We start from the raw sequence: 288,358 nt of genomic DNA on the forward strand, positions 1-288,358 counted from the left end.
ATATTTACACTGAGTTTGAGTTCTTTTCTAAAAAATCCAGCTGCAGTTTTATCTGGATTGTATTAAAATTAAATGTTAAGAACTGTCACTTATTATATTGTCCTATTCATCAACATAGTAAACCTTTTCACTCATTCTAATCTACTTTGGTGGTGGTGGTGGTTTAGTTGCTAAGTCATGTCCAACTCTTGTAACTCCATCGACTGTAGCCCCCCCACCAGGCTCCTCTGTCCATGGGATTTCCCAGGCAAGAATTTCAGTTCAGTTCAGTTCAGTTCAGTCGCTCAGTTGTGTCCTCCTCTTTGCGACCCCATGAATCTCAGCACGCCAGGCCTCCCTGTCCATCACCAGCTCCCGGAGTTCACTCAAACTCACATCCATCGAGTCAGTGATGCCATCCAGCCATCTCATCCTCTGTCGTCCCCTTTTCCTCCTGCCCCCAATCCCTCCCAGCATCAGAGTCTTTTCCAATGAGTCAACTCTTCACATGAGGTGGCCAAAGTACTGGAGTTTCAGCTTTAGCATCATTCCTTCCAAAGAACACCCAGGGCTGATCTCCTTTAGAATGGACTGGTTGGATCTCCTTGCAGTCCAAGGGACTCTCAAGAGTCTTCTCCAACACCACAGTTCAAAAGCATCAATTCTTCGGCGCTCAGCTTTCTTCACAGTCCAACTCTCGCATCCATACATGACCACTGGAAAAACCATAGGCTTGACTAGACAGACCTTTGTTGACGAAGTAATGTCTTTGCTTTTGAATATGCTATCTAGGTTGGTCATAACTTTCCTTCCAAGGAGTAAGCATCTACACCACAGTTCAAAAGCATCAGTTCTTCAGTGCTCAGCTTTCTTCACAGTCCAACTCTCGCATCAACACATGATCACTGGAAAAACCATAGCCTTGACTAGATGGACCTTTGTTGGCAAAGCAATGTCTCTGCTTTTCAATATGCTATCTAGGTTGGTTATAACTTTCCTTCCAAGGAGTAAGCGTCTTAATTTCATGGCTGCAATCACCATCTGCAGTGATTTTGGAACCCAAAAAAATAAAGTCTGATACTGTTTCCACTGTTTTCCTATTTGCCATGAAGTGATGGGACCAGATGCCCATGTCTTCGTTTTCTGAATGTTGAGCTTTAAGCCAACTCTTTCACTCTCCTCTTTCACTTTCATCAAGAGGCTTTTTAGTTCCTCTTCACTTTCTGCCATAAGGATTTAATGCCTTCTAAATAGAGTTTAAACATTTTTTTGTAGAAAAATCTTATGAATCCTTTGTTAATTGCTAAATTCTAAATGGTTAATGTGAAAGGTATCTAAATGTTTATTATATTTTCTAACTGGTTAATTTTGGTATAGAGAAGCATTGTTCATTTTTTAAATTTTATTACCAAGAAACTTGCTGAACTGTCTTATTAATTCTAATATTTTATTTACATTTGCTATTCTATGTAGATGATCACATAATCTGAAAAAATGACATTTTCTCTCTTTTCTCCCTGTGATTACACCTCTTTTTATTTTTTTTAATAGTATTATCTAGTAGTTCAATACCATGTTAATGAATGAATGTGCTTCCTTATTATATTCTGGACCTTAATAGGAGTATACATATAATTTCTCAACAAGACGATGGCCTTTAAATATTGATGACATTCCCTTATGTAACTAGTTTTCTAAGGGTTCTTTTGAAATTATAAAAGAACCTTATAAAATGCTGTTTCTCAAAAAATATGTAACTTTTCACCTTTAGTTCATTAATGTAATAAATTAAATATTTTTGCATGCCTGGAATAAAATCTACTTTATATTGATGTGTTTTTACTTTTTAAAATAGTAAAGTTTATTGTACATACAAAATTTATTGTGCATATATATATAGATTTTTAAGGAAAAAAACATTTACTCACTATTTAGATTGTGAAAGAGAATATTGTTACTACCTCAGAAATTCCTTGTAAGCCCTTCCTTGATCACATTCCCTTCATCCTCACTTTATCATTATTCCTTTGCTCTTCTTTATAGAAAACCAATATCCTTTGATTAGATTGGATGGTTTAATAAATATTTTTCATATTTATGCTCTGCATAGTAAAGGTTCTATTTTTCTAGCCTGTAGTGTCTATTTTCTCACTATCCATTATGGCTAAGCCCTTGCTCCATATTGTTAGGTTTTTACCAGTCACCTTTTTATCAATTTAAAGGTACTCATCTCTGAATTGGTTAGAGTGAGCAAATTGCTCTAATCGATCCCAAATATACACCCACCTAAATTAAATAGAATTTTCTTATTCACATAATATTACTGGAATGTTATATATATATGGAATGTTATAGGCAGGTGAACAATTCAATAGGATAGCCAGGAACTCAACTTCTACCATGGTAGCCCTAATGGTCACCTATCCAGATAAGTAGAAGTGAAAAAGGAATGCCATGTGGGAAGTTTTTACTGGTCAAGCCTGGGAAGGTGACATCATCTCTTCATATTTCACTGATTATAATATAGTCATGGAACCATACCTAATATTGTAAAGAAGGGTGGGACAGCTGGAAAATTAAGTCTCTGACTGGGTAGATGCTTCCAGTAACAACTCTTTTGGAGAAGGCAATGGCACCCCACTCCAGTACTCTTGCCTGTAAAGTCCCATGGATGGAGGAGCCTGGTAGGCTGCAGTCCATGGGGTCGCTAGGACTCGGGCACGACTGAGTGACTTCAGTTTCACTTTCACTTTCATGCATTGGAGAAAGAAATGGCAACCCACTGCAGTGTTCTTGCCTGGAGAATCCCAGGGACGGGAGAGCCTGGTGGGCTGCCATCTATGGGGTCACACAGAGTCGGACCCAACTGAAGCGACTTAGCAGCAGCAGCAACCACTCTTTATTTTCTGTATAGTATGGTAAGTCTATATTTAACTTAAAAATCTACCGAAATTTTTGCAAAGTGGCTGTAATATAATTATGTTCATGCCAGCACTGTATAAGGACTCTTCTCCCTATTTTCATCTACACTTGTGTCCGATATGTTATTATATGCATTTCAGTGTGGATGTAGTATATTTCATTGTGGTTTTGACTTACATTTACTTAATGACTAATGACATTTAGCCCCCTTTCCTGTGCTAATTAGCTATTTGTATGTCTGCATATAAATGTCTCTGCAAGTCTTTGCCATTTTTAAATTGGGTTGTCTTATTTATTAGTGAGTTGTAAGAGTTCTTTATATGAGTGCACATCCTTTGTATGATTTGCAAACATTTTCTCTCAGTCTATGGTTTGTCTTTTCATCCTCTTAATACTATCTTTTGAAGCATAAACTAAAACAAATTCTATTTTTGTAAAGCCCAATTTCAACTTTTTGTTTTATACTTTGTGATTTTGGTATCATATCTAGGAATTCTTTGCCTAAACCCAAATTGATCAAGATTTTCCCTCTAATTTCTTTTAACAAATTTATAGTTTTAGTTTTTATATTTAGGTCTGTGTTCCATTTAAAGTTAATTTCTTTTTGAATTAAGGATCTAAGTTTTTGTTTGTTTTAGCTTTTTTTTATACAGATATCTAACTGTCCTGGCATCAGACACCATGATTTTAAAAAGGCTATCTTTTCCTCATTGAAGTGAATGGTCTTGGTGCATTTGCTGAAAATCAATCAACCATAAATGTTAGGGTTCATTTCTGGACCCTCAGTTCTATTCCACTGATGTATTTGGTTAGCTCATTGCCAATACCACATCTTAAAAAAATTTTTTTTATTGTAGTACAGTTGATTTACAATGTTGAATATCATACTATCTTGATTCCTATAGCATTGTAGTAAGTTTTGAAATCTTGAAGTGTTAAGTTCTTCAGCTTTGTACTTTTTCACAACTCTTTTGGCTATTCTAGAACTTTTACATTTATACATAAATTTTTGGATCAGCTAGTCAATTTCCACAAAGAAAGCCTGAAAGCATTTGTCAAAAACTGTGAAAGATCTGAGATTTCACTCTATCACCAGCTAATAAGTTACAGAAAAAGTTAACAAACTCTTATTTTTAATCTAACATTCCAAGGTCTTTTTGTCCCAATTTCAATCTTCTTATTCTTTTTAATTGCTACTGTTCTCCCTACATAAGGGCTTCCCCGATGGCTCGATTGCTTGGCAGTAAAGAATCTGCCTGCAATGCAGGAGATGAGGGTTCGATTCCCAAGTGGAGAAGATCCCCTGGAGGAGGGCGTGGCAATCCACTTCAGTATTCTTGCCTGGGAAATCCCATGGACAGAAGAGCCTGGTGGACTGTGATCCATGGATCACAAAGAGTTGGACATGGCTAAAGCATGCGTGCGACTGAGCACCCTACATAATATTGAGTTTAGCTATTTATATGCCTTTGTTGATCTTTCCATAGGAATGCCCTTTCCTACCATAGCTTCAAGCCAGACTCCTATCTATTCTTTAAACCTCTAAGACAAACATTCTTCTTTTCCTCCCCTTTTCTGCACCTTCTTCATATTTTCAGTTGGAAGTCATCTTTCCTATTTCTGACCTCCCATAGTGCAATTTCTCTATCTCTGTATGACCCAACTTGTTTTCCTTTTGTTATTTTATTACACATCTTTTTTTTTTTAGTAGAACCTGTATATTGATAATGTCTGTTATCTCCCCTTACATTCTTATACACGGTCTTGATCAATAAATATATTTGCTGAATAGAGATACAGATTTTTTGTGTGTATGATTTTCTTGTTCCTGATGTTAGTGCTTAAATAGTACAAAGAAATCTGAGGCTTTAAAGTTAAATAGGATTCTGGGTATGTGGCTTATCATTCATTCTCTGAACAAATATTCAACCAGAGGTCTACCTTATCTGCCTTGGAAACAACCTTGTGTTAGCGTGCTATGAGGTACGATAATATAGACAACTGAAAAAACTTGTCTGTTCATTGTTTGTCTATGAAACTTCTCTATTTCTGTTTTGACCTCTTTGATATATAGATTGATATTGAGGAAAGAAGACTTGTATTAAGGGTCTGAAACTTAGCTCATTCAGTCAGCTAGCATTTATAAATTATTGTACAAAAGTTTTTGATCAATAGCATTATCTACTAGGTGCAAAGCTGCTACTATGCCCCAAAATAATATATGAAAAGTTGCTTTTTAAAAAAAAATGACAATGATAGCTTTATTAGATTTTCTTTTCTTTTAAAAAATAACAGAATAAAATGAACTGTAGGTCCTTCAAAGCAAGGCAAAATGACTTGACCTGATTCTAAAATGGAATAAAAGTTCCATGCTGCTGCTGCTGCTAAGTCACCTCAGTCATGTCTGACTCTGTGCGACCCCATAGACGGCAGCCCACTAGGCTCCCCCATCCCTGGGATTCTCTAGGCAAGAACACTGGAGTGGGTTGCCATTTCCTTCTCCAACGCATGAAAGTGAAAAGTCAAAGTGAAGTCGCTCAGTCGTGTCTGACTCTTAGCGACCCCATGGACTGAAGCCCACCAGGCTCCTCCGTCCATGGGATTTTCCAGGCAAGAGTACTGGAGTGGGGTGCCATTGCCTTCTCTGAAAGTTCCATACTTCATCTGAAATCTTTCACTAATTCTTCCAATGTTCCCTGGAAAATTCCTAGAACTTGGAATTGTTACTGTTTGAGTCATCAAGTCATGTCTGACTCTTTGTGACCCCTTGGAAGCCAGGCCTCCCAGTCCCTCATCATCTCCTGGAGTTTGCCCAAGTTCATGTTCACTGAAGTGGTGATGCCATCCAACCATCTCATCCTCTGTCACCCTCTTTTCCTTCTGCTTTCAATCTTTCCTAGCATCAGGGTCTTTTCCAATGAGTTGGCTCTTTGCATCAGGTGGCCAAAGTACTGGAGCTTCAGCTTCAGCTTCAGCATCATTCCTTCCCACAAGTATTCAGAGTTGATATCCTTTAGGATTGACTGGTTTGATCTCCTTACTATCAAAGGGACTCTCAACAACTGTGTGAATTATGCTAAGCAGAGCACCTGACTGGCACACACAAGAGTTTGAAGGACTTTTTCTAAAATTTTTAATTAAAAAAAATTGAGGTATAATTTATATTATTTTCAGGTGTATAACAATAATTCAGCATTTATGACTTTTTATTTTCCTATTGTTAGGCTTATTTGTACAGAGCATAGGGTGAGCCAAATGTATGTATAGTATACATATACATGTGTGTGTGCTCAGTCGCTCAGTTGTGTCCGACTCTTTGTGACTCCACGGACTGTAGCCCACCAGGCCCCTCTGTCCATAGAATTTTCCAGGCAAGAATACTGGAGTGGGTTGCCATTTCCTTCTCCAGGGTATCTTCCCCACCCAAGGATCCAACTCGTGTCTCCTGCATTGCAGGCAAATTCTTTAACCTGCTGCACCACCTGGGAAGATAGGATAGTATGAAAATAATGTCTAAAGGGAGATTGGCAGAAATACTACAGTAGAATATCAGGGTCTCTCTTTAGGAAATAAAAAGTGAAAACTGTTCAGTCATGTCTGACTCTTTGTGACCCCATGAACTGTAAGCCTGTCGGGCTCCTCTGTCCATGAAATTCTCCAGGTAAGAATACTGGAGTGGGCAGCCGTTTTGTTCTTCAGGGTATCTTCCTGACCCAGGGATCAGACCCAAAGATCTAATGCAGGTCTCCTGCATTGCAGGCAGATTGATTATCATCTGAGCCACCAAAGAAGCCCCTCTTCAGGCAATGATAGCTGTTATTTTGATACAGGGATGACAGATCTCACGAACCTTAACTTGGACTTAGACTTTCTTCTCTTGATTTTGTCTTTCAAAAGAAAGCCATAGTAATACATAAAGGTCAATGGGGTGTTTGTTGTTGTTTTGTTGCCTGAGGGTTTTCTTGAAGTTTCTCCATGAGATATTCCCGTATTACAAAACTATCAGATTTTCTTTCTTAGAAATCTTTGAAGATTTCCACATTAGCAGAATGTGGCAATGATAATTTGGTGTACTATGACAATAACCTGTTTCCCTGGTGGCTCAGATGGTAAAGAATCTGCCTGCAATGCAGGAGACCAGGGTTCCATCCCTGGGCTGGGAAGATCCCTTGGAGTAGGGAATGGCTACCCACTCCAGTTTTCTTTCCTGGAGAATTCCATGGACAGAGGAGCTTGGAGGGCTATACAGTTCATGGGGTCCAAAGAGTGGGACACGACTGGGAGCCTAAGACAACTATGACAATAACCTGTTTCCCTTAGGTCTCTCATATGTAGGTGGCCAGAGATGTGGACAAGGATGTGCACTATCCTCTACTGTACAGGTCAACTGCTCATCTCCATGAACACTCGTTTGAAAAAACATTTTTGTTATCACATGTAGGAGTCACGGAGTTTTCTCTTCCCAACTAAACAGTGATTAACAGGTTTTCAACAAAGTTCTTTCCGCAAAATCTGTTTTCATAGCAAATTACTCAAACCCGGTCCTCTCCCTCTTCGCTTCCTCTGGGGAACGAATGCTCCTCCCACTCTTCTCAGAACTGGGGAACTCTTACCCATCCTTCAAGATTCCGCTCAAATGTCATTCCCTGGTGGAGATTTCCTCAACATGGCAGGCCAAGTCGGTTCCTTCCTCTCACAGCTTATAACTTGGCCTTTACCACAGTTTAACAGGATTATCTGTTTCAGGGTGGGTCTCGCTCCCAGGGCGTGAGCTTTGAGATCGGAGACCTTTCATTTTTTCCATTTGTGTAGTCCAGCATGTGACAGACAGTAAAGATGAGTGACAGAAACCCTATGACTGGCAACCTTCTGCCGCAAGGAGCAATATCCCATCCACGTTGCTATCGATGTTCCACAGAGGCCCAGCTGCACAAGTTCCAACTGGTACACGGATTCCCGCTTACCCAGTGTTTAAAAACAAACAGCTGCGGACGGTAGGAATAGAGAATGGCTCTGACGAAAACCCCTTTTCCTGAACTCAGACCGGTTAATAACCGCCAGCTGAGCCGGCAAAGGCGTTCGGAGTTCACCCCGTTGAGGAAAACGCTTTCCTTGAGTAAACTCAGAGTCCTTAGGTATTTCTCCAACTCTGGGATGTCCGCTTTTTTCTAACGGTAACAAGAAATCAAGGGAAAATGTGGTATTAAAAGATTTGGAGGTGACAGCTCGCAGCCACTCAGGCTCGAGGATCGCAGTAGATTCTGAGCTGACGTCTGTGGACACAAGCGCTTCCCATTTTGTTGCACCAGCCCCCAGGCTGAGCGCCCACCCACCCCAGGCTGCCACTCCCTCAACCGCGGGCACCCTCTGCGCCCCGCCCAACTACTGGGCGGTGAGGCTCCATTCTCGCGACGACTCAGCTAATCTCGCCTATTCGATCTGAGGGATCTCGCGAGAAGCAGCCTGGAGCCGGCCTGTAACCTGCTGGGGCGGCTTTAGTAGCCGCAGCCGCTCGAGCGGCCGCAGCCACAGACACCTCTCTGGAGGGATCTGGTTGGGGAGGAAGCGGAGGTGTCGCTGGCCCTGGCCTGTGCCTGGACACTTAAAGGGGACTACAGGTTCGAGGGTGACTGGACTCAGTTGGGGAACTCAGTAGGGGCGGCGCCGGAGCCTGGGCTTGGTGGGGGCGAAGGAGGAAGGGGGCGGAGGACGAATCTGGGCTTGAGAGCTCAACTGCTGTGGCGGTGGTCTGGGCGTCCCAGATCCTGCTGGGGGACCGTGGGTGGGGTTCTGGGCTCCGGCCGCTGGCTCCCAGTTCGGAGAGGCAGCGAAGGGACTTGGGTTTCAGGGGTGCTGTTTTTGGGTTGGAAGTTCTGAGGCCTTTCCCCAGAGATGAAGGCGATACCCTCAACCCTCTTTCCCAGGGCAGGGGAACCCTGTGCCCCGCCCCTTTTCTGTCATTCTGGGTTAACGCCGCGACATCCTGAGGAGGGCGCATCACAATAGGGGCTAAGTTGGCCCCAGTCTCGCTTTGGGTGAAGAGGAATGAGACCCCAATAAGGTGTTGCGTGGTTTTATGCTGTAACGATATGACGTGCGGTAAAGCTTTGTTTTCCCAAAATTCTCACAGAAAAGCTGCTTATTTTTTTCTTCTTCAGATACAAGTCCTTTATCCTCTTGAATGGTGTGCAGGAAGGTAGACATCATGTAGTAACTTGTTAGTGTGGGGACAGTGTGACCATCATTGGGCCGCACAGATTTCCTGCTAATTTTTCTCGTTAGTACTTTGTGCCCGTGATGAGAAGTCACTAGTCCAGACATGCTAGAACATCAGTCTCTTGTCACATTATGCATTTAACATATACAGTTTATTTAAACTTTTTTTTTACTCTTTAAGAATCTTCATGCTTTTTATTTAAATTAATATCAGAGAAAACTAACAGTATATTGATTTTCTTTGTACAACTGGTATCCCCACCCCCCTTACACAAATTTGATCAAGACTTTTTAGAGAGGGGGTTATAGATAAATTTTGAATGAAGTAGATGTAGAAATTAGAATAAGAGATGTAATAAGGAGTGCAACTGTAAGGGCCAAAAAAGTTTCTATACTGGAAAACCCATCTAGGACTGAAGCCCAGGCTTTGAAAGTGAGGACTATAGTCATTAGAATACGAAGCAGAAAGCCTTAGAAATAACTCGGGAGAGTATTTGATGGTGGATAAAGACTATTAAAAAGTGTGTGAGGAGAATTGTTTTTGAAGATGTATATGTGTTTTCATAAATTTCTCTGACATTTCTCAGAGTTTATGGGCTAACTGCTATTGTTATACATAAAGAGAAAGTGGGAAGGGAGGTTCTGAAGCTTGGAGTGTGACAAGGAACTGGAGTAACATAGGTTCAATTAGGAAAGCTTTCAGTTTTTTTTGAATTTTTTGGAATGTTTTTGAATTTTTACCTTTTTTTTTTTTTCCTCCTAGAAAATGTTTTTGAATTTTTACCTTTTTTTTTTTCTCCTAGAAAAACTTTCAGGTGGGCTTTTTACATTCTGTATGTTACCATTCCACCAGTCTGAATTTTTTTCTTCCTCAACCTTTCTTCTAAGTCTTGTAAAAAGTTATTTTATTATTAACTATGAAGTTGCAAACCAATATGTCCTGCTTTGTGGCTTTATACATTAGATGATTTGTTGAAGTGATCTGGAAAATATGCACCTTTCAGCAAACTTACATGCTTCAGATACTAGAAAATAAAAATGAGTGAAATACACTAGAGAGTTTATGCCTCATGTAAAGAGGAATATCCAGTTCTCAGGTTCACTTGATTAGTGCAGTAATTTGGCCCCAGTCTTCAACCTTCTCAAGAGAACACAGGAAATCTAGACTTTTGCTTGCCATTCTCCTGACTTTTAAAAATATTGACAACTACTTGAAACAGTTAAAAATAACTTCATGTGGCTCAACCAAACCAAACCTGTCAGTTATTGTATCCTCCTCTGTAGGTTTGGAGCTCTAAGTAAAAATTAATAATTGTACAACTAAAAAAGATTTTAAAGCAAGTATGCCAATTAGTTTGCAGCTTCAAAACTAGGAGTACTTGGGAAAATACCAGTTCTAACTGAAAGCAGTTAAGTTTAATAGCCTTTAAATGTGGTTGGGCAAATTGAACTGATGCTTAGTAATATTTTAAATAATTTAAATTTTTAAATATTTAAAAAGATATTTCCTTGTATGGAAATAAGACAAGGGAAAAACTCTCCCTATATATGGTTTAATAACTCAGAGTTCTGAGCAAAGCTGATTTGTAGGTTTCTTGAATTGATACATTGAGAAGCTTTTTATTGTACTTGTGATTAATACATAAAATCTAGGAGACCCTCTACTCATCTGTAGTTTTGAATGTTTATTGTTTCTACCATCACTTGTCTTCCCAGTCACTGACTTTTATTGGAAGCAATATTGATTCCTGGAGGATGGGGTAGGGAGAAGGGGCATTAAGATGTGAAGAAATGGGAAGAGAAGAGTGTGAGGTGAAGCAGGCACTCACGTGCTTTTCTTTTACACTGTCCATTACAGGATTGATTTAACTAGTTTTCTTGTCAGAAGAATAGGTACTTTGATTAAACACGTGGTGCCTTGTATGTAGTAGAGCTTAATGATATTTGTGGAATTGAACCCTGTGGATTAAACCACATTTACCCACTAGAGGGAAATACTTTAATCACATAATCTGATTCATACTTAGTTGGACTGTGGGGAATGGGAGTTTAGAGGTCAGTTCTAAGAAAGAAGTGAGCCTTAGAAATATAGAGGGCAAGGTGAAGGTCTTCCGAGGGAGTAAGGTTGAGAAAGGCTAGGTGAGGGAAAGAGTTTTTAAAAGGAAGATGAAATGGTTAAGTACTACTTTATCTTCTGTGCAGCTTTACAAAGAGCTCTGCCTTTTACAAGACAGAGTTATTTATCATAACTTATGCAAAGACTGCATAGAATATTGGTTTTCAATCAGGTCTACTTTGGGAATTGGCAGACTTAGTTTTCTTTCTTTAGCCCAGTCTTTTTAGGTCAAGTTAGTCTAATACCTCTTCACCCAATCCCTGCCTCTCTCTGGTGTGGGAAGTGAAACAGGAGAAGATGGTATGTTTTCTATGAGGTCTTCCTCTTTGAGAGTTTAAAAAACATCCTGAAGAACCTGTTACGTATTTTTGGAGATTATGTTTGTTGAAGGAGGAACCATCATTTTCGTCTCCCCGTGTATCTACATGACTTGTAAAGTAAGGAAGTTCTCTCTTGGAAGTATTTTTCTCCTGTCTTTCAATTCCTTGAGTGAGATGCCTTCCCAAGGGAAGATTAGATGAGGCCTGTGAAGCAACTGAATATGCTTTTGCTCAGTGCCTTCTGGTTCTATTTTTAGAGCCTTCAATTCTTAGGACATAACATTCTCTACTCCTCTGTATGGTAGATGCATCTGAGCAGGCTGGACCCTATGAGGGAGAAGGAAACAAAACATCTACAGTTCTAAGTTTAATTTACAATGAAGTAATAGGACGCTTTTTTAGCCACTCATTTCAGCTGTATTTTTATCTTTGACTCTCTTTTTTGTTTGTTTTTTGTTGGTTATGAACCTACAATAAGGGAGAAAGATGCTCATTAATGGAGGAAGAACTACTTTGAAATGTTTTCTCCTCTTGGATAGAATGTTTATTAGGGCTTAAGCTAATGTTGTGTTTCCCTACTATGGCTTGCTCTTGTTTACTTTGTCATAAACTGAGTCTTGGCTTGTTAAGGAAGCAGAAATCTAGAGCTCAGCTATGGAAGGTAAGCAATCAGAATTCAAAGAGATGCTCTTTGGGAGAGGATTAAGAAGTTAGTAAATGTTCCATGTAGAAATAATAGAAACTTGACATTAAAGGGGAAAGATTTTATGTGGAATATGTGACCTTATGTCACAGATTTTTGAAGATTTGTAAAATGCTAAAAGTATGCCAATAAAAGAAAGCATCTTTATTTATCCTAATAGTTTAATTATATATTTCTGTTTAAAAAATGTAAGATATCTGATTACATGGTACTTGTTTTTATTTTTTTGTAGTTGAAATGAATGACCTATTAGTACTTTTGGTCATGAACTGAAATTAACATTTTTGATACTTGGTTGAGGGTGATAGTCTGTCATAGTGAAATCACTAACTGAAATACTTGATTAGAAACTATTAATAACACTTTTCTAAGCTCATTTAACATTGTAATCATACTTTTCTACTTGGAATACCTTATTTGGGATCATTTAGATCTGTGTTTAAAGCTAACTGTTAGGTCTATGACATAAAAGTTACTTAATTACTCTGAGACTTTGTTGGCTCACATGAAAAATGGAGGTTGAACATAATTGTCAGGAGTTTAATAATGAAATAAATTATGTAAAAGTGCTGTGTAAATAGTAAAGGGAATATAACTTGTTAACACTTTATACTGTGTTTATGCTCAGAAAATAACATACCTTCTGGTAATCTTAAGACATCAGGGAAATTTACATATACATCTAGCTGTCTCATTTGTAGGGATAATATGGCAGTTCTGTTTTTAATTTTTTGAGAAGCTTCTATACTGTTGTCCATAGTGGTTGCACCAGTTTACATTCCTACCAACAATGTAACTTTACTGAGATTATTTGTTTAGTGGGTTTTAGTAGTGTGTTTAGGATTTTCTGTACTTAGTATCATATCATCTGTAAACTGGGACAGTTTTACTTCTTCCTTTCTAATTTGGATTTCTTTTATTTCTTTTTTTTGTCTGGTTAGTAGGGCTAGGACTGCCCAACACTATGTTGAATAAAAGTGCAAGAGTGGGCATCCTTGTCTTATTTCTGATTTTAGAGGAAATGCTTTCAGATTTTCACTGTTGAGTATGGTGTTGGTTGTGGTTTTGTAATATGTGGCCTTATTTATTCTTCAGCTTGCCAATGTGGTATATCACTTTGATTTGCAGATTCTGAAAAATCCTTGCATACCTGGGATAAATCCCTCTTGATAACAGTGTGTGATCCTTTTTATGTATTGTTGAATTTGGTTTGCTCATGTTTTGTTGAAGATTTTGAATCTGTGTTCATCAGTGATATTGGCCTGTAATTTTCTCTTTTTGTGGTATCTGTCTGGTTTTGGTATCAAGGTAATGGCAGGCCTTGTAGAATGAGTTGAGGCATTCCTGTCTCTTCAATATTTTGTAGTAGTTTAAGAAGGATGAGTGTTAGCTCTTCTTTAAATGTTTTGAAGAATCTATCTGTAAATTCTGTAAAGTCTAAAATCTACCTGTAAAATCTGGTCCTGGACTTTAGTTTGTTGGGAATTTTTTTTTTAATTGATTCAATTTTATTATTGGTAATTGGTCTACTCAGATTTTTTTACTTCTTCCTGATTCAGTTTTTGAAGATTGCATGTTTCTAGGAATTTATCCATTTCTTCTAGGTTGTCCATTTTATTGGAATATATTTGTTATTAGTAATAGGATCCTTTGTGTTTCTGTGGTGTCGTTTCTATTTTATTTCCTTTCATTTCTGATTTTATTTATTTGGGCTCTCATTTTTTCTTGATGAGTCTGATTAAAGGTTTATTAATTTTGTTTATCTTTTCAAAGAATTACTAATTTTATTGGTCTTTATTATTTTTTTTAAGTCTTTTTCATTTACTTCTGCTCTAATCTTTATTATTTCTTTCCTTCTACTAATTTTGGGTTTGTTTTTTCTTTTTCTAGTTCCTTTCAGTACAAGGTTAGGTTGTTTTAGATTTTCCTTGTTTCCTGAGGTAGGCCTGTATCACTGTAAACTTCCCTCATAGGGAGAGAACTGCTTTTGATGTGCCCCATTAGATTTGGATTGTTGTATTTCCATTTTCATTTGTTTTCAGGTATTTTTTTATTTCATCTCTGATTTCTCCAATAAACCATTGATTGTTTAGTAGCATTTTTTTAATCCTTCACATTTTTGTCTTTTATAGCTTTTTTCCTTGTAGTTCATTTCTAGTCTCATGCTATTTTCAGAAAAGATATATATATATACTTTTACTAAGAAAAGATACTTGTAATTTCAGTATTCTTAAATTTATTGAGAATTGTTCTGTGGCTGAAGGGCTTCACTGGTAGCTCAGACGGCAAAGCGTCTGCCTGCAATGCAGGAGACCTGGGTTCAATCCCTGGGTTGGGAAGATCCCCTGGAGAAGGAAATGGCAACCCACTCCAGTATTCTTGCCTGGAGAATTCCATGGACAGAGGAGCCTGGTAGGCTACAGTCCATGGGATTGCAAAGAGTCGGACATGACTGAGTCACTTCACTTCACTTCACTTCACTTCACTTCACTTCTGTGGCTGAACTTTTGATCTACTGATTTGCACTGAAAAGGATGTGTATATTCTGCTGGTTTTGGGTGAAGTGTTCTGTATATATCTATTAAATCATCTGCTCTAATGTATTATATAAGGCCAGTGTTTCGTTATTGATTTTCCATCTGGATGATCTGTCCATTGACATAAGTTGGGTTTTAAAGTTTGCTGCGGTTACTGTATTACTATCAGTTTCTCCCTTTATGATTGTTAATATGTCTTATATATTTAGGTGCTCCTACGTTGAATGCATGTATATTTATAATTGTTTATATCTTCTTATTGGATTGATTCCTTTATCATTATGTAATGGCCTTCTTTTGTCACAGTCTTTGTTCTAAAGTCTGTTTTGTCTGATATAAGTATTGGTATACCAGCTTTCTTTTCATTTCCACTTACATGGAATACCTTTTCCTACCCCCTCATTTCATTTTGTGTATATCTTTAAATCTGAAGTGACTTTCTTATGTGAGCTTATAAAGTGAAAGTGTTAGTCTCTCAGTTGTGTCTGAATCTTTGCGACCCCATGGACTGTAGCCTGCCAGGCTCCTCCATCCATGGGGATTCTCCAGGTAAGAGTACTGGAATGGGTTGCTATTTCCTTCTTCATGGGATCTTTCTGATTCAGGGATCTAACCCAGGTCTCCCGCATTGCAGGCAGACTCTTTACAGTCTGAGCCACCAGGAAAGAGCATAGGAGCATATATATGGGTCTTTTTTTTTTTTTAATCTATTCAGCCACTCTCCTTTCATTGGAGCATTTAGTCCATTTACGTTAATTATTGATAGGTTTATACTTTGCCATTTAAATTATTTGCTGATTGCTTTTGTAGTTATTTGTAGTTCTTTTGTTATCTTCCCTTGTGATATGATGACTGTCTTTAGTGTTATACTTGAATTTCTTTCTCTTTTTTTGTGTATGTATCTATTACAGAGTTTTGATTTGTGGTTATGATGAGGTTAATAAATATATGTATACACACATATATGGTTGTTTTAAATTGATAGATCTCTTAATTTTGAACAAATTCTAACCACTCTACATTTTTATCCATACATATTTATTATTTTTGACATCATATTTAAAATCTCTTTGTATTTATTGTGGCCACGCATTATTTTATTGCCTTTGTCTTTAGCCTTCCTGCTACTTTATAATGGTTGCTGCTGCTAAGTCACTTCAGTTGTGTCTGACTCTGTGCGACCCCAGAGACGGCAGCCTACCAGGCTCCTCTGTCCCTGGGATTCTCCAGGCAGGAACACCAGAGTGGGTTGCCATTTCCTTCTCCAGTGCATGAAAGTGAAAAGTGAAAGTGAAGTCACTCAGTCATGTCTGACTCTTAGTGACTCCATGGACTGCAGCCTACCAGGCTCCTCCGTCCATGGGATTTTCCAGGCAAGAGTACTGGAGTGGGTTATAATGGTTGATCTATTACCTTTACTGTATGTTTACCTTTACAAATTGTTTTTTTCTTTCATAATTTTCATATTTCTAGCAGTGGACCTTTCTTTTCTACTTATAGAAGTTCTTTCAACATTCTTGTAAAGCTGATTTAGTGAGTGATGCTGACCTCTTTTAGGTTTTGCTGAAAGTCTGTTTCCCCTTCAAATCTGAACAATAACCTTGTTGGGTAGAGTATTCTTGGTTGTAGGTTTTTTTCTTTCTTCACTTTGAATATGTCATGCCACTCCCCTCTGGTCTGCAGCTTCTTCAGAAAAGTCAGCTGATGGTCTTTCGGGAGTTCCTTGTGTGTGACTAGTTAGCTTTTCTTTCACTGCTTTTAAAATTCTCTTATCTTTAACTTTTGCCATTTTAATTATAATTTGTTTTGGTGTGATTAAAAAAAAAAAAAGACCCATATATATGCTCCTGTGCTCTTCCTGGTGGTTCAGACCATAAAAACTCTGCCTGCAATGTGGGAGACCTGCGTTTGATCTTTGGGTTAGGAAGATCCCATGGAGAAGGAAATGGCAACCCACTCCAGTGTTCTTACCTGGAGTGGACGTTCCATGCTTCCTGAACCTGAATGTTTTTTCTTTTCCTGGGTTAGGGAAGTTTTCAGCTATGATGTCTTCAAGTAAGTTCTCTGCCCGCTTTCTCACTCTGTCTTCTCCTTCTGGGACCCCTATAATGTTAGTATGCTTGATGTTGTCCCAGAGGTTTCTTAAACTATATCCTCATTTGAAAATTTTCCATTCTTTTTTCTGTTCAGCTCAGGTGATTTACAGTACTCTGTCTTCCAGATTGCTGATTGGTTTCACTGTATTTTTTATTTCACTTATTCCATATCCTTTGTTGTTCTTTGTATTTCTAGCTGTTAAACTTCTCACCGTGTTTATTCATTCTTCTGAGTTTGTTGAGTATCTTTATGATCACTACCTCGAACTTTTTTTGCAGGTAGATTACGTTTCTTCATTTAGTTATTTTTCTCAGATTATGTCTCATTCATTCATTTGGAATATGGTCCTCTATCTCCTTATTTGGCCAAATCTTTGTATTTCTTTCAATATCTTAGGTGGGTTATTTATGTTTCCTTATCTTGAAGTGGCCTCATGTAGGAGATGTCCTTTGGGGTCCAGCAGCACACTCCACTCTGGTTACCAGAGCTGTGTGCTCTAAAGGTGCCTTTTATGTGAGTTGCGTGAACCGTTATACTGTTCTGGGGCTGAGTACTGTGAGTGTGCTCCTAGGCAGTACTGTCCTCTGTCCAGTTAGCTGTGCCTTATGTGGTGACTGCAAGCTTCCTGGAGGGCAGAATAGGCTTCTTGTATGGCTCTTTGCAGGGCCTAGTGGGCACAGGGCTGCTGCTGGCTCATTGGAGGGTTGTATTGGGTCCCTGGCACTAATAGACTAGAGGGAACATTCCAGAATGGAGATTGCCCATACTAGCATTAGCATGGTAGGACAAGCTCCCCCAAATGGCTGTTGCCATCATTTTCTCCCCCAAGGAGTGTCCCATTTGCCTCCTGTCTCTCTGGGAGGCTCACTAAGATCAGCAAATGGGTCTTGTCCAAGTTCCTTTCACACTGTTGCCTCTGCTTGGGACTTGGAGCATGTTGAGATTTTGTGTGCTCCCTTGAAGAGCAGAATCTCAGTTTCCTAACGCCCCCTCCCCGCCTCTCAGGCTCCCAAACATAAGCTTTCCTGTTTTCAAAGCTAGACATTCTGGGGACTTGTTTCCTGGTGCACGACCCCATGGACTGGGAAGCCTGATGTGGGGCTTGAACCCTTTTCCTTGGGGATGACCAGTTGTGATATTTTTCCTATTTGTGGGTTGCTAAGCAAGTGATGAGGGTCCTGACAATACAGTGTTTCCACCCTTCCTACCTTTCTCATGTGGTTCCTTTATGTCTTTAGCTGAGGAAAATCTTTTCTGCAGCAAGTTTCCTGCAGCAATCTAATCTTCAAGTTGTTCCTTTAGATCGTTCTCTGTAAATAGTAGTTTTGATGTGTCTGTGGATGGAGATGAGTTCAAGGTCTTCTTACTCCATCATCTTGGCCATCTCCTCTATTTTCTGTAATGTGAATGCCAGATGGAAGAGTAGAGAAAAGGGTAAAGAGAATATACTATAGAGAAAAATGGCATGACATTTTAAAAATCATCTCTGTTGACTACATTAAAAGTAAATTTTAAAGCTCAGATACCTAAGGAAGTATTTCAGGTGCATAACTGATCATATTATTCAGGAACCCATTCTGGTACTTACTGGTCATTGCTTATTATTCTAGCATAGATGGTAGTTACAGCCACATTAGTTTAGTTCAGTTGCTCATTCGTGTCCAACTGTTTGTGACCCCATGGACTGCAGCACGCCAGGCTTCCCTGTCCATCACCAACTCCTGGAGCTTATTCAAACTCATGTCCATTGAGTCGGTGATGCCATCCAACCATCTCATCCTCTGTCTTCCCCTTCTCCTCCTGCCTTCAGTCTTTCCCAGCATCAGTCTTCCAGTGAGTCAGTTCTTTGCACCAGGTGGCCAAGGTATTGGAGTTTCAGCTTCAGCATCAGTCCTTCCAATGAATATTCAGGACTGATTTCCTTTAGGATTGACTGGTTGGATCTCCTTGCAGTCCAAGGGACTCTCAAGAGTCTTCTCCAACACCACAGTTCAAAAGCATCAATTCTTTGGTTCTTAGCTCAGCCACATATTGCTATTCAAATTTAAATGAATTAAAATGAAAATTAAAAGTTAATTTCATTGGTTGTACATTTCAAGTGTTTTATAGCCACATGTGGCTAGTGGCTACTTTTTGGACAGTGCAGACAGAACATTTTCATTATCACACAAAGTTCTGTTGGGCAACACTGCAGTCGAGAGCTTGAATCATGCTTAAGGCCTTTTCTGTCTTGTTCAATTGAGGGCAGTTAAATAAGCAAACATCTGAAAGGAATGGAAGGTAATGGGATAATGAATGGGTCAAAATGCAACAGCATAGTAAAAGTTATATGAAAAATATCATGTAACTTATTTTTAAAACTTCTCAGAGGGGAAAAAGAAGACCTTGTTTGAAAGTTTGACTTTGTTTAAAGGATCATGGAGGAAAAAATAGAACATTGCTGGAGTCTGCCTTTGTTTAAAGGGTTCTTAAGGAGTTGAATATAATCTCTTTTGATTTAGGCACTTCATCAGCTTATTGGAGATTTGCCTATATTAAATTTTATGTCAAGGTGATTTGCTTCAACTGAGATGTTTCTGGTTTTGAAGGCAATGCTATTTAGTCATAGAAGAAAAGGAAAAATAGGGACATACACATAGAAAATAAAACATTGATACTTTTTTTAGAAAATTTAAAAAAATCATATATGCCTTTCAGTGAGTTTTAAGAATTTAGCACTGTAAACAGCATCTAGTTCATTATAATGTTAATAAGAGAAAGATTTTTCAACCATTGATTGAGCTGTTAAAGATGGGATAATAAATGGTTCTTGAAGTGTTAATGTCTTAAACAAGAAATTAGCAAAATTTCAATAGAAATTCTATAAAAGTGATAAAATCAATTAACTCAGAGATTTTAATCTGCAGGTCCCCTCTGGAAGTTCAAGGAGTGAATATGAGCTGACTTTGGAAGTCTTACATTTTGGTGGATTTGATAAAGAAGTCTTTCAAATAGACAAAGTACCCTACTTTTAATGGAAAATTCATGCAATTTTATTAAATCTGTTTGTTAGGGTATCCCTAGCGGTTAGCAAATGCCAGGAAAGATACTGAGTACTCAATGAATAGATTTTGAATGAAAACATAAGTCAATTGAATTTGATGTTCTGAAACTATTTACATAAAATTCAGTCAGATATAATCTAGTGTAAAAGTACCCAAATAAAATTCTCAGTTTTATTTACTTGCTTTATTTTAATTGTATCAAATTAAAAAAGAATGCAAGTCTTGACAATTGAAAGTGCTTCTGTAAGATTTAGACAGGCAGCTTTGAGGAATCATTTGGGGAATATTAGGGGTCATTTAATAATATCTTTAAAAATGTTTACAGGAATGTTTGTTGTGTTCCGTCCTCTAACACCACTTTCTTAGTGTATAGTTCCTAAAAGTGAGTATTGGCATCAGGTAGTTTTTGCTCATTTGAGGGTAAAATTGGCAAGAGTGGTGGGTATGATTTGCATGATTGGTGGGTATGATTGTACAATACAATTCTTTTCAAAGATAAGCAACTAAGTTAAACTAAGTTAAAGTGAAAGTCACTCAGTCATGTCTGACTCTTTGCGACCCCATGGAATTCCATACAGTCCATGGAATTCTCCAGGCCAGAATACTGGAGTGGGTAGCCTTCCCCTTCTCCAGGGGATCTTCCCAACCCAGGGATTGAACCCAGGTCTCCCGCATTGCAGGCGGATTCTTTACCAGCTGAGCCACAAGGGAAGCCCAAGAATAAGTAAGTAAGTGTTAGTCACTCAGTTGTGCCCGACTCTTTGTGACCCAATGGACTGCAGCCCACCAGGCTCCTCCGTCCTCAGTCCATGAGATTTTCCAGGCAAGGATACTAGAGTGGGTTGTCATTTCCTTCTCCAGAGCCCAAGAATATTGTAGCCTATTGCTTCCCCAGCAGATCTTCCCGACCCAGGAATCAGACCGGGGTCTCCTGCATTGCAGGCGGATTATTTACCAACTGAGCTCTCAGGGAAGCCCAAACTAAGTTAAAGACTCCCTGTAAATCTTCATAGTAGTGGATTGTGTTAAATGAAAAGCCCTTTAGTTTCCTTTTATCTCAATTTTATTCATTAAAATATTTTGTAAAAGCTTACATACAACATGTACTAAGCTGTGGGAACACAAATATGAGTCATACTTTGTTCTTGCCTTCAAGGAGTCTTACAGTTTAAGGGAAGACATGGCAGAAATATATTCTACCAATGCATAATGATGGGGTTTAGAACATACTACCCCAAAGTATGGAACCTTTATATGTGGAATATTTTAAGCAGAAGGAATTAGAACAACAGCATATGCTGGAGGAGCTTTCCGACCTGCCTCTAAAGCAGGTTATAAAGTCCTTATGAGAAGTTTCTTGCCTATGCCCAGAGGAAAGGAGCATCTTTAGCTCCAAAGGTGAAGGAACATAGAAATCTGAACAACAGCTAATACTCGTAAGTTCACTGTACTCAGCTCATCCTCTTTGTCCTGTTGTATCTTTCCACGATTTTCTGCTTTTCATTAAACTTGACATGAGAACACTCAGGTTTAATTGTTTCTCCAGGTGTTCATTTCCTTATGAAGGCTTCAGTGTCAAGTATTGGGTTGGCCAAAAAGTTTGTTTGGGTTTTTTGTAAGATCGTACAGAAAAAAAACAGATGAACCTTCTGGCCAACCCAGTAAAACTTATATTAAATAAATTTGTATGCTTTTCTCTTGTTAATTTGTCTTGTTACAGGGCTCCCAGAAAACTTAGGAAGGGTAGGGGAAAAAGATTTTTCCTCCCCTGCAATATGTATCAACCATTTTTAAGCAGTCAGAAACAAAAACAGAATTATAAGGAAACAGTAAAATTAAACAAGAAAATTTCTGTAACAAAGCCATCTCCAAATACTTAATCCCCCCTTCCCCAGTTTTGAAAACAATGTGTGGTATTGTCAAATAGTGTTAAGAAGTACAATGAAAAGCAAAGTGTTAGTTGCTCAGTCGTGTCTGACTCTTTGTGACCCCATGAAGCGTAGCCTATCAGGCCCCTCTGTCCATGGAATTCTCCAGGAATACTGGAATGGGTAGCCATTTCCTTTTCCAGGGAACATCCCGACCCAGGGATTAAACCTGGGTCTCCTGCATTGCAGACAGATCTCTACCATGCGAGTCACTAAGTCTCACTTCTCCTTTCCTCAGAGGCAACTGATCATAAGTTTTATGTGATACTGCTAGACATTTAAAAAATATAAAAACATGAGTGAGTGTTTGTATACATATTTTAAGGCTGTATTGGAGTACACAATATGTAGCTGTACCATGCTTTTTATTTTATTTATTTTTAAAAGGACTTTTTTAAAGATTTATTTTATTTATGACTACGTTGGGTCTTCATTGTTGCACGTGGGCTTTCTCTAGTTGTGCTGCATGGACTTCTTATTCCAGTGGTTTCTCTTGTTGCAGAACATGGGCTCTAGGACACTTGAGCTCAGTAATTATGGCTCATGGACTCTATAGAGTACAGGCTCAATAGTCGTGGTGCACTGGCTTAGTTGTCCCGTGGCATGTGGAATCTTCCTGGACCATGGGGTCCACGGATTGAACCCGTGTCCTTTATAACTGCAGATGGATTCTTTACCACTGAGCCACCAGGGAAGCACTGTTCTGTGCCTTTTAGTATACCATTATATCTTGGAGTATTTTTCTTATCAGTACCTATCTCATTTTTACTGGCTTCATGATATTGTGCAGATTTTTAACTAGTTCATTTCTGATGGACATTTAGATCAATTCTAGGTTTTTGTTATGATAAATAATGCTGTGAAGTCAAGGAGATAAAAAAATGTGTTTTGTGTTAGTATAGTGATATTATAGTTCAGTCAGTTCAGTTGCTCAGTTGTGTCCAACTCTTTGTGACCCCATGGACTGCAGCACACCAGGCCTCCCTGTCCATCACCCACTCCTGGAGCTTGCTCAAACTCATGTCCATCACATTGGTGATGCCATCCAACCATCTCATCCTCTGTTGTCACCTTCTCCTCCTGCCTTCAATCAGTCCCAGCATCATGGTCTTTTCCAGTGAGTCAGTTCTTTGCATCAGGTAGCCAGAGTATTGGAGCTTCAGCTTCAGCATTAGTCCTTCCAATGAATATTCAGGACTGAAAAGTATTATAGTTAGCACTATACTAACACACGTACAGACAAAGCACATACATTTCTTTTATCTCCTTGACCTCACAGCACTATTTGTCACAGCCAAAAGTGGTAGGTATGTATAATTAGAGGGCTTCCCAGGTGGCTCAGTGGTAAAGAATCTGCTTGCCAATGCAGGAGGCTCCAGAGACATGGGTTCAATCCCTGGGTTTGGAACATCCCTTGGCATGGGCATTGGCAAGCCACTCCAGTATTCTTGCCTGGAAAATTCCCTGGAGGTCACGAAGAGTTGGACACAACTTTGCACACACACATGTGTAATTAGAACAAGGGCTGAGCACACTTTTAGTGTTATATTAAGGTAGAATGTGTTGGACAATATGGTGACAGACCCTAAGGTAGTTCCATGAGCCCTGTCTCCTGGTGTTTGTGCCTTTGTATAATCCCCTTCCCTAAAGAGAGAGCAGAATAGATGGGGAAACAGTGGAAACAGTGTCAGACTTTATTTTTGGGGGCTCCAAAATCACTGCAGATGGTGATTGCAGCCATGAAATTAAAAGATGCTTACTCCTTGGAAGGAAAGTTATGACCAACCTAGACAACATATTAAAAACCAGAGACATTACTTTGCCAACAAAGGTCCGTCTAGTCAAGGCTATGGTTTTTCCTGTGGTCATGTATGGATGTGAGAGTTGGACTGTGAAGAAAGCTGAGCGCCGAAGAATTGATGAATTTGAACTGTGGTGTTGGAGAAGACTCTTGAGAGTCCCTTGGACTGCAAGGAGACCCAACCAGTCCATTCATTCTAAAGGAGATCAGTCCTGGGTGTTCTCTGGAAGGAATGATGCTAAAGCTGAAACTCCAGTACTTTGGCCACCTCATGCGAAGAGTTTGACTCATTGGAAAAGAGTCTGATGCTGGGAGGGATTGGGGGCAGGAGGAGAAGGGGATGACAGAGGATGAGATGGCTGGATGGCATCACCGACTCAATGGACGTGAGTTTGGGTGAACTCTGGGAGTTGGTCATAGACAGGGAGGCCTGGTGTGCTGCGGCTCATGGGGTCGCAGAGAGTCATACATGACTGAGTGGCTGAACTGAACTGAACTGAACCAAAAGAATATGCTAAAGGTAATCTAATCACTGACTCAATGGACATGAGTTTGAGTAAGCTCTGGGAGTTGGTGATGGACAGGGAAGCCTGGTGTGCTGCAGTCCCTGGGTTTGCAAAGAGTTGGACGTGACTGAGAGACTGAACTGAATGTAAAGTTACTTCCCTAATTGTTACATAAGACTCCTTTTTACTAGCAGACTTCCTATCTCTGCATCACTGGCTTTGAATCTTCATGCCGTAAGGAAATCAATTTGTTACAATCTCAGTAACCTTGGAAGTGGATCATTCCCCCGTTGAACCTCCTAATGAAAATTTAGTTATAGTTGACACCTTGGGTTGTAGCCTTGTAAGAGACCCCGCTAAACTATACTGGATTCCTAATCCACAGAAGCTAAGATGGTGTTGTAAGCCACTGGATTTGTGATAATTTGTTATGTAGCAAGGAGGCTGTTACATCTCATTGAGAGAAAAAATTAAAAAATTTTAAGCTTCTTGGATACAGCAAGAATATTCTGATTAAAAATAACTGAAGGAGTTTTCACAGAGGTTAGAAACTAGGGTAATTGGTCTATTCTTCCAGAGATTGCAATGTGCTTTTTTAAGCTAAGAGTGAAATATTTGTTTTACATCATAGTTACTATAGGAACAATGTAAGGTTTTGATTTAGCTCCTAAACTGTTACCAACTATGATATCATATTCCTCTTTTTATTCCAACCATCTAGCACATTACAGATGCTCAATAAATGCTTAGCAGCTGTCTGGGAATTCTCGTTTCCAGTGATCTCAAAAGGCAAATAGAAAGTCATGAATGAACTAATGAAATATTATGCAAAATTTGTAATAGGTAGTCTACAAGAGAAATTCAGCAAGGTACCCAGGACTGTGTTACTATATAAGGTGTCCTGTCTCATTTATTCTTTATAATAATTTGATTGGCAGTTACGTTAGTAATAGATAAAATGATGGTAATGAGAATTGTATTTTCATCATTTCACATTTAAAGAAGTTGAGGTCTTAGAGGTTAAGAAGCTGGTACCAAGTCATATAACTTAGTTTTATCTGATTCTAAAACCTTTTCTGTAAGTCATTTATTATTGTGGCACAAGTAGAAAAATTCTCACCAGTGTTTATGATCGAAAATTTGTATGTGTCTTCCATGGCAGTGGGAGGATGGTAAGAGAGGCAGTATGATGTGGGGGTTTTGATCAGAAAGCAGCTTAATTATGTCATGCTAATATATTTGATACTTGCATTAGTTAAACATCTCTCCAGCTTTTTTTTTCTTTTTAAATTTACATACAATAAAATTCTGGTGTGCAGTTCTTAGGAGTTTTGACAAAGGCATACAATTGTGTAACTGCCACCACCACAATTCAGATACAGAATAGTTCCATCACCCCCAGAATTACTTTGTGCTATCCCTGTGTAGTTCCCTCAACTCTAACCTCGGGCTGTTTTATCTGTAATCCCTACAGTTTTGTCTTTCTGTGTTATATAAATGAAATCATATGGTATAGAAGCTGTAAGTCTTGCTTTTTTCACTTACCATAGTGCTTTTGAGATTCCATTTTGTTGAGTATCTTAGTAGAGACTCCAGTTACTTCTGTGCTATATCATTAGATGCTGTCTCATCTGTGTTTGCAGAGCTGTTTTTCTTTAATCTTTCTATTCTGTGGGTGGAGTGACTTCTGATGCTCTGTTTTCAGGTTACCTGAATTTTTTGTAGTTCCATCTGCTGTTGTGTCCATCTATTAGATTTTTTCATTTTAGTTCTTTTCAGCTAGAGCTGAATTTTTTTTTTTCTTTTTTGTTTTCACTTCTCTATTAAGCTTACCTTTCTGCCACTCAAGGCCATTTTCTTATTCTGTACTTTGAATATACTTTCCTTAAATTGTTTAAATTTATTTATAATATATGCTTTGAAAACTCTTTATTTGCTAAATCCTACATCTAGACCTGATCTTGGAGAGGCAGCAGTGAGCAGTGGCATGAAGTAAGATCTTAATTTCCTGGCCAGAAATTGAACCTGGGTAGCCTGGATAAAAACCAGGAGTCCTAGCCACCACACCCGCAAGGGCTAGAGGCTAGAAACTATTTTTCCCTGGCTCTTGCTCCCAGTGAAAAATACATTTCTCACAGAGGCCAAAACCATAATTGCAGGTACAAAGTTTATTATTAGAAACACAGCATAACAACAAATGGCAGAGCACACAGAAACTGTTAAGATAGAAACAAGGCAGAGAGACACATCCGGAAAGAAAAAGTGTGCACGGCTTTCCTAATGAGTGCAGTACAGAGGAGGTTACATCATTTATATAGGGCAATTCTTCTGGGTCTTTGCCTTTGGCCAATTATCTGGTTTCTTTTTTCACACCTGCCTTTGCCCTAGGACCCTCCCCAATGCGCGCGTGCAACTTTTTTCCAAATGAATTCTAGCCCAAAGGCTTATGGGACAGTCTTAGCATCACATATTATGGATTTTATGGGGTGGTGCCCCCTCCCCGCTTTTTGACCCCCAAGGAGCCTTTCTGCATGTGCAGTGTCTCCCTTACCCAAGAGTGTTCCAGAAGTATATGGCATTTTGATCCTTTACTCAAACAAGGTTTAGGCCCTCTGTATTCCTGCCATGACTGTTATCTTGCGTCATCCACAGGAGACAAAGCCTGGCTATTTACCCTGTTGCTGTTGTTGCTTTCATTTCAGAGGGCAAACAGGAGGCTGATTATAAATGCCTAACTTGGAGCCCACCTGTCTCCTGTCTCAGAAAATGTAAACAGGAGGCTAGTTGTATGTGTCCAGCCTGAAGCCCTTCTTTCTCTTGCCCTTAGAAATGTAAACAAGAGGTCAGTTGTAAATGCCTACTCTGGGGCCCAACTATCTCCTGCCTCAGACACACTTGGAGTCAGTTTCTATTGACTGCCTTTTTACTGTCTTGTTTCTTTGAATCTCATAATTTTGGGTTGAAATTTTTGGTGTTTTGTGAAAATTGTTGGGTTTTTTGGTTCTAGCGGACCATTAACTTGCCTGGACTCAATCTGCAAACTTAGTTTCCTACGCAGTGTGAAAGGGAAAGTGTTAGTGGCTCAGTCGTGTCCCGACTGTTTGTGACCCCATGGACTGTAGCCCACCAGGCTCCTCTGTCCATTGGATTCTCCAGGCAAGAATACTGGAGTGTGGGTTTCCATTTCCTTCTCCAGGGGATCTTCCTAACCCAGGGACTGAACCCATGTCTCCTGCACTGCAGGCAGACTCTTTACGGATGAACCGTTGGGGAAGCTCACATTGTGTGAGGCAGCTGATACCTGTGCTCAGTTCTTTTCTTTCAACTACTTGTTTTTTCAGTTTGGTCTCCTGGGGAGTAGGGTAAGGTAGGGTTCTCTGTACCTGTGTAATTTGGTGGTCAGCCAAAAATTTGGGCAGAGTTTATAGTCAAATTTTGGAGCTCACCTGCCCTGTGGTTCCCTACTTCTGGGAATTTCCTCCTAATACCTATTTTGTCTGCCAGTAGTAATCTCTGTCCTCTGACACCTCCAAGCCAGTAAGGGCTTCAGCTTTCCTGCTGCTTGGGCTGTGTATGGTTGGGGAATGCATTTGGTTAAAAAGCATCAAACTTATATAGATCTTAAGCCATGCAGCTTTCAATTCTTCTATGGTCTACCGTAGAGACTACCTGGGGTCTCCTCCCCACCCTCCCATTCATGTGTAATTTAACTGAGCAGAGTTTATGCTCAGATTTTTATGCTCTTGTGGTTCTTCCATTCCTGGTAAGTCTACCTTAAATTTCTAGCTGCACTTCGAGCCCTGAACTATTTTGTCTACCACTTTGAGCTTTGTGACTGCCTTCACCTTATTGGAGAAGGCGATGGCACCCCACTCCAGTACTCTTGCCTGGAAAATCCCATGGACGGAGGAGCCTGGTAGGCTGCAGTCACGAAGAGTTGGACACGACTGAGCGACTTCCCTTTCCCTTTCACCTTATCTGTTGGCAAATAGGAAGGGCCCTCAATAGAAAAACTAAAAGTTGATCTCATGATTCTGTTCCCTTCTAGTTGGAGTTTTTCAAGAGTAAACTCTTCTTTTTCTACTGTGTATTTTGGGACACTTTCCAAAAAATGCTTTAAAACAATTAAAATTTTATCCAGGTTTAAATAATTATTTGCAGGAGACTTACATGATCATTTCTCTCAGCTGTGTTTGCAGGAAGTTCCTTTTCATCCCTCTGTTTCCTTTTCTTTTAAAAGTTTTTCCACCTGTTCTTGTTCTTTCACAGTTACATCTATATTATGTATTTTGTGCCTTTAAGATGGTACAGTCTCTCTTTTATGCCTATAAGAGGGAATCTCATCAAATGATCCCTCAAGTTTCTGGCCCTTCCGAAATTGTTCCTACTTCTAGACCCCTCTGAATATGTCAGTGTTTAGGTGTTTGCTCTTTCAGTCTGCCAATCTCAAATGACTCATTTGCCCTGTGGGGCTATCACTCCTTTTGATCTTTTCCACCATAGGAAAGGTTACCTTAGGACATTGTACTAGCTCAGGTGCCTTCTTGACTGCCTTTTGGTCAGTCTTTCCCACTATACCTCTGGATATTTGGCTTTCTGTGCAGCTGAAGACAGTCCTTGGTAACTGCCCCTGGTATCACTGTGTGATTTGTTCTCTTCACTGGTTTCTTTCTCTATAAGGTCTTCCTCTCCAATAAACACCTCACTTGAATTACTTTGCAAAATTTGAGAGATAAAAACAATTTCACTTAACAGAAAAGCTCTTGTGTAGTGCCCTATTTAGAGTGAGATCTCAGTAGTTTGGAAAAAGCCACAAGATGGCTGCCGTTAAAAAGCTACATCTGTTAGCAATAAGGAGCAAATATACGAACTTCTGTGTACTTTGCTTATTATGTTGGAAAGAACATGGGCTTTCAGTTAGGCTGGGATTCACATCTTAGCCCTAACGTTTCCTCACCTATGAAACAGGGTAGTAATATTGGGTTGTTTTGAGCTTTAAATAGGAAAAAGTATATAAACTTCCTAGCACATTGATAGTAGTAAGGACAGAATAAATTGTATCCATATACTATCATGATTTTTTTTTAAAAAACTCTTCTCTGGGTCATTGCCATCAAGTAATGCCTGGAAGTGGTGTCCAGGGAGTACTTATGATACTGTAGTTGTAAAGATTCTGGTTCCCTCCACAACCTTTTTTTTTAAAGATAGTAATATCCAAGAGGAGAAGCAATTGAATCACTTTTTTCCACAATTGACTTTTGGCAGTGTCCTGAATGCATGTCTTCACCAATAGGCCCAGTTGATCCATCCTCTGTACAGTTTATTTCTAGATTATTTAGAGTTTACATTATTTCTGTCATACCTAAAAATAGTAACGAATTGTTACATTTTGTCTATTTGTTTTGTCTATTTGTTTCCAATAACCTAGTAATTATTTTTTGATGATTACAAGATCCCAACAAGATCTTTATTTTGCCTAATATGAAGTAGACATTGGGGATGCAAATGTCAGATTTTAAAGAACTTTTTATGGTAAAGAATTTAGATCAGGAAATAAAGAGCCATTTAAAGTTTTTAGAAAGATAATTGTGATTACAGCAGAGCAAATGTGGAATTGAATGAGATAAAGAAGTCAACTAAGAGGTTTATTGATAGATGTTAAAGATTTAAATGAAGGCAACAGCCTTATGATTCATAAGAGAAAGAAGGAGTCAAAAGAAGAATTTAAAGTTAGATTTGATGGTAGGAAAGGAGAGGTCAAGGATGACTTCCGGATTTTTGATTCAGTATATGTTGTGTGTAAAACATGGTGTTTTCAAGGGTTTGATTCTTATTTCTTTGTCTGCTGTCTTCCTGGACCTAGCAGATGAAGATGGAATCCCAAAGAACATCCAAGATTTAATGAGGTTGAAGAATTGGGGTGATGGCACAAGACTACTCAGGTAGGAGAGATACAGGAGTAAGTGGTACAGAGCTGTTAGTGGAGTATTTTTTTCCCATACTACAGTGAACTTTTTGAGCACAAGAACAACGTCCAAAGGACTTCCCTGGTGGTCCAGTGGTTGGGAGTGTTTCTGCCAATGCAGGGACCTTGGGTTCAGTCCCTAGTCTGGGAAGATCCCATATGTGGCGAAGCAGATGGGCCTGTGCACCACAACTACTGAGCCAAAAGTAAATAAAATTTAAAAAAGAAAACAACAACAACAATATCCAACTTGCTTTAGCATCTGTAAATTTCTTAGCATATTAGGTGTTCAGTAAGTGCATGAATGAATAAATGAAATAAGATAAATATAACTTCACTGAGTATGGCACAGAGATTGGTTAAAATATAAAAGATTAGCATTTGAAAATATTAATATGTCATTTGCTTTTTTATCTATTTCTAGTTAAATCTGTAGTATTTAAAAATATGCTAACGTGTGTAGGCAAACACAGGTATATTTTTTTCCATCTTCATTTATATGTTTGTACCCTTACTATTGGGAATGAGAAGTGGGGGTGAAATCCTTCACATGCTAATACTCAAGTTTTATTAACAAATGAAATGTAAATATGATTTTTCAATTGACTTTTTCAGTAGTCTTCATCTGAACATTCTTTACTTTCTTGTGGCTGGCTGCAATATACATGTTGTTAATTTCAGTAGGCTTGATTAGGAATACATACTGATATTTTCTTGCTACTAGATACGTGCTACCCACTATAAAATAGTGGAAAATATGAGTCAAAATTTACCTTATTCATTCCTTGGGGTTGTATTTTTTAATCAGTGTCTCCCATGGCTTCAGTTCAGTCGCTCAGTCGTGTCATCCTCTTTGCGACCCCATGATTCACAGCACACCAGGCCTCCTTGTCCATCACCAACTCCCGGAGTTCACTCAGACTCACGTCCATCGAGTCGGTGATGCCATCCAGCCATCTCATCCTCTGTCGTCCCCTTCTCCTCCTGCCCCCAATCCCTCCCAGCATCAGGGTCTTTTCCAAAGAGTCAACTCTTCGCATGAGGTGACCAAAGTACTGGAGTTTCAGCTTCAGCATCATTCCTTCCAAAGAAATCCCAGGGCTGATCTCCTTCAGAATGGACTGGTTGGATCTCCTTGCAGTCCAAGGGACTCTCAAGAGTCTTCTCCAACACCACAGTTCAAAAGCATCAATTCTTTGGCACTCAGCCTTCTTTACAGTCCAACTCTCACATCCATACATGACCACAGGAAAAACCATAGCCTCGACTAGCCGCTTAGGATTATTCTTTTTGTTTGTTTGTTTGCTCTGCCATGTGGGATGTAGGATCTTAGTTTTCCCCTGCACTGGGAGCATGGAGTCTTAACCACTGGCCCCCCAGAGACATCCAGGCTTATTGTTACTTTACTCAGTGGGTTTCCAGAAGGGTGTGTCTTCGATAGTTAAGGGTTAGAAGCTAATGTGCCCCTTGAAGGAAATGCTAATAGCTGAGATAGCTTCCAGGAAAACCTATCCATCCAGTAAGGAGAAAAAACTCTAAATCTCATTCTACAGATCGTGCTAAGCCTCTACATCTTTCTTTCCCCCCTTTATCAGTTTTCCCTACTATTCTTTTCTACCTTTTGGGTCTCTTTTGATCTGTGGCCATTGTTTCCTATCTGAATTTCTCTTTTATCTGATTTGTTCTTTTTTACATTTCTCTTTTGCTTCATCTTTTCAGTACAGATACCTAACTGTAATACCAAATTGAAGTTTAAAAAAGTTTATTTAATGAATACATTTTAATTTTTCTGATTAAAAAATCAAATGAGTCTTTTTTGTTTTCATAACAATTTTGTGGTTTTTATATTCATATAATATATGACTGATTTTTAATCATTCAGCAATCTTTCAGGAAACATTTTCTTTTCCAGAAGTATTAAGCAAATTGTGTGTCATTTGCTGAGGAATTTGAATTAGCTGTTGTATAATTTTCTTCCTTCCCCCTTTACTATTTTTATTTCACTGTTTGAGCTTTTTATTTACATATTTATTATATTAATATGTTCATGTATTATTAGGTTTTTTCAATTGTTTTAGAAAGAAAGTACTAGGTAACTATGCAGAAGAAAATTAAAACATAGCAAAATAGTTAATTTAGCTCTGAGATAGACTTTTCATTTTCATGCATTGGAGAAGGAAATGGCAACCCACTCCAGTGTTCTTGCCTGGAGAATCCCAGGGACGGGGTAGCCTGGTGGGCTGCCGTCTCTGGGGTCACACAGAGTCGGACACAACTGAAGTGACGCAGCAGCAGCAGCAGCAGCAGCGATAGACTTAACACTTTTCATGAGTTTATCTTTGGCATTTTTGGTGAAATTGTACTGGAATAACCTATACAATTCAGTGAGGTACGGTATTTCCCCAATTCTGGATTCCCTTTGCCTTTGTTTGATGGAGAATGTGGGCATCCATCCCACTACCTCTCATCCCTTTGTCTTTTATGGATAACTCCCTCCTCACTTCCTCTGTCAAATCCAACTTAGAAAAGTATATACAAAGCATACAGGAATGGGTGTCTGGAAACCTGGATTCTAATCCAGTTTATATGACTTTTTTTCAAATTATTTAACCTTATTTGTTTTTTCTTTTGGTATTTGTGCAGTCTTTGAGTCAAATCTGACCTACTATTTTTAAACAAAATACTCCAGTCTGAGCGTTTTTCCATCTTTCAGTATCAAGACTTTATTCTGTATAGTTATACATTCTCATTGTTCTTTAGAATCTTGCCGTTTACCAGCATTGTGACCTTTGGCAAAGTTACTAAACTCTTTTCTCTTCTGTTTTGGGGCGTATAATGCCACTTTTGTAAGTTGATTGTGAAGATTAAATTGGATAGTGAATATACTTAGTTCAGGTATTTTGTAAAGCTATTGTTAAATGAGTTTTCTTATAATTTCAGATGACTGTAGTAGCACTAACAGTCATAAGCCTTACATATGAAAAGGCATAAAATACATGAATCATTGATAAAATGTTTTTTGATAATTGCACTGTAAGGAAACATTAGGATGTTTACATACTTTTAGTTTTGAACAAATATTAAATTTTTATTCATGGTCTTTAACTTGGTTTAAGAAATAACAACATTGTCAGCTTACTAGGTGTTTTGTTAAGCATCGTAAACTTTAAGTAATTAAGAAGTGTATTCCAAATGAAATTTTGTCTAAAAGAATTATTCTTTTGTGGGACTGTTTTTGTCTTTTTGGTTCTATATTAATGTTTGGAAACATGAGGCATAAGGTACTAAAATTGCAGTTAAGTATATTTGCTAAATACAAATGGCATATTGTTAAAATGTTGTACAGGAATAACACATTTAATCAGATAATCAAATGAAAAGTACCTAAAGAGATGTAAGGTTTATTTGAATCTGATTTGTGACATTTTGTGTGTCTGATGTTTAATAATCCTGTTAATCACTTAAAAAAATCACAATAATATCAGAAAATATATGCAATTCTGTGACTATTGATTCTGCATGGAATAGATTTAAAGGCCAACACTACTCTCTTATGTAGGTTGTGGGTCTACATGTGTGCTTTCAGAGCAGTAGTGTGAGGAAGCTTGCAGTGGGATGGCAGGACGGCCTCATCCCTATGACAGTAACTCCAGTGATCCAGAGAACTGGGATCGGAAATTGCATAGTAGACCTCGTAAACTTTATAAACATTCAAGGTAGGTAGAAAATATGTATTTCACATATCAGAACTCTGCTAAAATTGATTTTTATGAAGAACCAAGCTGTGTTTGGTTGTGGCAAAGCCTGTCAGAGGATGGGGACCAATTTACAAAATACTATGAATATTTGCATTTCTCTTTAAATAGCTTTTAGGGAAACATCTTCCTTTTAATTTTCTTATTTGTGTTTATTTAATTCTCATTTGTATTTTTATGAATTTTTGTTTCTGTTTCTAAATAATGTTAAAATATCCTTAGTTGACCCCATGAATCAATGCTATAGTTAATTTAATTGGGAACTCTGGCAAGATAGATTAATTCTTTGTATTTAAAACTCTCTAATAGGAATTTATTTTATGCTCTAAGTATATTGTATATGATAATTTATGGGCTTTTGTCAGTCTTTGCCTCTGTACATATTTAACTGTGTGTGTTTGGGTTATCATCCTGATCCTAGTGGTAAAATCAGTCTATCTGCTGCAACTCACCTGGTTCAATTAAAGTTTGATGCATTAAGTGAAACTCAGTTCAAAAGTTTCAGCCCTTTTATATATTATTTTTAAAGCTTTCTTTTTGTGCTGTGTGACTTAATGAGAAACAGTTCATTTAGAACACTTTATGATCTGATATTTTAAGGTGTTAATGGATCATAAACCTCACATAATGCAGGTATGTAAACATTGTTTTCATAGAGAGTTGTGCTTTATGAATATTTACTTGAGGGATATTATTGAGCATTTAACTTACTTGAATGTAAAATTCTCTTGATTAGGGTAACTAATACCACCTTTCTTAAAGAATAAAACATGCAGTGATATTGAAATCCTTTTTGTAATTTTAAAGAAATGATTCAGCTACTTTTAAACCATATACATGGCTAGAAAATATGAGTGATGAGTACTATTCAAGTTTCCTGACAAGATGTATTTTTTATTGTGGGCTTCTAATGTCGTGAGGTCTAAAATGAAGATGTTGAAGATGTTTAGTTGATTTTAATTATAAAGTTCACACCAATGGTGTGAGTGTTTTTTGGTTTGTTTTTTTTGTGTGTGTGTCCTTCAGTTGGTGCTCTAGTTTTCTTTCTGCAGCCTGTTTACATGGATATTTATTTTGTCTTTGAGGTAAAGAGATACTTGTTTTATCTCATTAAATGTGGGGCTGTATTTATAGCTGATATATTATATACAGTTTTTCAGGTGATTTTCAACTTATCCTTGCTAGTTCTTAATATTTTTCTGATGTACAAGACTGTATTGTATATTAAGTGGTGACAAGGTAAAAATAAGCTATTGTTAGCTTTATAAAAAACAAATGTGAAAACAGTGGGAAAGATTTATTAAAAACAGTAGTTTTAAAATTACTGTTATTTAACTTCAGTAACAGATATAGCTCTTCCTGATTTCTATAACATCAGTACCTTTCTAGTGCTCTTAAATATGATTGCAATAATATTGGTTGCTTACGTGAATACAAATTTATTGATTTTTTTTTAATGGAAAGATGAGGAAATCCTTGATCTTATTTTAACTTCATTCATGGAAAATCTGCCCATGGGAAAACAGTTTACTTTTTGGGAGCTTTTGTTCCTATGTACTTATAAACATATAACTTAGGATGCTTTAAAAAATAATTCAGTTTGACTTTTTTAAAGTGGTAGTTTTTAAAAATTAATTGTAAATTCATTAAGCAGTATTAAAAACTAATAGTACAAGTATTGTTGAGAACCTGTGCTCAGTTCTGGAAAGATTCAGCAGTTTATCACAGTACCATCATGGAAGACTTTAATATCCAGTTATGGAACAATTAGAGGACAAGAGGGCAATAAATTGTGGTAATAAGTTGTAGTAAAATAAGAGTTCAGAGAAGAAATCAGTACCAACCTGAGCAGGTAAAAATGAGACTTGAACTAACCCTTGGATAATTGGATACATAGAGGGCATTCCTGCCAAGGACCTTCTGGAAATTACCTTGACTAAATCTGAAGGTTGAACTCTATGAATAGTATTATTGTCTCCAATTAACAGATAGAAAAAATGAGGTTAACAAACTTGTCTAAGACTACCCAACTTGTAGATTACAAAGCTGGAATTTATGAACAAGCTGCTTATTCTTTTTATTTTTAAAAATTTTCAGTAACTTATTTTGGTGCATTTAAAATACATATAAGAGAAAACAGTTATAATGAACCCCTATGTACTCATTCCCCAGCTTCAAGTTATCATTTCATGGCTAATTTTGTTTCATCTGTCCTACATATTTTTGCATCCTTTTTTTTTTGAATCTTGTGTATTTTATTTAGGGATATTTGAGTAAAAGCCAGAGTAAACACTGGCTTAAGTTAGGGTGTTTTTTTTTTGTACACAAAAGTCCACAGGGAGGCATCACCTGATGTAGACTTAGTGACCTAGTATCCTTAAGGATATTAAGGTCAAAGATCTTTGATTTTTCTCTTGTTGTTTCCTCATGATCACAAAATGGCTTACTATACAGTTCCAGCCATCATGTCCAGCCTCCAGACAAGGAGGAATGGAGACAGGGATAATGGGAAAGAGGTTTCATTTATATCAGGAAATTAAATTTCTCAAAAATTTCTAGCAGGCATCTGCTTATAAATTATTGGCTAGAACTATGTCATATGGTCATCTCTAGATCATGGAGACTGAGAAATATAAGTGCTCACATTGCCACCTCAAACAGAATTGGGGATTTAAATCTACAAAAACTAAATGGCTCAGTGTGTTAGGGCTGCTGTAACAGAATACCATAAACTGGGTGGCTATATTATAAACAGCAGAAATTTGTTTCACATAGTTCTGGAGGCTAGGACGTCCAAAATCAAAACGCTGGCACATTTGGTGTCTGGTAAGGGCTTGCCTCTGCTTCAGACAGACTTTTTTTTTTCCCCCTGTGTTCTCACATGGTGTAGAAGGGACTAGGGATCTTTCTGGGATCTCTTTTGTAAAGGTATTAGTCCCATTCATGAGTGCTCTTCCCTCATGAGCTAATTACCTCACCTACAAATATCGTATCAGTATGTGAATTTTGGAACTAAAAACACTTAGACTTTAACAATAAAGAAATAAGCATATTTATTGATTCAGTTTTTGCAGTTTTTCTAAAAAGTTATCTTTTCACATATTGGAATAGCCTGCTTTCTGAAATCCTTTTCCTTTGATTTTTTTTTTTTTCCTCTTCTTTTCCTAACTGGCAAGGATAAAAATACATTTCTTGAATTATAGAAGTAGCAATAGTAATTACTATATTCATATGCTTATGTTGGAGGTTTGAGGGTTTGGTGAATATCGAATTATGATTTCTCTTTTACCTAATACAATTAATAATACCTAACAATACTCCTGTACTTTGGCCACCTCATACAAAGAGTTGACTCATTGGAAAAGACTCTTATGCTGGGAGAGATTGGGGGCAGGAGGAGAAGGGGACGACAGAGGATGAGATGGCTGGATGGCATCACTGACTCGATGGACGTGAGTCTGAGTGAACTCCAGGAGTTGGTGATGGACAGGGAGGCCTGGTGTGCTGCGATTCATGGGGTCGCAAAGAGTCAGACACGACTGAGCGACTGAACTAACTAACTACATAATACTTTTCTTTTGTGAAGTTTCTTTGAATGTAGATTTCATAGGTATAACACTGATATAAAAGACAAGACAGGGAAGCTGATCTGGACATGGATGAAATTCAGGGTCCCTATGATTCCTCTGCAGGTGCATACAAATAAATTAGTTGAAAAATTACTCAACTTTTCTTTCTGACTAGTAGTTGTATAGTTATTACTTATATTGAGGAGTTTGGTAGCTTGCTGAGAAGTTAAAGATTATTTCAGTTGAAGTTTATTTGGCCTGAATTGTGACACCTTTCTTTAAATTATAAATTAGAAGAGTTTTTGCTATTTAAAAAGGAAAAAGAAAGAGCACCTTTTCTATATAACTAATGTTAAAATGCCCTAGAGTGACAACATGCTAAAAGCTCTTGCATATTTGAATTGGGTCGAATACAGCTATTTAAAACTCAGATCTGCAGTCTGCTCAGGTTACTAAAGATAAATGCATCATACATTCAATATCAGACTTTGCCGCAAGGGTTCATTCCCACATAGAAGTACGCATGCTCCTTTCTTCTGCATGAAGACTGAGCTTTCCAGTTTCCTTTTTAAGTTGCTCTTTAGTCCTAGCAGCAGTTTAGAAATGGAAAAGTTGGGTTGCTTTAAAGAGTAGTTCTTTTAGTGAGTCCTTTAAGTACAGATAATATTTTCTCTCTGGTTTCAAAGAGAAGCTTTATTGCCCAGAAAAGGTACACAATAAAATATTGAAAGGAAAAAAGAAAGTTAGCTGCATCCTAGTTTTTTAAAACCTGGCAAGCTGGCAGAGCTAGAATTAGCTTTACAGATGGTATTTGGCAACATATCTACATATCACTAACCCTCATCTCCTGAGTTTTCTTCATCCTGTCTATCAATTACAATATCCAATCACTGCACAGAGATGGAGAAATGGGATGATCACAGCTCACACGATGCTGTTTGGTTAGAAACGTCAGTGCTGCACAACCCACGGCTGAGTCAGTGTCTGTGAGAAAATGAACTGAATTAATACAAAGCGGGGGTTGTATCTCTGAATATTTAAGGCCAAAATAACTGCAATAGCATTATTACACAGTAGAGGGAGGAAAGCTAAAGGAAGTCTGTAGATAGGTGAGGTAGGGGACTGGGAAATTTTTTCATTGTTCAGAGGAATTCTGAAGATGATGGAAATATCAGATGTGCTAAAGTTTCCTAGTAATGCCCAAGGATGCTGACCTGGCTTTCAGTGCTGCATTGTTTGAAAAAGCAGAGTCCCTTTATACTCTGATTTCAAAATTTTTTTCTTGTTTTTGTGTGTCTGCCTTGGCATATACTAAAGTAAGGTGTGTATTCATTTATTACATGATAATATGCTGGGTTATAATTCTATAGACTTATAAATATGAGAGAGGTGGAGAGAGATATGTTTGGCTTTTGTTTCATTATGATCATTTATGTTTTTGAATGTTAAAGATCATATGTCTTGATTGTCAGTTTAATGGCACGTTATTTAAAATAGTGTGTGTTTTTATTATTTTCATGGATTTGAGGCTTTGTTTCCTATTTCATTTAAAGTCTTAGTAGAATCATCATTTAACTTGAGAATGCATTATGTTTGATCTTGTTTCTTATGAATGTCATACAAAATTTTATTTAAGGAAAAGCTAATTTTAAAATAATATTTTTTATATATTTGAAAATGAAATTCAAGATAAATGAAATAATTGAAATAATTTCCTAAAGAAGAAGATGAATGTAGTTTTACTTTTGGGTGAATTAAGGATTAGTTGATCCATTTTATATATATTTTACAGAACTGAATGTATTTGAATGATAAAGTTTTAACTGGTGAAGATGACTTTTTTCTCTAGTCTTTTAGAACACGGACTCTGAGTAGATGATCTAGATACTGCCATTGAAAGAGTAAATCAGATAAGTTTTCAGAATAATGCAATTTGATTTTCAATGAGAAAAACATTCCTAAATAAAGACAATTATTCTTCCTATAAGATTTTAAGTCTTTACAGGTGACATTGCTTACTTTATTAGGAAATTTTGGCACAATTTAAAATAATTTGATTAATGGTATTTTTCCTTTTGTCTTCATTATCCCTATCCTACTGAGTCTTCATTTTGTAGGGATTTGGGGGGATATACAACATTTTAAAATTATTTTAAATGTTATTAAGTAGTTTGTAACATTCTTTTACTTGAAATGTGAGGACCTTCTTGTGACTTTCCCCATTTAATTTCTGAAAGTGTGAACGATTGTTACAACTTGTTTGTTTAGTTAGACTAACTGGAGGTACCTTGTTTCGGCCTTTTTTTTTTTTTCCTCTCTGGTTTGGTGTCCAGAAATGTTTTTCTAAGCTTGCTTAAGTATAAAGTTATAAAGGCAGAAGTCTCATGTTAGAGTTTTTTGTCATACACTTTATAGAATATTTTTTTCTCTAGTTTGGCTGATTTTTAAAAAGATAATGCCTGTGTTATTATAAGAGTAATACATATTTATTACATAAATTTGATAGATAAAGAAAAGCACATAGAATAAAATACAAATGTTATCAAAAGAAAAACTTTAAATATTTTTGTATATAACCTTTTTTTCCTGTGTATATATAAAAATGTAAATTCACATGTATACACTTAAAAATGATTTAGGGATATTACTACATGTACTGTTATATAACCCCCCTCCCCTTTTTTTTTTTTTAATGAAAAGCAAACTTAATCAGGAACATTCCCTGTGTCACGGGGTAGTCTTCTATAGCATAATTCTTAAGAATTACATAGTGTTTTCTGTATACATGTTTTGTAATTTATTGAATTTGAGTTTTTCTGGTTCTTGATAAAAGATCAGTTTGATTTCACAGCGTAAATTTCTCTAAAAAAGAAGAATATCTTAAGGAGTTCAGTAAAAATACAATTTTGATACTTTTCAGAAGGAAAAAGATCCTTAATGTGATTATACAATGAATTCTTTAAAGATATGCACATTTTTTAAAACAGAGCAAATAAGATTGCCATAATAAAGTATAGAAAATATTTTTTAAACATCAAGGAAACGAGAGCTCAGATGAGCTGAGACTTTTTAAAAATGCTATGGCCAGCCAAAAGAGTTTCTTATGTTACACTTGAAAAAGGTTATCAATGAAAGTGTAATAATAGTGAATGGGAATGAGACAAGAAAAAAAAATCCATCAACTCTTATTTAGGAGCTTCTTTGGCAGAAAGGAAGAGCAAACTACCACCATCATCAATAATAATAGCAAAGACATTTCTAGTAAAGAATGAAACCACCATTAATATAGAGATAGGTAATGCATCTGGTTCAATGAATTGTCTTTTGGAACATCTTATAGTTAAAAAAGAACCTGACTGTAAAATCTTAAAATTATTGATATTATTTGTAGTCTTTAAAGAGTTTCAGGAGAATACAAGAAGTACTAAAAGATGGGAGATCCTAGGCCTGATTTTGAAAAAGATAGTAGATTTTAGAGTAAAAAACAGAAGATAGTTTATGACTAACTTGAAGGAAAGAACAGGTTAAAAATTATCCAGAATGGGTTTGCTAAAAATAGATTGTCAAAACAACTTTAATTTTTCTCTGATGCAGTTGGTAGTTTAGTAGCAAAATGTATTTGTACTTCAACTTCATTATAACTTAGTTTTTGGTGAAGTCTTTATATATATATATCTCCCCTTGGGTGAAGAAAAATGAGTTAACCATTAGTGGATTGTGTTAATCAACACAGTTTTCATTTTGAAGGTCAATGTTCAGAGGTTATTGATCTTAGAAGGTGGCTGTGTTCATTGGTTTGTCTTATTGCTTATGGAGAAGGAAAATTCTTAAATTTATAGGTAACAGTGAAGAAAGGATAGTAAATAAAAAGCTAATGATCCAAAGTGATTTCCAAATCTGATTTGTTGAACTAAATTAAAATGAACTTTTGAAGAATCTAAGTAAGAACTCAAAAGCAAATATATATTGTTAGCAGGACTTTATAGCATCACATTTGGAAAAGACTTGAGGGGTAGTTGTTGGCAATAAACTTGATATAAAACAAAAGTACAGTATGGCTGCCATCATCCCATCTTTTCCCCTACCACCACCCCCCTTAGAAACCATCGTAATGAATGGGAAAGAAGGTTAGAGCCACTTCATTACACCAAAGTATTGTCTTTAGTTCTGTGTAAATTCAGAAGGAAGGATGTGAGTAAATTGGATGCCTTATCAGCTTAGGAAACTGAAAATTCAGAGGTCTTGGGGGCAACTGTGATAGATGTTAAGGAATCTCACAATAAGAGTTGTGTCTTCAATATGTGAAGTTGTCTTCAAATATGTGAAGAACTGTCATTTGGAAAAGAAACTATACTCACGTTTGAGTCAGACTTGGTTAAGGTTAAAAGCATGAACCCTAAAGTTGTGCTTCTTAGGTCACATCTCAGACCTGCCACTTGCTTAGCTACATGACTTTAGGTAAGTTATTTAGCCTCTAAACCGTCATTTTCTCAACTGTGAAAAGAGGATGGTTTTGTGGATTAAATGAAAATATGTGTAAAGTGCTCACTGTTGTGCCTGACATATTCTAAATGCTCAAATGTTAGCATTGTTGTTGTTATTTGGTCCTAGAATATAGAATAAAGACAATGGTTCTCAACCAGAGGGTTAATGGTTTGCCCTTCATTGAGCATTTGGTTTTAGTCTTTAATTTTATCAATCTAATTGCAGTGTAGTTCAGATTTTAAATTTTAATTCTTTTAATACTTAAAATTTTAGTATGAAGCATAGGAGGAGGGAATTTAATGGAACAAGTTAGTTTGTGTTTTCAAAAGGCCATTTGGGGGACTTCCCTGGTGATCCAGTGGTTAAGACTCCATGCTTCTAGTGCAGGGGGTGCGAGTTTGATCCCTGGTCAAGGAACTAAGATCTCACATGCTGTACAGCCCCCATCCCCCCAAAAAAGGCCATTTGAAAATGAGTGAGTGTGGGATTGCTTTGATTTCTCTCTAGAATCTTGGTTTGTGAAAGTAAGCTTTGTTAAAATATTCATGGTCATATGATAAATATTTCTAAAACTAAGTATTGTATTTGTACTTCATATATTTTTTCTATTGGTTTTACTTTTTAGTAGAAAAAGATGCTCCCAAGGTCTTAAAAAAGGAACTCTTCCCCTCCTCTTTTCTGCAACTGAAAGACATGCAGGATCTTAGTTCCACAATCAGAGATCTGACCTGTGTCCCCTTTTATTTGCCATGAAGTGATGGGACCAGATGCTATGATGTTAGTATTTTGAATGTTGAGTTTCAAGCCAGCTTTTCACTCTCCTCTTTTACCCTCATCAAGAGGCTCTTTAGTTCCTCTTCATTTTCAGTCATTAGAGTGGTATCATCTGCGTATCTGAGGTTGTTGATATTTCTCCCTGCAGTCTTGACTCCAGCTTGTGGTTCATCCAGCCCGGCATTTCAAATGATGTACTCTGCATAGAAGTTAAATAAATTGGGTGACAATACACAGCCTTGTTGTACTCCTTTCCCAATTTTGAACCAGTTCAGTTCCATATCCAGTTTTAACTGTTGCTTCTTGACTTGCATACAGGCTTCTCAGGAGATGGGTAAGGTGGTCTGGTATTCCCATCTCTTGAAGAATTTTCCAGTTTGTTGTGATCCACAACAGTCAAAGGCTTTAGCATAGTCAATAAAGCAGACTTTTTTTTTTCTGGAATTCCCTTGCTTTCTCTACAGTCTAACGAATGTTGGTAATTTGATCTCTGGTACCTGTGCATTTTCTGAATTCAGCTTGTACATCTAGAAGTTCTTGGTTAACATACTACTGAAGCCTGCCTTGAAGGATTTTGAGCATATCCTTACTTGCATGTGAAATGAGCACAGTTGTATAATAGTTTGAACATTTTTGGGCATAACCCTTCTTTGGGATTGGAATGAAAACTGACCATTTCCATTTCTGTGGCCACTGCTGAGTTTTCCAAATTTACTGGCATATTGAATGCAGCACTTTAACAGCATCATCTTTTAGGATTTTAAATAGCTTAGTTGGAATTCCATCACCTCAACTAGCTTTGACTTCACACTCCAGGATGTCTGGCTCTAGGTGAGTGACCACACCATCATGGTTGTGTGGGTCATTAAGACCTTTTTTTGTACAGTTCTTCTGTGTATTCTTGCCATCTCTTCTTTATCTCTTCTGCTTGGTCCTTGCTGTTTCTGTCCTTTACCGTGCCCATTCTTGCATGAAATGTCCCCTTGATATCTCCAGTTTTCTTGAAGAGATCTCTAGTCTTTTCCTTTCTATTGTTTTCTTCTATTTCTTTGCATTGTTCATTTAAGAAGGCCTTCTTATCTCTCCTTGCTATTCTCTAGAACTCTGCATTCAGTTGAGTATATCTTTTCCTTTCTCCTTTACGTTTTGCTTCTCTTCTTTTCTCATCTATTTGTAAAGGCGCCTCAAACAGCCACTTTGCCTTGTTGCATTTCTTTATCTTTGGGATGGTTTTGGTCACTGCCTCCTGTACAATATTGGGAACCTCCTTCCATAGTTTTTCAGGCACTCTGTCTACCAGATCTAATCCCTTGAATCTATTGTTTCTTCACCTCCACTGTATAATCATAGGGATTTGATTTAGGTCATACCTCAATAGCCTAGTGGTTTTTGCTACTTTTTCCAATTTAAGCCTGAATTTTTCAAAAAGGAACTCATGATCTGAACCAGTCAGCTCCAGGTCTTGTTTTTGTTGACTGTATTGGGCTTCTCCATCTTCAGCTGCAAAGAATATAATCCATCTGATTTCAGTATTGATCATCTGGTGATGTCCATGTGTAGAGTCATCTCTTGTGTTGTTGGAAAAGAATGTTTGCTATGACCAGCATGTTCTCTTGACAAAACTCTTGTTAGCCTTTGCCCTACTTCATTTTTACTCCAAGGCCAGACTTTCACCACCAGACGTATCCACAGCTGAGTGTCGTTTCCACTTTGGCCCAGCCTCTTCAATCTTTCTGGAGCTGTTAGTAATTGCCCTCTGCTCTTCCCCAGTAGCATATTGGATACCTTCCAACCTGGGGGATTCATCTTCTGGTGTCATGTCTTTTGCTTTTTCATACTGTTCATGGGGTTCTCACGGCAAGAATACTGAAGTGGTTTGCCATTCCCTCCTCCAGTGGACCGTATTTTGTCAGAACCCTTCAGTATGACCTGTCCCTCTTGGGTGGCCCTGCATGGCATGGCTTATAGCTTCATAGAGTTATGCAAGCCTGTTTGCATGACAAGTCTGTGATCATGATCTGTGTGTGATCTGTGATCATAGTGATTATCAATTTTTCAGAAATATTTTATAATTTTCTATGGTAGGGCTTGAGAATACAAAGTATATAATGGTTTTTAATTCCCCAATTTTTATCTCTAACCTGGACTTTTCCCTGTACTTTAGACTTGTGTATCTAACTCCATATTTGGATGTATTAGACATCCACTTGGATGTCTAATAAACATTTCAGTGTTAATGTGTGTAAAAAGCATTTATACTTTTCACACCTAATCCTCCCACTGTTATTCTAATGTGGGAGAATGATAACTCAAAATCTGAAATGTTTCAGTTTTTCAGGCCAAAATCAGAGTTATCCTTGATTCCTCTGTCTCACCTCTTACTTTTAATCTATCAAATTCCAAAGTCGTGTTCTTTAGAATACATAGTCTAGTCCAGTGTTTGCCATGTACACTGCTACAGCCCTGGTCCAAGTCACTTTGGCTGTCGCCTAGATTGTTTGTGGTAGCCTCCAGAATGGCCACTGACCCTACTGTTACCTTCTTTCTTTCACTGTCTGCTTCATCTAACAAAAGTTAGATCATGTAATTCAAATTTTATTGGTACCTATTTCACTCAGATCAAAAACAAAAAAGCTTTGAACATTCTTTGAAGGTCTTTCATAATCTGGTCCTAGTCTTATCTCTGAGCTCATCTTTTAACACTGTCCTTCTTGCTATCTGTGCTCCAACTGTCCTAGCCTTCTTGAATGCCTTTAAAAAGCCAAGGAGTGCTTTTGGCACAGGATCTTTTTCATCTACCCTTCCCTCAGTCTCATAGTTTTATGTTTTACTTCGTCTTTGCTCAGACATCTTCTCCTCTGAGAGTCCTGCTTTGGCCACTGTGTGAACTAGAACCTCTCACCTGAAAATGACGATTCTGTCCTGTTAACTCTGCTTTATTTTTCCTCATAGCATTTACCAGCATATGATATTTAATATATTTATTATATATGTTGTGTGTTTTTGTACACTTAAATGTTTAAATTTTAAGGGCAGAGACTTTGATTTATATCCACCATGGCTAGAATAATAAGTAGCATATAACAGATATTCAGTGAATATTTGGTAGAATGACTGCATGATAAAACTTAAAAGCATTGCTAGAGGAGAGAGTAAGAATAATTTTAGTTATTATGGGGTATAATTATTGTATGTTGCAAGTACCTAATGCTTTATTGATGAATTAAAACCATGATTATTTTTTAGAAGTAAAAAAATTAGCAATATAACAATTAGATAACTTCTTTTCAGAGACTCATCATTTTGGAGAGGTTCTTTCCTAGCAACATCTTCCTTTATTAAAAAAAGTTCAAAATCTGAGAAACCTCTGTCAAAAGAAACCTTTATTTTAAAGTCAAAAGAAACCTCTGTCACTGTCTGCATGAAAATAATTTTTGTCAGTTAGGAAAGCTGACAGTCACCTTGATAGTAAAGTGTTAAATGTTTGACCAGTGAGAGTTCCTTTTCCAGTGACAGTGCTTTAAAAAAAATCAGTTAATACATTCTGGACAGAGGGATCTATAGAATCTAGAAAAAGCTGGGGGGTGGGGGAAATGAGTATCTGGAACTTTTCAAGCTATAAAATTGGCTTGAAATATCAATAAATATCTTTTCATACGGAAAAAAAAAGAGTTCCTTTTCTGTCAGAATTCTTAGGATCTAGGTCTTCATTTCACTTCAAAGAAAACATACTCTTAGAGTGGTCATACAACAGTATATAAGGCTCCCTTGCTATTGCTGCTGCTTCTGTCTCACTAGAGTTGCTGACGTGTCTGACAGTGAGATTTTAAGAAGAGAAAGACTAGTATTAAAACTATTCTTGAGCTGTATTTCTTGTCTTTTGGCGGCAGGGGAGGAGGGGAGGGAGAATCTGGGACTTAAGTATGGTTTAAAATATTTATGGACAGTATGCATCAAACAACATACTAACAGATAGCCTTTTAGAGCATAACGCCTTCTTCAGTTGAGAACTGCCTTTTCAGTGATTAGTTTTTGTTTCTTGGGAAACTGACCATAAATTAAGAAGAACAAAAAGCTTATAGAAAAGGCAAACGGAAAAAAAAGGGAAAAGAAGGGAGAGAAATTTGCATTAAACTTGTTGAAAATAGGTTTAAAAGTTTAATTGCATTTCTTATGTCATCACAGTTGCTGACACTTAATGTGAGGATCAGCAAAGAGTTTTCTGCAAAAGGCTGGATAGTGAATGTTTTTGGCCATGTAGGCTACAGAGACTGTCAAAATCACTCAGTTTTGCCATTATGGAATGAGAGCAGCCATAAGCAATATGTAAATTAATGCGCATGGTTGTGTTCTAATAAAACTTTATTTATAAAATGAGATAATGGGTTGAATTTGGCTTTGCAAACTCTTCACCTAACATTAAAAATGCTTGTAAAAATCATATGCAAATTGATTGCTTAAAATATATTAATATAAGATCATTTAAATGGTTTAGTTAATAAATCTAAAACATAATATAGAACATAGTAATAGAAACACCTTTTTTTCCCCTCAAAATAATATTGCTTCTTTAATATGGACAAACTAATTAAAAAATGGATGGGAACATCTAATATGAAATTTACAAAGATGCTTATCTTGTTTTTAAGAAAAATGGTGCATTTTTAAAAGATGTTTAAAACATCTCATAAACTGTAAAGCTTTGTATCTGTATCTCTACAGACACAAATACATACACATGGAAGTATTTGACAAGGAAAAAACAGTTGACATGGGAAATGCTTAGATGTTATATATCCTGAAATTTCAGCTAAATTCAGCAAACATTAATAAGAGGCACCAGGATATGGTGTTGCTGGAAGTATTTAAAGATAATTCCAGTGATATCATGTAAGGTTGTATATCCCATGTGTGTACTACATAAGGGGTTCATACATAAGTGAGTACCATTCACTTTGTAGATATTTTAGTTTTGTGTATTTGTTGCAATAATTTTCTAGCAGCAGTGCTGATAATATTTATTTTTGGAAATTTTTCATGTATTATTTCTTTGATAACCCCCCTCTTTTGTCTGTTCTGTGTGGAACATATATTATTTGAATATTGAGTGCCTTCCTCTATTCTCATCCTTTCACTTTCATTTTTTATTTCTTTTATTACCAGTTTTTTCTTTCGGCCTTCTTCTAACTTTCAAAAATAGCTAAGAACTCTTTTTTATTCTCTTAATTAAATAATTCCTGTCCTTGTTTTATGGATACATTTGTTAATAGCACTGAGTTTATTGATTATAGGTTTTTTTCTGTCTCTACATTGTGTTTTGCCTTTTTGTTTATGTTTATTAAACTTACTGTGAAAAATTTTTATAAGAAGTTAAAAAAATTGTACTGTGAGTTCCTGGGTACTCTTCATCCAGCTTCCCTCTATGATAACATCTCACTTAAGTGTATCAAACTAGGAAAATGACATTGATACAATTCTGTAACTGACTACAGACATCGGTTTTTATATGTACTCTTTTTCTGGTATATATTCTGTGTGATGTTTTTATCACATACAGATTTGTGTAACTACCACCACAATCAGGATGCAGAACTTTTGTATCACCATGAAGAAACTTTCATGCTGCCTCTTTAGAGTCTTACCCTTTCCCCGTCCCTAACTTCTGGCAACCTCTGATTTGTTTTCCATCACTGTAATTTTGCTATTTTGAGAATAATATGTAAATGAAATCAGATAGTATGTAAACTCTGGGGTTTGGGTTTTTTCATTCAGCGTAATGCCTTTGAGATATGTACCACTTTGTTGAACGTGTCAGAGTTCATTTTTTTTTTTTTTAATTTTTGAGTAGTATTCCATTGTATGTATGTGCCACACATTATCCATTCTGAGAGTGGCATGGGTTTTGTTGTATTTAAAAATTTCTCTCTATATATTACTTTAGTTTTATTACCTCCAACCCCTGTAGGAATCCACCATTTCACTGTACAAAATGATAGAGACCCTAAAATTTCTCTTTGTTAGGAACCTGCCTATCATTGGAGTTTTATATATAGAGAGAATTTTTTAACAAATTAGGTGGCAAAGTCACATGTGGAAATTCATATGAAATTAATATTCCAGAGTTTGATATAAATAGATACTTGCTTCCGAGGGTGACTATTTTAGTAAGATTTAAAAACTTTGGAGAGACTTACTGCCTATTGATTTTGATGTTAAGTGAAGGTTGGTATAAGATGAAGTCAGAAGCTCATAAAGTTGTAAATTTTAAAAATGAAACTTTTTTTTTGCAAAAAAATATTAGGGTTTGTATTTAAGATGGGTTTGTTTACATATCTAGAGGTGCTGGAATCATTCTTTTTTTAAAAAATTTTATTTATTCTTATGGACGCACTGGGTCTTCGTTGCTGCACGTAGGCCATCTCTAGTTGTGATGAGGGGTTAGTGTCTAGTTGTGCATGGTCTTCTCATTGCCGTCACTCATTGTGGAGCATGGGCTCTCGGCTGGAAGCATTATTTCTTAGTTAATAAAAATTGTGATCTTAGAGGATTCATGGTTAAGGATTCTTATTTGAGTTCTGTATTAACATTATTGGATAATAAATTTGATCTGTGAGATTTTCAAGTGGTGATCAGTTGGAGATGGTAGTTGTTTTTTAGTCTGATGGTAGAAAAACTTCTGGTTTCATGAGAACATGAACCATTTTAAGAGGGGGATGCAAGAATCTATGTAGTTTAGTGAAAGATAATTTATAATTTAATAGGAGAAGAAAAGCATGACTTTTTTTTACTTGTGTGTAATTGAAATGATTAAGTAGCAGTTTCCTGGAAGAGTAGTCTTAATTGGGCTGTGTTTGGACAAGAGGCCAGTTTTGGTGTATAGTTTGGTAAGTTTTGATGTATGTATGCACTTATGAAACCTCATCACAATCAGGGTAGTGAACAAATCATTCACATGCAAATTTCCTTGTAAGCTTTTTTTTCCTCCTTCTTCTTCGAACTCCCACACTCCATGCCTGGACAAACCACCAATCTGTTTTCTGACACAAGACATTAGTTTGTATTGCCTAGAATTTGATACAAATGTATCATATTTGGGGAAGGAATGGTATTTCTCTTCTTTCACTGAGCTTAATAATTTTGTACTTGATCCATGTTATAACTTGCATCAGTAGTTCATACTTACTGTTGTTAAGTAGTATTCCGTTGTATGGTATACCACAAATTGTTTATCCAGTCACCTGTTCATAAACATTTAGGACATTTTAGGTTTTGCTTTTTTAAATGATATTGTTTTTAAAATTTAGATTTCTGATTGTTGTTGCTAGTATATAGGAATATTGTTTACTTTTGAATATTGATCTTCTGTGACCATAGTAAACTCACTCTTTAGTTCTAGTAACTTTTTTGTACTAGAGTCTATAAAAGATGATTATCTTCTCTGTAGATTAGGACAGTTTTGCTTCTTTTTATAATCTGGACGCCTTCTATATCTTTTTCTTGCCATATTGCTCTGGCTAGACTCTTGAGTACGCGGGTGAAGAGAAATGGTACAAGTGGACATCCTGGTCTTGTTCCTGGTCTTAGGTGGAGAGCATTTGGTCTTTGACCACTAAGTATAATGCTGGTTGTAGGTTTTCCATGAATATCTTTTATCCAGCTGATGAAATTATTGTATTCCTATTTTATTGAGGGTTTTTGTTGTTGTTTGTTTGTTTTTTAAAACAGGTTTTAAATTTTATTTTATTTTTAAACTTTACAATATTGTATTAGTTTTGCCAAATATCGAAATGAATCCGCCACAGGTATACCCGCGTTCCCCATCCTGAACCCTCCTCCCTTCCCTACCCTCCCTCTGGGTCGTCCCAGTGCACCAGCCCCAAGCATCCAGTACCGTGCATCGAACCTGGACTGGCGACTCGTTTCATACATGATATTATACATGTTTCAATGCTATTCTCCCAAATCTCCCCACCCTCTCCCTCTCCCACAGAGTCCATAAGACTGATCTATACATCGGTGTCTCTTTTGCAGTCTCGTACACAGGGTTATTGTTACCATCTTTCTAAATTCCATATATATGCGTTAGTATACTGTATTGGTGTTTTTCTTTCTGGCTTACTTCACTCTGTATAATAGGTTCCAGTTTCATCCATCTCATTAGAACTGATTCAAATGTATTCTTTTTAATGGCTGAGTAATACTCCATTGTGTATATGTACCACAGCTTTCTTATCCATTCGTCTGCTGATGGGCATCTAGGTTGCTTCCATGTCCTGGCTATTATAAACAGTGCTGCGATGAACATTGGGGTACACGTGTCTCTTTCCCTTCTGGTTTCCTCAGTGTGTGTGCCCAGCAGTGGGATTGCTGGATCATAAGGCAGTTCTATTTCCAGTTTTTTAAGGAATCTCCACACTGTTCTCCATAGTGGCTGTACTAGTTTGCATTCCCACCGTTTGTTTTTTTAAATCAGGAATGGATTTTGGATTTTGTTAAATGTATTTTCTTTGCATATTGAGATACAAGTTTTTCATTAATGTGTTAATATGGTGAATTATATTGATTGATGTTTGAATATTTAACCAATCTTGCATTTTTGATACAAAAATCTATAGATCATGATGTATTGACAGTTTTGTATATTGTATTCAAATTACTAAAATTTTGTTGAACATATTTGAATCTATGTTCTGAAGGTTGTAGGTTTATAGTTTTATCTTACAGATATTATCTGTAATATCTTTCTCTGGTTTTTGGTATCTGGGTAATGCTGGCCTCATAAGATGAGTTAAGAAATACTATCTTTTCTTTAGTTTCTAGGGGATTTTGTGTAAGATTGCTATTATTTCTATCTTAAATGCTTGGTAGAATTATCAATGAAGCCATTTCAGCCTGGAGTTTTCTTAGAAGGAAAGTTCTTAACTACAAATTCAAATTCTCTAATAGACATTGAATTGTTCATTCCATCTGTTTCTTCTGGAGTGCAACCCTATGAACTGTAGCCCACCAGCTTCTCTGTCCGTGGAATTCTCCAGGCAAGAATACTGGAGTAGGTAGCCATTCCCTACTCCAGGGAATCTTCCTGCCTCAGGGATCGAACCCAGGTTTCCTGTATTGCAGACAGATTCTTTACCCTCTGAGCCACCAAGGAAGCCCAGTTTGGCTAGATATTTTATCAATTTTATTGACCTTTTCAAAGAACTAGCCTTTGTTTTCATTGATTTTTTTTCCCAATTCTTTTTCTATTATTTTGATTTCCACTCTGTTCTTTAATAATTTTTTCTACTTTCTTTAGGTTTATTTTGTTCTTTGTGTAGTTTCTTTTTTAAAAAAACTATTTATTCAGCTGCCTTGGGTCTGGGTCTTAGCTATGGCTTGTCTAGCTGCGGCTTGTAGGCTCGGTAGTTGCAGCAGGTTGCCTTTCTAATTGTGGCTCGAGGGCCTAGTTGCTCCGCAGCATGTGGGATCTTAGTTCCCTGACCAGGGATCAAACCTGTGTCCCCTGCACTGCAAGGTGAATTCTCAACCACTGGACCACCAGGAAAATCCCTGTCTAGTTCCTTAAGGTAGAAACTGAGGTAATTTTTCTTAGACCTTTCTTCTTTTCTATTATAGGCATTTAAAGATATAATTTGCTTTCTAACTACTGCTATAATATCATGCCATTCCACAAATTTTGATTCACTGGGCTTTTTCCCTTCAAAATTTTCTCTTTTCCTTTCTGATTTCTTTTTTGCTCCATGGGTTGTTTATAAAGATGTTATATAATTGCCAATATTTGGGAATTTTCCAGGTATCTTTCTGTTACTAAATTTTAATTCACTTGTAATCAGAGAACACATTTTGTATGAATTTTTTTGAAATATATTAAGACTTGTTTTATTGCCCAGAATATGTTCTGTCTTGATAAATGTTCTATGTGCATATCAAAAGAATGAGTTTTCTGCTCTTGTTGGATGAAATGTTCAATAAATGTCAGTTAGGTTAAGCCAGTTGATAGTGGTGTTCAAATCTTACTCCTCTTTACTGATTTTCTGTCTGCTTTTTCTATTAAATATTCTAAGAGGGATGTTGAAATCCATGACAATAATTATGGAGTTCTCCTTGTAATTTTAGTCCTTTTTTGCTTCATGTGTTTCGAAGCTCTGTTACAAGGCAGAAGAACTTTGGGGATTGTTAAGTGCTCTTAGGGGCTTCCCTGGTGGCTCAGCTGGTAAGGAATCTGCCTGCAGTGCAGGAGACCCCAGTGAATTTACCCCTTTATTCTTATAAACTGCCTTGGTAATATTCTTTGTATTGAGGTCTACTTGGTTTGATATTAATATACCACTCTTGTTTTCTTTTAACTAGTGTTAGCATAATTTGTCTTTCCTTATCCTTTTATATTGAACCTCTTTGTACCTTTATATTTAAAGTGTGCTTCTTGTAGATGGGGCATACTGTTTGTTGGGTCTGGTTTTTATATCCAGTGTGATAATCTCTACCTTTTATGGCTTAGACCGTTTAATGTGATTATAGATGTGGTTAAGGTTAAGTCTGTCATCTTGCTGTTTATTTTCTGTTTGTCCCATTTGTTCCTGATTCCCTATCCTCCCCTCACCTTTTGCCGTCTTTTGGATTGTGTCTTTTTTTATGATTTCATTTTATCTCCTTTATTGGCTTATTGACTATAATTCTTTGTTTCTGTACTTCAGTGGTTGCTTTAAAGCTTTTAATATGCATCTTTAGTTTATCACTATTATACCTTCATTATATTAAATAATTCTCGTGTCATATGAGAGCCTTATAATATTGTACTTCTGTTTCCCTCCTCCCAAACTTTGTGCTATTTCCAGTATGCTTAATTCCTTTGTGTATGCTCAGATGGTAAAGAATCTGCTAGCAATCCCTGGGTTGGGAAGATCCCCTGGAGGTTCAATCCCTGGGTTGGGAAGATCCCCTGGAGGAGGGCACAGCAACCCACTCCAGTATTCTTGCCTGGAGAATCCCATGAGCAGAGAAGCCTGTCCGTCCATTGGCTGCCGTCCATGGGGTTGCAAAGAGTTGGACATGATGGAACGATTAACACTTCCATATTTTCACCTGGTGTTATTTTTTTCTTTAAATTTGTTCTTTAAATTTTCTTAAAGTGCAGATTTGTTCATGATTAATTCATTCATCTTTTTCTGCGTGTTTGTCTAAAAATGCATTTCCCTTTTATTTTTGAGAGATATTTTTACAGGATATAACAATCTTAGGTTGCCAGCAGTTATCATTTTGGGTTTTATTTTTTATTAAAATGTGTTTGGGATTTGTTGTACATGTTGCATCTGTGGGTTTGTGGTTTTAATTACATTCAAGACATTTCTTCAAATGTTTTTCTTTTCCTCACCTTTCTTCCTTTATGGACTCCATTTATACCTATATTAGGGCTCTTAAAGTTGACCCATAGCTCACTTATGCTTAATTTATCCTTCTATAATGAATAGTGTATTCATTTGGGTATTTCCTACTGCAGTCTTCAAATTCATGAATCTTCTGTAATGTATAATCTTCCATTAATTCCAGATGAATGTATTTTTCATCTCAGATAACATTTTTGTCTCTAGAAATCTGATTTGTATCTTTTTAATATTCTATATTTCTACATAACTTTTTGAAGGAATATGGTTATAATGACTCTTAATGTTTTTGTTTCTAATTTTAAGATGTGTATCTAATTTTAAAGTTTTCTTATTTTAAGATATTTGGGGTTGGTTTTAGTTGAGGTTTTTTCCTGCCTTTTTGCTTGCCTGGTAATTTTTAACCGTATATTGTGAATTTACCTTGTTTGGCTGATGGATATTTTTATACTCCTATAAATTTTCCTGAGTTTTGTTTTAGGATTTAGTTTACTTACTTGGAAACGATTTGATTCTTTTACATCTTGCTATTAGCATTCGTTGGATGTGACTAGGACAGTACTCAGTTTAGGTTTAATTATTTCCCACTTCATAGCCAAGACCCTTTAGATTCCCCCTCTAGTGCCCTTTTATGAGGTTCTTCAGCCTCACTGTGGGGAGAGAGAGACAGGCCCTTTTCCTGGCTCTACACGAGTCCTGGGCAGTGTTTTCTCTAGCTCTCTGAGTCAGTTGTTTCTCCACCTTCATTAATGAGGTTTCCTCATGTGTTTGTTGATTGGCGCTAGACTGCAGATTGCTGAGGTTTTCTCTGTGCTGCTCTTCCCTCTCTGGTATACTCTTTCCTTAGGACTCTGCCACCTATTGTCCCCAACCTCTCAGCTCCTCATCCTTAACTCAGAGTCCATCAGCTTCTGCCTGGGTTTTGCCTCTCTGGGTTTTACTCGAGAACTCTTCTCAAGGTAGTCATTTGGGGCAGTGGTTGGCCTTTGTTGTTGTTGTTGTTCAGTCGCTAAGTCGTGTCCGACTCTTTGCCACCCGATAGACTGTAGCCCTCCAGACGCCTCTGTCCGTGGGATTTCCCAGGCTAGAATACTGGAGTGAGTTGCCATTTCCTTCTCCAGTGGACCTTCCCAACCCAGGGATTGAACCCATGTCTTCTGCATTGGCAGGCAGATTCTTTACCACTGAGCCACCAAAGAAGCCCATGGTTAGCCTTATCTGATTTGTTTTTTCATCTTCCAGGGATTACTCTCTTTTCCAAATGTCCTGTGTCTTGTCATTGTTTCATATATTTTGCTTTTGGGTAGTTTCAGACAGGAAGGTAAATTTAGTCCTTGTTTCTCTGTCTTGGCTAGAAGCAGGTGTTGGGGCTGATACACTTTTCATCTCCTTTCCTGTTCTCAATTCATGTGTCCCAAACTCTTAGATGCAACATGAAACAGAGTTATCCTCTATGAACTTGCTTGTCCTCATTTTCATTTGCACTTGTTAATTATGTTTGCCCTTAGAGTGCTTTCCTGATCTAAAATTATTTAATTAAATAGAGTAGGACATAATTAGTCTTCCATGACATCTGATTTTGAAGGTCTCATTCAGAGTGCATTCCATCTGAGAATGAAAAAAAAGAACAGGAATATATTATGACACCTTTTGCATGTGTTTAATGTCTAAACAGTTTAGAAATGAAGCCAGTATTTAAGCAAAATACTTAGGGGTATTTAATCTTTCAGCTATAAAGATGTCTAGTTGAAATCCTTTTTCAGTAAATCAGTTGGTTCGGCCCTTACTGAACATTTATCCTTCATTTGCCTTAGTTGTAATTGTGCTTGTATCTTATCTGTTATCAATTAGATTCATATTTAGAAAATGTGTTTATTAGTACATTTAAAACTTAGCTAGAATAATTTGAGGGTTTTTTCCAGTATAAATGCTTATTCTATTATTGTGGATTCCTTTCTTTTTCCTACTTTAGGAGATGAGTCAGAAATTCCATTGTTCCTATTGTAAGGTTTTTAGCTTAAAAGTATGATCTTTTGATTTGTTCTATTTAAAGAAAAAAATTATGTTCCAATGATGTGATCCTACTCTGATCTTTTTCACTGGAAGGAAGGTGGGAATAGAGGGTTGTTTTGTTCTTTTTTTCTTTCTGTAGATTTATGAGAGACAGATGACTGATAAAAACTGGTCAGTTGCCTTTATTTCCTTAGAAGTCACTCTTAGGGTAGATACAGAGTCAGCCTTATTTATTGTCTTTTTAGTCTGTTATAGTGAGATGATATGGAGAAGGCAATGGCACCCCACTCCAGTACTCTTGCCTGGAAAATCCCATGGATGGAGGAGCCTGGTGGGCTGCAGTCCATGGGGTCGCAAAGAGTCGGACATGACTGAGCAACTTCACTTTCACTTTTCACTTTCATGCATTGGAGAAGGAAATGGCAACCCACTCCAGTGTTCTTGCCTGCAGAATCCCAGGGACGGGGGAGCCTGGTGGGCTGCCGTCTATGGGGTCGCACAGAGTCGGACACGACTGAAGTGACTTAGCAGCAGTGAGATGATAACGATCTTCATAATGAAAGAAACCACTAAAATAACGGTGTTACAGCTAATAAATCAGAGGAGATGATCCCTGAGCATTGTTGGATTTAAAACTGACTCATCAAGATTAAATTTTTAAATAATGTGGTTTTGGTGAAGGACAATAGGGTAACATCATGGAAGAGGCTACTGGAATAAATTGGAAGGATTAGCTTACAGTGTTACGAGCATATCTACTAAAATTCCATGCGACTCTGAGCAAAATCTTGTAATTTTGAACTTTAATGTCATCACCTGTTAAAACTAAATAAAGTAACATTTAGTGGGTGATTCTGTTGTGCCAGGCACATTATTGGTCAGTTTATTGATTATTCTTCATTTAATCCTCATATTAAATTTAGAAAGTCAATAGAATCTGCAGTTTACAGATGAGGAAACTAAGGTTCCAAAATGTTAAGTTAGCATTCAACATGTTGAGCAATTAAGTATTAAAAGACAATTTGATTTTAAGTCTTTATGACTCTGAAGCCATGAAGTTCCTTTGATTCCTATCTTTTTCCTGTTTCTGAAAAGCACTTTAATATTTTTAAATGATGAACTATGTTGTTTGCTAATAAGATGGTAAATTTTCACCTGCCTTAGGTTAGGCTCTTTCATTTTTGTTCCTATCAGTTTTCTTACTTGCAGTGTACTTGATTATTAAAATCTTAGCTATTTGTTTGTGCCAGGTTCACCAGCGATTTACAGTAACATCTTCTTCTTGTGAGATCTTAGAGCATTTATTATCTGTCATTCATTTATTAATTTTATTTGAGATACATTTAATTATTTCATATTTTAAATTTGGGATAACATTTGAATTGTTTACATTGTTTAACTGGAATAATTCATGTATAACTGCTGCACTTAAATCATAAGCATTCTAAGGAAGCTGCTTCCATCCTGGCATGTAGTAGCATTGTGTACATAGTACGTATAACTTAATAAATAATTGTGTGAATGAATGCTGTCAACTAGAATATCTTAATCATCCTCAGTTATTCACTTCCCATGGGCAAATTTGTTCTATGTAAGATGTTTAAATGTCTTTAAATAAAGTGTAAAGTCAGTGCTATTAGCTTTTTTGAAAAATGCTTTTCAAAATTTTTCAAGAGAGTTCAATCAAAATGAATTGATTGGAGTTAGCATGTATTCTTTTTTTTTTTTTTTAATTACTTTTGGACAATGTTTCATGGCATGTAGAATCTTAGTCCCATGCCGCATGCATTGGACTTGGGGGGAGTCTTAACCACTGGACTACCAGGGAAGTCCCTAGCATGTATTCTTATTTTATTTGGCAGCAAGACCAATTACTTTGTCCCATACCTCAGTGTTTAAGAGTTCCAGAAGCTAAAAAAAAAAAAAAAAAAAGAGTTCCAGAAGCTGATGCTCACCCTTTCCTTTTCCCTTAAAATCAGAAAAACCAGGAGAACACTTGAGTTACATTTAAGAGATTTGGATGGTCTCTACTGCTAGTACTACTACTGCTACCTCTTCTACTATGCTGCTAACTCAACAGTCAGTTAACCTTTCTGGGCTTTTTTCTCATCCTTAAAAAAACTGAATTGGAGTATGTGATCTTTAAAGACATAGTGTTCCAGAATTTATAAAACCTGAAAGTTTAAAATAAATTAGGTTTCAGAATTGTTAAGTATAATAGCATTTGACTGTTGCACTTCAGAATATTAGTAGTTTTATATTAATTGGGAGTTTTTTTAGAAAGCGTTTGCAGTTTCATGTTCTACTTTTATGGTTAATTTTCTTTTCTAATTTATCAGCACTCCTTCACGTGTTGCTAAAGGAGCTGTCGACCACACCAAAATGAGTCTACATGGTGCTAGTGGGGGACATGAGAGATCAAGAGATAGACGAAGGTCAAGTGACCGATCACGAGACTCATCCCATGAAAGAACAGAATCACAGCTCACTCCTTGTATTAGAAATGTTACTTCTCCAACACGGCAGCACCATATTGGTATGTAAAATCAACTAAACTTCCCAACAGGTTTCAAAAGCATGCATCTACCTTTTTTCTCTTTTTTTTAATTTGGCTATGCTGCACAACCTGTGGGATCTTAGTTTCCTGACCATGGATCAAACCTGGGCCCTGGCACTGAAAGCACTGAGACCTAACCACTGGACTGCCAGGAAATTCCCAATGCATTTACCTTTTTAAAGTAGTAATAACAGTGAATTATGCCTAATACTTTACAGTAAAATTAACATCTTACTTCTTTTCAGTTGCTTCTGTTTTAACTTAGCTTGATTCTTACTGTTAAAAAAAAAAAACTTATTAAATGAAACTTTAAAGTGAATTTTTTTCAGAGTTTGGGACAGTCTTAGAAATAATTTGAACAGCCTTTACAAATGTAATATGTAGATTTAAAATTTTTTTCAAGTAATTTTTATCTTGTGAGATATATAGCAGTGCTTTATTTAAAATAATCTGTAGTAAATTATTGATAAGAATCCTTGTTAATCATACTAAAAAAGGAGGTGAAAGAGTAACCATCATGGAGTTATTTACCTTGATTTTTGACAATATTTTAAATTTAATTAAAAAACAGAGAAGGAAAAGGAGGGTGGAAGTAGGTTTTTTTTCCCCCTTGACAGCTCAGATCTTTATTCCTTCCTACTGTTTACTATAAATGAATGCTATTCCTCCAGGTAAATACATTGTGTGGCTATAAAGCACCACTCTCAAGTAGATGTACATAAACAATGTGAGCTTGCTGATTTTTATTTTTCCCTCAGAAGTGGCAAATTAAATATTTTGACTTACTATTTGAGGCAGTTTCTGATTACCTCATATAAATAAAAATCATGTATATTAAGTCTTATTATGTGGAGAGGTTGTCAGTATCTAAGTAGGTCTTTAAAATCAGAATAATACTAATAAGCTAAAAACCAACAAAAGTATAAATAAGAGCTGACAGTTTATTATATGCAAATTTTAGTATCTGGGAAGAGAACAGGAAATATAATAAGTTATTTTATTGCTTTAGCAAATTTTACTTTTAGGGAGCTACCAACGTTGTAGAAATAGGCACTACAAGGGAGGTGTGGGGTACCTCTGGAGATGCAGCAAGCCTAATTATATAACCAGTGAAGCTGCACAGAGTGTTCTGAGTAGCCTGAGTCATGAAGGAATTTGGCAAAAGCTGATGAAACTGATGAGATGGAGGTACATTTTTAGGTCACCTTTAAAGTTTAGTAATCTAATCTCTAAAGGAAACATCGCAAAATCTTAGTTTTAATTTCTCTTTTGTAAACTGTTGGAACAGCTGAAGAAAATTTTCTGAATTTTAACAGTGTTTCTTTATATTAAAATTGTAGATAATAATAATATGATCCTATAAAATTTTTAGCAGTGCTTTTTTCAAAAATGAGAGTGAGAAGAAAGCAGTATATCATCAGCTATTAAACTAATTTGGTAAAACATTAAAAGTCATTTGAAAACATAAATACTTCTTAGTGTCTGTGGTAAAAATATTTTCTTCCTTTGGTACCTTCCTTTTGTGAGATACGTTGCTGGTTTGGGGGTTTCCTTATTAATGTAGTTAAGAGTCCAAAGTTTGTACTTTGTGTTTTCAGAATAGTATTAATACTTTCAGTATTTAGGACAGTTAAAATTGTTATTAATCTTTTACTGACTTTCAATGCTTGCTTATTTGACTTAGAATATTGTACTCCTTTTGTTTCTGTATATTTTTAAGTAGAGCAGTAATATAATTCAGTTTAATTTTAATCTTAGTCTGGGTCAACATTGGTTAGGTAAACATCTTTTTTAAAAAGTCTACAAAATTAATTGTTTTAGAAAACAATGTAATGTTTTAGGTTTTATTTCTAGAAAATAAATGAACGTTGATGATGTTTTGTGAAAATGTTATTTGAAATAAAAAAAGCAGAATTGCTATGATATAAAACTACTTTTCTAAATCACTATTTTCAAAAGATATGTATCTCTTGTATTTTTTAAAAGAAAATTTGCATAAATTTGTTTAACCTCTTTATTTCAGAACGTGAAAAAGATCACAGTTCCTCTCGTCCAAGCAGTCCTCGTCCCCAGAAAGCGTCTCCAGATGGATCCAGTAGCAGTGCTGGGAACAGCAGCAGAAACAGTAGTCAATCAAGTTCAGATAGTAGCTGTAAGACGTCTGGGGAAATGGTATTTGTGTATGAAAATGCAAAAGAAGGAGCTCGGAATGTAAGAACATCAGAACGAGTGACACTTATAGTGGATAACACTAGATTTGTTGTAGACCCATCCATTTTTACTGCACAGCCAAATACAATGTTGGGCAGGTTTGTATTATTGTGATTCTTTGTATTATTAATAATAAGCACTTTTCCATTGCCTTTTTTTTTTAATTTAAAGTTTTATAGTAATTGTCTAGTGGAATACAGTATTGCTGTTGAGCTATGAAATTTAAATAACTTGTTTAAGTTAATCCAGCTGAAATTGTAGAGCCAGATCTTGAGCTTGATTTGATTTTGAATAATGTTTGCTGTACCTAGAAATAGCAAATGCAGTATTTAAATGAAGACAGGATACATAAAGATCTGAAAACATAGATTGTATTTGACAAGATGAATTTAACAGTGATAATGTTTCCTTCACTTGCGGCTTCCAAATTAAATCTTCAGATACAGCAGGTATCAGCATTTGGTTAGCTGGAAAGTCAGCATGAGTTATCAATTTGATGTATTTACTTTAAAGAAATAATGTTAACAATTAGTCAGTAGAATGAAGGAGAAATAATTGTCTCTTAATCTGTACTGGTCTGGAGTAATAAATTAGTATAAAATTTGTAGTTAAGGGAACCACATTCTAGAATTGGTAGAGACAATATGGGCTGCAGTTATGGGAACTTCAGTATAGAATTGATTTTTCAAAGTGTTCAAAAGTAGGATCAAACACCTATTAATTATAAAATTAGTGCCTTTTTTCTATTCATTCTAATATAAAATGAAGGAAACACATAAATGAAATGGAAGTTTGCATGAGGTTAAAAAGGAAAACTTGAATTTTTTGCTTGGTTGCATATGAGTAACTGTTCGGGGTACCTGTGTATGTGTGTGTGTATGATTTGTAAGTGTCTCAGAATCCAGAACAAAATGCCAGCATGTAACACTGTTTACATTTTGGGTAGACAAATATTTCCTTTTAACATTAGCTCTAGACTTTACATCTGTAAGGAAAAAAATACATGTACTCTATAGGCATTATTAGAAGCATAGGAAGGACTCTTTTTTAAAAATCAAAGCATGTTTATTTATTTCTAAGACATTACAACAAACTAAAACTTGAAGGAAAGATCGTTCATGGGAGATTTTTAAGAGGATAACTCAACACTGATCATATTTTATATTTTTACCTAAACTTAAACAGTTGAAAGGCAGAAGTAGGTATTTGAAATTTTTCAACTGATAGGCTACATTTTCTTTTAAAAATAAATCCAGAAGATTTTTTTGTGTTTATGATCCATATTGATCTGAAAAGTAACTTTCCTTTTTTGTAAAAAGTTCAAGTATTTGAGAAAATTGCATGACATTTGATTCCTGAAAGACTCACTTCTTTTTTTCCAAATCAGTGAAGGCTTCTTTTCATGTCAGTTGACGAAAGCATGTTTTTGGGGATGAAAATTAATATTCATGGGAACTGTAAAAAGCAGTTGGCATTCTTTTGGAAACTTTGAAATAAGAAAGCTTTGTTCTTTATAGGTTCTGTGTTACAAGAAAAGAGGGAACTATTTAAATTGGGAAATTGTTGAATAGGCAACTTAGTTCAGCTATATTGACTTTAGGAATGATGTTGTCATTGAATTTAGAAGTTCAGATTCTTTTAATCACACTTTAAAAATTTGCTTGGAAGTTAGGCATTCAACTTTTTGTTTTGAAGGACATATTTAGCAGATTGCCTCTTTTCTAAATATTTACTGTTAAAGGGCCAACAACATGACTTGAAAAAATAGAAATTCATCTGCATCTTCTTTTTGTAAAAATTAATATTATGAGCTTGTTACTTATTTAGAATTTTCATTCTTTTCTTCATTCCTCTCTACCCCAGTATTTGATTGCTTATTTTTCAGTTCTAGGATGCCAGTGTAAAAGTTTTGTGCAGGATTTGTTACGTTTATAGTTTTGTGAAAAGTAAAATAACCTGATCTGCCTATACTTATTTTACTTTTTTCTAGTTTAGATTACCATACATGCTACTTAATAGACTAACTTTGCATTGAAGATAGCAGTTTCCCCTTCCTCCCTCTCTCCCTCTTCTCTCTCTTTCATTTTTGTCTTTCTCTGGACAAAACTAGTGTAAGAATCTCTCCTAGATTGATTTGTTTGTTTTTTTTTTCCACCCCTGAAGAAAAGGGACTGGAAAGTTTTTTTAGCTTTTGAATCTTATTAATTGATTTTATTTTCTTATGGGGAATCTTTACTACTGTCTCCTCCCACAAAAAAATTTTTTTATAATCCTTCATTTATCACATTTGCCAGAATAAATGTCTGATAAATATTCGTGGGCTAATTTAATGCTAAAATTATAATTTCTTTTTACTTTTGTACATGAAAACATGGATAGCCTATTGATTTATTTCTCAATTACTTGCTACCATAGGATGTTTGGATCTGGCAGAGAACATAACTTTACACGTCCTAATGAGAAGGGAGAGTATGAGGTGGCAGAAGGAATTGGCTCTACAGTATTTCGAGCAATTCTGGTAAGTGCTGTTGCTTGTGTGTATTGATTGAGTCAGTTGACCCTTTCTCAGTAGGTACGTGGACTGAAAGCAGAATTGCATTTGGATATCGCTATGGAAGTATCCAGTGTATTTTTTAATATCGTTTAATTCATTTTCTTTTGGCATGTAAATATAGCATGATAAAAATAAAGGAATTTTATAACCTTTGCAAAAATAAGATAGGGCATAATTCATCTCTTAGGTCTGCATAGGCAGCTCTTTCAAGGGTTTAGTGGTAACATTTCTATAGTCAGACTACTCCACTTTCCCTAATTCTATTAAGTATAAGAAGTTGATAATTTTTTGCTGTCATAATAAATGTGGCTACTGGAATTCTAATATTTTGTTGCATATAACTAGTGGTGGACACTTAGGAACATTTGAAAGTCATCTCTAAAATGTATTTCCTATCATTTTTGTATTAAAACTTAATTTTTTTAACCTTTTGAGAAATATTTGAATTAGCACTACAGTCACTACTTGTAATTTTAATCAGTGATAAAAGTTTGATTTATAGCATGACAGTTTATTCCACAGTTTGAAAATACGGTTTCCTTAAATAGTTTTGTGGGAAGAGGAGAGGGAGGATCCTGAGGTACAAGACAGGAAAAGTAGTTGATCGTGATCAGTACTAACAAGTACTTGGAAAAGTACCAGAAGATGTCTTGCTTGATTCATGTAGCAATTTCAGAAATGGTGTTAACTGTGGCTCTGAACATCAAGAAGGTTGAGGCAGATCTTAATTTTTGGGGAAGTGCTTTTTCAGTTGCCCATACTTTCATTTGTCCCCTAATGGTATTGACCAGTTAACTCCACAACTCAGCTATGAAGTAACTTATCTATAGCTCTGGGCCAGCCCCTAACAGCGTTTCAAGTAGATTTTGGAAATAATAGCTATTATTATTTCTACTTATGTGGGAAACACCAAAGAAAAGTATTTGGAAGAAGAATAATTGTGTGTTCTGTTTCCATATATTTGAATACTTAGAAATGATTTTGAAGTTCTTTACTAAAAACCTTAAGTTTTACTCAATTCTCTAGGTAATATTTAAGGTAATGTAAAGTACATCATTTAACTTCCTTAAAATTTCTTTAAGAAATATATGGTAGGTATGTAGACAAATAACTTGTAAGGGGGGAATACATGTGAATTAGCATGGTACAGTAGAGAGAAGAGATGCATAAATAATGAGGCGACATGGGTTCTAACTTTATCTCTCTTGTTAAATAATTTCATAACTGGATGAGTCAGGAAATCCATTTGGACATAAATTTTTCCTGTCAGTAAAGTGAAAAAGTGGTTAGGTAAACTGAGGTCCTACCTAACTTTAAAATTCCACAATTCAGAAATCTCAAGAGTATCACAATTTTAAAAAATTGTATCAGCCCAATCTTAAAAATACATTTTGTCTACCTTGTGCATTCATTTATGCATTCTTTATTTTTTTTCAGGATTATTATAAAACAGGAATAATCCGTTGTCCTGATGGCATATCTATTCCTGAATTGAGAGAAGCTTGTGACTATCTTTGTATCTCTTTCGAATATAGTACTATTAAATGTCGAGATCTCAGTAAGTACGATGTTTTATATGTGAGTGGTTTGTAGAGTTAACAATGTATTGGAATGAAATACCTGAAATAGTGCTATTTACCTAGACTTCAAGTATTTGTTTAATTGAATTCTAAAACACAAATACTGTGAAGATTATTTATGAAAGTCCACAGAGATCATTGTTTGGTGCAATTTTCCAAAACTTTCTTTCAACTTAATTTTTTTGTTTGTAGAGTCTCCCATATTTATGCTTCTATTTGTTCTTCCTCTGTCATTTTTTGCCAGTATGTATCTCTCAGCTTGGTAGCCCTGACTTTGTCCAAGTATGGTATTTGGCTTCACTCCTCAGGTCACATCAACCAAGAATTTATCATTTCTTTTTGTATTTGCCATGTAATATAACATCCTAAGCAACTATGGAAGATATAAATCATTCTCAAAAAGAGTGTTTGTCATTAAAGATCTTAGATTGAATACCAAATACCAGCCCTCATTTATACAAAGAATTAAATGGCTTTATTCAGGAACTTCAAATATAGTCTCAGAGCAAGTCTAGAACTTCGGAAATCCTAACTCTTTGATTGATATTTTCCTGTCATGCTACCCCCATGCCCATCCCCTTTACTGTTATATTATGCCTAAGAAAAAAGGTGATTATACACAGAAAATTCAAAATGTATATGAAAATTATCAAATGTTGACTTGGTTATTAAGTGGTTGGAAAAGCCCAGAAGAAGGAGATGTCATTGTGGGCTAGTAGGATTAGAGAAGAGTTCGAGGAAACAGGTTGTAAAGGGTGAACAGGAATGATTTAGCAAGAGTAGAGTAGGAAGGTTAGGGGATTACAGACATGAGTGGTATACTTTGGAAATAACCTATATAAGAGACTATATTGGGACCAGAAGGAGATGAGAATAAATATGGGGGCCAGATTGTGAAGGTCTTAAAATTAATATTCTTACATTTATGCTGTATAATGTGGGAAGCCATTGTAAAACTTTGCTACCTGTGGTTATAGATGTATGTTAGTCCCAAGTATATGGTTATGTTTACTTCATTACCTAAATGTAACACTGGCTTAGCAAAGTGGGGCCATACTTTCTGAAACATTGCTGTGTGAGAAATTGGGAATGGGAAACTTGTAGGGCATCTATTACATATTTAAATATAGCTATCCTTCATGCTTAATTATGGTCTAACTTCTTGGAAATGAGTGGTCCTTATTAGGTCTGTCAAGTACCAGGTTTTTTTTGTCTTTATTTGTTTGGCCAAATATTCTTTTAAAGTCTCCCTAAAAATATCAGTAGGTGAGACAAAGAAGATTAGGTGGTCCACCTCTGAGTCCATTTCTATATAAATGATATTTAAAAGTTTAAAACCAAATAGTTGGAGAGCTGAAGCATACAGCTGTAAAGTTGAATAAATTTGCTGTCTTTTCACATCTTAAAAAATGTTTTTTGTTGAAATCATGAGCATTATTCTAACTTATAAATTCTTGATTTCATAAAACCTTCTGTAAAGGTTTTGTGTTTTTAATTCATGGAAATATTTTAATTTAATTGCATATGACTAAATGTTGAATTTTGGTGACTGTCAGATTAAAAAGACACTGCTGCTGCTACTGCTGCTAAGGCGCTTCAGTCATGTCCGACTCTGTGCGACCCCAGAGACGGCAGCCCACCAGGCTTCCCCGCCCCTGGGATTCTCCAGGCAAGAACACTGGAGTGGGTTGCCATTTCCTTCTCCAGTGCATGAAAGTGAAAAGTGAAAGCGAAGTCGCTCAGTCTTATCCGACTCGTAGCGACCCCGCGGACTGCAGCCTACCAGGCTCCTCCGTCCATGGGATTTTCCAGGCAAGAGTACACTAGAATTCCTTAAAGATAAATGGATTTTAGTTCTGTAATCCTTTGAACATTGTTTACCTTGTCATCACAATTAAATATCATTTATTTGTTACAAAATTAGCAATTCTCATAGACTTTATTAAAAGAAAACTATATAGCATCTGAAGAGATAGAAATGGTCTTGTAAAATATGAAAGTGTCCTGTAGGTGTAGACTTGAGTCCAAAAATGATTTTTATCCTGCAAATATGTGCTTTTACTGAATATTGTAATGGTACTTTACACTAAAATGTCTGTTTATCTCTTACTTAAAATTATAAAAGTACTCAGTGTATTGAATATATTGAATACACCATCCTGGATTTCTTAGGCAAGTTACTTAAAACCTTATTTCTTAGTTGCCTTTTCTTTAAAATGGGAGACTAATATTACTTACCTCACAGGGTTGTTGTAAAGATTAAATGGATAGTGCTTGATACATAAGAGCTTTCCAGGTGGTTCAGTGGTAAAAAAAAATTTGCCTGCCATTGCAGGAGAAGGAGGAGATGCGGATTTAATCCCTGGGTCAGGAAGATCTCCTGGAGGAGGAAATGGCAACCCACTCTAGTATTCTTGCCTGGTAAATCCTAGGGACAGAGGAGCCTGGTGGGCTACAGTCCATGGGATTGCAGAGTTGGACATGACTTAGCGACTAAGTGTGCATTCACGCTTGACCCATAGTGTTAAATAAGTGTTTGCTTTAAAAAAAAAAAAAAGCAAAATTAGGGGATAAGGTAAAGTAAAATAAAAATAATAAAGGATCATGTTATACATTCTGTTTATATTTCCACATGAAAATATATTGTGAATAACTATATTAGAAGATATCCTTTAGTAACAACTTGTTCAATGGTTTACATAGTTATTGCTCATTTTCTACATTTTTATTGAATGCTCATTTTATACCAAATACTAGGTATGTAAAAGGCAACAACAAAAGACAAGATCCCTTCTCTTGTGATGCTTGCAATGTAGTGGAAAAAGCAGATGAGTAAATTATATTGTGTTAGAGGAAGAATGGGGTACTAGATGAGCATGTATGAGCTGTATCTAACTTAGGTGTTGGGGCTTGAGGAAGCTTTCTGGAGGAGAGGGAAGAGGAAGTGTGTTTCAGGCAGAAGGAATGCTATGTTTTGGAGAAGGCAACGGCACCCCACTCCAGTACTCTTGCCAGGATAATCCCATGGACAGAGGAGCCTGGTGGGCTGCAGTCCATGGGGTCGCTAAGAGTCAGACACGACTGAGCGACTTCTCTTTGACTTTTCACTTTCACGCATTGGAGAAGGAAATGGCAACCCACTCCAGTGTTCTTGCCTGGAGAATCCCAGGGACGGGGAGCCTGGTGGGCTGCCGTCTCTGGGGTCGCACAGAGTCGGACATGACTGAAGTGACTTAGCAGCAGCAGCAGGCTTTAATTTCTTCATTGTCCTCATTATCTTCCCAGGCAAGCACTGTAATCCAGAAGAGGTTTTGAGAACCAGGGATAAACTCAGGAATGAAGGCCTGGGGCTAAGAGAAATGAAAATACAATGTCCCAGGTGAAACTGGTATTTGTTCAGTCTCTAAGTTGTGTACTACTCTTTGTGACCCCGTGGACTGCAACATGCCAGGCTTCCCTGTCCTCCACTATCTGCTGGATTTTGCTCAAATTCTTAGCTATTTCATTGATGATGCCATCCAACTATCTCATTCTCTCTCACCCCCTTTTCCTACTGCCCTCAGTCCTTCTTAGCCTCAGGGAATTTTCTAATGAGTTGTCTCATCACATCAGGTGGCCAAAGTATTGGAGCTTCAGCATAAGTCCTTCCAGTGAATATTCAGGGTTGATTTCCTTTAGGATTGACTAGTTTGATCTCCTTGCTGTCCAAGGGACTCTCAAGAGTCTTCTCCAGCACCACAATTCCAAAGCATGGATTCTTGGTGCTTAGCCTTCTTTATGATCAATTGTCACATCCAAACACAGCTACTGGAAAACCTTAGCTTTGACTAATCGGACATTTGTTGGCACGATGATGTCTCTGCTTTTTAATACACTGTCTAGGTTTGTAATAGCTTTCCTTCCAAGGAGCAAGCATCTTTTAATTTCATGGCTGCAGTCACCATCCACAGTGATTTTTGGTCCCCAAGAACACCTGTCACTGTTTCTACTTTTTCCCCACCTATTTGCCATAAAGTGATGGGACTGGATGCCATGATCTTAGCTTTTTGAAAGTAGTGTGGAAAATGAAATTTAAAGTTTGCAAAAGGATAAGTTCAGAAGGCCTAGGAAGAAAGGCACCACCCTCATGGGAGACAGTGGGATTACAAATGAAGATCAAAAACTGAAGTTACATTTAATTTAGTTTAAGAAAGGATATTAAGAGGCGGAGACTACTTTTGGAGTCACAGAAATAGAGACACTGAAACAACAGACACTTGTATGTTTTCTCTTTGTCTTTCTCTGTCTTGCCCTTTTTTTCAGTTTATAGCATTAAATCAGTTGAATTTGAGGCTGGGGACTGTACCTTTTCACTCCGTGTCTAGTGTCAGGCACCTAGTGAGGACTCAATAAACATTTGTTGAATGAATAAACTCTTTTATAGCCTCATACATTTATAAGACACTTTTCCACTTATTGTCTTCTCTAGTATCATTAGTCTTTCCCTCTTTATAGAGTAATCCTCAGGCTTAAACATACTCCAATCTAACCTGTGTCTGTTGTAGGCATTCAAAAATACATCATTTGAAAATTTTTGAGCTTTTCAGTGATTGCTTGAAGTTATTTTTTTGTAAGAATTAGCAGAACTTTATTAGCCTTTGCCCTGCTTCATTTTGCTGTCTAAGGCCAAACTTGCCTGTTACTCCAGATATGTCTTGACTTCCTACTTTTGCATTCCAGTCCTCTAAGATGAAAAGGACATCTTGTTTTGGTGTTAGTTCTAGAAGGTCTTCATAGAACTGTTCAACTTCAGCTTCTTTGGCATTAGTGGCTGGGGCATAGACTTGGATTACTGTGATATTGAATGGTTTGCCTTGGAAACGAACTGAGATCATTCTGTTATTTTTGAGACTGCACCCAAGTGCTGCATTTCATATTCTTTTGTACTGTATCTTGCTCTTTGGAAGAAAAACCATGACAAACCTAGATACCATATTAAAAAGCAGAGACATTACTTTGCCAACAAAGGTCCATATAGTCAAAGCTATGGTTTTTCCAGTAGTCACGTACAGATGTGAGAGCTGGGCCGTAAAGAAGGCTGAGTGCCGAAAAATGTTGCTTTTGAACTGTGTTGTTGGAGAAGACTCTTGAGAGTCCCTTGAGCTGCAAGGAGATCAATCAGTCCTAAAGGAAATCAACCGTGAATATTCATTGGAAGGATTGATGCTGAAGCTGAAGTTCCAATACTTTGCCCACCTGATGGGAAGAACCAACTCATTGGAAAATACACTAATGCTGGGAAAGATTGAGGGTAGGGGGAGTAGGGGGCAACAGAGGATGAGATGGTTGGATGGCATCACCGGCTCAGTAGACATGAATTTGAGCAAGCTCAGGGAGATGGTGAAGGACAGGGAGGCCTGGTGTGCTGCAGTCCATGGGGTTGCAAAGAGTCAGACGCTACTGAATGACTGAACAATGACAACAAGAATTAATACATTTATTATACTGCCTCCTATTCCAACTACTGTGTCTTTCCATTTATTCAGTTTTCTTTTGTGTCTTCTGCAATGGTCTAAGTTTATTCTTTGATAATTTGTATTTTTGTTACTGTTGTGTGTAGAATATGTTCAGATTTTCTAGCAGCTAGCAAAAATAAAATTACTGAATTTTCTATATTTGTGTTTAGCTACCTAACTGAGAAGGAAATGGCAACCCATTCCAGTACTCTTGCCTGGAAAATTCCATGGACTGAGGAGCCTGGTAGGCTACAGTCCATGGGGTTGCAAAAAGTCAGCCATGACTGAGTGACTTCACTTTCACTTTCACCTAACTGAACTCTGCTTATTTCTAGTAGTTTTTCAGTTGTTTCTTACATATTCTTGGTAGATAATTGACCCTTTTGTAAGTAAAACTTTTTATATCTTTTTGTCTTGCTGAATTGACTATAACAATGTTAAATTTAGTGGTAAATCTCGAATCTATCTTTAAAGGCATTTCCTTTAGGTTTCACTGTTTTGTTTTGTTTTTTTCCTTGACTCTTTTTTCAATACTCTGGCTCTTTGACATCCTTCTTTAGATCTTCTGCTAATTTTTTTTCTCACCTGCCTTCTGATCATTTATACCTTGAATGTGTTCCTTGCCAACAGTTTTGTCTTCAGCTACCTTCGCTCTTACAGAATCTATACACTTAATCTAAGTAATGCCATTCATCACTGGGACTTCAAATATTACCTATACACCATAGGTTTCCAGCTCTTTATCTCTAATTCCTATTACCAGTTTTATGTTTCTAGTGTACTGTTTAACTTGTATAACTTTTTTCCCTTCTTAATCAGGCTTTCAATGAGTTCCATGCATATAGGACATATAGTGATGAACAAGAAAGACTTTGTCCCTGTATTTATGGAGTTTACAGTCTAGTGGGGAAGACAGGCATTCAAGAAGTAATGAAAAGCTGTGAAAATAGAGTGAAGAAATGAGATACTATGACAGAATTACCACAGAATACTATACTAAAGGGGCTATGGAAGATCATTATCTGAATCAGTGACATTAAAGCTGAGACCTAAGGGAATGGAAAAGAGAGTGAGAAAGTCTCCAGGCAGCAGAAATGGTATTTACAGAGGCTTTCAGGTTTGAAGGAATATGACATGCTTAAGGTCCTGGAAGAAGGGAAGTATGGCTATATTGGAAGAGATAGTGTTAGAGTGACGAGACATAAGGCCAGAGGACAGGGAGAAAACAAAACTGGTTAATGTTTATTAACTGTTCATTCTGTACCAAGTCCTGTGCTAAGTTTGGGGGATGCAGCAGGAACAAACCAGGCAAAACTTCCTGTTCTAATGGAACTTTCACTCTTTCGGGGGACACAGACAACAGACGAGGTAAGCAAGTAACATGAACAAATAACATATGATATGTTAGATAGTGGTATGTGCTGAGGAGGGACAAGAAAGGTAAAGGGATAAAGAGTAGTTTGAGAGGCCTTCAATGCAGAGGAGAACTGAAGTAAATTTCAAGCAGAGGTTAACAATGAGAGCAAGTGTTGAAGCATTAGTCTGATAAGTTCGAGAGCAGCAAAGAGGAGTTGGAGTAGAGTGTGTGAGGGTGTCAGTAGTGGGAAATGAGGTGGTGTAGGGCCTTTATCTTCTGACTTTACTAAGTGAAATAGGAAGCCATCAGAGGGCTTTAACAGAGAAGTGATATGATCTGTAAGGATGCCATGTTTTACCATTTCATGGGCACACTGTTCACACAGGATTCACTTTAGAGTCATGCAGTGGTGTAATCCTGATCTGATGTGTATTTTAAAAGAATCACTCTTGGCTGTTGGGTTGGAGATGGACTGCAGGGGGAACTAAGGTAGATACAAAGAGGTAATTAGGAAACTTATCATAATTTAGGTAAGAGATGATGGTGGCTTAAATTAAGGTGGAAGTAATGTGAAATGATCAAATTCTGAATATATTGGATGTTGTTGGATTTACTTGTTGTAAGGATTTGTAAGGATTTACTTGTTGATTTGAATATGAGGCTGAAAAGAGATAATAGTACTTAAACTATCTAGAAGTGTGGAGTTAACCATTGATTGAAATGGGGGAAGACTTCATGGGGGGCAAATACTTGTCCAAAGCTTGGCTTTGGACATAAGTTTGAAATACCTGTTAGACATTCAAGTGGAAATGCGAAGCAGGACATTGGGTATACATGTCTAAAGAGAGAAATATGGACTAGATAGTTATATGTGGGAGTCATCAGAATGTAAAGTATTTTTCTTTAAATACTATCGATAGTATTTAAAGAAAAACCTCTTTTTAAAGTACTGTAGACACTGATCTATAACCTCCTTTTTCACATAACAGGCTTAAGGACCAGGTTGAGGATTTGGGACTTTTATTTTGAGATAGCACAAGCCATGAAAGGTTTAAACTAGAGATATCTGTTTGTATTTTTTGGGCTACTGTGGAGAAAATGAAGGCAAAAGCAGCTGGTGAGTTTTACAATGGGACAACTGTAAGGCTGGGTTCAGTGAGGATTGTCAAACAGAGTATCTACACGTGACCTCTTCATGAGGGTTGGGCTTCCTCATGCCTGGAGACTGAATCAGAGAGGAAGCATCTGAAGAGCAAGCATTCCCAAGACCAAGGCAGAACCACAAGTCATGTACCCATCACCTCTGCTGTGCTCCCCTGGTTACAAGCAAGTCAGTATAACCAGCCTAAATTGAAGGGGAGAGGAATTGGGCTTCTCCTACTTGGAGGAAATATCAAACTCCCATTGTAGAAAAGTATATGGTGTGAGAAACTTTTTAGCTATCTTTGGAAAATGGCATCTTTCAGAGAAAGAAATAGCACAGTTCAAGATGTATTTAAGAGGTGGACTTAATAGGGCTTGAGGAATGGTTAAGAGATGAAAGAGGAATCAAATATTCATTTATTTTACAAATATTTAAGAGACTGTCATATGACTAATACTCTTCTGAGATGGTTCTGAGAACTTGAGTGCATGGTGATGCCATTTACTCATTTGAAAAACTGCAGAGAGAGAGACTGAAATGATTAAGTTCAATTGGAATATATTGAGTTTGAGATGCCTGTGAAAGGGCATCCTAGTGGAGATTTCAGGAGGCAGTTGAATATGATGCATCTGAAATATAGCGGGCAGAATTAGTAGAATAAATTTGAGAATTGTAAGCTTAAGGTGAGAGAAAATAAAGAACTTAGAACTTCCCTGCAAAATATCAATACGTAATGGCCAGCTGAATATTTAGGAAATATTTAACCTAAATATTTAGAAAATATTTAGATAATTTCCTAAAGGAAATCAGTCCTGATTATTCATTGGAAGGACTGATGCTGAAGCTCCAATACTTTGGCCACCTGATGCGAAGAACTGACTTACTGGAAAAGACCCCGATGCTGGGAAGGATCAAAGGCAAGAGGTGAAGGGGATGACAGAGGAGGAGATGGTTGGATGGCATCACCGACTTGATGGACATGGGTTTGAGCAAGGTCTGGGAGTTGGTGATGGACAGGGAAGCCTGGTGTGCTGCAGTCCATGGGGTCACAGAATTGGACAAGACTGAGCAACTGAACTGAATGGCCAGCTAGAGGAGAAAAAATTGAAAAAGGTGACCGAAGAACAGCAGCCAGAAAGGAGAAAGAAAACCAGGGATAATGATACCAAATCTTAGTGATGAGAGTGTTTATTAGAGAAATGCAAATCAAACTATAATGACTTCACACTGGTCAGAATGGCCATCTTTAAAGTCTATAAATAATAAATGCTGGAGAGGCTATAGAGAAAAGGGGACCGACCCTCTTAACACTGTTGGTGGGAATGTAAATTGGTATAAGTTAGTACGGAGAGCAGTATGGAGGTTCCTCAAAAAACTGAAAGTAGAGTTGCCATATGATCCAGCAATCCCACTCCAGGGCATATATCCAGACAGAACTGTAATTTGAAAAGATCCAGGTACCCCATGTTCATAGCAGCACTGTTTATGATAGCCAAGACATGGAAACAACCTAAATGTCTATCAATAGACAAACAACGGATAAAGAAGATATGGTTTGTGTGTTCTTGTGTGTATATAAACACATAATGAAATATTAGCCATAAAAAGAATGAAATAATGCCATTTACAGCAACAAGGATGAACCTACAGATTATCATACTAAGTGAAGTAAGTAAGATAAAGACAAATACCATATGATATCACTTATTTGTAGAATCTGAAATAGGACACAAACATACCTATGAAACAGAAGCAGACTCAAGACGTAGAGAACAGACTTGTGGTTGTCACAGGGGAAGGGATTGGGAATTTGGGATTAGCAGATACAAACTAATCTAAAATAGGGAAGGAAGGATTGGGAATTTGATATTAGCAGTACAAACTAATACACACACACACACACACACACACACACACACATATACATACAGGATAGATAAATAAAAAGGAACTATTGTATAGCACGGGCTTTCCTGGTGGCTCAGAGGTTTAAGCGTCTGCCTCCAATTCGGGACACCCGGATTCGATCCCTGGGTCGGGAAGATCCCCTGGAGAAGGAAATGGTAACCCACTCCAGTCTTGCCTGGAGAATCCCATGGACGGAGAAGCCTGGTAGGCTACAGTCCACGGGGTTGCAAAGAGTCGGACACGACTGAGCGACTTCACTCACTCACTGTATAGCACAGGCAACTATATTCAATATTCTGTGACATAATGGAAAAGAATATGAAAAACATTGTATGCATAACTAAATCATTTTGCTGTACAGCAGAAATTAGCATTGTAAGTCAGTAAAATTTTTTTTAAAAGATGTTCATTTTCTTTAACAATCCAGAGGTCATTTGGAGACTATATAAGATAATGTATTTTTATGTATAAGAATTTACCTATAAAAGGAATTAAAAAAAATCATAATGGAAATATGCAGCCTAGAGAGAGACATGGATAAATAATAGTAACATAGTTGATTATTTAATTATTATATTAACAGTTACTAAGTAACATGTTGTAGAGAGGAAAAAAGCTCTGATTTGGGAAACTATAGATTTGAGCTTTAGTGTCTTCTCTCACTCTCCTGGTAGTTCCTGAGGTAATAGATCCTTAGATAAGAAATTGGACGTTGCCAATGAAATAGGAATAAAATAAAAATGATTAGATTGGTGCAGGTGAGTTTGTGACTGTGTATTTGGGAAGTTAAAGTTGTTTGTTATGTCAGAAGAAGGGTCAGGTGAAATGTATCTTTCATTCCTCTCAGTTCTAGGGTCACATAAGCTATGTGATTCCTGTGTGCTCAGTCAGTCGTGTCTGACTCTTTGCGACCCCATGAACTGTAGCCCGCCAGACTCCTCTGTCCATGGGATTTTCCAGGCAAGAATACTGTAGTGGGTTGCCATTTCCTTCTCCAGTGGTAATTCCTGTACCGTGCTGTATTTTGCTTGATCTTTTGCCATCCTTATTCCCAAGTCAAGTGACCCTTTTCATCTCACTCTGCTTCCTACACAGTAATATCAATGTTGTTTGTAAATAATTTTCTGAGAAAGAAAATGTGGGAAGTAGACTATGGGGACTATTTTATTTCATATGGATAATCTGCAAAAATACCCTTAGAATATACTTTAAAATATAACCGCATACATTGATTGAAGACAAATGATGTAGTGAAAAATAACCTGGACTGCGAATAGAGTCACAGAGGGTGGATTTAATTCTGATTTTGAAAATTAGTTTTGTAACCTTAGGCAGATTGCTTCATGATGTGTAAAGTGAAGAGGCTTTCGTTGGATGACTTTAATTGGCCCTTCTTGCTATAACATTCTGCATTTCCATAAGAACTCTTTCTGAGAAAAGTTTTAGTGACTAAAGAATAACCCTTGTATTATCTACAGGGTCCCGAAGTAGATGCTGAACTAATGTGGTGTTTTGTTTATGTGTTTGTTATTTCTGCTCTTCTTTTACTTATCAGTCACCCCTAAAGCGAAGTTACTTCTGTGGGTTTTATTTCAGGTGCCCTAATGCATGAGTTGTCAAATGATGGTGCCCGCAGACAGTTCGAGTTTTACTTGGAAGAAATGATCCTGCCTCTCATGGTAGCCAGTGCCCAGAGTGGGGAGCGCGAGTGCCACATAGTGGTGCTTACGGACGACGACGTTGTTGATTGGGATGAAGAGTACCCACCACAGATGGGAGAAGAGTATTCACAAAGTATGTGCTGTGGCATATTTTCTCTCTCTTAAATCACCACAGATTTCCTCTTTATTGTTTATAATATTGATTAAAGGACAATTTTTATAAAGAAAGTTTTCTGAACTCTTTCTTATACCAGGAGTGGACAAACTACAGCCTGTGGGCCAAATCCAGCCTTTTGCCTGTTTTTATAAATTAAGTTTCATGTATTGTCTATGGCTGCTTTCGCGCTACAATAGCTGAGATGAGTAGTTGGAATGAAGACCGCATGGCTAGCAAAGCCCAAAGTATTTACTATATGGCCCTTTACAGAAAAAATGTATTCACCCATATCATGCATAGAAATGGTTTGCTCTTTGTTGCGTATCCAGACCTTAGTTGGTTTTTTTTTTTTTTTTGGCATTTAGAAGCATCCAAGAGAAATAGATCCTGGAATAGTAGATAATGAAAAATAAAACTGTTTCTTATAGAGATGAATTTTTATTTGTATATAAAATGAGAAGCTTCAACTCACTGATTACAAAGATGACTAAGTTCTAAGACATTCCTTTTTTAATGTCACATGCTTTCTTGGAGAATACATGACCCTTCTGAAAGCTTTGTGGAACTTTAGGTATTTTTGGTCAAAACAGCACATCTTGAGCAGCAGTGACTTTTTTCTTACTGTACTTCTAAACTTCTAATTAGAACATTTGATTTTTTTTTTTTTCCTGTTAGAAAGTGTATCTCATATTGATTTTGTTTGTTTGAATGTTTGTTTTTTTGGTGAGCCCAATATAGCATTTTTGAACAGTTCCATAGATTGAGAAAAAATTACAGGTAAAAGAATGATTCGAGAACAGGATTTATATGGAGTATTAGAACCCTTTAAGCTCTGGTTTTTCCATTTTATTTACCCTTTTCTAAAAGCAGACTTCCAAGTGGTATGCTTTTTTAATTTTAATTCTAAAGATTTTCAGATGATTATTTCAACACAGAGTATGGTAGTAGCTTTCAGAATTTACATTTGAGACGTTTCCTTTGCATGATAACACTTGAATGAGTACTGTGATTCTTTTGTGGACAGTTGCAGTAATAAAATGTTGCTGTTTCCTCATTCCTAGGCTTTTTGCTGACCATGGTTTTCTATAATATGTGGAATAAAAAGTTGAGCTTTAGTTTTCAGAAAGTTTGACTTCAAGAGAAGAGGGCCAACCATAGAGCACAGAAATGACACTATAGTGATAGAGGAATAATATTAGACCTGGCTTTTCCTTTTTAGTTATTGAGCTTTTCATTTCAGTGTTTTTTGGTTTGTTTTTTTGTTTGTTTCTTTTCTTGAACTTTGAAGTTTAAAAGGACTGGAAACATTTTTATTTAATTTGTCTAAATATGTTTCATTTTATGCCAAGATGTTCCAACCTAAAGAAGATAACATTTGAGGAGACAAGAGATAGCCTATCTCTTCAGGCTGATTTTCCTAAGAGTGACATACACCACCCATTCTGAAATGTCAAAAAATCTTTATCTTAAAATATCAGTAATCTTAAGGATGTAGTAATAATCACAACTTTTACCCCATGAATAGCTTCTGTATACTTTTTTTCCTTTTATTGGCTCTTAAACCAGCATGTTTGGTTTGTGAGTGTGTTTTTCTTTTTTTGAAAAAACCTTTGCAGTTCACCTTTTAAGGGAGATAACTCCACCTGAAAGAGAGAAGGCGAGGAAGGTCCATCAGTCTAACTCCCTGAAGTGCCCAGCACATTTGGAAGACTCAACATGTTGTCAGTGGAGTGTCTGTCCTTTGCAAAACCAGTTTGCTCTAAACAGACTAACCTAGGCAGAACATGCTCGAATCTGCCATTTTTAACATCAGTATTAAATGGGGCTGTTCGCCTGAATGGAAAACAATTTGTGGGGAGGGTCTTTGCCTTTTGGGGGAATTATTAATAGTTGCTCAATCCATGAAATGTAAGATGTATCCATTTTGTACTTTCTGACAAGGCAGTTTTTCTCCCCTCCAGATGAGGCCTTGTAGGTATCCTAGCAAAGTCTTTTACTTTGCCTGCTTGATAATGATGTGATACTGATACCTTTTTTTGATTCTCTTTATATGAAGAAATTGGGGCAGACCCCATCTTAGTAAGTCTGTGTATGATATATCTTTCAGAAGGAGAGTCTTCCTATGGATTGGGTTACCTGATTGGTTATTAAAGCTTTTCTTGTTTCATCTTATGTAGACATTTGCTTCTATATTAACTGTACTGAATTGTCCTGTCATGTTGGCTAGTCATCCTTTGGCATCACTGCATCCATTATTTGGGCTTTTAGGGTTGTCAGGCCCCTATGATGGTCAAGATAAATAACCTTGAGTCATCTCTAAGTACTTTGATTTTAATAAAATATTTTTGTCTCTTTGTTTCCAGTTATTTATAGCACAAAATTATATAGATTTTTCAAGTACATTGAAAACAGAGATGTGGCCAAATCAGTTTTGAAGGAGAGGGGTCTTAAGAAGATTAGACTGGGAATAGAAGGTAAGACATTTTCACTTTTTTTTTTTTTTATTAATTATCTTTTGGAACCAGCAAGGTTTAAAAGCTGGATCCCATTGAGATTATATTTTGAATATTTTGAGAAAATTTCAGACAAATGATTACAGAATGCTCATGCAGTAAACACATAAATAACAAAAGTCAGCTTTTTTTTATCTGAGAAGAGAAATAGAAGGCCCTTAAAAATTGGTATTTATTCTATAAGATTCTCTAGCAATATAGAGATATGAATTTGTCTTTTCTGCCATCACTCTACTTAATGCATTTTTACTAAGCCCATGTAGTGTGTTTGGCACACGTATGTGTACTCCTGTAAGAGATGACAGGACTCTTTGCCTAATGGTAATTTTGATCATAGCCCAACAGAACTAAAATCTAGTACTTTTTTGAAAATTCATGTAAAAACTGGTGGTGGTGGTTTAGCCACTAATTTTCCAAGATTTTATCTGGAAAATCCTATGGTCAGAGAAGCCCGGCGGGCTACAGTCCATGGGTTGCAAGAGTTGGACACGACTTAGCAACTAAACCACCAGCACCACTCTTACATGAATTTTCAAAAAGTATTAGATTTTAGTTCTGTTGGGCTGTGATCACAATTACTATATGTCTTAAGGTGTCTTAAGGTATGATAATAGCTTATTTTCAAATTGAATTGAATGTCCATGTACTTCATCTTACTTAAATGCAAACTTTTTAGCCTGCTTTTTACCTTGTGATTTAAATGAACTTTTACAGATGCTACCCTCAGATCCTTCTTTTATTTTAAAATGTCCTTACTAAAAACAAAATATCTTCCTTGGCCTAGAGTAATGAGTAAATGTTCTGGAGCCAGATTGCTTGAGTTCAAAGCCTGTGATTTAATAGCTGTATGACCTTGGACAAGGCACTTTACTTCTTTTTGTCTTTGTTTTCTCATCTAAAATGAGAGTATTAATACATACTTTATAGGGTCACTGTGAGTGTAGAATGAGTTAATCCATGAAGAACACTTTAAATAGGGCCTAGCACATAGTACTTTCTGTGTCTGTGATGGTGACACCAAAGATTACGGTATTCAGATCAGTGATCAGATGAGCTGTTGGAGATGAAGATGAGGGACTCCTGAGACATACAGGGAAGAATTACCAGAAATGAGGTCTTTGCAGGAAGGGGAGGGGAGGAAATTTGGGGTTTAAAAAGAGGGCATATTAGCTTCACCAGTATATGTCCTCTTCTGTCATTTTGCAAACAGTGAGTTTTAGCTGCTTGGTTTCAAAGTTAAAGAGACTGTAACTGGAGGGGGAATTACTTTAGCAGGCCCCTAGCAGGTATTTGAACTGATAACAAGTGGGCTGGAACTGTGTTTAAAAAAGCCTGATACACTGTGCTAAGGAGTATGGACCTTCCCCATTAAGCATGAGGAAACCATTGGTAGTTCTAAAGCAAAGATGTAATATTATTATTATACTTGTGTTAAGAAAAAAAAAAAGTGGTGATTCAGTGTGGAGAAGAGATTGGAATACAATGAGATGGGAATTTAAGGATGTTCTAATAGTCCTGGAGCAATCAGGGACAAAGGAATAGAGAAAGGGAAACCTTTCTGACCTCTAGAGCTGCCCTTCAGATGGTAATTGGAAATATGAAACAAAGAAGACATTCTATAGGTCTTTAGAAGATGTTTAGTCCTGCTTGCCCCTGTGCCTCCCTCACCTCAACCACACACCCACACCCACACCCCGCCCCCCCACCCCACACACACACACACACACACACTCCACACATGGCTAAATATACTAGCTGCCAGTGATGCCTGCATAACAAACTCCTATGCAGGAATCCTTAATTGAACCCTGACTGTGTGAGGCCTATGTGGATTTTTTTTCTGATTTTAACAGTGGCCCATAGGCCAAATCCAACCCACTACCTATTTTTTATAAATCAAGTTTTCTTGTAACATAGACATACTCATTAATTTATGCATTGTCTGTGGCTGATTTCATTTTATTATGGCATAGTTGAATAGGTGTGATAAAGACCATATGGCCCACACACCTGTCTGGCCCTTTACAGAACATGTTTGCCAGTACTTGGTCTAAACTAGCAATTCATGCTAGTAGGAAAGAGAAGGAACTTGTGATAGCATCTAAGGAAAGTATATCTTTAGACAAACTGCCGTACTGGTAAATGACTGAAATGTTCCCAAGACTGGGATGGTTGTTACCAGTTGTTACTCTTCACTGACTATGATCTAAGAGAAGGAAGATGTATAATTACTGGGGAAAGCTGTGTCTCCTGAAAAAAAAGTGTTGCACAACTTGGAAGTTCAGAATTATGTTTTATTTAGTGGCCTTACTGTCAATTGTAGCCTTGGATATAGCCTCTCAGATAGCCCTGAGAAACTTCCAAGGAGGTAAGGGAGGAGCTGGGATATGTAGGAGTTTTTACTGGGAGAAGAGAAAAAAATGATCAAAAGATTACTGCTAATCACAAAAAGCAGACACCTCAAGTATTGGATTTAGTGCCTCTCTCTACCTTTGGGGCAATGCAGGAGTCTGGGCTTGTTGAAATTATTCCTTTGATACACATCTTAACTATCTATGGCTATTTTTCCACCTGAATTCCCCTCAGGGGCACCCTTGGGTCGGGGGTGGGCTGCAGGGGCAGATGACTTGATGGCCACAACATTTCTATTTACTGAAATGGTAGGCAACTTTTTTTTTTGGTCCATGCTACTTTGGAATTGCCAGTCTGAATGAACTTGATTGTTCAGAGTAGTAACATTTAAATGATATAGAGGTTAAAATATTGGCTTTGTTAACCTAGACACAGAAATACCTGGAATCAGTGAAGCTGGAGATCGCTACAGCTCCTTTCCACTTGAACAGTAAAAAGGAAAGAAAAAACCCAAAATGATGTAAAGATGAGATTTAGGTTTAAAGAAAGTAGAAGGCCTATATGGCAGTAAATTGCAGGCCCTGAGGCCAAATAATTGTGTGGGGAAGGGATCAGGGATATCAAGGGTGCACAACCAGAGCCCATGATACACTGGATTACTTCCCATTGTATTAGGGACCCAGCCCCACCATGCTCTCTGAAAGTTTTTCTGGTGGTTAGTGGGAGGTTTTGTGAATTATATTAGTAGGATTTCAATTTCTTGCTGTTGAACTAATGACCAAAGAGAATATTGGTTTCCTTCTTTATTTTAATCTATGTTTTGTTCAAGAACTATAGTAACCCTCTTTAGGTTAAATAGAATGAGGAATGTGGGGACCTGTGTGTGTGTGTGTGTGTGTGTGTGTGTGTGCGCGCGTGCGTGCACACGTGCACATAGGTGTGTGTATGCACATCCTGTTTTTAAAAACTTCTCTCCTTCAGGTTATCCTACCTACAAAGAAAAAGTAAAGAAAAGGCCTGGGGGCCGCCCCGAAGTGATTTACAACTATGTCCAAAGACCCTTTATTCGAATGTCTTGGGAGAAGGAAGAAGGAAAGAGCCGGCATGTAGACTTTCAGTGTGTGAAGAGTAAATCTATCACCAACCTTGCCGCCGCTGCCGCAGACATTCCCCAGGACCAGCTGGTAGTCATGCATCCGACTCCGCAAGTGGATGAGCTGGATATTCTACCCATCCATCCCCCTTCTGGCAACAATGACCTCGATCCTGACGCACAGAATCCGATGCTGTGACGGTGATGTTTCTTGAAACCATAGCATGCTACTCTTCACAGTGACGCTGTACTCTCCTCATCCTGCACTGCAAGGCCACTCTCTTCATTGTGAGATGCACAGAACGATGTTTAGGATATTGCAGTGTAGGCTTTTTTTAAAGACCAAAGGTAGCTGAATGGTTTTTTAAATGAGTACAACTCTAGCATCTTGAGGTTCCAGTTATATAAATGTATTTGTTTACCAGTAGGTTTGTGAAATTGGTTCTTTGTATGGGGGACAGTCCTTTTTCACACATCTAGATCTTCCCAGAAGTGGTGGAAATTGGCAGCTGGGGTACTTTGTCTAGATTGATATTCATCACACCCCAGATAAAATGTAGAACATTATATATAGTTGCACTTTATAAATGGTGGTTAAGTGGAACTGTTCAAGCCATTTTTATAGTTGTGATGCACAATATAATTTAAATAAGTGCTTCTATCAAAGTATTCCTTCAGTAAAATGTATATAGTTTGCTGCCCATGATGAGCAAAAATGAGTATCACTGGGCTTATTTGAATGATGAGGATGAGATTCAACCATATCTTATCAGTTATCTCAGTGCCGTTTTCATCCTTTTCAAGTGTCACATGCAGGGAGTGTGAACATCAGAGGTGGGTTATTATCCGGTCTGCCTTACCCTTAATCTGTTCACAGATATTTATTTACTAATGATTTTTTTGAAAGTTATGGGATAGGAAAATGAAGTGTTTGCTCTTCATTTACTAAATGATTGTAAACTCGTTTTTCATCAAAATAAAATTCCATTGTTTTAATGTTTCTGATCTTTATAACCATCTTGACCAGATTTTGAGTCTTGTATTTTGCAGATTTCCTGTTTTATTGGTGTCAGTATAATTAGAAACCAGGAAGTAGCTCAAGGAACTCCTGTTTGATATATGTGTGATGAGGCACTTATATTCTCCACTAACTATAAAATACACTATAAATCCAAATCATTAGAGCTGAAAAGGGAATATTTTGTAGTACAACCTGATACGAAGATAAAATACTTTTACTAGGTTCTATAGTAACCTTAAGTTTCAGAGCCAAATTCTGATACTAGTTCAGTGCTTTCTTCTCTATAGTATGCTGTTCTGCCAAGCAAATTGTTCATGCATATGTTTTTGTTTTGTTTCTTAATATTTTGTGACTCAGTTCAAGAAGAAATCAGAAGTATTTAGATGCTTTCAGTCTGGGGTCACTTAATGTCTGAAGCCATACAACTGGTAGTAGAGAGGAGTTGTATTAGAGAAGCCAGTTTGTTCTGTCTAATCTTGAGTTTGTAATTTCAGAGGACTTGAAGTTTGTGTTTAAGCAGTAATATCTTTGTTCTCACAGAAACTAAAATTACAGTACAGCTAAACACGTGACACAGGAAAATTATGTATGTCCTAGAATTTTTATGAAGACCAGAAAGGCACTGTAAATGTTTTTGGTGTGGATCGTCCATAAACACCCACCATGGAAAATCAATGATCTAGCCCTATAGCAATTTTTCCTTAATTATTTGAAATTTGAACAATATTTATAGAACAAGGGAAACATTTATTAAAAATATTTAACTAATACATTATACTTTAACCCATATTTATAGTAAAGGATTCTTACAAGGAAGAATAAACAGTTTTATGATACAATTAGTATAAGAAATATCCACATGGGGAACTTCTTTGTAGTGTAAAAACACCATACATCTGAAATGACCATTTGCATATAAAAGCTACCAATGATGCTTCTGTGCACAATGATTAAAAAATTCAACACAAACAGAATCCAAAATATACAATTAATGCAAGCTATCCACAGCTAGCCCAATAATCAATGATGAGGAAACACTGGAGCAGGCTTTAGTTCCACTTTTTCTGAAGTTACACATTGTTAAGATTGACTTGTATCAATGGCTCTGAGATGGCTTTTATGAAGACAGTACATAAAAGCTGTTCTCTCCTTATCCAGTAAGCTTCACAGACTGTATAACTCCATCAGTAATGCACTTTGATACTGTAGCTGTCGCCAAAGCAACATATAGTGTTTACAGCGGCCATGGCAAGTCGCTGAAGTCAACAGGGCCACCAAGCCCAGCATCTGCTTCCAAGAGGCTCATTATGACAGCCATTGCTGCTTCATCATTACTGGGACTACTTGAGCCTTGATCGTTGTCTATCATGTCTATGCCTATGTGAGGGTTTTCACCTGTGGGAGGAGATAAAGACTGGTGAGTGATTCTTTTAGTAAGTGGTTAACTTTAGTAAGCAGTTCCTAAGTACACTTTTAATAAGAAAGTTAAACTTAACAGTAGGGCAAGAAGGCTGGTTTGCCTTTTTTTTTTTTTAATATTTGTGTTTTTCAGCTGGAAGACCCAACTTTTTAAGAAGGAACTACTTAAATTCAATAAAGATTAAAAGTATGAGTTGACCTCATTTTACTATTCTGATATAACCAGTTATAAGGAGGGAATTATAGAAGGAAACCATGCAGGAGACCCCAGTTCGATTCCTGGGTCAGGAAGATCCACTGCAGAAGGGATAGGCTGCCCACTCCAGTATTCCTGGGCTTCCCTTGTGACTGTGCGGGTAAAGAATCCACCTGCAATGCAGGAGACCTGAGTTCGATCCCTGGGTTGGGAAGATCCCCTGGAGAAGGGAAAGGCTACCCACTCCAGTATTCTGGCCTAGAGAATTCCATGGACTGTATAGTCCATGGGGCAGCAAAGAGTTGGACACAACTGAGCAACTTTCACTTTCAGAGATTAGAGGGAAAAGATCTAGAAAGAGAAGTAGAGAAAAAGATGGGTAGTGTGGGAGAAGCAAACTCTTCATTGCTTAGTGACTTTCAATACCCTCTGAAATGCTTTTTGATCACCCTTTTAGGTTCTGTCTGAACCTCCATGAGCTCTCCCTCTGAAGAGATTATGTTCCACACATTGGGAGAAAGCCTGTGTCCAGGCTGCCAGAAACCCCTCTTGAATTCCAGACATCCCCACCAGCACCCAACCATTAAACTTAACTTTGAAGTAAAGATTTAAATAAATTTTAAACCTTTACTTTGTTCTTAACAAGTTTACCTAGAACTGATTTGTACATTCAGTTCTTAAAACTGACATCATGCCAGATGTTTTTTGCAAGCTCACTGCAATAGAAATAATAATGCTACTTACCAAGAATAGAAGAGCTATCAGAATATGGATAACCTGGGTTCTCCTGAGCCTGCCCTGGTAGTAGGCCACTGGAAGGAATGTCTGGAGTCCCTCCATTTAAAATCTACAAACAAAAGTGAAGTTTTCATGTCATCAACAGTTTCAATCGGTATTTTACGCAGTGTCACCAAGAAAAATGAATTGGGTTGAAAAGAGGAAGGTGAGGAGAAAAAGTTTCAGGTGGCTTCGGTTTCTTATTGGATGATTTCATACCAGACACTGTTAGGAATGGTCACAGTAAGGAGAAAACCTCTCCCCCAAACTAGTATTCTCTTTACTCGAGTCAGCCCACACAAGCAATTTAAAGGCTGAATAAAATCCCTAGAGCACTCATTACCTTGGATCATGCTGTTGACATGTTTCTCTAAGGCCAAGGACTAAATCTCAATGAACTCAGGTGGGCAGGGCCCCTCCCCTGTTAGGGAGTAAGATTCCTTACAGCAACAGATGCTGCTGAAGAATCAGTAAGAAAGGGTTGTTATACTGGGAAGAGACACAGCTTGAGGAGTCACAAATGAACACCACCACACTAGAAGTAGATCATCATTAGTTGCCCCACAGGGGCCAACATTAGTAACCAGTGGTTTAAGCTCTGAGAGAGGCTACTGAGAAATACTGAATACTATTACCACTCCTCAGTAGAAGAACTCTGTCTTCCCTCAGCTGTCTACCCTCTTCACCCTCCCATGACCGAATCTCACAGAAAAGCACCTCAGGGGTATCTGGATGTGGGTGAGGAAACTGGTAGCAGCTAGATTTCAGGAGAAGCAGTGATTTCAAGCCTTGCCAGTAGATGGCATTACAACTTTATCTCCACAGTTCAACTTTCTGAAAAAGTGCTGAAGAACTTTACACTCTAAAAAATGATTAAGGACTCCAAAGAACTTTTGTTTATATAGGCTATATTTATCAGTATTACTATATCTAAAGTTAAAACCACTAAAAGTATAATAAACTTATTACACATGAACATGAATAGCATTTTAATGAAAAAAACAATTTTCCAAAATAAAAGTTGCAAGTATCATTTCATATATATATATATATATATACACACACACACATATTTTGCAAGTTGAATGTCTAGCTTAACAGAATTTAATTGGATTCTCACTTGCTTCTCCATTCAGTCTGTTTAGATATGCTGTCTGAAGTACATATCTGAAGAAAATCTGACCTCTCATAAACAGGCAGTTGGAAAAGGGAGGTACTTTAATGGCCTTTTCAAATAACCATGGTATTCTTTGATATTACATCAGAACTCAGCAGGTGGAGGTTTCTTAAAAGATAAGGCACAATGTGGAATCTGAAACCATATCAATGAAATTTTGGTACTCTGTAAAAATCCATTGGTGTATATTGGTATTTAGGATGGATCTTTTTTACCTTCACATGATTCTGAAATATCTTATATTGGTCATTTGGAAAATACTGGTTTACTGAGTTATGCAGATCTTCCAAATGTTGACACACCTCATTGTATAAGGTTAAAACATCACCACTGTTAATATTACCTGTGATCAGAAATATCTTAAGTTTTGGCAAGCAGTCAAGCTCAATGCAGTAGATACAAGTTTTCCCCCAAATTCTAACTTTTGCTTGAAAGCTAAAATGTTATCACTTGTCAGTTGTTTTTCCTTGAAGTTGCAGGTTCACTCATTTTCAAGAAAATGTATGCTAAATACCCAAGTCTGAAAAACCATAGTTTGCAATAGTAAAAATGGTGTCCTATGAAAAAAGTGATTGGTTCAGTTTAAAACTTAAACCGTCGCACAAGTGCTTTTTCTTGAGACAACCATCATACTTAGTGTGCAGCGTAAGTGCTTTAAGCACGTCTCATTCTGTAACTATTAAAAAGATTTACTCAAGGATTTTATAAAATTATTTTACTGCTTTATTAAGGACATTCTTAAATGAAACTGGCTTTTAAATTTATTGGTTTTTTATTGCGGGTATATGGTGGTGAAATACAGTGACTGTCCGTATAGTTTGGTGCCACAGGCCTGATTTTTTGCAAAAGCACCAGCAGTTTTATCCAACATTGCTTTTGCACTGTCAGTTCACATAACAGCACAATCAGAAAAACTTTTAGCATTGTTATGAAAATACTTTTGACCACACAGACCCCTGAAAAGATTCCCCCCTCCCTTAACCCCCACCAGAAGACCACAGATGATGTTTAGGGAACTTTGGCCTTATCTGACCCTGCCTTGGTGCCTCTAGATGTCCAGAATCTCCTGGAATCTGAGGCTTGCTAACCTTACCCCTTTTAACTTGACCCTAATTAAGCCAACTGGCAGGCCAAATGTCTCATTTTTGGACCTGCCCAGTTTGAAAGTGACTGGGAAATGTTGGAAGCCCGGGGCCACCTTTAGTCTCGTGGCTTTGGTACATAGTTAACGCTGTCTTTTTAAACTCTGTCTTGTTTAGATGCCCTTTGCTGCTGCTGACTCAGAATACATTCAGAATTTCTTCTCAGATCCATTTTTATAAGTCCAAAGACAAAGAAACATTTTCCGTAAATGCCTCAAAAATACTTGCGCTCTGGGTTGTACAGTATACTTTCAGATCTCTGGCAGTTGTTGGTATGAAAAGAATCAGAAGTCAAGAGACCTGAATTTAGTTTGGGGCCATACTTACTAAATTCTGGGCTAGTCATATACCATTTGGTAGCCTGGATTTTTCCACCTATGAGGTTGTGAGGATAAAATAAGATATTGTATATAAAAGTTCTCTGAGTAATATTTAAGCACTGAAGTGATGACCTTCCAAAATAGAATAGTGGGATTCTTGGTAATACCAGAAAGTCAAGTGCCTAAAAGTTGAGTTGAGACCCAGAGAAAAGGATACTTCACTAAGATGGTAGATCCAGTATGAAAGAAGGACCTAGCAGTGTAACAAAACATGGCTAAGAGCTCACCTGTGAGCAGTGGCGGGGGCTGTGCCCAGGCCAGACTTCATCTGTGGATGCAATACTCAAGTCATTACCAACCAGGCACTTCCACGTATTCTCTCATAACAGGACATCATGTGCAAAGATGCTGGCTGCCCTAGCCTATTATTAGCCTCATTATAGAGAAATCAGGGGCTTAAAAAATTATATAAGGGCATACACCAGTGCATGGCAAAGGTAGGCTTCAAACCCAGGTCTCTCTTCCAAATGTGCTCTTCCCCATTAATGGCTTTCAAATCTTCTTCCAAATAAAAATTTTTATGGAAGACTCACACATCATAAAACAGAAATAAAGCTACCCTGGTAGAAGCAGGAGTCCTGACCTTATCTTTCTCATCAGCTGGCCCCCTTACAAGCCCCACCCTACCTGGCCGCACCACAGCTCCTGGTAACCTGAGCCTCTGAGAAGCCAAGTTTTGAAAACCCATGCCCTGCTTTTGATACAATTTGTGCCTTAGGAGTCCAATCTGGGTAAATTCTTTCTCTGTGTCTATGTTTTGGGAGATAGGGGAAGGAAGACCTTATGTCTCAAGATGCTGGCCTCTGGGTTATCCTAACCTATGTTAACATCAGACACTATAAATAGATTTATGATTTACAAGTAACATTGGCCTAGGCTCACAAACTCTCAGCTCCAAAAATGAAAACAGATTGTTGGTTTCTGAGACTATTTATAATGTAGTCTTCTGGTCAGTTCTTCCTTAGGGCTGGCAACAGATGAACTACTTGTACTTAACGCTGTCCCATCAGAGAAAACCAGGCAGATCCCTAAGTATCCTGCAGCTGCACAGGCATGACTTGCCCTCCAAAGCACCACTGGCAGCACTGCTTCCAGGGCCTGCACTAGACACTTTCTCCCTTGAAGACTCCTGGCAGAGAACTAGGTAGGTTTACATACCCGCGAATCCTTCCTTCATGGGAGCTCTTGAATTCCTCCTTCCATGCAATGGACTAGCAGCTCTCCAAACCTTACAACGATCTCTTTCTGCTTGCCTCTGCTCACATGGGATAAACCCTCTAAGGATGTCAGCAAGCCTCCCTGATCCACTGGTGGGTTTTGTGCCTCACCTAATAGATGCATTTACTTCAAGGAGGAAAAAAGGGTCCTACTTGTTTCAGCAACCACAATTACGTACTCCCACTTCCAGTATTTCACAGCTTGGGCAAGAGCTCTCTACATGAAGAAGGGCCTTAGTCTAAGAGTCGTCAGCCCTACCTTCTTGCCTCCTGGAGAAGAGGCATCAGGGGGAGGTGTACTTGTGATGTTCAATGGGCTGGAGCCACAGCTGGAAGGCGATGACCCTCTTATCCTGTCAGAGAAAAGAGGAGTTAGTTACATTGCCTTTCCTTTTTTTTTCAGTGCAGTGTGTGTGTGTTGATGAGGGATGGAGGTGAGAAGATCTAGAATAGGGATTGGTAAGCCTTCAGTAAAGGATAGGAGAGTAATTATTTTAGGCTCTGTAGGCTATATGGCCTCTGTCACAACTACTGAACTCTGCCACTATAGCTGGAAAAAAAAAAAAAAAGCCAAGACCATATGCAAATGAATGGGTGTAGCCGTGTTCCAATAAAACTTTATTTACAAGTGATAAGCTGGATTTATCCCATCAGCACCTGATCTAGAAAATCCTGGAGGCAAGCTTCTCACTGACAAAGCCCTTGGATTAAGATCTGGATTTCAGGTTTGTGGATTTCAAGTAGGTGGCCAATTTCCTCACAGCCAGATCTCAGAGTAGATTGGCAGAACTTTAGAAGTCCAACCTCTATCTCTGATAGATGAACTAGACTCCACAGCAAATGATTTATCCTCTAACCCACAAACACTGCTTAGCTAGTGAATACTCAGGAGATGGAGGGTGCTGGGGCAGCTCAGCCACGCCTAGAAACTAGTCTTACAGTCCCAGTCATCATCGTCTAAGGAAACAGGTGATGAAAAACGGGTTCAAGCCCTTCTCAGCTAGCTTATTTCTCAGCATAGTAGGTTTACAGAGGGAAAGCCTTAGAACTATAAATCCATATAAACTCTTGTCAAGCTGAAGAACCTCAGGAAGGGAGAGCAGGACCTGGCACCACAGCTAGAGTCTAAGGGAGACCTGAATGGCAGCTGTATGACCACCAGGCTCTTGGCACCTGCATGGATGGATGAATGCAGCTGCTGGTGACCCTGGGACCCCTCCACTGCCCAGGAGACTTTTGGCTCTTGGTTGTTCTGCCTAGTTCTGTAATTTCTGAGTAAACAAGATCTCCCCCCCCCCCCCCCCCCCCCCCGGGACCATAAGCTCCTCAAAGGCAGGATACAACTACATACCAGGTATTCTTCACTCACACAGATGACTACTAATTGCGTATTGAAAAAATTATTGAATGTCTCCTACTTTTCCCTACCTACATCTGTGGAACCACTATTGCCCCAGTTTCCCTATCTTGGAATTGCCTTTTCATCATTACTTATTTCATCTTCAATATCTAGTCCTTAAATTACTGACTTCTCTTTTGGACACAATTATCACTCTAGAGTGGGCCTCATTTTGAGTCATTAAGCATGCTCACCTTCATCTATTCCTATTCCAATCCAACTTTGAGGCTTATTTACACACATTGCTCATCACTCTACAATGCTCAGGGTCTTCACATTTTCTTCCAGTTTCAACTTCTCAGCATCATTTCTTAGAATTCTTAGCAATCTCCCATCACAACTCTGTGGTTCTTTCCTACAAAGAAGCTGCCCAGGCATGTGGCCTGCCTTTTTTTTTTTCATCCTGAATATGCCACTCACATGCGCACTCGAGTGCATGGCTGTCTTTTCTAGAAGGAACGCACACCTTCATCACAAAACTCAGCTAAAGCCAAGTTCAAACCCTTCCTCGTTTGCTTCTGCCCAAGGAATCGTCGTTTTTGCTTTTATCATGAAGAAAATAGGCTTCGCAAAGATTCAATAGTTTTATACTATTCTTGGATGGTTTCCAGCAAAGCACTGGGTGTGCACACAGTGGCTGATCAGCACCACATTATCACTGCACCCCACCCCACCCACCTCTCCTTCCTGAAACAGACTGAAGCAGCCACATCCGTCCTTCCTGAAGGGCTGGAACAGAACTGTGCTACCCACTGGGATAAGAGCCCCTCTGCGGCCAATTAGAAAACAAGGCCAGCTTCTAGTTCTCAGAGAATCAATCCAGTGGCAGCAGGGATCCTCTGATTATGTCCCATTAAGTTTGCATTCCCAAGGACCTGGTTTCCACCCTCTCCATTCTCTAAATTCAAATGGACTTATAATTACTGCTTCCCACTCAATGACTGCTCTTAAAGACTTAGATTTAATTAACAATTTTTGAGCACTCACCACATGTCAGTTTCTGTCGCTACATGACACCACATGTCAGTTCTAGGAACTTTCCTGAGTTCTCTCACAGTCCTAGAGCAATCTGGGGGAGACAGATAATTGCCTTCCTTTTATGGTTTAAGTCAACAGAGTCCAAGAATTTGAGTGACTCTTCTAAACAGAGGCCCAGGACTCAAACTCAGGTAAACTACTTGAGGTTCTCCTCTTTCATATGGAAAAGAAGGCCCACCCACACAAGTTTCTATTACCAGCTGATTAGCTTGGCCTCTACTACTAATCCTAGACAGCTTTTTGACTGGAAGTGTCAGGCCCAGATCACGGCAGTTCACGGCTCTGCTTCTGCAGCTCTGTGATGTTAGTGCTCATCTATCTGCTGGGAAGCTCCCTGGGTCGTACACAAAGTAATAAAGTTGAGCCTCCCAGAGTTCCCTTTAGCTCTGACCTGTTTGGGTTTAGCTTCTTTATTTAAAGGCACTACATCTTAATCCTGACACTACTGACATTTTGGACTGAAAAATTCTCTCTCAGGGGTCAGGGATTGGGAGGGCTGTCCTGCGTCCTGTAGAATGTTTAGCAAGCAGCATCCCTGTCCTCTCTCCCCTGGATGTTTAGCAGCAACCTCCCACTCAAGTGTGACAACCAAAAACTGTCTCCGGACATCAACAAATCATCCCCGGGGGGGCAAAATTGCTGCAGCATGGAGGACACTGGTTTAAGGGAACAGCTAGGTGTTACTTGCCTGTGGATTTCCATGATTTCCTCAGCAATCATTCGACCTATTTTTCCTGCCCCAGCCCTGGTTCCCCCTGGAATCCCTGGAACAGTGGGGTGGGTCCTCTTCGGGCCACCTACAACAGAGGAATCTGAGAGTGGGAAAGGGGAAAACCGAGGGAGAAGACCCTATTACGTGTTGAATTAAAACCAGTTCTTCCCATGATCCACTTGAAGTTCAACCTTAGGGTTGTGCCCGAAGGACATTAGAGCCATGGTTTTTCAGGAAAGGGCATTCCAGCAGGAAAAAGCTCACGTTTCCTTCCAGGATCAGACATGTTGATATATAGCCTCTACTTACTCATGCACGCCACATACATTTACTGAACACCACTGTGCTGCAGGCCAGGGGCACAGAGATTAAGTCGGCATCCCTGCCCTCAAGGAGCTCACAGTCTAAGGGGGAGACACATAAGACAGACAAGGGCTGGAGCACACTGTGATACGTTTGACAGGGCAGCACCAGGCATTCAGGGGGGCCAGGTGCAATTTCCTGGAAGAGATTAACTGAGCTGAGTCTTGTGAGAGGAGCACGAATCAGGGTGGCAGAGAGGAAAGGAAGGGAAAGCATTCCAGGCACAGCCACCAGTGTACACAAGAGCCCTGAAGAGGGCACAGCTTGGGAGACGACGCCAAGAAACTCAGTGCGATGATGATGGAGTGAGCAAGTGATGACACGGAGAAGCAGGTACCAGTCAGACCAGGAAGGGTCCTGGACGCCACCCTAACAGATCTGAGCCGTACCCACGGGGGATAACCAAAGGACTGACTCAGATGGGGGTTACTGAAAAGTCAACTGCTGCACAGGAGCGAACTGTAGTGGAGGACGGGGGCGCAGAGTGGAGAACGTGAGACTAGGGCTGGGAAATTACCTGCAATAATCCAGGCAACAGATGGGGAAGGCGGTGATGGGGAGGTTTAAAGATAGAAGGGGCAGGATTTCGTGTTTCCATATAATGGGAGAGAGGCAGGAGTCATGGCTTCTGGCTTAACCAACCAGGTTGGGGGTAGGGGGCTGCTGTTGTGCCGAAAACCAACGTGGACATACTGAGTTATAGGTGCCTCCTGTGGGAGTCCAGGAGGCAGCTGGAGGAACAGACCTGGAGGGACCGGATGTAGGATTCATCGATGAAGAGAAGGGGACTGAAGCCATGCAAGCAGGCCCAGGAAGGAGTCAGGTGCACGGGCAGCGGCCAAGGCCGGGCTGGGGGAAGGGGCCTGGCACAGTTCACACCTCGGTGCTGGCAGACACCCTCCTCCCACCTCAGGAGCCAGTGGCCGTGACCGAAGAGCCCTTCACATCACAGCTGCTGGGCAACACAGTGGAGGAAAGCACACGCAGCAAGGAGCTGGCCGTTTCATGGGCTTCCAGCGTCCAGGCAGCCTCAGGAAAGGCAAAACCAAGTTCCCAGCATTTCAAGCTCAACAGAGAAAGTGAGATGACAGCGTCCTTAGTGATCACTCCCGCGAGGCCCCCCCCTTGTTCCACAGAACATGGTGGCCGGGGACCCCAAACACTGGGGGCAGGGGGGGTGGCCACAAGCAGCTCCTCCAGGCAAGCCCAGCGCCCCGGTGGCACATAGTTACCTTCTCCAGAGGGCAGCATGCTGTCCATGCTGTGGGGGGACGCTGTGAGCTGCGGGAAGCTGGGGTCCCCGCCTTCCAGGACGTTGGCTCTGTGAACATCCCAGCAACAAGGAAACGTGAGTCAGGCCCGCCCAGAACTGTGCACCTTTCACCTTGGCCAAGGTGTCCGGTGTCCACTCTGGACCTGGACAGGCCAGAAAACGAAGTGTCTGAGTGGCTCAGTGGGTCTCCTCGCTGTCAGAGGACACGGCAGACAGCGTCCGGGGCTCTGGCCTTCCTAGCGCATGTGGGGTGCGGTCCAGCGGGGGTGGTGATGCAGCAGCCACCGCCGCTGCCACGAGGCTCCTCTCCAGGCGGCCGGCAGGGCACCGACCCCAGCCCCTCAGTCAGCTCTACCTACGGGTGGGGGTTGCACATCACCAGGAAGGAGATGTGGGGAGCAGGCGGCAGAGGGGGGCCTTCCCTTCCCTGCTCGCCCAGCAGGTGGCAGCCTTTGAGGCGGCATTCCGCAGCGCTGAGTGCTCAGGCCACCAGCCTGGGGGCACAGATCCCCATCCCTCCTCCGCCAAGGCCCGTATGGGCTGGTGAGCCTTTGAACTCAAAGGCTGGCTGCTTTGTCGGGAAGGAAAGGCTGCTGTCTCCGAGAGCCTTTCCAGCAGCCGGGGGCCTGAGAGTTCTGAGTACTGAAGCGTGTCCTTTGTTAGCCACCTTCTGGCTTCTGCCAGTCCTGAGGCTTCACAGGATATTAGCAGGATGACAGTAAAGGATGGGATACTGGCTGTTGCCTGTACCCCCTTTCCCAGGTAAGGGCCCCAAGGCATTCCTCCTGGAAGCAAGGAAGCTTCTGAAATAGGAAAGACACTTACAAAACAACGGTGTTCGTGGAGACAATGTATTCCACTTCCTTGGTCCAAGGGTTCATGAAACTGAACCACCGACTCCGTAGTGTGATGAAAGAACCATCTTTGATTTTAAACTTGTAGCAATTAGTGGTAATCTTTTCTCTTGACTGTAAAACTGAAAATATAAAGAAACCATGAACATTATTGTTTCCTCAGAACAATGTATTAAACTAACCAAATCCTAAATGCGCTCAGGCTTCAAGGCCATCCCCTCTTTAATAAGCCATGGGAGGTGGCACCTCAGAGAAGAGGGTGTTTCTGAGGACCTGATTTCTGAGCCTTCCAATCTGGTTGTGAACCTGTCACTATTCTTCAGAGTGTATGAAATGAAGGGAATAACAGTGCATTCTAGACATCTAAGTGGATTCATCTATGAAGTGAATGCCACACAAGAAGGCTCAGTCCACAGGGACCACGTAATCTCCCCATCACAAAGCCTGAGGACATCCGGATTCAGGCAGCATCTCACCCATGGAAACCTCATTCTTTCATGTAACAAACATGTAGCAAGTATGCTTCACGTGTCAAGTACTGGAGATAAAAGAGACAGGATATGACTTGCACCCTCAGGAGAGGAATGAGGGACAGCTACGCAGAGGCGATCAGAGCCTTCAGAGGTGAACGCAAGTTTGCCAAAAGGGAGGAGGGAAGAACCCAGTGCTTACCCGAGGAGTGGCAGGGCCTGGGGTCGGGGTGGGAACAGTGAGATGTCAGTGTGTCTGGAGGACAAGGCCTCTGCACACAGGGATCGGGTGGGGAGGTGAAGCTGGGGAGGTGGCTCAGGGCCGGGACATGGAGGGTCTTGAGCATCTGTCAAAGGTGACTGGGCAGGGGGTTTTGAGCACAGATGTGATTGGCAGGCTCAGTCTGTCAGAGCATAAGCAGGACAGCAATGGAAGGTGGATTGGCGGGTCAGAGGCAAGTCCATCACAATTATCAGGTGGGTACGAGGGCTGCATCAGGGGCTTAGCAGAAAGGGGCCTCTTTGGAGATGCAAGGCTGAGATGAATGAACAGTTCTGATGGAGGAAAGAGTAAAGAAGGGAGTCAATGTTGGCTACTGTCTCAGGAAGCTATGTATGTGGCTGCGCCATTAACCAAGAGGAAAATGCAGGAGGCAGTGCAGGGATTTGTAGAAAATTAGATCCGCTTGGGCCACACTACATCTTTACATAGTCCAGGGAAACCCTCTGAACCAGAGATGCCTTCCAGAAATTTCCCTGACCAGCGTAAAGATCTGCTAGGCAGTCGGGGTGGGGGGTTATCTGGAAGGGGGTAGATGGGGCTGGGGGAAGGAGCAGCGTCCCCTCCTCCCAGACATTCTGGCCTGTAGGTCCCTGGGCTGGCTGACTCCCACCTCACGGGGGCAGATTTCTCTGCAAGGGTCCATGGACATGTCTAGAAGGAGAGGGACACTTGAAACTTCAGACCTGGTGTACAGCCCAGCAGCTTACCTTGCCTATGACATTCTGCGAGATGTCCTATGTCGTCTTGGTGGAAATACTCATAACACGACGTGCCTAGAAGTTCTTGTGGTAAATATGCCAAAATAGCTGTTGCCCTAAAAGGGAAAAAAAAATTTTTTTTTTTTTTTTTTAAAGAAAATAACATTCAGATAATTAACAGATCTCTGCAGTGGATGACTCCCACTACAGCCAATGAAAACAAGGTCAAAGCTGGGTGGGTTCAGAGGGCTTATTACATGGGTTTTGTTCTTTCTCGTGAAGCTGACTTTAATCGGGGTTATAAAAACAGAGAGAGAAAAAGACTTTCAAAGGGGCTGTTAGCTCAAGACATCAAATTTTAGGTTTAAAAGTAGTAACTGTTTTAGATTAAAAAAAAAAAGTGGTAGGACTCTAAACTCCAGGTCAAAGCTTCTCCAATTTATTGCCTGCTCTTTATCAGGGTGACCAGAAGCCCATCATGGGGCCCACAGGGACCTTGAGAAGTGACTGCTTCCTTTTCTAGTATTTAGTGGCTGGCTATTTCCAGTACCCAGAAAAGTTGCTAGCCTGTGGATACTTGTAAGGAAGCAGCAGAGAGAAGTGGAAATCTGGGTTCTTAGCCCAGGTCTACTGCCAATGAGTTACGAATCTGGGAGGGGGCTGGTCTTCAGGCTGAGCCTCGGTTCATCAACCATAAAGCACGAGACTGGACTAGATCAGTGTTGTCCAGCAGAACTTCTGTGGAGACAGAAATGTTCCATTCAGGTACCATTCGCCACTGTTGCTGCTGTTTAATCGCTAAGTTGTATCCAATCCTTTGTGACCCCACGGCCTGCAGCCTACCAGGCTCCTCTGTCCATGGGATTCCTCAGGCAAGAATACTGGGTGGGTCGCTATTTCCCTCTCCAGGGGATTTTCCTGACCCACGGAGTGAACCTGCATCTCCTGCACTGGCAGGCAGATTCTTTATAGCTGAGCCACCAGGAAAGCCACATGTGACTACTGATACTTGAAATGTGGTTAGTGAGCTGGGGGAATTTAATTTCACATTTTATTTAACTTTAATTGATTAAATTAAATTGCCATATGGGATTACTATAGCCAATGACTACTGTATTGATAGCTCAAGACTAGATAATCTTTTCAAAGTCCCACATCCCAGAATTCACATTACAGTAATTAATGGAACACTCCATAGATTCAGAGAGCATGCTATGCCTATTATTTCTCTTTTAGCCATGGACATCAAGCCACCCCACTTCACTGTCTCTACCTGCCAAAGAATGACATGGAGAAAATTTCTGTATTTATGATGATAACCCACTGCTACTGCTAAGTCGCTTCAGTTGTGTCCAACTCCGTGCGACCCCATAGATGGCAGCCCACCAGTCTCCCCTGTCCCTGGGATTCTCCAGGCAAGAACACTGGAGTGGGTTGCCATGTCCTCCAATGCATGAAAGTGAAAAGTGAAAGTGAAGTCGCTCAGTTGTGTCCGACCCTCAGCAACTCCATGGACTGCAGCCTTCTGGGCTCCTCCGTCCATGGGATTTTCCAGGCAAGAGTACTGGAGTGGGGTGCCATTGCCTTCTCCGGATAACCCATTAGGTCTCATTTTTCAGCAGATCCACCCATCACTTCCTCCTCTCTATCCTTAAGAAAGGCAGCCAACGGCCCAGTCTGCTCTGCTTTACTCAAGGTTGAAACTCCGCTGCCAAGACTGTCCAAGGGTAACGTCCAGACTCTTACCTCTGGTCTACAAAAACAAACTTCCCATCTATCGCGTGCCGGGAGACATATTCCATTGACTTCACCCTGATTTCCCCGTTTGCCGGTTGTGGAACCATGTGAGAGTGCAGCCGTCCAATGGCGACAAGGCAGCTGAGATTACACCCCTCGTTGTCTGGTTCGTTGTCTTCATCCAGCCCCATCTTTGTGGGCGGCCAGCTTTTCAAATAGCCTGTGCTGTGGATTGTGCAGAAGCTTTTTCGATCTGCTGGAAAGCAAAGTGCGATGTCAGTGGGGCTTTGGGACCTGGAAGCACAGGCAGCCTATCATGCGCTGGGATGTAGGAAAGGACTGAAAACATAAAAATCAAAGCCTACTGTCCAGAAGTTGGCATCAAATGAAAGAGAAAGATAGAAAGATCAGGCATGATCCAGCGTCATGTGTGTTTCGTAGCAATGATGATACCAAATGGGCATCACGTACACCAAGGAAGAAGCAGCACGATCTCCCTGGCAAGGAAGGCTGCCCAGAAGAACTGTGTAGGAGGAGGGCTGGGAGGGATGAGCACTGGCTGAAGGACCAGAATGTATAAAGGCTGAGAAGGTACAAAGACCCAGAGGGGCATCCTGTACAGCAAACAGCAGAGCGCTCCATGCAGGTGAAGTGAAAAGGGAGGTGCTGGGCTAAGTGCTGGGAAGGCATGTTGGCAGCACACTGTCGCGGCCTTGGATCATTTGCTCACAAAGGTGTTAACCTTTCCCAGATTGGAAATGGAGAGTTTCCAAGGGCACTTATGGTGGGGAAGCAGCAAAATCACATTGCGATTTGGATGCTTTAGTGACTCGGGTCACTGGAAGACAGTAAAAGCCAGGAGGAGGATAATAATACAGCAAGAAATGCCGGGGACTCACGATGGCAGTGTCGTGGAGATGAGGAGGAGGCAGAAAGGACGCGGGGGAATTTCTGAGCTGAACTTTTGGGATCTGGTCTGAGTATCAAATATTTGGTATGAAAAAAGAAAACACAGATGAGTCCAACTTTTTCGGATTGAGTGGTTACAGGTACCATTTGTTGACTCAGGGGAGAGAATACAGAGTGTGTTTTAGAGGAGAGGGAGAAAAGATTTCAGTGTGAGACACGTTAAGTGTGAAGCATCCGTGAATTTCAACAGTACACATTTTGTGTGTGTGTAGGGGTGCCTCGTGTTGCAGCACGTGGGATCTTAGTTCCCCAACCAGGGCTCAAACCTGTGCCCCCGCTGCCGTGGAGGACCGCCAGGAAAGTCCCAGTCGACACATTCTTATGGAATGTTTACCGAGCATCGGGTCTGTGCTAGTTACTGGGCAAGAGTGGAAAACAAGTCAGGCATGCCTCTGTGGAATTTACAGCCTAATGGGGGAGAGGTACTTTAAACAAATAATCACACAAATGACTACGTAACTGCAATGGGAAGCAAGTGTTACAAAGAAAACCTGCAGGGTGTGACATGCAGACAGAAGGCAGTCTGAGGGACTGAGTGACAGACATCGAGGGCCACTCTGAAGGAGGGTCTGCAGAGAGCCAGGGAGGGGAGCCGGTGGCGAGGGAGGCACTTCCTTCAGAGGTGACACCATGTGTGCAGATACTGAGTGAAAAGGGGTTGGAGGCATCAAAGGGAGGTCTGCACGGCTCAAACCTATGGAGGAGTGTCAGGGGAGGGCGCTGCAGGATCACATTAAAGATTTTAAACTCTTCTTCAAGAGCAATGGGAACCAATGAAGGGTTTGAAACAGGGGACTGATACAAAGATTTGCTTTTAGAAAGGTCACTCTGGCCATGTGAAGGGCTGGAGAGCGTGAGGAAGGTACTTCAACAGACTTATGAGACCCAGGGCAGCCTCGATCGAGTGACAGCAGTAACACACACACTTCTGCAGGGGTGATTCATAGCAGCAAGAACCCTAGGTCGGGGGGAGGGCAACGGGGAGAAGGTGTCTCCCAGGCTCTTAGCACACACAGCTAGATGCAAGGGGCTGCCATTAACATTCCAGAGGAAGCCTGGGTGGTTACTTCTATGCCTATCACCTATGAGATGCCCTTGAGATGTCCAAGCAGGTAGATTAAATAAGCAGTTAATTTACAAATCTGGAGTTCAAAAGAGCAGTGTGGGCTGGAAATATGAACCTGGAAATTACTGGCATATAAATGTCATTGACAGCTACGTGGGTGGGCGACACTACCTATGGACCGTGTTTGTATCTCCTCCTCCTAAGAGAAGAGGGCTGGAAAGGAACCAACAGAAAGCACTCAGAGGAGAGTTCAGAGTGGAGGGGGCAGGAAGGCGAGAAGAAACACTTCACCGTGGAAGAGAAATGGCATGTCCGCTGCTCCTAGCCACCTGTAGGCACTGGTGAACCTAGGGTAAGTCTGGCGGGCGCTGGGGACGCAGGGAACTGTGACTGAGAATACTCTTTCCCAACCACACAAAAACAAACAGAATTGAAACAGAGGAGGCCTCTCCACGAATCTGTCAGGACTTCCTACCTCCCCGCTGCTCCCCAAATGCCCTCACAGAAGCAGGGCCACAGAGGTCCTGGCTGCAAACCTGCAATCTGCCTGCTCTGAGCCCACACCCTACTGAGCGCCCCTCTGTGGAAAAGCCAGCCTCACCTGTGAAAGGATTTAATGAGCTCTTAAGTGGTTACCTTTTTTCTTGGAGCAGGTAGAGGGGAAATCCTTGTCTTCCACTTTTACTGAAGGCCTGTTACACTTCATCCTACAGAAGAAAGAACGCCGTGCTCCAGAACATAATCGAGATGGCCCAGGGGTTATATCTGTTTTAACTGGAAGTCCAGCTGCAAATCAATACACAAAACGTGATAAACTGAGGGTCGTGTCGTCTGTCAGGCAGGGGAGCATGCCCTTGAAGAAAGCCTTTTCCTTCCTGCCTCTCTGTTCTGTAACAGGGGCCTCCTCACAGGCCTGCATTCTACGCTGTGAGCCTGCAGTGCTTCTAGACCATGCAGAATGCAGCTACTGACGAACGGACTAGGCGCTCCAGGGAACAAAGAAATATACACGGGACCCTCTTCTCAGCGGGAGCTGAGAGGTGGAAATGGAAGTTCACCGGAAGGACTGTGCTCATGCCACACATGGTGTATGACTGAAAAGTGCCAAATAAAGGGCAGAAACAGCCGGTGTTTCCCAGAGGGGGCAGAAAGTGGGCTGGGACCTGGAGAGTGGGCAGGATCTGGACACTGGGATGGAACGGAGGCAGCAGGGTTGGCTCGTGTTCTCAAGCCTGGCTGGACACCAGAACCCCCAGACTCTGTATCGACCTGAAGATGCTTGAGCCCAATTCTAGATCTGTGCTGCCCAGTGAGGGAGCCACTAGCTATATGCAGCCGCTGGGATCTTCAAATTGGAGGTGTGCAGTACATGTGAACATACCCAAGATTTCAAAGACTTAGTGGAAAAAAAAAAATCGGAAAGACTTCCTTTTGTATTTAGTGTTAAATAAAAGATAGTATAGTTTTGCATTTATTTTTACTTTTTAAAATGTAGCTATCAGGAAATTTAAAATTATTTATGTGGTTCATATTTGTGGTTTGAATTCTAGTTTTGGACCAACTGAATTACAATCTCTGGAGAAAAGCCTGACTGTTATCCTGATAGAAACATGGGATACTTGTCAGCACAGAAGCCGGGGATCTGAGCCTGCTCCCCACCTCTCCACCCCGAAGTCCTGCACTGCATCCTCACGGGGATCTGAGCCTGCCCCCTGCCCCTCCACCCCGCAGTCCTGCACTGCATCCTCACGGGGATCTGAGCCTGCCCCCCCACCTCTCCGCCCCGCAGTCCTGCACTGCATCCTCACGGGGATCTGAGCCTGCCCCCCCACCTCTCCGCCCCGCAGTCCTTCATTGCATCCTCACGGGGATCTGAGCCTGCCCCCCAACCTCTCCGCCCTGCAATCCTGCACTGCATCCTCACGGATGAGAAGGTCTGTACCGTCCAGCCCTCCCCGTCCCCTGAATGTTTTTCTCCAGCAGCACCAGCAAACCCCAGCACCACCCTTCTGCCCCCATCCACCAATCATTTCTTCTGCTACTTTCCTCCCTTCATCACCTGCAAATATTAATTCATCTTTTCAAACCCACCTGGAGCTGTCACCTACTCCATGATGCGTGTGCCCACACCCACATGAGGATGAATCATCGCTCTCTGTGGCTGGTACTATGTCTATGGCTGCACTTATTATACACGGTGCTGTCTCCTCGTCACCCTGACTACATGGGTAACAGCCTTAGAGGCAAGGACCAAACAGCATTCACCTCTTCCTCCTGAGGTCACTAAGACAACTGCAGGACCAGACTATAAAGGGCAACGGGTGGCACTGTACTTATAGGAAGATGAGGGGTGCCTTGGTGAAAGGATGACTTAAAGGAGATTCCACTGGCGGTTATTTCCTTCCAGAGACTATAATGGAGAGCCTGGGAGCAGGAAGCTAGTTAGGCTATGACGGCACTGGGCCAAGGTAAATACGTTGTGCTTACTATGTGCTGGAAACAACGTGCTGTATGTTTTTAGAATATTAAATCCTCACAGCAACCTGATGAAGTCGGTGACACTGTGCAGGTAAGGAAGCTGAGGCACAGACAGGTTAAGTAACTTGCTCAGGGTCACGCAGCTAGTAAATGGTGGAGACACGATTCGAGCCCTGCCTCTGACTGTGGAGTCCATGCTCTTAACTGCTGGAGTGCAGAGCTCCCCGTGGGACTGAAGGGGGAGAGAGCTCCTGGCAGGCAGGGGGGCAGGAGCAGGAGCAGGAAGCCGGGGAAGACGTGAGTGGTGCTCCACTGCTGCCACGAGGAAGCAGGGAGGCAGGTGGGGGGAGGGACCTCAAGAGAAACCACTCTGGTCAGAGAGATGTCATATTTATACTTTTTCATCTTACGAGGCTGCATGAGTACAACTCAGACACACAGAAGTGATTTTTTCGGGGGAACAAATCAAACTGATGTGAACCCTTTTAACTCAGGAACATACAACTGGGGATTCTAGATCCTGAAAAAAAAAAATTGACTAAAAATCAGAAAGAATCAAATTAAAATGGTTGTTTTTCCTCTCACGAATTTGGACATTGAAGTTTTTTCTTCTTTATGTAAACCAGAAGAGAAACAAACATGAAGTAATATAATAATTCCATTTAGCCAAAGAGCACTTGTGACCCAGATAAAGGGCAGAGAGGTAGGAACCCAGCCGCTGAGGCCGGCAGAGCACACACCATGCAGCCCAGCGCTCGGTAGCTCCCGAACTCACTTTTTGCATCTATGAGCCGCTCCCGGGGTGCCGTGTCGGAGGAGGAGAGCTGCTCCTTGACTTTGGCGATATCTTTAGGATGCAGGTAGTCAAATAAACTCTGACCAATCAGGTCATTCTGTGGGAATGCATCACCAAGAAGGACAAGTCAACGGCATGCGGAATATAAATTAACCAACAAGGGCTTTGCCTTTACTCTGCACGTTTAAGCGTGAGAATCTCAAGTATTTCACATGTTAACATGGACACACGTCCAGGCACTTGGCCTAGATAAGGACACCATGAATGAGGCACTGAGAAGGCAAGAAGGGACAAGGGCTCAACCACATAAACAGCTCCCGCTCCTCTAAGGCCAAAGTCTTTCAAGGCATGTATCCCTTTACCATTTACTTCCCATGCCCACAGATTCCCTTCTAAGACCTCAGCGCGAGGAATCAGGGCGTGGGCTCTGACTCTAGCTCCATTAGACCTCTGTTCTTAAACAAGTTGTGTCATACTACATGCCTCACTAGCCTAATTGTTAGCAGAGTTATAAATAACTTCCTCCACAGCTTTGCTCTAAGACTGAAAAGAGCAAAACACTTTGGAAACATGAAATTTACATTAATTTATATAAATGTTATTTTGATACTGCAATTCTTCTGCTTTACCAAATTTCCATGCAAATACCAGTATAAGCGTGAGTGAATGAATGAAAAAAATAAGTAAAAACTCTAGGGACAAAACAGGTGATAAGCTCTTTTCTAGAAGCTTTTATATAAATAGTTATATGATTCTACAAACAGTCATAGAATGTGTGGATTGTTACAATCATTTTACAGAGGATGCTGAGGTTCAATAGAGCTAATAAGTGATACATCACTGTAGATACAGTATGGGTGGATTCCCATTTTTCTTATTCCCTGGCATTGTACTGTCTGCCTGTCTTCCCTGTCAAATATCCCCTTGCCCCGCTACCCCTACACTTGCGGAAGTGAGAAAGTTACAAGGCTGATAAGGTCAAACTTCCCAATGGAAGCATATTAAAGGAAGTTTTCTAAGTTTATATTCATTTCTGTGTTAAGAATTTTCTGGAAGAAGGATGGTGTTGGGGAACAATAGAAGCATTTCACATATCACTTGTCAATTAATTATTCTGAGAAGTGGGGTAACCTTTTTGGCCGCTGTAAGGCTGCCCACCACCAGTGGGAACAGGGGCAGTACCTGGCTGTAGTTGAGGATCTTGAAGACAGACTCTGACACAAAGAGGATCTTCCCTCGGTCACATCCTACGACAAACAAAAATCCATCTGCTGCCTAATCAGGAGAAATGGATAATCAATTTATCACACTTCAGGAAACATGATTTATAATCACTCTGATAGCAAATAAGGATTTATTTTCTAAGCGTCCAAAGCACGGGACTGCAGTCACTGACAATTTCGCAGGTGTCCTGAGAACAGGATGCTTAGAACAAATACCTGAGAATGATAAGATTCTCTTCAAGGCAGACATATACACATGTATCACTAGTGATTACCGGGGAAAGTCCAATTACAGAGAGTTTTGTTTCAAAGGAGAACTCAGTTTAAGATTTTTCCTTTGACTGCATGAAGGTCCAGAGAAATCCATTTCATTGCTCTAAGTATAACAACACTATAATATCATAGAATCTGAGACTGGAAGGAAACTTTAGGGTCAAAATTCCCTCTCAAATATTGAAGCCAGCATCTGTCCAAGACTTGAACACCTCCATTTCCAGGAAGCTCTCTGGAACAGTGGGTGCAGCATCTGAAGTGTGGTCTGCTTTTGTTTTTTTATGCTGATGGTACGAAGTGGGGCTGGATCACTGGTATGGTTTTTACCCCCTCCCCAAAGCGATTCTAATGTTCACAGGTTAAGAACAACTATTCTCAAGTTTTATTCCCTGATGCAGAGATGAGCTGTTTGTATCCTAAATGAGACAAGAAAAGCCAAGCAAAAATTTCTCCTGACATTCTTTCACCTCTTCTTCACTTTAAATACAGGCAAAAATCCAAAGTGTCGACAAAGATAGGTGTGGAGACAGGACAGTATTTGTTGGACAGACTAAGGCAGATATATACTGAAGCTATGGAACATGAGAGCTTAGGATGTTTTGTGCAAATGTGACTGAATCCCACCCAGGACTCTCCAGATGAGCAACCCCTAAGAACCCCTGCTGGGGCCTTTCAGGCACCGGAGGGTGCTCCCTGCTCGCCCACGCACTTGCTCCATACTCAGGTTGCTGTTGTTCAGTCGCTCAGTCATGTCCGACTCTTTGCGACCCCCACGAACAGCAGCATGCCAGGCTTCCCTGTCCTTCACTATCTCCCGGAGTTTGCGCAAACTCATGTTCATTGAGTATACTCAGCTACCACAGACTAAATCACATGCATCATTATCTTTGTTATTCGCTGGTCCTTGGTCTGTTCTTTGGAATAGACTACTAAAGAACCTAGGGCTTTCCCAATGGCTCAGATCTGCCTGCTCATGCAGGAGATCCCTGGGTTGGGAAGATCCCCTGGAGAAGGAAATGACAACCCACTCCAGTATTCATGCCTGGGAAATCCCATGGACAGAGGAGCCTGGCGGGCTACAGTCCATGGGGTTGCAAATGTCGGATGCGACTGAGCACACATACACACGCTAATAAAGAACCTACTCCCTTTTCCACAGAAGGGCCTTTGGGATGCAGTTAAACTCAAAGAACTAAGGAAATGAATTCATGCGCCAGAAGGTAACAGAATGGTATGTGCGCTTGTGCTGGGATAAAAGACATGAGTGAGAGGGGAACAGACTCACTACTGCTGTGAGAGGGCCTGGCAGGCCACCTGCCAGAAGGAAGCTGGGGCTGATCCCTTCCTAAGTTAGGCCTCTGTGCTGGCCTGGGGGCAAAGGATGACAGTGAGGGGGAAGCCACTTCCCAAGCACCATCTGCTAGAAGCCTCATTCTGTCAAGAAAAAGAGGGTATTAATAACTTCCTCATTTGCCTTGCAGACAACCTTATATCTCAACTAGAGGAGAGAGTATTTTGAGGCTTTTCATTAATGAAGTGATGTGGCTCAAAAGGTTCTTGGGAAGAAGGTGCCTGGGACATTCTGGAAGAGATGCTGAGCAGACTCAGGCCCAAGCTGATGGCAAGCGGAGTGGATTTCAACACATTCAGGGGAGAGAGAGAAGGTTCCAGAGGCCGGTGAATATGGTCAATGTAGGGGAGGCACAAAACATTCCGACTCGGCTTCGCTCGGGAAGATGAGCACCAGCAGGTGAAGGAGCCAGGCTGAGGGCCAGCCAGAGAGCAGAGGAATGAGAACACGAGCACCACGGGGCCGGGAAAACGAAGGCAGGCTCGCCCTCAGGGAAAACGGCGTTGAGTTAACAAGTGACACGGCGCCCGACGGGCTGCCTCACTTTCAAAGCTTGGCAGGGACAGGTTCTAGACGCTATAAACCGGTCAGGCTCACTGCTCCTTGACATTCCAGTCATTAAAGGTATTTTTGAAAGCACTTGGTAAGGAAAGCAATTAGTCAGATTTGCACTGGTAAGGGAGACTGAAAGTCCAGTTTCTGCTGCCAAACTGTTCAGACATCATCTGAGTGGACCCTGCTGTCTGCGGAAGCAAATTCCCAGGGACTCAGCATCCAGAAGTGGCGAGGAATTAGACAGTGCTTCCCAGCCACTGAGATGGGGCAGAGAAATGAGAAAAGTTCCATGAGAGAAGACAGATCACCACTGACGTTGTGTGAGAGAGAGAAGCAGAAAAGGCAGGCCCAAGATGAAGTCCTTCACTTGAACAGCATTAAAACCCTTATCCCAGACCCTGATAAGTATGAGCATCTAACAGAGAATCATTCAGAAAAGCAGCAACAATTACTAAACACTTGTTGTTGTAAAAGGAACTTGTTTTATATGTGTACATACATACATGTATTTCTTTAAAAAACACCAAATTACCAGTATGGTGATCAGGACCAGTTACATAATTAGTAGGGTCCAGGACAGAACGAAAATGCAGGAACCCTTGTTTTCAAAATACAGTCTTCAGGGTGGTGACAGCAGAGCATTAAACCAAGTACCGGGTCCTATGTAGCTGCAAGGGTTGCACGCCTGTGAAGCCAGCCCTGATGGTTTCTCTGGAGATGCTGCAGATACAGTTCATATCTTAATCCTAGTATGTTCTCCCTGAGAACAAGGACATTTTTATGAAAAGGATGGAAAGGTGAGGGCAGCACTGAGTCCTCCAAGTCTGCCTTGACAGGTAACCAAATGACCATCACTGACTTGCTGAGAAGACTCGCCCCCACCCTTAGGTGTTAATCAGTGATTGGATGTTTGTAGGACAGTGCCATGCAAAACCCATTAAGTACTAAAACGTCTGTTGAATTAGTGAACAAATGAAAATGGAAGACAGAGGCTATGCCTATCCAGTCTACAAGTCACACAAAGCTTTGAAGGATCGCTAGTGATAAGCTGAAATGTGGGACTATCCAATAAACAGATTGACAGAGAAGTTCAAAAAGACCAACTGTACCTACACAAGATGTAAAAACCCTTGCCTAACAATAATTCATGTACAAGAGAGCCAGGGAGGGTGCTGTGACAGCTGTCCCAGATGTGGCACTAATGAGATGGCTTCTCCTGCAAGGAGGCACCAGCCCCACTCGACCCCAGGCCAACCAGACCACAGCTGCAGTCCCACACCAGGTCATGACTTTCAATCAGCCACCACTGGAAGGAAATCCAGCAGACGGATGTGGCTCTGGAAAGAACGTGTGCCATCTGCTGTTCCCCACCCTTCTTGTGCCTGCTTCTCCTCTGGAGGCTGGAAGATCTAGATACCTGTGCTGCAACCTGCTTTGCACCTCTAGGGGACCAGGTGACATTTTCAAGATAAGCTGAAGTCTACTCCTGTGCTTCCAGGAAGGCATGCCTTTTCCTGATACAAAGGACAGCTGGCCTGGAGTCTCCCCTGCCCTCTTTCTGGCTGGTGAGCTACTGAAACCTGGCATAGCCATCCCCCTCCAAGGTGAAAATCTGGCTCAGCAGGGTGGTACAAGAAGACAGAGAGGGCCTGGCTCCTGCTGACCTCCCTGAACCTCCACAGCAGCCCCTCACTGCCTAATCAGGACTGGCTATGCTTGAGAAACAAAGCCCTGTTGACTCATAACGTCTTGTTCCTTGCATTTAATAGAGCATATCACAAGGGGGTGGGCAGACACTACTGCAATGAGCAGGCAGGCCAGGCTAACAGGGGGCTTGAAGCCAGGATGAGCTGAAAATGGGTAGTGAAGATGGAGAAAACCAGAGGGACCACCCTCTATGCTGGGGCCTTGCAAACTTTTTGCTCAGAGACGCGAGGGCAGCCCTGGCTGGGGGGAGATGGGGCAGGTATTCCTCCCTTAAGTTAGGTTTCTCTGGTTTTCTTTCTACTATTTGCAAGAGGACATGTCTCTGAATTTAGTGTCTCTCTCTTCAGTTTCCAAGCGAAATCTTGCTCGGCCCAGAGCAGACCTGATTCTGCATAGAAGCTAGGTTCCTGCGGTGCCAGCCCAGCGGCCTTCCTGCAGAGATCAGCCGGAGAAGCGAGTGCTACGGTCAGGCAGGCGGAAGCACCTGCCTCCTCCACTCATCTTCCTACCCAGGGCTGAGACGTCTTCGGAAGCTTTGTTGTTTTGATGGAATTTTAGTAGAAAGGTGTAGGTGGCTGTTTCTGTGTTAGTGGTCAAATGAGGATGAGAGAAATTCTCAATGGTTATTAGTTTCAGTCCCTTTCTAAAACCTTCACATGCAGGAAGGGGATTCTTGATTACCTCCTATTTTTAATAAAATCCTGCTCTTCTGATTTAAAGTCCCTAGACCTTCCATTTTTCTTTGAGTGAGGGTAGAAGAGGACGGTCCCAGGGAAGAGAGGTGAGGCCTCTTCAAACAGTAAGAACAAGGTGGAGACCCTGACAGAGGAAGTGAGCCTAAACAAGTTCAGTGTTGAGACATCAAATTCCCACACACTGGCACTTAACTCTGAGATCTGTGAAAATAAATGTTGTGTAAAAACAATCCCGTAATTGCAACATACCCTGAGAATAAGGTGTTTCAATTCATCATCTGACAGAAAAGTCGGCTTGTAGTTTGCCTCTGTATATGGATTGGTGGCACCTTCCGGGGGAGAAAAAGAGAAAGAGTTGAACACTTTATTTTAGTCAGATAATGTCTTGTTCCACTCGACTGCCTCAAACCTTCCAGATGCAGCCTCGTACCTACCCACCGGGAGCTACATTTTATCTTCTCTCTCCTTGGCGGAGATAAGGTGAGCTCTGGCTTTGGACAGAAGCCAAAGAGAATGTCATCGAAAAGTGAACACTGTTGACCACAGGAGACTTAGCAAGCTTGTTTTTGTCACCACAGGGAAAATTCAGGAGCTAACAGAAGTTTAGAAACTGCTTCTAATAGAGAGGAAGCTCTAGAAGCAAACTGGTCGAGACTCCTGGGATGCTCTCTCCCCGCAACATCTATATTAAATGGGTTGTCTAGCGGGTGCTCAAATCACCACTCTAAATGTTCTTGGGAAGTCATCCAGCCTGCCAGGCCCTGAGTAAATACGCTGTGAAAGGCATTTGCTGTGAGTTCCTCTTCATCAGGGTTGAGTTAAATGAGCTTGGCAACCCAGAGAAATGCATTACTTCAGTAAATGCAACTCGAGCTCTCAGGACTGAAAGGGCATAAGACATGTTTAAAAGTCAATCTGGCATCTTTCGGGAGAATAACTTAGAGAAGAATGCCAGCAGTAAACGACTTGGAATCTGCAAAATGGTTAGTAGCACAGTGAAGAAATAAACTAAAACAGCTTACGACAATTCCAAAGACCACCAGGAAGGAGGGAAACAGAACCTGTCTGTGACTTTCAAATCAACTAACAAGGTGCCTATCACTGATCCACACCCCTGCTTTTTAGGATCACTTGAGTTGTGCCACTCTTTTCTTTCCAATGTAACAGAAATTAGTTGTAATGATTTAATCTCTATCTTCGCTAACATGAATTTTAAAATGCCATTCTCCAAGCCCAGGATACAACATTTATATTTTTGAATCAAGGTCAAAAGACAAAACCAGCTACTTCTTATTTCTGGTGGCTTTGTAGAAATATAAAAGACGTAATTCTTTTTACCACGCAGGTCAGAGATCTGAGTGAGCGCCTACTTTCCGATTTCCTCAAATAGTCCAAGTCTAGCTGTGGAAAATTCCAGGGACGGCCTTCCCTAAAATGCCTGCCACAGTTCAGATTTCTCCTGTGGTTTGGATAAGTCACTTCCACGTTTCTGCCTCTGTTTTCTCACCCTCCCCACACTCGGAAAAGAAGGAAAACACTGCCTCCCTTATAAAGAGTTGATCTGGTTTGGGAAAATTCCAGGAAGATGAAAATATCATCAGTGTTCACTCAACAATAAAATGTAGCAAGTGCCGTCAACCAGTGACTCACTCTTCAAAAGAAACCAGGATGAATTTTTCCTCTTAAAAACTGGAACAGAGTTTGCTGTGTCATAAAGGGCAGCTACATTTCTGATGTTTATCATTGTATGGGCAAGGTCCAGGCACCACATATATGCAAGATGGGATGTGTGCCTCTCATATGTATGTAGCCTGGGTTCATACACACACACGTGCATGGCACACAGCCTCTACCCTCTGGGGATGCAGGACAGCAAAACTGCATCTTGATACCCACAGAAGCTTGCTAACGCCGATTTCATTTGGCATAATGTCTGCTGCTGAAAATGACTGGTATACTCCTCAAGGCTACACATTTGCAAGTAATAAACACTGGCCTTAGGGAGTCAGGAATACTCTAAGGGTGGTAACATTTGTGAGCAAGGGCAAAATAGACAATAAAGCCGGGATCTCACCTCGTAACGTTTTCATGTGCTGAACAGCCATCCTCAGCACAGTAAGTTTATCTAATTTCCTAGACATCGCGTTGCACGTTGGTACCAAAGAAGCCAGTTCATCAATAAAACTGTTCATTTTATCCCGACGCCTCTTTTCAATCTGACTGTGAGCTTCCCTGAACAACAATATGAAAAATGATTTCTGTAAAATGTAACAGAGCATCAAAGAAACAATGATGAAAATAACTGTTTTCAATATTCATCTGACAAGGCAAATTTAGAATCTGAAGAATGTTTCAAACTGGGCTTTTCTACTAAAGTCACCCAAAAAAGTGGGGCTCACTGCCAAGTCCGTATTAGTATTTTTTTTTTTAATGCTTACCTTATCCTTAGAATTGAGAAATGTTACAAAAATTGTCTTTTCACAGTCAACTGTGCTTTTAATTTCTCCTCATTTCTATTCTTCTCAGCCCCAATAAAGTTGGATTTTAAGATGGGGGAGAAAGAAAGAAGGGAGGTGGAGGACTTGAAGGGCAAAGCACCCAGGAACAGACATCAGTGAGGGCCCCAGGCTGAGCTGTCTCTGAGGTCTGAGGGCAGTCTGCCATGTGGTCTGTGGGAGACAGACTGACTGAGACACCAGGTAACTAATGCTGCTGTCCTTGGATCAGCCGTGACCCCACCCAGATGCAGCAGATGCTACATCTGTCCCTAAGAGTTGCTGCCCGCCGAGGAGCATGACACGTCCCACGGCACACTCTTTTCCTGACTGGTGTGCACCTGCTGTTTGTGACTGTCCCCCAAAGAGGCGTGTCAACAGTGCCACTGCCATAGCAACAGAACCGTGTGATCTCTCGCCAAAGCTGGTCCATCAGGGAAAAGCCAGCAGTTTCAGGTCCTTTGAATTCTACAGCCCTAGTTCTGTGGCAGGACACAGCGTCAGATGGCCCTGGGGTTAATGGCAGGAGAGTGGAGGACCCCCATGGAGGGGAGTCAGCAAGTGTTGCTGGAGGCAGGAAGGAGGGAGTCAGAGAATCTACTTGAGGGAGCAGGGCCTCCCCAGGCCTGGCCTTCAGCCACACCTTGCAGAGCAATAAGGGCCCTTTCTGAGGCCAGGCAAAGCCGGGGAACTGACTCCCTGAGCCAGGTCTCCCCAGAGGGCCCTGAGGCAGGAAGGAGGAACCTGCTGAAGACAGGGAAAACCTTTAGCCTTGATTTATCTTTGGCTCTCTCCAGAGTTCCCTTCAGATTAAACATGCTTAGACAGCAAAGAGTGAAGGCAGCTCAGCCTGGAGGCAGTGAGGGACAGAGGCCACATCAAGCCAGGGCTCCCCTCCCTCTCACTCCCTAAGGACACGACAGTATCAAAGACTGTTCGACAGACCGGGAACAGATATTCAGAGCCTCCTTGACTGCACACTAAGCAACCAAACCAGGATGGCTTATATACAGAGAGAAGGTCCAAGCTCACCTTGCATTTTTTATTCTTCCTTGGTGCTCTGTGTATTCTAACCTGGAAAACAAATAAAAAGAAACATAATCCCCTGGAGATTAACAGTAGAGTTACACATCCATTTTCTTCCCTGCCTGATCCCGTCCTCTCTACGTGACACACGAGGGCTCTGCTTGTTAGCTACACAGGGTGGGGTGTGTTGTGTGTGAGCTGCTCAGTTGTGTCTGACTTTTTGCGACCCCATGAACTGGAGCCCACTATGTTTCTCTGTCCACGAAATTCTCCAGGCAAGAATACTGGAGTGGATTGCCATTCCCTTCTCCAGAGGATCTTTCTGACCCAGGGATCAAACCCTGGTCTCCTGCATCACAGGCAGATTCTCTACGGTTTGGGTTACAGGGTGGGGCATAGAGGGGAGACAGTTCTGAGCCCACAAGCTCACAGCCTCCTTGCTTATCCCTAATCAAGGAGATAGGTGGAACCTGCACGTTTAATTATGCAAGGAAAATGGCTCTAAGGATGCTGAAGTTCAAATGACTAATTCACGGTACCTTCCGTGAGGGTCATCTTTGTCTGTGTCCATGCTTTCTCTGAGAAAACAAAAGAGAATATAACTGTTAAGACATACAAAATCGCTTCTCACCACAATACAGAAGGCCATCATTTATCCAGAAACCAAGCAATTAGAAAGCTCAAAGAGCCACAGCATTGACTCCTGATGTATAAAAGTAAAACCAACTTGAACCTAATATAAAACCAGACTCACTTTCCAGTTTATCAAATGTTATATATACCACTTCAATAAAGTTTGTGTGTTCATGCATTTTACTATATTGATTGCTTGAGAAAATTGGGAATACACAGCATTCATGGAAACTCTGAGTTAACCAGAGTATCCAAGTAACCATAATATCTCATTCCCCCAAGCCCCCCAACCCCCATCACTCTGGATAAATGGAGTTTATTCATTTGTAAAATGTATCAAGCATCAAACATATGTGGGCATATATACTGAATATCTGTCTGGTGGTGGGTAAGGTGGGGAGGGAGCATCAAAGTGCGCACGAAGGAGCACTGAGCAGAACCCAAGCCAGCTCCCAGCGCTCTACTTCTCAGCTTGGGGGAAACCCTGAGCCCCGGGGAGCTGGGACAGATGGAGGCATGGGTTGGAGACCACAGAGTCCTGGGGTCACAGAAGGATCTGCCTTCCCTTCATGGACTCTGGAATCCAGTTTTCACAGCACATTATGGGTTCAGTAGAAAACAGACTGAAATCCTCTGAGGAAGGAGTTCTAAATCCTCCAGGTGAGCTCATACCTTCCTCCAATCCCTAAATCACTCAGGAGGACAGACTACCCTCTGGGCCTCTCTCCCTTCTCCAGTCATGGCCCTACAAACATCATCACCATTAAGAGAAAAAGCAACTTTCTCAGGAGCACTGAGGTATGCTGCAGGCACTCAGAACAGTGGTTCCCAACCAGGAGCCCGCCATCTCCTCATAGGCGGAGACTTTCTCTACCTGATCTGAAGTTCAGAAGAAATTCTACAGGCCACAGGGGAAAATGAAAAGTCCTCCTCCCCCTCTGTCTAGACTCATGTCTGCTCACTGAGGCAGGTGATCATCGCAGGTGAAAAGAAGCTCTGCCCTAAGGTAGGAGTTTGGTATATTAAGCTGTTAAGGGATGACAGGTGCTTAATTCATAGGGTGTCCATGAATCACAGAAGACTTGCAGACTGGGGTCCATGTGGGAAACCTGGAAGTCCAGAGTGGTGACCAGGGTGGAAACCACAGATCTAGACAGCGGAGGTCTCAGAACATGTCAAGGGCTCCACCAGACAAAAGCTCCACAGAAAACGTCTGGTTTCCCTGTTGTGGACTTAGTGCCCTGGAAAAACACCCTCTCGGTCCTCACATCCATTCTCCATCCCCTGGGTGGCCGCTCTCTTAATCATCTGGGATCACTTACATATTATTCATAGCATCTCCTAGTGGGCATCTGACCTCCAGCCACTATGCTCCCCAAATCTGACCCGTGAACTTCAGCAGAAAGGACTTCTGCTGTAAGGGGGCACACCTCTCCTTGGAGATTTTCTCTCATTAAGCAGAAGAAAACTCTTCAATGGACATTTGGGCAAGATTCCATGCAGTTGCCTCTACAAAACAAAATGTGCCTTTTGAATGTTCTATGCTGACATATTCCCGAGATGTCTGTATAGATACAAAAGAGTTGACTGTAAGTGTGAAAATGTACTTACTCCAAAGAAAAGCCAACAAGTCTTTAAAAAAAAAAAAAAAAAAAAGGTGCTATTTAATGTAAGAGGAACACTAATTCAAATAATGTTTTAAGGACAATGTCACTGCTCCTATACCATTTCCAGAGATGACCTCTACTTTCTCATTCTACAAACATTAAGTAAGCCATTGATGTCTTCCTCTAGACAGGTCCTTAGGCAAAGCTCTCTTTGGAACCACTGAGGTTATATCCATGGACTTAGCCATGTTGCTCAAAGGAGCAAAGGAAAATGAAGAAAGTGGTAAGAGGTGGAACTTGGCTTTAAGGCTATTCTTTTTCCCTCGAAAATCTGGGAACCTGAGCGGGGTGCACAAAAGGAGAGTAAATGGCTCAGCTGCACTGGAGGCTCCTTCCTGCTTGCAATCCAAGGGAAGATAAAGGGAAAAGTCAAGTCAGATCTTTCATCCCCATCCCTTTTCATAGACAAGATCCCTTCTTCCAGAAGGAACAGTAGGGCCCCTGGACGTTCATGCCCGTAAGCTGACACCAAGTTTAGCCAGAGGAAGACAAGCCCAAAGGCCTTACTGGTAGTCTGTGGAGCTGCCCTTGCGTTTCCGGTTGCAATCCACGCCACCGGTGCCCAGAGGGCTGGAGAGGAGGTCGGTGGCACCTGGGGACATGAAGTCACTGATTGTTGAAGAAATGTCCATTCTCTGGTCGGCCATTGGAGGTCTGAAATAGGTACAAGGGGACAGAGGTGCAATTATTTCCACAAGCTTTTCTAAGGTGGTGGAGGACTAGGGTGGCACTGTGGGAGGACAGGGACTTCATGCCAGTGCCGACATCTCCCCCAGCCAGCTGGGACGAGGACAGGCACTGCCAGAAGGAGCATCATATTCACTCTAGGAGTTATTATAGGTAATTTAGGCTCATCTGCTTGTTTTTTCTGACAAAGATACAAAGCTCAGAGAAACTAGGTGGCTTCTCTTAGGTCCCTGCACCAGGGCATGAAGAACTAAACCAGAACCCAAGGCTCTAGTAGGTACAGCCCCATGTTCCAGCCATGGAGGTAACCTAGTGTCCCAGATGTTCTCACAATCCTAACTTAATTTTCTTTCAATCAAATCTAATCGATGAAATAAATATGATCTGCTTGTTATCTCTGTATTTTTATTATAGCTTTTATCAAAGTTGTAGGAAAGCATAAAATATCCTTTCTCAGCCTGTAAGTCCCACTTGGGAGTCAAAAAAGCAGTCCCTCCCCGTCACTGGCCCAGGCAAAGTCTGTCTAGTCTTCTCTGCCTGTCCTTCTGCACTTGTGATTCCATTGCAAGGAAAACCTTGCACAATGAAGTGAAAGCACTGCAAACCTTTGCAAAGTATTTTGAGAATTCATATCTTAAAAGTGCAAAGCAAGTCAGCTCAAAAGAGAGACTGGCAAGTACCTTGCAAGAGACTCCAACTCCAAACCCAGGTGAAGGGGGCTGTGCACTGCCAACTGTTGGGGTCTGAGCTCCAGGCAACGTGACAGGGGCTGTCACTCCCTCTCTCTGGGCCTGAGTTTCCTCATCTGCAAAGTGAAAGGTGAGGGTGAGCTTTTGTTTCCACTGTATCCACAGATTAGTCACCGGAGCCCTCCTGGTCACTCTCACTGTCGTTGCTAGAGTGAACACTGACTGTGCACATAGCTCTGTGCATTTGAGCTATTATCTCTTAGTATAAACTTCTAGGAGGACTGACAGGTCTAAAGGGGACACACATTGTATGTTTTGCTAAATACAGAAACACTGTGCTCCAGAAGAGCACGGTAACTTTCATCCCCAATGAAAGCTCTTGTCAATCTGAAGGAAAATACAAAACCTCACTATTTTCACTTGTATCTTAAAATGATTATGAATGGTGTTTCTGTTTATAGGCATGTCTTTCTTTCTTTGATGTGGACCATTTATTTTTTTTAAGTCTTTGTTGAATTTGTTACAATACTGCTTCTGCTGTTTATGTTCTGGTATTTTGGCCATGAGGCATGTATGATCTTAGCCCCCCAGCCAGGGATTGAACCTGCATCGGAAAGCAATGACTTAACCACTGGACCACCAGGGAAGTCCCTATAGGTATTTCTTGATTACTCCTGGTGCCCACTTGTGTCCTGTTTTCTTACCATACTACCTTTAGCATCGATGGGCCTCCTAACTCATGCTCACCTGGGCACCTGAGCCTGGGGAGAAAAGCACATAGCAATCCCTGACTCCCCTGCTCTGAGACCACATTTGCGCTTTCCTCCTCCAACCTCCAACACCTTGATTTTCACCCTTAGCCGATAAGTCAGCTTTCTACGCCACTGAGAAAAGCAGCCAGTGACCACTTCTACCAGCAACCTAGACACTACTGGCTAGGACCCCACACCAAAGCATGATGCACCCTCCTCTCTCATGAGTGTGGACCATCCACCCCAACCCTGCATCATCCACATTCCGCATTATCTTGCATCGCTTCTACAAGGACAAGAACACATTGCAACAACACTCATCTTGCGGGGGCTGGGCAGGGAATAAACTCTTTTGAACTCTATTTCCTTCCAGTTACTGCCCCATTTCTTTGTTTTCAATTGCTTTTCTCTTCCTCAAGACAAATCAACTCAAATCAGGCTTTTGTCCCCATCATTCCAATAATTCAGCCCCTGCTGGGTTCATTAATGACCTCCTCATTGCTAAATCCAACGGCCAGTTCTCCATCCCCTCCCTGCTTGGCATCAACACATCTGATAGAGCTGATCTCTCCCTCCCGGCTCTCAGCTTCATGGTTCTCCTACTTCAGTGGTCACTCCTCTTTTGTCTCTACAGCTGTTTCCTCTCGTCTCCCTCACCTCTAGGTGACCGATCCATGGATGTTCCTAGCCCCCCTCTCTGCCTACACTCCCTCCCTGGGAGATCTGCCTAGTTTCACTGTTTTAAATAACTACCTATACTATGACAACTCTCATATTTACATCTCCAGCCCAGACCCCTTCCTAAGTTCCAAAGCATCAACTTGACATCTCCCCTTGAACATACAATAGAAACATGAAACATCCATAACCAATCCCTGGTTGCCCGCAAGTCCAGCCTCTTGGTCATGCCCAGGTCAGTAAGTGGTACTTCAATCCTGCTTGCTGCTTAGGCCCCAAACCTAGAAGTCACCCCTGACTCCTTTTCTTCCATGGCCTGTATCTAATCCATCAACAAATCCTATTAGCTAAACAGTCAAAAAAAAATCCAAAATTCAACCACTTCTCCCCTTTTTCCTTCATATTTCTGTTCAAATGTCCCTTTATCAGTGAAGTTTGCCAGGATAACCATATAATACACACCCCCACAACTCTTTCTAACCACCTCTGCTGCTGCTGCTAAGTCGCTTCAGTTGTGTCCGACTCTGTGCGACCCCATAGACGGCAGCCCAGCAGGCTCCGCCGTCCCTGGGATTCTCCAGGCAAGAACACTGGAGTGGGTTGCCATTTCCATCAGTCCTGCTTAATTTTTTTTCCACTGCCCTTATCCACATCTGGCCAGCAATAACCTACTTAATTTACCGGCTGTCCTCTCCATTAGATCATAAGCATCAGAAGAGCACAGACTTTGGTTTACTGTCTGTACCCTTAGTGCCCAGATCACATTTCAGCACATAGTAAGCACTCAATAAATACATATTGAAAAATAAATAAACTTGTATGTTAGGAATATTAATCTTTGCTGATCATAGATGCTGTAAATAATTTTCTCCCCTTTTTGTCTTTTATCTTTGCTTATGGTGTTTGCACATGATACTAAAAGTGGCAGGTTTTAAAAACTCTTTTCTCATCCCCAAAATAATTTTATAAAAAAATAAAAATTAAAATATCCTCTTCTTTGCTAACAATTTTTGTAACTTTAAAAATTCAGTTTTAATCCACTTGGAAATTATTTTTGGTGCAGTACTTAAGGTTGAGAATTTCTAATTTCCCTCCAAAAAATACAGTTATTCCAACACTTACTAGGTCTACATATCCTGTTACCAGTCACTAGAAATGCCACTTTTCTTGACTCATTTTTCAGTCTGAACTTTCTATTCTGTTCCCTTGACCGGTTTTTTTCCAGTCTGGCACCACACTGTTGATGACTATGGCTGTAAAATACATTTTAATATCTGATAGAACAATTCCTTTCCCTCTTTGTACTTTCTGTTTTCAGAAATTTCCGGGCTAGTCTGATGTATTCTTCAAAGAGTACTTTATAATCATTTAATCACACTAAAGGCCCTGCTGTGGCTGCTGCTGCTGTTATTATTACCAGTACTACTGACATTAAGAGAAACCAGGTCAGCTGTGAGCAGAGCCCTACACTTAGGGTCCCGGTGACCATCTGGGCCACATGTCAGACCTGGGATGCTACCTCTGCCCCCACCGCTCTTTCTGAACAGCCAGACATTTGCATGAGGTGGAGTATTCCAGGTTTCAGGGATTTTGGGAGAAACCACACTTCCTAAACGAAGAACGACCGTCGGGGCTGCAATGATAGTGTATTTAGGTGGGGGTGGGTAGGACAGGATTGTTACCTGAAGTTACGGTTCTTAAACCTCAGATCCACCTTGGGAGAAGCAAGGGGCCGCTGGACTTGTTGGTCACCTCAAAGCGATTTTCATGTTTTGTCGCTTCCTTTCAAGCAGTCAAGTTCTTCCAGAAACCTGCAGTGGGGCCCACAGGAAAAAAAAACCCAGACAGGTCACTTTGAAGTAGACACAGTTGAAAGTCTCACAGCGGCTGAAGGAGATGAGGAGCTCAATCATGACTCCCAATTACAGGGAGCAATGCTGAGCTCACCATCCCATCCTTCAGCTGCCTGTTCAACTCAACTGCAAACACATGAGGAAATATGCCGGGAGATATTTTCTGTGGAAAACAATGCCTTTAAAATTATTAAACGTAGATTCTTGGACACGGCCTTAAGAGGAAGAAGATAATTATATTTTTCATTTCTCCCACTGGGTCAAGCAGTAACAACAGTGAACGCTGACTGAGTGTGTACTTGGCATCGGGCGCTGTTCTTACTGCACCATGTAGATTAACTCACTTAGACCCGACGATAACTCTGAGGTAAGTATTAATACTACTGTTTCCACATTTGACCAAGGAGAAGACTGAAGCAGAGAGAGGTGAAGAAACCAGCCAAGGTCACTCAGCGGGGGAGAGCAGTGGGGCTCCGGGAGCTACACCTGCCCCTGAGGACACCACTTAACTTGCTCCAGCCAAGTGAGTTATCTAAACGCACACAACGTGGAACAATAGAAAGCAAGTCTTCAGGAAACATTAAGCCAAGACGAAATGCCAGCAGGGCCAATGCCTGAAATGGCTGGGAATGAGCTAAGATGTTTAAAGAAAATGTCCCTGAATTTAAGTACGTCTGGTAGAGAAATCAGTTCTGAAAAGCTGCTGACGTCAAAGGGGGGCGGGTGGTGCTGCCCTGCCCACCTGCTGCTGGCAGGATACAGGGTCTCCTCCCTGTCCCTGTGAACCCTGAAAGGGGAACAGGCTCTTAAGAAGCCCCCTTACTTCTTCCCTGCTCCGTCTTGAGATGAAAAGACAGGGGCTTTAAATGGGGTTTTCCTGACCTTTCTGAAGCACAAATTTTGGCGCTTCATATTCCGCGGGCTAATTCTGGCCTCTTGGATAACCTAACTTGCCTAGATCATTACAAAGGTCTTCAAATGAGTATCCAGGGAATAGAAAAGACCGTGTCCTTCCCATTTACTCTTCTTTGCAGTCTGGTTCAGAACCCCTTCCTGTCTGATGCTGGTAACCCCGTCCCAGCCCCTACAAAGATGTGTCCAGGAATTCCGGGCTTCAGTCTCTAAGCCTTATGGATACAGTAGCGGCACAAGGATGCAAAGTCCCCAGGGTAAGGCTGCTGGGGGCGGGGGGTGCTTACCACACAGAACCCCACCTAAATCAGACCAGCATCCAGGTCCCATACTATCCTCCCAACCCCAAACGGGCAACTCAGGATCCACCCTGGGCATAAGCCCCTCTTCTTCCAACACCCCAGAGCCGCTGCCTGGCCCTTGGATAGGAGGGTCCAGCCACTTCCCTGCTAGTCTTGCCCTCTCCTCACTGTGCTCAGAGGCAGGACGCCCCCTTGCTTAAAACATTTCAACGGCTTCGCTGCTCGCCTAGGCCCTCCAAAAATACCCCAAACACCTAGCAGGCAACACCAGGCCTCCACAGTGGGCTTGCTCATTCCCCAGCCCAGGAGTGCGCATCCGCTGCCTGAGGCGCCAGGCCACTGAAGTACTTCAGTTCCCAAGAGCACGAGGCCTCAGCTGCGTCCACTTCGTTTTGCAGGGAGTAGGCGTGGCTCCTTTGCCCACTCGGTCACCTGGTGAACTCCTGCGTGCCTTTCAACTGCCCTCACGTGTCTCCTCAGGGAAGCCTTCGGCTCTCCCCAGCTGCCGACCCTTCCCGTTAGCCGCTGCGGCCCCGCCCCCGCCGTCCCGCCAGCCCCGCCCCTCCCCGCCCCGCCCCCGCCGTCCGCCCCGCCCCCTGCACCTGAATCTCAGGGTTCCTCATCTCCCAATACCATGCCTCTCGTTTTCTCTTTTCCCCACATCCCTGAAATTTAGATAGAGGTCCTCAGGACCAAACGCCCCACGAATTCTCATTTTGATCATTTTTTTCCAATGCTCAGATTTCCTTTATAGAAATCATAAATGCTAACAAACATTTTAGCACTCTATTTTGCAAAATCTAAGCTGTATTTCTTGTATGCTTGGACAAGAAAGCTGAATCAGTTGTGACAAATATTTTTTGGAAAACTGTTTTCTCTCCAGGAAGGTGTTCTTAGATACAAGACAATAAATGAAACAACAGAAGAGACAAAAACCTTTTCTGTGCTGCTGCTGCTGCTGCTGCTAAGTCACTTCAGTCGTGTCCGACTCTGTGCGACCCCATAGACGGCAGCCCACCAGGCTCCCCCGTCCCTGGGATTCTCCAGGCAAGAACACTGGAGTGGGTTGCCATTTCCTTCTCCAATGCATGAAAGTGCTAATTACCTCTTAATAGAGTTTGAGCCAAGGAAGGAAGGGGGCCCCAAGAGACCAAAGGTACCTGGGAGGGGGGACCCCAGCTGAGCGGGGGTTGGGCCAGCCCTGGTGCTGCCATCCAAGTGACACATAGTGAGGATGCTCTGGGGACAGCCCAGCCCTGGTCCTAGAGTGGGTATCACATGTGAGCCCACTTCTGAGCTGGAGATTTCTGAGGGTGGGAGGGAGGCTCTCTGGGTGGCCAGAGAAAGTAAGGCATGAAGGGGCCTGGGAATTATGCCTTGGAAGAGCTTGGGGGCCCCCTGTCCCACCCAGTCCCTCCTCAGAGCCCAGGAAGAAGATTCTCTGTGGCTCCACACAAAGGAACAAGGGGGCTGGAAGAGGTGGGCATTTTAGCCACTGTTAGACACCCAAAGGAGACCACTGCTCCTTCAAGCACAGCAGGGCGAGGCTAACTGCCCCTTAAGAAGCCCACACACACACCGTCCACAGGAAGATGGCCACAGGGAGCCCTCCAATCACAGACCAGGCATCTCTCAGCTTTCCCTCTCCTTGCCCCAGCACCCTAGAATGACAAGAAGAGAAAGCGAAGTGTGCGGATTATACTAAGGTTCAAACCTATAGATGCCCCTCTGTGTGGGGAGTCGGCAGGCTGCCCCATGTCAGGCCCAGCCAAGTGACTCTCCCAGACAGATGAACATGAGTGGAGGGGACAGCAGCAGCCTTTGAACTGGCCCTGACCAACTACCCCCTTACCAAGAGACCAGCGACTGCCAGACAGAGACTCCCCCTTTAGCCAAGGTCTCGGATGGATGGTAGTACCAGCAAGAAGCAAACCTAGGCCACTGTAAGCTCCTGAGATGCTGAGGTTTCTACTAGGGTGACCAGCTCTTCTCTTTGCCTCTGACCTTCCTGTTTGAGCACTGGAAATCCTGCATGCCAGGAAACCCCTTTGTCCCAGACAAACCAGGAGGGCAGGTCCCCTGCTTTTCTCTGCTGTATCACTCATCCTAAGCCGACTGACAGAGGCAGAAAGAAGGAAAAACCAACTCCGATCCTGGAGCCACAGGCCAAGCCTGACCTGGGAGGAGGGAGAGGGAACAGTGCAGGTCACACTGGCAGAGTCTAATCTTCACAGTAACCTATCTGTTCCTCGTGGTCATTACCCCAGTTTTCCAGGTAAGGAACTCAGCATTGAAGAAGTAAAGACATCTTGCTTAAGATGACACGGTTAACAGGTGGGGACTGAAACCCATGTGTGTCTGGCTCACTGGTGGTTCTTCTTTCTTCTGCCACATCACTGCCCATCCAGCCCCCAAAGCCATCCCCACAGTGGAAAAGACAAACAGCCCAAAACAAGCACTCCTGGAGAAGGAATCAGGGAAGCGATAAGAAGCAATCCTGGTTCAGGAAAGCTACAGAAACTGTCTCTGGGCTTCCTGGCAGCCAGGGCAGAGAGGGAAAGGATCAGCCCTCTTCCTTCATTAAGGTTACCAAAGAGGGGTACCTGTTTGGGAGACTGTGGGACATGAACAACGCTATGCCAGATGGCTCTGGGAAAATAAGGACCCTAGTAAAAGCATGTCCCCCTTCCTGCCCCCACCTGCAAGTGTAACAGCTAGATGGAGCTCTATTGAGACCACTTTATGAAGTCCCAGATGTCACTGGGGTACTGGTTTTTGGTGATGTGGCTTAATAAAAGGGCATGGCTTAGGAAAATATGGATGATAGTGAATCAACATCCTTGCTTACCCTGTCTAGTCAGCTGCGTGCTCACTGATGGACTTCCCACAAAACCCCCAGCTCCCTGTAAGGACCCCTGTGTGGCCACCTCTGCCTCCCCACAACATACAAGGAGCTGGCCCTGGACACAGCACCTGCTCCAATTCTCCATCATATTCTCAACTTGAGGTTTACTATGGGGAGGAATGTGGAGTTGCTCTGGTCTGTTCCTATGGTGGTGGCCTTTGAGCAGAGATAACAGACTGAAGGGTCGCTGGCCCCACTGCAAATCCCCCTGAGACCCTCTGGTTATTCTGACAGCTTGTGGGGAGTTTGGTTGCCTTCCTTTAAAACAGATGGATTTAGCGATCATTCACCCACAAAACCAGGTGCCTCAAGTCTAAGGTAACAAGGGCTTGCCCCAGTATCATTAAGCAAGCATTTCTTCAGCCCAAGTGGAAGCCAGGGCACCCAGGACACAGAGGGGAATGTTTAAATCCCCTCAATCGTGATCACTGCAAAAGGCAGCGCCCTGCCTGCAGTCATGCGAGCAGCACCCTACCCAATGCCAGTATGCACCTTCACTTCTGTAAGTGGCAGAGATTTGTAGAGCATTTACCCTAAATTTCCAGCAGGTGGTGGTCAAGTGTCTTGAGGAAGGAGTGCCTTTTTTTCTAGCTGTGGGCCGCAACGTAGCTGAAGTATAGGAGCAGAACAGAGGAGAAAATGATTAGCTTATTTGATGGTGTGTGCAGGGAAATGGAAGGAGGAGGGACCAGGGAAGAGGTGAGTCTTGAACCAGGTGTTGTAGATGCTTGCCTGGCAGGTTGGATAGTTGGAATGATGTTCTGCGCAGAGGACAGTGTACGTGCAGCGGCTGTCAGGGGCCTGCGGAGAATCCCGCTTGTGGCGCTTGTGTACCCAGTCCTGCTGGAAGCTTTAGATGCTTGGGAATCCTGAAATCAAACAAAAATCAAGGAGCTTGCACTTGGAACTACAGGACTTGAAGGGCCTGTTGAGAGGGTAGCACAAGGGGCAGGGACTGTGAATTCTGGATTAGATTGTGAACAAGGCTGGTCGATGCAGAAAAGATCCCCAACACCATGGACAGAGGAGAGTCTACAGCATTCCAGTCTTGGAGGCCTACTGAGGGCTGTGAGATTCTGCGATCTAATTAAGAGGCACAATACAGGGCATACTCCTAGCCTAGCAATGGTGCTAAGTACATGTTTGCTGAATGAGTGAGAAAGGGATGCCTTCTTAGACCTTTGCCAAGTCTATCACTGAAGTATAGGAAGGAGAAAAGCCAGAGGAACAAGCTACAGATCCACAGTGCTTTCTGGAAGGACCCTTGGTCCTGGATGGGGATGCACAGACCACCGGCGGGACCAGTTTGGAGACTGGCCCAATACGGGTAGACAGTCGAGCCGCTGACCAAACTGAGGTGGATCAGGTCGTAAGAGAAGAGTCATAACGTTTTTGGAAACTGGTTGAAGGAGAATTTTTATGTGCAGAAAACAATGAATAGACAGGCAGATCCAGATTACTCCTTTAACAGGTTTAATAAGAAAGACTGCAGAGTGACTTGGAGTCCAGGAATGACCAATCTCCCAGTAAATACCCATGAATCTCCTGAAAAGGGAACGGATATTCCTTAGTGCCTTCAGTGCACCAGGCCCTTTATGACATGGTGGTTTGGAGCATGCTCTCTGCTGGGGGTGACGGTGAGGCTCCAAAGCCTGACCCTACCAGGCATTAGTGCCTGGGGTGCAAATCTCAGTTCCAACATACGCACAACCCTTAACTTGGTGTGTCATGGCCTCCTGACCTGGGAGATAGGGATGACAATATATCCTGCCTCAGAGCTGTGGCGAAGATGAAAAGAGAGGCAAAACATGCTTAGTCAGATGTGCGGACCCAGAGCGAGCCTTGCCTCCCCAGACATCGAGCATCTCCCCCAGGCCCTACCCTGGGCACCTGGGTGCAGAGGAGAACGAGGCCTGGATCTTTCTGGGGGAGGCAGCACATGTGAGTCCCCTGGTGGCTTCAGATTCCATTGTATCTGACACATGACGAGCCCTCCACGTGGAAAACTATCATTATTTTCTCATTTAACCATCACAGCAGCCCTGTTAGGTGGCTAATGTTCTCCTATTTTAAAAATGAGGAAGCTAAGTTTCAGAGAGGTGGTTAGGTAACCTGAGCAAAGTCAGAGATTTCACAGGAAGGTAGATGTAAACCCAGGTCAGTCCTATCTAAAGCCCATAGTCTTTCCTCTATGTAGCATGGCCTCCATGCAAAATAAGAAGTGGGCACATTCCAGAGTATGCAGAGATTGAAAAATTCTCCACAGCAGCACTTCCCAAAGAGCTGTCACAGAACACCGACTCTATGAGACTTAAATGCAAAGACATGGGGGTGGGGAACCCATGGTCAAAGAAGTGTGGGGAATTCTGGTTAAAGGCTGTGTTTCTCCTCTGCAGGGCTTCTAGGAACCTTAAACAGGGCCCTGCAGAGGGCGACGGTCGGGGAGCAGCAGGGTCTCCATCTGCTCACAGGGACTGGTCCCCACGCTTTCCTGCACCCAACATCTAGTGGACAGAACTTGGGTGGGGCACGCTAAAGGGACACTTGCTCTGCAGGATCACTCAGGATGCAGCAATCCTGCTTTCCCCTCCTTCCCTGCCTCCTTCCCTGCCCACTTCCATGCCAGAAGGTGCTTGGCATGGCTTTGTAAGCTTCTCGGATCCTCTGAGAAAAGCCCGATGTCTGAGGTCTCTGTCCCACCTGTCCCTGGCTGCCTCCTCCACCCAGGGCACACCCTCTTCTCCGTTGCACCCTCTGCCTCTTGCATTCACGTGCATTCAGCCCACCCGCCGGCTGAGACCCAGGATTTCTCCGCACTCCCTGGAGGATGGCAATGGAATCTGAAGTTGCTGGGGGCAGGGGAAGGGGGGCTGCCTGCCTCAGAAAGATCCAGGCCTCGTTCTCCTCTGCACCCAGATGCCCAGTGTAGGGCCTGGGGGAGATGCTCGATGTCTGGGGAGGCAGGGCATGCTCTGGGTCTGTACATCCTGGCTGCTCTGTCCTGTCAGCTCTGGGAGGCAGCCTCCTGAGGGCAAAGCTCTCCTCCTGACCTTTAACCCTGACACACCCCTGCATTTAATGATGACACAGGGATGACCCCTCCTGCCCCGCACCAAGAAGGATCATTAACCAAAGACACATCAGCGTGGCTTCATGTTGTTGCTGTTTCTTTTCTTTCTATTCTCCCCCACCTTTTTTAAAAAACATGCTACAGACTAAGAGAATAGAGCTTGGCCCTAAAGACTCAGGGAATGAATCCTCTTTCCACCAAAGAGCCTGCTACCTGATGTTGAAAAAAAAATTGTGGAAAACATCTGCCTCTTGTTCTAAAGGAAACAAAAGGATGTACTGCTGTTATTTGGTGATAACGAGGAGGGGTTTCTCAGGGGGCGCTAGTGGTAAAGAACTCTCCCCTCCCAATGCAGGAGGTGGGGGTTTGATCCCTGGGTTGGGAAGATCTCCTGGAGGAGGTCATGGCAACCCACTCCAGTATTCTTGCTGGAGAATCCCATGGACAGAGGAGCCTGGTGGGCTACAGTCCGTGGGGTCACAAAGAGTCGGACACGACTGAAGTGACTTAGCACACACACAAAGAGAAGGATGCTGGTGTTGAGGGGAAGCAGAAGCAAAGATGGGGCACTGAGCAATATTATATGGAACAGCCTTCACTTTGTGCCTTGGCAGAGAGCAAGGCCAACTGCAAAGTGGGGAAGGACCTGAGGAGCCGCAGAGCTCCCTGGTGGGCAAGGCCATGCGGTGCGCGTTTATCCAGAGATGGTCAACCAGGCCTGTGGCCTACCCCGACTCCCCAAGCTGGAACCAAGGAAGAGCGAGGGTTCCCCTCCTGCCGAGCATCAGGCAGGGGGGTGGACAAACAGGGGAGGGCATGATGGGGACAGGAAGAGAGGACGGGGCAGTGGTCAGTCCTCTGAAGCCAGACAGCCTGGGTTCAAATGCCAGTCCTGCTGGTGACTAGCTGTGTCCTGGGCCAGTTCCATGACCTCTGGGAGCTGTGGTCTCGCCTGTAAGAGGAGGATTTCTCTTCCCAGACTGAATGAGGCCAATGCACAAAAAGCACTTAGGATGCCTCTTGGGTTAACTGTGGTTACCAAAGTGCTGAGCTGCGAGGTGAGACCAGGAGCAGAAGGCCGGGGGCTGGGCATAAGTATGGAGGTCACAGAAAGCAAGCTTGGGCTACAAATCTGGGGTGAAGGGGCGCAGAAACAGTGGGAGGAGAAGCCGCTGGGGGAGAGGGGAGGGCCTGGCCAGTGGATAAGCTCTGGGAGTAGGAGGGAGAGGATGAGGGTGATGGGGAAAGGCCTGAAGAGGGACCTGGGAGTGGGGCTGGAGAACACTCCGGAGGCCCGTGTGCTACAGTGGGCAGCGTGGAGAGTGCCTCTAAATCTGAAACCGAGGATGCTGCTTTGAGAGTCCGCCCCTTTTGTCCTACCGCCAGTTAAACTAAAATCAGAGAAATAACTGCCATGGGAAGCTGGGAAGACAATAACGAGAAAGCCAGATCAACAGGTAATAATAACAAAACTGTAGAGTTACCAGAGAAGGCAACGGCAACCCACTCCAGTACTCTTGCCTGGAAAATCCCATGGACAGAGGAGCCTGGTGCGCTGTAGTCAATGGGGTCGCTAAGAGTCGGACACGACTGAGCGACTTCACTTTCACTTTTCACTTTCACGCACTGGAGAAGGAAATGACAACCCACTCCAGTGTTCTTGCCCGCAGAATCCCAGGGATGGGGGAGCCTGGTGGGCTGCCGTCTATGGGGTCGCACAGAGTCGGACACGACTGAAGTGACTTAGCAGCAGCAGCAGCAGAGTTCCTAGGAAGACGAGACGGTGAAAGCAAAGGACGATGACCTCCCTGCAGAGATGGAGATACAGGGGAAGGGGGGCCAGCAGCTGACAGTGCTGCCAGAACCAGGATGCACGGTGGGGAAGCAGGGGGACACCTGGCTCAGAGGGGTCAGGGGACACCGTCCCACCCACTGCAGGGTTGGGCTGATGGGGAAGGAGGCCTCAGATGGCTACCACGGCCCCAAAGCCCCAAAGTAATGCATCCAACAGAACTTACTAGGCACCCCTGTAGGCCAGGTAACTTCTACAGTGAAAGAACTGGTAATCGGAGTAAATTTCCACCACAGATTGCCCGTGGCAGTCAAATTTCAATTCGGGACAGTTCTGTAATGATGAAGACACTATGCGTGTGCGGTCCCACAATCCTCCGTGAATCTTTCAACAGATATTCACTGAAAGCATCCAGGTGCCAGGCACTGCTCTCCACGGCAGGGCTGGGGCAGGGGACACAGACCCTTGTCCTCCTCTCATATACATTCTGGTGACCGAGGCCAGCAGAGGGATAAAGAAGTAAACAATGCTGGGAGGTGGGAAGTGCTGGGGAGGAAAGTCAGCCACGGGGCAGGAGGAGCACTGGGGAGGAAGGAGGAGATGTGGGGAGCTGGAGGAGAAGCGAGGAGTGTTCCAGGCGAGAGAGGAACCGGTGCAGAGGGCTGTGGTGGAGGCCACAGGGTGCTGGGCAGACCCCTGTAAGGACCTTGGCTTTGACTCTGAGTGAAATGGGATGGCATGACCCACTTGGGATTTAAGTCTGGCTGCGGTGCTGAGAAGCGAGGTGGGGATGGGGGACCCTGTGGGGGAGGTGCTGTGCATAAAGCCATGCACAGTGATGGAGGAGCTGTGTGTGTGTGTGCATCTGTGAGTGTATATGGCAGGTGGTGTGTGTGTGATAAAGGTAGCAGCATCACCAGTGAAGGCCAGTGAGGAAACATCTAGACCCGTGAACAGTCAGGAAAAGATGACACAACTCAGGCCCAGTTTGAGGAGTGACTGAAAGAACTCGAGGTATATTTTCAGGCAGGCTGTGCAGATGAATGGGATGTGAGGTCTAAGAGGAGCTGGGGCTGGGTGGCCATGGTGGGGTGGTGAGAAGCTGCTGAGTGTTGAATATACTGTGAGGGAACAGCCGGTGGGATTCCACATGTTTTCTGGCGGGAGGGCTGTAGCCCTTTCCATGAACAGAACAAAGGCCCCCAGCCCAGGGGGCCAGTGGGAGAGAAGATCCCCCCTGAACTCCCCCTGCTGGGCAGCATGCCCCGTGTGATGGCTGGAGGAAGAGCAGCCTTCCTGTGGTCCACCTAGCAGGGCAGAGCAGACGGTCGGGGACATGTTGAGTGGGAGGTCTGCATCACAGACTCCACTGTGATCCATGTACCTGCCGCCTGCCTTCCTGGAGCAGCTGCCGCCTGCCTTCCTGGAGCAGCTGCCGCCTGCCTTCCTGGAGCAGCGCCCACCTCCTATTGACACATGCTGAGGATGGTGCTAGCCCTTACCCAGCTCATTTGGTCCTCACCACGACGTTTTAGGGAAGGTATTATGATCACCATCATGTAAAAAGATGGCACTGAGGCTCAGAGAGGTGTAGCAACTTGTCCAAAATCACACAGCCAGAATGAGGGATCAAAGACAGAACCCCGACGTGCCCAACTCCCAGAGCTGGAACTCTGCATACGCTTGGTTGCTGCAGAGACTCAGCAAAGAAAAGCTAAAGTGATGTCCCACATAGGAGGAAGAGGGCAGGGCTGGCTCTCACCCACCCGCCTCCCGCCTCCGGTTCAAGGATGCCCAAACGGGTCACAAGGTTGTCAATCTACCACAGTGCTGGAGGCGCATGGCTCGTGCGTTTAACTGGTTAAACAGTAAATCAGATGGTCCTCCCTGTTCCAGTTTGGAATGCCTGGGAACCTTTCTGAAATGTACTTGTCCACTTGCCTGCCCTGGCAAACACGGTTTGAGGGTGACGATTTAATTGTATGATGAGTGCCAAGGCCTCCTGCCAGTGCCCCAGATCTCAGATGTTCATCTGAGTGTTTCCTGACCCCAGGAATAACCCTGCAAGTTCCTCCTTTAACTAAAATGGAATCTGCTTGTTTTCTTTCATTGGTCTCTTTCCTACTCAAGGAATAAACAAAATTTCAGTGATTTCAGTTTCATTTTTCTGAGCCTTAGTAACAGCAAGTGAGAGTTACATGTCTAAGAATCTCAAACAACGTGAGTTGTAGAGCTCAAGATACTTTTTCTGAGAAAAATATTCAGTGCAAGAATCACAACAAAAATGACACAAAAACTAGCAGCAGAAACCACGCACTGGGCTTTTATTCTGTACCATGCAGTGTTTTTTCATCTAGTTCTCAATTAGAAGTAACGAATTCTCAAAGAGGTCAAGTAAACTGCCTGTCACTGCTTAGCACACGAGCGGGAAAGCCGGGATTCAAACTCAGGGTCATCTGACTCCAGAGCTCTGTGGCAGGTAAAGAAATATTACCCTTTCTGAATTAAGTGAAACAAAACAAAAATAAAACCTGCTGTAAATCCATGAAAAGGCAATCACCTCAGTGGAAAAATAAAGCACGGGAATAGGTAATTTGCAAAATTTGTACAGTCCATTTGTTCAGGCAGAGGTCACAAAAACAAACTTAGTAAAAAGCAAGGAGGCCTGCCTGGTTTTCCTTTCTGAAAAATCTACACATAGATGGTAATACACACACACACACACAGATGGGAGGGATGAAAAAAACAGAGATGGCCAAGTTGAAAAAAGATGATGATAAAAACTGTGTTTTAGACTCTTAAGATTATATATTTTCTAAAAGGGCCAGGGGAGACATCAAAACACTTTATTTCTCTGACAAGGGATGCAGTTAAATTCTGACTTCTATTACATATCCTCACGTAAAAGGACATTTCTAAGTGAAACCATTTCTTTTTATTTCAAGTCTATCCTAAGGTTTCTCCAGCTGATTTATAAGCTAACACACACAAACTCTCCCTCCCCCTCTCTCTCATACTTTCAAAGACTCAATACAGATATTTTTAATATTCTTTTCATTCACTTGAAATAAAATTTGTAAATCATATAACCTGCCAACACTTACAATTTCAAGACAATCAACATGGCTGTAATAGAAAGAAGAAAGAAAATAAAGTTAGTTAAAATAAAATAATACATCCATCAATATGCAGAGGTTGGGCACAGCTACTCTGCAGACATAGTGAAAGATTTAATGAGATGCCTGTAGCTATTTGTAACAAATAGGTAAACCTCATATACTTCAGTGCTTGTGTTTCTGGAAAATTCAGTATATATTAAAAACATGCAAAATTCGTTTTTGTTTATATGTAAAATGAAGTCAGATTCCAGGCCCAGGTCATTACATACACAGTTTCACCTATACGAGTTCCCTCTGAACTTTAGGAAACTGGGTAGGATGCTGGACAGTTCTTTGTTCTCCATGTATTAATCCAGAATCTCTGCTGCCCTGCCCCACCCGGAAAAAGCCCTGACCCCCACAGTGACAGCCCAACCACCCCACACATTCCCAAGATGTCCTATAGGGGGCACTACGCACCCATTCAGAACCAGTATGTTTCAACTCTTCTGCAAAGAGAAAGGTCAAAGAGGGGGGGTAAGATAGTTACTCAAAGCCATATAAGAAATCAACAGCAGAGTAGATGGTGGAGAAGAAAGGGGATTGTTATAATGTTACGCCATCGAGGATCTCATCTGATCCTCCTCCCACCCTGTGGGGTCAGTTCTATTATTGCCCCCAGTTTTCTGACAGAGACACTACGTTTCAGGGAGGCTAGGCCACTGGTCAGGGCCCCGTTTTTGGTAATTACAGAACCATATTTTATCAAGTCCTATTTATATTGCTCCAAGCTGCTCTCCTTCCAGATTTCTGGGTCCAGACCTCAGAAATCAGGTCCCTCACTTGGCTGCTTACCTCTAAAACATAGTAACCAGGATGCATGCAATCTAAAAAAACAACTGATGAAGAGAAAGATGGTTCAAACCCCGTTTCCCAGCACTTCTGGCTCAACCCGTGTGTGACCACCGCCTGGAGCAGGAAAGCCCAGGGACGCGTGAGCACAGGAAGCAGACTCTTGATGAATCACCTTTTCCTGGACTCTTGGGGCAACCTGGCCTGAGCGTTGGGGTCAGGGCAGGGTGACTGATGTGGCTGCAGGCTGGGTCTTGGGGATGGCTACTGCCCCAGAAGACCCCACACCCCCACAATCCCACTCCATGCCTCAAGGCAGTAGGCAGCTGAAGGGCTGGGCCCATGCTACCCAAGTAGGAAGGGCAGACAGTGAACGAGAGCTTGGTCACCAAACCTTGAGCTATCAGGTGTGGGAAACGGTCTGAAACAACCACTGCAGCTTCACGCACATCTGCCTTTGCTCATTTAACCCTAAAAGAAGCATCCTTAGGAAAAGACACTGTTACTTCTATCTTACAGAAGAGGAAACAGAGACCACAAGTGACCTGTACCTAGTCGCACAGCTCGGGGACACAGCACCCAAGTCCAGTTCGGACTGGCCTTGACACGCCCTTTCTCATCTCCCTCACCTGTGCTTCCAAAACCCTTCATTTCAGGAAAATGTATATTTGGCACCTGCCATCCCAGCTTTGGAGGGTAGGCGGTATTGCATCTCTCCCTTCCACAACCGCTGGGGCTGTTCTGGGAGACTGAATACTGAATTAGGAACTTGAAGCTATGGTCCAGTCTTAGAAGTCTTAGGCACTTTTCCCTCTCTGCTTTATGGCCACCAAAATCATGATGAAGCATTCTGAACACGAAACCTATTGCACTGGACTTTATGTGCAGGAAAAGAAAATACTAAGAGCCCACGTTTGTCACCCTGATCAAAATCCACCGCACAATGAACCCTGCAGGGCCTGGCAAAGTTTGGATGAACCCATTTGTTGGTGACAAGGCAAAGGCCTCTGGACTGCAGTTGTTCTGTCAAAACAAATTCTGAGGATGTTTCATAGGAAATGGTTCAACTCAGGCTCCCTCCAAATGATTCCTTGCAAAATCAGTCAAAGTAGGGGCCAGCCCCAATCTAATGCACCATGGGCTTACTTCCAGTGCTATGGCTATAAGATAGTACAGCCCTATGGCTGTAAGATAGTTTGGCCCACAGCTAAGGGCATGGGCACTAGAGCCAGACCACCCAGCTCCAGTCTTCACCCTACCACTTCCTTGTGTGATTCTGGACAACATTTGACCTCTGCTCCTCAGGTCCTCATTGGCAAAATGCAGCTATTGACAGTACCCACCTCACAGCTGATTGTGAACGGTAAGAAAATTCACGTAAGGAGCTTAGGACAGCCCCTGGCCTGTGAAAAGCACTCAATGAATGTTGCCAATTGTTACTATTAATATGGACTGCCATGTTGCACAAGGGCAGCGGAAGGCGCTGGAGAACACAGACACTGGGGAGGGAGATGGGAGGCTGGGAGGAGAAAGGAAGGGGGCCTGTGAGCACGAATTCCAAACTCTACCAAGGCCCGCCTATGGACCTTTGTTCTGTGTTGGTACAAAGGGCAGAACTAGGTCAACGAGGAAAACAGTGCCAAGAGGCAGATCTGGATTAGAATAAAGAAGGATTTCCTAACAGAGGAATATGCCCATAACAGGGGGAGCAGGAGGCTGGGCGTGTGCGCCCCCGAGGGGCCCAGGGCCTGACTGTCCTGATCAGCACAGATGGGGTCTTCCTACACGGGAGGGTGGCCACAGGGAGTGACCCCTGGACGCCCTTCCCCTGGGCCATTCTGTTACTCTGATAAGGAGCAAGTCTGTGCTGATAGCCAGGGTGTGGCTTATCCAGCCTGAGGGATGGAGGCTGGACTTTGGACAGGTCTGAACATTCACAACCCTCAGGACTTTCACTTGAAGCTCTCAGTACTCCAGGTGGTGGTGGCAGAGGCAGCAGGGGCTCTGACCAGCAGTGGCTCAATGAACCAAAAGTGTTTCTTGAATGCCAGCTGGGTGGCTGGCACAGTGATTCAGAGAAAGTGAAATGACAGAGCTGTGGCCATGAACCATGAACACTGCCTTACTTTGGAGAATTTAAAGCTGGCATCAACTATGAATGCTATTGCTACATAGGGACACATAATATGAAGCAACCAGGCCTGCTAATAACTCCATGGGCTGGGACTGGGACAGGAAGGCCACAGGCAACTTCCCAACCTCTTCTCAGGCGAAGGTTTCAGGGTTCTTTATCCCGGAACCTTTTACTGACACAGCCCTTGACCCGGGTTTCCTTGGTCTCCTGGGTTGAGCTGCACACAGAGAAAGATGCTGGGACACAGTTAAATGCCAGGAGCAGGACGCAAGACAGAAAGAGGAGAATTTGCTCCTTGAAGATTGGTTCAGAGGTGGGACACACAGGAGGAATCTACCACATTGAAATCGTGTTACCTTTATAAACTATAAAAATGAAAATTTTTATTTTATCAACCAAAATATTGCTAGGTTGCATTAAAACTACAACACGCATTTGAGAAAAAGCATGAACTTCTCAAACTAAAATGCTTGCCCCTTGGAAGAAAAACCTAGACAGCATATTAAAAAGCAGAGACATCACTTTGCCGACAAAGGTCCATACAATCAAAACTATGGTTTTTCCAGTAGTCAGTCATGTACTGATGTGAGAGTTGGACCATAAAGAAGGCTAAGTTTTGAAGAATTGATGCTTTCGAACAGTGGTGCTGGAGAAGACTCTTGAGAATTCCTTGGACAGCAAGGAGATCAAAACAGTCAATCCTAAAGGAAATCAATCCCGAATGTCCATTGGAAGGACTAACGCTGAAGCTGAAGCTCCAATACTTTGGCACCTGATGCAAAGAACCGACTCATTGGAAAAGACTCTGACACTGGGAAAGATTGAGGGCTGGAGGAGAACGGGGTGACAGAGGATGAGACAGTTGGATGGCATCATCGACAATGGATATGAGCTTCGGCAAACTCAGGGAGGTAGTGAAGGACAGGGGAGAGTGGCGTGCTGCAGTCCATGGGGTCACAAAGAGTCGGACATGACTTAGCAACTAAACAACAACAACAAAAGCTTATCAGCTATGTTCCAGGCAGTGGAAACTGCTAATTTATACATTCTTAACTCAAAAGCATGTGAGTGGCTGTAGGTATCAAAAGAATAACAAAAAAAACCAACAAATTATGGAGGTGACACCAAGGATATTCCATGTACTGACTTTATTCTTTGCCACATGGAAACACCTGGCAACATGTTTGAGAACCACTGTCCAGAGTGGCAAGGCACTCACTGGGCAGGAAGACAGACTCTCTGCTTAGAGAAGAGTGTGCTCAGTAACCCGAAGGCCCAGCCTGAGTAACTCGGGGCCTGGCCTGCAGTGGCCCCAACTCCTCCCTTCCCACCATGGACTCCTCAGTCCCAGCACGTCACTGTCCTTCCCTCTCCATTTGGCTTTTTGTCTGTCTGTAAGTAACTCCCACTGCTTCTTCTGGCCTGTGATCTCTTCCCTCCCACTCACTCCTCTCTGTGCTGCCCGCTACAACCTCAACTGAAAATCACTGCCCTGCAGCGCTGCAAGAGGAGTCTACCCCAGAAGCTTCCACAGCCCCTCCTTCCTCAGAAAGCCTTCCTCTTTCCCCTCCCAGCCTCAGAAAGAACTAACACCCAGAGCCCACTCAGCCCAGGCATGCCCCGGGCATCGGTCCAGGGCAAGAAAGAGACACATGTTCCAGCTCCCATGCCAGCCCTCGTCCATAGATACTGGCCGCCCAGAGGGCTACACAAAGAAGGATCCTGAGGGTCAGAGAAAAAGACCACCATGATCTGCTGTCACCCTTCAACCTAGAGGTTGGAGGGCTGAGAACAGCAGCACTCACGCCCCTTCCCTCCACTGTCCCAGGATAGGGCAGAGCATCCCACAGAACTCAGACCATTCCCTTTGGAGTTCCCTTGAAATCTCTCCAGTGATCCACTCCCAGGCACTCCAAAACTGCAATATTTATATCCCCTCACTAGCACCCACGGATGCACCAAACTTCCCCTCCTGCAACACACAGCAAGTGTGCTGCACCTTTTTGCATCAGAAACTTCATAGCATCTATAAAGCTCTGCCCAAGTAGGTCAGAGAGCAACTGATTTTACCTTCGCCTTGGTATCCAAACACACAGATTCCAAAACTACCCCATTCTTAACCATCATCTCCTCCACTCACTAGCTGGTTTATTGTACATATAACTTGGTTCACTCACGCATATGATGATTATTCGACCAAATTGTCTGTCTGTCTGAGACTGTGAACCCTGAAGGGCAGAAATCAGATCTGTTTAACTCATTAGCTTCAAGCTCAGTAGAGCAGAGACCGTCAGAGAAAAGGGTAGAGACTGTGGCCTCAGGGCAGTTCTGCTGAGACTCGCCATGGGGCCCAAGTCACTGCTGTCTGAGCCTCAGCTTCCCCAACTACAATAAGATGTACTTGAACTAGAGGGTCTCTGAAGTCTCATCCAGTTCTGATGCTCCAGGAGGCCAAAAAGCACTGGAGTCACATTGTTTCATGACATACATGGGTAATAATTACTCAGGGTCGGCCTCAGCGAGATACCATGATATAGCTCCTCTGAGCATGGATCCACCATCACAATGAGTGAACAGCCCTACCGTGGATATTTAGTGTGGTGGAGTACAGGCTTGGATGGCTAAGTATGATGGACAATGAAGACTGATTTTTATTTCCCTTTGAGAACATAAGTACACTATCCTATATTTATATCCTCCATCTCCTAATTTAGACAGCGTAGAACTTCTGATCAGCACTCACTTGCCAATAACTTCCCTCTACATCTAAATGAAGAATAGGAGTCATATAAGTTCACAGATTGAATGGATGGTTGATTTACAAAGCCCTTAAAACGTGGCTGCAGGCCGATGCTGGCAACCCCATAATTAGATATGGCATACTCTGCGATGATGTATTTTTTTACTGTTTTTTAATAACTCAGTTCTCCTTCTGGGATGAGGGGAAAAATGGAATTTGTTAAAAATAAATTGAGATTTAGTGGCTTTTGAGCCGTCTGCTGCTTGTTGCTCACAATACTCTATAAATAAACGAAGCCCTGCCCTATAGTGCACTGTAAACACCCACAGACACGCGGAGCCAAATTCTTCCAATTATGACCCTGTGCCAGTTGCCAGGCTACTGCAAGGACCCACTTGAAAGGCGGCCATCTAGGCCATTTCCTGATTAAGCTGCCCAGGAGCAAGGCATCAAGGCCTGCTGCCTTGGCATCATATCTGGTCGCAAAGAATTGCTCAGTGTTCTTGAAATTAAACCTTTTCCTTGTGATCGAATTACCATTCAGAGGTAAGGGAAAAACTAACTACCCATCCGTCCATCCATCTGCCTGGGTCCTGCATGTGGTTAAGATCCTGGGCTATCACATGTTAGACTTAAATCATCAGCAGAAGTGTGTTTACAACGGTGTCTTTAATTGTACTGAGCAAATCAAGGTCAAACAAAAGTAGGTTAGCAATGAATGTGACAGGTGAGTCAGAGGCAGCCTGCCCTTCTGCTCAACAGCTTCCCTCGACAGTTTGGGTCACTGTTGCCCAAGATAGAGGCTGAACAGTCATTTAAAAATGCATACTACAGCACTTCCCTGGTGCTCCAGAGGCTGGGACTCTGTGCTTCCACCACAGGGGGAGTGGGTTCAGCCTCTGGTCAGGGAACTAAGATTCCACATACTATGCAGTGAAGCCAAAAAGTAAATTAAATATATTTTTAAAAATCAGTAATGTTTTTTAAAAAGGCATACTACACGCGAGAGGGGCGATGCGGTGGGCATAGGAGGTTGGGCTGATGGCCCTGTGGTCCAACATACAAGTTGGGGTGGCCCAGCTTTCACATGGCCTCCACAAGCCATTTAAAAACTGCATGCAGAGAATCGGGAGACTGCAGCATGAGAGCCTCCCAGAGAGAGAATCTGCAACCAGCAGCACTGGAACAAAGTGGGCTCTGGCTAGAAACAGATCACCCTCCCTTCCGACACAGCAGAGGCTCTTCATTCAGTGTCAGCTCCGCTGGGTGAGTGGAGAGCGGCACTTCTCAAGCTCGCCAAAAGGCCTTCTAAAGGCCCTGCAACAGAGCCCCAAGCTCAGGAATGGGGAGCCAGGTAAAGGAGAACCTGCATGTGATCACTGGTCAGATCTTCCAAACTTAAAATCAGGACCTACCCGTAGAGGGCAGAACTGTTCACACTGGGTGTCCTGGAAAACTTGGGGCCCGTGGGTCAAAGCACTGAGCCTCTCCTCCAGAGATGGCCCCAGGCATCCTTCCTAGGGCTCGCAAATCACCCGGGGTGGGGGGTTCTAGCTTCTTAATTTCTGAAATGGCCTTGAGTCTTTGTGTCGCCTCTGATTAGAATGTGTGCTTCACTGGAGCTGAGGCCCCCTCTGTCTCGTTATTAAGTGTTTCCAGAGCAACTAGAATGCTGACTGGTTTGGAGCGGGTGCTGAATAAAACAGTCACTGAGTCAAAGAATCCACGCCAAACCTCTGCAAAGCATCCTATGGACCGATCTCCCTGAATTCTTGCCGCAGTGTTAGGAGGTGGAACTCTTCTTTCTCCGGCACCAGGAGAAAACCAAGGCTGCAGAGAGCGTGTGCATTTTCCCAGGCCTGCGCATCTAATGAGCTGATGGAGCTGGAATTCCAAGCCAGGCGTGAAGAGTTCTAATCCTGGCTTTGAAGTGAGCATCTGTTGCTTTTATAATTTAAAAGAAGCAAAGAAGAAATACTTTAAAGAAAAAAACTACACATCAGAAAAAGCTTTCTGGCAAATGATCTAATATATGATGAATTCAGTTCCTGCGCCCGAAATCCAAGTCCCACTTCTAACTGCAGAGGGCACTGGCGTTGTGGCCTGAGCAGGAGGAAAGATTCTGGGGCTTCCATTAAGGAAGGTTTGTTCCTGTTTTTCCGGAGGACCCGAAGAATGATCAGGGAGGGGAGCAGCCACCAGGAGCCACACCTGCAGTCTCCACTACTGCTAGAAATGGCAGGCCTGTTCCACGCTTCTCTGGAAAGGCTCCAAGGACAGGCCGACAAGCAAGTCAAAAGACTGAAGATTTAAGGTGCTTGGTAAGGTAAATCAGACCCCCACCTTGAAAACTGGAATGAAGAAAGGGGAAGAAGCATACTTTTTAAGACTGAAATTTTAAAAATGAAGTTTAAAAGTAGAGATTTACATTTACCTGAATCTAGACCACTAACCCCTACTGAAGCTAGGCTTATGCACCATTATCATCTATATATCATGATAAATGGAGAAGGAAACAGCAACCCGCTTCAGTATTCTTGCCTGGGAAATCCCATGGACAGAGGAGCCTGGTGGGCTACAGACCTCGGGGTCGCAAAAGAGTTGGACATGACTTAGCAACTAAACAACAACAAAATTACCATTAAATTCCTATTAGTCTGATGTGTGCATGTGCTAAGTCCCTTCAGTTGTGTCCGACTCTGCGACTCCACAGATTGTAGCTCACAGGCTCCTCTGTCCATGGAATTCTTCAGGCAAGAATACTGGAGTGGGTTGCCATTCTCTTCTCCAGGTAATCTTGCCGACCCAGGGATTGAACCCACGTCTCCTGCATTGGCAAGCAGGTTCTTTACCACTAGCACCACCTGGGAAGCCCATTAGTCTGATTTTGGGGGCCAAAAAAAACCTCTCCAGTTGGTCTGCTAGGTGCAGGTTATGGCTTGAATTTATGCGCAAACCAGCAGGTCAGTCTCACCAAAATGACTAGGTCAGTTCTAAGGCGTGGATACATTTCTCAAATATGGGAAAGAAGTGAAAATGGCAAACCATATCAGTAAAACAGGTATTTCCAAGTGCTACCAGGATGGCCCAACAGCCTTTGAGTACAAATAGCCTAGAGACACAGAACAGCCTACGAGTATGTGCATTAACCTTCTGAGTCTGAATTTCTCAGCCAGGATCCCTGGGTGGGCTGTGGGGAAAATGTTGGCCTTATCATGGCATTTTTTCTGGAGAGAGGCTTCATAAATGTCACCAGATTCACAAAGTAATCAGTGACCCCAAAAGATAAGGACACCCACCAGCCTTTTCTGCTGCCACACCTGTTTTCTCTGGATAGTCCTACTGATATAAACAACCACACAAGAACCCCCCTCAACTTCCCAGCTTTCACAGCAGACAACACGACACTGACGGTCAAGGAAAACCATCTAAGCTCTTTGCTGAACAGTACAGCCACTGGGGATGCCCAGTCAATGACTGAAAAGAGGTCACTGGCTGGAAGAGACTGAGGGTCTGCTGAGCCCTGGCTTGAGCCTACTGTCCTGCTGCTGCTGCTGCTAAGTCGCTTCAGTCATGTCCGACTCTTTGCAACCCCAAGGACTGCAGCCTACCAGGCTCCTCCGTCCATGGGATTTTCCAGGCAAGAGTACTGGAGTGGGTTGCCATTGCCTTCTCCGGAGCCTACTGTCCAGATGGGAACAAATGGGACAATCAAGAAGACCAAGAGAGCAAACTTACAGACCAGAGAGTCTCAGGCAAAATGAACTTGAGAGTGTGTGACATGGGGAAGAACGTGGGCTCTAGAGCCAGGCAGGGTTAGGTTCAAATCCTGGCTCCATCTACATACTAGTCCTGTAGCCTTGGGATGGAGATGAAGGCAACGATGGTACTGATGCTGAAAGCAGTATCTACAATGAGCTGTTATTTACTGACAGCACAAAGTCCAGCATTTAGTAAGCAAGTACTTATATCTTCTGAAATAATATATGTAATCTTAGCAACACTGTGAACAATTTCCATATTACCTTCACTTCACAGGGACAGCAAACAGGATTAGGAACTTTGGACCAAGGCTTAAGAGCCTGGAATGATTTACTCCCCCTTAAGGGACAGAGTAGGGACACCTCAGCAAGATGGCTAAGAATGTGTTTCTAGATTTGGGAAAAAGAAGGTTAAAAAGATTAAGTAGCATTCCGAAGGTCCACAGCTAAGTGGGATTCAAACCCGGGTCTATTTGACTCTCAGCCCAGACTCTTAACAACTAAACTTCACTGCACAGCCAAGCCTCAGCTTCCACATCTGTGAAAAGCACAATAATACTCACCCCTGCAAGGTAAGAATCTGCTGCAATGCAGGAGACCCAGGTTTGATCCCTGGGTTGGGAAGATCCCTTGGAGAAGGGAATGGCTACCCACTCCAGTATTCTTGTCTGGAGAATTCCATGGACAGAGGAGCCTGGCGGGCTACAGTCCATGGGGTCACGAAGAGTTGGACACAACTGAGCAACTAACACTTCACTGCAGGATAAAGATTAGACAGAATGCACGTGAAAGGCTTAACACAGTACCTGGCATGCAGGAAGCTCTATAGTGCAGCTATTAAAGTCATTCCCGGACCTTTGGAAGAGAGGAGAAGACGTGGGAGGTGGCATCTGGCCACACAGATGGGACAGCATTTCACTTCACAGGATTAGGAACTCTGGACCAAAGCTTAAGAGCCTGGGATGACCTAGTCCCCCTTAGGGACAGAGAGGGGACACCTCAGCAAGATGGGTAAGGATCTGTGCACTCAGAGATGAAAGGCTTTGCATTGAAACTTGCGGTGGACTGGGGATTTGGGGAGAAAGAAATAATTCAAGCTTAAAAAGACAGTCTCAAAAGACAGTGCCAGAGAGGACGGCTCTGCCTGGTCTAGGAATGTGGGTCCACTGTTTATCTGACTCCCTGATAACCTGGACACCCAAGAGAGGACAAGAGTTCCTGGGCGTGTTTGTCATAAGGGAGATGCTGAGCCCCTAAGTTATCAGTAACCCCCACCTGGAACTTGAGCAGAGCCTAGGCATTCTTAATGAAAAAGAGAATTTGTTAGTGTGAGCCTCCTTTGGAGTTAAATATAAAGAAATGTACCCATTGCAAGAAAGAATCAACCACTTATTGTGGCTTGTAATGTGTAACATCAACCCATCAGCAGAAAGAAGTATTAGACTTACTGACACCGTCACTGACTTACTGACAACTTTCTTAGTGAAAGACTCAACAGGGAGTTTGGAGCAGCAGAGTCTCTCCTCCGAGAGATAACTGCACGGCAGGGGACATGCACCCGGGGGCTGACATCTACCTAGGGAGGAAAACTTTATGGAGTGTCACCAGCCTCCCGCCCAGGCCAGCTCGTGCCCTCCCATTTGTCTTTTAAAAGGATTGCTATACCAAGTTATTCTGGTAAGAACCAAAGATACTCAAAGGTCTTCACCACCTGTCCTCGGTCCCCTCTTTCCCTCTCCAGAGCGCTCCGTAGGCCTCAGCATCAATTTCCTGGACCATTTTAACTGCCTCTCACTAGTTCTGCTGCCTCCTCCTCCAGTCCAGCCTCCACACTGCCACCAGCTGGCTTTCTAAATAAAAGCGCTGACCACGTCACTCACCTCCTGAAAGACGTCTACTAGATTCACACTGCCCACGGAATAAACGCCAAAGTCTTAACTTGCATTTGTTCATTCATTCATTTTTTTGGATTACCGACCTAATGTGTGATGATCACCTACTGTGTGCCAGGCTCTGTTTGAGAGCCTGGAGATAGGGTGGTGAATGAGAGAAATAAGACAAGGGCTCATCCTCATGGATGTACATTTCTGTGTGTGTGTGTGTGTGTGTGTGTGTGTGCGCACGCATGCTCAGTCAGGTTCGACTCTTTGCGACCCCATGGACTGTAACCTGTCAGGCTCCTCTGTCCATGGAATTCTCCAGGCAAGAATACTGGAGTGGGTTGCCATTTCCTACTCCAAGGGATCTTCCCAACCTAGGGATCGAACCTGCATCTCCTACATTGGCAGGTGGATTTTTTTTTTTTTAACCACTGTGCCACCTGGGAAGCCCAAAGGTATAAGACAAATGATAAAGAAGACAGAAAAATATATAATGTAAAGCCAGTGCTACTGAAGAAAAAGAAAGCAGAGTAAGAGGAAAAAAATGATGGTGTAAAGGGTAGGACAGGACAGGGCCTTTTAAACAGAGGAAAGACCATGCAACGCTGGGGGTAATCCAGGCAGAGAAGAGCTGTGCAAGGGCCTTGAGGCAAGAAAGGATGACAGAAAGGAGATAGGGGCTGGAATGAAGTGAGCAAGGCTGAGAGTGCTAAGAGATGAAACCAGGGAAGTAGGAGGGGCAGGCAGGACAGGGCAGGGAGTTCAGATTCTATTTCAAGATGCTAAGAAGCCACAGAGTGTTTTGAGCAAGGAAGTGATACAATATTATTTACTTTTTAAAAGGTCATTCTGCCTGATTGTGTGGAAGGCTGGTGGCAGTAGGGACAGAGTAGAAGCTGGGAGACCAGCTGGGAGACCAGCTGGGAGATGGGAGCCCTCTGGACTTGGGTAGGGAGGTGTGGTGGTTTTCAAGATATACTGTGATGGAACAGCTGGCAATTCTGCAGACAAAGTGAGGGGTGAGGGAAGGAGCAGAGTCAAAGATGACACCCACGTGTGGGGCCCAAGTAACCAGGTAAATGGTGGGGCCACATAACATGGGGAAGACTGGGGAGGAGCTGGGTTAGGTTTCTGCATAAGACTTCTGTTTAGTTCTATTGCTTCTGGGGTGCCCATCACACGTCAAAGGGTGGATGCTGCGTGGGCAGTGAGTGTGTGGGTTTTGGGCTTGGGGGAAAGGTCCCGAAAGGTTGTCAGCGTGCAGATGACTCGCAGGACGTGGCCACTCAGGTCCTGCACCCCTTGGCCCTGGCTCCAGACAGACACCCAGTGTCGCCTCCCCCAGGGCTCTGTCTGGACTTGTGCAGCGTGGACTCCCCCTCACTTCTAAAGATCTGCTCTTGTCTGCTGGGTGCCCAGGAGAGGCCACTGGGTCCTCTTCTCCCACAGCACCCTAGGACATGCCTAGGTGACAGCACAGCTCGTGTGTCATACTCTCTGCACCTTTCCCCTGGGAGCTCAAGGGCAGCATCTGTGAGTCGGTCCCTCTCCATGTCCCACCCCTCATCTGAAGCCTGGGCACAGCGAACACTGGCTAAATGAATGGCATCCTCCTCTCTGCAGAGAGATGCAAAAGAAATGATAATACATACAGGCAACTGACTCACGCTGCAGCTGCTGTCTGCAGGGCAGACGGGCAAGAAAGGAAGGCGCCGCCACGGAAACAGCAGCAGAGCTCAATGGGCTGTTCCCTTCCTTTGAGGAGTTTCTCAGCCACACAAATGAGCTTCAAGAAATCCGGGAGGTGAGAATCTCAGGGTGCTGGAGGTGTGATAAGCACTGCACCTAGGGAAGGTGTTTTGGGTTTCCGCTGCAGAAACACTGCCAAGTCCCCAAAGCACTTGGGAGGCGGAGCCAGAGGGAAGGAAACTGCCCCCTTTCCCATGGACTCCCATCATCCAGACAGTGAGCCTGGAAGTGGGTTCTACTTGCATTCCTTTACAGATGCAGACAACTGAGAGTCAGAGGGGTTAGTGGGTGGGCCTAAGGTCACACAGCTGGGCAGATTCACACTCCCTTCCTGAAACCGAGACCTGGGTCCCTTCTGGCACATTACACAGGCCCACTGCATAACAGGAGCTCCTATGGCAGTGGGCAGGATAGCTGGGGAGCACCTGAGCCCTGGATCACGCTGGGGAAATACAGCTGTAGAGAGAGGATGAGGGGTACCCATGGTTACCAGGGAGTCCCCAGCAGGACGAAGCTGGAGCCTCATCCTCAGACATGCAGGCCGGGCCCTGGGAGCACTGTGCATGCACCCTGTTATCATTCCTTAACCGGAAGAGACAGAGCAAGAAAGAAAGTTTAAGCCAAACCTAGCTTCTTATAAGCAGCTCAGAAATAAAAGCGAGAGAAGTGGGAAATTGTGGTTTTCGTCAATTACTGCTGTTGCGTGATTCTGAGAGTCCGGTAGTAGGTAGGAAGCTGTGTGAGGAGACTTGGCACCACACCAAGTGGGTTACAAAACCAGCAGCACAAAATCAGGGCAAGACCCTGGGCCAGGCAGCAGAGAATGATGGGAAAGACTCCAGAGCAGAAATATGGCTTCATACTTGCGAGATGTCAGTATATTAACCTCTCTAAGCCTCGGCTTCCTCATCTACGAAAAAGATCCAACAGTCCTTGTTCCACTACGTCGTTCTGGCTACTAGATGGGATGGCACAAGCCCCTGTGTACAGGTGTGATGCAGAACATATCGAATAACTGGTAGTTTGTTCACTGCTGAGAAAGCAAAAGAATCTGCTTATAGTATAGAAAAAATGGAAAAAAAAACTATACCAAAGCTCTTATAAAAACTTAACAGGGAAAAAAAACTTAGAGTGAAATGGCATCTACTAAATGGCATCTCTGAGGATCTACTAAAGCATACAAAAACTTGTTAAGAAATTGTTAGCAGCTGAGGGCCTTAATTGTCCGGAGCTGTGGTGTTGGAGAAGACTCTTGAGAGTCCCTTGGACTGCAAGGAGATCCAACTAATCCATCCTAAAGGAGATCAGTCCTGGGTGTTCTTTGGAAGGAATGATGCTAAAGCTGAAACTCCAGTACTTTGGCCACCTCATGAGAAGAGTTGACTCATTGGAAAAGACTCTGATGCTGGGAGGGATTGGGGGCTGGAGGAGAAGGGGACGACAGAGGATGAGATGGCTGGATGGCATCACCGACTCTATGGACATGAGTTTGAGTGAACTCTGGGAGTTGGTGATGGACATGGAGGCCTGGCGTGCTGCGATTCATGGGGTCACAAAGAGCCGGACACGACCGAGGGACTGAACTGAACTGAGGACCTTAACATATGGTAGGAAGAAGAGGCAGAATGGGAGGAGAAAGGAAAGAAATGGAAAAGAGAGTGGATGAATTTGAATATTTCAGTGTATTAGTAAGAGTCAAAAGAAGTTAACATATATACATTTAAAAATGCAACTTTATTACTAATGAATAAAACTGCCTATTAATTTTGTATGTTCTTTCAAACTCCTATAAAACCTTCAGTACCCCAGTTGCTTGATGACTTCTTTGACCCCCTTCTACCCACTTCCACCTGGAGTTTAATTACTCTTTCCTCTGTTAATTGATTCTTATCACTGCACAAATTACACCATCTCTGCTCACTGGGCTCCCCTACCAAATAGTGAGCTTCTGAGGGTATACACTCTTCATGATTCATCTTGGGGCTCATGTGGTGGCCTTGTCCTGGCCCCAGGATCCCCAGCTAGCAGCTACCAGTACGGAGCATCTCCTGAGAAGAACCTTCTTTCTATAGCAGGAAAATTTGATAGAGGACTCACATTTACAAAGTGTTGAACATCTTAGAGGTACATTTCAAATCTTAATTCATGTATTTCTCAAAATGTCCTTATGAGAATCATTTTCCGTATCTTGTAGAAGAGGATACTGAGGCTCAGAGAGGTAAGATCAGCAGTCAAAGGTTCTCACTGCTAGTAATAAACGTAATGGGGCCAGGATTTGAACCAACTCCAGATCCCTGTTTCCACTAGACCAGATGACCTGGCATGGATTTCATGTGGCTGACAGCATCCTGGAAGGATATGCAGGGTGGGGGCTTTCCTGGTGGTTCAGATGGTAAAGAAGCTGGAGGGTTTGATCCCTAGGTTAGGAAGATACCCTGTAGGAGGAAATGGCAACCCACACCAGTATTCTTGCCTGGAGAATTCCATGGACAGATAAGCCTGGCATGCTACAGTCCACAGGGTCACTACAGTTCATGGGGTCACAAAGGGTTGGACATGACTGAGCAACTTTCATCAAATACTTTTCATCAAATACTTTCATCAAATTTACCTTCAGGTTCACAACTGAGGTTAGGGCTAAAGAACTTTGGCCAATACAGGGTAACCTGTTAGCAAGAGCCAGACAACAGGTCAGACAGGCAGAGAGGAGGCCTCTGGAGAAGATGGAATTTAAAATTTCACATGCCCAAAAGTGACCACAGGAAGTTGGGGAATGTCACTTCCCTTTCTTGTCTCCACCCCCAGCTCAGTAAAGGAAACTTCCATGGTGTCCTACAGGCAAAAAGCTGCCTATCAGCCTCACAGGCTCCAACCATAGTTGGAGTCAGAAGACCTGGTCCAAGGTATTGACCCTCAGTGGCTGTGTGACACTCACTAAGTCAAACCTTTGAGGCTAAGTGTCTCCAGATGTAAATGAGGGGTGAGGGGAGTGTCTGCTTCGCAGGGAGATCATGTGGACACCATGAGAAAATACAGGTGGGAAGGACCTATCCATGTGAAATGGCACTATATTTCAGGAGAGGGTGGCTGGAACACCTTGGATACCTCAAGACATCACCTGCCATCTCACCATGCCAAGGCCTGGCACTCCTGTTTAAATGCTGACATGACCTTTGCCCTGAGGGCTCAGACCCTAATAGAAAAGACAAGGCAGGCCTAGTGGAGCACCAGAAAAGGAAGCCGCGACTTTTCTCCCAAAGGCTCCCTGGGACAACTAAAATCCTCATGCAAGTATTTAACAATTAAACTGATAACAACAGTTGGGGGACATTTTTGTCATCTTGTAGGATGATAACTGTGACCAAAATCAAGGTATGTAAATCATTTAATTAAATCTATAGATGTATATTTTGAATGCTTTTCTAAGACAAATGTGTAATTTTGATGGCATATTTGTGAGTTTTTAAAGTTTACTTTGCTCAGGCATGGTGAAGCAAAAACTGGATTACTGGAGCCAAAATTGGATACTCTTGAAAGGACTGTGACTTAGTACAGCTTTTTTGGAGGGCAATTAGACACTACTGATTCAGTTTGTAAATGGCAAACTACTTAAGCCAAATGTCCTCCTTTCAGGTGTCTATGTGCAGGAGAATCTCACGCAGAAGTTCACAGGTGGGCGTAACAATTTCCACATCAGCAGTGATTGTAATGGTAAAAAACCAGCAGCAAACAGTGTCTACCCATACAAGGGTGATTGAAAAAGTTTCAAAGGTACCCATATCATGGATTACAACTATTATACCCAGTAAGGTACATTTATCTGTACATGTCAACTTGAAAAGAAAACCATAATAACTGACAGGTGGCTAAAAAAAAAAAAAAAAGGAAAACTGTAGGCATAGACAGAGTCCATTTCTATGAAAGTAAAAACATGTATATTGGGCATGAGGGCAAAGGGAATACAAGGGGATACAAAGGGGTTAAGGGGATATAAAAGGGTTAAGGGGATACAAGCAAATGAAGAAGTCCAGGACTATATCCAACAAAGCCTCAAGAGTGCCAATCCTGAGGGAAGGTGGGGAGGGCAGGTGTCGCGGAAGACTTGTGTCCTGTATGTTAGACACTTCAGGGTTGTCCAAATTTCTTATAAATGTATGCTTTCTCATGATAACAAAAACCAAAGAATGTTGATGCTCATAGAATAATAATAACTTTAAAATTGCTTGCAAGGACTCCCATTAAGTAAACACTCTGGGGTCCAGCACCCCGCTCCTGCATGTGGCCCCCAGATCTGTGCGCACTCACTAGCTGGAAGAGGGTGAGGGCCTGCCTGAGAAAAACTGACGGATAAGGATGATCTCCACAACTAAGAATCTCCAGCTTCTCACATCTTTCAATAAGGATTCTGCTAAATTACAACTATTTCAATGAGATGAACTCAACATTCAAAAAACAAAGACCATGGCATCTGGTCCCATCACTTCATCGCAAATAGATTAGGAAACGATGGAAACAGTGACAGACTTTATTTTCTTGGGCTCCAAAATCACTGCAGACAGTGACTGCAGCCATGAAATTAAAAAATGCTTGCTCCTTGGAAGAAAAGTTATGATAAACCTAGGCCACATATTAAAAAGCAGAGACATCACTTTGCCAACAAAGGTCCATATAATCAAAGCTATGGTTTTTCCAGTAGTTGTGTACAAATGTGAGAATTGGACCATAAAGAAAGCTGAGTGATGAAGAATTGATGCCTTCAAACTGTGGTGTTGGAGAAGACTCTTGAGAGTCCCTTGAAGTGCAAGGAGATCAAATCAGTCCATCCTAAGAGAAATCAACCCTGAATATTCATTGGAAAGGCTGAAGCTGAAGATCCAATACTTTGGCCACTTGAGGCAAAGAGCTGACTCATTGGAAAAGACCCTGATGCTGGGAAAGACTGAAGGCAGGAGAAGGGGACGACAGAGGATGAGATTTGGATGGCATCACCAACTCAATGGACATGAGTTTGAGAAAACTCCAGGAAACGGTGAAGGACAGAGAAACCTAGCATGCTGCCATCCATGGGATTGCAAAGAGTTGGATATGACTGAGCAAATGAACAACAACAATGAGATGACCAATAAAAAGGACTAAGTATCTTTAATTGTTCAAATTTGCAACATCATAAGTTACTGAATTAAAGCAGGTAACTTGTGTTCAACCTCCCTTAAATAGAAGCAATCAAAATTTATATCCGGCCTTAGCCAACATTTTACATTGACTTATAAGTCTTGCTAAAGACTTCTTAAAAATTATTAAGGACGGAAATCCACAGGAGGATAGAGGTGACTGTACTAAACCCAAAAGAGTCTAAATAAAACACTGAAGCTACTTGGCTTATCACAAAAATGACAGCTTAGCAAGTGAAACAATCTTCCTCTCTACGGTCAAAGTTGCTGGTGAAAATAATTCTCAGTTGATGCACCATGTCTAAGAGGTGTTGGTTACATTTAGCGCAGACTACAGATTCAGTTACCTACAGGCCATGTATAGGAGCAGGGGCTGGGCGGGGCTGGGCAGCTGGAGAAACAGGTCCTTGTAAGAGGGACGGCCTTCTTCATCAATGCCATGAGGGTAGATGGACCCAGTGCTGCTAGATCTTCGGATTTTCACGAAGATCTAGAAATCCAGATTTCTAGATAACACCTCTCAATTTTTAAATGTTACTCACTAATATAAAGGTTTTAAAACATTGTGAGCACTTAACAAAATACATCTGCAGGCCAAAAGCAGCCAGTGAGTAGAAAATTTTCAACCTCTGTCTACATGTTTAATTTTTAATCAATTTTATTTTTGGAAGGATGAGTGGAGGCAGTGAAATGGTATGGGATGGAGATAAACACCAGAGAGGCAAACCTGTTAAGAAAATATTCCTAACACACTTGAGAAAACAATGGTAGCTTTCTACACCTAATGCTGAATAAATTGCTTCCATTTCTTCAGCTATATTAGGTACAAAGCTCAAAGAGTGCGTATTTCTCAAGCAACTTCTCAGGAATTTGTCCTAAGCAAATGCCCACAATTTACTGTCAATGAATTTTACAAAAACTTAACTGTACCACTACATATTAAATGCTTACCATAAAGATTTAAAATCAGATGAGCAACCACAGAATCGCTCCTCTGTGCCAGGTGCTATTCAGACATTTGGCACCTGGCATCACCAATGTAGGTCACACAGCCTCTGGGCAAGATTCCAGTGAAAGCCTGTCTGACAAATCTCCCTCCAAAACAAAACAAAAAAAAACAAAAACAACAAAGAACTTAGAGTCAACATCATAAAACTGTGCTCAGCCATTTTTTTCCAAAGTCAAAACGATAAAAGAGATATTTGTGTTAATAATAACATCCGTAATAATAATAACATGCTAATAATAATATCTGCACACAGTTTGCAATTCACAAAGTGCTTTTCCTACACTACCACTTCATTTACTCCTCACAACCTTTAATGGTGCATTTTAGACTCCATATGTTGTCCAAAGTTACTTTTTTAAAACAACAGTAAAATGATAACAGATACTCAGCATTTTCTACATACCGTGTACCGTGCTAAGCATGTTTTCATCTCACCCTCACAAGAACCTCACAGAGGTGATTAGTATGGTCATTGTCCCATTTTACAGGTGAGAAAACTGAGGTTTAAAGAGCACGGGTCCCCACCACTAACAGGCACAGAGTCAACACTGTGAGGCACGTCTGCCTCACACCAGCATGCTGAGTGCCCCAGAGGCCATTTCCCTGTGAGCTGACTTCTGTTTGTTGCCAGTACATCTGGAAGCCGCAGCCAAGTCCTCCTGTTCCCCATCCCCACCCTACCCATGCCCACTTTCCCAACTTGGTCAGAAGCCACTTTTAATTTTTATGTCTCCCACTCAAAACCAGCATGAGACACAAGGAGCTCAGCCAGCCTGCTCCTGGAGAGCCCTGGAGGCCTGGTGAGGTGCCCTGGGAGACCAGCCTTCCCTGCTGCCAGCCAATGCCTGGTGCCTTGCTAGCCTGCTGGGGTCTAGGTGGGGCTTTCACATCCCTGTCGCCTGAGTGGGGTCTGGGAAGGGGGTCCTGATAGTCATAACAACCCCATGAGGGAAAGGGGAGGTGACTTTGGCTAGAGGGAGGAGGAGAAAATCTATTTAGCCAACAGCTCTGTTGTATCTGTTATTCAGAGCCCCACATCAGACCCCTGAGACAGTGAGGCATGGTCTCTAATGTGCACAAAGATAAATTATACAAGCAAAAGCATCAAGCAAGAAACACACACACACACACATAGTCACCAGCATAGGCACCCACACACACTTGGAATCACGGAGCAGCTGCTTGTAGGGCAGTAACTCTTGTCCTCTTATCCCCTCTGTGGCCCCCTCCGTCCTGACTGTACAAGATGCTACCTGCCACAGAGGCCGCACCAGGGATGGTCCCAAGTGGCTGCAGAAGGGCGAGGAGGCAGGCGCACAGGTCAGGATGGCCCATGGCGGTCAGCGCCATCCCAAGTGTGCGCAGGTAGGTCCAGAGGAGCAAAGGAAGGGCGAGGGTTCTGTCCTAGGGGTAGAAGAGGGTCCACTTTCTTATACAAGGATGAAGGTGGGTTCACAAGGTGGAAGAAAGATGAAGGGACAGACCCTGCCAGGAACAGATGCCTCCTTAGCACCACTGACTAGGACATGGAAACAGGAGGGACAGTGTGGGCTAAACTGTAGGACCCCAGGGAGTTCACGCTCACAGCCCAGACTCCTGGGATGCAAGGGGCAAGGAGATCCAGCAGGTGAGTGGCTACCTGGGCAGGCAGGCTGTTGGTCAACTCTGTGCTGAGCTCCTGCCTGGAAGTCGGGGCTTAACAGGCTGCCCAGTGAGTGAACACAACTTTTATTCATCTATAACCAAACACATACATGTGAAATGGTCTCTGGGATGAGGGCTGAGAATGAGTAGGAGGATGGGCTGCCGAACGCTTGGAGAAGAACGGGCGGGAGCGAAGACCCAGTCAGGCTCCTGGGTGCAAACCCTGCTCTCATGCCTCCAACTGATCTGGACCTCTGGTCCTCTGAAAGGTATCTGCAATAATAATGCTAACCCTGACCTCAGCACACACTACTGAGGCTCTAATATTAAGTGGTTACCCTCTTGGCACTTTGATAGTGCCTGCCCTGTGGTGAGCAATCAACGAGCAGCATAAAGGGATCACAGTAATGGTGATGATAAGACCCAGGTTCCTTATCGAGGATGGCAGGGAAGGTTTCCTAAGAAGAAATGAATCAGCTGATATAAGACGGGTAAATGGGCATGAACCAGGCAAGGCAGAAGGAAAATGCATTCCATGCTGAGGGAACAGCTTCTGGGAAGTCCCTGAAAGGGAAAGCAGCAGCAGCATCAGCGTTTCCAGGAGAGGAAAGCAGCCCAAGCGCCTGCTGGAGCACTCTGGTCAGTAGGACACTTCTGGGAGGAGGAAGACTGCTTCTTCAAGGAAGCCTTCCCAGATTACTTTATGTTCCCAAAGAGAAACTGCATTCTCAGCATAATTTCCTGGTTCTGTGGCAGAACTAGAAGTGAAGGAGAGGCAAGAGCATGAAGTTGAAAGCCCCACAGGAGAACATGAGAAGGTAGCAGCTAGCACTGAGGTGTACTGCAGGAGCTCCCAGGGTGGGGGGACACAGACGTGGACCTGGCATCCCTGGGCTCATAGCTGTTTCCTTTGCTACTCCTCAGTATTCACTGGGAAAGGTCCCTGGTGGCTTAGTGGTAAAGAATTCACCTGCAATGCAGGAGATGCAGCAGGAGCCGCGAGTTCAATCCCCGGGTTGGCAAGATCCCCTGGAAAAGGAAATGGCAACCCCCTCCAGTGTTCTTGCCTGGGAAATCCAATGGACAGAGGAGCCTGGTAGGCTACAGTCCATGGGGTTGCAAAGAGCTGGACACGGCTAAGTGACTGGGTGTGCACGTGCGCACACACACAGTATTCACTGAGGACTTTACAAGGTTCCAAATGAAAATAAAGATGCCATTGGGCCCCTCTAGAAAGGACCACTAGCTTTCCTCATCCCCCAGCCAGAAAAGCACTCTCTGCTGGACTGCACAAGGGAAAAGCTGTCAGTGGTTAGCAAGAGTCATTACTTTGGCTAATTTAGGAAATTTGGGATCTGTCCAGAAAGCTGGGTGGACCTCATTCTTCAGCATTCCGTGATGGACTATTTTTCATTTTGAATTGCTTTCCTAGCCCATCAACAACAGGAGTTAAAAATACAAAAGTCAGGGGCAAAAAATATAGAGAAGTTATGTTCCCAAAGCCTCCACAGGTGGGGAGATGCAATAGGCAACCACAAACCCCAGCCCACACCAACCTATCCTGCCATCAAAACTGAGAAGCAGGGGGGCCCACCCAACTCAATAACCAATGGAACTCCAATTTCAAATACATTTGATCATGTTATAAATGTGCTGTTTGGCTGCACAAACAGACTCTGCTATCCTCACTCTTTCAACAAAGACTTCCTGAGCCAGGTGTTCTGTGCTGGCACCAAGAACCCAGAGATTTTGTGGGTGTGTGCGTGTGTGTGTGTGCGTGTGTGTGTGTGTGTGTGCGTGTGTGTGTGTGGTCTCCACCCTTAAGGAGCTCAGTTTTCTGAGCTTAACAGATAGTAAATCAACAGTTACATCAATAAGTGCTTTGGGAGAGAGAGCAATGCAGGGTGTTCTGGGAGCCAGGACGAAGGTCATGTCCAGGGCATAGAGAAGTGCAGGGTGGGGAGAAGGTGTCCAGAAGAGCAGAAACCTGAGCTGAGTTACTGAAATGGGGAGCAGGGGAAGGGTCATTCCAGGGAAAGAGCCCAGCTCTGGCCAAGGCACCAAGGGGTGACGGCCGTTGAGAAGCTAGGCTGAGGTTAGAAATATGGGCTATGGAAAGAGTGAAATGAGGAAGGTGGCTGAAGGCCAGTTACGAAAAGACTGCAGACCTGCAGAGGGGGCTGTGGTTCTATTCTACAAGCAATGAGGAGCCCCTGGAGAGTTTGGGGGTTTTTTGGCCATGCGGTGAGGAATGTGGGATCTTAGTTCCCTAATCAGGGGTTTGAACCCTTTGCACTGGAAGCCTGGAGCCTTAACCACCGGAACACCAGGGAGGTCTTGCCCCTAAAGAGAGCTTTCAGCAGAAGAAAGCCTCGATAGAAGTGTGAGTTAGAAACTTCATGCTGCGAGGAGATGGGGGTGCAATTAGGAAGACAAAAGTGGCCCCAGGAAGGCCAATGAAGAGGCTATTAAAACAACCCAAAGGAAGAGTCCTAAGTGAAGAGCTGGGGAGGGAGAAGGAAGGACGGAGGGATGAAGGAGCAGATGGGCTTTTCCAGATGAGGTAACGGGTAGACGATGACAGTGGAGGGAAAGGACAAAGCCAAGGATGACTCCTGCAGCTGACACGCCTGAGGGGGTTTAAGTTCCACCCAAGGCAGGCACCACAGGAAGACAGACGCACTGGGTACCAGGAGAGGGCTGACCGGAAGTCCCCGCGGGACGATAGCTCGGAGGGTGGCTGGGAGAGGCTCTGGGCCTTTTCCGGCAACTTCAGGATACAGGTGAGCAGTGATGAGCTCAGCGGGGAGGAATACTGGGGCTGACCCGAACGGGATCAAGCAAAACCTTATTAAGCTAAAGACTGAAAAAAAAGAGAACCGGCACAGCAGGCTGCGGAGGCCAAGTCTACAGAACTGCAGAGAACCGGGGGGTGGCAGGGCAGACAGTAAGCAGAGGAGGGGCGCGAGAGGGGCGCGCTCAGCCCCGCCAGAGGCAGGAGGCCCCTCTGACACCCAGGGGGCGCTCTCGCGGCGGGGAGCAGGTAGCTGGTATCAGCAACCGCACCAAGCCTAGCAGAGAACAGTGTGGAGGTATTCGCAGCCGTCCCAAAGAGCATTATTACGGCTTTCCTCAGAGCCTTATCCTGCCTGTCTGACCCTAGATCTCACCCCCTCTACTCTGTCTGTCCTGCTCATGCATCTGCCTCATGAGGACAGAACTTGTCCGGTGTCTCCTCTATGACCACAGTGCCGAGCCCAGTGCCTGACACACGGAGGTTACGCACCTTGTCCCAGGCTGCCTGGTTCACTAAAAACAACAAAATCCAGTGGGCATATGCCACACACCCGATACCAGGCTGGATGCTGGTGGGGAGCAAGACAAAACAGGACCCTGCCCTTGGAACCTGAAGTTGGAGGTGAGCAGAGAGAAACTCAAGTATTTCAACAAAAAGCAGATTATCACTGCCGCAGAGCTAGCACTGGAATCTGTCACGCCTTCTAGTGAGATTTCCTTTCCAAGCCCAAGGGTGCTGCCTTCTCCAACTAAAGGGACATTTCAGCTGGGGAAACAGTCAAGTAAGTGTTTGAAGTTTGGCCTTAGTCTCTTCCAGGGGTCCCACACTCCTGCCACCCTTTTAATAGACTCCTAAGAAGCAGGAACACCCGTTGTAGGCTCTAAGTATTTAACGTTAAGAGCTCATGCTGGCTCCAATCCTTCTACGTAAGACAGAGGAGCAATTCCGGATTTAGGTGGGAATTAGGTGGGAAACATTCAGAAAGCAGTGCAAACCAGGGGTCAGATACTCTGGGTTCAAATCCCTTCTAACCTCGGGCAGGTTACTCACTCTCTTGTGATTTGATTTCCTATTGCTGAAGTAGAAACACTAATGCCTCTGTCGTAGGTTGTTGCAAAGATGAAATTAAAATGATACCTACAGAGCACTCAGCACTGTGCCTGGAACTCAGTGAGATTTCACGAAACGGAGGCTGCAAACCTGTTCCACCTGTTGCTTTAATGACTCCATCTCTAACTGATATATTTGTGAAAAGTGAGCCAAAAACTACTCAGAATTCAAACCCAAGGCCATACACTGAAAGTGTTTGAAACATAAATTGCTATCTAGTTGAGTGACTTGAGGAATTGTCTCAAATTCCCATACTTGGGCAGACTCTGCAGTAAGGAGTTTCATTTCCATTTCTTGCTCTATCCTATTTTCTCCTCCAATTCAGGCAAATGCAACTATTTCCCCAACAGATCACATCTTGTCTCATGGCAGGGGTCCAGACACGGACTGGATTCCACTGGTGCAAGTTGTAGCAGAGCTCGGAACACCACACCTCAAACAAAGCGTAAGAACACAATCGCAAGCCCAAGGTACACACAAACTCCCAAACACACTTGGCTCCAGAGAAGAACAGGAGACCGGTCACAGCATGCTTTGCTTGCCTCAAAGCTAAAAAGCTTATTTTGGCATTCAGATGCTGAAATCTTTGTATCTTCTTTCTTTTACCACTCAAACTCTCCATAACTGGTCTCTTTTTACTAATGTCTCTGATTTTTAATCCCTCGTTTATGATGGACCCTGTGCAACCTCGCTGCCTTCCCCCTTCTGCCTCCCCGCAGCATGTTCTCAAGGCCAGCTGTAACCACCTTATCGCTAATATAGCAGCCTTCCCTCAGGTCCCTTTCTCCCTGGTCTCTGCTGCCCCATCCTCTCTGCTTCCTAAGACTCTCTCCCCTTTGGCTTCTGGTTCTCTTCCAGCTTCTGTTTTTCCCATCCCAGAGTTATACACACTCACTAAGGCTCAGCCCTCAGCACATCATGGAGAGAACTTATTAATCCTATGCTTCTGTTCTACATCTCCAGGCCTACCCTTCCCAGCCCAGGTGCTGGCCATGCATTTCCAATGATCTATTAGACATGTCCTGTGGATGAACCACTGCCACCTCGAATTCAGTATATCTAAAACTGGATGCACCAACTATCCTTCTCCACCCCGAACTGCCACATTTTGGTCAATGGTTATGAACTATCAAGTTTAAAGATTCATCTTCTTTGGCTCCTGTCTTTAAAGTCTAAGAATACCACAAACCCTACGTTTCTCCCTTTGCACTCTCTCTTCTTTTGGTCCTTTGCTCCATCTTAACCGCCGCTAGCCATGCGACTTCATGCCTGGACTGCTGCTGCTGCCTTGGAACAGAGTCTACGCTTCTTGTCCTGAATGCCCCTAACACGTTACTTCAGCCATTTTACTTCTTTGCTCCAAATACCTTCACTGGCTTCTTGCTGTCTCCAAGTGCCTCAGCCTAGCATTCAGGGTCTAAAAAGGGGTGGGCAAACTATAGCTCACAGGCCAAATTCGGTCCACTATCTGTTTCTGTAAATAAAGTATAATTGGAACACAGCCACACCATTACATATTATCTATGGCTGCTTTCCCGCTACAATGGCAGAGTTGAGGAGCCATGATAGAGACCATATGGCCTAGGAAGCCGAAAATATTTACCATCTGATCCTTTACAGAAAAAGTTTGCTGACCCTGGTTTAGAATAATCAGCCACCAGCAGATCCTGCCAAACTTCTTACTCACCACTCCTTTGGATGAAATTTTTGTTCTCATGGGTCTTTTGCTGAGTCCACTTTCTTTCCATCTTATACCCACCTTCTCAAGCCAGAAAAGCATATTTCATCCCCCAACTGGACTTGTCGATCCTTCAGAACACAGTCAAGCTCTGCCTCTCTGTGAGGCCAGCTTTATCCATCCCCTGCACCTGGGGTACTTCCCCTGTGGCCTCTCTCTCTGAATCTACCACAGAAACATAAATTGAGATCCACTTCTCCTGCAGATCTTTTCCACCTACGCTGTGGGCTTCTTCAGAGTACAGGTGCAGTACCCTTCACAGAGCAGTACCAGTGATAACAACCTTGCCCTTCATTCCAAATACCAATCCTTGATAGCATAATTCAGTAAGAAGGCATCAAACAAACTTACCAATGAAGGCCTAGCATTCCACATTTGAAAAGTTAAGCTTGGGTCCAAAAACATGCACGTTAGACAGCACCACCTAAAAGCCAATGAAATAAGAGTTTAGCTTTAAAAGAGAACATTTCTACATTTTCTTTAAATTTATAACTCCCAGTGAGTTTTGATTCACTGTCCTCCCAGGCTGGCCTTCTCTGCCTAGAAAATACTGCTTATCCTTCAAATCCACTGGACAATCTCTCCCTGGAAGCCACCCCAGTGTCCCAGACAGGCCAAGCACCCCTCCTGTCAGCTCCCGTGGAACTCTGGTGAGACATTTATGGTAACACGGGGTACAATGTAGCATAACTTCTTATTTGGGAATAGGGTTCTCCTTAGACTGTACACTTGTCAAGAGGAGAGATCTGATAAATTCACCCCATCCCTTATCCCCACTGCGTAGAATACTATGGGCATTTAGATAGTTCTCAATAAATATTTGTAAAATGGGTGGAAAAGTTAACCCACTCAATTCATAAAGACATGCCCAGGTATCTAAAATTCTGCTGGGCCACAGTTGTCATCCTAGAAATGCATGCTTCAATCCCACTGCTTTTAATAGGCAATGGTTTAACAGGCAGGATTAATGAGATTAATCTTCTAAATGCACACCTTTGGAATGCCATTTCCCTGAGCAGAAACCTTCAGAGGTTCCCAGAACCTAAGAAGGCAAGCCGGACTCCACAGGCAGGCTGCCAGGCCTACAACAACTGGCCCAGCCTGAGTCTGCAGCCTCAGCTCGTGTGGTCTACCCCAGTGGACCCCTCACTCCAGACAGGAAGGACTGGTGGCCAGTCCCTTCTCTGAGCATTCTTCCTCCCCTTCTTGCCACATTATCTCCTTCTATACTACAGTGACCTCCATTTCAACATCTTGTTCCAGACCAAGGTCATGGTGGGGCCCAAGAAGGCGTTTGTTTGTTTTTTTTTTTTCCTTTAGAATTGTGTGTGTGTGTGTGGTGGTGGTGGTGGTGGTAAAAAACACATAACAAAATTTACAAGCTTAACCATGAATAAGTGTGCAGCTCGGTAGCATTACATACATTCACACTGTTATGCAAACACTACCATCCAGCTCCAGACTCTTTTTTATTGTCCACAAAACTGCAATAACAGCTCTATTTTCTCCTTTCCTCCCTGTCCATGGCACCCAAAACGTTTCTGTGGAATGAATGAATGAAGACTTGAATAAATCTGACCTCAATCCTCCCTACAAAAGCCAGAAGTACTGTCTCTTTCTGCTGGACTCCCATGGTACTATCTTCACATCTTTCTCAGACCTATTTCCCCCAATCTTAAATGACCCTTTTTGCACACTTGTATTCTCCTTCAAGGCGGGAACTACTACTTATTGGCAAGGCTGCACTTGGGTCCAGAAGCATGCATTTAGCTTGTCCTCCGTGTTATTAGATCTGACGGGCAAGTCTATGTCTTCCCCATATAGCTCTTGCAGTCAGTGAATCACTCCCTCTTGTTGACATCTCTCTTCACTTGGCTTCCAGGCTAGCGTTCTAGGCTTTCCACCCACCTCACTCGCTGGCTGCTCGTTCCCTTTGCTGATTCTTCCTCATCTCCCCACGTCTTAATGTCAGAAAGCCCCAGGGCTCGAATCATAGTTCTCCTTTCTGTATTCCTTCAATCGCCCCCTGGGTGATCTCACCTAGTCTCCTATCACCTATACATCAAGGATGCCCAGATTTCTCTCCAAGCGCAGGTCTCTCGTTTGGACTCCTGGCTAGTGTATTCTACTGCCTGCTTTAGGGAAGATGTCAAGTGGAGAGGAGGTCTCTGTGAGATGTTTGATGTATCAAACTTGACACGCCTCACATAGACCCCTGACCTTCCCCCAGACCTGCTCTTCCCAGAATCTTACCAATCTCAGTGTAAGGGCATGGTCTCCTGATCTTCTAGTTGCCAGGGTCAGAGGTTTGGAGTCATTCTCATCTCTCTCTCTCTCTCCAATCCTCACCAAAACTGGTTTTTACCTTCAAAATAATGGGTTGGTCAAAAACTTTGCTTGGGTTTTTCCATAACATCTTAGTTAAAACCCAAATGAACTTTTTTGCCAACTCAATATATTCAGAATGTGGCCATTCCTCACTTCCTCCACCATCACCACCCTAGGTTATTGCCAGAGCCTCTAACTGGTACTCCTGCTCTCTGCTTCTGCGTTTGGTGTCACTGCCACCTCCACCCATAGCCTAGTCTCAATACAGGAGAGAGTCTGTTATGATGTAAGACAGATTATGTCACTTCTTTGGTTAAAAGTCTTATAAGCTTTCCCAGCAAGGACAATGCCCAAGGGACAAGTGTTTCCAAAGTAGACTGGCAGGCCCCGGGGTAGGCTGATGGGCAAGGGGGGGGTCTTCCAGCCAGTGTCCCCTCCCGACCATCTATTTCATGACTGGCAGTCCTGATATATCTCCTATTATCTGAGTCCTTAAAGAAAAGATACTTCTTAAAAGGAGAAAAATATAATTAATCAACTTACTTTCCCAGTTAGGATACCACAAGAAGCCATTAACATTCACATTTCTTAAGAATTCATAAGAAAGACATGTTGAGTCTGTCACCAATTCATAACTCGTTTCCAAAGAGAAAGTTAGCCTTCTGGAGAACAGCTGTTACCCGCTCGGTGCTGGTGGTGAGTCCTCCTGAAGCCCCCTTCACTCACCATGCCCTGTCTGCCTGATTGTCTCCTCCAGACTCTCTCTCTCTCCTTGGCGTACCTGATGCTGTGGCTGGAGGTGAAGTCCAAATGAAATAAGAATTGAAGGACTGGAAGTAGCTCAGGTCCTATCTGTTCTCCTCAGAACAACAGCAGCAGCCTCTCAACCAGTCTCCCCAGATCTACCCATTGATGGTTTAGCCACAAGTCGGGTCCAGCTCTTTGGGGACCCCACTGGCTGATTTTCAACCACAACCTCATACAGTGATAATTTTAAGAAAACCTAAATTTGATCAAGTCCCCTGCTTTATAACTTTCCAAAGAGCTCCTGGGCTTCCCAGGTAACACTAGTGGTAAAGAATTCACTTGCCAATGCAGGAGACATAGGAGCCACGGGTTCAATCCCTAGGTTGGAAAGAACCCCTGGAGGAGGAAATGGCAACCCACTCCAGTATTCTTGCTAGAAGAATCCCATGGACAGAGGAGTTACAGTCCACGGGGTCACCAAGAGTAGGACATGACTGAACGTCTAAGCACACACACAGAGTTCCTACATTGCCATGTGATAAATTCTTCAAAATATATTACAACAAACCATAGTAAATACTCTTTTTTTTATCTTCTGTAGATACTTTTATTCTGCTTTCTTCTTAAAAAGGTCTTGCTTGACCCAGTGGGGGCGGGGGGCGGGCAGGGTGATCTATCCAGCTCAGATTAGAGCAGTCTTCGCCCCCCAACAGCCAGTTGTGCTGTAGCGCTCCCAAAGGCCAAGCACATCACCCAAGCTGGGCCATCCAGAGCCGTTCTCTAGAACTGATATATGAACGCAGAGAAAGGAGTTCTCCCTTCACTGGAATTGCTACACTGGGGCTATCAGCAGCGGTGCCTCCCCAGGGAGGGAGGCCTGTCTGCAGTAGGAAAGGCTGATGCTAACGCACAATGAACCGGAGGCGCCAGATGGATCACCAGCAGTGTCAGCTCCTATTCCAGAACCTCCTGCTTTTGTGAACTCCTACAGCATCCAGCATCCTTCCCAGTTATGGAACCAGTAACTACCCACTCATGCCTCTACGAGCTGGAGTCCCAACAGGCCCCCTAGGATGTTTCCTCTATCTGTGCCTTTCTCCACATTGGTTCCTCTGCCCAGAACGTGAGCTCCCTGGGTTTTTACACAGCAGCCAGGCTTCCTCTGTGAAGTCAGCCCTGAAGGCAAGCACAGCAAGTCCAGTCTTACTGACATGCTCTAAAAGGCCTAGCATATACCCACTGGGTTACACTCACACCCCTCCCCTGCCTTCCCAATCTCCTAGCTAGTTGCCCAAGCTAGAAATCTCAGACTCACCTGGTCTTCTCAGACTTCCTCAAGGCCCACGTGGACTCCCCCTTCTTCTTTCTGCCCCATGTCTGCTGTCACAGTCCAGAACCTCATCCTCTCCTCCCTGAGCTCAGGTACCAGCCTCCTGGTCTCTCTGCCCCTCCCCTTCCCTATCCCTCCACACTGTGGCAGAGATGAACTTCCAAGAGCCCTTCTACCACCTACAGAGTCAAAACCCTGATGTAAAGGCCCTTCACGTACTGGCTTCCACCCAATCCTCTAGTTTCTCCAACCACTTCCACTTCAGGAGGATGAAGAAGACACACTTTCCCCATCCTTCTGTGTACAACGAAAACTCCTGCACGGGACACACAAAGCGAATGCGAGAAGACTCTGAAGGCAGAGTGAAGAAGGCAGTCCAGCGAGGGGCCTCAGGCCCGGAGGAAGGACACTGTGGCAGTGGCAGTTGGAATGGAAGAGCCTGGAGATGCCAACAAGCACAGACCAAAAAGGCTCCAATGAAAGCTTGCTGCCTGCAGCAAGACAGACAACTTTTAGATAATAACTGCGTTATATCAGCCAACACCACAGAATAGCCCATGGTCCCACCCATGCCCATACAACGAAGGGCAAATGACATCTGAAAAAAACATTTACAGCTAACCACGCGCTTACTGGTGAAAAGACTGAATGCTGCCCCCAAGATCAGGAACAGACGATGCTGCCCACTCTTAGCACTCTCACTCAACCAAGTGCTCCAAGTCCCAGCCAGCACCAGAGGCCACAAAAGCAAATAAAACAGACCGGAAAGGAAGAAATAAAACTGTCATCTCTATTTGAAGATGATATGACTGTCCAGATAGAAAATCCTGAGGAATATAACCAAAAAAGAAAAAAAAAAAAAAATGCCTACGACCAATGAGTGAGTTTAGCAACGATGAAGGATACAAAATAAAAACAAAAATTCAACTGTTTTCCTGTATACTAGCAATGAACATGTACACACTGAAATTAAAAATATAGTATCATTTACAATCACTAAAAAAAAAAAGAAAGGAATACTTGGGTGTAAATATAATTTCTTGCAGCAAATCATTCTAGTCTACTCTGCCGGGAGGGCAGGAACAGTATATATTTGTTTCCCTCTCCAATGAAACCAAAATACTGAGCCAGTGCCCAGCACCTAGAAGACAGGCAATATTTGTTGCCACAGCTCATACTCTGCTCTGTTTAAGATAGACTTTCTTTCCCTTTATGCTCCTAGTGGGAGCATCGTCCACTAAAAAATTCCCTCTCTCATTTCTGCCTTGGCAGGTCATGATTGCCAAGAACCAGGGAAGCTGTTTCTGCTCCCACTCCAAAACAGTTATATTCTTACATTACACAGCATGGATTGGAAATGGCCTCTGCAGGCTCCTCTCTATCACGCAGAGGGAAATTGGGCGCCTTCCACATCAGCCTGAGGGAGGGGCCCTGAGGCTCAGCCTGAAGACCCCCGGTAATGACATGAGACCCCTGACAGTGCTGTCCCCTCCGGACTCTGTGCTGAGAGGAACCACAGATGTTCCCCCAGTCGCGCTGTCTAAAAGCTCATTGTGAAAAAGAACTGCCTATCTGTGCTGAAGGAAGTACTGTGGAGGAGAAGAGGCTATGAGAGATAGGTCAGGCCCAGAGGGTGTCTGGATACCTTTTTCCAAAAACTCTTCCCCTCTTTTTACTTCTAAGGGTTGAAAGTTGAGTCTAATAGTCATTAAGCAAAAGCCACAATCTCAGAACCATCCTGAGTCCTCTCTTTCGGTCCCACCCCACCACCCATTCTACAGCAAAACCTGTTCTACCTTCAGAACAGAGCTCAAATCCAACCACTTCCCAGCATCTCCACCACCACCTCCTCCACTCGGGACCTAGCTGCTCTCATCACTCACTGGATAATGCCAACAGACTCAACTTCTCTCCCTGAGTCCTCCTTCAACACAGCACAGTGAGCCTTTCAAGATATGACTCAGATCATGCCATTCCTCTTTCAAAACGCTGAAGTCCCTGTCACTCACAAAGCAACCAGGTCCTGACAATGACCTTGGTGGCCTGGCCCCCTTACTTCTCTGCCCTCACTTTCCACCACGTCTTCACCTTCTCCTCACTCTACCCCAGCCACTCTGTCCACCTTTACCCGCTGTTCCCAAGCCTGACTGTCTTCCCCAGCTAAACCCATGACCAACTTCTTCACCTCATTCACTATACACTATACTAGGAGCTTATCCATCTTTGCGAGCCTGTCAGACTCCTCTGTTCACAAGATTTTTCAGCCCTCTAGGCTTCTCTGTTCATGGGATTTTTCAGGAAAGAATATTGGAGTGGGTTGCCATTTTCCTCCTCCGGGGATCTTCCCAAGCCAGGGATCAAACCCACATCTTCTGTGTCTCCTGCATTACAGGTGGATTCTTTACCTGCTGAGCCATCAGAGAAGCCCACATTCTATGAGTTCACCAAAATCCATTTCCTTTTACTTGTAAGCACATGGCTGGACTACATTTCCCAGCTTCCCTTGCAGTCAGGAGTACACATGTGACTGAGTTCTGAGTATGAGGGATGCAAGGCGTCTTCCATACTGGCCTGTAAAAACGTCCCCAAAGTCCTCTCTCTTTTTCAGCTGAATGGAAAGGAATCTGAGGGCCTTGACAGAGACACAAGATAGAAGGAGTATGGGTCCCTCAACAACCATCAGGAAGGATGCCTGCTAACCAGGAGCAGCCCCACTGGAACTTTTCTCTATGAGAAATAAAAGTTTTCTTGAGTTGACACACTGAGATTCGGGATGTCTGTTTGCTATCTGAACTAACTGTCTCCTTCTCAATGAGGCCTTCGATTACTCTATTTAAAATCCTCCCAACGCTTCTTAGCTGACCACCTTACTTTGTTTTTCCCCAGAGTCCTTATTACCATACAACATACTGTATATTTTGTTTTTTGTTCCCCTATCTCTCCAAATACGAATGTAAGCTAAAGGCAGGAATTTTTGCTTTTCTTTTCCCCTTGTTGTATTCCCTGGGTCTAGAATAGTGCTTGGCAAGTTGTAACAACAATCCTGTGTGGTTGAATGAATGAATAAATGAATGAATGGGACTACATGGGTTCCAAGGTCAGAAAGACCTGGGTGGAGGCCTGCTCTGCCATTTACTGTGTGACCTGGGGCAAGTTACTCTCCCTCTGCAAGACTCATTTTCTTCATCTGTAAAATGGGAGGAAGTAACAGTACTTTCTTTATAGAGACTGGAAATAATTAAGATCATGAATATAAATCTTTTAGTGCAGTGCCTAGAAATAGCTCAGGCTCCATAAATGCTAATTACCAACATTGTCAACTCAAGGCCAGAGGACAAGACTGGGTGTCAGGCCCTGAGAGGAAGGAACTGAACAGATATTTACATGCACAAAGTCTTCTAGAAGAAATTGTGGCAAACACCTAGGTAGTGAGATTCAAGAGCTGCCTGAAAGTTCTCAGTAAACTGCAAACGATCAGAAAAACATGACAACTGGTGTCAGGGGTGATGAAAAATGTGTGTCGAGTCTGCAGAAAAGCATTGCTCTGGAGAGAGCACTACCCCAGTGATGAGAGATCACTCTGTGCCTTTTAAGAAACAATTTTCACAGCAAAGCTTGAGAAGAGAGAGGCCTCTTGCATCATGAGGACAAGGTAATAAGGCTATAAAAATGGAACTCAAATAAACCACACACAGAGCCCACATGGGCCCAATTTTCCAGGAAAAACAGCGATTGCTGCAGCATTCAGATGAGGCAGTCACACTTATGCGTGAGCATAGCAAATAGCTTTCAGAAATCATTAGGCTGCAGAAAAGCCACTGGGTTTGCCAAATTAGCCATGCCAGCTCTCACCTGCCCTCTCTGTCACGACTGCCTCTCTCTACCAATAAGAAGATACAGGCAATGATACCCAGTGCCTGCACTTGCTTCGCCATCTTCAGAATACAGAGCCTCCTTGGAGCGAACAGCACTGTGTCAGGAGAGCCCAGGCTGACACTCCTGTGTCTGCAGCCTGGCCGACCCCTCCACACAGGCCCTCTAGGCTTTCTGGTTGGCTCAGACATGCCCTCAGATCTCACCTCCTGGAACTCTCTGCCTTGTTGACAAACCCCTCCTTGAAGCTCCTTCTTCCTGAGGCTCCGTCCACAGCTCTCACCAAACTCCCCCGAACCCACCACCATGATCCCTTTCATGTCCATCTCTGGCCCCTCTCCCACGTCTGCATCTCTAAACATTGGTACCCCAAGCCTCTAAAATATGGTGTCTACCCACCTGTCTAATTCATGTATGTTCTTCCTCTATATGGGAGGCAGGACAGCCTTCTGGTTAGCAGCAGATATTCTGGAGCCAGACCAACTGGGTCTGGTCTCAGTTGTATAACACTATGGTCTTAGGAAGTTAATAAACTGTTTTATGTCTATCCATTCATCTGTAAAATGGAGATGATTATAAAAGACCTCATTTGGGTCACTGCAGGGATTAAATGAGCTAATAGAGAGATAAAGTTCTTAGAACCATGCCTCACACCTGATACACTCCATAATGTGCTGGCAATGACTGCTATTACACGAGCCACTGTTTAAGCCAAACCCCAAACATATACCCTGTCCTTCTGCCTCAGTTTCCTCTACTCAGGCCTTTTATCTTCACTGGATATGTCCAGGCACTATTTCAGCCAGTCCTTAGGGTGCTGGCAGGAGTAACCACTCTTAAACACCTTTCTGTAACCCCCCACCCCAGCTTTCCAATGAGATGGAATACCTCCTTTCTCTAACAGGGTCGGGCTGACTTCTCCCAGAGCCCTCTTCTTAATCTCTCTTGAGTAATCATTAATTTTATTTTAGTTTTTTAAAATTTTTATTTATTTCTGGCTGAGATGGGTCTCTTGCTGGCACGTGGGTTTTCTCTAGTTGTGGCAACCAGGGGCTACTACTCTCCAGTTGCGGTGAGCAGGCTTCTCATTGCAGTGGCTTTTCCTGTTGCAAAGCATGGGCCCTAGAGCACAGGGTGGGTAGTTGTGGCACACGGGCTTAGTTGCCCTGAGGCATGTGGAATCTTCCCCAGCCAGGGATCGAACCTGTGTCTCCTGCATCAGCAGGTGGATTCTTAACACTTGAACCACCAGGGAAGTCTGAGCAGTCATTAATTTTAGACTTGTCTTACCATCCCACTCCCAGTTCATAAGCTCCTCAGAAACAGGGGTGCATTGGGTTTTTTTCTTCCCAAGTTTTTTTTTTTTTTTTCTGGTTTTAATTTTATTTTATTTTTAAACTTTACATAATTGTATTAGTTTTGCCAAACATCAAAATGAATCCACCACAGTTTTTCTTCCCAAGTTTTTATCCCCTGTAACTTTATTCACTGTAAAGACTCAGTCAACATTTGCTGGATTATGTTGAAATGCAAAGTCTGGAGCCTGGGTCTATATAACAATCAACAGAGACCAAATCAACAACAGATCAGCAGGACGGAGGAAGCCTTCCCCATCACCCCAATACAGATGTCAAGTTACAAAGAATACGAGGGACCAAGTGAGTGACATCTGTTTCTCTGTTTCATTCTAGCCATTTACTGCTGCTGCTGCTAAGTCGCTTGAGTCGTGTCCGACTCTGTGCGACCCCACAGAGGGAAGCCCACCAGGCTCCACCATCCCTGGGATTCTCCAGGCAGGAACACTGGAGTGGGTTGCCATTTCCTTCTCCAATGCATGAAAGTGAAAAGTGAAAGTGAAGTCGCTCAGCCGTGTCCAACTCTTAGCGACTCCATGGACTACAGCCTACCAGGCTCCTCCATCCATGGGATTTTCCAGGCAAGAGTGGCCAACAAAAAGCCAAAACCTTTTCAGGAAGTTGGCAATCTGCTTCCACTGCAAAGAAGACAGGCTCACTCTGTCTTAGGCAGACATGGTTTCTCCCTCAAAAATCCTATTCACTTTTTCTTGTTTTAGGCTATTTCTCTAAAACATCCTCAAGAAGAGATCATTGTTTATTTTGTTATTGTTTTAAACAAAATGCCAAAGATACACGGACACATAATTCCTCAATTTTCTACAGGCAGATTACTCCTTAAGAGGATGTATGGGGCTCACCTCCATAAGAACAAACAAGCCATGTATTACTTGTAAATACACAGCCTTTTCCTTACGTCCAATCTCACATTACCGTTACCCTGCTTCTTCAATCATGGAAAACACGACAAAGACCTTCCTAGCATTTAAAGTAAAATTTGAATATATTCTCAGGATATTCTTCTTGGAAAAAAAAAATCTGATTCTTTATCTAATCTTGGGCCATCGCCATTAGCTAGATAAATGCCAACCTAATGAAACGATTCTGTAATATACAAAGATGGCTTAATGCAGCATTAGCGGAAAGAGCAAAAATTAGAAGTAATCAAAATGCCCCATAACAAACTCATGGCTTAATGAAGGCATTCCCTTAATAGAATATTACACAGCCATCTTAAAGAAGCATGTTGGAATGAGGGAGCCATGTGGAAAAAGGCTGAAAGTATTGTCTTAAGAGGAAATGGGATGCTAAGTGTAGGATGTGTGTTCTTGCCACTAAGGTTGCCCCAGCTGGGCAGACAAGGCCCAGAGTTTGAAGTCAGAAGCAAGGAAAGTTAAGGGAAGGCTAAGAGAAAATCTCAGTTAACAGGGCCAGTGGGGCTGGTGGTAAGAAGATGAGAAACTTGTGCATGGGGCAGGATCCCTGCTAAGGAGTAGAGAACAGACGAGGGGAAAGGTGCCCCAAAGCCAAAGTTATTTCAGGATTCCATCCCAAAGCACACGAGGGGAATGGGAACGGGAACCCCTCCATTGCAGAATGAATCAATCCCTGGGTGAGAGAACAAGTTTCAAAGCCCTAAGATGCTTAAAGTCAAGCCTTGGCCTTTCCACGGGGCTCCCACCAGAAGGCTCAGCCCTTTCCAATCCTCTGAGGCTAATCCTGCCCCAAGGCAGGAGGGATTTAAGGGGCTCTAGCCTAGAACCCAGGGATTTAGCTTGTTTGCTGATAGCCTGGCAGATAAAGAAATTGAGCCCCCTGAGAACAAGTATCTTAGCCAAGGCCACACAGAGAGTTAGGGGCTGAGCTGACACTTGAATCTAAGCCTGCCTGTCTCTGGGTTTATAGCTCTTCCGCAGAGCAACTTGGTGCCAGACAACTGACAAGTCAGACCAACTGGCCCTGCACGATGACAAAGAAGCAATGGACTATGACCAGGTGAGCCAACCAGATCAGGGCAGGAAGGCCCCAGGACACCAACAACAGCCCCCAAAGAGGGATATGAAGAGGCCCTCAGGGGCCACACTGTGGAAAGGCCAAGGCTTCAGGGGTTTCAAAGTTGTTCTCTCAGGCAGGGATTGATTCATTCTGCAATGGAAGGGTTCGATTCCCCTTGCCCGCTTTGGGATGGAATTCCTGAAGTGACACCTTGGCTTTGGGGTGCCTTTCCCATCTTCCATTCTCTACTCCTCAGCAGGCCCCTGCCCCGTGCCCAGGCTTCTCATCTTCCTACCACCAGCCCCTCTGGCCCTGTTAATTGAGATTTTCTTACTTTGCCCCCTCCTGTACCCCAGCCCATGCCAAACCCCTGCCTCTAACCTCTCAGCCTCCTGCACTTTGTTGGTTCAGCTGAAGCTCACTGCCCTGTGGGTATCACTGCTGGTCCCTGAAGCCATGACCTCCAGCACTGCTGTGCCACCTTGTGGGTCCCACAGGACCATCTCTGGACACGAGAAAGACTCCAGAGCTCCTCTCCACAGCTCCCATCCCCCTTGACTCCTACCCCTACCTCCACTAGAATCCCCAATCTGAACATCTCCTGCCAATACAAGAGACCAAACTCCCTGCCTAGCATGTAAGGTCTCCCTCGTGGAGCCCAAACCACCTACCTGACCAGGGCTCCTAAGGCACCCACTCCCTTCCCCAGGTTAAGCAGGGGCTCGTTCCTTACGCCACCTTCAGAAGGCATGCTCCCCTCGCCACCCAAATGCCCTTAAGCACCAGCTGAAGCTTTTTCTCATTTTTTTCTTCCAAATACACTGATCTCCACTGAAAGAACCCAACCCTTTGGGGGTCTAAGTAGCCAAAGAGCCAGGATCTCAAATATGGAACAAGCAGCTCATCCTGACACTGTTATCCAAAGGGCTATGCACAGGAGGGCCTTCTCTCCCCAAATCTACTTGCAACACACCATCAGAGAGTCCGTCATTTAAGCAATTGTCAAATTCTCCCTTGACCTCTCTCCTTGGGAACAGATCGTTAGGCAGTGATGCTGGAGCCAGGACAGCTGGTAAGGATCTTGGCATATTCAAGAGCATCCCACTTGCAGTAAGCACTTCCTGAGCTCCTATTCTGTGCCAAATGGCAGGCAAAGGGCACAAAGACACAAATTCAGACACACTAGCGTTGCAGGAATTCAAAGTCAAACAAGGAAAGGAGTGAGATAAGCCTCACTAATGCAGCATGACAAATGCCACCCAGAGAGAGAAGGCACAGAGGGAAGAAAAGCAAGGAAGAGAGGCAGCAAGATTCAGTTCAGCCAAGAAAGGGGTGGGGAAGGGCTCACAGAGAGCCGAACGTGAGCTGGTCCCTGAGGGGTAATCAACAAGAAACACAACAGCCGTCCCCACGTACTGGGTGCTGACTGTAAGCTGAGCGCTGTGCCAGACACTTCACTTGCTCTGTTGCAAACTCACTCGTTCATTTAGGACCGGACTACCTGTCAGGCTCTAATTTAGGCACTCCAGATAAATACAAAATAAACACAATTTGCGGCCCTCAGAACCTAGATCCTGTTGAAAAAAGACAGACAATAAACCAGATAAGTAAAATGTGTTATATGTTAGATGGTGATAAGAGCTAAGAGGAAAAAAAAAGGGAAAAGGGAAACATGGGGGTGGGGCAGTATGCTGGGTGGTACAACTTTACACAGGGTGTCATTAGAGAAAAGACCTGGAGAAGCTGAATGAACAGCCAAAGGGGTATCTAGGGAAGAGCATTTGGGTCACAGGGGTGCTCACTGGCAAGAGCTTGGACAGGAAGCATGTTTGGTGTGTCTGAAGAACAGCAAGGGCTCCAGAATGGCTGGAGAGAAGCGAGAGAGGGGCAGGCAGGATCGAGGTGGACAGCTACACATGTTGTGCACTGCACGACTCAAGAAGGTGCAACTCACATGCACCACAGTGCGTCATGCAGAACCCAGTCTGCTCAAATCCTCACCAGGCCCTGGGGTGGGAGATGAGGTGAGAGAAGTACTAGGAAGCCCTGTGGGCCAGGAGAAGGCTTTTCCTCTGAGTGAGATAGGAAGCCGCTGTCAAGAGGGTTCTGAGCCTGAGGCATGACCTGAGCTGATCTCCTCCTCTTGGGATCATGGGCCAAGAGTACAGTCAGGAGGCAGGCTGGAAGCAGGAGACTGCTTGGGGGGCTACTTGTAATAAACACACTCAACTATGTATCTCACATCCTCACAATCCCTTGAGGCCGGTGCAATGCTTACTCTTTCACAGATGAAGAGATTAGGCTCCAGAGAGATCTGGTCACTAGCCCAAGGTTCTGGCCTGGGCAGTGGCAGACTGGCCAGGAGTGGGAAGTGGGGGATGAGAACATTCCAGGGGGAGTGAATAGCATCAGCCATGGAACAGGAGACTGGCAGGGCTGGCATACTTGGGGAAGGACAGGCTCATGGTCTGGGGAAGGTTGAGGCAGGGCTGGCACATGGGGGCAAATAGCCAGGGCAGCTAGTGAGGCCTGTCTGTGCCCTGGCCACTCCCACACGGCTGCCTACCAGCAGTGTCCAAGCCAGCACCGTTGCCCAAACCAGAACCACCACCTCCCAACCCATCTCCCTCTCCACGCCTGTCATCCCTACCTCAGTCTACAGACAATCAGACGAGTCCTTGAACAACAGAGATTAGATACTAGTTTCTTGCTCTCAGCACTCCAGCGGCTTCCCATTGTGCCAGGCGACCAGTAGACCCTCAGTTGATGTCGAATGAAGGGATGACTCCCTCATCCCTGCAGCCTCATCCAGGCCCGGCCCTGGAAGATGGAGGACCCCTTCCTCCTCCCTCTTCAGCAGGTGTGGCCAGTGAGACCCTATTAATCTATCAAAATGCAAGAGGAGATGGCAGCCATTCGGACCACCTGGGGGCAGCTTTGAGATTCAACTTTTTAAAATAATATTGCTTACTTCAGAGCAAACTGGAGGCACTTTACCACACTGTAGCCAAGGAGAAAGAGGTCTGCAGATATGCCCGGGCTGGAAAGACTATACGAGGTGCCTTGTCCCTGAGTCCCCAGCGCTCTGGACAACATTCTCCGTGTGGATGATGTCTAAGAGCTGTGTGAGCAGGACAGAACCGCAGGCACTAGGCAGGTAGTGAAAGGCTTTCCTCCCCAAGACTGTGAACTCAAGGGGTGGAGCCAATGACTGTATTCTTTCCTGGAGGCCTAATACAGTGGATCCAGCGCTATCTCAGAAACTAGGGAAAATTATGAAGCTAAGGCTTAAACAAAACTTTACAAAATGTGAGCCAGCCAGGCCTCCTGAGGCTCAACTCACTGCAAAGCCCTTTGTGATGAGTAGAAGGAGATACATAAACATACACACATGCATGTATGTGGGTCTATTTTTAAAGGAATGGTAACAACACCAAAAGAATGAGAATAGTAACAAGCTCTCCCCCACCCACCCACCCACCCAGGAAAACTGAATTTAGCAACCAAGAGCCTCCCAAGGAGGCCCTGGGAGGAGTGTTAGCTGAGCACTGCATGAATGACTTGTTTCTCTGGTTAAACGGCACCACTGTGGGTGGGAGAGGGTGGGGGGTGCACTGGAAGCCAAGTGAGTCCCCAGACCCCTTCAGAAGGCAGATAACCTCCTGGTTTTCTGTACTGCATCAAACAGGCATGAGAAAAGCTTCAAAGGCTTTGTTCTTTGTGCAGGAAGATGGGAGAAGTAGGGTCAGAAAAGCAGTCCTAACGTCTGTGGAGGAATGAGGCTGAGTCTCCACGGGGGTGAGGGACCTGTGTGTCCCGGTTTTCAAAAGGAGGGGACACAAAGAGCAGGACGAATGGCTGAGTCCTACCCTGACAGAGAAATCAAATACAAAAGATGACTCAACAAGGATGTTCAGGAAAACTGTTTTCACTTGCCCACCTCCAAGCATTTCTGGGCAGCCTAAGACCAAGCGTGTAGTGAGGCGGAAAGGTCCTGCGAGAGTTGGTCATCAAGAGTTTCAGAAAGGGTAACAACGGCTCAGTGAATTCTTCCAAATGCATGCAAAGGTCAGACTCAGCTGTTAGCAAAAGGACTGGGGGTGGCTGGATGATGGGGAAACCCAGTGAAGTTAATTGAAACCAGTTTCCTGAAGGTAATAGCCCAATGTCCCACTGAAGGGACAACGAGAAGCTGGTCCTCATTCCAAGTTGAGAATTATGGAGAAAATGTAAGCCTGTCTTTAGACAAAAGTTCAGGCATGCATAAATCTAGACTCCTGTGTGCAAACTGGCTCATCACTGTTCAGAAAGGATGGACATGCACTTGGGTAATCCAGACAATGGAAAGGGGAGGGGCAAAAGAGCCAGCCCCTAGTTCATGCCTTCAACTTTTGCTTCCTCCACCTGTGGACGCTGGCTGGCCCAGGCTGACAGAATGGGAGAAGCAGCTCAGAGGTCTCTGTCATCTCCTCCTTCTGCACCAGTAAGAACTGAGGATGCAGAAAGAGGCAGGCCTTGGAAGCATCCCAACACCGGACCTTCCTGCTCTACTACAAATGGGGGCACCTCTGGGGCTGTACTTACAATCTGTAATTATCTTTATCACTTATTTCTCTGTGAACTGTTTCTCCCACCCGAATGAAAGCTTCAGGGACCAGAGGCCAGGTATGCCTTGCTCATCACTGTGCCCCCAGCCAGCATCTACAGCAGTGGCTACCACACTGCAGGAGCGTAGCTGAATACACGGCTTGGGGACTGCCTGGCTTCAAACACCAAGCACTCATCTCGAAGAGCTGAGGCTGAACCTGTCCTGCCAGGAGTGAGCTAAGTGCTGGATGGACCACTTAGTGCCTCCCCCAAAGCTCTCAGCTAGCTCAGGGCCCCTACTCCGCCCTGGCCGTCCTGACTCATCCTCCCCACTGCACTCCAGGAGCACGGCTCAGACCATGCACCTAAGCCACGAGGAGAAAGGAAGCTGCTACAGGGAAAAGGATAACAATCACTCTTTAAAAATGGTGGTGGAAAGAAGCCACAACCAAATCTACAAAGTCACGAGCAGATGGAGGGGACACTAGAAACGGAAGGGTCCTGAGAGAACACAGGACAGGGCTGCTCAATCCCAGAGCAATAGCCTCAGAGGTACCTGAGGCACACAGGAGTATAGGACAGGAAAAAAAAACAAAACACACAGCGAGTGGGAAACCTGCAAAATTCATCTCCTTTGATGACCATAATAAAGGCCAGCTAATTCAAGGCACATCATGAAAAATGCCGGGCTAGATGAGTTACAAGCTGGAATCATGACCACTTTACTCAGGACATCTTGCCTAACACATTATAAACACTTAGCTTTGTATGTTAATTTCCAGAAGGAAAACATCCTCTTTATAACAAGTTCCTAAATGCCTCAGTCAGAAAATAAGCTGGATAGGTCTGCATTAATTTGATTTGGCTGGAGAGTATTAATTTGTGGGACTAATTTTTAACTGGCCCTTTATGACTATAAAAGTAATACATGCTCATTGTTGAAAAATAGGAAACTGCAGAGAAGATGATGAGAATAAAAATTACCTATAATTCCACAAGATGAGAGCCACTGTTAACACTCTGGTGTATTTCCCTCCTTCTATGAATGAAATTTTAACACAGTTGCGGGCATACTGTGAATACAATTTCAATTCCTGACTTTTGCCAGTAAAGTTCATTAAAAATACTTCATTGGGTTCCAAGAAAGAAGTCCACCCTTAGTGAATATACAAATTAAATAACACAATGAATAAAAGTTATTCATTTGTGAAGTTAAAAAAAAAAAAGCAAAACTGATTATTTCATTGAGTCCCCATTTCCTTACTAGCAAAGGGAAAAAAAAAAAATCACGATTGTTAAGATCGTGATTTTAACAATGGCCCATAAGACAGAAACATTAAATTCATCTTTATATCCTCTTACCTATACCATATTTTCAAGAAATATTTTTTTAAAGCCACACATTTTTTCAAATCAACAGAAGAATTTTATAACTGGATCTTATTATTATGAAGCAAAAAATCAAGTTTTAGTGGTGTTGGTAAAGTTTTATCTTCCAATCTGCAGGTGAACTAAACCATTTAAAAATGATCAGTTCACATTCATGGACCGTGACATCAAATGAAAGTCTTATCTCCAGTTTTGCCATATTCTGTGACCTAAACTGTGGAGTAAACAAATCACCCTGCAAAGGACATATTATGTGTCATACGCTTCCCGGTTGGGAGCTGTCCTACTGTCTGCCTGCATCCTGGTGAGGTACCTGGTTTTACACGTAGGTCCAAGGTCTTGGCCAGTGGAGAGTAGAAGAACTGTTCCACCTAGCAGAGAAGACCGTCCAAGCTCAGGAGCTCTGTAGCACAATGCATTTTTTTCCACCTCTCATACTAGTTCACACCTCATTGAACAAATGTGTCCATGTCAGGTACTGGGCTGGATGCTAGGGACACAAAGGTGAATAACACAGATGCTGTGCTCACTGCCATGGAGCTGCAGTTTGCAGAGCACTTCCGCGTCCATCATCCTCACCCTAAGCCTGGGAGATAGAAAGGTCACCACTACTGATCCCATATTCTAGACGGATAAACTGAACATTCACTGGATTATTTTATCCCAGGTTATGACACGGAAGAGCTATACTCAAATCCAGGGTTTCTGACTCCTCATCCAGGGCTCTTTCTGCTGGTGAATTTCTTTACTGTCAACTGAAGTCTTCTAAATTACTCATATTCCCTGCAGCACCTGGGTTCTACCTGGCTGCCCAGTTTCTGAGCAATGCGTTCCCCTGATCACTAAATGGCTGTGTGTATCCTGGTTTCTGGGAGTCTTCTTAGATTCTGACTCTGGACTCGGGTACCTTCCCAGCTTTCCTGGTACGAGCTGCAGACCCCATTCGCTCCTTCCCACCCTGTAGCACACTGCTAGCCTCCTCCATTGTTCAGTCTCCTTTCCACCCGAAAAGTAGATTTTGCTGTACTCCTGAGAGCTCCCTCAGCTTCCTTTGCAGGTAAATGTAGCCATATGACTAAGTTCTGGCCACTGGGATAAAAGAACGAGCGACTTCCAGGTCTTGCCCTTAAGATGACTGCATGTATGACTCCTTGATCCTCTTCCCCTGGGAGATGGTACAAAGCAAGGCTTCCACCGTCAGCGACCAAGTGGAAGGCACGCACTGAAGGCAGTGGGACTGGATCACTATCTACTCTAAACTGGCGTATGTGAAAGAAGCCAGCTTCCACCCAAATTCAGCCAACGTGCCTGTGGATCTCCCTAAGACAGGAATGTGCTCTGTGTCCCAATCGATACAAAAAGCTTAAGTGAAATCAGTTCTACATTCTCTTGGCAAAGCCCTTTGTCTCTGATGAAATACCTTAAAGGGGATGTTCAAAACTGTGTGGTAAGTATTGCATTCAGGTTTATTTCATGGAAAACCTTTCAAAAAGGCAATTACTTCAAATGAAATTATCTCAAAGATGACTTATGTTCAGGTCACAGGAAAATCGAGAGGGCCCAGAAAAACAAACCTGCCTCCTGTAGTAACAGGAGGGGAGAGATCTCTAAGTGATAACACAGCCAGTCCTCTCTCCTAAAGCAGTTCACTCCATTCCTAGAAAAGGCACAGAGAGCTGAAATCACGTGAATCAAGACTCATTTCTCCATGGAAACAATGTGATAATGAGAGCGTGTGTTCCCAACCAAGAACTCACTGGTCAACTTTGTAAAGAAATTATGTAAACTCCACGTTTTATCATCTCTTAAAGCCTTGGGACTTCTAAAGCTAGAAGAGCTGATGGTCCAATAATACACCACAGAAGATCTATGTGTGCTCTGTACCACTGAAAGTAGGTGCAAATCAATGAAACCAAACACAACAACCAATCACATGACTATCTACTTATTTGGATTCAGTAACAGCATAGTGTGTAACACAACATGCTATGCTATGCTAAGTCGCTTCAGTCGTGTCTGACTCCGTGTGACCCCATAGATGGCAGCCCATCAGGCTCCCCCATCCCTGGGATTCTCCAGGCCAGAACACTGGAGTGGGTTGCCATTTCCTTCTCCAATGTATGAAAGTGAAAAGTGAAAGTCAAGTCGCTCACTCGTGTCCGACCCTCAGCAACCCCATGGACTGCAGCCTTCCAGGCTCCTCCATCCATGGGATTTTCCAGGCAAGAGTACTGGGGTGGGGTGCCATTGCCTTCTCCGCAACACAACATACTTCACCCTAATAATTCCTGCTGGCCTCTGAATATAGTAAATCAGAACATTTAAGAATGTCTCCAACAGAGTAAGTGAAGAGGAACTTGGGAAGAGAGTAGAAGTTGTCAGAAAAGTGGTGTTTAAGCCTGACTCTGCCATTGACTAACTTCGGGACCCTGGACAGTAGTTTAAGTTCTTTATATATTTCCAGTATGCAAAACGAGACTTTGTAACACCTCTCCTTGTAAGGTTGTGGTTAAGACTAGACAAGACAACAGAGGTAAAAACTGCTTTGTAAATCACACATGAGAGGTGCATGGCATTGTTATCAGGACCACGACTTCAAGACAGGCTTTCATAAGGAGATCTTGATGGGCATCAACATGAAAATGCAGCAGGCTACCAACCACCCTGTCACTTTCTGAGAAACTGACCCAGAGCAATTGTTTCATCATTCTTCTCTTCCCCCAAACCCCCCGCCCCCACCACCACCACTTGCACTAGCCAGCAATAGTTAGTCAATCTGGTGCATTCATCTTTGGCATCCTTTGCTCACGAGCCACAGGGCAGTCGGCAAGAGCTGCCAGATGCCAGCCATGGGCTGTGAAGGAGGGAGAGCCGTGGTGAGCCAGAGTCACTATCAACCAAAAATGCCTTCCAAAGACCCACTGTGCTGTCAGAAACCTCAAAACCAGATTTAGGAAGCATTTTAGGGTCCCAGGAAAAGAGAGGAAGAAGATTGCAGCAGCTAAGAGGGAGATTGTTCTGAGTTTGAATCTTGGCTTTTCCACTCACTGGACCATCAGAGGCACTGGATCTCAGTCTCCCTAACTAGAAAGCAGGAATCCACCTGACAGGGCTATTGTGAGTATTCAATGAGAAAAGTCACGTGAGCCCTTAGCGTAGTTCTCGGCAGAGGGTAAATACTCAGAGGTTAAGTACGCTATAGTTATTATTATAAATAATAAATACATCATGCAATACTAACAAAAATTAAGATTCGGCAAATCTCCAATCCTTCATGTCAAGACTGCCACAAGCTTTGTAACCAAGTATCATCAGGGCAGCATGCTGGCTCACTCATTAAGTTTCCAAAGTAATCAAGGTTCTTCTGGATTTCTGCCTATTGACCCAGGACAGGTGAAATATCTAAGAATGCCCAACTGGCCAGCTGGCTGGATCCTGACACTGGTTTTTCCAGTTCACAGCAGCCCATCACTAACCTGAGTGGTGTGCACAGAGGAGTACAGATTAACTAGCATGTCTGGCCTAACTTTTCTATCCACGCCCAGGCTAGTTCCCCTGTTTCTAAGGGTGAAATATACCATTATCTTTGAAATATGGCCCTACCCAGCAAAGTGAGGCTAGTCAGCACCCATCTGGTGGACAGCGCCGCATCCCTAAACACACCCTGGAGGCAGAACTTCTGTGCCCTTCAGGCTCTGCCTGAAAGGCTGGTACACCTTCACTGTTAAAACCACAACTTCTGCCCCCTACAACCAGGGAGCAAGTTTACAGCTCTTATCTTACTCCAGCATTAGAACCACACTGTAAGGGGCTGGATATGAATTTATACCTGTTCCACAGATAAGGAATTAGTCACAGCTAGAGACATTAAGTTTCTGGCTTAGGCTATCCGGTGCTTCCCTGGTGGCTCAGGGGTAAAGAACCCGCCTGCCAATGCAGGAGATGCAGGTTTGATACCTGAGTCAGAAAGATCCCCTGGAGAAGGAAATGACAACTCTCTGCAGCCTGGAGAGATATAGTCCATGGGGTTGCAAAAGAGTCGGACACGACTTAGTGACTAAATAACAACAATCTGATGCTTAGGTGTTGGAAGCAGCCTAGAATGCAGGTTATCCCATTTCTAATCAGGGAACCTTCCTGGCAAATGTGGGTATTTGTTTTTAAACATCTGACTTCCATAATGGTGCTTTGCTTCTTGAGAAGTCATTAACCAAGGTGTCACGGTCACAATACACTGCAGATTCACATACTTGAAAGCCACTCACACAGGCAGATGTTCCCCACACTCTAAATTCTAAAGGGCGGCTGAAAACAGCCATGCCGATTAACATAATTGACAATTAATTCCCAGTTCTGGCTCCACTCAGCTGAATCTCTGTCTGGATTCAGCTAGTAGCCTCCCATCCCGTCTCTGCTGCAGTCAGTCCCTCTGCTCCAATCCAACTGGAACACTCACACTGGATTCACGTTTATGCGTACGTTGCTTCAGTCGTGTCCGATGCTTTGTGACCCTATGGACTGTAGCCCACCAGGTGCTTCTGTCCGTGGTATCCTCCAGGCAAGAATACTGGAGTGGGTTGCCATCTCCTCCTCCAGGGGATCTTCCCGACCCAGGGATCGAACCCACATCTCTTACATCTCCTGCATTGGCAGGCGGGCTTTTTACCATAGCGCCACCTGAGAAGAATAATTTCACATCACTAAAAACCCTAATCATAATGAAACCACCTCACTGGTTCTCTACCAGTCTCTACCTCACTAGGTAAACGGTGACTTGCCATTTAAGGTTGCTGAGTTTCTTCTACAAAATGAAGGAGTAGACTACAGTCTTGTCCACTTACAGCTCGTGACTCTAAAACTCCCAACCAAACCCAAATCCTGCATCTGGAGGACGGTGGGAGACAGAGGCTTCCACTGGTCACACGTCTCTATGGCCTAGTTTTTAATCCTGGATCTGCTGCTTCTTAGCTATGTGACCTTAGGACGGTTACTAGATCACTCTGTGCCTCACTTTCCTCATCTCTGAAATGATGCTAATAATAGTATCTCCTTCATGGGCTCTTGTAGGCATTAGATCAGATAATATATATGAAGTATGAAGGACATCATAAGAACTCTCGATGTGTTAGTAATTATTGTCGTCTGAAATGAAAAACCCTCTATTCCACGCAAGTCTGTGTCCGTGAATACAAACTGGTCATCCCTACCTCGGTGCTTTTGATATGCTATGTTCCCACCTACCTAGTCCCTGGAAACACCTGTGCTACGCTTTTCTGTGAATCTCAATTCTACACATCCTTAAAAGTCTGGATTTGATCACTTCCACAAAGCTTCCTCCCTACCACAGCAACTCAAAAAGAGCTTTCTAGTCTCTGAAATCCTGTAGCAATTACAGATCATCTATATTGGCATTGTATGTGGCCTTGGATTATCCTCTATATGCAGATAAAACTGCAGGCTCCTTGGCCATAACTATTTCTGTTCTTCCTCTGGGTCTAGCATTGTGCCTGGTATATGGCCCTTCAGATATCTCTCAATTGAATAAAGAAATGTATAGTACTACACCCAAAGAAATACACAGGAAGTTTTCTTTAGTTGATGTGGCTCAGCTATTGATTTTCTGTACTTTGGAGCCAATTAAAGATAACGTAAAGATGAACATCAGCAGGGCAGGGACAACCACGGCCAGGTAAGTCCTGATCATCAATAAAAGATACTGATATCTGGCCACCCTGAAGAATAAGAAAAATACAGATGGCAAAAGGAAAGGGAAATCTAAATCCAAAGTACCTGGCAAGACCAAGCACATAAGCCTATACTATCAGACAAGGTGGGAAAGTTGAGGTTTTCCCAAGCTGAACTCACTCAATCAGCAGCTATTTATCGAGTGGTTACTCTATGCAGACACTTTCTTAGAGGCCTGGGGATACAGCAGAGAACAAAACAGACAAAATTCCTGCCAGTATTCCAGGATTCAAGGAGGAAGGCTGGGTATAACACTACCCTCTAGCTCCTAAGTGAAATCCACACAGAGCAATAACTTCTTGCACCAACTCCTCTTGCTATGCCTTCAAGCAAGGGAAAAAGAAAAAAATGGAACATACCATTCACAAGTAACCAAGCAGACGCAGTGCTCAAAGTGCACTGTCACTGCCAATGAGGCTCCCCTCGTTCCAGAATCTACTGGGGAAGCTCATCATATAGCCCTCTGCACCCTAAGATAGCTGAACTCTAAGCCTCTTATACCCTAGGTCCCAGATGAGCCCTCACACTAGCATTTGCTTAAATATCAAACCTCTCAAATAGCAAATACCGCTCTTGAGGCCAAAAACAAGACTTAGAGGTGGGAGAGGAGGAAGGGAGGGGTGGCAGGTAAAGAACTGGGTAGTTTTCACCATGGTAAAACCTGAGGCTCTTCTCCTTCAGAGCAGAAACCTCTTCTATCATCTGAAGCCTTGAAAAAAATTTTTTTTCTTCCAGCAAGATACTGAAAATAGCTTTGCATTTAACATTTAAAATTGTTTTTGATCCCACACTCCTTCAGCTCTGCTCTCTCCTGCAAACTCGTTCCATTCCCTAAGGGCACTTGTAAGTCTATTTCAAAAGCAACAAACCAGAGTCACCATTTTTATCCCTAAGAGTTAAAAAGAAAAAACGATTTACATAATTATAGGGAAGATAAGTCGACCAGGAACACAGGAATCTTATCTGGACTGAAAGTTCTAGGACAGAATTTCTTTCAACTGGTCAGGAGAGAGAGCAGATCAAAGTCAAGGTTCATACTGAAGGCAATAACTGTTGAGCACTACGCATGGGAACTTATTGAGTTCCTCATTATTTTGTATTCCACTTGATTCTTCAATAAGAAACTGGAGGTCGCTATTCGAGGGCAGGTGTGAACAATGCAGTGTATGTATGTTTTCCTGTTACATTGAGAAAACAGGATTTTATAGCCAAGACCTGAGAAATCAAAGTTCACTGAGGGCAACTTCACTCAGGAAGCCAGTTGTTGGGCCGAGACTGGAGCCCAGGTCTCTCCCAACTTCCAGCCCACAGTTTCCCATTTCTCACACCACTGTCTCATTTATAACACAAGAAATGAAATCCTAAAGGCACAAAAGTAAAAAAACAAACAAACAAAAAAAACACAAAAAAAGCCCTTTTATAAAGCTTTTCAGACTAGAAAAATTGTAGGAGAAGTGACTGAGTTCAATGAGTCGCATGAATGCTAAGAGTAAATGACCTTTAATGCTATATAAATGGGGGTCTGGCTTTGGAAGGCTTAATTAATGCTGATAATGCTTTAGCACTAAATAGTATGGTTTCAGTTATTATAGAATCAGCATTAAAAGGCTTTTATGGGCTTGCTTGGGAACTAAACCACCATTTAGTTCACTTTTTTCCACAGAAAAATTTATCCCAAGTTTCCATCAACTGCCTTATAAATGAACTTTTGGAATAAAACCTGTTTTTAAGATGGCTATGCATGTAAAACAGAGTTCTGAAGTCTGAAGCTCTGCACTAGATGTAATTAAAACAGTTAACAGTGATAAATGCTAAGAGTATATTTATGAGAAAATTCATCAAACCCTTAATTTGTTTACATGCATGCAATATAATGTTTTATTAAAAGCCTCTGAACAGAATACGGTCAACTGCTATTTATACAATGTATAACCAAGGGCAAATGCTCCCATTGTGAATGCAAGTATTTACAGGGCCTTTTAGCACTGGGCTAAGGACTGCTGTGGTTGTTGTTTAGTTAATAAGTCGTGTCCAGCTCTTTGCTACCCCATGGGTTGCAGCCCACCAGGCTCTTCTGTCTATGGAATTCTCCAGGCAAAAATACTGGAGCGGGCTGCCATTTTCTTCTCCAGGGGATCTTTCCAACCCAGGGATCGAACCTGCACCTCCTGCATTGGCAGACGGATTCTTTACCACTGAACCACCAGGGAAGCCTGGGCTGAGGATTAGAGGGAGGACAAAACATCTATCCTCAAGGAATTCATCATCCAGTTTCACTGGCCTGTACTTTCCTCAAAAACAATCAAGCTGCTTCTAATCTCAGGGCCTTGGTACTGGTTGTTCCCTCTTCTTGAGATACTTTACCCATATCTTCCTTCAGCTGAGCTCTAACGTCACCTCTTCACCCAAGGACCCAGCTACAGCAAGCTTCTTCATCATCACTGCTGTTTTACCCTCTGTGGTTGCTTACCCAGCATCTATCACTACAAGGAGGTAACATGCTTAGGTATTTTCGATCTGTCTCCTCCCCCTAGGATTCTGTTTTGTTCACTGCTTTATCTTCTATGCCTGAAACATTGCTATGCACATGGTAGGCATCCAAGAAACTTCACTGCATGAGTGAGTATAGGTGCAGGGTGGGGAAGTAAGGACAAGATGATTATTCATGAAACAACTAAAAAATGAGAGCACTGGCCATCCTGATTGAAAGTGATATGATCAATATGCTAATTATGTAGTACTAATGCTTCTGAATGAATGGCTGGCAATCAAAAGTAAAAAAGAAAGAAAGAGCAAATGCGACAAATATCATCAGAGGAGGCTTCACAAAGAAGAGAGAGTCAAGGCAAGCTGGGGTAGAGAAGAGAGGCCTCTCTAGTCAAGGGAGAATCCAAGAGAAGACAGACAGCAGGAGAGAGTAGGGCACAGGGTGGCCTGGGCAGGGACAAGCAGAACTGAATTGGCAACCTGCTCGGGCGGGAGTGGAGGTGGAGGATGAGGGGCGGGGCTGGTGAGGGGGAGCACGGGCAGACTCTGCAGAGCCTGGAGAACCGGACACAGGGGTGTCGACCACAGGCCACTGGCAGCAGGGCTGCTCTTGGGAGGCAAAGTTGGATACATCATGTGGGAGGAACTGAAGGAAGCAGAGAGTAGAGCAGAAAATTGGTTAGAGGATGACCTTGATGGTCTGAACAGGAGGGGGACAAAAAGAACCCCTCCCCTCTGCTTAGACATCAGAGAGATGCAAGTGAGCAAGGAGCACTCCCCCAGTTTAAAAAAAAAAGAAACAGACAACTTCCAGAGTATTTCCCAGTAGCATTCCATGGCAGATTTGGGTCAAGTTCCCAAACGTCCTGTCTATACTTGGAGCATTCAAGAAGGGGAACAGAGGTTCAAAATGATAACTCTGAGGGCAGGGCATGTCTTTCCATGCCTTTCACATCTGAGATTAATTACCTTCAGTAAGCCTGTGTTTACTGTCTTTTTATTCTTTGGGGAAAAAAGTAGTATATAACTTCACTGTGCAGTATATATTTGAACATTATATAACACATTTTTATGTAACAGGTTCTTGACATAAAACAACATTTTCCTTACTATCTAAATGTATTCGGGGAACAACTGGCATTAAAGAAATCTATCTATATATACGTACACATTAAGGCTGTGGACATCTGTCTTTGGGGTAAGGCGCTGGGAAGAGGAGGGGAAGGTGAGAGACTTTACAAAAGTTCTCCTCCCAGTGATGGCCACGTCAGGGGGCAGTGGGTAATGAGTTCTGTTCATTTCTCACAAGCTGCCTGAGGAGGGGCTGACTGAACCACGTAAGGCCCATGTCAGGGCAATGCCACAGACAGGCAGGGGGGAAGCAGGAGACACAGAAATGCACAACAGAACGTAAGGAGCACGCCCACAAGCCCCTGTAAGTGCCCCTCGGGTAATATCCAAATGTGCACCCCTTGTGCCCTACCTCAGAGGACTCCAGTCCTGTTTAAAAGGAGGCACGTGCCACGTTTGTCAACAAGAAGTGAAAGTGAAAAGTGAAAGTGTTAGTTGCTCTGTCATGTTTGACTCTTTACAGTCCCACAGACTGTAGCCTGCTGGGCTCTTCTGTCCATGGGATTTCCCAGGCAAGAATACTGGAGTGGGTTGCCATACTCTCCTCTAGGGGATCTTCCCGACCCAGGGATCAAACCCAGGTCTCCTACCTTGCCAGCAGATTCTTTACCATGTGAGCCACCAAGAAAGACCATCAACAATAAGACCGGTTACCAATCATCGAGGGCCTGCTTGGCTTGACACTGATCAAATCCTAAGGTTCGTCCCAGAAGGCATCCACCACCGCGTTTAGAGAGCAGACTGTCCCTCCCCCTCCCCCTGCCACAAATCCAGCCCGGCCCCATCCCAGCTGGGCAGTGCACAAAACCACCTCACTTGTAAAATAAGGATAATCGCTCTACCTACCTCATGGGGTTATTACGAGGATTGAACAAGTTAATAAACATAAGGTGACTAACATATCTGCTGGCACTCAGAGAATGTTCAATAAACATTAGCTGCCGTTATCATCCTTATTATTATTTCTATTTTGCAAATGAGGTAAATCAGACTCAAAGAAGCTAACTAATTTGCCCAGGTCACACATTTCAAACAGCAGTTGAACACATAAACACTTGTAAATGTTTTACTTAGCATATGTACAAAATCTAATGGGTAGAGTATTAACCAGAATATTAAATTAGACAGACCATCCATCCCCTTCTTTAACCAGGCTGGCTAAACATGAGTTTATCCTATTTAAAAGGACAGCATGTACTAATGTAAAAATCATTTCCCATCATATGCCAGCACTCCACGTTCTCCTGAAGCAAAGATGACTAAAGCTTATTCAATTTCATCTCCACAACTGTAGGTCCCCAACTCAATCCTTCCTTCCACTTGGACTTAATTACTCATGGCCACGTCTACTCGTGCCCGTTTCACTCCCTCATCTCACAGCCCACCTCTCCACAGGTGGACCTCCTTCCCTCCTGTGCGTAGTCCCGGAGTGCCTACCCCACCCCATCTCCTCCTCCTCCTCAAGATCATTCACTGGGATTGGACAAATATGTCCTGAAGCTCCCTGTGCCTCTAATTTGGGGAAACCAAGATTAGTGCCCCAAAAGTGACTGGCCTGGAACCTGCAGGTAAGATATTCCCAGAGGCAGCCCAACACGATATGGGATGCAGCAGTACCTAAAATAATTAGTGCTAGCTAGGTCAAGGGCTGGGGAGACACTGCTGCCCAGCAAGAGAGGAGGAAAAACAAAATGAAGCATAGCTCCAGGAGGACTAAGCATCTGAGCTGGAGCTTAAAAAGGAGGAGGATTTGGATGAGGGAAGGTTGAGGCACAGAACAGGCCAAAGGCTGGTCCAGGGAGCTGACAGTCCCGTGCTCACGGCCAGGTGGGCTGGGTATGGAAAGGGAAGAAGGAGCAGCAAAACTGATAGCTAATATCCATGAATGCTCACTATGATTCAGGAAGTGCTTTATGTATTTTTCATTCTTTAACTCATTGAATCCATACTGCACTCTGAGGTAAGGACTAGAAAGTGAAAGTGAAGTCTCAGTAGTGTCCGACTCTTTGCGACCCCATGGACTGCCAGGCTCCTCTGTCCATGGGATTTTCCAGGCAGGAATACTGGAATGGGTGACCATTTCCTTCAGGAGGGGATCTTCCTGACCCAGGGATTGGACCTGGGTCTTCAGCACTGCAGGCAGACTCTCTCAGCTGAGCCACCAGGGAAGCCCAAGGACTACAGTAATTCCCATCTTACTGATGAGGACACCAAAACAGAGAGCAAAGCAACTTGACCACAAGTCATAAAACCAGAAAGGATATAAAATCTGGCTCCAAAGTCTGCACTTTTAGCCACCCAACCAAAGTCCCTTTCAGGACAGCCTGATGATGAAGGAGTACAGCTATCCTGAGGATGAATGAGACCATGTTTGCAAGTTGTTTGCAACCTGTTATGCCAAGGCCACCAATGCTGGCAACAGGCTGCAATTAATATCCACGATGGACCTGCTAGCAGCTGAAGCAGGAGAGACACATCAGGACAAGAAACAGGACCCAAGCCAACAAAGACAGTGTGAAGAGCAGAGACCTGGACAGACACCTACCTTTAGGGTGTGTAAGAAGAAAACCCAGAGGCTGAGAAGGGGATTTCAGGAAGGAAGAAAAGACATGTGGGTAAAAGCTGCAAAAGGGCCAAGATCAACAACTGAGGACTAAGAATGGGCGCCTGGATTCCAGACTTAAAAGTTTTTGGAGATATTTGAGAATAAATAAGAAGGACAGTAGAGAAAGAAGCCAGAGGGCAGGAGCTGAGGATGGAGCAGATGAGAAAGTTGAGGGGGTCAATGTTCACAGCCCTGGGAGCAGCTGCTGGGCAGGGAGGGGAGAGAGAGACAGAGGGACCCAGGAGCACAAATGCACACCTGTGAAAGCTGCCTGCTGCACAGCGGCCCACAGTAGGCCTGTTTCTTCCTCTTCCATCCTTCCCTCATCAGTCAAGACAAGGGCTTTTCTGGGGTTGGTGAGGAGGCTGAGAGAAAGAAGCACGAAGGAAATTCTAGTGACAGCACCCTGGCAGTGCTGGGAAGGGAGTGCAGCAGGCACTGAGGGAGGGCTTCCTGCGTCCCTGGCATCTTACACGTTATCATCTCCCCTGATCTAGGGACTCCAAGGGGCAGGCACCGTCACTACACCACCGAGGTGGAGCCTGCGGTCAGAGGAATCCAGCACTTGTCCAAGACACACCACCCAACCCAAGTCCTAGGTCCTGCCAGAGGCTCCAAGAGGGAACAGGAAAGAAATTCACTTGCTTTTGCCAAACTAAGAGGTGAGGAGGAAAGATGAGGGAAAGAGACAAGACATTTTGAGCAGAAAGGAAGAGAAGCTGAGGGAGCTTAAGTCAGAGCAGGTCTTGTTTAGAGAGAGGAGGAGGAAAGCCAGGGTGGATGTTAGGAGTAAATCTGAGTGTTATGATGAAGCGGTAATGAGGAGAGAAAAGACTGGAGAAGAGTGACATGCCTGCATTTCCAGGCTTTCGATTAAACCTCAAGGTTTAAAAAGGAAGTAAACAATTACTTCCCTTCATTTGCTACCATGATGTTAATTCAAATCACTGCCTGTGATTGTAATATCATTTGGGACAGAAAATGTTCCCTTAATATTTGACTTTCTCCAACCACCATGAGAGTCGACGACAGAATCACAAATAGAAGAAAGCCCACAAAAGGAAGGCAGCCCTTATACCAAAGAGAGATACTGAATATTTAGCTTTTACATATTCATATGCATTTTGTTAACGAGTCTTTCTACAGTGCGTGTCCCTTGTTTAGTATATATAAATGGCATATAGATCATTGGTATGAAGTGATAAATCTGAAAGTAGGGCCACTTCCTTTTCCTCTCTTTGGTAGGCAAACCTCTTCTGCAAATAGCTGACAAACTCCTGAATAGTCATCATTTTATAAATCATTTGAAATGGATTCTTTAAAACACCATCTGTTGATCTGTTTAAGTTTCCTATGAAAATAGGATGTCAGCTCAGATATTCTGGAGGTTCCAGCAGGTAAATACCAACCTGAAATTCAGCCATATTAAATATTTAGAGAAGCACAGAACTTTAGAGCAGAAGGAACTGTTGAGATCACCTCGTTCTCCTGCCTTACTTTCCATCTGAGGCAAGTAGAACCCAGAAGGGTTCTGTGACTTGCCCCAAGTGGCACAGCCATGAAAACCCAAGTCTGGGCTGGAACCAGGTGATTCTAACTCTCAGGCTAGCACACTTCCACCACCCCTGTTCTTTTCTCTCTCCCTCTTTCTAAACCTTAGGGGTTGGAATAAGGTATACATTTAACTATAGTTTTAACCTATTTATATTATTCACCAGCTACATCTACAATCAAAACAAAAAATACATCTACAGATTCAGCTTTAGATATACAGGCAATTTCAAATCCTGCCCGGGAAATTTTAAAGCCTTCCAGGTATGTTCAACAAAATGTTTTAAAGACTTAGCAATAAAGTGAACTCAGTAATAGATCATGGAGTGAAAGGCTGAACTTTGCATTAAGAAAACATTTTGGAGTTTCATTGATATGGAAATCGAAATTAACAGCAGTGATTTTTTTTTTCTTTTTTTAAGTCTTGCAAGCACGGAGAGCATGAGATTATTCAAAACTGCTCTGGAGCAGCAAAGATTATTTTAAGCTCATGATTCAACCAGCACATTAATTAAAAACTCTACCAACCCAAATCGACAGATCCTGATATCAATGGGACAAGAAGAATTAAAATAATAGTTGTCACATAAAAATAGATTAAAAGAGGGAACAGCGGCGAATGTCACAAGGACAAATGACAAGCAAGCGTTGTGGGAAACTAGATGCAGCTAATGGGCAGCTTTTATAGATTTTTTTTTTTTTTTTAATAAAACGAAGATCCTGGAAATACACGTACAGTCAAGAAATGCTTCTTTGAATCTTGTTTCTGGAAGCTAAGTGATAAAACTTGGCTAATAATTCCTTGCCGAGGAGTAGCTACGCAAGCAGGGAGAGGAGACCACAACCGCGAAAAGAGACAAAACAGAGCTAGGTGATCGGAATGGGCCAAAGCAGGGGAGGGAACAGGGGATTGAGAAACGTGAGGTGAGGGGCACAGCCTGGTACTCCACCGGCCAGCACCAACTTAACAACAGACGCCTATGGCCAGTAGAGCCTTCCCTTTCCCCGCGTCTGCCCTCGGCTCTGCAGCCGGGTCCCACGACCCCTCGGGGTGACTGACTCGAGCCCCACAAGATCGGCATTAATTTCTATTCTTCCACTTATTCCTCCGAGCAAACGAGAGCTCTCTAGGCTTTCAACGCCCGACAATCTCGAGCGGGAAGCTTTTTCTTTGACATCTGTCAAATCCGGTGCTAAAGCCAGCCTCGCTGCGCCCTCCGCGGGTCTCCAGGACTCCAGGGCGGCCGGCGGGCCCACACCTGGGCGCCGGGTGACATTCCCCCTGTCGTGGAGCACCTGCTCGCAGACCCACGGGGATCCTCCCCGGGCTGCCCAGGACCCAGACGGCGCAGGCCGGACCGAAGTTCGCATGCTGGGGTCGGCCGCATCCCCGGGCCGGGAATACCCAGGTGCAGCCCCAGCACCCGCGAAAGGGCCAAAGGGGTAGGGGGTGGCTCGGACTCCCCAAGCCCGGCGGAGACGCCCTCCCCGCCTCTATCCAGCCCTGCAGGCTCCCGAAAGGAAAGTAGAGGGGAGAGGGAGGAAGGGCAGAAGCCGCATCTCTAACCCAACGCCCTTGGAGTGCAGCCGTCAAGGATGGTCCCCTCGGGGGTCCCTGAACCTTCCGGGGATACATCCTAGGACTAGCCCTTAGTCGGGTCACTGATCCCAAAGGGTGGAGCTGTCCCTTTAAGAGGCAGCTGGCTGCTCCTGCCACCACCACCACCACCGCCCCCCCACCCCGACTTCAGGTAGCTATGCCCGCGGAGGGGAGATGGGTATTTCCGCGGACTCTTTCCCGGTCCCTTTAAGGGTGCCTGCGGCACCTCTGTCCGTTCTAGTCCTCAGCGCCAGCCCCCGCGAGGGAGGATGGGGGCGGACGAGTGCGGCGCCTTTAAGGGGCGCAGCCTCCCCGCGGCCCGGGTGGGGGCAGGGAGCGGGCACGGGCCCTTTAAGGCCGGCAGCGGGCACGTCGGGCAGGGCTCCCCGGCGGCCGGGCTGCGCCCCGGGCGGCGGCGGGGGCTTTGAGCCTGCCAGGGTGCTAACGGCCCCGACGGGGTGCCCGCGGCCGCACCGCTGGCTGCGGCCAGCCCGACACTCACCGTGGCTCGCCGGGAGCGCCCGCGCCCGCGCCCCCACTCGGATCCCGCGGCGGCGGCGGCGGTGAGTCCGGCGCGGGTAAACAGGCACCTCCGTCCCTGACCTACTTTCTGCCTTCCCTAAATGTCGCACCACTAACCTACTTTCCGACCAATCCGCTCCCCGCCGGCCCAGGCCCGGCCCCCCGCCCACCAATCGCTGTGCCCAACCCCCCTTCCCCGCCCACCAATGGAGGAGTCGCGGAGCCCGGATACCTGCCTCTTCCCTCCAGCCAATCCTAGAGCCCGAAGAGAGCCGGTCTCGGCGACCGCCCCCGGCCAATCCCCGCGCGGCTTGGCGGCCTGATAGCCAGTTGTGTGGCAGCAAGAGAGGCCGCTGACCAATGGCGAGGCGGCGAGGGCCGGTTTACCTGCTACTTTCCCGCCACCAATCGCTTGGCGCACAGAAGCACACGCCCCAAGGAGAGGACCAATCGATGCGTTTTCCCTGGATTTCCTCGCCCCTGTCCTCTCTCTTTCCCCTGGTCTCCCGTTAGCCTTGGCCACTGCGGGTCCAGACGCCGCACTCTTTGCAGTCGCTTGAGATGTCCTTCTCTAGGTTCCTGACTTGCTTCTGGGTCACGGCTCTCACTCCTCCTCCTTACCCTTTTTTCACTCGGGGTATCCTGACTAAAGAAACATTTCCTCGTTCCCCTACCTCCAACTCCATCTAGGAAACCAGTTTTAGGAACACAGAGTGCCAGATCCTTCCCAAAACATCCTGGTTTGCCAAAGTCCAAACGAGAGAAGAAATACTTGGTATTTCTAGAAGGTTTTTCAATTCAAGTGTTCTTACGTTCTTTTCGTTCGTCCTGACCTCCAAGCATCCGATTGGAGCTGTCTTTCCTGTTCAAAAGAGAAAACTCTAGCCTGGAGCGATTCCAGTGCTTTTCCTTTCAGTGGCCGCACTACTGTGTGGCATACAACTTCCCAGTGGCTCTGTTTCTACCGTAGAAAAGCTGTCCAAGGAGTGAGACGGAAGGAAACAAATACTTGCAGAAAATAAACGTTTCATAACAAGATACAACTTGAGTACTGAGAGGAGGAAGAATCTTATTTTTGCATCTCAAGCACTTAACAGAGGGCCTTTAACACAAAGAGCTCCCTACCCTTTTAGATGTTAAACTCCCTAAATGAAAGGACCTCGTCTTTTTTGTTGTTATACTCACCCCCTCACCTTTAGCACCTAGCTGGGAGTGAGATGGAGGGATAGGGGCAGTGCCTGATTCCTAGCATGTTTGTTGACTGGATATGGGAACAAATTGATCTAATCACTTAGCTCAATCTTGTGACCCAGACTACTCTCCAAGACACTAGATTTCTAGCCTTGTTCATTGAACACAGAAACTGCATTTTAAATATTGTAAAACGGTAGCCTGTCCTCAGTTCACTACCAGGTACATAGTGGTTGTCCAGTACATGCTTGTGGCCTGAATGGTGACCATTTGCAAGGTTAACCAACTTCATCACTAGCTTACTATTCTGAAGTTTACCTGCACGTGGAATTTGATTGCTGTTTACTTTGTCTCTGCCCTGATTTCATGAGGTGACCACACTATGTAAGTGGGATTTTAGCAACGTACTTAACAAGATATTGTGGACAAGATGAGGAACTATAAATCTAGATTCTAATGTAATTAGTTGGATAAGAAACTTGTTAAGTAACCGTTACCTAAAGATGCTGATTAATGAACCCGTCTGCCTGAAGGAAGAGCGGAGGTATAGACATTTGTGCAGCATCTACTGTATGCTAAGCACTTTCCCTGTATCCTCCCTCTTAATCCGGACAATCCCACTTTACTAATGAGGAAACTGAAACTCAGAGTTTAACCAGCTGACCCAAGGTCATACAGTAGGTGGATCCATAGAAGCCTGACATTTAAAGCAAGATGGGGTTACAGTGCTGCCCAGGGGTGGTCATTATACATGTAGAGTATCATCTCCAACGAAGGCCTGGCAAATAAAAACCCTCTACATGCCCAGGAGAGGGACCAGGATGTAACAAGGCTGGGAACTCTGTCATAGGAGGAAGGATTAAAGGAAGCAGAAGGTTTTGCCCCAGGGATACAAGATAACTGTCTTCACACATTTGAAGAGCTGTCAAATGGAAGAGAAATTGGACTTAATTTTAAGGACCCCACAAGGTCAAAGGGGGACCTATGGGTGGAAATTCTAGAATGACTCAATTTTCTAACAACTAGAGCTTCTTCTGCCCCAATAAGTTGAGTTTCTTGTCACAGAAAGTGTCCAAGTAAGAACTGGATCCACACATTATTTAATATAATCTTCATATCACATTGGCCCCAGCGATTAATATGCTAGCTCTCCACACTTGCTAGGTAGACAACTTCTATCCAGTAACTTAAACCTCTTTTGTATCCCATATAGGAATAGTAGAAATATTAGTCACTCAGTTGTGTCCAACTCTTTGTGACCCCATGGACTACAGCCCACCAGGCTCCTCTGTCCATGGAATTTTCCAGGCAAGAATACTGGAGTGGGTAGCCATTCCCTTCTCCAGCGGATCTTCCCAACCCAGGGATTAAACCCAGGTCTCCCACATAGCAGGTATTCTTTATCATCTAAACCAGCAGAGAAGCCCCATATCTACTTCACAAGATCATTGTGAGAGATAAGTGAGATAATGGACAGAAAGCCCCTGGCTCAATGCCTGGAACGCAGTAAAGAGTCAATGTGTATTAAATTAAAATTCTATGAAATAGATATTTACTGCATCCATTTTATAGATGGTGAAAACAAAGTAGCACAATCCAAAATAATCCCCCAAACTCTGATTCAATGATCAGATCCACTAGAATTAACTGAAGTTGTTTTTTTTTTTTTAATACAAAATCTCAAGCCCCAATCTAGAAGATTCTGTTAAATATCTTTGGGATTGGAGATGTAGTCAAATTTGGGAATGACTGATTTAATGGAGTAAGCACAGGCTCTGAAGTCAAACAGACCTGAGGTCAAATTCCAGTACTGTTGGATTGAATGGAGACGCTAATGACAGGACCAGGAAGTTATGCAGTCTGCTGTCTTTGGAAAGAAGTTGAGAAATCCTGAGATGGACATGTTAAAATTCTTGTGGAAAGCCCAGCAGAAATGTGTTGCTATAAATGGTAGCATGACAACAATATTTACTGCAGGTTTGCAGTGAGTCCAGTACTCTTCTAAGAGCCTTATTGCATTACCTCAATTTTCACAAATTCCTATAAGGCACTTACTTCTATTATTCCCATTTTACAGATGGGGAAACTGAAGATATCAGGCTATTTAGACAGTCTGACTCCAGAGCTCACACTCTTAAGTACTTCAGTAAATTACCTCTTCCTTTTGATGATTCCTTTGGAAAACAAAGAAACTTCATACTTTAGAGACATAAGTTCAAGAGTCACCAATTCAAAGGCGGTGAGCATTTTTTTTTAATTTCCAAATGATTAGGGTTTCATGTAGAAGAAAGGAGAATGCACAGGAGTATGCCTTAGAGATGGGGATGTCATCTCAGACTTAGGGAATGCAAGAAACAGAAGCCTCTCAGTTAACTTAGTCCAAAGAGGGAGATTTCTCTGGAGGAGAAAATGGTAGCTCATAAAATCCTAGAGTAAGAAGCACAGCATATCCTTATAGAGGATTAGAACTAGGATGTAGCAGTTAGGCGTGAAGCAGTTCCCCTTTTCTCCTCTGGGGTCATGTGGCCCCTGGACTGGTCTTTTGCTCTATCTGCCTGATGATTCTCTTTTTCTGTAGCTCTTTACTGCACCCCATTTGTACATGGTCCTTCATGGATGCTCTCAACCCCTGAGAGAGAGAGAGAAAGAAATAGGAGAGATTGTCAAAGTGGGGCATGGGCTGAGCAACAGTCCCCAAAGATGCCTACTGAAGTGAGAGAAGAATCAGAACAGGAGAAAATACAGAGTAATAACAGAAAAAGAAGGAGAAGCAAGAAAGTGAAAAGCTGGATTTGAAAAACTGGAAGAAAATCTCAACAGGTGTAGAAACAAGATAAGGGGAATTTATACTTGAGCAAAAGGTTTTGTTACAACAACAAAGAAATTTGACTGTAAAAAAAGCTGTTTTCCTGAAACTGCTTCTAGAGCCAGATCAATGTAGGATATTGGGAAAATCGAGCATAGAAAAAATCAGTGAAGACAACATGTCACCAGTGAGTACAGATCACTTTTTGAAGACATTTGTCATTTAAGGGGAAATTAGGAAAAGAATCATCTATCACAGCAGCTGATCCAGTTGAGAGTGGTTTATGATGATACGTGTAGGTGCACTTTGATTTTTTTAAACCAAGGTGGACATATCTGGGTGTACAAAAATGGGAACTTGAAACGATCAGGCATTGATGAGTTAACCAGTGTTTATAATAATTTCAGCTAATTTTCTTTAATGACCTTCCTTGACTCTTTTTTGAATAAGATAGCCCTAGCAGCTCAGAATGGGAAAGCAGTAATACCTTATTTGGAATGTGTCCTAGACTGTGTAATTAGGCTTTAGATTAGATCTTGTTTGCAGACATGGCCAAGATTTCAGAGATGTTGGTGATCAGATGTCAAGGGGCTTTTCCATTTGGCTGAGGGGTGTTTGCTAGAGGGAGCTAAAGCACCAGTAACCACACTGCTTCTCCAACAGAAGCCCTGAAGAACAAATAGACACTGTCTTTATAAAACTGGCATAGGTTTTGCCCTGCTTTGCTAAAGTGAGCATCACTAAAATTAATGCTCCAAATTAAAAAAAAGAAAAAGAAAGTTTCTAGTTAGTAAAGCAACGTGAAGTGTTAAGTCAAGCCTTTTAAGTAGTACATTAACTTAAACGAGATTACAATATGCTTTTGAGAAAGAAAAGAGGGGATAGATTGGGAGGAATTTGACTTAACACATTATCAAAGCACACTGCAAAGTGTGCCGATTAGAGTAACCTGGAATTGGTTTAGAAACAAACCAAGAAGTGAATGAAAAGGCATCCAGAAGTAGACCCAATGGACGTGAAAACTGAGTATAATTTAAAGGTGACTTTTAAATTATCAGGAAAAAAAGATGGATTTTTCAATAAATGCTATTAAAACAACTAGCTAGCCATGTTGAAACACATAAAGCTTGTTCTCTACCCTAATCTTTACAACAAAATATAACCAACCATTATTTAGGATTTGAATGTAAGAAGTGCAATCTATTAAAAAACATTAGAAGAAAATGTGAGTAAAATTTTTAAACTTGAAAGGCCTTTCTAAGCTTTACACAAAATTCAGAGACCATAAAAATAAAGGCTGATTATATAAATGTATGTGCACACCTGTAGACCCCCATACACACCCACATACATCATGGGCAAAAGAAATGGGACAACCAGCAAACAAGCCAAGAACACACTATTAAGAATACATCAGGATTTCCCTGGTGGCATGGTGGATAAGAATCTGCCAATGCAGGCGACATGGGTTCGATCCCTGGCCTGGGAAGCTTCCACATGCTGAGGAGCAACTAAGCCCATGCACCACAACTACTGAGCCTACATTTTAGAGCCCACGGGTTACATCTACTGAGTCTGTGTGCCGAAATCACTGAAGCCCAAGTGCCTAGAGCCTGTGTTCCACAGCAAGAGCAGCCACAGCGATGAGAAGCCCATACACCACAACTAGAAAGCAGCCCCTGATTGCTGGGAACTACAGAGAGCCCGCACAAAGCAACAAGACTCAGCGTGGCCAACAGCAAATAAATAAATAATGCACCGTACATATTCCAGTTAAAAGGTCAGAAGTTAGGACAGTGAGTCGTAAGTGATACTTCTGGGGGTATTATTTAAACCTGTCATTTGTAATAGAAAAAATACTCTTTTTAAAGCATTATTGCTTATAAAGCTGTCATTTTTTTTGGCTCACCCTCTCTTTTTGTTTCTTTAAAAGTCAGTAATCTCCTTAGAATGTGTGTATGTGTATAACTGAATCACTTTGCTATACAGTGGAGATTGGCTCAACGTTGTAAATCAACTATACTTCAATGAAAAAAATGTGGGAAAAAAAATAATTACCAAGCACTATCCCAGGCAACAAAGCCTATTTGGATTCTATGCAGTAACTTTGGGTCCTTTACTCCATTCATAGGAAAGCTACTGATTCTAAACCTGCCTAAGGAAAAGTTTGATTTTGCACACAGATGTGTGTGCATTAAATGAATGATTGCCACTCAAATCTTTCCTTTCTCTTTACAATTAAAAAACAAAGAAAGAAACAAGAACAAAGAAAAAGAATATCCATTGCTTTTCTCCCCCTGATTATAAAACTAATACGTTTTTGTGACAAAAAAATTAATAAACATTAAGAAGAAAAAAATGTATAATCTCACTAAGCATATATAACCCCCATTAAAATATTGATGTATTTTCCTTGTTGAGTTTTCTTTATAACTATGTTATGTTATAATCTAACTTTTATCACACTGAAATTTTGTTTGGTATCCTTCTTTTTAAAATTAACCTGTTGTGGGACTTCCCTGGCAGTCCAGTGGTTAAGACTCGCACTTCCAATGTAGGGGGCGCTGGTTCCATCCCTGGTCAGGGAACTAAGATCCCACAAGCCTCATGGTGCGGCCAAAAACATTAAAAAATAAAAGGAACCTATTGTGAACATTCAGCCATGTCATTAAGCCTTATTCTACAACATGACACCTAATGGCTACGGGCTATTTCATGGTATGGAGTCACCATACACCAACAGGCAAAACCGTCACATTGTCCCCAATTTCTTCTATTATTAATAGTTTTTGTAGAGTATAGGTTTATGGAATGGGCCCACAGCTTCCCTACCCTACATCATTACCCCACGGGGTTCAAAGAATCAGTTGGTATAGACAATGAGCACCACATATATTTTCTTGTCAGGTTTTGGGTTTTTTTTTCCCCTCCAGTGACTATTTCTCTCTCTGTCATAAGTCTTATGTTAAAGATACAAGAAAATTTATATACAGTCCAATTAAAACAAAACAGGAAATGATGATAGCTTGATAAGAAGTCTTTGGAAAATTTATTACCCCAATCCTATGTTTCAAAGGGCACTCCAGCTATCAAAAGGATTGATTGACAATAAAACATACTGTAAATAAAGATATTCAAATCTTGAATATCAATAGAGTCATTTAGTTTCAGTTGTATTATTATTTTTGCCCCCATGCTGAGTCTTTTTCTTTATCTGCTGCCAAATCGTTTCTTTGTGCATTTGTACATCTGCCAGAGGGAGGCAAGGAAATATGGAAATAAAAATGATGTTATTTCTTAGACTTTGAGAGATTGGCAAAACAAGGTTGTACACTGACTTCTCTGCTTGTAAATTTCCCTCACTCTCGGTGCCTCTGTTCATGCTAAGCTGGCTCATGCCTGCTGCTCCAGTTTGAAGGTCACTTCCTCGGGAAAGCCTTCTCTGACCTCCAAGGAATAAAAAGCACCCCCTGTGCTTCCTCTCTCAAAACATTAGTGCACTTGTGATGTCTTGTCTTCCCATAAACTCTGTGAGGCAGATACCACACCTCTGTGGTTCTCTCCTATCTCCCACAGTTATCAAAATAGTACCTTCACAAAATTAAATATTGTTTGGATGAGTAAATAAAAAACAATGAAGAGACGTGAAAGAGTACTGCTCTTCCTCCACGGGTATACAACACCTCCTCCCACAGAAACACGTGGGATTCAATTGTTCCCTTCAATTCCTCCCTCATCCAAAAACTCCCCAGACCACCCTCCTCATTTCTCCCAATCTCATCACTTTCCAGGCCTCTTCCCTTCTTGGCTTTTCTTCAAATACTTTTTACTATCTGACGTTTTGTTATGTATTCATTTATATATTGCATGCTACCTCAATGATATGTGAGAGAAGGGGTATTTTTACTGCTGTGGCTCCCACACTTAAAAGAAACTCTAGCATATAGTAGGTATATAAATATCAGTTGAATGAGTGAATGAATGAATGAGATTCCAGAGAGCAGAGCAATCGGGCCGTTTTGCTTTTAGCGTGGTTATATCAGACTTCAGCAAAATCCACTGCATTATAAACAAATAAATTATCTTTAATTTTCCCTTTAATCATTTGCGTTGTTCCTATTATTTGTCATTTTCAGATGTGCCACTATCAAATTTTTATGGTTTATTACCTAAGAGTGAGTTGACAATATGTTCTCATAAAGTATTTCATTGGATATAAATAGAAACAAACAACAAGCTTTTCCAAAAGCTATAGTAGAAACAGGTTTTTTTAGGGGAGGGGTTTGCTTTGGAGTTTTATGGTCAGAGAGTCTGACAATAAGGAGTAAGAAGTTTGATTCACCTTTGAGAAAAATAATTTGTTTTATCAACTGGTTATGATATTATGTCATCCTTTAATATGTTAAATAAAATATTAGAGCAGAACTATACAGAAAAAGTCAAAGAAAAATATAAAATAATGCCACATCCAAAATAAAACCCCATCATATAGAGTGAATAAAAGTTAGTAAAGTTATGTATACATATGGACAAAGTTGTAAATATTCATAGAGATAAATCTAATTTTATTGCAGAGGCTATGGGTAAATTTTCTGCAAAGTTGTTTATAATAATCAAAATAATTTTAATATGAAACTAGGAGAGCCAAGTGCCCCAGAACACTTTATGTGTTCTCTGGCACCACTTCATGTTATTCTGGTTTTGTCTCCTTAGTTAAAGTCACCAGTTATCCACCTTCAAATTGGACAGCCTTTGAGATAACTTGCCGTACTGGGCTGGGATCCCTGGAAAATTCCAAGGTGCTCTGCTCCTTGGCCTTGAAACCCCTTTTTGTCTCAACATAAATCAGCTGAGAAATACCAAGAGCCGCGTTGTGAATTTCTAGTTCCAAGATGAATTCAAAACAACTTAAACAGTGTACTAGTAGTGCTTAGTGCTGTTTTTATTTTCAGATATTCTCCAACTTAAAGCCCTGCTTCTGGGGAAGACACTTTGCTGCCCAAGAACATTCGGAGCTAAGGAACCACCACAGTGTAATAACAGAACCCCGTATCCCACACCATGTCACTGCCTTAACTGGGGGTCCCAGTATGGACCCAGATGAGGGAAGTATATTTTTTTCTCACTGACTTCCTGCTTCTTGGGAACAGCAGGTTTGAGAAAATGAAGGTGATTAGGTGACTAGATTGCTAGGTGTTCTCATATGATCCCTGCCTCTTTTACTCCTCTATCCTTTTCTCCCGTCACAGAATGCCATATTGGCACCTTGGATGGTTGGCCTCAAATCCTGGTTCATTACAGTGTTTATGAGTTAACCTTTCCAAGTAGGTGAGGCTTAAATAGTTGGCAACCTCCCCCTTTTTTTTCTTTCCACCTACCAAATGGAAATTCAGTGTTAAAATAAAAACTTCAAAGTCTTCCTCCCCATAAAGCTTTAATGTAAGAAAAAGTAGACTTTCATTTTATTGTAGACAGGAAAGTAGTATTTATTGGTGGATGGGAGTAAGCAGGGGATGGCATTAAGGCTTTTATGAATGCAGGGCACAACTGGGGATGTATTTGACCCTACAGCTCTCCATCTGGCATAAGCTACTTTTCTGCCCCCAAGTTTTCAAATTCATCCACGTTAAACTTAGTAAAACCACACTTCTTGGAAATGTGGATTTCTGGCAGCCAGGGAACTTGAACTTGGCCTGCACAGGGCCTCAGTCACCTGCTCCTTGTTCTGCAACTTGGTGCCAATGGACATTACGACTCTGCCAATGTGGACCCTGGCCACTGTGCCCTGGGGCTTTCCAAATGTACTGCGCATATCTGTCTGGAGCCTAGACTAGGGACAGCATGCCAGACATGAATATCCACTGGAAAGGGCTGTCTCCAAGGTTCCTTAGGGCAACTCATACAAGCAATAGGCTGCTTGCATTACACTATTGCATACACACTACATACTGTCTGCAGCCATTGCATACCAGGCCCCCATGGGGTAAAGAGGCAACCTACCTTTTAAAATCACATTCCCACCAGCATCCCTGCCTAGTCCTAGGAACTAAGGATATATCTAATAAACAACAATTTTGCTATACTAGAAAAAAAGAATATGTTAAGACTTTCAGTCTACTTAATACTTCAGACCAGGTTTTGGGCATCCAGCTGTCTTCATTTGCAAGGCATGACATATTTTCATATTCCACAAATGGGGCTATTGAACAATGATGAGTGAATGAAATACAATGCAACTATTTTTAGTATAATAATTGTAATTAAAAGGCAGTGGAATGATAATCTTGCCCAAGCATGTCTGAGATCTCCTTTCCATTTTCTCAAAACAATACTTTCCAGGTCTGACTGCAGAGACTTGTTGCTTGTTTCTCTTCTGGTGAAGAATAGGTAACACGACATTCTTTCTAAACCAAGCGAAATTGTGGTTTTTGGCTAGACACAATCCTCTTTTCTCCGTTTCTCCATTTGCACATTCTGGGGGATTAAATTTTCTTTCCATACATAGTGATAAATTACCATAAGCCAAATTAGTTTCTTAGGAAAGTAACCCTATTATCTACCTATAGCTTTTTTTCCTTAGCTTGAGATGATTTGTTTTGATTATTTAAGAAGCAGAAAGCACACATAATAATAATAACACTTCCATAGTGGGTATCATATGCCAAGTGTTATTCTAAACACTTTCTGTATAGTGACTCAACCCAACACATTCCACAAAACAACTCTAGAGGTGACATTTTAAACAATTTTATTTATTTGGCTGTGTCAGATCTTCATTGCATCACGCAGGATTTTTCCTTGTGGGCAGGGATTCTCTATTTGCTGCACGTGGGCTCTCTAGTTGTGGCACCCGGGCTCAGCATGTAGGCATGTGGAATTTTACTTCCCAACCAGGGATAGGAACCCACATCCCTTGCATTGCAAATTCCTCACCACTGGGCCACCAGGGAAGTCCCTTTTTCTCATTTTATAAAATCAGGAAATTGATGCATGGAGAGTTAAGTCCTAGGTTTCCTGCAGGTCAATAGTGGAGCCAGAACACAAAACTGGTATTTGGCTTGAGAATCTCTGCTCCCAATCCATGTGCTGTCCTCACAGCAGCAACCCAGGAATCTGAGCATTATCCTCATTTTATGGGTGAGGCCACTGAGGCCAGGATGGGTGAAGTTACTTGCCCAACATTGCAAAACTGGTAAGCAGCTGACCTAGGATTCAACCTGGGCTCAAGCCTCTTTGGTTCCAATGTCTGTGTTCTTTCCATCCCTTGAATTGCACTACCTAGGCTGCAGTCCATGGGGTCATGAAGAGTCAGACACGACTGAGCAACTTCATTTTCACTTTTCACTTTCATGCATTGGAGAAGGAACTGGCAACCCACTCCAGTGTTCTTGCCTGGGGAATCCCAGGGACGGGGGAGCCTGGTGGGCTGCTGTCTATGGGGTCACAGAGTTGGACACGACTGAAGCAGCTTAGCAGCAGCAGTACCTTTTGGGCTTTCCTGCTGGCTCAGACACTAAAGAATCTGCCTACAATATAGGAGACCTGGGTTTGATCCCTGGGTCAGGGAAGATCTCCTGGAGAAGGGCACAGCAGCCCACTCCAGTATTCTTGCCTGGAGAATTCTGTGGACAGAGGAGGCTGGTGGGCTATAGTCCATAGGGTCACAAAGAGTTGGACACAACTGAGTGAATAACACTTCACTTTCACAGTGCTTTTTATTCCTACTGTCCTTTTAAGTATATCTGGCTTAACTAGATTTGTGTGGACTAGGGTGAAAATCTAGCCATTGTAAAGAACTTTTTCCCTATTAGAAAGTAATTTCAGACTTCCAAAAGCTCACCTTATAATTGACTACCTGAATTCATTACATCTGAAAATTATGGATTGAGATTAGGAAATAAAATTCTAAAACATTAGGTGCCACACGCAGTCTTTTGAAAAGTTAGACAAACATTCCATTTTGTTTCTTAATCTACAAAGGGTCTATCAAGTTGGTTGCACGAGAAAAATACATTTTCTCTAAAACAAAACAATGAATAGAAAAACAAAAAATATATAAGTAGTACTTTTTTTTCTTGATTAGTTACTATTATGCTTCTAGATTGCTTATTCTCTGCAAAGCAAGCAATAAGAGGCCATTAACTGCAAAGCAAAAAGTTCTCTCTTTTTAAGCTTCCCTCTCCAAGTTCCTATTTGCAAAAAAGTCCTTGGTGCACATTCAAACACACTGAGGGGAGTACAGTAGATGAGCTTGCCTGAATCTTAAGATAAAAGCTCCCTGGAAAAAAGGAGTCAAAACTGACTGTCATAGAACCCCCATCATTTATATTTTCTTGTAAATATGAAGACCCAAAGGGCCTAATGTATGTTTTTATTTCTATTTCAGCAAATTTTAAGCTGAAGTGTGACTTCCATGTTCAGCATTTATTAGGCTTTTGCTGTGCTTTGAAATTTGCTGTCATCTGTTTCCTGTGTATTATTGTTTTTGAGACCGGCTCAGCCAATGAGTCCTGCTGCTTGCTCTCTCCTGCCTTGGTATGCAGAACCTGATTTATTGAACAGTATTCTTCTTCTCACAAGGTGCAGCCCATTTTTAAATATTTATCCTTTAAAGCAGCAACAACTTGTTTGAAAGAATAGGCTTGGGAATCCATTGGTAAAGGAAATGTCCTTGGAAGGAAATACTAAAATGCGTTATGTGTATATTTGAACATTTGCTTCACAGAACGTAGAGGAAAAAATTGTAGGACTTTAGATTTAAGAATTCCTGGTATTTTGTGTTAAAATCATTTTGAATCTGGTAGATATATCATGTGTGCATGCTTAGCCATGTCCGACTCTTTGTCGACCCTATGCACACTATAGCCTGCCAGGCTCCTCTGTCCATGGAATTTTCCAGGCAAGAATACTGGAGTGGGTAGCCATTTTCTTCTCTAGGGGATTTTCCCAACCCAGGGATCGACGCTGCATCTCCTAACTGGACTTGTCAAATGGTTTTTCCTTAGTCTTCAGTCTCCTGGACTTGAGAGTAACACAAATGGACAGAGTTTAATGTTAGAAAAATAATTATCACAGTTAATTTGACATATATTAAGTGATAAGTAAAACAGTATTTTGCTGCTTAGTAATTGGAAATAAATAGAGATTTTAAGCAAATATTGTAAATGACTTTAATTGACAGTGGTAGTTTTACCCAGATCAATCAAGTTTGATTTTTCAATTGTTCTTTTTGCTTTATTTTATCAAATACTGAATTTTATTTTATTTAATATTTTCTATGTGCAAACACCATGCTAAACATTTTATGCATATTATTTCACTTAATCCTCACATGCTAACATTATTGCCTTTATTTTACCAGTGTTAAAACAGAGACTCGGAATGATCGATTTATCCCAGATGATGTGGCTAATGATGGAGCAAAGATCTGAGCCCATCTTTGTGAGACATGAGAGTACCTGCTCCCAGTTCTCAGTATCTACACACAATATTAATTGTGATAGTTTTTTTCCTGGCACCACATTCATTTTAATAACTCTTTTAAACGCATCCATTTATCCAGTTGGTCTGGCAGACAATAAATATTTAAGTGTTAAGTGAGATACCAAAACAAGACACAGTCCCACCTATCTAGGAATTTATGGTCTTGTAGGGAATATGGGTCAATAAAAAATTCATAGTCCTATAAGACAGTTACCATAATAGAGAGATGGATTAAGTGCTATGAGAGTGAGGAATGGCCAAAATCTGCCTGGGGAAATGAGAAAGCTGTCAGAAAACAGCCTTGATTTGAAGATCGATTTGAAGGACACGGAGAGGTTTGTGGGCAGAGAAGAGGTGGACTGGGGTCCAAGGCAGCTTGGCTCCAAAAGCTGGGAGCTGTGTTTTCCATGCTTTCAGATTCTTCTGGAATGTGTGCACTTACCTGGAATACTAGCCAGCTTGTTCATCAAGGAGAACAACATATCTTAGGGATAAGAGGTATCCAGTTCTTCTGGCTTAATGCTCTATTAATCCTCTGTTTTCCTTCCTCTCTAATATCTTATTCCAGTGGTTCTCAAAGAGGCTTGTTATGCCACCAGCAGCAGCAGCATCACCTGGGAACTTGATTGAAATGTAAATTCCTAGACTCCACTCCAGGTTTATGGAATCAGAACCTCTGCAAGTGGAGCCCAACAGGGCTTTTCTTTTTTTAACTTTTTATTTTATATTGGAGTATAGCCGATTAATAATGTTTATAGTGATATAGTGAAGTTGCTCAGTCGTGTCCGACTCTTTGCGACCCCATGGACTGTAGCCTACCAGGCTCCTCTGTCTATGGGATTTTCCAGGCAGTAGTCCTGGAGTGGATTGCCATTTCCTTCTCCAGGGGATCTTCCCAACCCAGGGATCGAACCCAGGTCTCCCGCATTGTAGACAGACGCTTTACCATCTGAGCCACCAGGGAAGTCTTAACAATGTTTAGATTGTTTCAGATGCACAGCAGCGACTCAGCCATCCAAACCCTTATATCCATTCTCCCCCAAGCTCTCCTGCCATCAGTGGTTTAATGAGCCCTCCAGGTGATTCTCATAGGTGCTGCAGTTTTATATGTCTTCCCCTCTGTGTGTACTTTAGCACAGTAAAGCTGATTTCCCTAACAAACTCTGAAGTGTGGTGCCTCTGTTTTGTTCACCCCTGTACATCCATCACCCAGGCCAGCGCTGGAACCATAGTAGATATTCAATAAATGTTTGTGGAAAAAATGGATGAATAATTTAAAAATGAATCCCACAACTCCCAATGTCCTTAGAAGAGCTAACTTAATTGTACCACAATCTCAACGTCTGGTGAGAATGAGCAAGGGCAGAAAATGAGAGGCCTTGGGAAGGAAAGAGAATTCACATCTGCCCAGGGAGGGACTTTTTCAGCTGTTCTCTAATATCCTCACAACAACCCTGGGAGGCAGGTGTCGTCCTCACCCAAAAGATGAGAAAGCTGTGGCTCAGAGAGGAACTGTTCCCAGAGTCACAGATGCTGGTGGTGACACAAACCCAGGGTCCTCTTGTTCCAGAGACCTTACCCTTGTGTTCTCTCTGTGGCACCTCTAACGACCACTAGCAACCCGTGAGGGGACAAATGGAAACAGAAAGCCCCGAAGGGAAAGACAAACTTCATTAACCACAATATTGCTGGTCATCATCACTGTCACCTCCACATTGTTCAAGCCACAGAGCTAAGCAGAGTCTTTCCCTATCAGCAGTGTGTTCTTAGACACGTTATACTGTAGTTGGTCTCTTCTTCAGAAGCCTTCTCACCCTTGGCCCTGATGTCACACCCTGGAGACATCAATTTGCTGATCTGTCCACATCTGGGCTGGCTGAGATTTCCCAGGCTGGGTCAAATTAGGCTTCTGGCGCCACTCCTGATGCTGCTTTTCATGAATTCCTTTACATTTCAGTTTTGCAATCACATTACCCCTGGAACCTAAAGATTTGGGTTCCCAGAAGTGGTGTCTCTTGTTTTCTTCCTTCTCTACCCTTCAAAGGTTTCTTCCATTCTGTGAGATTTGCTGATATTTTCATGACTCTCCAACTGGCAACTCCAGCCAGGGCCCCGAGTCTCACTATAACATCCATCTACCTGCTGGATGTTTCACTTAGGTATCCTGCCTTCAGTTTAAATGCACCATATTTGACCCTAACCCTGAACTTGTCAATTTATCCTCCAACTTTAATCTCTCTCCCGAATTATTACTGTTTTTGCCATAGGCACCACCTTCTCCCAGTCATCAGGCTTTTAAAACCTACCCATTTGAGTTCTTAGCCTTTCCCTTCCATTATGGTTTCTTCTCCATCTCTCTTCCTTCCTTCTTCTCCCTTTCTTCCCTCCTCCCCTTTCTCTCCTATACCTCTTTCCACAAATATCTATCAAGTACTTACAATGTGCTAACCCAAGCGTTGTCTTTGCCTTTCTGAAGCCTACATTCCAGAAAAGAGAAAAAACCAACAAGCAAGAAAATAAACACTGTAGTTTGTGATATGTACAATGAAATAAATACACAGGAGGCTAGGTAGAGAACAGGGGGAAGAGTGTCCAGGAAGAGTCTCTTTCGTTTAAGCTGAGACCTTGTGGAACAGTGAACAGGGAGGCTGGGTAAGGCCACTGCTGATGCAAGGCCCTGTTGGGAGCCAGAGCTTAATGAACTGGCGGGAGAGTGGAGGAGCCAGGACAGTGGGTGGGGGCAGGTCATGGGGGAGCAAGAGAATAAGAAGGAGTATGACTTCATTCAAAGGGAGCCTTCAGAGAGATTCACAAGCCAAGTGGCCTAATCTAACTTACACTTAGAGGAAGTGTGGAATGGGTTGCAGTCTTTTGAGCTGCTCTCTGGAGGAAAGAGTTGGAGAAATACAGAAACCTGGGAACTGACTTTTATCTTTCAGTGTCTTCCGAATAGAATGCCATTCTAATTAGGACTGATACTCTCCCTTCCATCAAAAGGATGAGAGTTACGTTCTGCACCACTCAATAGTTATGTTTCAGAGAGAGAGGTTCTTGGGCATTGATAATAGGCCACATCAGCAACAATAATAGAAAAGCTTACTGAATGTTACCATGTGCCTGTGATATGAATATTTACACACATGTTTTAATGTTTAATGCTATAAGGAGTATATGATTATCTTCATTTCACAGATAAGGACAGAGAGGTTAATTAATTTTCCCAAAGTCACACAGCTGCCAAGGCAAAAAAGAATAAAGAGACCATTTCCAAATAAACATGGTCAGTCTTTGTTTGTTTCTTGCTGTTTTCCACACTCACTGTAGAAAATTCAAATTGTACAAAACTATACAAAATACAAAGTTGCTGCTGCTGCTAAGTCGCTTCAGTCGTGTCCGACTCTGTGTGACCCCATGGATGGCAGCCCAGCAGGCTCCCCCATCCCTGGAATTCTCCAGGCAAGAACACTGGAGTGGGTTGCCAGTTCCTCCTCCAATGCATGAAAGTGAAAAGTGAAAGTGAAGTCGCTCAGACATGTCTGATTCTTCGAGACCCCATGGACTGCAGCCTTCCAGGCTCCTCTGTCCATGGGATTTTCCAAGCAAGAGTACTGGAGTGGGGTGCCATTGCCTTCTCCGAATACAAAGTTAGGGTTCCCTATAATCTAGCCTCTAAGGTATGAGGTGGGTCTATCACCAAGGTTTTGCCCCAGCAGTGCTAATCCTTTATGTTGGCAATGCTGAGAAGCTCTCCAATATAAACCCCAGGTCTTCGGAAGTGGCTCTTTCTCTCTCAAGCTGGTTTAGAAACCAAGGGACATAGATCCACTTTCTTACCATCTCTGCTGCAGGAAGTGGACGCCAAACTGTTCTGGTTCCAGAAGGAACCACACCCATTTGGGGTGAAAGAACTTCAGCGAGTTTACATCACTGCTTAGAAGGACAGGCCAAAAACAGCAGAGGAGGACAATGAGAGATTCCCTACACCAAAACCCAACAAGAAGAATTCAGAGGTGAAATCGAGTTGTTTACTTCTCCACATTTTCACGTCTCATTAAGAGAGATCATTTAGGTTTCCTTTGTAACAACAACTATAACTTCAGCAGGAAAATTAATCACAACAAAATGATATTCTGGTGTCATTTATAATTCCAGTAAAAGCCTGGAGGTGTTCACATTTCTAAACCCTACGGAATAAAAGGCGGTTTTCCAAGCAGGGGTAGGCCACACTAATTGTTGAAGAGGAAAAGTAATTAGCATCCTATGTGAATTATCTTGTCTTTTTTTAGGACCGGAAATCAAATGGGAAGGGTTCCCTCCTGTTCCAAGTGAGTTCCAGAAGAATTACTCATGCTCCTTAACCTATGAGTCACACAGGAGTCTAGGAGAGCGTTTCCAAAACAGGCCGACAATAAGATAAACAGAGCAATTGATATGTGACAGTCTGGAGGGGCAGGACTGCAACTGACCAAAGCAAGTGAGAGTCCAGAGCAAGAGGACAGTCAGCCTAGGATGCCTGAGCTTCCCTGGAGAATCTGTGGACAACCAGACCTCGGCGAACCAACTCAGAGCATTTCCTGAAAATGAACATCCACCCGGAGGTTTGCTTTTGGATCCTTTTTTCAATTTCATTGACTCAGTATCATGGAATTATAGCATCTTTCCCCCTACATGACTCCAGGGGCTGACTGCCACCGCGCTGCACTGCTGGCTCTCCAAAAGCTTTGGCTATCAGTGCGTTTTGACATCTCACAGCACAAGATATTAATCATTTTGGGACTCTGGACCTGTTCCCAGTGTCCGTATTTGCCATTGTTGATCTGCAGCCAGAAAAATAACTCCTAAATGACAAAGGCTTTCCCAAATTGAAATATAGAGTCATCGAGAAAGCTCCGCTTAGGAAATAACCAGCATCATGCTGGACTGTCTCTTGGGCACATAAAGGATGAGCTTCCTTTCCGCTCCCTCTAGGAAGCAGTCCGAAGCCAGGCCTCAGCTCTGTCTGAGCCTGTCAAGGGCCTGCAGGCCTCTCCTCTGCAGGGGTGCAGCGGTGTGCTCTGAGCCTCCCGAGCCTCCCGAGGATGCTGCCCCACCTGCTTGTTTCCTGCCATCCCCAGGGAAAATGGCTGGGTGGGGCTACACGGTCCACCCGACCAGGGAGGAAGAGCTAGGACTGGCCGATGCTTTTCTCCATCCCCTGTTAAAACCATGGGTGTACAGAGGTCAGGCTGGGGTGAGGGTGGGGTGTCTGTCCTCCACACAGTCAGAGTGATATCTAAACACTGCTCTGATCATTTCTCTCCTCAAAATCGTTGAGGTCTTCCACCCTGTCCCTCCACCTACAGGAGAAATTCTAAAGCTCTTCGTAGGCCATTCAAGGCCCTTCATTCCTTGATTCTCTGCCTAACTTTCAGCTTCATCACCAGCCACTCCCTGACCTTCTCACCACAACTGCCTGCTAGTTATTTCCTGAAAATACTGTGTACTCTTAGCTCTGCTTTCTTTATTCACGCTGCTCCTTCTATGTGGAATGAGATTCCCCTACTTCTGCCCAGCCCCCAACATCACCTCTTATTCCTGGAGGCTCCTAGTCCTACCCTTCACTGAGTGCTTTGCCCCCTGATGTGTGTTTCCATTGCACCACAGGCAGGCTCTCTTCTAACAGTTACTATCTGCGTGAGATTGTCCTGTGGGTCAGTCTTTCCCACTTGTCTGTGAGCTCCCTGAGGACAGGCACTGTGTTTGCTCTGAGACTCTCAAAAATCAACAATGTTTAATTGAATGAAAGAGAGTTTTGCATATCAATTATTGTACTCTTTGCTATTCAGATAATAGCCAGAAGTTTAAAAATGCTATACCCCAGCTCCATGCTCTCCTTCCTTGAAGCTTTTTGCAATTTCAATCTGACTTTCAGTAACAATTGGCTTGCATAATGAAACTTATAGTAATCAATTTCAAAGAGTAATGGTTTCAGAGAGCACTGATTTCTGTGTTTAATTGTTTAAAATAGAGACAGATAGCATACTTATATTCCAAACTTCTCACTCTCTCTCTCTCCGTCTGTCTTTGTCGCACACACATACCACAAATATAGAAATTCCTATTGATATGTGAATAAAGGTTACAGGGACTTCCCCGGTGGTCCAGTGGTTAAGAATCTGCCTGCCAATGCAGGGGACATGGTGTCGATTCCTGGTCTGGGAAGATCCCACATGTCACGGGGTAACTAAGCCTGTGTGCCACAACTACTGTGCCCGAATGCCTAGAACCCGTACTCTGCAACAAGAGAAGCCATTCCAATGAGAAGCCCGAGCACCACAAGGAGCAGAAGCCCTTGCTCACCACAACTCGAGAAAGCCTGAGTGCAGCAATGGAGACCCAGTGAAGCCAAAAATAAATTAATTAATTTAATTAAATGGGGGGGAAGCTTATAGTACAAAACTCAGCATTAATAAGAATTTTAAGTGCCACTTAATACGAAAAGCTAATAAGTTCACAGATATTTCCAGGTGTTCAGTGAGCTCAGTTCACAGTGTTATTTTGAAAAAATAGTCACACTGACTTATCTTCCATTTTCAAATAAGCCTTTTCTCTGCTTAGTGTTGTACATGCTGTTCTTGCCTAAAAGGCCTCGGCCCCTCCCCTCGTAGCCCCTTTATTAAGTGAGTGCTCTCCTCCTTCAGGATTCAGATTAAACGCACCTGCCTCCGAAGGGTCTGCCTAGACCCAGCCTCCTCATGGTCACCATTTTAGTACTGTTGACATTTTCTTCAAAGCCCTTGCAAACTATTTTTATTTTATTATTTTACTTAAATGTGTTTGATGTCTTCTCCCATTAGACTAAGAGCAGCTTGAAAGAGAGGGTTCATATGGGTTTTATTTATTATTGTATCCAGAACACTTGGTAGGCGCTCAATAAATACTTTTGGGTGAATGAAGGTACAGTCAACCCTCAGCATCTGTGGGGAATACCACTCTGGATACCCAAAGCCACGGATGCTCAAGTCCTATAGTCGCCTTGTTCATCCCTGGTTCTGCATCTGAGATTCAACCAAACAAGGAAAATAAACACAGCACACAATCCGTGGTCGGCTGAATCCGAGGATGCGGAACTCTCACATACTAAGGGCCAACTGTAGTCTTTTAAGTCAACATTCCACTTGTAATTTAGGGTAGTTGCTTTAATCAATCCAGTGCCTTTTCTTGCCTGGCCAGCTCCCTGGCCTACTCCCCCTAGTCTCCCAGGGGTTCACTTCCTCATCCTGGGAGTGTCTTTCTTCACCTTCTCCTTTTAACACGGTCCTGTTCACCTCACAGCACCTTGTCAGCCACCATCTCCGTTGTGACACTTTCCCCAAGCTGTTAGTCACTCCTGTGTCTGGGCTCCTAAAATACTTTGATTTCTTCCACATTTTCCCATATTTGTTTCTTTCACTGCAAAATTAGAAAATGCTCCTAGAAAACTCAAGCAAGCGTTCCAGAGGTGTATGAAGTCCAAAGCAAAATCCTCCCTTCCCATTCCCAGACTGCCATTGGTACCACTGAGTTCTTTTCTCTTCATTTACAACAATACATCAACATCTTTTCATTTAAATAAAGAAAGGAAAGTAAAAAATGGATCATACAATAACGCTAGGGAGTGACACTTTTCAATTACGCTCATTTTTCTTTTCATGTTGGAAGAGAACAACCTTGATCTTTCTATGGCTGGTTATTGGTCCATTATATGCTTGTACCATCATTTAAAACATCAGTTTCTTGATGGCTCTTTAGGAAGCTCCTGCTGCTGCTGCTGCTGCTAAGTTGCTTCAGTCGTGTCTGACTCTGTGCGACCCCATAAACGGCAGCCCATCAGGCTCCACCATCCCTGGGATTCTCCAGGCAAGAACACTGGAGTGGGTTGCCATTTCCTTCTCCAGTGCATGAAACTGAAAAGTGAAAGTGAAGTCACTCAGTCTTGTCCGACTCTTAGCGACCCCATGGATTGCAGCCCACCAGGCTCCTCTGTCCATGGGACTTTCCAGGCAAGAGTACTAGAGTGGGGTGCCATTGCCTTCTCCTTAGGAAGCTCCTAGTTTTTCTAAATTACAAGCAATACTGAGATAAATCCCTTTATACATTTGAGTGGCTCTTTCTCTGTTATTGTACCAAATGGCATCCCAGTTTGTACTTTGATAGACTGTCTGATTGTCTTCTTAAAAAGCAATGCCCAGTTACCCTCCCACCATGGCTGGTAAGAATGTCTGAATCTTCACAGCCATGACTGGTTGTTATCAGTGTTTCATCTTTGTTATCTAATTGGTCAGAACTTTCCTGCCTTTGATTGTTGTTGAAATTGAATAGGTTTTCATACTTAATGACCATTCATGTCCTTTGTCTGTAAGTGATTATTTACATCCATTATTCATTTTCCCATTAAAGTGTTCAATTTCACTTTTTACTCATTTGTAATGGCTTTTTAAAAAACTGTGGTAAAAAACACATAACATAAAATTTGCCATCTTAACCATTTTCAACATAATTTATGTCTTTCTTTTTAAAATTTATTTATTTTTAATTGGAGAATAATGGATTTACAATATTGTGTTGGTTTCTGCCATACATCAACATGAATCAGCAACAGGTATACATATGTCCCCTCCTTCTTGAACCTCCCTCTCACCTCTAACCCTATCCTACTCCTCTAGGTTGTCACAGAGCACTGGCTTTGAGTTCCCTGTGTCATATAGAAAATTCCCACTAGCTATCTATCTTACATATGGTAATGTATATTTCAATGCTACTCTCTCAATTTGTCCCACCCTCTCCATCCCCCACTGTGTCCACAAGTCTGTTTTCTCTGTCTGCATCTTTATTGCTGCTGCTGCTAAGTTGCGTCAGTTGTGTCCAACTCTGTGTGACCCCATAGACGGCAGCCCACCAGGCTCCACCGTCCCTGGGATTCTCCAGGCAAGAACACTGGAGTGGGTTGCCATTTCCTTCTCCAATGCATGAAAGTGAAAAGTGAAAGTAAAGCCGCTCAGTCGTGCCCGACTCTTCACGACTTCATTGCCTTCTCCGTGCCAACTTCTAGGCCTGGACAAACACTTCCCATTGCGTCTACTTCTCGTTGCTGAGAAAGTTCAGGAAAGTAGGCTGTTTGGATCCACTCCAAATTCCTTTGGTGCAACTTCAGAAGGACCCTCTCTGCTGCTTGGCCAGCCTCTCATCACCTGCAACTCGCTTCCTCCTTCCCTTGCTAGCAAATCTTCTAAACCTTTCCAACTCCTAGAGCTGAGCTCCACTTTCCAAATTTGCCTGTGTCTCCTTCTTGACTGTGGAGGACAGGCCATCTTGCTGGAGCTCTGTCCACTCCCCTCTCCTCCTCCATGTTCCCTTCTTCATCTTAGAGGGGAAAATCTTTCTCTTCCCCTTCACCCTTTGGGGTGCTTATGAAGAAAAATGGGAAAATATGGGCATTGAAAACTGACCACCTTGGACTTGAATTCTAGCTCAGGTATCAAGTAGTTTTGTGTCCTGGAATAGTCTATTTAATGAATTCTTTCTTTCCTCACCCCAGGTGAGCCTGATAGTATATGCTTCAAAGGGACTTACAGAAAGCCCTGAATGGATGGGGGCACGTGCAGCGTGTGACACTTGCCTAGATTTTCTGAGTCTTCTCCCCCAACTCCCACCTTCAGCTTTTCCACCTGAGTCCCCAGTCCTGTTCCTTTTCTCTTTGGGTGCTTTGTCCCTTCAGTTATCTCCTACTTGTTTTCTGATATTTTATCTTTTCCTTTGACTATTTTCTACTGAGACAAAAATATGAAGTTGCTTTACCCCCAGATTCCTTCTTATGACTCTGCTAAGAATTCCAGCCTCCATTGTCTCCCCGGAGAGTAGTCTACACTAGCTGATTCTGTTTCTCTCCTCCCCATGCGCTCCTTCACCCCTTGCTGTCAGGCCTCACCACCTTGTCTCTCTCCCTCATCACTGTACTTAAATTGGGTTCCTAAAGCCATGACAATCTAGGCCCTTGGATTCTTGGTTTTCCTTTATCTTCAGTCTGCCATGCTCAGCTGCAGCACTGGACAGTGCCAGCACCCTGTTGTGCTGGAGAGATCTGCCCTGACTGCACTGTACAATTTTGATTCTCCTCCTATCTCTCTTGCTCCTCTTTCAGTTCATTCATTCAGCGTGTTTCAATTGAGGATTTATTATGAACCACAACTGTGCTAGGTGATGGGGACACGGTGGTGACAGGCATCATCACTAGCCCGCTGGCCCCTGAAAATGTATGGTCTAAGAGCACAGACATCAGACAATCATCTATTTTCTTTGTATCAGTTACCTGTTGTGTCTCTGTGTGTGTGTGTAAGACTACTTGCCAGAGTCTTACAAAAGAATAACAGGGAGGAAGACAGAGAAGGGAAGCCAAGGAAGGACAGTTTGAGGAAGTGATATTTAAGCTGAGATCTGCAGGATGAATAAGTGTTAGCTGGGTGAGGAGTGGAGAACTTGGAGGGGTAGCTTCCAGGAAAAAGACGGAAAGCTGTGAAGGTTTGGTGAGAAGGGGCTTGGCAAATTCAAGAAACTGAAAGCAGGTCAGTGTGGCTGAAGGTGGTGGGGAGATGAGGTAGGAGCTGTAAAGAGAGGGACATATTGAGCAAGGTCTTGCAGGACATGAAGAGGGTTTGGGATTTACTCCCAAGAACAAGGGACAGCTAATGAAAACCTCTCTTCCTCTGCCTGTTTCCTCATTTTGGGTGTGCCTCACAGATGTGTCTTTGGTGCTCTGCTCTTGGCACATTCAGACTCATAGCTGAGTAATGACTTCTCTGTGGTTAATTCCTGAATCCTAATATCCTCCTGAATCCCAGTCCTTTTCCCACATAATCTTAGATTATATACTGGGGTCTCTTTCTGATACTGCAGGTTAAATGTTGGAAACTGAATTCATTTTTCTTTTCAGACTCCTTCCTTCTCCTGTATTTCCTATCTTGGTCAGTGGTGCTCCTACTATTAACCCAGACTGGAAATACTGGTGTCTCCTTGACTTCCCCCTTTATTTACTTGTACGCTGATGCTGAGGATATAGCAGGGACTCAAACTGAAGGAACTAGCATCCTAGTGGGATGCCCAATGGTAAACACATCAACATGTGTTATAATGTCAGTTAGTAAATGATAAGTGCTATCAATAAACATAAAGCAGATAAGTGAGGGGTGGAGATGCTGCTTGTTTTCATTATAGAAGGAGTCTTTGAGGAAGTAGCTTTGAGCAAAGGCCAGAATGGGGTGAAGGACCGAACCATGTGGGTATTGGGGAAAGAATGTATCGGGCAGAGGGAACAGCCCTTGAAATGGTCCAGAGAGGGAGCATATTCCAGCATATGCCTCTGAGCATATTCCAGCTCAGAGGCTGGAAAGCATCAAGTGACAGGCTGAAAGTAGAGAGACGAGGTCAGAGAAGCGGTACATACAGACTGTGCTGGAATGGGGGCTGGGTTTAGTTCTAAGTGTAATGAGAGCCTTTAGAAGGTTTTGATCAGGAAAGTGATGTGTTCTGGTATACAAACACCATAGGGTCCCTCTGGCTGTCGTGAGAAGAATCAATTACAGGGGGTAAAGTGAAGACCACAGAGGAATCCATGTCCTTGCCACATCACAGGGTCTTGCCCACATCTATCCCTCTCTCCCATCTTCATAGCCACTGACCTAACTTAACCCCCTCCATCTCAATGTGAATTGCTGTTGTGGTCTCATAAATGATCTTCCCATCCTCCCAGAGCATGCCTTTCCCTGGTTTTCAGGCCTTCAGTGTTCCCCGCCCCACATATATGAAGTACAACTTCTTTAATCTCATATTCAAGACCCCTCTTGTCTCCCAAACTTATCACCCACTGCCGCCTTTCACAGATTCCATGCTAAAGTCACATAGAACTACTCAGCTTCCCATGTAAGCTTCTTGCCTTTCCACCTCCAAGTTTTTGCCTAACCCATCCCATCTTCCCATGAAGTATTCTTTCACCATCCTCTGTCTCTGTAAGTTCCAGATTTCCTGATCCTGATTCCAGATTCTCTCCCAGTCCTCCCAGGCAACAGGATTCTTCCTGCCTTTGGACTCTTACATCTTTCCAATGACCCTAGTCATTCTCTACGTTGTTATGACTCTTTATTGTACACATCTTATCTTCCTAAATCGTAAATTTCTAAAGGTCAGGGTCCAAACTTGATATATCTGTGCACATACCATCTACAAGGCCTTGCCCAGGGCTCATAGTGAGTACACTACAGATATTTGTCCAGTGAATGAGTTCCTGGCACCAGGGTGTTTAAACAGTCTATTTGGAGAGACACAACCAAGCCTTAAATCCATACAAGTGAATAATAAAAGACAGTATATAAAGGAGGGATAAAACAACAGACTGGTTCCAAATTGGGAAAGGCTATATATTGTCACCTTGCTTATTTAACTTATATGCAGAGTACATTATGTGAAATGCCAGGCTGGATGAAGCACAAGCTGGAATCAAGATTGCCGGGAGAAATATCAATAACCTCAGATATGCAGGTGACACCACCCTTATGGTAGAAAGCAAAGAGGAACTAAAGAGCCTCTTGATGAAGGTGAAAGAGGAGAGTGAAAATGCTGGCCTGAAACTTAGCATTCAGAAAACTAAGATTATGGCATCCAGTCCCATTGCTTCATGTTGTATAGATGGGGAAACGATGGAAACAGTGACAGACTTTATTTTCTTGGGCTCCAAAATCACTGCAGATGGTGACTACAGCTACCAAATTAAAAGACGTTTGCTCTTTGGAAGAAAAGCTTTGGCAAACCTAGAGAGCATATTAAAAAGCAGAGATATCAGTTTGCTGACAAAGGTCCATATAGTAAAAGCTATGATTTTTCCAGTAGTTAGGTATGGATGTGAGAGTTGGACCATAAAGAAGGCTGAACACCAAAGAATTGATGCTTTTGAATTGTGGTGCTAGAGAAGGCTCTTGAGAGTTCCTTGGACCGCAAGGAGATCAAACCAGTCAATTCTAAAGGAAATCAAGCCTGAATATTCATTGGAAGGACTGATGCTGAAGCTGAAATTCTAATACTTTTGCCACCTGATGCGAAGAGTTGATGCGTTGGAAAAGACCCTGATGCTGGGAAAGATTGAAGGCAGGAGAAGGGGACGACAGAGGATGAGATGATTGGATGGCCTTACCAACTCAGTGGACATGAGTTTGAGCAAGCTCCAGGAGACAGTGAAGGACAGGGAAGCCTGGTGTGCTGCAGTCCATGGGGTCGCAAAGAGTCACACACGACTGAGGAACTGAACAACAACAATATCAGGTGGCATATAGTCTATGGCCCATAGGAATTCAGAAGGAAGATGAGTAAGAAGTGGACTGCTCAGGGAAGACCTGATACCAGCTGATGGTTCTGGAGCACTTATTCTATGCTGGGCTCTGGGTTGAATTCTTTACATGCATTACTTTACTGTTCTTATCTACCCTGTCCTATAGGCACCAACATATAAGTAAATGCCTCATCTACAAATAAGGAAACTGAGGTAGGGAGGTGAAGTAATTTCCTTGCAGTCACAGTGTTATAAAATCTACAGACTTGTAATTTGAACCCATGCCTCTCTGATTGGCCAGCCTACAGCAATCACCCCACCATCCCGCCTTAGAGAACAAAGGAGAGACTTAGCTGTGAAAATAGCGTTTGCATTTTATTTCCTGTCTCATTCCAAAATGAATCTATAGCTGCTAAATATGAGCTAAGCTATGCCTGAGAAGATGACTAGGATTTAAGGATGAGGTAGGTGTTTCAGGTTAGGAAAGCAGCTATTTGTGGACTGTAAGGCAGACTTGTTCCTGGGCAGAAGCAGTGAGCTGACTAAATTGGTGGATGGATCTGGAGATGGGTTAGATGGGTAAGTGGATACAATGTGTGGAGGGCGTTCAGTGCCAGGGAGAATTGTTGAGTGTCGATGTGCTAGAACACAAGGAGAGGTTGAAGGGTTTATGAACTGGTCAGGACATAACTTGATTAAAAGAACATTCATGGGGACAGATTTAGCACTAAGCAGATGAATGGAACTGTAGGATTTCTCCCTGCCTGCCCTGGTACCTCTCAAACAGCTGACAATCCTCTGGGACAAACAGTCCATCGGATGCAAACAAAACACAATGGAGACCAAGTTGGAAAAGAAGAGTTTACTGTTGTTGTTTTTCATGTTTATTTATTTATTTGGCTGCATCAGGTCTCAGTTGCAGCATGCAGGATCTTTTGTTGTGATGCATGGACTCTAACTGTGGTACATGGGCTCAGTAGTTCGGGCTCACAGGCCCAGGGGTTGAGGCACGTGGGCTGTCTAGTTGTAGCACATGGGCTCCAGAATGGGTGTACTGAGTAATTGAGGTGCACAGGCTTAATTGCTCTATGACACGTGGGATCTTAATTCCCCAACCAGGGATTGAACCAGCGTCTCCTGCATTGAAAGGCAGATTCTTAATCACTGGACCATGAGGGAAGTCTCTCAGAAGAGTTTTCATGAAAGATCCAAGGTAATTTCTAAGGCCACGGTGTTTGGAACAAGGCTTACAGACTACTGGGGATAGAAGAAGAAAAGAGTGTGGCCACTCCCAGGACCGGGGGAAGGTGGTTTTGAAAGAGCATTACATACAGGCTGGACCATTAAGCAGTCCCTAACACATTTCAGAGGAAGAGAAGCACCGTAGGTCAAAAATCCATCTGCACAGGGAGCAGCACCGTGAAAAAGACTTGGGGGTCTTAGCTGTCATCAAGTTCAATGACAGAACAGAGCTGCTTCACAGTCTAAGAAGCTAAGGTAAGTGCCTTAAAAGGTGCAGTAACTTAGAAGTGTTGCAGATCCAGCTCCAGACTCTAGCCTGAGAATTTGTCTATTTGGAGGCCAAGCTCTACACCTAGCACTTCACAACTGGGGGTGATTTTGACCTGCATTTGGTCAAAAGGGGACATTTGGCAAAGTCTGGGGAGATTTTTGGTTGTCACACAGGGAGGAAATGCTACTGACATCTAGTGGGTAGAATCCAGGGTTGTTAAACATCCTACACAGCACAGGACTGCTCCTGCCTCTGCCCCTGCCTCTCACAACAAATTCCAGATTATCAACAAAGTATCAATACTGTCAAGCCTGAGAAACCCTGCTCTAGAGGGTGAGGCGACCAGGGCATGGTTAGTGGTGGTGACAGTCTTTACAGCAGTGTCATTAGGAGCAGTTGAAGAAAGTAGGAATGTTTATCCTGGAGACGATTTAGAGACCTGGGAAATAACTTAGAGAAGTGGGAAGCGCTGAACTGTCCAGACCAACTGTCTGAATTTCCACCATCACTGACCCTAACTATTGTAATGAGAGTCCAACCAGACCCAATGCTGGAAAATTTGGAAAATCAGAAAAAATATTGTAATCACAAACACTTACATACTGTTTACTGTATCTCAGGCACTCTTCTAAGAGTTGTACATATACCAACACATTTATTTGTTATAACAAACCCATTGTGCCTATTTTATAAATGGAGAGACTGAGGCACAGAGAAAAGGGTAAGTGACTTGCTTAAGATCACCAAGCTTAGCGAGCAGCAGGTGTTAAACACTGTATACTATTGCTATGTTGCATTGGAAAGAGACAGATCTGGGCTCAATCCCAACTTTACCGGAAATGGCACCCCACTCCAGTACTCTTGCCTGGAAAATCCCACGGGCAGAGGAGCCTGGTGGGCTGCAGTCCATGGGGTCGCTAAGAGTCAGACATGACTGAACGACTTCACTTTCACTTTTCACTTTCATGCATTGGAGAAGGCAATGGCAACCCACTCCAGTGTTCTTGCCTGGGGAATCCCAGGGACGGGGGAGCCTGGTGGGCTGCCGTCTATGGGGTCGCACAGAGTCGGACACGACTGAAGCGACTACGCAGCAGCAGCAGTGTAACGGCTGGCCTGCTACTTCACCTCTCTGAGCCAGTTTCTTCATCCTGCAGAACAGGGATAGTAAGGTGACAAATACTTACTGGTTCTTTCAAAGAGTGATGAATGTAGTTCTAACTGCAACTCAAGGACAGATATAGTTATTGCTCTTATTTTATACACACGAGGATTTTGTGGCTTAGAGAGCTTGAGTGACATGCCCAGGGCCACACAGCCAGGAAGTGCTGTCAGGATTTAAATCGACATTTGTCTGACTTCAGAACCTGTTTTTAACCACAAAGCCATTACATTTGCAAGCTTGTTGTGAAGGGAGCATGGCGAAACATACAAAATTTCCTGGAACATATTAAGCAATCAACGATAGCTATTTATGATTATATTAGAAATCATAGTTATTATCCTTGTGACCTGCTCAACCAGGTGTGCAGAAGGCAGCACAGTATTCTAGACAAAAGAACGAGATCAGCAGAAAATGAATGATGTAGTGGCTTGTGTGCGGATCACAAACCCTCCGCCAGCTATTCCATAATCCTGAGCTTCAGCCTCCGCGGTAAAGCGGTGTCACGATTGATTCATTTGTCCTGCTCTCAGCACAGCCTACTATTCATAGCACAGGAGTGGGAGGAGTGGGGACAGTGTGAGGCTAATTTAATGTCAAGGTTTCATAGCCCATACATTTCACAGTCATAAAAAAAAAAAAAACAGGAATGCAGCGCCTTATGCAAAATGGGAAAAGTCACCACATACTCACATACAGCACTGTGAATAAAACTACAGCTCACCTGATGGTTAATTCCACCGGGAAAGGATTTTGTTTTAAAACAATTGCCTGATTTCATTGTAGGGAATGCTGTGTGAGTGTTTCCCACAGAGCGAGGGTGGCATCTGCCTAGCTGGAGGGCTGGCAGCACACTGAATCTGCCTGCAGTGGATTCTGAAACATAGAATTGTGGCTAGTGGGATGTCAAACAGGATGAGACTGAGAGCTGCTTGCCGTGATGGAGGTAGGTACCAAGGGCAATGGGAGCCCTGGGCAGGAGACCATCAACTGCCTAGGTAGGGGAGAATGATCAGAGTGATCCTTCACAGGGAGGGGCTATTTGAGTTGGGTCTTGAGGGATAAATAGGAGTTTGTCAGGTGGAGAAGGGGGGAAGGTATACAGAGCAGAGAATGACAGCACTGCCAAAGGTCTGTGACCTGGGAACTCATGGCCATTCCTAATATATTCCATGGCTGGTTGTGGCAGGAGCTCAGGAAGAGAAGGCTGTGGAGTGAGGCCGATGAGGTTGGAAATGTGGGCTGAAAGCACCTCATAAAGGGCCGCAGTAGGCTTCTGGGCAGCGTGGCACAGTGGAAAGGATTTCTGGCAGTGTGAGTAGAAACGTCCTGGGGTTTGGCGTGAACTGACTCTGAGCTCCATTACTTGTTGTCTCTATGACTAAGGACAAGTTGGTCTACCTCCCTGAGTATCAGCATCCATGTTTATAAGATGAGAAAATAATACCCACCTCAGAGGGCTGTTGATAGGATGAAACAAAATGAAGTATAAATTCCTGGCAGAGTCACAGCATATTGTAGGCTCTCATCAATATTAACCCCCCTTTTTTGGATAGGTGGCAGGGGGTAGTTGTTTCCCACCACAGAGATTTCATCTGATTTCTCTCTTAGAACAGTAATTCCAATAGATGTTATAGAGATAGACTAGAGGCAGAAAGAAGACTCCACTCAGGAGGTTGCTTTGCTGGTCTTGAGCTATTCATGTTGGATTTTAATAGCTTCAGTTTCAGGGCTTTACATTCTCATTACCAGGAACCAGATCCTGGGCTATCGCCTGTGGTTCCACCATTTGGACCCCTCTGAGAAGACTGGATAATGAACTGTCTGAGCTTCTTTAGTTTTTCTAAGGTTGAAGGTATACAGTTTAAACAAGTTGAGATTTATTTGGTCACGTGCAAATTGTCTCACTCCTGCTCTCCATTTCATTCATTCAATTCACTTGTTCATTCACCAATTTATTTGTTTGCTCATTCATTCATCAGGCAAGCATTTATTGCATGTCAGCCAATACCTGGGTTGTGAGGGTTTGGAGACACAATTGTCCACTCTCCGATCTGGTTTCTTAGATCAGAATTTGAAGAAACAGTAATGGCATCCCCTCCCAGGGCCCACACATCACTGAGGCTACCCTTGGGTCAGGTGGGCCTTTTTGGAAGATAATTAGCTGGACAGAGAACATGGCCCAGTGAAAACAGCCCTAGCTGGAAAATTACTGCTCTGTGCCACACTCTTTCAAACTCCCAGTTTTCTAAAATCTCAGCAAGAAATTGTAAATCTGAGATGAGATATCCTGAACTCTTTCTGAGAAAGAGGTCAGAAAAAGATAGATGAAAACAAATAGCTGGTGGGCAGTGCAGGCTTCTTACTCCTAACTACACTTGAGTGAATATACCCAGAGAATAAAGTGGATTTCTCAGTTTGATAAATCAGGGAATCTTATCTCAAGTCATGAAAATTTAGAGAATTACCCAAGAAAAACTATATGGATGTAGTTAAACAATCATGCTATCACCAAATTTAAAGAGTGAAATCTACAATATTAAAGCTTCCACATGTCATTAAGAACTCCTCAAACACTTCCGTTTCCTCCCAAATCCAGACCATCGTCTCCTCCTCTTGCGGGCCATTCCACAAGCCTCCTCACAGGTCTGTAGCTTTGGTGCAGACACCTTGCCGTCCCTTCTCCATGGTGTCCTCAGAGTGCTCTCTGAAGACAGAGAGAACCCCGGCCCCTCTCTGTTCAGGTGCCTCTCTGACTCCCAGTCTCCCTCCTGGGGTTCAGGCTGCTCCAAGCTGGCCTCCCGTGAACTCCTCCTCTGACTGCTCTGCTTCCTCCTTCCCATCTTTATTACACAGCGGGATGAAACTGGGACACAGTGCTGGGACTCTCTAGCTGAGAGTTATTTTCTTTTCCATCCCCATTTCCTTAAAGTCCAGACCAGTTACCAGTTCTTCCTAGCACCTTTCTCTGCCTCTCCCACCAGACGGAGTGCCCTCACCTGCAGGGTCACCTCTGTACTCTAACGCCTCTCGTGTGGCATTTTTAATGTTGTGTTCTACTTTACTGGATACTGTGTCTTTCTTACCTGCAGCGACCTTCACACATAAGGACGCGGACTCTGCCTTCTAGTTCCTTGTTTCTCCACTGCCAGGCACAGTGCCCAGCACATGATAGACAACTCCATATGTGACGTGGTTTTTTTTTTTTTTTTTTGAGTTGAATTAAATGATGAAACGGAAGGGAGGGGAACAGGTATTCTAAAATAGAAGACAGGAAATAAGACCGACCAAATCTGACTCCTCAGCAAACAGTCAATACCTCTCTATTATGGGGGCTTCTCTGTACAAGGGGGTAGGAACTGGGCCCTGATAACCACCCAGTCTTTGCCCTTGTCGCCTATTGCTTTAGACTGTGGGCTTTGGAGCCAAACAGGCTGTAATGCCAGGCCTGAGACTTTCTGCGTGATTGGAGGCAAGCGACTTAACTTTCCATACCTTGGGGTTTTATCTGTAAAACTAGGGCAGCGATGATCCCTAAATATAAAGGTTTGTCATGAGATTGAATGAAAAAGTCCTTGTGGAGCACTTGGCCTAGTGGCTGGCATGATGAGCATGGGACAAAGTTCAGCTATTATTACAGAGCTCACTATCAAGCAAACTTGGTCACGGGACAATCAAGAGCATCATTATTGAAATAATACTATGGTCTTGGTGGAATGTGCACAGACATCCACAGGAAGACTTTAGATTTGTTGGGTAAAGTTTTTGATGAGATGCTCAAGGATGTGGCTTTGATACCAGAGGCATGATTGGGCAATAGGTGTGGTGGTGGAAATGTTCTAGGATTAGCTAGCTCTCAAGTCTTTGTAGGATATTCAAGGTTATGGCTAGATCCGCATTACTGGAAACACAAAAAGGGATGGGTCTGTGGGAAAGAGAGGAGGTCAGCCTATCAGTATCCGGGTGGAGGGCTTTGGCAAGGAAAGTGAGTTTTCAAAGCTGAACTTCTGATCTACTTTTCTGTATAGTGTGTGATACAGCACTCTCTTTGACCTTCCTAAGAGGTCCTCAGTGGAGTTCCCTTCACTCTCATTGCTGTTGGAACTTATGTGCAGAGTCCATCATGTGAAGTGCCAGGCTGGATGAAGCACAAGCTGGAATCAAGATTTCCCTGAGTAATATCAATAACCTCAGATATGCAGAAGATATCACCCTAATGGCAGAAAGCAAAGAGGAACTAAAGAGCCTCTTGATGAAGATGAAAGGGGAGAGTGGAAAAGTTGCCTTAAAACTCAACATTCAAAAAATGAAGATCATGGCACCTGGTCCCATCACTGCATGACAAATAGATGGGGAAACAATGGAAACAGTGATAAATTTTATTTTCTTGGGTTCCAAAATCACTGTGGACGGTGACAACAACCATGAAATTAAAAGATGCTTACTCTTTGGAAGAAAAGCTATGACAAACCTAGATAGGTATTAAAAAGCAGAGATATTACTTTGCTGACAATGGTCCATGTAGCCAAAGCTATGATTTTTCCAGTCATGTATGGACATGAGAGCTGGTGAATAAAAAAGTTGAGCACTGAAGAATTGATGCCTTCAAACTGTGGTGCTGGAGAAGACTCTTGAGAGTCCCTAGGACTGCAAGGAGATCAAACCAGTCAATCCTCAAGGAAATTAACCCTGGATATTCATTAGAAGGACTGATGCTAAAGCTAAAGCTCCAATACTTTGGCCACCAGATGTGAAGAGCTGACTCATTTGAACAGACCCTGATGCTGAGAAAGATTGAGGGCAAGAAAAGAATGGGATGACAGAGAACGAGATGGTTGGATGGCATCACCAACTCAATGGACGTGAGTTTGCGTAAACTCAGGGAAATAGGGAAGGACAGGTAAGCCTGGTGTGCTGCAGTTCATGGGGTCACAAAGAGTCAGACATGACTGAACAACATGGGGGAGGAATGTGAAGTCTGGGCTCCAGGTGGTTGGTGAGAGTAGTGACGTCCCCAGGAGGCTAGCCACATCTGGGCTACAGATAGTGTCAACCCCAATGAGAGGTTCAATGAGAAAGGCACATTGGGTTCACAGAGGCCAGAGAGGCAAAGGCAGCCTTGGTTGCAGCTGCAGAGGATGAAGATCTTGCCATTGCTAAATGTAGAGTGAAACAGTACAATAGGGTCAAGTTCGAGTATCTTGTGAATGCCCTTCAGGAGTGCTGGCAGTAGAGAAACTAACATGAATCACTGGGCATCTCTGGGAACATCCCTCACGTTGTATCTGATCAGGCGGTTTCCAGCTGGGGCAGGTAAGGAACATGGCACCCGCCCAAAGACTTGATGTGATGGCTCTGTGTGCCTGAAACGCCAGATGGGACCAAAAGACACAGCACTGGAAAACCTCCAGAAGCCTCCATGATAGTGTAGACTAGTTAATGGGTCAAGCACTTGGATGCCCTAACTCAAATTTAAGTTCAGACCCAACTATTCCTAGACATGGTTTAGTTTTTTCACTTCCAGATATCTAACTTTAGGTACTTACTACCTGCCAGATGCTGTGCTAAGTGCTTTACTTGAATCCTTTCTTTTCATCCTCCCTGAAACTTAAGTTTGGTAAAATTATTAGCTCTCTGCTACAGATTAGAGCTTCCCTGATGGCTCAGCAGTAAAGAATCTGTCTGCAATGCAGGAGATGTGGGTTTGATCCCTGGGTCAGGAAGACCCTGTGGAGGAGGAAATGGCAACCCACTCCAGTATTCTTGCCTGGAAAATTCCATGAACAGAAGAGCTTGGAGGGCTACAGTCCATAGCATCATAAAGAGTTGGACGTGACTGAGCATGCATGCATGCACTACTACTCAGAAAACTGAGGTTGAGAAAGCCTAATTGACCCGTACAGGGTCACACAGCTTGAAAGTAGTAGAGCTAAAGTCTGTACTCTACCAGGTCTCTTGGAATCCAGAGCCAGAAAACTTAATAACTATGATAACTGGTTTGGGAGGGATCAGAGATTATCCAGTTCAATTGACTGTAAATCTAGAGGGAGAAACTCATAGTTGGAAAGTACATGGGACCAGGAGATCATTTTTGTTCTGTTGAAGGCACTTCTGTGTGACACTGGGCAAGTCACAGAACATTCTTCAGCTCCAGTTTTCTTTTCCAAAAGTAGGGAAGAGAAGAGTTCACGTTCTGTTTACCTCGTAGGCTTAAGGCCTTGCCTGGAAAAATCCCATGGACAGAGGAGCCTGGTCGGCTACAGTCCATGGGGCCGCTAAGAGTTGGATACTACTGAGCGACTTCACTTTCACTTTTCACTTTCACGCATTGGAGAAGGAAATGGCAACCCACTCCAGTGTTCTTGCCTGGAGAATCCCAGGGACGGGGGAGCCTGGTGGGCTGCTGTCTATGGGGTCACACAGAGTCGGAGACGACTGAAGTGACTTAACAGCAGCAGCAGCATACGGAGTGGAACAGGATGAAAGTTACCACTTTGTCTTAAACAGACAGCAAGCATATTCTAGTCATCTTTGGTGGAGTAGCTACTTTCTGGTACATCTAGCCAAATGTGATTAACAAGGAAAAATTTAATATAGAACCACTCCCTTTTCTGACTCACTAAGAAAATGAGATAATCTTGAATATTGCATTAAAATAAATAATTTAAAAGTTGGGTTTAATTTTTGGCTGTTATACGCTAAGTCTTTTCATATGCATTTAATCTCCAGTAAAACAAAATGAGGCTCCCAGATGGTGAAGTGATTGTCTTCAACCACAAAGCTAATAAGTAGTGAGGATTTGAACCCAGGACTACCTGGTTTTACCTCTAGGAGCTTTTGCATTCAGCAAGGACTTAGACCAGATTCATTCAATTTGCTTATAGAAGTGAACAAGTCTGTCTTCATAGAGCCCCACTGTTTCAAATGAAGTCACTGTAACATGCCTGGGAAGGCACCTCATTTCTCCAGGCGCCCAAATGGAAGAGTTTCTGTTTTATCCTCTGCATGTCAAGGTCTAAATGTTTAGCAAAATCCAGCCTCTGCTAAATAAACTAACCAGCTCTAAATCATAGAGGATCCAACAGAAACAGAAGACATAGGTATCATTTGCTGAGGGATAACTTTCATCCAAGAGATGGAGAGAGACAGGGAGGCTTGGCCAGCTGCAGTCCATGGGATCACAGAGTCAGACATGACTTGGCAACTGAACAACAAAAACAGCTTTCATAGCTTTGAGGTCAAGGAAGAATTACATTTAAAAAGATGATAAACTATATTGAGTGTGAAGCATTCAAAACAAAACAATGACATGAAATGAGCATGTAAACAACAAACTGAGAAAATAATTCAACCAAAAATGGCTGAACCTTCAACTACATGATGCATGCATATTGTTGTTGCTGCTTGGTCCTTAAGTCATGTCTGACTCATTTGTGATCCTGGGGACTATAGCCCACCAGGCTCCTCTGTCCATGGGGTTTTCCAGGCAAGAATAGTTGAGCAGGTTGCCATTTTCTTCTCCAGGGGATCTTCCCAATCCAGGGATTGAACCCATGTCTCCTGCACTGGGGAGTCTCACTGAGCCACCAGGAAAGCCCCATACATGCATATGAAGGAGCAATTCAAATTTGAAAAGAAAAATAAAACCCAGCAGCAGCAGCAACAATAGGTCAGTGACCTAAAGACATGATGAAAAAGTTTACAGAGCACAGAATACAAATGTTAAACACTTATCCTGAGAAACAATTTTTCCTGAATAATAATCAAAGAATTACAGATTAAATAATTTTGATCATCATAATAACATATATTTTATAGTTCTTAACATTTACTAAGTGCTTAATATATATAAATTTTCTTAATCTCAAAAACTTCTTAGGAGATAGTGCTATTTCCATTTCATAGATGCAGAAACTGAGGCCAAGTGATGTTCAGTTACTTGCTCCAATCAGATAACTAGTTAGGGTATAACTGAGGTTTAAACCCAGACACTTTGGTTCTTACATCCAGGTTACACTTAGCAAATTAACAAAAATAAAAATACTTAAAAGTACTTTTACTTTTTAAAATATTCGGTGCCAGTAAAGTTCTTGAGAGAATCAGGGCTGGTTTCTTTATAAACTGGTACAACTCTTTTGAAAAGCAACATAGCAATAGGTAGCAGTAGCCATAAAAACACATGTTTCATTATGGAAACAACCTAAATGTCCATCAACAGTTGAATGGATAAGGAAGATGTGGTACATCTATACAATGGAATACTCCTCAGCCATGAAAAAGAATGGAATACTGTCATTGGCCACATCATGGACACAACCAGATTATCATACTAAGTGAAGTCAGAAAGAAAGACACGTGTTATATGATATCACGTACATATAGAATTAAAATATGGCACAAATAAATCTACGTACAAAACAGAAACAGTCTTACAGACATAGAGAACAGATTTGTGGTTGCCAAGGGTTGGGGGAGGGAGAAGGATGGACTGGGAATTTGGGGTTGGCAGGTGTAAGCTGATCAGATGTAAATGGACCATGATACCAAATAGTGAGGAGAATGGTTTAGAAAATTAATGCATATTAGCCTCTGGAGTTATATAAAGTTGTTACCAATAGTAATAACTAAAATCCATAAAAATATATTACATGTTTATTCTTTCTTAAATAAAAAATTTAATAATATTAACTATTAGTTTAGTAGATATTTAAAATGTGTCTATTGCAAACCATGGACGAACAAGAATGTGCAAACATTCAAATAGTTGCATTAGCAAACTGGGATTTAAAATTGATTTCTTTGTCAAAAAATTTTTTTTCATTTAGACATTCAACATTTATTTCTATTAAGAGAATTTTCTAAAAATAAAAAGGACAAAGAAGGAATATTTCATATAATACACAAGTATTTGGAGATTCCATTTTCCATGTTTTAAAAGCTTTATACCCTAATAAATTTCCCATACTACTTATCATATGGGTTTACCCACACTTTGGTATTCTCCTGATAGAGAATTTGGAATTTTAGATAACTGATCTTTTTTGTTTGCTTTTGTTAATGTTGTTAAAGAGTTGACTTACTTAAAAAATCATTCATTCATATATTGAATAATAATATGTATTTTGGACAATGTGATGTTAGGACCATGGCTCATATGTTGTAATATATTTAATATATATTTTATAAAATGTATTTCTTTTCTTTGGCCTATGAGCTATACTGAAAGCTGACCCAAAGATGCCTGTGGATTTCTAGAATCAGAAACTAATGAATAAAATTCTATTTCAGAAAAAAATGTAGAAATTTTGCTTTAAGTTTTCATTAATATATCTAGTTCAGAAATAAAAAGATAAATGGATGAGTCTGAAAAAGAAGAATGGCTGAAATCATAAAAGTGATTCTAGAATGGAAACCATATTCCATCCATAATTCAAATTGATTCTAGAAATGGATGGATTAGGTAAAATTAATGACTGGATCCTGAACTTGGAGAAGCAGCCAGTTCAGAGGAAAGGTCATGAGTGTGGGGTCAGAGAAAACAGTTTACCTTCTACTACTTTGGGGAATTGCATCTCTGCATCCATGTCTGTAGAACTGAAAGGCATAATCTCAAACTCATAGGTAAAGAGGATTAAGTAAGAGCACCTGCTTCATCATTCATTGCACCCTCTTATTTTACAGTTGAGGAATGTAAGTCCAGCATGGTGAAAATGGACATGGACCCACATGTCTTGCTTGAGTCAGTATTCTTCAAGCACAAAAGCTGGGAACCGGGGTTCTGGAGTCGGAGGGCTGTTACAGTTTTGGTTCTGCCAGCCTCTGACACCATGACCTTGAGCAAATTGCATACATTCTCTGTCTCAGTTTCCATACCTGTAGAGTGGGGATGGTAACTGTCTAATTCAAGATCAAGTATGGTAATTAAAAAGTCAAACTAAGGGTAGTATCTGGCACATTGCAAGCTCTCAGTAATTGTTCCCTATTATAAGCAGTGGTCCCCAAACCAATTCTTATGATTGTCTTTATTTGACACTCAGTAAATTTTTACACTTGGCCCATCACTAGAGGGAGGATTGGAAAATTGTATCTCAGACATTTTGGAGCAGGGAATTTCTGCAGTGGGGGAGGGCTTAAAAGGAAGAGAAAGAGGAGATGGGGGTTCAGGAAAAAGCTGGGCATGGAGGTGTGGTTCTGATGGAGGAGACTGGCAAAAAGTGAGCATGAAGGCAGTGCAACACCCTGGTAACAGCATCATTTGTTGAGTACTTCTTGTATGCTAGGCTCTGTGCCTCATCATTATTATATTCTGCCTCTGAAAAATGGGAGTAATAATTATACTTCTTTTATAAGAGTTGTTGTGAGTACTTTGTGTGATGCTATGTGTCAAAGTACTGCCAGTTCTAGAATGGGAGACAAGGGCCTAAAGAACTATGGATGGAGGTTTGTAACAGTGTACAGGAGGCAGTGACCAAAACCATCCCAAAGAAAAAGAAATGCACGAAGGCAAAGTGGTTGTCTGAGATGGCTTTGCAAATAGCTGAGGAAAGAAGGGAAGCAAAAGCAAGGGAGAAAGGGAAAGATATACCCAACTGAATGCAGAGTTCCAGAGAACAGCAAGGAGAGATAAGAAGGCCTTCTTAAATGAACAGTGCAAAGAAACATAGGAAAATAATAGAATGGAAAAAACAAGAGATCTCTTTAAGAAAATTAGAGATATCAAGGAAACATTTCATGCAAGGATAGGCATGATAAAGGAAAGAAATGGTAAGGACCTAACAGAAGCAGAAGAGATTAAAAAGAGGTGGCAAGAATGCACAGAAGAACTATACAAGAAAACTCTCAACTACACAGATACTAAGCTATTTAAAATCCTAAAAGATGATGCTGTTAAAGTGCTGCACGCAACATGTCAGCAAATTTGGAAAACTCAGCAGTGGCCACAGGACTGGAAAAGGTTAGTTTTCATTCCAATCCTAAAGAAGGGCAATGCCAAAGAATGTTCAAACTACTGCACAATTGCACTCATTTCACATGCTAGCAAGGTTATGCTCTTTCAAGCTTTAGCAGTACATGAACCAAGAACTTCCAGATGTACAAGGTAGGTTTCAAAAAGGCAGAGGAGCTAGAGATCAAATTGCCAACCTCCATTGGATCATAGAAAAAACAAGGGAGTTCCAGAGAAATATCTACTTCTGCTTCACTTTCTCCACTAAAGCCTTTGATTGTGTGGATCACAACAAACTGGACAATTCTTAAAGAGCTAGGAGTACCAGAACACCTTACCTGTCTCCCGAGAAACTTGTAAGCAGGTCAAGAAGCAACAGTTAGAATCTTACATAGAACAACAAACTGGTTCAAAATTGGGAAAATAGTACAACAAGGCTATATATTGTCACCCTACTTATTTAACGTCTGGAGAAGGAAATGGCAACCCACTCCAGTATTCCTGCTTGGAGTATCCCATAGACAGAGGAGTCTGGCAGGCTACAATCCATGGGGTTGCATAGAGTCGGACACAACTGAGCGACTAATACACACACACTTATTTAACTACTATGCAGAGTACATCATGCAAAATACTGGGCTGGATGAATCACAAGCTGAAATCAAGATTGCTAGGAAAAATATCAGCAACCTCAGACAAGCAGATGATACCACTCTAATGGCAGAAAGTGAAGAAGAACTAAAAAGCCTCTTGATGAGGGTGAAAAAGGACAGTGAAAAAGCTGGCTTAAAACTGAACATTCAAAAAACTAAGATCATGGCACTTGGTCCCATCACTTCATGGCAAATAGAAGGGAAAAAGTGGAAACAGTGGCAGATTTTATTTTCTTGGGCTCCAAAATCACTGTGGACGGTGACTGCAACCATGCAACTAAAAGAGGCTCGCTCCTTGGAAGAAAAGATACAACAAACCTGTCTAGCAGAGACATCAGTTTGCCAACAAAGGTCTGTATAGTCAAAGAATGCTTTCTCCAGAAGTCATGTACGGACGTGAGGTCCAACTGAGGCTGAGCACCAAAGAACCGATGCTTTTGGTGCTAGAGAAGACTATTGAGAGCCCCTTGGACTGTGAGGAGATCAAACTGGTCAACCCTAAAGGAAATCAACCCGGAATATTCATTGGAAGGACTGTTGATGAAACTGAAGCTCCAATACTTTGGCCACCTGATGTGAAAAGCCGACTCATTGGAAAAGAATCTGATGTTGGAAAAGATTGAAAGCAAAAGGAGAAAGAGGTGGTAGAGGATAAGATGGTTAGATAACATCACTGACACAATGGACATGAGTCTGAGCAAACTCTGGGAGACACTGGAGGACAGAGGAGCCTAGTGTGCTACAGTCCATGAGGTTGCGAAGAGTCAGACTTGTCTTAGTAACTGAACAACAACAGCAACAGCCTGTGTCAAATATTTGAACAGTGAGTGCCTGATATACAATATAAAGTCAGTTGTTACTATTATTATTAAATCCTTCATGTTTCAGATGAGGAATGCTTAGTAACACAAAGCATGGAGCTACTAGGTGGCAGAAACCACTTGTTTTCTGACTGTGAGGCTCTAAACTATATAGAGTGCCCAAGGCAAGTAGAGTCTTCCATCCTCCTCCTTGCACTCAGCCCTGCCTCTCCACCTTCCAATGATGCCAAGATGGGCTCTGCCATCACTTGGACCTGGAAAGGAGTCTTAGCTGTGTAATCTGGGCAATTCACTTCCCCCACAACTCCTTTTGCTCATCTTTGAAGTGGAGAATGGTATATTTCATAGGAATTTCATGGGAATTCAATAAAATGTTCTGAGTACAGTTGTTTAGCCCAATTGGCAGATGAAAAGTACTCAGTGGGTATTACATTGTTATTATAAAGTGGGCTCTTGGGTTCTTCTCGGCTAAAGTTCCCAGCTGCTGATATTTCCATACTTAACCTTTATACTGGAACAGTCTGTGACAAAAGGAAACTCTCAGAAACCTAGGCTTTGACAGCTCTCTCGCTGTCTTTGTAATATGCCATTTTTTACTTCAACACTGTGTGAAGCAATGTGGCTATCTCTTCCAGCTTCTAAATTCATTGATGGTATCAGTCGGTGATGAAATGTCAGAGCGCTTGGATCCAACTGTCCCACTGCTGGTCTCCTGGCTTTCCCTGGGTGAATGGTAACATTTTCAAATGGATAAAAATCTCCAGGCAACGTCGTTCTCCTCCTCCAGAGCAGATTTATTACGGAGTGGTTGGCATTTCCACATGCTCTGCATTTGTCAGTGTCAGATTCGTATGCGTTCTTAGGTCTCTATACATATACAGGCATAATTTAAATGGCAGGCGAACAAAGGCTATTTTTCTAGCTTGGAGATATTCCAAAAGATCTTTGCATTTCATCTATTTTTAAATGTTTGTGCAATTTAAAAGTATGGTAATATCAAATGGTACAGGGGAGGACTGAATATTCAGCTTCCAGCAACTGATCACATGCCACGTGCCAGGCACTTTTTATGCAATATTGTATTTAACTGTGGGATGCATATGCATTATTTTTGGTCTATATAAGGGGAAACTGAGGCTCAATGTGATGAGCTACTTGTTAAAGTCACACATACACACACATGAAAATCATACTAGTTGAGGGTGATGAGTGTGGGACAAACCACTTTGATTTTATATTTTCTCTTTCTACCATTTTATCATAGCTTCTTCAGCAGAGTAAACTATTTACAGAGCACCTTACCAGATGCCAAGCACCCTGCAAGTATCTGGTGACACAGCAGTGGAAAAAAACAAGCAGCAATTCCTGCCTTCAAGGAACTTATACTCTAGTGGACAAACAATACATTCTGGGACGTGATGAAAAGTTCACCTTCTCTGGATAGGATGAGATGGAAGAACAGGCAGCATACAAGGATGGCTGAGAGCGTGGTTTCTGTTCATTCCCAGATCGCACCAGAATGAGACATGTTCAGGGTAGGCCTTTGACAAAAGTTTGAAAAGAGTGATGTTGCATTGAGCTGTGACAGTTCCAACCAACTCTCTGTTCTCTCCCCTGCCACATTTAGATTGCTCAGGGTTCAGATGGTAAAGAATCTGCCTGAAATGCAGGAGACCTGGGTTCGATTCCTGGGTTGGGAAGATCTGGAGAAGGGTGGCAACCCACTCCAGTATTCTTGCCTGGGAAATCCCAAGGACAGAGGAGAGTGGTGGGCTACTGTCCATGGGGTCACAAAGAGTCAGACACTACTGAGCGACTAACACACACTATTGTTCCTCTAGCGCAAGTAGAGATAAAGTGGGCTATTGGCATCCCTGGTGGCTCAGACAATAAAGAATCTGCCTACAATGCAGGAGACCCGGGTTCCATCCCTGGGTCAGGAAGATCCCCTGGAGAAGGGAATGGCTACCCACTGCAGTATTCTTGCCTGGAGAATCCCATGGACAGAGGAGCCTGGCGGGCAACAGTCCATGGAGTTGCAAAAAGTCAGACATGACTAAGTGACTAAGCATGCGCATACACACACACACACACACACACACACACACACACACACACACACACTGAGCAGCAAGCCATGGGGCGAGGCATTGTCAGGGCAGTGAGGTTGGAGGAGTGGGAGTTTCAGGATGCATCGAGGAGGTGCTCAGTAAACACTAGCGGCACACTGTGGCCACAAGCGCTCCTTTCCTCAAAATTCTGCAGTGGAGTAAATGGGAAAAGAACAACTTATCTTCCTGCTATTTTCAAAAGTAGGACTGCTAACTATCGTTGATGCAGCCATGTCTCTGTGTCAGGCAGTGTGCTACATACTCTGTGTGCACTGTCTCATTTAACTCCAAAAGAAAAAAATGAAATCGAGACTCAGAGAAGCTAGTGAATGGAGAAACTGAGATTCAACCCTGAATCTCTGCCACCTTACACTGAGCTGCCTTAGTTCCCCAGAAAGCTTTAAGGAGAATTAGAATTAATTTGTGATTTGCTCTGTGTCTTCTTATTCCTGCATCTCAAAGTGTGGTCTGTGGACCAGCAGCATTGAGATCTTGTCAGAAATGCAGGGTCTCAGGCCCCAACCCAGACCTATGAATTAGAATTTGCTTTCTGCTGAGACTCCTGGGCAGACTGCAGTTTCAGATGCGCTGCTCTGTATCTCTGCCCAAAGATATGACATAAAGACTCCAGAAGATGGTGGGCACATATTTCTCTCTGCCTCCAAAAATGATCATTTCTAGAATTGAATTGATGGCTATTGTTAAATTTAATCAAGAAGTGGACGTTTTAAAAACTTATCTGGGCATCTGTTAAATAAAATGGAAATGGAGGAACACTGAGTGATCTAAGAAGTTACCTGAAATATAGAGGGAAATTTTCTGTTTAAAGGATGTTTTTCTAGGCTTTCTAGGAAAGGGGTGCTCATCGTTAATGACTTATCTTTACGAGAATTAAGATCATATAGTGGGAATTTCAGATCATACGACAGCAGTTTGGAGAATGAATAGGGTGTGGGGTGCAGCTCATTAACCTGGATATAGGATAAAATGTGGTAGGTTTGAGCTTTTATCCCAAATTTGTCCACAAATTCACTTTATAGTCTTGGGCAAGTCATCAAAAGCTCTCTACCTGGTGGTCTTGGCCTGGGAACTTCAGCACAACGTGGGAGTGTTTTTATGCTATTATAAGGATAAAAAGGGAAACCAGTTTTAAAGGCAGGAACATTAAGTAGGTTAGTATTCTGGAACCTCAGAAATTCATACGAGCAGTCTAAATTGTTGGTCCCTTTCATCAAGCAATAACCCAATCAATCAAGCCATTAAAAAGAATTTATTGGAAAGTTGCCGTGTGCTTGGAGTACAAAAGGAGGAATACTCCTGGGGGCAGACAGCAGTAATTATGAATCACTTTCAGTCTGCTCACTGCTCCAAAAACACTAAGCAGAGCGATGAGCGTAAAGATGCTGTGACGACAGGACCTGGGCACAGGGGATTAGGTGGGTGGCTGGGAGAGGACTGCGTTTCTTTTCCTGTTGGCTCCCGGCCTCACCCTTCTTGCCTAACATCCAGAGCAGAGTATTCCAAGGCCTGTTGAGCATCCACCCTGGAACTCAGATGGAGGTCAGGCGCCACACTATGAAGGCAGAGAGAGTAAGGGCTTGGAGTCCCTTAGCCCTTCTCTCCCTTCTCCACTCAGTCCCACTGGTCCTAACCAATGACCTGAGTGATTTCTTGTCTCCCTGCCCTCCACATTACATTCATTAGCTTGAGCCCTCTGTCTTTAGACCTTCCTGATCCAGGACAGATCAGGTCCCTTGCGTCCTCAGCAACATTTAATGACTCCTCATCAGCTTTGCAAGTCCCACTGCCTTAGCCTGGCATTCGGGGTTCTCTGTGACTTGGCCTCACAGTCTTTCTAGTTTTACTCTGTCTGTCTCTTCCCAAGCTCCAGCCATGTAGGTATGATCATCATGTCCATATATACCATGTGTATATCCACCTCCACACCTTTGTACTAACTGTTTCATTCTCCTTAGACTGCACCTTCAGATCCACTCCTCAACTCTCAGAATCTTCCTTCTACCTTGTGTAGGTTTACACTTGAAGTCATGGAGACTTGGTCTCCATGAAGACCTAGGAACACTTTCCTTATTTTCAGCTTATAACCTTTCTGAGTCTGTCCCACATTATGATTGATCAAAATCTTTTTTTCCTTTGTCAGGCTGTGGGATCCCAGAGCATAGTAGCCTTAACTTTATGTCCTTGGAGGCTAACCCAGTCCATGCCTTTAAATTGAAGAACACTCCTGAGCAAGGGCCACTGCTCTTGGCAGGCTATAAGAATCTACACACTTAGTATAAAGAAGTACTGGAGGGTCTCTTCATACCAAGACAGACACCAGTTGTGTGATAAAGGAAAGATGAATTAACCTCTCTGAGCCTGTATTATCCGTGGTAAAATGGAGGTAGTGATGACGTCTGCTTTACAGGGTTATTGCAAGGATGACGTAAGTGCAGGAACAGGCAGTTCTTGCTGTCTGAACGTTTACAGTTCGGTGACCTTTACACTTTCTCCTCCCCAGGCCCCGTCCCTCCCACCAGACTTCTCCTACACACTCTTCAGGTCCCAACTCTGAGGTCACCTTTTCACCAAGTGCTCCCACCCTCCCCACATCTGTGGGAAGTGCCCCTGGTGTGTCTTCTCAACAAGACCCTGGCTTTCCCCCGTCACTCTCTCATCTCACTGTGAGGTCATTCCTTATAGATACACCGGTAACTAGGGCAAGAACAATAATTTTTATTGAACTCTTACTGTGTGCCAGGGTCCATACTGGGTGTTTTTCATGGTATCTTATTCAGTCTCTATTATGACCCTATAAAGTAAGGTTTTCCATTTTACAGGGGAAGAAACAGGATAGACTAGATTCAATAAATTGTTCAAGATCACCCAGTTAGTGTCAGGACTGGGATTCAAATCCACCTTGGACTAACTGGGGGCCCATGTTCTCAATGCCAAGCTCAACGCTCCCTGAACCAAGTTCCTGAATATGCTAAAGCAAACAAATCCCGAAAAGCAAAACCACAAAACAAAGCAATGTTTAAAATCAGTGCTTAGTAAATGGATAGGCACTGTAAGAATCTCCACCTTTCCTCCTGTTTTTTGCCCTGGGGAAGAGCCTCCTTCTCCGGTTTGCAGCATGGTTGGGACTGAGCTCATTAGAAACCCACGGAAGTGAATTAAAGAAACATGGCTTGTGCCAGCCTACCTAACCACATTTTAGGTTCCTGGGGCATATGGGCACCAGCTCATTTAAAAAGCATTTTTAACAAAAGCACACAACAGAAATGTTCAACATATGTTAGAGTAGGTAGGGATTCATGGAATCCTAAATCAACTTGCTTTTTATAGCCCTCTGGAAAGGGGCAAATGAGTGCAAGCCCTTTTCTCCTTCAGGGTACGGAAGGAGAGGCCAGGCTGAGGAGCTGGGCTGGAGCGGCCAGTATCAGTGCTGTGGGTTGGAGGGTCCCAAGCCCCCAGCCCCTACCCTCTGACAGGTTCCCAGCCCCCATGTCTCTCCCACCCACCTGCCACATCGTTTGAAATATGCCCTTGCATGCTCATTCTCTCCAAGACAGTGCCAACTCTAAGCAACCATTCCCAGAAAAGGTTTTTAAAAGGATGACATAAGTAATACATGCTAATTAGAAAATAGGTTTAAAGGGGAAAAATCATCCTTATTCTCACTTTTTAAAAGAAAACATTTTGATGTCTATCCTTCTAGTTATTTTTGTTATTAATTAGATGTATACTGATATAATATGTATACAATGTTACATATGTGATATAATATATATACACATAGATATACGTGTGTGTATATATATATATTTGTATTTATTTCCTTTACCAATTGTGATTATATTAAATGTTTTATAATTTGCCCCCCCATTTAATACTACCATTTCAAGTCAATAGTATACATTTACATCATCATTTTTAATAGCTCCGTGGTCTTCAGATGAATGGCTTATCACAATTTATTTAACAATCCAGTGTGGTTGGACATTTAGGTTGTCTAACCAGCTGCTGGTGTCATTAACACCTCCAGGAACATCCTCATTTACTCCACTCTGAGCACCTGTCTTATTACTTCTTAAATTCCCCAGGCACCCTATCTTAAAAACGAATGACAAATTACCACTGGGTGTTGTAATCACTATTTAATAGATTGCTGTGAACTTGTTCAGAGGCTCCTTTTTTTTTTTTTAATAACAGTTATGAGCTCTGATCAAAAAAAAAGGAGGCTTGTTGGGGTGAGGGTGGCTGGGTGTTTGGGAGAAGAGGGGACAGAAGGAAGAATATCTTAGGGGTGTAAAAACATCACTAGAGAAAGGTGGGACTTGGTGTCATTCCACTAACTCACAGTTGTAGGATCAGACTAAGGATATTGGATCAAATAAAAGAAAAACAACACCACCTCTTCCTCCACACACACACACACACACACACACACACACACACAAAACAGACAGCAGAGATGCAAAGCCTTCACCCTTTTCCTCCCTGAATTGCAGTTTTGCCAATTTTGGACCTTTGGCCTGAAATCGTAGCGTGACCATCATTGTTGACCTTTTGGAAAATATCTTAGCAGTTAAAGAGCCACAAAAATATTTCCACTATTTGATTCAGTAATAGTACTTCTGGAAATACATCCTAACTTCAAGGAACGATAAAGCTATGTGCATAAAGATGTTCCTTACAGGGACTTCCCTGGTGGTCCAGTGGCTAAGACTCCATGCTCGCAACGCAGGGAGCCTGGGTTCAATCCCTGGTTGGGGAACCAGAAACCACATGCTGCAACTAACACGCAGTGCAGTCGAATAAATAAAAAAATATTTTGAAAAGATAAAAAAGACATTCTTTACAGACTTACTAAAAGTAAAAAACTTTTACTCAATGAAAATAGTCACAGTTAAGTAGATTATGATACAGCTACCTGCCAGAGTAGCAGATAGCCATCTGATACTCACTAGCTATGTAACCTTGGGCAAATTATTTAACCTTTCTTATCTGTTAAATGGAAAAGACCCTGATGCTGGGAAAGATTGAGGGCAGGAGGAGAAGGGGGCAACAGAGGATGAGATGGTTGGATAGCATCACTGATTCTAATGAACTTGAGTTTGAACTAACTCTGGGAGATAATGAAGGTCAGGGAAGTTTTGTGTACTGCAGTCCATGGGGTTGCAAAGAGTTGGACACGACTTGGTGACTGAACAACAACAGCAATCTATTAAATGGGGGTAATAATATTTGTTATTGTAGGCTTGTCGTCAGGATTGAGATAATATTTGAAGAGTACCCAGCATGATGTCTGATACATTATAAGATATGAATAAATAGCAGGTGTGTATACAAAGTATATAGTGCATTTATGGAAATTAGTGTGAGCTAATAAAAAGTTTCCTCCAAAAGCATATAACTACCTGTCAGTCTTGGAGAATTCCTGCATCTGGAACTGAATATCTTTTTTGTCTCAGGATAGACTTTGTGGCTTTCCAGTTTCAAGACCACGAGACTCAGTTATGTCAGTGCCCAGAGGTGTCAAAACTTAGATTCTATCTTTACTTTAAATGAAATTAATGAAAACCTGGGGTAGATACTAAGGTGACAGTTACTGAGAGAAATAGAAATATTTGTAGAACAGAGACATCTGTCCCAGACTATGATGCTTTCTCTGCCCAGAGGCAAGGAGCAGAGGAAGTCAAAGCAGAAGGCGAAGCCGCAATGTGGGATGAAATTACAGGGAGCAACAAACCCTAATGAGAGAAGTAACCCAAATGTCCATCGATGGAAAAATAGCTCGACAAAATGTGGTGTATACATGAGATAGACTACTACCCAGTGCTCAAAAGGAATAGAATTCTGATGACTGCCCCAACACGGATGAACCTTTTATGCAAAGTGAAGCAAAACAGACCAAAGCACAAATACTGTAGGATTCCAATTATATGAGGCATCTGGAAGAGGCAAATTCTTAGAGACAGAAAGTAAACTGGAAGTTACCAGGGGCTGGGTGGGGGAGGGGATGGGAAAGGACTTGCTGTTTTACAGATATGGACTTTCTGTCTGGGATGCTGGTAAACTTCTGGAAACAGACGGTAGAGATGGCGGCACAACACTGTGAATGTACTTAATGCCACTGAATCGTACACTTACAAGGGGTTAAAACTTAAAGTTATATACTATGTATATTTTATCATGAAAAAAATCCCCCGGATTTAATGAGAGATCATGTAGCATGGTGTTTAATAGCATGGGTTCTGATGCCAGGCTGTCCGGATTCATGGTCTGGTTCTACCTTTTTACTAGCTATGTGTCATTGGACAAATTACTTACATTTTTCATTATTCATTTGCCAAATGGGGACCATAATAATATCCACCTCCCAGAGTTGTCATGAGGATTAAAGTGAGTAGGTCTATATAAAGTGTGTGCATGCTTAGTTGCTCAGTCACGTCCGACTCTTTGCAACCCCACGGACTGTAGCGAGCCACTCTCCTCTGTCCATGGGATTCCCCAGGCAAGAATACTGGGAGTGGGTTGCCATTTCCTCCTCCAGGGGATCTTCCCAACCCAGGGATTGAACTTGAGTCTGCTGCATCTCCTGCATTGCAGGTGGATTCTTTACCACTGAACCATCAGGGACGGAGAAGGCAATGGCACCCCACTCCAGTACTCTTGCCTGGAAAATCCCATGGACGGAGGAGCCTGGGAGGCTGCAGACCATGGGGTCGCTAAGAGTCAGAAACGACTGAATGACTTCACTTTCACTTTCCACTTTCATGCATTGGAGAAGGAAATGGCAACCCACTTCAGTGTTCTTGCCTGGAGAATCCCAGGGATGGGGCAGCCTGGTGGGCGGCCGTCTATGGGGTCGCACAGAGTCGGACACGACTGAAGTGACTTAGCAGCAGCAGCAGCAGCAGAACCATCAGGGAAGCTCTCTACATAAACACTTAGTGCTGAAACAATCCTGGGCACACAGTGTCCTATATAATTGCTAGCCAAAAAAAGTAACTTTCTTAGTTTTTCGTGTGAGATCAATACAATGAGGATCAGAAATACAAAGTCAGTGGGACTGGAGTACTATCTTTGTGCAGCAGATCTACAGGGAGTCATAAGGTTACTTGATAAACAAGGAACCAGAAGAAAGGAGATAGAGAAATTGTGTATCTAATAGTTCCCAGCTAAGACAGTCTGATTTTATCATAGGGATTGATCTGCCAGCAACATTGAAAACACTCAAAACCCATTGACTAAAGCTCTGTATTTCCCAAGAGGGTGTGGGGCAGAGTGTCTGGGGCTTGCTTTGGTCACTGTCCTTTGTCAGCACTTCCAAGATTGACTGGCTCCTTTCCAAGCACGTGAACATGACAACTCCTTGGGATGGCCTGCCTCTTTCTGCTCCATTCTAACATGCGTTGTCTCTACAGTTTACTTCCTTGAGAGACTTGCATTTCTCTGGAAGGATACGTAAGAAAAGAGAAAAAACAGCAGACTGATCTATTGGTAGTTACAAAACTGTGAGTGAAATATTTGGAGTTCTGTTGCTGGGGCTATGTGAAAGTGAAAGTCGCTCAGTCGTGTCTGACTCTCTGCGACCCCATGGACTGTACAGTCCATGGAATTCTCCAGGCCAGAATACTGGAGTGGGTAGCTGTTCCCTTCTCCAGGGGATCTTCCCAGCCCAGGGATTGAACCCAGGTCTCCAGCATTTCAGGCAGATTCTTTACTATCTGAGCTATGAAGGAAGCCCATGCTATAGTGGCTATAAAATTTTAAAAACAGTTTTAAAATAAATCATTGTTGCCTGGTATTTTCCTATTTGTAAGCGATTTTCAGCTGGATGCGTCTGACTGTTCAGAGCACTGCATGCAGCATGAATAATGAGATGTGAAGAGGAGGCTGGAGCAGGCCACTGGGTCCCATGTTCATTCCAGCTTGTAACCCATCTCTGAGCTGTAACGAGGGACTTGCAGTGTCCGAATGTGTGATGAGCCCCATTCATTTGCTCTTACACTCTGGTACACAGCTGATGAACTGCTCCCTCTGAGTGGTTCATCCTTAGGCTTATGTGGATTGAAATATCTTCAAAACCAGCAATGCTGCATATGCGTGTGTCTGCATGGCCACACCCTCAGATTAAGAGCTGCTGCCGATGCTTTTAGGCTGTGATTCCCGGGTGTGGCTCCACCTGGATGAGTGGGGAGCCTTAAACCTTACTTTGTCCTGCACAGGGGCTGGATTTCCTAGGCTGGTGTTGGAGTCTGAGGTGGTCTCTACTTCTTGTGCATGGCTGGTGAGGAGAGGAAGGCAGCAGCGGAGCTCAGGCTTCCTTGAAGCCAGACTGTCAGTATAGTCTTTACATCCCTTGAATCTGAGTGGTCTGGGGTGCATGGGTCAACCTTGTTTCTATCTGTGTCTCCATGCCCAAGGACGTTTTCCCCCAGAACTTCAGCAGGCTGGAAGTGCTGGGGAATTAACACTCTTAGGAGAAGCCCTCAAGCAAGGATTCTTGGTAACTGGGGAATAAATATCCCAGCTTCTTCATCCCTGGGTGTGACCATTACGAGGCATGTGTTTTATATTTTCCGTGTGGGATTCAACCCCAATGGCTGACTGTGGTAACTGGCTCAATATGCACTTTCAACTTTCCCACTCCCCACTAGAGGCCCCAGAACCTCCCCAATACACCTGAGTTCCTGTCTCTAGTTCTGCTTCTGGGAGAACCCACAGTAAGATACATGACCTTCAGAAAAAAAGAGCACATGACTTAGAGTAGAAGACCTGGGCTTAGTCCTGACTCAGTCACATGACTGTAGGTAACTGACTTCAGCCTCTCTGAGGTACAATTCCCATATTTACAAAAACCGGAGCTTAATATATTGGGTCGTTTGTAAAACCCGAGTGAGAATACGTAAGAGAAGGAGCTGAAGAAGACAAAGGTCTTTAGAGATGTCCATCATATTGTTCTATGTGGCTCTGCCCCTTCCCCTATTGTCTGCAGGAAGCCCCCCTAAGTATCCTCTACACTCTTCTCATCCTTATTCACATGAATATCCCATGTATAACTCAGGTGAATCAGGATGATCATGAAAAACTTCAGCTTTTTGGTATTTTTGTGTCTAATTCTTACTTTATAATTCTCTCCATCCCTATTTTTATTATGAGAAACTTCAAACATAAATAAAAGTTGAAAGAGGACTTCCCTGGTGGTGCAGTGGATAAGAATCTGCCTGCCAATGCAGGGGACATGAGTTTGATCCCTGGTCCAGGAATATTCTACTTGCTGCAGAGCAACTAAGCCCGTGCTCTACAACCACTAAGTCTGTGCCCTGCAACTCCTGAGGCCTGAGTGCCTAGAGCCCATGCTCTGCAACAAGAAATGCCACCGCAGTGAGAAGCCAGCAACGAAGAGTAGCCCCGCTCACCGCAACTAGAGAAAACCCGCACAAAAGCAATGAAGACCCAGTATAGCCATAAATCAGATCAGATCAGATCAGTCGCTCAGTCGTGTCTGACTCTTTGCGACTCCATGAATCGCAGCACGCCAGGCCTCCCTGTCCATCACCAACTCCCGGAGTTCACTGAGACTCATGTCCAAATAATAAATAAATATATTTTTTTTTAAGTTGAAATAATAACCCAATAAGCCCTTGACTTGGATTCAACAACTGTAAACCTTTTGCCATACTTGTATTATCTCTTGGCCTATTTATATCTCTATTTTGCCCATGGACAGAGGAGCCTGGTAGGCTACAGTCCATGGGGTCACAAAGAGTCGGACATGACTGAGAGACTTCACTTTCCCTTTCTTTCTTTCTTTGCTATACTATTTGAAATTATTTTCTAGACACCATGACACTTTGCCCCTAAGAGTTAAGCATGCGAACTCTTAATTGTGGCATGTGAGATCTATTTCCCTGACCAGGAATCGAAACCAGGCCCCCTGCATTGGGAGCATGGAGTCTTAGCCACTGGACCACCAGGGAAGTCCCTGCCCCTAAGTCCTTCAATACACATTTCCCAAGCAGGCCAATCTCCCCCATGCACAACACCCTTCTCACACTTAAGTAAACTGGCCTTAATTTATAACATCATTTCTAACATTCTACCTAGACTCAAATTTCCAATAATGCCTGGAATGTCTTTTATAGCTTATTTATTTTTTAGCCAGGATCCACTGTAAGTTCATTACAGAATGACTTGGCTTAGAAACACCATCCTGGCTCTGATTCTGTGTGTCTATGTGTGTGTGCAAGTGTGTGCAAACCTGCAGAATATCCTACGTTGCCCTGAACGTTCTTTCTCACTGGAGTCAGGCTCTCTGGGCTTTGGATGACGATGGGACAAATCTGAGACTTGTCTGGATGTGTGCTCTTATCTGGCCACCTCTGTCAGCGCAGCAGAGCGTTCCAAGCAGGTGGTGCCTGCCAGACCTGCCTGGCCATTCACAGGGCCGCAGTAACCACCCCTGTGGCCGCTGTCAGTGGTCACCTGCCAGACGTTCACACAGAAGTGCTGCCAGCAACATCAGCTGCCGCTTGAGGAAGAAGGCATTCTGCCCACTGATTTAATGAGAGAGATTTTATCCTTTGGGTTGAGGCGGGGGGTGGGAATCCAAACTATTTGGCAGGTAAAATGCCTATTTAGACAAGTCAGTAAAAGCTCTTATTCTACATTGGCTGAAGTTCCTCTGTCTCTTCCTGTCTTCAGAGATGTTGAAATAATGGAAACAAAAGGTGATGGAGCTCAGAGGGCAGCATGTGGGCCAGAATAATAGCAGTAAGTATTTATTAAATGAAAAATCAAAGCATGCATTTGCAGGAGGGCTCCTGTGTTGCCTCAGCAACATTTTGAGATCAGTAATAATATCTCCATTTTATAAATTAGAAACTGGGTCTTGCTAATTGGTTCAAAATGACATAGCCAGTAAGTGGCAGAGCTGTGATTTGAACTCTTGTCAGACTGCAACACCCATGCTCTTGAAGCAGAGCAGGAAGCCCAGTTCTCAGCCAGTATTTAGTCATCTCTAGCCACGGATGCGGCTGCTGCCTCTTGTTAACACCTGGCACAGTGCATAGCACAATGTAGGTTCACTGTGTTCATTACCATATTTGTTGAATCGATGTCTCACCCAAGATAGCCATACAAAAGGTGAACAGCAGCTAGAGTCTGAGTTCAGTTCAGTTCAGTCGCTCAGTCGTGTCCAACTCTTTGCAACCCCATGGACTGTAGCAAGCCAGGCTTCCCTGTCCATCACCAGCTCCCGGAGCTTACTAAAACTCATGTCCATTGAGTCAGTGATGCCATCCAACCATCTCATCCTCTGTCGTCTCCTTCTCCTCCTGCCTTCAATCTTTCTCAGCATCAGGGTCTTTTCCAGTTAGTCAATTCTTCTCATCAGGTGGCCAAAGCATTGGAGTTTCAGCTTCAGCATCAGTCCTTCCAATGAATATTCAGGACTGATTTCCTTTAGGATTGACTGGTTGGTTCTCCTTGTAGTCCAAGGGACTCTCAAGAGTCTGAAGACCCCCTTTAATTACAGTGACTCCTAAGCTCCCAGCCAGTTCCTTTTTGTTTTCTGTGTCATCGTCCCTATGTACCCTTCTACTCTCCCCAAATAGTCTCCCCAGCCCAAAACAGCATCCTCTTCTGTGGCTATTTTCTACAAAAATGAGTGCCCGAGGCACAGGGTGCTGGTATCCCTAGGTGCCCTAAGGTCTTCCCTGCCCCGCCCCCCCACAAGCCTTTCTTAGAGAAAGGCCTCCTACAGGAATCAGTGAAGAATGTTCTTTGTAGATTCTAGAAACTGTGTTCTTAGTCGTCTATCCTCTCAATAGGCACCCTTAGGCATACACTTGGGAAGAATACAATGGAAGATGCTATCAACTCAGGTCTGGAAAGGCCAACTTAAGAAATACACATCACCCAAGGAACCAACTGGAATCCAAACTCTGCTTCATACTTTAGACTCCCTGAATTCTGCTCAGCCGAAGAATGAAGGATCAATCCAGTTTATGGAATTAATATCTGAGAGACCTAACAGCTTCCAATAAGCTCTCATTCCCCTTGGGATGTCAGAGGCAGCCGTGAGTGTCAGCTCCCTCAAGTCTGGAGACTCAGAAGCTGTTTGAGACCCTCCCCAAATACCCACTCTCCATCTTCATTCTACCTCAATTCAGGCTGGGACAGGAGGGACCCCAGGGTGCCTCGTGGGGAGACAGGCTGTTGGGAACACACCTACAGTTGTGTGTTGAGAGGTTCAAGGCTTCAATTTTGGGCTTAGAACTCATCTAGGAATGTGGAGGAGGCAACCGGTAGTATGGAGACTACTGGTCTATAACCAGAAACATGAGACACATGGCTCCTGCATTCACAGGGCTTACAGGCTATGGGGCTATTGAAAGCTATTATTACTCACCTCACTGCACTTGCTGTTATGTGCAGTTTGTTCATTCATTCACTCAGCAAATGTTTAATGAGAAGATCTATAAACCAGGCATTGTTCTAGGGACTGGAAATAGAGTGCTGAAACTAACAGCTGAAGTCCCTGCTTTTAAGGAACTTACATTCTTGTGTGTGTGGTGTACAATGTGCAAATCAACAAATACATCATTTAATGTTATATGAAGGTGAAAACAGAGGTTGAGAGAAAGTGGGGTGCTGCTCTAGCTAGGTTGGTCATAATAGACATTTTTGGTCAAGTGATCTTTGAGCAGGGATTTTGAATCACGTAGAGGAGGAAGCCAAGCTGATGCCTGGGTGCCTGGGGGAGGAGAGGTGCGGGAGAGGAAAGGGCGTGCAAACGCCCTGCTGCCTTTACCAGGGATGTACGAGGTCCACCTGGGAGTGAATGGGGCTGGAGAGGAGTGAGTGAGAGAGCACACGCTAGAGTCAAGGTCAGAGAAGCAACAGAGGTGAGGGCATGTCGGCCCTTCCAGAACAGAAGAAGGACTTGGAAGTTATTCTGTAGGAACGGGGAAGCGTCTGATGCATTTTAAGCAGAGGAATGATATAATCTGCTTTGTTCTTTAAAAGCGTTAGCCTGGCTTCTGTGGTAAAAATACACTGTAGGGACGAAGGTGGAAGCAGTTCTCCAGGCAGGACTGAGGGCTGGACCTGGGCGGTGGTGGTGGCAGGGATGCGGAGAGGACGGATTTGTGCTGTATTTTCAGGGAGGAGCCAGGAGGGCTTCCTGACAGATTGAGCACAGCAGAGAGAGGAGCAGTCCTTCAAAGCTGACTGCAAGACACTGCATCTTTGCCGTTTGTTTGCATGTCAGTCTCTCCTTCTAGATCAGGGCTCTAGACCACCCCTCCCCAACCCCACTTTTCTTAAGTTCTGGATGCCTTTGAGAATCTGATTAAGAGTAACAGATTTTTTTCCCTGAAAAATTCACCGGGTGCATATACATAAGCTATGCCTATCATTTCAGAGGGTGGTGGGCCCTCTGAATCATACCCATGAAGCCTGAGGTCAGTCCCTGCCCAAACCTCTGAGCTCCTTAGAGCAGCCTGGCTGTGTTATTCCCTTCATTTCCTGAGCAAAGTAACCTGAAGACAGGCACTGCCCAGGAAACATGCCGGAATGAGGGAGTGACAAACAGCTGCTTCTTTAACTCTTTAGGTTAAGGAAGCATGCCCCATTTACACTTTTACTGATAACTAGGGGTATTATTCCAACACATGTGTGTGTGTGTGTGTGTGTGTGTGCACTCAGTCCTGTCCGACTCTTTGCAATCCCCTAGACTATAGCCCACAAGGCTCCTCTGTCCATGGGATTTTCCAGGCAAGGATACTGGAATGGATTGTCATTCCCTTCTCCAGATTATTCCAATATGTGAATAACCAAACTCAAACAACAAAGCTGGGGAGAGGCGAGAAGTTACACAGAAGCAAGGGAATTACAGCAGAGGAGCATTTTCAAAAAATGTTCCTTTCAAAAAAGCGTTGGTGGAGATACCCAAGGGAGGAAGCCGTGTGAGTAAAAATGTAATCATCCTACTGGTAACATTGGGACGTTTTCCACCTGAGCTGCAGGCAGAGGGAGAGGATTGCTTCAGGATTTCTGCACAAGAGGGAGATTCTGGGATCCTGGCTGCAGCCAAGCCTCAGGCCAGGCACTAGGAGGGAGGGAGGGAAAATGCACTTGTTCTGAGCATCACTGGAAGCCCAGAGGCCACCTGGAGTGGGGGTAGTGCTGATGGAGAAAGCCCTGATGGGGTCAGGGGCCTAAGCACCAAGATGTCACGTAAATGCAGAATTTGGGCGATCGGAAATGATCACCCAGGCTCTCAGGAGCCTGAAGATGAGTTGCGAGGACAGACTGATCACACAGAACCGGTGGCCCTCTCGGGGGTGCCAAGAGGATATTGCTTAGACAATGGCCTTTCTCCTTGTGAGTTTAACAGCAGCCTTATTTAGAAGGTGAAGAAATCTAGGAGGAAGTTTCCATCTCCTTCTAACAAAGGAGTTAGAAACCATAAAAATAAATAAGAGCAGCTCTGAATTGTGCAGATTAGGCTTGTTGTTTCAGAATCTGCCTGTCGAACATACTGATGGTTCCAATTTAGTAGCCATTTATGAAGACCGGCCCTGTTCTGTAGCATATTCCCTTTAATCCTGACAATGCCCTGTTAAAGTGGTATTCTTCCTTTGCCCTTTCACAGGTGAAGGATTATGGATGGGAGGCTTAGAGATGTATGCACAGGCTAGAAAGTTGCAGAACAAAAACTTGGACCCAGACATGGCTGACTCCAAGTTCAAGGTCTCCCATTCACAAGGCAGCATTTTTTTTTTCCCCTCAAAGTAAGGCAGCATTTTTTAATGCCTACGTGCTCATTCAAGAGAAAAACAATTAGCCCTCTTTGTCCTGTGAGTCAGAGGGAGGTTGGAAAGGGCTGTGCTCTCAACCTTCCTCCCTGCTTACGCATCTCTCAGGAGAAGGCCACAGGAGCCGGAGCCCTGGTGCACAGCCAGGCCTGGCAGGCGGCTGCTAGGGAGCTGGGTTCCAGATGCCTGAGTCCTGGTGGTGGGAACTCTTTGGACCTTGTTTGATAGCTCCTGCTGGAGAAAGCCAGCCTGGAACACAGCTCCTCTTTAGAGAGAAAGAATGTTCTCAGCTTGCCCTTTCCGGGATGAGGCGGCTGGCCCGGTGGAGACATAGCAATCACAACAGATTAAATTCAGCTCTTGTTCATTTTACTACCTGTGCCCAGGGGCCCGAGGATTGGTTACAATTTTGGTTTTCATTTTCTAGGCATTTTTTGTTTTGCCTCAGAATTTAAAAAGGCAACACGGACTTTAAAAACGACATACAGCAAAGAGCAAGAGGAGGAGGTGGGGGCACCTTGGGAGAGAAAACTACCCGAGTCTCTAATATGTGTCTCCTGAGCTTCTCATGGTAAAGAGAACACAACTCCCAGACAGGGAAAAGCACCTTAAGAGGCTCTTGTTAGGAAATACCTTAGAACTTTGTCATCTACCCAATGGCTCCTAATCCTCTTTCATGAGCTGAAATCCCCTTGAATTGGATTATAAAATTCCTCTTGGTAGAAGGCACTTCATTGAAAATGCAAAGCCCTTGATTTGTGAAAGAAAATAAACTCTGATTTGGAATGTTTTGCTTTAGGAAAGAAATGAAAAGTAGATGCCTTGAGCACTGCTCCTGACTTTTGACCCCTGAGTTCTGGGATGTGTGATGAGATCTGAGGTCTCAAGACAGAGGGCATTCCCCCCACGGATACACACAACCCCTCACCGCCTCCCCGCCCACTCTCTTCAAGTCAACCAGTGTCTTCCACCAAACTACTACTTTGATTTGTTTAAAAAATTTATTTTCAGCATTTAGCAGTGGGAAAAAGAAAGCTCTGTTTAGAAGCTGAAGAGTCCTTTTAAATAACCTGTTAATTGGATCAAAGCTTCCCTCCACACAGGGGTAACTGCTTGTAACTGGCTGAATTCTGTGGCCTGGAATTGGATTGACAAACGTCAGTTGGCAACTCAGGGAGAAGATTGGAGATAAACTGGCAAAGGCAAAGGACTGGGGGGAAGTGGGGAGGGTGGTTGCAAGAACATTCTTCCGCTGACTGCAGCTCAGAGAGCTCACTTGTGGATTTTATGATCTTTTCCTAGACTGGCATTCCACCTCTGACCTGTTTCTGTCGTCTCCAATTACTGGATGCAGTGCCCTCCTTTGCCTCTTGGCTGTGGTTTGGCAGGAGTGTACCTGGGCTCTGCTGTGGCTGGAGGTGGGAAAGTGGGGCCTAGAAGAGCTGGACCTCAGCTTGCAGCAGCAAGGGGTCCCTTATCACCACGCCAGCAGCAGGGCAATGCCTGTGGGAAGCCACTGACCATTTCAGCACTTGGCAGTGCTAACCCAGAGGCACTGCTGCCTACTCAGTCTGTGCTACTACTGTGCAGGTTTTCTAAAAGTCTGGCAGTTATGCTTTTTCTTTATCAGCTATGTTAAGATCGGTGAAATCTGTGGCTGCCTCCTTACTCTTAGGGGCCTTTGGATCATAAAGAAACAGAAACTGTGAACATCAAGGAGCACATAGTTAAAGGGTCTCACTCTCAAGATCAATACCAACTACTGCCCAGCCTTCTCTCCACTGCTTCCTGCTCCTGACTTGGACCCCAGCCTGACCCCAGTCTCCTTTAATAGAGAGTTGATAGGGACCAGTTTATAGAGACACCAGCTCTAGGGACACAACTTTCTCTTGCCTTATCTGATTAGCGATAAACAAATTTCTTTCAGTTTCTCAAAAATTTGATAGTTCAGCAAATAAAATGTCTAAACAAAACTGGACTTCAAACAGAGTATTTGCTGTCATTGCTGGTTCTCTTCTCTCAAAGCACATCTGAAGCCCTTCTCTGGGGAGAGGGCTAGACCCGCTCACGATGGTGAAGAAGCCATCCTGTCTGTGTCCCATGAGAAGGAAAATGTGATGCGGCAGAGTCAGGAGGCTCTGCATCCTCTGCTGGGGAGATTCCTGAGAGGCGCCAACTCAGATGGGACAAAATGGATAAGGCATATAGGTTGTGTTTCAATTTATTCATTTGTTTCCAACTTTCTTTCATTTTTTATGAGCACACACTTTTGCCTAGAAAATCTCATGGACGGAGGAGCCTGGTAGGCTATAGTCCATGGGGTCACGAAGAGTCGGACACAGCTGAGCGACTTCACTTTCACGCATTGGAGAAGGAAATGGCAACCCACTCCAGTGTTCTTGCCTGGAGAATCCCATGGATGGGGAAGCCTGATGGGCTGCCGTCTATGGGGTCGCACAGAGTTGGACACGACTGAAGCGACTTAGCAGCAGCAGCATTTCCATGCACATGATGCAAAACTGGAAAGATTCCCAAGAGCAGACAATGAAAAGTCTTTTTTTTTAACCTTTTCTTGCCCCAACTAATCTCTGTGGAGACAACAGTATGTGGGAGGGATTGGGAATAGGAGACAGGATGCAGATGCTCAGCTCAAAGGCCAGTGTTAAGAGCCTGGGAGGCTTCGAGGAGTGGGGAGCTGAGGGAGCTACTGTGACCATAACTATGGAGGAGGTTGATTGGAAATGAGGAGCGGGGATGGGGGAGGAGAGCTTGTAAAATGTCAGAAATGGGGGCCAGGTGAATAGAGAATCAGTTACGGAAGGCAAATAAGGAGCCGGGTTGAAAAGGACAAGTCCCAGTGGACCATGGGACAGCATCAATTGCAGGGTCCTGAAAAAACGCAAAGTAGACAGAAGAGGGCACAGCCACGTGGAATTTGGTTTGCAAAGAGCAGGTGAAGCTTTGCTGGGCTTTGAAGACCACGTAGTACACAGGTGGCCATGACAGGGAGGGCATCCTAGCACATGGGACCTGCAGGGCCAACGGTCAGAAGGCGAGGCTGAGGGATGATGATGGAGAAGTTTAGCTGCAAGGCAGGCTGACGTACGTGAGTGTGCTTGAAAATCGAGTTGGGCCAGATTACAGACAACTTAGAGAACTGGCCAGAAGTATTTGGACTTGAGACTCAAGAATAGATTTGGAAAGATGAAGAAAATAAAATGTTTCCCAATGAGGTTTTGGTGGTGGTGGTTTAGTCACTAAGTCATATCTGACTCTTGTGACCCCAAGGACTGTAGCCTGCCAGGCTCCTCTGTCCACAGGATTTCCCAGGCAAGAATGATGGAGTAGGTTGCCATTTCCTTCTCCAGGAGAGCTTCCCAGCCCAGGAATCAAACCTGCAACTCCTGCTTGGCAGGCAGATTCTTTACCAACTGCCACCAGGGAAGCCCTAATGATGTTTTACATATATCCTATTAACGTCTTGTTTGGACACCTCTTTGCTGAAGCTTCTTTGTCCTTCTTTCCAAAAGCTAAGACTTCCTCCTGTGCTTTGTATCTACTTCTGCTTTTCTACTCACTCACATGTCATTATTCACGTACACGCCTGGCTTCCCTACTAGAGTGTCTTTCTTATTTCCCATTTTCATAATTCTGGAGCCACCAATAATAATCAGTTCAGTTCAGTCGCTCAGTCGTGTCCGACTCTTTGCAATTATAATATCTTGATTTATTGAGAGCTTACCATGTGCCAGGCACTGCTTTATGTGCCTTACAAATACTTAATTATATATTAATAAATCCTTTCAACAAATACCTGTTGTTGAAATCCTTTCAGCAAAATCCTATAAAACAAATACCTGTTATTAACCCCATTTTACAGATGAAGAGACTGAGGCACAGAGAATTTACTTGCCCAGGGTCACATTGCTGGTAAGTAGAAGCCAGGATTTGAATCTGAGCTGTTTAGATGGTGACTGCAGCCATGAAATTAAAAGACGCTTACTTCTTGGAAGAAAAGTTATGACCAACCTAGACAGCATATTGAAAAGCAGAGACATTACTTTGCCAACAAAGGTCTGTCTAGTCAAGGCTATGGTTTTTCCAGTGGTCATGTATGAATGTGAGAGTTGGACTGTGAAGAAAGCTGAACACCAAAGAATTGATGCTTTTGAACTGTGGTGTTGGAGAAGACTCTTGAGAGTCCCTTGGACTGCAAGGAGATCCAACCAGTCCATTCTGAAGGAGATCAGCCCTGGGATTTCTTTGGAAGGAATGATGCTAAAGCTGAAACTCCAGTACTTTGGTCACCCCATGTGAAGAGTTGACTCATTGGAAAAGACTCTGATGCTGGGAGGGATTGGGGGCAGGAGGAGAAGGGGACGACAGAGGATGAGATGGCTGGATGGCATCACTGACTTGATGGACGTGTGTCTGAGTGACCTCTGGGAGTTGGTGATGGACAGGGAGGCCTGGCGTGCTGTGATTCATGGGGTCGCAAAGAGTCGGACATGACTGAGCGACTGAACTGAAATGAACTGAACTGAACTGTTTAGCTACAGAGCCTACATCCTGCATTATTTTAATAACAGTGATAACATTTGGGGGAACATTTGGGAAGGGCCAGGGGCAGAGCAAAATATTTTATGTGTAATAGGTGATACAATCCCTCAACAATCCTAGGAGGGAGGTCTGTTATTGTTCTCTTCTGGCTGATAAGAAAACTGAATCTTAAGCCATGTCTGAGTCATTGAGGATGAAAGCAAAGGGCTTGGTTCCATGGCCCCAGACTCTTAGATGTTGGTCTACACTTCCTTCCAGCATAGTATGTGCTCAGTGGATATTTAAGGGACAAATAAATGAATAAAATGGAGGAGGGAAAGAGTGAAGGGAGGGAAGGATAGAGGGAGGAAAAAGGAAAAAAAGAAGGAAATAGAGGAAAAGACATCCAACAGGCTATAGTGATTGGCTACCTCTCAAACTTAATCAATGTTTGTAATGTAATAAACATTCCATCATGTAAATATTGTGAAAGAGGACTCTGGAAGTAAAACCTTTAAATCAAAGAAAATTCCAGGACATCACAAACTGGTAGGGAAATTCTTGGGAGTAGTAAGAGCTTCTTAGAGCCCAGGTATATAAGCCAGCAATGGATTTAACTCACCAGTCTTGACACACTTCCTTGGAATAGCAAATTATAATGAGTACTTGTTACTTAAAAGTCACCCATACTCAAGAGGTACCTTTTCTGAAATGCTTCTCAGGGTTTGGTTGTTCTTAAGAGATACCATTAATCTCTATTATTCTGTGACCTAATTCGACCGTCAAGATGAATGAAGACTGAAATGATTTCCTTTTCTTCAGGAGGATGTTTTCTGGTTTTATAGATACCATGTGAGTACATGTGTTCTGTATTTCTCTCTTGCTGTCCGCCTCAGGAAGGGATGCAATTTCTGCAGGCTAGGCAGGAGGTAATTTTCTTAGGTTATCCAGGCAAAGCCTGGTGGATTTTTCTACCACAGACAGGAAGGCCTCAGTTTAGCACATTAACAGTAACCGTATTTTCCAAACCCCAAAGAGGGGCACAGCATCTGGTGGAGCACTGAATTCTGCTTTATGAGTGTGGTCATGTGACCTTCCCACCAAGGTATAAAAATGACATCATCCGCCACTCGCCACGTAATGAATTGCCTTTATAGAAGGTAAAACGGCAGGATGCCGGGGACAGCAGGGATGCAGGGACAAGGGGTCCTTGCACATCCAGAGCCAGGGGTCTTTAAGGAGATCTGGGATGGGGTCTCTCTGCGCCCCAGATGGAGAGGGCCTTGGTGACATGGCATTGCTCACCGTCCCTGTGGTTAATGAGCTCACCCTCGGGCCGCCGGCTGGTCTGCCGCTAGCTAGCTGCCAGCCTCTCCTCTTGGGCTGTGAGTCAGCCGTGGGCTGTCACTCGATCCAGCTGGGCCATGGAGCCTCCTGAGGCTCCCCAAGCCCAGCACGGCCGCCTGCAGCTGGAGTCCGGGGAAGCCTGCCCTGCCAGGTTGCCGCCAGCTTCCCTTCCCTGGTGCCTGGTGGGGAAGCAGCTTGTCTTGCTTAGAATTCAGGGCATTGTTAAGAGGCCCCCTGTCACACCCACAGACATCCCAGCCCGGCCAGAGGAAGCAGGCCAGCCCTGGAAGGGGACTCCTGCACACACACAGGGCTCTTTGAAGCACTCCAGAGATTTCACTCAGTTAATCTCCTTTGTCCTGCACATAATTCCAGTGGAATTAGTCAGCTTTAATGGGTAGCATCTCACCCTACTTCCCTTTCTGCCTGGAAGTACACCCACTAGCCTCTCCCTCCAAACCCTTTGTTTTTCAGCTCCTGGTTGGTAGTCATTCAGCCTATTAACCCTTGCACAGTGCACTGGATGAGGACGGGGGAGGGAAGGAATCTGCATTGAAGTTATAGGCCAGGAGCCCTTTATATAATTTTCCTGTTGAATCTTCACCATGGTCCTTCAAGGTAGGGATTTTTGTCCATCTAGATGAAGAAATTGAGCAAATTACATGTCATTTGCTCAAGGTCACAAAGCTGGTGAGGGGCAGAGCAGGGATTCAAATTGGAGTCCATCTGATTCCTTGACACTTGTTAATTCTATTAACCAGCACAGCAGGAGTGTTATCTGGGGGAACTGCTATTCCTTACAGTGTTTTTGTTTATTTTTTGGCAACAGAAAAGATTTCCTCCCACAGATCTTTACTGTGGGAAACCTTGTTGACTGAATGACCATGTCCTCAGTCACGGCATGATTTTTGACAATGTGATGATGCAGTGTTGCAAGCTACAGACATGGTGTCAGTCATCCACTTGACCAGACTACACACCAGCTGGATAACACAGAGCTCAGACAATTGCCTGTTGTTCAATTCTTTGAGCTCAGAGGATCATCACTTGCCAAATCTGTCCGTCCACCTGCTCCCCGACATTCCACTGTCCCACCTCACTCTCCAGCTCTGGCTCCCAGATAACATTGGTTCTCTGCTCTTTTCCTACTTTCCTTTCCCTTGTACTTTTCTAAACCAGGTGCATTCACACAATATCATCTTCTGTTTAAAAACTATCAGCAATCTCATGCTGGGTAGATATCCAAAGAAAATGAAACCAGGATCTTGAAAAGATATCTGCTCTCCCATATTTATTACAACATTATTCACAATAGCTGAGACATGGAAAAACCTCGGCATCCACTGATGGATGAATGGATGAAGAAATGGGATGTATATTTATATGTGCTCATGTGCTCAGTCACTAAGTCATTTCTGACTCTTTGTGACCCCCATGGCCGGTAGGTAGCTCACCAGGCTCCTCTGTCCGTGGGATTTTCCAGGCAAGAATACTGGAGTGGGTCACCATTCCCTTCTCCAGTATATTTATATAAAGAAATATTATTCAGTCTTAAGAAAGAAGGAAATCCTGCCATTTGCAACAACATGGATGAACCTGGAGGATGGTAGGCAAAGTGAAATAAACCAGACACAGAAAGACAAAAAATGAATGATCTCACTTACATGTGGGATCTGAACTAGTTGAACTCTCAGGGTAGAATGGGGTTGCCAGTGGTTTGATGGGAGTGGAGGGGTGGAGGTGGGAAAAGTGGGAAAACATTGGCTAAAGGGTATAAAACTTAGCTCAATAGGATGAATAAGTTCTTGGGATCTAATGCACAGTATGGCGACTATGGTTAACCTATTGATTGTACTTGACATTCGCTAAGAGGTAGATGTTAATTGTTAAAAAGGTAACTCTATGTGGTGACAGCTATGTTATCTAACTCGACTGTGGTGATCATTTCACAAGGGACATGATATCAAAACGCTGTACTGTATGCCTTAAGTATACACAATTTTTATTTGTGAATTATACTTCAATATTAAAAAGCAGGGACATAATTTTGCTGACAAAGGTCCATGTAGTCAAAGTTTGGATGTGGCAGTTGAACCATAAAGAAGGCTGAGTTCTGAAGAACTGATGCTTTCAAGTTGTGGTGCTGGAGAAGACTCTTGAGAGTCCCTTGGACTGCAAGGAGATCCAACCAGTCAGTCCTAAAGGAAATCAGCTCTGAATACTCACTGGAAGGACTGATGCTGAAGCTGAAGCTCCAGTACTTTGGCCCCCTGATGTGAAAAGCCGACTCAGTGGAAAAGACCTTGATGCTGGGGAAGATTGAGGGCAGGAGGAGAAGGAGGTGACACAGGATGAGATGGTTGGATGGCATCACTGATTCAATGGACATGAGTTTGAGCAAACTCTGGGAGTTGGTGAAGGACAGCGAAGCCTGGTGTACTGCAGTCCGTGGGGTCACAAAGAGTCGGACACGACTGAGTGACTGAACAAAAACAATACCTCAACAGAGCTGAAACAAACAAAAAAACTTCCAGGGCCTGAAAACCTATGGGAAAAGGCTAAAATCCCTCAGTGAACCATGCATGTCCTTCTCATCTCAATGGTCCCTCGGTTCAACAGGTTAAAGCCACTGCAGAGTGTGCACCAGTCTTCACTGGGCAGCACGTACTTGGGGCTCTAAGACTTTATACTTCTACCTGAAACAGCCCTCCCTCCTGTTCTAACTGGCAACTTCTTTCAAGAGGCAATTCAAATACCCCTTGCTCCGAGAAGACGGCACTCTCCTGACCCGCTGTGGGGTGCCAACCTTGCTCCTGTCTCCCTGAGTTAGTGTCTGCCTTCCCCAGTAGGCCAGCAGCGCTCAGCAACAGCGGCAGGATTCACTCGCATGTTACACTTGGGTCTGAACTGGGTAGTAAGCGATTTGCACTGCTGATAGTAAAAACACCCAAGTTTTCGAATGAGCTGCTTTTGTTATAAATTGGAGTGGATTCAAGGTTATTCTTATAATAATGTCATTTTCACTCACTTGCATGTTTTTCTGAGTAGGCGAGAAAGGGGTGGGGCCGCAGCTAGCTTGCTGATCATTGTTCCGAGTATTAAAGAAAAAAGATTAAGAAGGGATCAACAGATCTTGAGATGCATAAGTGGGCTGTGGATAATCCACAACGAAGGCAGGGATGCGTGTCTGCATGGAGAATTTATCATTAGTGTGTGTGTGGGGGGGGAGGGAGTTGGTTTATATATTCATGATCAACAAAATGCTCCTGGATCAGAACAATTATCTTTTACCATATTGAAGGTTAACTGTGATAAAGATGGAAGAGTGTGGAAAATACTTGATGCTATGTTGAGAGGGAAAAAAGGCAACACTTGAAACCACATAAAGAGTCAATGCAAATCTGGGAGGAAGACAAGCTGAGAAACAAAAAAGCTCCGATTTGAGACCTGGTGAGGTTTTAGGGTGTTTTCTCTCTAATGCACCAAGCAGTATCTTATCTTATAGACCATTTTCCTGGGTCTTCCATCCCAAGCTGGACAGTGCATGGTCACCAATCCTGTAGCTGTTACCAGCCCATATGTTTTAGAGCTTCAGGGAATAACAGCCCATCCCATCTGCAGCTCAGTGACCTGATGCACCCCACCAAAGGGAGAGCTGATACAAAATCCTCCCTATTGGCCATCCCTGTTTGAATCAGTCATCAACATCAGAATAAGTTATTTAGCCATCACTTTGCTAATGTTCATTCTGACCTTTCCAGAATGCCCCCGACCTCCTTGCCTTTGACTGAGCCCCTGACCTCCCAAACTCCAGTGACTGAGCCCTCAGGAATTGCCTGTTCCACAACCACCAAACCACCGGAGCTCTTCAACTTCTCCCCTATGTGTTCCTTCCCACTCCTTCTGAGTAATGAAGGCCAGCCCACCCCAAGGACACCACACACCCCATGCCCCTCTCCAGTCTGCACCAGTTTTAGGTTGGAAGGTTTGCTGCTGTCTTTGTTCCCAAACACTGCTTCCATAGTATTATTTTTCTACCCTTGAGATCCACGCTGTTCATGCCCATAGCTCTCACCCTTTCCTGTTGCATTCACCATCCAGCCCACCATCACAAGTTTTCATCCACTGAAGACTGAGTCCCTGGTTTATCATCTTCCTTTACATTCCCATTGCTTATTTCTACCTGACTGACCTCAAATCTGCATGGGTTAGCTCGTCCAACTCCAAGGCCCCATTCATTTCATCCTTTTCCTTCCCAGTTAAACTCCTCCGAAGAATTCTCTCTACTTACTGTCTCCATTGTCCTTACTCCTCTATTCCTCCTTCAGCCACTCCAAGCAAGATGCTGGTACTGCATATACCACCACAGCAGCTCCCATTTAGGTCACCGATGACCTCCTTGTCATCAAGTCCAAGCGTTGTTTGCTCACCCCGTCCTGCCTGCCCTCTCAGCAGCAGCTGGCACTGCAGACCATTTCTTCCTTCTGGACGCTCTCCCCTTGGCTTTAAAAGACAAAATATTCTCCTAGTTTCTTCCCTAGTTGCCCTGTGTATGTTGCAGGTCTGTGCTTCTCATTCTCACCATCAAATACTCATGTTCCTCTTTCTAGGTGAGCACATCCTCACCCACAGCTTCAGTTTTCCGTAGAGAACACGGAAGTATGTATCTTCAGACTTCACCTCTTCTTCTAGACTTCACCTCTTGTTCTGAGTTCCAGGCCCGTAGCCTCAACTTTGACTTGGTATTTCCAAGTGGAAGTCTCAAAGGCAAATCAACAGGACCCAAACCCTGATCACCCTCCTCCCCACCCAATGCCACACGTGGTCCTCTTTCAGTGTTTTCTATCTTTGCGGATAGCACCACTCTTCATCTCGTCACACAAGCCAGAAACCTCAGAGGTATTTTTGGTAGCTCTTCATCTTACACATCTTATCTCCAATTCATTGCCAAGGAGTATTTCTTTTCCCTCCTAAAAGTTTCTCAAATCCATCTACTGCTCTTGATCTCCAGCTTACTGCCCTAGTCCAAGTCAACATTATTGATTGCAAGGAGAGTTGCTATGGTTTAGGCTCTGCCACATATAATCTGAGTCCTTCCAGTCTAGGCCCTACAAGAACATCTGTAGGCGTCTGTTTGAAGTAGTCAACTAATGCTGCCCTATGCTTATAACACAGATGAATTTTCATCTTTTTAGAACAATTACAAAACCCTTATCATGGCCTACAGGCTTTTTATCTATCCCTTCATCCTATTCTCCCCTCTCCAGTTTTCTTTCCCTTCCCCATTCCCTCTTGCCCCAGGGATTTTGAATGGTTATTTCCTCTGCCTGGAACAGTCTCCGTACCCCTGGCTTAGTTAACTTCTACTTATGCTTCACATCGAACAGTGTAAGCATTTTCTACAGTGTGAGCCTTACTTTCTCAGAGAGATCTGTCCTGACCTCCCCAAAGAGGTCAACTTTCCCTTTAACGAGGTTTCATAACACCATGCATGTACTTCTTCACGGCACTAATAGCAATAGACAATCATGTGCGTCATTATTTGAGTAACGGCTTTCTCTCCCCTTACATTAGAGTTCCATGTGGGGTAGGAATCATATTCGATTTTGATCAACATTGAATCTCCAGCGCAAAATACAGAACTTGAACACCCAAGTTAAAATAACAGCTTCCATCACTTTTATTTTGGGTAGCTTTATCCTTTTTCATCATAGTTATAATCACTTGCCATATATGTACTTGTTTATTTGATTATCTCCTTTGCTAGATTGAAACTTCCACAAGGACAGAGAATTTGTTTACCACAATGCATTTTATTCCTAGCACCTAAAATAATGCCTAGCTGTGGCAGTCACTCCTAAGTAGTTTTTGCATAAATAGTAAGTGTTTAATAAATATTTATTGAAATAATAAATGTATTTTTCACAAAACATAAACAACAACCCTCCCCAGCAACAGTGTGGTATTTAATTAGCCCATCTAGCTATTATGTACTTGCATGCCTGCATTTGCCATAAATAAATCCATTACATACAGTTATAACAATAAGTACAAAATTTACTAAAATATCTACCTTACCCTAATTAATACATAAAATTGAACATTAATTACAGTCAGCAGAAACTTGTTTGCTTATCTTCCATTTAAATAATTGACTAATCTGCTGCTGCTGCTGTTGCTAAGTCACTTCAGTCGTGTCTGACTCTGTGCGACCCGAGAGACGGCAGCCCACCAGGCTCCCCAGTCCCTGGGATTCTCCAGGCAAGAGTACTGGAGTGGGGTGCCATTGCCTTCTCCGAATTGACTAATCAATTGCTCCCAGAAGAAGAAATTCAAAGTGACAAATATCCCATCCATAAATGCAGTGCAATATTTAAGTAAACCTTGAGTCCTTGTTTGTCCCCTGTTAAGCTAAATGTTCGGAGAAGGCAATGGCACCCCACTCCAGTACTCTTGCCTGGAAAATCCCATGGACAGAGGAGCCTGGTAGGCTGCAGTCCGTGGGGTCTGGAAAGTCGGACACGACTGAGTGACTTCACTTTCACTTTTCACTTTCATGCATTGGAGAAGGAAATGGCAACCCACTCCAGTGTTCTTGCCAGGAGACTCCCAGGGACGGGGAAGCCTGGTGGGCTGCCGTCTATGGGGTCGCACAGAGTCAGACACGACTGAAGCGACTTAGCAGCAGTAGCAGCAGCAAGCTAAATATTCTCCTTTTCATAGGCATCGTTGAAATGCCCTTCAAATGGGTTTTGCTATTACAGCCGCTGGTGAACATGGAAATGCTCATTTCCCCAACAGAGTCTATGCATTTTCAAAGAACAAAACTGAGTGAAGGTGGATTGAAGACGGTGGAGAACAGAGGTGGGAAAGCCGGATGTCTAGGAGCTGAAATCCTAGGGGAGAACAATGAATTTGCTTCATGTCTTGTGCCACAATAGGGCAAGGAAGAGGGGCTCATGATCTTGCTCCCATGGTCCCAGTTTTTCCAAAACCTTGCTTTATGGCTTCCTTTGGTGTTGGTCAGAGAAATCTAGACCACTTACGCCACCTGCTGTTCATATTGGGGAATGGCTTGCGAACGCCAGTGCCTCGGGATTTTTATTTCAAGCAATTTCTACCTAGCTCATTCCCTATTCACAACTTTCTTCTCCTTTTCTGCTACAGCACACCTCCTGAACTATAAATGGACACAAAGGCATGGCTTGGGAGGGCGCGTTTGGGAAAACTACGGCTCAAAGCCTCCACCTGCCATTCTTACTTCTGTTAATGTTTTAGCTACTTGTTTCAATTCAATGAGCTCTCCTGAGTAGGCCCTGGAGTAACCAAGACAATGAGATGTGATTCTTCTCCCCAAGGATCTCACAGTGCAGGAGATTAGCAATCAGACGTGCAAGCAAATAGTTACAATGCCAGTGTCATGATATAAGCAATAGAGACCTGGAGGGACATATGAAGTCTACCAGCATGATCCAGAGGGCTTCAGAGAGGAGGTGATATTTCCCTACACTCTGGGGACCAGCAGGAGCTCACAGGAAGAAAGGAGGATTATCATTTTAGGCAGACAGAATGGCATATGCCAAAGTAGCCCAAACATTCATAGCCTACTCTGGGAACGGCAAGAAGTCGGTAACTTCTGTTAACAGTTTACTACAGGGTCTTTCAGGTTTTCAAGCTGCGTGTTCATGAGTATATGTGTGAATGGATGTGCATCTGTGACTTAGATTCACTTTGCTAAACGTTACATTTTAGAAATCTCTCTGTGTTGATGAATTAAGACCTGCCCTGTTCTTTTTACTTATGCACAACATTCCATCGCGTTGATCTCTCACAGTCCGTCTTTAGTGCACAATTTAGGTGGTATCCGGTTTTTCGCCTTGTATGTGTATCTTTGTGAACATGTGCAGGGATTTCCTAGAAGGGAAGTTGCTGAATCAAAGGGTACCCATATTTAAATTTGACTGATAGATCTTAAAGACCTTCTAGAAAGTTTCTATCAATTTACATTCCTTATGACAGAGCAGCTAAAATAAGTCAAATGAGCTAGTGATGAGACCTTCGAATTGTTCCCTTTATGATTTAATCCATGTGCATAGTGTTTTTCTCCCTAAAATAATGATCCTGACGGTAATGCTACATGCATGGAATGAAATTGCTTCATATGTAGTCATGGCAACACACTCTAAGGGTGTTGGTATATCCACATTTTACAGATGACAAGACACTGGAGCTCAAAGCAGCTGTGTTTATCCACAGTGCTCCAGGTAGTCAGAACCAGAACTGGAACTCAGCATCCAGAATCCTATAGCTCTTTCTACTACTCTGTTGCTAGGCAACACTTCTCCCTTTTGATTCCTGTGCCAGTGCTACTTGTTGCCATGGTAGTGCTGGAACAAGGAGCAGTAAGTTGTAATTAAGCAGTGAGCTAGAATCTTTGCTCCTCGCAGAAAAGGGTCTTTATGCCCTTATATGCGATTGGACAGGGACAGCTGGGTGGAATGGCTGGGTATCATGTGGGTTTCATGTGGGACAGATGTCTGTCTTCACCTCTGTCTACTTAAAATCATTGCCCAGGAATGCCTTACCTTCACGCTGTCTTGTCAAAACCCAGAATCCATCTTTGGTGCATGCCTTCTTTACTTGGTCTAGAAGAAACAGGGTATCATTGTAAATGACACCACTCCAGAATCAGATAGACCTGAGTTCAAATCCTATGCCTGCCACTTTCCTGCAAGTCACCTACATTTTCTGATTCTCAGTTTTCTTCATCTGAATGGATACAAACATGCTCACCTCTTAAGGTTCTGTCTGTGAACCGAGTGAGATAAGGGATGCAAATCACTTAGCGAGATGCCCAAAACTCACTGCCATCTACTAGGCACTCAGTACGTGAGGCCAATATTTGCACAGTCACTGTCATTATTCACCCTCCCGTTCGTCTTTGGATGTTTTGCAGTAATCAAAAGGGTTCCAAGACCTCTCTAGTATTCCATCACTCAACACTGAGTTGAGGGATTAAGAAAGCTAGTCATGTTTTTGTCTTTAGACAAGAATACTTAGATTTTCAAAAGATTGGCTGTAGTGAAATTCTGAACCTCAGAAATGCATTATCTGCCCCAGCAATGAGTCATCTGTAGTAGGAGGAAAAGTGAAAAACTGTTTTTCAAAGACGACAATAGAAATTGCACAATTCAAATGACTGCAATTGCCTTCTCAGCTGAATCCAAGAAAATTTAAAAAAAACTCATTCACTTGAGTTTTCCAACGCCTATGGTATGTTAGGCCCCATCCAAGGGGTGAACAGATGAATAGAAGGTGGCCCTTGCCCCAGGGAGCTCACAGCTTAGCAGGGGAGAGAGGCATTTATAATAATTACAGCAATGTGATAGCCGCAATAATGAAGTCGGTGGATGGTACTGGTGGGGACACAGGGCAGGAAGCGCTTAACTGGGCTGGAGCCGTGGGAGAGGAGGGTCAGCAAGCACTTCACAGCGCTGGGACCAGCTGAGCAGACAGACGGGGGCCAAGGCACTGAGGTAGAGAGGAGGACGGGAGAAAGCCCGGTGTGCACAGGCTGGGTGCAGGCAGGGGTGGGGAATGGGGCAAGGAGGCGGGTGTCCACCCCGGATGCCTCTCCAGCAGCCTGGCCCCACACCGTGGAGCTCACACCATCCACTCCCCTTCTCACAGTGCTCACAGCTTCAGACCCGCGACTCCTGTCGACCCTGTCTCTGCTCCCCACCCAGCCCCTAATTCCCTGTCTCCTTTACCTCATGATTTACCTTCCTCTGCCACACCCGACACACCCTCATCTTTTGCTTTTCTTGCAGAGATGTTCTACTGCCTCTAGATAAATAACTCCGCTTGGTCTGGTCTTTGGTGCAACCCTTAGTAGGCTCAGAATCCAGAATATGAATCTCACCTCAGGGCAGCCAGATGCAGTTGTTGCCATCGTGAACAGCCCTGATTACCTTTCCAAGCTGTGTCCTGGGGACACGGCTCAGCTCCTAGACCTGATACATGAACTGCCTCGCGGTCTCAAGTGAGGCAGAGCAAACGCTGATGTGTCATTGACCTTGGAGGAAAAGACGCAAGCCGACCTACACATGTGGCCTCCATGGGGTCCCAGCTGTGCCTGACGGTGAGGACATGAATTTTTTGTTCTTCCCCTTCCATTACTGGGAGAATAGCAAGTTGCCTTTGAGCATTTCTCCTGGGACATGAATCAGCCAGCGATTCCTCCAGAGTGCTCCTTGCTAACCCAGGGCTCTTTCTTGGAATGGCATTGCGTGCTCTGTGGGTGCAATTCCAAGAAGGATTATTGCAGACAGTGAACTGTCTCAGACAGCTGAGAGGCATAGGTCAGTGTGTGTGGCTGCCGGTCTGGCTGGCCAGCTGGGTGCCTGCCTGAACCAATCCATCCCAGCAGCTGTGGACTGCACGCCTCGTGGGGCTGCCACCTCCTGGAGTTCCATAGTGCAAGGCTCTCCACTACAAGCTCTGGGGCTGCCCCCTTCAAGGCTGGGCGCTACAAGTGTGTGTGTATCTGGGTGGAATGAGGTAGGAGGATGGGAACACAGCAGCACCACACACACCCTCCTGATGGTGCCAAATGGGCAATGGAGGGCTTTGGGGACATAAGGACTGTGCTGATCAGACTCCAAGATCCAACACCTCCATTTCTAGCTCACTGGGGATCCCTCTCAAATTATGTTGAGATGAGATGGACCCAAGGGCATGCAGTTTAACACAGTCATTCTTGAACTTAACTTTGGCCGAATGGAGGCTAGGTTCTTGTCTACTTCCCAGAGCTCCTAGTCTAGAATAAGACATAGTGAACTTAGGGATCACCCTTCCCTCACAATGGGCTTCCCTGGTGGCTCAGATGGTAAAGAATCTGCCTGCAATGCAGGAGACTTGGGTTCGATCCCTGGGTTTGGAAGATTCCCTGGGGAAGTATTCTTGCCTGGAGAATTCCATGGACAGAGGAGCCTGGCAGTCTACAGTCTAGGGGGTCACAAAGAGTGAAACATAGCTGAGTAACTAATATTCCCTCACAACACACAGAAATGCATTTCACCGCTGCTAACCTATTATTAACTTTGTCCTGAGTATATCACTAGAAACGCTTGGCTCCTATTGTATCGTGCTTTGAAATGCACCCCTGTCTGGCAAATGTGTGTGGGGAAGTGAAAAGAGGAGGGCCAGAAGTCCTATTGCACAAATAGAAGAAGATCAATGACATTTCAAACTGGTTCTTCCACTACCTGCTGCAGAATCTTGGGCAAATTACTAAAATCTCCGTTTTCTCAAATAGGTCAGTAGTATTTATCTTGAGATTGTTTCCAAAATTAACGTGATGCACATATATAAAATTCTTAGCACTGCCTCTGATACAGGTAAGTGCTCAGGAATATGAGCTATGACGGTATTGTTCTATTTTTTTTTTTATTAATAAATCATCTGAGTGCTTCTAAGACAGGATCAAAGTTAAGCTGACAATTTAGGGCAGTGACTTTCATCACTGAGCACAGCCTGGCCTGTACTAACCTGACATGTTCTCAGCCTCATCACTGGTATAAAAAGTGCAGGTTCCAAGGAACAGCCGATTGCTCTAATTAAGCCAGAAGTGGGGGCACTGTGGTTGGCACTTTCCACCTGCCCGAGAGATAATGGTTCCGATGGAACCCTGCTTTTCCATTCAAGTCCTGAGTCACTTACGTAAGTGACCCCACTGTGACTAGTCAGCCAGGACAGATCCAGAGAAGAATATCAGCCTTCACATCCACTCTTTTCTGCATGAGAAAACCTCACAGTCTCAGGATCCTAATCATGTTTGCCCTTGCACAACCAGGAGGGGAAGAGAACGGGAAGAGAAGAGAACGGGAAGGTATGCTACATCTCTCGCCCTTGAGCTGGATCTAAGGAAAGGGCTTTTGTTTTAAGGTCTTGCGTGCCAAGCAAGCTTTCTTTGAACTACTCTTGGACTGGACAAAGTGGAGCTGAGTTCTCCCTACTGTCAGGGTAGTAATGCTGTATTGCGTATTGGCAGCTCAGCACTACTCCCCATCTTATCTACTCTGCCCTGTACTGTGGTGAATGGAAGCCTGAGTACTAGGGTATTCCCAGTTCCTTGCCATGGTTCTGGGCTAGATTGTTCTACTCTAGGTGCCTGCATAGGATTTGGGATGTGAAAAATTGGTGCAGACATTGTATTGCTCCTCGGGCAGCGATGAATAGACATGTGGCTCTAGCAGATGTGAGGTGCTTCAGAGGCACTCCTCTGCAAGTCGCCAGTGCTGGGGCTGCAGCCAGCAGTGATCACTTCTAGTTTCCTCTGGCTGCTGCGACTTCCTGCTTCTGAGTCCTGGAAGTGAGTCTCAGAGCCAGACGTGACTTCCCCTCACTTCCATTCCTCAGCCCCTTCCAACTGTTCAGCAAGCATTGAATTCCCTGGTCTAAATCCTCTTCTGCTGAAAATACCTAGAATGGTTACTTCTGTTTTCCTGACCCATAGAAGGTGCCTGGCTTGAAACATCTTATTGGCTGCATTTTTGGCTAGTTTTCTTCCTGCATTATTGAATCTTTACTGAAGTAGTCCAGGCAAATTAATAATTTTCATGTCTTATCTCTGCCCCAATGACCCAAAACTCTTCTTTTTTTTTTTTTTTTCCGGGGAAATAAAGACAGAAAAGAAAGGTTTCCCTGCACAAAGATAAGCCACGTTCTCTATCCATTTGAAACATCTTTTGAAAACACAAATACCTACTGGGAGCTGAATGCCCCATAAATTACTTTGATTTGATAATCACATCATCTAACTCATAACTAATACCATTTCAGAAAAAAAGCTTAATTTAATTTTATGCATGAAGAGTATTATAAATGCATTACCAGTCATCAGAGTAAAAGAAAAAAAAACCCCCGTATTTTAAGCATCTTGACGAGTCAACTTGTTTTGATTCTTTCAATGCCTGCTTCTCTTACCTACATGCATATGTAATTTTACATTATGTAAAGATACATAATTTTTTACATAAAATTTACATAAATACATAATTTTACATTATGTAAAATTTCATAATGCTAACCATTGTGAAAACACAATTCTATGATTTGCTTTTTTGTATTTAATAGTACTTTAATAAAAGTTCCATCTTATCATGTAGATGTCCTAATTGTCATGTTTAATTACTTCATAATATTTAGTTGAGTGAATTGATCATTATTTACTAACATTTCCCCCATGTTTGAATATTTAGGCAGATTCAAATTATTTTGTCAGTATGCTTAATGCTCCAGTGCACATCTTTTTCTTCTGTTGATTAACCTCCTTGGGATAAATTCCCACGAGTGGACTTTCTAGGGCAGGAAGTCTAGCTGGCACCTCTGGAATGATTTCCACTCTTGTCTCACCTAGCCCCCATGGTTTCATGCCTGATTAGTTACTTGGAGGGGCTTTCTAGGTGGCTCAGCTGTAAAGAATCTGCCTGCCAAACAGGAAATACAGGAGACGAGGGTTCGATTCCTGGGAAGATCCCCTGGAGGAGGAAATGACAACCTACTTCAGTATTCTTGCCTGGAGAATTCCATTGACGGAAGAGCCGAACGGGTTGCAGTCCAGAGGGGTCGCAAAGTGTCAGACACAATTGAGTGATGGAGCGCACGCGCGCGCGCGCGCGCACACACACACACACAAACACACACACATTATCATTTCACAGAGCCAGTCTGTGAATCCCATTTTTCCAGTTTCCTGGTCTCAGTCTTCGTTCCCTGTTTGCTGGTGCTTATTGATAATGCTAGTCATTGTGTTAAGAATTTTATATATGTAATGGAAAGAAAGAATTGTTGCAGATTGAATTTAGAAAGGTGGCAGAAATCTATTAAGGGGTTAAAAAAAAATCCTGTGTTTTTGTTAGGGATACATCTCAATAGACTTGTTGGCTATAAAAGTAGGAACATCTCTGAACAGAATCAAACAGGAATAAGTTAAGCAAAAAAACAAACAAACAAAATCAGTGAGGGGCAGGGGAAAGGGGTATTGCTCTCTATGACAGAGTGAAAAGATAAGTCTTGGATAATTCTAGAGCTGTCTTCTGCTGGGTTCTTAAGAAGGTACTGGTGACTTGGAAAAAGAGATATAGTCTAACTCTGTGCATTACAATTACATGGGGGACTGTGACTTTAATGAATTTTTTAAAAATTGGAAAAAAAAGAAATTCTAGCTTGCTTACAGAAAATTACACACATCATATGTGTACACCTGGTGGGTTTTCACAAGTAAGCACATTGTGCAGTCATCACTCACATGAAGGAAATATCACCAGCATCCAGAGGTCCTCTTCCTGCCCTTCCCCTGCTCCACCTGGGTAGCAGCTTAGGTAGAAGCAGCCTGACTTCTTATGCCATGGATTAGTTTTGCCTGTGCCTGAATTTTATAAAAATGAAGTAATATGTATACTTTTTTGTTGAGCTTCTCTTTTAAACATTATTTTGTGAGATTCAGCTTTGTTGATACAAGTAGCAGGAATTTGGTCCTTTTCATTCATGCATAGCATAACTATAGCAAAAATGTATAAGGATATATCTCTGTATTTTTGTCCACCACTAATGTATATTAGTCTTGCTTCTAGTGTTTTCCTTATTTTTATTATTGGTATTTGGTATTATTTGTATTCTTTTAAAATGTTTAAAATTATGGTAAAATATCTTTAACAAAATTTTAACCATTTTTAAGTGTATAATTTGGCTGCGTTAATTCACTATCTGCTATCTACTTGCAAGACTTTTTTAAAAATAACAACTTTATTGAGATTTGATTCACCTACCATACAATTCATCTATTTAAAGTATAAAAGTCAATGGTTTTTAGGATACTCACAGAATTATGCAACCATTGTTACAATCAGTTTTAGAATTTTTATCACCCCAATCAGAAATGCCATACCCATTAACAGTCACCCTACTCCCACCAGCCAGCCCTAGGCAACCACTAATCAACTTTCTTTATCTGCGGGTATATAAATGTCCCCATTCTGGACATTTCATGTAGATAGAATCAGAAAAGGTCTTTGTGACAGACTCTTTCACTTGGCATAACATTTTTAAACATGTTATATAGCCTGCACCAGTATTTCATTCCTCTTTATCACTGAATCACATTCCATTGTGTGAGTATAAACATTTTATTTCTCCCATTCATCAGCTGATGGACATTTGAATTGTTTCCAGTTTTTGGCTGATGAATAGTGTTGCTATAAACATTTGTGTACAACTGTTTCTCTGAACTTATGTTTTCATTTCTCTTGGGTATACATACCAAGGAGTGGAATTTCTGGGTCATATGGTAACTCTACATTTAACATTTTCAGGAACTTCCTGACTGTTTTCCAAAGTGGGCTCAAATCGGTCATGGTACTACCAGTAATGTGAAGGTCCTAATTGCTTTACATCCTCACTAATGCTTGTAATTGTCATCTTTTGATGATAGCCATTATAGTAAGTATGAAATGGTATCTCATCCTGTTTTTATTTGCATTTTCCTGATGTCAATGATACTGAGCGTTTTTCCATGTGATTATTGGCCATTTGTATATCTTCTTTGGAGAAATGTCTATTCAGATACTTTGTCTTATTTGTTTTTATTATTGAGTTGCAAGAGTTCTTTCTACATTCTAGATAGGAATTCCTTATCAGATATATGATTCACAAATAGTTTCTCCCATCTTGTTGACTGTCTTCACTTTCTTGAGGTAATCGTTTGAAGTACTAAAGTTTTAAATGTTGACAAAGTACAATTTATCTTTTTTTCTCTTTTGTTTTTGTGCTTTAGGTGTCATATCTAAAAATCTGTCCAACCCCAAAAATCTATTATTTACAAAGATTATGCTTTAGTTTTCTTCTGAAAGTTTATCATTTTAGTTCTTATATTTTGAAATTTGATCCATTTTTTTCCTGAATATTCTTGTTTGTGACTTTTAGTGAATATATGTACACATTTCTTTGGGTGTATACATAGAATGGAATCACTGGGACACAGTGGGGTTGTATGCTCAGCTACAATCTTGTAAAACAGTTTTTCAAAGTGGTTGCACCAATTTATCATCTGATTCACAGCCTATGAGAGCTTTGTTGCTATATCCTTGCCAACACTTGTGTCTTTTTCATTTTAACTTTTCTAGTAATGTTTACTAGTATTGTGTTGTGGTTTTCTTATGCATTCCTTTGAGGACTAATGAAATTCAAAACATATTCATGTTTCACATGTTTTTGCCTTTGGGACACTTCTTTTGTGAAATGCCTTTTCAAGTATTTTGCCTAATTTTTTCTCATTGTAGAAGTTCTGTTTTAGTTCTCTAATGCCAGGTAACAGAACACCTCCAAATCTTTGGTATTAACAGCAATGATTTATCATTGATTTCTGATAGTGACAAAATTGGATAAAACAATAATTTATCACTTTTTTGTGTGTGGTTTATGAACCAACTGGTATTTCCTCTGCTAGTTTCACCTGAGCTTACTCATGTTACTATATTCAGGTTGAAGGCTGGCTGATTGAAATAGAGGGAATTTGTGACCATTCAACAATTTACCACAGCTTTTTTTTTTTTTTTTACAGATTCTAGACAGGAAGCCTTTTCTGATATACATATACCTGAAATACATATATATGTACGTATATTTTTTCCCCTCCAACTCTGGTTTGCCTTTTCTCTCACCTAATAGGGTCTTAAAAAAGTTTTTTTTTTTTGTTAATTGTACTTCGCAGAATGCTACTGCCTTCTTTTTTTAAATTTTAAATATGGTTACTTTACAATGTTGTGCTTCTGCTGTGAAGCAAAGTGAATCAGTCACATGTATAAATATACCCCCTCTTCCTGGGATCTCCTTCCCTGTAAGGTCGCCGCAGAGCACAGACTGGAGCGCGCACTGTACCCCAGGTTCTCACTGGTTACCTGTTTCATGCACATTAGGGTGTGCACGTCAACCCCCATCTCCCAGTCCATCCCATTGCCCCTTACCCGCTTGGTACCTATGTGCTTGTTGTCTACATCTGTGTCTATTTCTGGTTTGCAAACAAGTTCATCTATTCCATTTTTCTCTATGCCATGTATATATGTTGATATACAATACTTGTTTTTCTGTGTCTGACTTACTTCATTCTGTGTGAACAGTCTCTCTCTAGGTTCACCCACATCTCTGGAATGGCATAATTTTGTTCTTTTTATGGCTGAGTAATATTCCATTGTAAACGTGTACCACATCTTCTTTATCCATCCACCTGTTGATGGACATTTAGGCTACACCCACGGCCTGACCATTATAAATAGTGCTGCAGTGAACATTGTGGTGCACATGTCTTTTTGAATTAAGGCTTTTTCTGGGTATATGCCCAGTAGTGGGATTGCTGGGTCATATGGTCATCTAATAGGGTCTTTTAATAAACAAAAGTTCTTAATTTTAAGCTAGTCTAATTTGTCAGTCTCTTTCTTTATGATTACTGCTTTCTGTGGTCCATTTAAGAACACAAAATAATTAATTACTAAAATATATTTGTCTACTTCAAGGTCACAAAGATATTCTCCTATGTCATTGTCTTAAAACTGTATTGCTTACATTAATTTCATTTAGATTTAAAACCTACCTTGTTTTGATTTTTTGTATATGGCATGTGGTAGGGATCAATTTATCTGCTTTTCCATATTAAGATTCAAATAATAACACAATTCATCTTTTCTCCACTATGCACTGTTGTAATTCAACTGTCCACGTATGTGTGGGTTTGTCTTTATTCTGCTCCACGGATCTATTTGCATATACTTGCCCCGAGTCTTGCACCAATTCTACATTAAATGCTGCAGTTTTATAAAAAAAAAAGTATTGTAATTGGAGAGTGCAAGTCATCATATGTTGTTTCTCTTATGGTATACTGATTCATCTTGGTCTTTGGCATTTCTAGATAAATTTTAGACTCTTGAATTAGAGAGAAGGACAGGTCATGCACAACCCGGCAAGTTTCCATACCTCCCTCCCCTTTCCTTTTGGAATATGGCTTACTAAAACAACAACCACAACAACAAACACTCATTCTACTTGCCTCTCTGTGTCCTGGTTTCACAGGACTCCCTCACCTCCCTCTGCAAAGGAGGCCTATGGGTTTCCAGCACGGTCTGGGTGGATAAGTCCATTTCACAGATGAAATGTTAGGAGGCCCTTTTAGCTGATATAACAAAGGTTTGCCCACCTACCTTTATTAATAAAACAAAACAAAGCAAAAAGCCAACCAAACAAAAGGATATGGCCTGGTTTCCTTCAGTCTGACTACTGAATCTAATTCTCAACTGGTTTTGAACTTAGACCAGGAGAAGAAGTGCTATTTGGGCATTCCCCAAATCTGTGAGGAATTGTGAGGGATAATGACTCTTGACATTCCATTTTCTGCCTGGGCTGCAGTTAGTTATTCTTTGCTATTTCCCCTTCTTTAGTAAAAGACACTCATATACACATAAGCCTTCAGTTGGTGGTTCTCTGGGGAAGAAGGAATAAAAGTGGCTGGCTCAGGGTTCCAGCCTCAAAGTGAGGAGGCTGAGCTGGGGAGCAGCATTAAGGGGCCCTGGAAGTGTCAGGGGAGGACTGTGGCCTCCTGTATGTTAGACACACAGTTCATTCCTCTGCTTGTTAATGAAAAGCTATTCCCAGAAGGGTGCTAATTGCTAAGTTGCTCTGATTCTTTGTGACCCCATGGACTGTAGCCTACCAGGCTCCTCTGTTCATGGGATTTCCCAGGCAAGAATACTGGAGTGGATTGTCATTTCCTCCAGGGGATCTTCCCGGCCCTGGGATCGAAACTGTGTCTCCGGCATCTCCTGCACTAGCAGGCAGTTTCTTTACCGCTGAGCCACCAGGGAAGCCCAGAAGGGTGCTAGTGATCTATGTATATCATCAGGGAAACACTGCATAACAAATTAGATCATACCTCACAACAACCACCTGTCCCTACTTACAGATGTAGATGAGAAGACCTCGCAAGTCCATTTGTTCCAAAACAATAATTTGGAAAAATAACAGGGGAGAGAAAAACTACCCCTCCCTGAACACGTTCACACCTGTGGCCAGGGACCAGCAGACAGAGTGTCCTTGGAAAAGATGGGCTAGGGGAACTTCCAGGATTAGACTTAGAACCACACAGGAAGCTGTGGCTTCTTCAGTGAAAAATGGTCAAGCTTGGATCTCCCATAAGAGTGCTGGGTAGAAGCCAAGCCAATGCCTCCAGAGATCCCCCTGTCTCTCATCATTGACATAACCTTATACCATCAACTGTGCAATGAAGCCATGGTAGAGGCCCTCCATGCAGCCAAGCAAGGACCTTCTTGAATGTCACATTTAGAACGACCAAGAGAATGCTGCAACCTTGCTGACCTGCATCTGAAGGGTCCCATGTGGACACTCCCAGGACACTGGCAGGCCCTTTTAAAACAGGATGTGCTTCTTAACAGGCTGAAGGGTGCTTGTGGCTTAAAAAAAGAAAAACCCTACACAAATACTTGGGGGACAGGAGTTTGGACAGTAGGGAGTCATATTCCCATTATATAGATGAGGAAACCAAGGCTTAGAGGGGGTTAAGTGATTTGTTCAAAACCATAAATGTAAATGGCTATGGAGCCAGTAATTGGACTGGTCGTTTTAAGAATAAACCCTTTGTCTTTAGCCACTACCATTCCACCTCCCAAGTTATTGCTACAGGTGGAGAACGGCCCATACTTTAACTTTTTCACGCGCCCAAGTGCAGACCTACTTTAAATCCATCTCCACTCTGCTTTGTGCTCTTTGTTGTTGTTGCCCTGGGTTTTTGTTGTGGTGTGTGGGCTTCTCTCGTTGTGGAGCACTGGCAGGCTCTAGAGTGCGCCAGCTTAGTTGCTCCGTGGCATGTGGGATCTTAGTTTCCAACCAGGGATCGAACCCACATCCCCTGCATTGGAAGGTGAACCCTTAACCACTGGACCACGAGGGGAGCCCCTGCTCTTTGAGGCTGACCTTTGTGGACTCCATCCAGAGGTTCTTTTGCCTTCTGAGTTGCAGCTAGATTTGGCCAATGGGAAGCATACGCAGAAAGCCGGAGAGCAGGAAAAGAGAAGGTGTGCTATTCATTTTCGCCACTCATGGACTGGCTGTGTCCCTTGGCTGACAGCACAGTCTGCTCCAATGTCCCTTTCCTGCAGCTTTTCCTTCTGGGTTCCCTCTCCCCTCCCCGTCCCTTCAGCTTTCTCTTCTTACCCTAGGGTACTTCACCATGCTTGTAGTTTCCCTTAGCCCTTTGATATAATACCTTCCTTAAATTCTCTTTACTTACCTGTTTGGTGGAGGGTAACGTTAGCTCTCTGCTGGGATGCTGAACCATCCAACTCACAGCCTCCTTGATCGTTAGATTTGGCTGGACTCTGGAATTGGACTAGATTGAGAACTGGAGGAAGAAAAGAAAGGGAGGGTCAGATACCAGCTCAGGACACAGAATTTGCCCTCCTGGGGACAACATTGCTGAAAGCGCTGGTCCACAGCAGCTCAGTGGGTGTCCAGCCCCCATTCCCAGCAGGTCCCCCTCCTCCCTTCCTGCTCCTTCGGCAGCCCCCGCCGACACTGAGCAGCAGCTTGGAGCTGGGAGAGACTCCGGTGTCCCTGCTGGGCAGACATGGGAGACAGACAACACAAGATCCCCTGGTTCCACCACATTAAAGACTGTGGATGGGAGCCCTATAGTTGGGGTTGGAATCCTGAGCGGGTTTTCTCCAGAAACTTTTTGCATATCACACTGTCACACAGTGTGATATTTTCAGTTCACTTCAGTCGCTCAGTCGTGTCCGACTCTTTGCGACCCCATGAATCGCAGCACGCCAGGCCTCCTTGTCCCTCACCAACTCCTGGAGTTCACTCAGACTCACGTCCATCGAGTCAGTGATGCCATCCAGCCATCTCATCCTCTGTCGTCCCCTTCTCCTCCTGCCCCCAATCCCTCCCAGCATCAGAGTCTTTTCCGATGAGTCAACTCTTCACATGAGGTGGCCAAAGTATTGGAGTTTCAGCTTTAGCATCATTTCTTCCAAAGAAATCCCAGGGCTGATCTCCTTCAGAATGGACTGATTGGATCTCCTTGCAGTCCAAGGGACTCTCAAGAGTCTTCTCCAACACCACAGTTCCAAAGCATCAATTCTTCAGTGCTCAGCCTTCTTCACAGTCCAACTCTCACATCCATACATGACCACTGGAAAAACCATAGCCTTGACTAGATGGACCTTTGTTGGCAAAGTAATGTCTCTGCTTTTCAATATGCTATCTAGGTTGGTCATAACTTTCCTTCCAAGCAGTAAGCGTCTTTTAATTTCATGGCTGCAGTCACCGTCTGTGGTGATTTTGGAGCCCCCCAAAATAAAGTCGGACACTGTTTCCACTGTTTCCCCATCTATTTCCCATGAAGTGATGGGACCAGATGCCATGATCTTCGTTTTCTGATACATTAAATGAACAATAACATTCAATGACAAACAAATTGTGTGGTTGACTAGGCTGTGAGGTTTCTCTGGTGACATGCTTCAAATATTTGCAAATTGAGTACCCAAGACAATAAAATGACCTCATTTACTAGGTGAAGACAAAACACACTCCTGTCATTTACACCAAAGCAGAGCAGGATCCTCAAAATTCCTAAATCAAACAAAAGCTGCCCTTACCCTTCTCCCTCTCACTCCCTTCCCAGGAGACCTCTCACCTGCCCTGTTTGGCACCCCAGCCGGGTGGAAGTGAAGTGTTTGGGGAACCATTGGGCTCCCGGAGGCATCAGTCAAATGATTAGCTCTCTGTGTAGACTGGCGCGCTGGAAGTTATTCTGTCAGCCTCCTTGGTTCTCCTCTGATGATCTAGCAGGGGGGCTGGAGACACATTGCCTGCAGGTGAGATTGCCTGGTTTCAGCCTTCTGCGGCTCTTCAAAATTCCTCCAGGAATGCCTGCCCCCAGTAAGGTGGCCCTCTACATCTGCAAGTTCCACATCCACAGATTCAACCAAATCTGAACTGAAAATATTTAGAAAAAATTCCTGAAATTTCCAAAAAGCAAAACCTGAGTTTGCCACATACTAGCCACTATTTACATAACATTTACATTGTACTAGGTATTATAAATAAGTAATCCAGGGATGATCTATAGCATACAGAGGATATGCAAGGTTACATGCAAATACTGTGCCATTTTATACAAGGGACTTGAGCACTGACATATTTAGGTATCCATAGGGGTCCTGGAACCAGCTCCTTAAGGGTATTGGGGGACAACTGTAATTAAACTTTCATGCCCTGTGGAACCAGGTCATCTTCAGAAATGGCATTAGCTCTAGGATACATCTCATTGGGAGCACTCAGATTCTGTAGCCCGATTGCCCACTTGACAGGGTGAATTATGCATGACTAGAAAGCATGATTAAAGTCTAAATGCTTCCTTTGAAAGGTTGTCTTTAGAATATGTGGTGATCAATTTTGTGTTTAACCGTGTATTTGAAATGTTATTGTTCAGTCACTACGTTGTATCCCATCTTTTGTGACCCCATGGACTGTAGCCCGCCAGGCTCCTCTGTCCATGTGACTCTCCAGATAAGAATACTGGAGTGGGGTGCCATTCCCTACTCCAGGGGATCTTCTGGACCTGGGGATCGAACCCATGTCTCTTGTGTCTCCTGCTTTGGCAGGTAGATTCTTTACTACTGGCGCCACCTGGGAAGTCCTCTGAAATGATAGTGAATATAAAAAAATACAAAGATGTATTTGTGTAATAAATTGTCATATTATATGCAAGTTAGAGGTACTGTGACATACAAGAAAAACTGTGAGCTTTAGCATTAGACAGGCAGGGGTTACAATATAGGAACTTTGACTTATCGGCCCGGTGTCCTTAGCAAGGTTACTTACCTTCTCCAATGTGAAGTAGGAATAATAGCCATGGGGCTATAGGATTAAATGGGCCAAACGTATAAAGCATCTATTCATTGCCTGGCACATTTGAAATTGTTCTTAAACAGTAGATTAAATATTCAGGATCTCATTTCAATCATAAAATAAATTTGCGGATACAGGCTACATTTCCTACAAATAACAGTAGAGGGCAGACTTCACAAAATTATTTATGAAATACAGTCTTTCAAGTCATCATCTAAGATGAAAGCCAGAATTCCAGAAATGACTTTCTTAAATACTTTGGCTGAAAGATGCTTCTATCGCTACCTTTAATTTCATCACAGAAACTGGGGCTTTCCTGTTTTGCAAGAATTCCAAAGGAGGATGTTGGGCAATATTTAACCCACAACGTTCATCACCATGATGTGTGTGGCTGGTCCCCAGATTATGGTTGAGGGTTTCTGACAGATTTCTCTGGCCATATTTATGCCTGTCATAGATTTAATGATACATAGAGGAAATAAAAGGTGCCAAGCTTTCTTGACATCATTTCAAATTGCATCATGTCAAAATGGCACAAAGTTCGTGACTAGAAGCATTATAGAATACGAAGTCAGCCTACAGCTGACTGGAGATCAGATTACACTTAGGTAATGATCGGGATTGGGGTGTGAATTCCATTCCATAGTGAAAGAACAAATGGGCATTTAATAAATATTTATGAAAATCTGACGAGGTTCTGAAGGGTAAACGTTTGTTCCAGTTTTCACTGCCACCCTCAGTCTCTGGGGGAGCCAGCTTCATCCAGTCTCCATAACATTAAGTGATACTACCGCTTGGCATCCTCAATAATTTAGAGAGGAAAAAATGGTGCCTCAAATTGCTTCAAACTCTTATTGCTTTTGTTACCGACAATGAACATCTTTCCCCTTGTGGATCTGAACATTTTTGTTTCATCTTTTATGAATGGTCTGATCATATCTTTGGCCATTCTTCTGTTTGAGTTCTGATCATTTTTTTTCTTCTGCAAAGAATTCATTGTAAATCATTGATATCCTTGGAAAATATGAGTGACCCAGTTCTATCAGTCTGTAATTTTCCTAGCATATAACATAGCACACAATTGGCACTCAGAAATGTTTACTAAATTGTGCTCTTCTATTATATATATATGTTTTAAAAAACATGTTTATTTGGCTGCTTTGGGTCTTGGTTGTGGCACTTGAGATCTTCAATCTGACGTGGCGTGCAGGACCTTCAGTTGTGGCGTGTGGGGTCTAGTTCCCTGACCAAGGACCCAACCTGCGCCCCCTGCATTAGGAGTGTGGAATCTTAGCCACTGGACTACCAGGGAAGTCCCAAAATTATTTCATATTTTAAAATATATTTTTTAAATATAAAGAATATATATACTCATTATTTTTAAAAGTATTGAACAGGTAAGCAAAGTAGAAAGATCACTCCCAAAGGCAAAGATTGTAGTTTTGCTAGGCACTTTTTCATGGTTAAAGCCACCTAGGCTTCCCTGGTGGCTCAGGTGGTAAAGAATCCACCTGTGATGTGGGAGCCCTGGGCTCAATTCTTGGGCTAGGAAGATTCCCCTGGAGAAGGGAATGGCAACCCACCCCAGTATTCTTGCCTGGGAAATCCCATGGATGGAGGAGCCTGATGGGCTACAGTCCATGGGATCCCAAAGAGTCAGACATGACTGAGTGACTAACACCCTTTTCATGGTTAAATACTGTTTGATCAAGTTATATTCTCATTTACCTATGTTTTAACCATCAGTTTGTTTTCATTTTTGTTCTATAATAAATAATGCTGTTAAAGGGACTGTAATGCCAGATTGTAAGTACTCATATTTACAGTTCTATTCCCCTCAGGCCAAGTAACCCATCCCCTCCATATACACATACACTGACTCTCTCCTCGTCTACCCAACCAGAGCAGCAAGTTTAGAGGAAGGCATTTTTACTTTGCTGAGCTGGGGGAAAGTAGAAGACAGGAATGGCTGCAGGCAGGAGGAGTAGTTTACTAAGAAGGTAGCTGGAGTTACTCAGAGAGAAAAAGTATCAGTGAGGTAGGTTGTGAAATAAAGAAGATGAGGGAGCTGAGCCTTGGAAAGATCAACAGAAATGATTAAAGAGGATTTTAAGAAAGTTTTGATGTCTAAACCAGCACTACCCATGCTGGGCTATGAACTGTTTATCTGCCTGTGATAATCTAATTGCAAAAATCGAGAGCAAGCATGTACAGAAATCTGATGTGGCTGCAATATTCAAGCAAACTTGTCTTGTTGAACAGAGTGTGGGTAAGCTGCACAGGAACCTTGTGAGAAAGGACCACGTCATAGCCTGCAGTGTTTTAAGTTATTTCATCAACTGTAACTCAAAAGCTTATAAACAGTTGAGACAATGTAAGATTATAAAGGTGATGTCTTGATGTTTCTGTAAGATTAGAAGCCATTTTGATCAACTTTTAGAAGATATGAATTGGATAACCAGATTGCTTATTCATTTGGTATTTTGATAATTTAAATCATCATACTATTCCATGCAAGGAGGTAGCACAGTATGTTGTTTTCAATGGCAAAGAAGATCTAAAGGCAAAAAAAAAAAAAAATAGAAGCTTGGAAGAACTGAGTTTCTACAGATTGTTAGGCATGCCCCATAGTAAGGCAACGATTATCAATGAAGTACCTCGGTGGCTTTCTCTGCTTTTCTCCCATTTCTTACTCCTCATCTTTTCCTCCCCTTTATTCTCTGCATCTTTTCTCTCTTCTCACTGAGAAGATATTTCTCATCCTCTTCTTTTCTATCTCCTGGGGGAATCTCATTAAATTCACAGGTCTCAATGCTCATTTCTCACATCTAAGTTGCATAGCTGCAGATACGAGTTTTCCAAAATTCTAATTTTAATTTGATGGCTCACATTTTGATAATGATTTTTAAAAAGTCCATTGTTTTCCTTAAAGTGACGGGCATACCTCATTCATCCTGAAGAAAATACCTGCCAAATACTCAACTCTGAATGTTCAGAGTTTATCAATACTGCAAATAAAAGTGGTTCTCCATGAAACTTGTCACTGCTTTAGCTCCTATGTGAGGCCACTGTACATGTGGTTTTCCTTGGCATAAAGCATTCTATGTGTCTTTTTGGTAGTGTCATGGCTAAGAAATAATTTGCTTTCTCTCTACATTTAGCTTCAACTATTTGAGCTTCCAGTAGTGGCTCAGACAGTAAAGAATCAGCCAGCAACGTGGGAGACCTGGGTTCGATCCCTGTGTTGGGAAGATCCCCTGGAGAAGGGCATGGCAACCTGTTTCAGTATTCTTGCCTGGAGAATCCCCATGGACAAAGGAGCCTGGAAGGCTGCAATCCATGGGGTCACAAAGGGTCAGACATGACTGAGCAACTAAACACACACACACATTCCTTCAAAACACACGGTTTGCAAAAGGACTTTTATGCCAGTTTGAGGTATAAGAGGCAGGCTGAAAAGCAGATGTTTCAACGGCTTTGATATTTTGTAAGACTGACCATGAGAATGCTTGAAATTGGAACCATCTTAAAAATCTCTAACATAAGCCACTAATGAAACTAAGCTATTTGGTGAGTGCCAAGTGCCTCCAGAAAGGTAATGGGGAGAAATGGAAGCATGTCTATGTCCCACTTGGAGATGTTTAGGCAAATCATTGAATGTCAGGCTTGGCATGATCTAATTTAAATAGACATTCCATTACAGAGCTGCTTAGACCTGCCTCATCAACTCTGTCAACAGATACCAGACACTGAAGTACCAAGTCAAAGCGCATCTGGTAAAGACCACACCTGTCCTATCTCCTTGCACACCCAGGTGATGGACATTTATTGTAGAAACGCTGGATAGACTGTTTATCTGTCTGTTTTTGGAGGTAGATCTGATATGGTCAAGTGATCACAGGTACCACCTGTTGGGGAGACAAGACTCATAATTAATCCATGATTACTGGAGAAGTGAAAAAATGGAGCCATTGTCAAGAGAGGGAACTGATGACCGTCTTGATGCCACACCCATCTGGCTGCATTAAAACACATGCACACTTTGACATATGGTCACTAGTTGGAAAGAAGGGAGAGGATTACAAGATACAAATGATAAACAGATACCACAGCTTCCTTCTGTGGCCAATACAAGATGGACACTTGGGAGATTTGTGGAAGAAAGGTCATATATTTGTATGAACAATAATTACTGTATTATTGTAATTTCTATCACATATAAGGGCAGAATCTAATGTCAACTGACATGTAGCGGGATATTACTATGTGTTAGGCATTGTGGGTGCACTGCATGTGTTAACTAATCGAAATCTTACAAAATCCTACAAGATAGGAACTACCATCCCTATTTTACAGAGGAAGAAACTGAGTGGGATTGAAGGTCTCATCAAGGTCACAGCTGAAAAATGGTGGCACTGAGCCTGTGGGACTCATTCTAGAGCCTTTGCTTTCACCATTTTCTTTGCTCTAGGTAAAATGGAAAGACCGTAAAACCAGAAGACTCCATGTCCACTGCCAGCCCCATGGTGACTGACTGTATGACTTTGGGTTAGACACACAACCCTTCATTGGCCCTCTTTTACAAAAAAATTGAAGTATGGTTGTTTAATTATCAACTATTGTTAATACTCTGTTAGTTTCAGGCACACAGCAAGGTGATTCAGCTATACTGTGGTGGCTCAGGCAATAAAGAATCTGCCTGCAATGGGAGACCAGGGTTCAATCCCTGGGTTGGGAAGATCCCCTGGAAGATAGCACAGCAACCCACTCCAGTATTATTCTTGCCTGGAGAATCCCATGGACAGAAGAGCCTGTTAGGCTATAGTCCATGGAGTTGCAAAGAGTCAGACACATTACATGTATATATATAAAACTGAATCATTTTGCTGTATGCCTGAAGTGAAGTGAAAGTGTTAGCTGCTCAGTTGTGTCTGACTCTGTGACCCCAGGCTCTTCTGTCTGTGGGATTCTTCAGGCAAGAATACTGGAGTGGGAAGCAATTCCCTTCTCTAGGGGATCTTCCCAATCCAGGGATCAAACCCAAGTTGAGATAGGGATAGGGAAAGCTAGAGATAGGGAAAGCTTCTGACATAGACACCAGAAGGGGACAGAAAGAGTGCCCCCTTGCTAGTTTTTAGCAAGGTTTTTAATGTTTGTTAGAAAGCTGTTAATCAGATAAGAGAGACACCGCAAGGCTGTGGGAGTTTCACCAGGCCCCTCTCCCACAATATGCACTTTTGAGATAGGATGGCATGAGGTGTATCATCCCCCAGCCATAAAACAATTGACAGGAATACTGGTTTGTTGAGCCATTATCAACCCAAGGTTTGAGAAAAGAAAAAAGTTAGTTTTAGGTGGAACCATTTTGAAGAAAGGCAAATTCCAAAGCAAATACATTGTGTTATTAACATAGCTTAAGAAAAACATTTCCATAAGAAAACACATCGGTTACCTCAAGGCATTAAAAGAAGCCTCTTAATTTTGTGTAGAGAAGGAAAAATATGTCTGCCACTTGGGGACCAATGGCCTTTCCTGCCTGTTACCCTCTCAATCTCCTTGTAGTCCAAGGGACTCTCAAAAATCTTCTCTAGCACCACAGTCGAGAGCAACAATTCTTCAGCGCTCAGCCTCTTTATGGTTCAACTCTCACATCCATACATCATTACTGGAAAAACCACAGCTTTGACTATATAGACCTTTGTTGGCAAAGTGATCTCTCTGCTTTTTAATATGCTGTCTAGGTTTGTCATAGCTTTCCTTCCAAGGAGCAAGTGTCTTTTAATTTCATGGCTTCAGGCACCATCCACAGTGATTTTGGAGCCCAAGAATTAGGGCCTTTAGGGAGGTAATTAAGTTTAAATGAGGACATAGGAATGGGGCCATAATCATACAGGACTGGGGTCCTTGTAAAGAGATGAAGAGCCACCAGAGAGCTCATTCTCTGAGGAATGAGCACAGAGATGAGGTCATGTGAGGGCACAGCAAGAAGGCAGGGGTCCGCGAGCTGGGAAGAGAAGTCTCACCAGAAACCAACCGTGACAGCACCTTGATCCTGAACTTGCAGCCTCCAGAACTGTTAGAAGATAAATTTCTATTGTCTAAGTCACCAAGTCTGTGGTATTTGGTTACATCAGCCCTAGCAGACCAATACTGTAATGATCTCTTTTGTGGCTTTCATCCGAATTTCCTAATAGCTAATGATGTTGAATATCTTTTCATGTGCTTATTTTCCATCTGTATATCCTGTTTAGTAAAATTTCTGTTCATGTCTTTTCCTCATTTTCTAAATGGATTAAAAAAAACCAAACCTGTTGAATTTGAGAGTTCTGCATATTCTAGATACTAGCCCTCTGTCAGATATGAGGTTTGCAAATATTTTCCCTCAGTCTGTAACTTGTCTTTTCATCCTTTCATCGAATGACAATTTGTTATTTAAATGAAGTTAAATGTACTAGTTATTCCTTTTTGGATCATGCTTTTAATGTCACATATAAGAATTATTTGCTTAACCCTAAATACGTTCTCTGATGCTTTTTCTAAAAGTGTCACAGTTTTATATTTAAGACTATGATCCATTTTAAATTAATTTTTGCATAAGATTGAGACTTAAGTCAAGGTTTATTTGATTGTTGTTATTGCCCACACTGTCCCATTTCTCCAGCACCGTTTGGTGAAAAACCTCTTTCCTCCACTGAATTGCTTTTGCATCTCTGTTAAAAATCACTTGGGCATATTTGCGTGATTCTATTTCTAGATTCACTATTCTGTTCCGCTGATGTTTTTATCTATCCTGCTAGTACGCACCACACAGTCTTAATTAATGTAGCTATAAAATGTCTTCAAATTGAGTAGACTGATTCCTCTCACATTATTCTTTATCAAAATTGTTTCAGCTCTTTGAGTTCATTTACCTTTCCACATACATTTTAAATTAATCTTGTCTACAAAACATCTTATTGAGATTTTTGACAGGAATTACATTAAACCTGTATATCAGTTTGGGGAGAATTGAAATCTTTACTATGTTGAGTTTTCTAGCTATGAACAGAGTATGTCTCTCTAATTAGATTTTAAACATTTCTTTCATCAGTGGTGTTTAGTTTGCAGCATACAGTTCTGTGCATATTTTCTGAGATTTACACCATGCCTTTTTTGGAGTGATTGAAAATTATATAGTTGATTCATGATCTTTAATTCACCCTGAAAGGTTGTCTTTTAATTGTTGTATTTAGACTATATTTAAAGTCATTATTGATATGTTAGGGCTTACATCTGCCTTTTTCTTTTTTGTTTACTGTTTGTTCCCTCTGTTTTTCTACTTTCTCTTTTCTTGCCTTCTTGTGGGTTACTTGAACACTTCTTAGAATTCCACTCTGATTGATCTATACTGTCTTTGAGAGTACCTCTTTGATAGCTTTTAGTGGCTACTTACGTAGTACATTATACATACATAACTTAAAACAGTCTATGTTATTATTTTACAAGTTTGAGCAAAATATAGAAAACTTGCTTCTTTTTATATGCCTTTACTGTCTCTAGTTCATAATTCCTTTAATTATTTCCTCTGATACATTCAGGACCATATCAGATGGTGCCATAATTTTGCTTCAAATTAAACATAAGTTAGAAAACCAAAGAGGTGATGGAAAGCTTATTGTATTTGCCCATATTTTGCTCCTGTATTTACCCCAGATACATAGAATTTTTTATTCTTTTGTCCTTCCTGATGTTCTAAGATTCCTTTTATTATTGTTTCCTTTCTGTTGAGGGGATTTCCTTTAGCCATTGTTTTGGGTAAATGTGAGGCAGCCAATTTGCTGATTTTCCTTAAATCTAGAATATTAACCACGTAATCAGTTCTGTCTAGATCTGATAGACAGAGTGCCTGATGAACTATGGATGGAGGTTCGTGACATTGTACAGGAGACAGGAATCAAGACCATTCCCAAGAAAAAGAAATGCAAAAAAGCAAAATGGCTGTCTGGGGAGGGCTTACAAATAGCTGTGAAAAGAAGGGAAGCAAAAAGCAAAGGAGAAAAGGAAAGATATAAGCATCTGAATGCAGAGTTCCAAAGACTAGCAAGGAGAGATAAGAAAGCCTTCCTCATCGATCAATGCAAAGAAATAGAGGGAAACAACAGAATGGGAAAGACTAGAGATCTCTTCCAGAAAATTAGAGATACCAAGGGAACATTTCATGCAAAGATGGGCTCAATAAAGGACAGAAATGGTAGGGACCTATAAGAAGCAGAAGATATTAAGAGGTGGCAAGAATACACAGAAGAACTG

General features: G+C 42.9%; 2 protein-coding genes and 1 pseudogene across 25 annotated transcripts; 1 reads left to right on the top strand and 2 right to left on the bottom strand.

The window, feature by feature from the left end:
- The first annotated feature begins 8,340 nt into the window (after positions 1–8,340).
- Positions 8,341–83,693, top strand: BTBD10 (BTB domain containing 10). 9 transcript variants are annotated; one of them, XM_019975121.2, is made up of 10 exons: positions 8,341–8,519; positions 30,033–30,111; positions 58,451–58,647; positions 60,692–60,977; positions 63,295–63,397; positions 64,871–64,991; positions 76,514–76,711; positions 78,352–78,456; positions 79,099–79,209; positions 82,582–83,693. In XM_019975121.2, the coding sequence occupies exons 2-10, from the start codon at positions 30,071–30,073 to the stop codon at positions 82,890–82,892; spliced, it is 1,473 nt and encodes a 490-aa protein (XP_019830680.1). In that variant the 5' UTR covers positions 8,341–8,519; positions 30,033–30,070; the 3' UTR covers positions 82,893–83,693. The 9 variants fall into 9 exon arrangements, with proteins under 9 accessions (XP_019830680.1, XP_019830678.1, XP_019830675.1 ...); XM_019975119.2 differs by having other exon boundaries at positions 30,036–30,111; XM_019975116.2 differs by lacking the exon at positions 30,033–30,111 and adding an exon at positions 33,694–33,850.
- Positions 83,694–84,440: 747 nt separating this feature from the next.
- Positions 84,441–192,481, bottom strand: BMAL1 (basic helix-loop-helix ARNT like 1). Of its 16 annotated transcripts, XM_070803640.1 has the most exons (24): positions 192,332–192,470; positions 161,360–161,471; positions 159,458–159,530; positions 151,760–151,903; positions 125,294–125,430; positions 125,094–125,170; positions 120,272–120,400; positions 117,151–117,275; positions 116,291–116,437; positions 114,023–114,061; positions 113,490–113,531; positions 112,037–112,194; positions 110,212–110,291; positions 105,341–105,433; positions 104,138–104,255; positions 101,521–101,670; positions 98,859–99,105; positions 97,122–97,228; positions 95,633–95,783; positions 94,767–94,855; positions 93,148–93,256; positions 90,282–90,375; positions 86,074–86,176; positions 84,441–85,109 (listed from the first exon to the last, which is right to left on the bottom strand). In XM_070803640.1, exons 9-24 carry the CDS (start codon positions 116,428–116,430, stop codon positions 84,949–84,951), a joined length of 1,881 nt encoding a protein of 626 aa, XP_070659741.1. In that variant the 5' UTR covers positions 116,431–116,437; positions 117,151–117,275; positions 120,272–120,400; positions 125,094–125,170; positions 125,294–125,430; positions 151,760–151,903; positions 159,458–159,530; positions 161,360–161,471; positions 192,332–192,470; the 3' UTR covers positions 84,441–84,948. The 16 variants fall into 16 exon arrangements, with proteins under 16 accessions (XP_070659741.1, XP_070659738.1, XP_070659743.1 ...); XM_070803637.1 differs by lacking the exon at positions 161,360–161,471 and having other exon boundaries at positions 192,332–192,481; XM_070803642.1 differs by lacking the exons at positions 161,360–161,471; positions 192,332–192,470 and adding an exon at positions 163,497–163,632.
- A 9,736-nt stretch (positions 192,482–202,217) lies between these two features.
- On the bottom strand, positions 202,218–202,363 carry LOC139176209 (small nucleolar RNA SNORA70; annotated as a pseudogene).
- Positions 202,364–288,358: the final 85,995 nt, after the last annotated feature.

The sequence above is a fragment of the Bos indicus genome, chromosome 15 (assembly GCF_029378745.1).
Source record: "Bos indicus isolate NIAB-ARS_2022 breed Sahiwal x Tharparkar chromosome 15, NIAB-ARS_B.indTharparkar_mat_pri_1.0, whole genome shotgun sequence".
Taxonomy (NCBI): Eukaryota; Metazoa; Chordata; class Mammalia; order Artiodactyla; family Bovidae; genus Bos; species Bos indicus.

Excerpts from the sequence above, each read along its gene's own strand:
- BTBD10 (XM_019975116.2), top strand. The coding sequence starts at position 33,750 with ATGGCAGGACGGCCTCATCCCTATGACAGTAACTCCAGTGATCCAGAG. Across the intron at positions 76,712-78,351 it reads GGGAGAAGAGTATTCACAAA|TTCACCTTTTAAGGGAGATA; the intron begins GTATGTGCTGTG and ends AAACCTTTGCAG. Across the intron at positions 78,457-79,098 it reads TTTGGAAGACTCAACATGTT|TTATTTATAGCACAAAATTA; the intron begins GTCAGTGGAGTG and ends CTTTGTTTCCAG.
- BMAL1 (XM_070803645.1), bottom strand. The coding sequence starts at position 116,430 with ATGGCCGACCAGAGAATGGACATTTCTTCAACAATCAGTGACTTCATG. Across the intron at positions 101,671-104,137 it reads GCGGCTCATAGATGCAAAAA|CTGGACTTCCAGTTAAAACA; the intron begins GTGAGTTCGGGA and ends ATTGATTTGCAG. Across the intron at positions 94,856-95,632 it reads TCCACGAACACCGTTGTTTT|AGCCAACGTCCTGGAAGGCG; the intron begins GTAAGTGTCTTT and ends GGATGTTCACAG.